General features: G+C 40.6%; 2 protein-coding genes across 8 annotated transcripts in view; one reads left to right on the top strand and one right to left on the bottom strand.

Annotated features, from left to right (window-relative positions):
* Window positions 1-256: 256 nt before the first annotated feature.
* ASXL3 (ASXL transcriptional regulator 3) lies at window positions 257-157,484 on the bottom strand. Of its 6 annotated transcripts, none has more exons than XR_016280618.1 (13): window positions 157,245-157,484; window positions 130,018-130,100; window positions 83,402-83,510; window positions 82,094-82,208; window positions 64,320-64,441; window positions 43,423-43,540; window positions 42,355-42,474; window positions 37,785-37,948; window positions 18,775-18,871; window positions 17,641-17,746; window positions 13,590-15,516; window positions 6,521-10,242; window positions 257-2,663 (listed from the first exon to the last, which is right to left on the bottom strand). XR_016280618.1 is itself a non-coding variant. In XM_089517242.1 (13 exons), exons 3-13 carry the CDS (start codon window positions 130,071-130,073, stop codon window positions 6,574-6,576), a joined length of 6,603 nt encoding a protein of 2,200 aa, XP_089373368.1. In that variant the 5' UTR covers window positions 130,074-130,100; window positions 131,815-131,877; window positions 157,245-157,330; the 3' UTR covers window positions 5,636-6,573. The 6 variants fall into 6 exon arrangements, 5 of the variants coding, with proteins under 5 accessions (XP_089373368.1, XP_089373367.1, XP_089373369.1 ...); XM_089517242.1 differs by lacking the exon at window positions 257-2,663 and adding an exon at window positions 131,815-131,877 and having other exon boundaries at window positions 5,636-10,242; window positions 157,245-157,330; XM_089517241.1 differs by lacking the exon at window positions 257-2,663 and having other exon boundaries at window positions 5,636-10,242.
* Window positions 157,485-188,341: 30,857 nt separating this feature from the next.
* The window catches only part of CCDC178 (coiled-coil domain containing 178), a 202,147-nt gene continuing 146,695 nt past the window's right edge, over window positions 188,342-243,793 (top strand). For both annotated transcript variants that reach the window (XM_089518854.1, XM_089518855.1), the window contains exons 1-14: window positions 188,342-188,411; window positions 193,623-193,738; window positions 206,982-207,053; window positions 211,959-212,098; window positions 214,016-214,050; window positions 214,378-214,463; window positions 217,444-217,638; window positions 221,142-221,362; window positions 224,012-224,154; window positions 228,483-228,636; window positions 230,537-230,632; window positions 230,742-230,878; window positions 232,553-232,736; window positions 238,449-238,511. In XM_089518854.1, the coding sequence (XP_089374980.1) occupies window positions 206,996-207,053; window positions 211,959-212,098; window positions 214,016-214,050; window positions 214,378-214,463; window positions 217,444-217,638; window positions 221,142-221,362; window positions 224,012-224,154; window positions 228,483-228,636; window positions 230,537-230,632; window positions 230,742-230,878; window positions 232,553-232,736; window positions 238,449-238,511 (1,512 nt within the window). In that variant the 5' untranslated portion in view covers window positions 188,342-188,411; window positions 193,623-193,738; window positions 206,982-206,995. The remainder of the gene's footprint in view (window positions 188,412-193,622; window positions 193,739-206,981; window positions 207,054-211,958; window positions 212,099-214,015; window positions 214,051-214,377; window positions 214,464-217,443; window positions 217,639-221,141; window positions 221,363-224,011; window positions 224,155-228,482; window positions 228,637-230,536; window positions 230,633-230,741; window positions 230,879-232,552; window positions 232,737-238,448; window positions 238,512-243,793) is intronic.

Below are 243,793 nucleotides of genomic sequence, written 5' to 3'. Positions count from 1 at the left end.
AGACTTTCTTGGCATCCCCGCTATGTAACTAAGTATACATAAAGTACATAAGGTGGACCATTACAGAGGATTCAGGCCATGGTTAATAGTGCTAAACCATGAATATTATCCCCCACCCTACCCCATAACAATCTTTCAGATAATGAAGAAATTGCTGATCTTCATATAATACGTTCAACAGAGGAGAAAAAACAAACCAATTTTTACTTTTGTTTTTATTTTCTTTAGAATATTTTAATATTGAAGCCCGAATTATTATTTTCAAGGGATTTGGAAGGGTAGAGAGCAAACATGTAGACAGAACAATTATTTTCCTTTAGTTTATATTCTTGTGATCAGTTACTTTTGTATGCAACGTTTTCTTTTCCTTTCCTTTTTTTTTTAAAAAAAGAAAGACGAACAGCACCATTGATGAAAGCATGATCCCTGATTTCTAAACCAAACACTGTCTCTTGAAAGGAACATAAAAGTTAAATGTTTCTTTTCACTCAGTCACATTTAGTCAGGTAATAAAGCAAGCATAACAGTAAACCGTAGCAATGCCATTGAAATCAACTCCTCCTTCTGAGAATGTGAAGAATTTGTCCTATGGGAATATATTTTTATTCTTTGGTAGAGGACTGAGAGGAGGTTTGTTTTTCGCTATATGTGGATGCAAAATATCCATGTATGGGAGGGATACCCTAACCCATACAAATGTATATTCCTCATGCAAGTCAGATATGGGTTGATTTTGCATTGCTCTTATCCTGGGCAGGAGAAATACTACCCTAAAAAGGCATTGAGTGGCTAGTGTCAAAGAGATGTAAACATTCAAAATACTGACAAATTAAAAATAACATATACAAAACCCAGTACCAAAAATGTCAATCGATTTAGGTATTTGTAAAGCAGAAAAAATAATAATTTTACAGCAGTACAAGAGAATTATGGCAACAAAGTAAAGCACTTTTCTTGTAACATTCATGAACAGTACAAATACAACAAAGTATTCTACAAGCTAAATTATCTTTTAACTATCAAATATAGTACAAAGCGAAATATGTGCTATAAAAGCAGCAGCTCCTTTAAATTAGACGAAAAATACTATTTTTGTTGGTTTTACAATGCAAAGTATGATGACTGAAGACAACAGGATTCCTCCCTTTAGACTCAGAAGCATTTAGCTACACAGGTCCGTGATAATCCACTGGAAAATATAATACCGGTAGGTCTTTCCCCCAGTGTTGTACAGAACAACTTCAACCAGACACAAAAAGTCACTCAGTGTCGAATTCATGGCATCACATAGGTGAGCTAAGATGATCCTGTTAGGTGGCATTTCTGAGCTTTTATGATGAGTGTTTATCCTGGGCCTTCACCATACTATGCAAAACCAGAGATTATAACAATTTCTCTGAAATAGTGTGCGTGTTTTTAAGAACTGCAGCATAAGGTCATTTCACTTTAGAAACTGCATTATAAAGCACCAATATGCACCAGTTTACAAGAAACTGAGCAAGAAAAATCCATGGTCCTGAAAATAGAATTCAGTAATTCACCCTGACAACACATACCACTTTAAAAAGGTAATCTATAGTACAGAGGAAATACATTTTTGCTTTATGGCTCAACCTTTCCCCCTGCTCCCTACCCCCAATTAATTAATTTCATGCACTAAACCATACAGGGTAAATGGAATACAAAATTAGGAATGTTCACTTCCTCAAACCTTTACATAATTTCAATAAAAGGACTATAAAGGGACTATAGGATTTGAGTTTAGAAAAGTATTGGCAGGAACACAAAATGCACATAGCAAATGCCCAAACATTATGTACAGACCTTAGAGATGTGTGGGTAAAAATATTAAGGTGGAAGAACACAATGGAGACCTTTAATCTCACTTTCAAAAAGTGCTGGAAACAATGCTGGGAAAACTGGAAAAAATATCAATTTTATTCTTTATAGATGGCTGGGGATATGTAAGCAATATTTCTCAACCAAGTTATTTTTGCATGGTTTGACACTAAAGATAGAAAGGGGGCCTAATACAATTTGCACATTATACCATCTCTTGTTTTAGATTATCCTTGATCAGCACTCCACTTACTGGGCTTTTCAGATTACATGGTAATTGTTTTTGTCAAGCTATGCCAGTAGTTTTACCCACTGCAACTACATTGTAAAGTGTGAATGACAGTGTTACATTTCCATATACCCACGCCTGAGAACCAAACAGACTGGGTTCCCAGATACATCTACACAGATACTGAAAAAAAAGATGGTGCACACCATGCATATTTGTTGCAACAAATACTGGTATACCCATAGCAGATGTGTCTGCCATATAAAATAATCCCATGTTGGAATGGGGAACATTTTTGTGAACATTTTTTCCTTCTGCAATTCATTCTATGCATAGCCAGGGCTAGATCAGCATGAAAGTCCTGCAACTACAAGCAGTGAAACCATCACTCCAGCAGAACTAGGTAGCACTGGTCCAGCTGCCCATTATGCCTATTCAAGCTGAGGACTTTCTTTGCCCTCAGTGACACCATCAAGTTGATAAATCTATCACCAGCATGTTCACTAGAGAAGTCCTCATTAACTGGGACCATGCTAATCTTTTAAGAAAAAAAAATCACTGAAATAGCAGCAAATTGTGGAAATAATAAATAGACCTGAAAAAGAAATATATATAGAAGGTTAGAAGATAGCTTTCACAGAGCTTGAGAAAATCACTTTTGGGAGGACTGGCAGCATGCATAATCTCTCATCTCTTATTCAAAAGAAACAGTTTCCCACAGCTATCCCCATGTTTGAGCAGCTTTCAAATAATGTTCCTTATTTCAACCTTTGTCTCATATCACCTCAGAATTCTACAGAGACAGCTTGAGATCTTCTGTATATATTTTTTAAAAATAGTATGTGAAGAGATGCAAGTGTTCTCTTTTCTTTGAAGAGCCCATAATTTTGATGAGGAGCAGGATGAATGTATTTAATAGTTAAATAGTGGAACAATGTGAAAAGACATGTGACACAAAGTGCTGGTGCAACATTCCCAACCATAACCATTCCTCTGCAAAGTTATCAGCTAAGTTGCATTCTCCTACCACCCATCCCTGCTATCTCTTCCATAGCTATACCATGTGCACTGATCTTGAGAGATCAGTGGCATGGCCCTGAAATTTAGTCAAAAATGTAGATAAAAAGACAAGGGAAACACAAAATTAACCAATCATTTGCTTTCTTCTAGACAAGGAACAATTATTGTAAGCCACTACTGCCACCATCAGGATGTTTCTAAATAGTAAACATAATTACAGATAGATGGAACATCAAAAAGCAGTGGCTGAAAAATTGGACAAAGATGTAAAAATATCTAGCACCATTTTTCAAAAGCCCCTTTTGAAGAACACTTTCTCATATGCTAAATAATTCAACTGCCACCATGCTACCCTCACATGTGCATACACACATCATGGGAGAAGTGACTTCCCTATCATTAGCCATATCTTTAGTGCCATATCCCTACTGTGAAACCACATCTGTGAGTTTAAAATTGGGTTAGCTGCAATCATGCAGAAAGCAGAGGGTGTGCATGGCATTTTTTATTTAAAAAAAAAAAACCAAAACAGATGCACAGGAGAAGGATGCCAAAATGCCCTTTGCCTGCTGCTCATCTCTCTCTCATACTCAAGATATGCACCCAAGCATTGTGGATTGCACAAAAACTTAACAAAATGGCAATGCTGGCTAAAACAGTGAGTTGTAGTTAAGCATGAAAAAATGAATTGTTTGTAAGCTCTAAGCTAGACGTAAAACCTAGTACCAAAGCTGAACAACATGAGTTTAGTAGGAGAGGTTGTGAGAGGGTAAGACAGAAATTTTAAGGCCCTTACCCACGTACCACTTTCGTTGTTAAAACAAGACATCAATGTGTTTAAGGAATAACCATATTTTAAACCATGCCTATCTGATACAACTACTTCCAGCTTGGCTCTTACTCCAACCTTAACGAAAGTACGACAAAACTTCTTTTTAATATTTTCTTAGCCATAACACAGATGTCCTCTGGAGAAAACAAAGCAGGCCCCCAAGACCTGAATCACAATCCTGGACATCTTTATCAAGAAGTAAGTCTCTGAGAATTTGAGGGGCCTTATTCTCAAACTAGAAGGTGTAGGACTGCAGCCATAAGTGCTTCACTTTCACTAGATTATGTCCGGACTTCTATGGTAAGCTTTTGAAACTACCAAGATGATGCTTTTCCATATATCACGCCTTAGTGTAATTAGAAGACCTTATTGTAGCTAAATCCTGTTGCCTGTGTTCATTTTGTTAAATAAAGAAAATACCCTGTGTTTATCAAATATAATCCAGTGTTGGTAGGCTTTAACTGAAATGGGATTTTATCCACTGTGTTCAATCATTATAGCAAATTCTATGTAAAAATCCTCTTAAACTCAATTAAATATGCAAGCACATGCTTATTTAACAACAGCTCTGTTTTGCCATTTTGAACATTAACAAAATATTTTTTCAAACATGTATTTTGAAAAAAGAAATCTCTTCAAGGGCATCTGAAAGTGCTGAAAATTTGTGTGTCATTTTTTCTTCTACAAAAGGAGTGCTTTTGATCTACAATATCCCATTGTATGACCAGTTCTGGTAAGACAATCATAATCATCTAGTCCTCCCATACTTTAGAGTATCAAAGCCATCTGTTTGCCATGAAAACAAAACAAGAATCCCATTAGACCTTTGGCTAAAGGAATGTAAATCCTCTCTATGCTAATCCATTAAAATAAGGGGGGCAGAGAAAGAAAGAGAGAGAGAGAGAGAGAGAGAGAGAGGATGGCAGATTTTAGATTAAATATGGTTTTATATGAACATAAACATAATTAACCAACAGTAGAACCTCTCTAAATGCTTGGACTAAATGTATTATTTAGTAACAAAATATGATAAAGCGCATATGGAACATCACTGTATATTTTAATTTGATGTTCATTTTTATCACCCTCATTACATCAACACTTTGGAATTTAAAAGAAAAGTCAATGCAGCACTGTTTATTCCAAACAATAAATTATTAGTATTGGGAGATTTTAGAACAGCACCTTGCTATTATAAATCTTTCAGGGGAAAGGGAAAGGATTTGCCTATTTTTTTTGCATGGGTTGCCAGGCATTAGGTTAGTCAGATTCTACTGTGTGGGTAGGAATTATGTATTTCTCTAATGTTTACTTCATTGAGGTGGTTAAATTCACATGACAGCATGCAAGTAACTTCTACTCTACATCTGATGTACTCTTTAGCAAAAAGGGGAGGCAGAGTCATTTTTTAGATAATCCAGTATCTTCTCTTCTCAGGCTCCACATTTATATCCCTTTCCAAACATTTTCCTTATTGGCGAAAAGAAGCTGGCAATTTCTAGAGCTCTCCTCTAAAGGCCTGGTAGCTATTATGTCTGGAATATCACTATCAACATAAATCAATATTAAATACAGTATCGAAAGTTAAAAGATGCAGTATCTTTTTTAAAAAAATCTCATTGCTCTAACCGGCCTATGCAATACGTGTAGAGTGAAATCGCTCTAACACACTAACAACACACACACACACACAGAGAGAGAGAGAGAGAGGGGGGTTATAAGCAAAACTGACAAAGTAATTTAAAATATATCAACTTGTAAACATATTTAAAAGGACTGTAAATCACATTTCTTTTTTGCTTTTTTGGATGTACAAAGCCAGATTTTTTTTTAAAAAGAGTTAATTTCAGGGTATTGAAATGGTATCACTGCTCAGAACATGGGTGTTGCTTATATATTATGGTCCATATACATATATATGTTGAATTTCTTCCTTCAGGAGAAATTTGTAGGTGAAGTTTGGGGAAGATAAATGAGTAAATACATTATAACAGCTGTAGTTATTCCCCTTCCAAACTTCTAAAATCATACAGATTCCAATTATCACAGGTAATCCTTGACACCTGTCTTAATTAAATCTCCTCCCATACAACTTGTTATAAAGGGATCAAAATTATCAATATCAGGATGTCAAAAATGTCTCTTTCCTTTTTGCTGCCTATAAGTCAATCATGGATGGCAACTGTGGCTTCAGGAACACAATAACTATTATGGTCTACTATTGCAAAAAGAATACAATTCTTTCCCATTGCCTTTTCTTCACTGGCTAGAGCTTCCCTGCTTTTCTGCCCTCTGTTAGGCACAGAGATTTGGAGATTAAGAATTTTGTATTTAGTTTACAGGAAGATATGTTGTGTTTATAAATGGTAAAAAGAATGTTCTGCACTTTGTGCACATAAACAGGTATGAAAATGCAATTTTGCTGAACGTTTAACACAGTAAGAAAGGTTGACATGTTTTAACTGGGCACATGATTCAAAGGGGTTGTTCTTACTAGGGAGAGCCATGCAAGCAGAAATCTGTAAATTCTAAACAGAGCTTCCCCTATTAATATTTTGTATCTGGATACAAAATAGCCGTATATATTCCAGTTGTCCCACCTTTCCTTTGCTGTCCGTGGCTGATAAGGGATCCTGCATCTCTGGTTGAGATTCTACCGCACAACTAAACAGGCGACACATAATTTTGAAGGGCCTATGCAGTCATCATGGCAGAAGGCGCCACAGCCTTTGCACACTATCATGGCTTTCAGCCTGCAAGAGCACTTCAGTTCCAGCTCATCTGCACTGCTGCTGTCAGCAAATTTCTGAACTGGAATCTGAGTGTTCTGAATAGATAGGCTCGCGGCTGTGTTTGAACTACTTCCTAACATTCCAATGGATTTTTCAATTGCAGATGCTGCCCTTTTGAAGCTTGTGCTACCAAAGTGTATCGTAGGATAATTTCCACAGAGCTGCTGCTGCTGCTGCTGAGACGGCGGCTGCTGTTGTTGCTGAGTCTGTATTTTCTGAGCAGTTAATTGGGCAAAAGGCTTCTGTGGCTCAGAAAGTAAATAGGAAGGGAAGTCGGCATTTTTCAGCGCAAAGGCTTTCAACTGTTCTTTCACTTCGTTCTGATCGTAAGAAGCTTGTTTCATGCCCAGCTCACAGCTGCTGCTTAAACCTTCCTCAAAAGAAACAGGTTCAGATTTTATATTGCTACAGACGCTTGCTGGTTGAGGCCAACCAAGTCTTTTAGTGGTTTCCATAGGAACTGCCGGTTGCTTGTGATCTGATGGAGCTTCTGCATTGGGAAGAGGAGGTGGTGGTGGTGGTGGTGGTGGTGGGGGTAGAGGGGGAGGAGGATGTACTAAGGACTTACTCTGTAGAGTCTGTGAGGCACTCGAGATGTCATCACCTTCCTTAATCTGAATATTAGAGGAAAAAACACTAGCAAGCCTCAGCTGGTGAGGAGCTGGGGACATGCTGACCTCTCCCAATGCCTTCTGTTCTAGATGCCTACTGAAAGCAAAGGTGTTGCAGCCAGATGGGGCCTTTATGTTTGCTTGCATCAGAGCTGCTGTAGTAGGAATGGGACCTCTGGCAGTCACTGGCATTTGGTAGAAATGTTGTCTATGTAAGGTGCTGGCTTCTGCGTGGAAACTGCCATTTTTGTCCACGCTGAATAAGTTCTGTTGGAAACTGCACGCAGGCAATGGCCTCTTCTGCTGCTTGATCTCTGGGCTGTGGGCAATCCTGCTCTGAATGGTATGTTTGCTTGGCCATTCTTGCTTAAACAGCTGACCATGTCCAAGTTGATTCATGCTGGAAGTGATGATACAGGGGCTCACTTTAACATCAGCATCTACTGATGGTTTCCCAGGCTCACATTTAACATCCCCTGCTATTCTGGCCACTCTCTTTTTGGGATGGTTCTCACGTTTTCTGATTTGTAGTGGGGCTATACTGCCTGCAGCAAATCCTCTGCCATCTGGGTTTGGAGAGTTGGAAGGATTTTCAGCTACATTTCTCTCAGCTGCTGCTGACTTACATACTGCGGTAGTCTGCAAAGGCAAGGGAAGCCTGTTAATTTCTAACTTGGCTCCCAACCTGGGCTGTGGCAACACTTTCTCCAATGGCAGGTTGCCTTGCAGTAGCTGTGTCACAAGAGGATTGTTGGCTTCTACCGATGACAAACGACAGCTTGTGCTTCCAATATTTGTAACTTTTTTTAATGTTTCTGTTGTCAGTGACAAAGAGTTTTCCATGGAATTTGGAACAGATGTCTTGGAGCCTTGTGCAGTCTGTGTATTTGTGGTGATGGCTGCAGCCTGGAGAGGTATTTCAGGTCTTGGAAAATCTTCAGTGTCCATCCTAAAGCATTTGTCAGATTCATTAACTTCTGACTTAACAGGCATTGCAATGCTTGTCACAATGTTATTTGAATGCATTTCATTCATATGTACGAAGCTTGAAGGCTCTGTTTTGACATTTTTTAAACAGTTTTGCTCAGTATATTCCTTATGCTTATTTGGGTTATGATGACCGAAAGATGGGTCAGTGTTCATTGCTTCATCCTCATTCCAGCAGATTCTGCTATTAGAGTTATAAGGGTTGGCACAGATATTTTCTACTTCACTTTTGAAAGCCAAAGGACCTCGCAATTGTTCCGAAAAACCTTGGCCAGGAGAAACATCCTCAAGTCGTTTATCCTGAGGCACAAGAGGCACTTCTCGAAGACCGGTGCATGCTGTCTGCAAATGTTTGCCATCTTGCTTTGTTGGAACAGTACTGAAGCCAGAACCATGCTCAAGATTTTCATTAGTAAGCAACTCTGGCCTGCTTATTACAGACACTTGAGGACATGCTATATTTTTTAAGGCAGTTTCTGTCCTAATGGGCTTCGTCTGCATATTTGTGCTGTTTTCAGAGGAAATACCCAGTGACAAGTTTGAATTTATAGTTGTTGTTGTATGGTCAACAATGACTTTACAAGGTATAGATCTATTCATAGTTGTCTGTGCGTAACCTCCTGAGGATTTTCCAGACATATCTAAATGATTTCGTACTCCAGAATTTCTCTCCATGACATCAGAACCCACTTTGGTGGGATTTTCATAAGAACCTACTGTCATCATATTACCTGCAAAAACTGAAATGGAAGTCCTGCCAATAGAATCTGGTACTGGAAGTGCTTCATTGCAATGTAAAGTTGCCCTAATTGGGGTGGTATTTGACAAAGAGCATGGGTCACTGGATCCAGTTATGGCTATCTTATCAGAAGAATATCTATTTGTTGATCCCACTGGAGGAATCAAAACAGAGCTACCAACCAGATGATTTGGCAAATTACTTGAAATAGTTGAAGCTGGCACGGTGGTATATTGGCTGGAGATGGCATTATTGGCATTGCTGCTTGGCATTGGCAATCTTTTCTCATCTAAGGAATTTGTCAAGACTGTACTATCTACTGTGGCTGGAGCAGTGGGGTTCTCAACAGATTTTGGCAGGAGAGCAATGCATGGAGTGTCAGCCCCATGGATGGATTTCATCATGGTTATATTGCATGCCTTTGTATCTGTACTTTCAATAGACATTAAGACAGAGGACTTATCAACAGAAACTGCAAAAGAAAGTTCCTTAATTGCTCCTGACATAGCAGTGCTACACACAGACATGGGGACTGAATTTTTATTATATAGCACTGACACACTGTTACTTTCTGTAGAGGTAGATGAAAGCATTTTCTCACACAACGGAGACACAGGTATATTTTCATCAGAATTGTGAACAGAGATGTCAGTACTAGTTTCTGGTAAAGTAGTGGCATTAAGTGACTGCTGTAATAAAGCAGAAGCTTCACGGAGGTGAGCAGACTTGTTGCTAGGAGACCTGCAGTTAGGATTAACTATAATTACACCAGTAGAACCTTCAATTTTTGTTTCAGAAGAAGCAGGAATCTCCACTGCTTGTGGACCTTCCTTGGTGGCATGTTGAGACTTGGTTTCTTTATTATTCTGGAGCAAGTGGGCTCTGGCTTGGTGTTTTGCAAACAATTTGGCCTTTGTCTGCTCCTTGATATGTGCCAATGTCCTGGTTTTTCCTCCTTCACAGGGGCTCCCTAAACTGCCAGAGACGATGCTTGCAGCTGCAGCAACTGCAGCTGCAGCTGCTGCCTCCCTTTGGGCTCGAGCTTGTTGGGCTCTTGCTTTGATATCTGCCAGCGTTCTTGCCCCAGTGTTCCTCCCACTGCTGACTGAGGTACTCGGAGAAGCTCTAGGTTCTGGTTTGGAAACAGGCTGGCTCTTGATGATAAAAGGTGGGCCAATTTTTGAAAGCTGAATCTGAAAAGAGGGAAAAAATCAAATTAAAGAATCCTTACATGCAATTCTTGTTTTTATAGCTCATAGAAGACTCCACAGCAGGACAATAGAAAATCACAATCTAGTGAAAGGACAAAGTTATTATTATTATATACACTTTACTAATTAACTCCCATCATTAATGAACTCTGTCACTAAAGGAGAAAACTAGTTACCTGTCAAGAAAAGCCCTTCAATGTCCTATTATATATGCATACGCCTAGACAGAATCCACTGCTCTGCTTCCATGTGTAGAAGTGGGTGAGGGTAACCCCCTTCTCTACAATGCCCACCACCATATCCCCTAATAATCTGCTCCTGACAGAACACTTTTTAAAATAGGTTTTCAGTGGCATAGAGGGTTGCAAGGAAAAAGAGAGAAAATTTCAACAATGCTATCAGTCTAGCATTCCACCTAGACCTTTGTGTGTATTAGGGTAGGAAAAAAACCTCACTGAAGATTGTTTCTACAGTCAAACCGCATACTGCAGAAGTGTATTCACTGTGGGATGTTGGCTCTGTGTAGGTAACAAGCAGAACAGTAGGTGGCATAGAAAGTCAATTTCCAAATTGGAAGCCATGTCTGAGTAAAAATGATTTTTCACCCCTAAGGTATTTTCTCTTAATTTGCTGGTGATGTTTCACTGCGTCTCAGTTAAATAAAGCGTAAATAGGGCAGTGCTTATGATTTTGGCAAATCCTAAATCTCAGACCAAATCAGGCTGATTCTGGATTGAAGCAGGAGTCCTCTGAACTGGACTAAATTTGTGTTTGACATTCCAGAAGATCTGTTAGCAGCTTGGATTCAAAAGGACATCGAGCTATAGCCAGTGGATCTTGAAAAACTTATTCATTTCTCTGCACTCTCTCCATAAATGGAAAACACAGGGCGAGGAGATAGGAATGGGAGAAATGGCATACAGTTTTATCACTGGAAGGTTCCACATCAAATTACAGTGAATTATTTTAACAGGGTTTTCAAAGCCCAGTTTAGGGAAGGATGTTGAAAGAACAAATTTCAGGACTAATTTAGGGTCCAATATTCTTTGCTAGTCCTCTATCCTAAGGGCAGGAACATTAAAAGAATGTTTTTGGGGTTTGGGGGAACCTGCTGTGAGGTGCTACTGGGTGTTTCCTTCTCTTTCTGCAACTGGATATTCCACATCTGTCATCCATGCCTATCATGTTATAGTGTGACTCTGGTCAAAACTGAGGGGAAAAAAACCAAAACTAAAACCATTTCTCTTTCTATAGCTGCCCAGTTCTTGCATTGTCCTTTTGTTATTTTACATGCTTCGTTAGGTGCTTCTGCGATATATGCCATGTTCATACAGATCCATCCCAAAATCATAAAGATAAACTGGAGAAAGAAAATCAGTCTCTGCCTCCAAAAAACAAAACAAAAACCTCTTACCCAAACTCTCCAGATATCCTTCTTAACCTTTTTGTGAGGAATGCTCTTTTTTCTTTTTTAATACTTAGAACCACTACTCTTCTAGATATCATTGCCACAACAGTTACCCATGAAAACCTTTTTTTTGAAGTTCTCAAACTATAACTCTACTCTTGCATAAAGTTACTTGCACCTATTCTTCTGACACTTGGCAACGTTGATCCTGTCAAAAGAAGTAACTATCTCAGTAAATTACATCCAATTCTGTCAAGAAAAATAAAGATTATTGGCAATTCCATTTTAGGAGGGGAAAAACAAATTTAAAATATGAAACTCCTATTGATATTTGCTTGAAAACTAAGGGGTTAAACAGACCGGCATGAAGCGCAGGTGTGGGGGCAGCGTCGGGGTGTGGTGTTTCGATGACACATGCTCCCACGCTGCCCCCATGCCAGCGTCACACCACCCACCTGACCGCACGGCAGGCAGCATCATGGCACTCCTTTGGCATGGCATTCAGATGGAACATGCCAAAAAGAGCACCGGAAAGTGCTGCCACAGCAGCAAGGGTGCCCTTTTTGCCGGCTCTAAAAGGAGCAACATTCTGCTGCTTCTTTTAGAGCCGGCAAAGCAGTGGACTAGCTGGGGCCACAGCGTGAGGTTGCTGCGGCCTGATCCAGCACTGAAAGGCCGCTGCTTTGGGACTGTCTGTTTTGCCCCTTAGAGATATAATCTGCTCTTCAGGGGCTATTCTGCCTGATCATTTCATCCAGTTATAGAATTCAAGAGATAAAAACCATTTGAATTAAAGTGATAAAAACCAGTTCTCTGTCAGTTAGACATGGACCAGAACTGAATCAGGTTACCTTCATATTTAATTTTTCCTGTTTTCCAAATCTTGAAACCAGGGTTCTGCAGAATTAAAGCAGTCTGATATCATTTTAACGGCCATAACTGATTCCTACAGAATCCTGGGATTTGTCATTTGGTGAGGTATTCAGGTTCATCTGTCAGAGTTTGACTGCCTTACCAAACTATACATTGTAGGATTCTGTAGGACAGGGTCATGGCAGTTAAAGTGGTGACAAACTGCTTTAATTCTGCAGTGTGGATATACCCTCAGTCTTGTGCTTGGTGCACATCCCTAGCTGTGAGACCATTTGCAATATTTTCAGTATCAATTTCAGCCTGAGCATTTGCAATAGATGATGTGGTTCATGATCCAAATTGTTGTATGATAAGGAAATGATACACAGAATAGGTCAACATAGCAAACAGGTATTGTTCATGCATTTAGTTTTGAACATTTATATCTGACTCTTAGCATACACTCTCTGAGTAGTTGACATGAAGGGGAAAAAAATGCCAAACACACCCTAACTACATGTGGTGGCTTTCTTAACTGCACACATGACTTCTTCCATAATGTCCACTGACTCTGTTAGTTTAAGAATAAAGAAACCTTTTCAAAATCAATGTAGCAGAAACATATGACATGAATCTTATACGCAGTTTAAGTTCCAGTGTGGGTGTAGTGTAAATTACTTGGCCGCCCTGCCCACAAATGAATGACACAACAAAGTCAATATTCAGAAAGCTCTATCAATATTCTTTAGAACTGTTTTCTAATAAAATACAGTATTTCATATTGGTAGTATGCCAATTCAGTTACTAGTGTGTCATTTAATCATATTATATGGAAATCTTACTATTGGCAGCTTCCAATGAAACTGGCACCCCTCTGTGGGTAGCAATAAATAGCTGTTAGATGCCAGTTACTTACTGGCAAATACCAGTTGTAGTTTTAAGTGGAAACTGATGTAAGAAGAGATTAATTCTCCTGAGCTTTTCTCTTAAATGAGCTAAACATTCAATATATTTCAGATATTGGATACCATGGGTTTTGTTTTATTGTTCCCCTCCTGCAACTGTTTACCTTAAGAGGTGGAACTCTGGGCTCTTCTCTAGGTGGTGGTTCTCTTTCAGATGAACTTGCTGATGTATTACGATGAGATTGGTCATCTTCGATCCTTGCTCGCTTCTCTTTGCAGATTCCAAAACCATAGTGTTCAGCAGTCTTCCTCTTTGGAATCTCTAAGTCCCTGTTTTCACCTCTTACTTCTGGTGATTTTGTAGTTTCAGAGGACTTTGAAGAATGGGAACCTTCAAATCGAATCTGTGCAGTTCCTTGAAGTTTGTGAGACTTACTTCGACCCACTTCTGAGAACTTTTCCGATGATGATGAGGTATATAGCTTTTCATGAGATTTAGATGGAAGAGATTCAGTATTTTTGCACCCCCCAGCTTCCGTTAGAACAGATACTTCCAGCTGAGAGACTGTGCCTTTCTTTTCAGTTCTGTGTTGGACACCATGGTTTCTGGTTTTTATTACTTCTGGAGAAGAATGTTCTGCAGCAGAAGAAATGAAAGGTTTTTCTGTTTCAGTATGCAACCTACATGCTTGATTTGTAAAGTTTCTAGATTCTTCCACTGTTGAAGCATCAGGTGTGACAGCTTTCACAGTTTCAGATGCACCATGGGGCTGCTTCTCTTGTGACTCAAGATTCTCTTCTTGAGAAGCATTAGAAATGGCAAAGGTTTCTTCTCTCACTGATGACATAGATTCTTCAGATGAACATGGAGATTTTCTTTGCTGAATAAATCTTTCACTCAATGGGGAATCAGAAAGTGGAGATGCTTCGGAAGCTAACAGTAAACTATTTGAATGAGATGTTTCAGAAGCTAAAAGAACAGAAGATACTGAGGAAGTTTCAGATGTTAAGGGCAAATCAGACATTGGTGATGTTTCTGATGGTAAAGGTAAATTAGAAACAGGTGATGCCTCTGAAGTTAGAGGTAAATTTGACATCAGAGATGCTTCGGAGGTTACAGGTGAGGCAGGCATAGGAGATACTTCAGACATTAAAGATGCATTCAAATGATCATCAATAAGTTTTTGTTCACTATCAGCTTCAGGATTTTCAGTGCAAGATATATCAGATGAACAAGCTGTTTCCAGAGATACTGGAGTACAAGGTTCCTCTGAAGTAGACTGTGTGTCACCTCCTGGAGATGCAATACTGACAGATGGCTCCTCTGGGCTTTCAGAGGAAAAGGAAGTTTCAGAAATGCAAGCATTTTCTGATGACTGTTCATCAGGGTCACTTTGCAGTTCCATATGTACAGCAACACTTCCACCAGTGAACAAAGACCCATTGAGGGCAGGGGAATATTTTTCATGAAGACCTAGCTCTTTTGTGGAGTCTAGATCTTTTTCTTCCATGTTACTTATAGAGTTTGTAGATGAAGCAGACTGTGAAGGAGATAAACTGCTTTCTAGCTGATCATTCATGATTGACATTTCTTCCTGGGAATAATCCACTCTTTCTTCTACCTTAATTTCAACATGAGACAATGTACTCATTACATCATTCATCACAACGCAGAATTCAGAGTTCCCTGTGAGTGGTAGAGTATCTGTTTCTTCCTTTGTATCATCTGGGCTGACTGGCTGTTCAGAACTCACATGTTCTGGTTTATGGTTCTCCTCTTGACATTCACAGATACTTGTTTCAACCTCCTCAGCAATCTCTTCTTGAATAACTGATTCTTCTGGTATCAAAATGTCATCAGCTTCTGCTATTAGATCCTTGGATGGAATATGTTCCATATTGCAAAGTGACTGACAGAAATCTCTCTCAGCCAGAATTGGTTGCTGGCTGCTTTTCTCTTCATGATCATCAAAAGTTGACTCTCTTGAAGGACCAGGCAAATCTGAAGACTCACAGAGTGAACTATCTTCATCTGTGTTGTTGTTCTGGACAGATGTAAGCTTCATAGACTCATCTATTGACATGCCCAGCCTAGTCAGAAATTAGAGAGTTAAATTACCAAATCATTGTACTTAAAATATCTACCTGTATTTTAGAAAGAAAAAGCCCCAATCAACTTCACCATATCATACAAAAGTAAAAACCCCTAGTGAGTATTGTAGAAGCAAGATGAAGCATTTTGGCTATAGCAGAAGATTTCCATGGATATCCAAATTCTGAGTTGGAAGCTCATTCCATTAAACAATTCACCCTAATCTGGATGCACAAAAATACAGTTGGCCCCCTATATCCACAAATTCTGTACCCATGAATTCAACCACCCACAGCTTGAAAATATATTTTTTTAAAATTCCAGAAAACAAACATTAATTTTGCCATTTTATACAAGGGACACCATTTTACTACCCCACCGTATATAATGATACAGCATCCACAGATTTTGGTATCCATGGGGGGAACCAAACCCTAGCAGATATCAAGGGCCAACTGTACTATTTTTTTTTAAAAAAAAGCAAACATTAACAAAATTATTTAATTAATTTTGCAATAATGACTGTAAGACATGTCTATCCAAACACAGAGTTAAAATTTTAATTGATACTGAACAACAATCTAGACACTACATTAATAGTACTGTATTCCAGAATCCCAACCTGAAAATTAAAACAAAACAACACGGCACAGAAATTTCGATCTGGTGAAAAATCAACCAAACATTGTTATAAAATTGCATGCTGACATAAGTAACGTGGTTGAATGACATAAGTAAACTGGTTCATCCTTTTTGAAAAGCTGGCACAAACTCTCTAATTTTACACTGCATCTGTTTTAAACATAACAAGTAATTTAACTTGGATTATGTTAATTTCAACAAGGCAGCTTGTTTCAACTTGTTGAATGAAAGACAATTTCAACTATTTTAAAACGTTGAAAATAAACTAGCATTAACAAAGGGGCTGTACAAACAGTAATGAAGGGGCAGCCTCCAGCTGTCTCTTCTTCAGCTGGATCAGGGCTGCAGCAACCACACGCCATAGCCCCAATCTGGCCTTTCCAGGGAGCAATAGCCATGGCTATACAGCACTCATTTGGTGCTGGGTCATCTGGACACAGTGTCAGAGGAGCGCCGAGACGACAGGTGCTGTGTGTAGCAGTGTGTGGCGTAATGACACCCTGGGGGTGGACTGGAGGTGTGCGTCATGTGGATGTGATGCCCTGATTCTGCCCTCAGGCCAGCCTTATTGGCCAGTCTGAAGAGCCCCTAACTTGAGGCTTTTGGAAAAGTCAAGCATGGTCTTCTTTAAACTTTGCAGCATAAAATACATTTGACATGGTTGTGGGAGGCCCGCAGGCTAAACCCCATATTAATTCCAATTAGAGTAGAATCACTGAAATGAATGGGAGTTATTAGACAATCCCTTTAAATGCTGGTCCGTCCTGGTCACATTTAAAATTACAGGTTGGGAAGAAGAACAGATGTCCTCATTACAACAGGAATGTGAAGAATATGTTAATATTTGCATCTTCAATAGATTTATGGTTTCTTGACACTTCAGGTCTCCCACAAACCCCAGAAACTGGGCTCTGATAGCAGAGGTAACTATTGCTAGCAGGAATACAATGAGAAAATAAGAAAAGCTGTGGGTGGTGAAAGGTTCAGTTCTCCTAACCCTTTTATATTTTCAACTGCACACCAGCCCTGACTTTAAACATGATTGGAACAGAGCAGCATATTAGGGAAGTGCTGGGATGGTGCTATAATTTTATCCAATGTATGCAACAGAATTGCTACTGCTAGCTCCCCCCTCCCCACATTTATTACCAACATTTTACATAGCAATACAGAAATAGAACTGTTCCAGCATATACAACTGCACTTAACATAAGTAAGACAGGGCAAAGGTTTGATAAATGAGTAGTGAGTATGAAAGCAGAGAGAGAAAAGGCTATAGTGATCCAGGAAGGCATTTCTAAATTAATGGGGTTTGAGGTGACTGGACAAAGCCCTCTAAAAAGACTGCTAGACCTGCTGCCTTTATCAGTGAGACAGTTTATATTTAAACCATGCAAATGTTCTATATGAAAGACAAATTTTATATATTAATGTGCATCTTATGCTGATCCTTTTCTTTTAACTTCACTTTTGATACTTACTTTTCTCCATAAAACCTTTCAAAGAACCTCTCTTTCCAGGGTTCAGTTTTCTTTTCCTTTTCAATTTCTTGTCTGATGCGCAATTGCATTTCAGGAGTAAATTCACCTAAAAGACAGAAGCAGTGGAATATTGAATATAGACTCCAAGAGTTTCAGGTAAGGGTGCAGCTGTATTTGGGGTAGGATTCTCTGCAGAAACTCCACTGGAAAAAAGTTTGGACAAACATCACTTGGATGTAGAGAGATCTTGTAGCACCTTTGAGACTAATTGAAAGAAAGAAGTTGGCAGCCTGAGCTTTCCTACGTTGCAGTCTACTTCCTTAGAAGTAGACTGAAGTCTACAAAAGCTCGTGCTGCCAATTTCTTTCTCTCAATTAGTTTCAAAGGTGCTACAAGATCTCTCGACATACTGATTCCACCGACTAATATGGCTATATCTTTGAATGGTTTGGATGATTGTGCTATAAAATTTCACAGATTGGCCAAATTCCAAAAATTCCAGTGTACGTGTCTAAGGACGTGCATCATCTTTTCCAAAACATCATCATTCAACTATATTTCCCTGAGAATTATGGGATGATGTTCCAAATGGTCACCTAACTTGGGGTCATGGAGGCATGAAAGTAGATAAGAAGCTTCAAAAGCTCCCTTTTTGGCTGTTACGTTCTTACTTGTTATATTTATATTCATACATATATTGATAGGCATAATCTATTTTTCTTTACATTACACCTTCAGTCTTCCAAAAAAGTATTTCAATGCAAAGTAAATTTAAGAGAAACCACTGACAAGCCATTAGATTTATATTATTATATTTAGTATTTTGTAAGATATATTGGTGGGATTTAGTCACATGCATTTAGTTTTCTAAAGTTGACACTGATGAAAATGCTTGTTCAGATTTTAAATAAGGCCACCAAATGGCCTTCTGGGGTCAGGTATAAATAAGCAAAAGTGCTCAAATCAATTTCAAGATGAATTAGTGTATATAATTTTTAAAGTCTTGTCACATTACATTTGCTTTTACAAAAGTATTGTCAGTGTGAGTATTCTTGATAATCATATAAAAGTCATCTCTTCAGGAAAGAAAATAAATCACTATTTGGTTAAATCTAATAACAAGTATAAAATTACCTTCTGCCAATCGCTGTTTCCACCCTTGTGCTGCATATGCAAAGAATTCATTATTTAAAGCGGAACTACTGAGGCGCAAAACTCCATCACTTCCCATCTAGAAAATAAGCCAGTGGTAGCAGAAGACACTGTCAGAGATTGCGTCAACTAAGAGTACATAAGAATAGAGCTCCAGTTATGTGGAAGAGGGAAGGATAGAGAGTGGGAATAACAAAAGGGAATAATCTGCTAATATTTAAATAGCATTTTCATTATAGTCATCATATTAAATGCAAGTGGCTCAATCCAGAATTGGTGTACCTACATTAATTATAACAATATATTGCTAATTATCACAGTGAAACCTATTATTATTATTATTATTATTATTATTATTATATTTATTTGTATCCCGCTTTTCCCCCAGAACAGGGACTCTAAGGCCCTTGGAAGCAATATACAAGAGAGATAAAATATATGTATGTATAGATGTATTTGAATATTTCCAAGCCATGGATGGTTGAATCCATGGACGCAGAATCCGTGGATACTAAGAGCTGACTGTACAGAGAGAGAGAAAAGGGGGGGAAATCACAAAATGATATATAAAATTAAATTCAATGGATAATTTTCTTCTATGGCCTTTTACATGACTTAAATTCTACATCATTTCTACTCAGGTTTATAATATCAGGTAGATTGAAGTGTTTCAGATACTTTCAACCAGGAGAGGCAAAGTGCTGTCCTCTAGAGGTAACTTCCAGCATTTTTTACCACTGGCTATGCTGGTTAAGACTGATGAGAGTTGTAGTTTGATCACATACAGAGGGCTACACTTTGCCCACCTTTGGCTTAGTATTTTCATCCAGAATGAAAAAGTTCAAGAAAGGAAAATTTTTAAGTCTTGGTGATGAAGTAAATATTACCATGGGCAGAGAGATGGCATCATTAACCAATAAAGCTAAATGAGAATTTGGAGAAACATGCCAATAAAGCACTTTTAAAATACACTATTAATTTTTATGGGCGTCAAGAAATGCTGTCCAGCAGAGACAACGTTTTAATGAGCCAGAACAACAAATGTTTTTGAAAGCTTTTTATTATTATTATTATTATACAGTAATTCTCTTGGGTTTGGAATTCTGCTTTTATCTGATTAAGCACTATGGAAGTATCAATTTCCAAACACCAGCAATTATTTTATGACGAATCCACACCAGAAACATTTATGTAACTATTTTAAAATTTTATTTAAAGGAGAAAAACATTTACCATAGCCCAGTGGCTATTTTTATAAACCATGAAAATGTCAAATGATAGTGAACAAAATAAGTCAGTTAATTTCCTATTTAATTTAACTCCTTTGTTTCTAAAGCCCACATTATATCAGATGAGTTAAATGTGGAAGTATGATATACACCTCCTCCTCAAATATTCAGAAAGGATCTGACTTTATTTTACAGGTGATCAGACTCTTTAACATGACTAATACATTAAGAGGAACTCAACCATCTAAATCCATTATCGCTCCACCTCCCCTCGGCTCAATCCAATACTTCTGTTGCTCTCATATAAGGCTACTGTTCAAGCTTTCTGCATAATTGATATGCAGAAGATATATTTCTCAAATAAAGATTTTGTTGATATAGGCAGTGATTCTACTATTAACACAGGCATCAATAAATTCTACATGGTTTGATTATAATATTTTGCAGCAGTAAGGCTTTCACATCAAATCACTGAAGGCTTACCTCAATATACACTGAAGGCTTACCTCAATAAATTAACAATACATCATTCAACATGGATTTTCTATCTTTAATAGAAAGTATTAAAAGTTCTGTTGCATGTTTAGGGGAGTATGAAGCAAAGAAGATTCTACATAATATATTGAAGACATTTAAAAGGGGAAGACACCAGTAAAGAAAATTAATGTTGAAAATATTGGGTATTAGCAAGTGTTTTTTCAGTTTATTAGAAATATAGTATCACAGAAAAATTAAAACCATTCGTATTATTAGGATATTAGGGAACAGCCTGTAAATTAATGTACAGCAATTATCATTCTTTGGCTTCACAGTTTGGGCAGATCTCCTGGGAGCCAATTTGTCAGACCTACAAGATGTGAGCTCTCCATGTCATACCAAAGCACGGCCACTACAAAGTTTGACCTTTAATCTAGTATACCTTCATCATGTGCTTATGAGGCAAGAAAAGAACTGGTGTTGTGCTATTACATTTGACTATTATAATAAATTAAGTCATTTATACCACAGCCCTTCTTTTTCTGCCTGTCAGTTCATTCTCTATTCTCTCATTCTTGTTCTAAAGGATAATAATGCTAGTGTCATGGCTGGTCTAGGACACTCCGCATGACATACACACACAACCAGTGATCCACAAAGAAGATTGAAAAATGATGCACAAATTATGATCTATCAATAGCTAGACTAAACATCTTCTAAATCTCTTCACTGGATAAAAGACCAGGAAAGTCATATTAATCATTTGCAAAGATATAGCTGTGTTAGTCTGGGTCGGTATGCAACGGGTTCTTCTAGCACCTTTGAAACTAACTGAAAGAAATAAGTTGGTAGCATCAAATTTTGTAGACTTAAGCCTACTTCCTCAGATGCATCTTGCTCAGTGAAGCCATTCAGGGAGCAAAATGAATAGGGAAAACCCTGTAAGTTAAAAGGTAAGCAAGGGCAAATGAACATAGTGTGTATATATGATACTGCTGCGTACTGAATCAGAACATCTAACTCAGTATTGTCAATGTTGGCTGGAAAGTCTTAGGCAGGGCTGCTCCCTAGTTCTTGCTTCTTGACACCCTTTCAGTCAAGTTATCAACACAGGCCCTTCCACTTACAGAGCATGTTCTGACCCAAATTACGACCACTTTAAAAGCAATTGAATGATGATGTCCTCTGTCTACACAACTCACTGCAATGCATATCCGACTGAATCTTTTAAGTGGATACCAGTCACAAAATGTCCCATACTAGGAAACCATTCTCAGTCCTTCATCCAGTTTGGAAACTGGAGAGAAAATAACTAGGACGTGCCTAAGAAAATGTGCAAATAATCATAATGGCACTGTCCCATGAGGAATGAAAAGGAGATCAGCTCAAAGAGCAATTTCTTAAACATATTGGCCACAATCCAGAAAAGCAGAAACAAGAAATCCATCTGTTCAGTGGAAGAGCAGCTTACTATGTGGAACAGGCTGGGTAGGGAGCTGACGTATCAAAATAGAGTCCCTTTGACACATTCTGGATGGCAGCCAACATTTTAAATACTTTACATTATATTACTCTAACTGAATGATTTATAAAAACATCATACATAAAAATTAACTTTCAGTATTAGCTAAGCATAAAAGCTCTTATAGCACTGCTGCTCCATTTTTTTTTAAAAGTGGAAAGCACACTGCTTCTTGACAATACATTAGGGACAAAAATCTATCTTGTGTACTCATATTGATTTGTAATCACTCAGTAGTCTAAATGCTCTTGGAAACCAAGCAATCAGACTATTACATTAAGTGAGACTATTTACATTAAGTGAACTGATACTATGGAGATTATCACAAGGGAGATGGGATAGGGATAGGATTGCTTCCCCTTCCTTATCCCAGCCATGATCTGAGTGAAAGTGATTGTGCAAATCACTTTCACACTGCAGCCGTCTGAAAAGCACTTTCAGCCATCAGCTGAAAGTTCTTTCAGCCGTTGTGGTATTAACTGGTTAAGCTGTTAATACAAAAGACTGCAAATGATGGCTGAAAGCACTTTTTAGCCCCCTGCAGTGTGAAAGTGATTTGCACAACCTCTCTCACTTGCGCTTACCTGCCAGGTCAAGTGTGGGTCAAGTGTGAAAGTGCTTTCCATGATCAGGCAGGAAGAATGGGACGGGGCAGGGACAGAACATGAGGGACATCATTGTCCAGTCCCTCATGTGATCATCTCCTATGTCATCATACAAAAGAATACATAGAGAGATCTTGTAGCATCTTTGAGACTAACTGAAAGAAATTGCCAGTGTGAGCTTTCATAGACTTCAGTCTACTTTCTCAGATGAATTTGGCTCAAATGCATCTGAGGAGGTAGACTGAAGTCTACGAAAGCTCATGCTGCCAATTTATTTCTTTCAGTTAAGTCTCAAAGGTGCTACAAGATAAACTCTTCATACTGATTCTACAGACTAGCACTATATCTTTATCTCTGAATTCTGCCATAGTAGAAAAGAGTAACTTTAGTTCAAAAGCAGAGAAGATTGGACATTGCATGCAATGTTTTACTCTCCTCACCTTTTCTCTAAAAGAAGCTCATAATGTTTTTCTGCTCTGCTTCAGGCTCCCTGACACACAGGCTCTCCTGCTACTTCCAAAATGTTCTATACTTTAAGGCTGAGGTTCAAGATTTTACCTGATCCATTCCTACCATTCATCACTAGTGAAAAGAATTGAAAGAAACCTCATTTCTTGATGAAGGGCAGAGATAAGCAGCTGACTATTGTTTCAGGGTCTTGGGAGTACACATAAAGAACCCAGAGATCTAAACCTGCCACACACACATACACTCACCAACTGTCATGGCTGCATACTATGATATCTTGGAATTTGCAGTATAGGAGGGACACTTAACACTATGAAAGCAAAATTATGTTTAAAAAACTGCAACAAAGATTCCAATTGGACATGGAGCGAGAAAACCCAAAAGACCAAGCAAGGGTCAGGAAAGGTAGAGGCACAAGGGACCATACTGCAAATATTCACTGGCTAATGGAACACATCAAGTAATTGCAAAAGAAAATCAGCATGTACTTTATAGACTACAGCAAAGCCTTTAACTGCATTGATCAGGAAAAGGCATTGAATGCTCTCTAAGACATGGGAATTCCATAACACTTGATAGTTCTGATGAGAAATCAGAGGGTTAGGCAAAGCTGCACCCTACTTGTTCAACTTGTACATAGAAAACATCATTTGAGGAGCAGGATTACACATAGTGTTGTGGTATCCTTAAAAGCCTGGACTTTCTCTCACTAAGTCCACCAGCTTGACAGAGCAGAGGGACAAAAGGACTCAGAACACTGAGAATCCAAAACAATTTATTTGCCGGCAAAGTCCCCAGTGGAAATAAACTTTTCCAAATACTGAGGCGAAGAACAAGAGAAAATGGCTGACCATATAGTAATTCAAACAAGGAGGTCCCTAACATACATTCTATTGGCTGGCTCAAAGTGCAAATGTACAAAACTTTCATACAATCAGAGCACAGATTTTTTTAATATTAAAATACACTTTAGGCACATTTGGAATATTCCATCACTCTTTATCACCAATGTGTTGTTTCCTCATCCAAGGATGCTGCTCCTAATTGTTTTGGCTTTCAAAGAAACTAGATGCCTCGATCAGCCTCCCAAAGGTCAACTTGTTCTCTAAACATTTCTACTGCAAATCCTGTTCAGCATTTTTTTCTCTCACAAAGCCTTGACTCCAAAAGCTCATTTCTATATGTCCACAGTACAACCATTTCTATAAATCTATTGCGGGGATATTAATCATTAAAATCCATCCATCTCAATAGAAGAAGGAGTGAAGATTGGAGGAAGAAACACGATCTATCTAAAGAGATTATCAGACCCGGGGGGGGGGGGGGGGAGCTAGGAGTAAAAGGCATACTCCCAGCAAAGCTGTGTGACTGCCTTGAATATTTTCAGATGATATCACGCGTATCCAGGACTTTATCCATCTAAATCCAGGAATGCTCCAGCAACAAACCACTCACTGGGAAGTCCCAGGAATGGTTTGTTGCTAGAGCATTCCTGGATTTTCATGGGTAAAGTCCTGGATAAGTGCAACGTCATCTGAAAATCATCAGTAAAACCATGTGACTTTGCTGGGAGTATGTCTCCCCCCCCAATTTTCTCCCATCTGATCAGCTCCAATGCTAGGCAGATGACACAATATTACTAGCAGAAAATATCATGGACTTGGAACAATTGTTGAGGAACATCAACGAAGAAAGTGCAAAGGCAGGCTTCCTGCTGAACACAAAGAAAACAAAAATTTTGAACATGGAGGACCTACATACATTCAAACTAGAAAATTGAATAGTTAAAAGATTTCTCAAACCCTGGATCTTGACACTGCAGTCAAGAAATCAGAGGAAGACTAGGAATGGGAAGGGCAACCGTGAAAGAGAAAGAAAAGATTCTAAAAAGTAAAGACATACAACTAAGTGTTAGAATCATCCAAACCATGGTAATCCCAATCTCTATGTAGCCACCTTGAATCCCAGTTTCGGAGAAAGGCAGGATATAAATCCCCTAAATAAAATAAATACATAAATATGTATGAATGTGAGAGCTGGACAGTGAAAAAACTAGATAAAAGAAAATCAACTAATTTGAAATGTGGTACTGGAGAAGAGTGCTGAGGATACTGTGGATAGCCAAAAAGACAAACAAATAGGTCCTTGAACAAATCAAGCCTGAAATACCCCCAGAAGCCAAGATGATCAAACTGAGGCTGTTGTACTTTGTCCACATCATGAGAAGGCATGACCTAAAAGACAATAATGCTGGGAAAGGTTGATGGTAGAAGAAAGAGTAGAAGACTGCACACCAAATGACTAGACTTAAGAAGAGAGGACACAAGTCTGAAAAAGTTAAGCAGAACAGTTGAAAGACAGGGAGTTTTGGAGATGTCTCATCCACAGGACTGCCATGAGTCAAGGTTGGCTTGGGGGCACTTAGCACTCTCAGCCAGAAAGCTTGGGTGCTTCACCAAACTAAAAACCTCTGGTGCAGAACCTTTTTATGATCTTAATCATCACCCACTATAGAGGCCAATAGGTCGTGCAAATATGAAAAGCACCAGGTTCTCCTGTCAGGGAATAAGGAGATATGGGAAGAAAGGGGTATTATTGAACAGGACATGACCTACGAGAGCCAAGCCATTTAAACAGCAAGGATGTTCCATCTACAGAAATTGTTTTGTCAAACTCATTTAGATGAGTCCTTCACTTCAGATACTTTGCTGCCACTCATGGGGTGAAGACAAGTTCACACTTCCTGATCGGAAGGGAAAATGTCCCCATTTCATCGGCCATTGCCTGACTCATGTCTACTGCAAACTGTTTGCAGAAAAGATGACTGGTTGGTCAGGACTGTAATTATTACAGTTTCTAGGTTTGCGGTTAGTTTGGCAAGGGACACACATGAGGTTAATACTGTCTACCTAGAGGAGTCCTTGTTGGAGAATATGAACTAAGGGATGATACAGATGAGCCAAAATGAAGTGGCTTCTGGCTGCTTTGGAGGTGTGCCAATTAAATAACACACACCTCCAAAGTGGCCAGAAGCTGTGCTGAAGCTGCACCCCAGCCCTTAAGACTGGAGCAAAAAAGAGCCAAGATAACCCGACTCCTGGTGACACCAACTGTCCCCTGAGCAGGCTGTGTGGACAGATTGTGACCCGCTTCCAGCTGGAGTGGACACAGGTTTATCTTTCATGCCACTCTGTTCTGGGCCTTAGAGGATAGGCCATAGCTGGGAGATTCAGAATTGTAGCCTGAGCTGGAGGCCTTATCTGACAACCCTGTGGAGTTTCTCCTGAGATGATTTAGCTGCCACAGAAGAACAGAGAGCAGAGACAAGTCTTGGACACAGTCAGGCCTCCAGGTCCAAGGGAGAGATGGCATCTCACTCAAGAGGCATAATGAAAAGGTGTAGCTGTACTGATGCACTCAACTTCCTCAAAGAATGATCTGACGCTAATTTGGCCACATTAAAGGTGGCTATCTATGGAAGGGGCAGAATAGTGCGCCCGCGTCATACGCGGGAGCATTATATGCTGCTTCTGGCGCTGTGTGCCACCATGAGCACAAGCCCCATTACTAACAATGGGGCTCGAGCATACGTGTTTTTTATTTTACACAGGGGAGGGGCCCAGAACAGATCCCCCACGTAAAACAAGGGCGCACTGTATAAGGGTGGATATAATAATATCCCATTTTTGCATGGAATTATTGTGTTTTAACACATGTATTATGCTATGGCCTCTGTTTCTCTGTGTCTGACTTCCTGGATCACTGACATTGGCATGTTTACGGAACAGTGATTTCACCTACTTCTCTGAAATACGACCCAGTAAGAAAGTGCACTGGGTTTTCAAACTCAACTGACTTTTTGATAAACCATTCCTAGTTGCTGTTCTAACTAATAACATCCCAGGAAAACTCTGAATTGATCCAAGCCAGACTCTGCGTAATTCTTTCTGCACTAACCCCCTGTAACTAATGTTTGTGTCAAGGGTAGTGGTGCCCCCGACATTGGTGTCACCTGGTGTAGTGCTGGGGGGGGGCACCAGCCACCCAACAGCCCACTTTCGACTACAGGAGGAGGAGGCAGATGGATAAGTAAGGCATTGGGAAAGGTGGGAAGAGTGTGCGTGTGCTCGCCCCTCCTTCCTCCCCTGCTGGGCCCAGGGTAGTGGGGAAGGTAAGGGGGGTGTATTCCTCCTTTCTCTGCCACTTTGGCTCCCTTGAAAGCCATGGCAGCAGACAAAGGACAGGGCCTGCACCCTCCTCTTCCACATTGGGAGGAGGGACCAACCAGGTGTCACCCCTGCACTATGGTGTGATCCACTCCTCCTGCCACTGGTCAAGGGTACTCCTTCAGATGCCTAGGGTGCTTTCCAGCCATAATAGAGCCCACTCACATTACACAATTATAGCTCTATGATTCTATACATTCTGTCCTATGAAATCCTGTGGTTTGCAATTTGGTGAGGCACTGGAATGCTGTGGCTGAGAATTCTAGTTGCTCCTCTTAAACTGCCAATTCCAAGATCCCATAGGATTTCATAGCAGTTAAAGTGGAATAATAACAGTATAATTCTGTAGTGTGAATGGGCTCCTGGACTCAAACATTAGATATGTGGTTCCAAATAAGCTATGTAGGCTGGTCTGGTAAGGTAAAGGAAAACAGTCTTGGCCCTTTTTTCATATTTTGGTGTTTGTGTGGAATATGTGGATTTTCTTGTTGTGATTACTTAGGCCCTGTACAGATGGACAGGAAGGGACGGCAATACGCTGCCCATTTCTGCCGTGGATCATTGCCGCAGTAACCACATGTGCACGGCAACAATCCGCTGTAAGAAGGAGCTGCAAAACTCAGCTCTTTTCCATGCTGCTGCCAAGGTGCCACTAGTGCCCTGGAGCGGTGCAGTGACGTCTCTTGTGAGCTGCTCCGTTTGGATGCAGAGCACAAGGCATGTCATCGGCACGCACTGTCTGAACACGTGCATGCCCAAAATGGCGCCGGGAGAGCACAGAGTGTGGGGATGCTCAGCACTCCTGAGCCATAATTTCAGCCCTAGGTCACTACAAAGCAGTGGTCTGTACCAGACCTTATATAACCATCCTTCCTTTTGACTATTGGAATCATATTTATGATGTTTATCTATGGCTGTTCTATCCTCCAGCTCAGAAAATATTTTCTAGCCATCTAAGCAAAGCTTGGAAAAGTTGCTTATTCAACCCCCACCAGCATGCCAAATGGCTGGGAGATTCTGGGAGTAGTAGCTCATAAAAAGTAACTTCCTATTTCTGAACAGAATGTATGTATGTATGAATGACTGATTAATTAAATTAGTCTACTGACCATTTCAAACCATTACAAATAATAAAACAATGCAAATAAAAATACTGCAATGTAATATACATGGCAAAGATTGACTGGTATGTGTATACATGCCTCCTTTTGAAAAGCTGACCCACTTCCATTATTTTCTTGTCTATTTTTTGTAAGGAGAAATGCATATTTTAATTATTCCTGTAGGGCACAGCATCCTTGGAGTATGCAAGGAAGATTGTGTTGTAGTGAATCTGAACTCAGAGGAATATTACACAGCTCAAAAAACGAAGAAGGGAAAAGGCCTAAAAGAAGACAACATGGACTTCAATTTCTAGACACAATGGGGTGTCATTTTAATGATTTCTTGATGTTCCCAATTGAGCCTTTGGTGCAAGGAGATATGTGGCCTATCTATTCCCTTCTGTATTCAGATTTTTTTCCTGGTTTCTGTGACCTAAAAGTTATTTCACTATAGATTTATAGGTTGGATAAACATTCCTGCAGACCATTATAGTGAATTTCAGTGGACCAAAAAGAACCTTCTTAATGATACAGAGCTAAAATAGGTTAGAAGATCAACATTAATGCAACTAACAGTATAAATAGGTGTCCAGATAGCAATAGTAAGCAATAGCAAGTACATTTTTATACCGCTTATCAGTGCACTTAAGCACTCCCTAAGCGCTTTACAATGTGTAAGCTAATTGCCCCCAACAAGCTGAATACTCATTTTAGCGACCTCAGAAGGATGCAAGCCTGAGTCAAGCTTGAGCCCTTGGCTGGTATTGAACTTGCAACTTTGCGGTTTGTGAGCAAGTGGCTGAAGTACAGGCATTTAACCACTGCGCCACCAGGGCTCATCAAACTGTATCTTCTGTTTTCTGGAAGGATAAAACTTCAGTAATGTAGACATCACGCAATTGCTAAACCTGCTTGTGGCAGGGGCAGCAGGAACTGATCGCCTGGTCTATAGCAGCCTGGAGTTTACACAGCTCTCTTCCTCTACTGGTATTACAAGAAGAAGAAAAATGTAAAGTAAAAAAGGAAAGAGAGAGAGAGAGAAGCTGTCATCCCCACCTCCCAACATAACCAAGGGACTCCCCCTACCATTTAGAATCAGCCTTTTGTGTGTGTGTGTGCTTCAAAAACTCTTTGGGAGGAATTCATTTGGCTATATTGAGTCCTGCTTTGTAACCTTAAATTCTACAACTTATACTTTGAGATTACTAAACATATTTGAGGCACAAAGGTTAGGGCATATTCACACGGCAGAATTAAAGCAGTTTGACACTACTTTAACTACTATGACTCTGTCCTACAGAAACCTGGGATTTGTAGTTTGGTGAGGCACTCAAGCTCTCTGACAGACTAAGCTAATTACTTTGCCGAACTACAAATCTCAGGATTCCACAGGATGGAGCCATGACAGTTAAAGTGATGTCAAAATGCTTTATTTCTGCACTGTGGAAGAACTGTTAATAACTGATGGATATCAGCGAGGCAGGAATGGCAACTGGTCAAGAAACATAATTACAATTTATCGAAATTTATCTGGCAAGGAAAAAAAACCTAGAATTAAACTTGCAGTTATGCAAGATAGAAAAGAAAAAGGTGGGATAGGGCTTCCTAATTTCAAATTATATTATAATGCATACACACGTCTGTGGATAAAAGACTGGATCCTGCTGGATAATAAAAAATTGCTAGAATTAGCGCATACTAGTATGAAACAAGGCTGGCATGCATATTTGTGTTATAATACTGTTCAAATTGATAAATAATTTAATTCGCATGCTATTAGAAACGCCTTATTTAAAGTATGGAAACAGTATAAAAACTGTGAAATCGAAGGCTTTCATGGCCGGCATCCATAGTTTTTTGTGAGTTTTTCAGACTATGTGGCCATGTTCTAGAAGAGTTTCTTCCTGATGTTTTGCCAGCATCTGTGGCTGGCATCGTCAGAGAATGCTTGGCTGGAAAGGGCTTGGGCATGTATATTGTGTGACCTGGAGAGGCAGGAGTGATTTGCATGTGTATTGTTATGTTGCTAATGGCAGGCCTCAGGGTGGGAGGGTCTACAAAAGAGATTAGTATCTGCTTGATAGTGCTTATTGTCAGCTGGGAGATTTCTCATTTGCATTTGTTGAGTCTTTATCTTGCTATTTTTCATGACTGATAGCCAAACCTTGTTTACTTTAAGGGTTTCTTCTTTCCTTTGAAATTGTCCAGGTGTTTGTGGATTTTAATGGCTTCCCTGTGCATCCTGACATGGTAGTGGTTGGCATGGTCCAAAATTTCAGTGTTTTCAAACAGTATTTTATGCCCATGGTGGTTTGTGGCATGTTCTGCTACTGCTGATTTTTCTGGATGGCCCAGTCTGCAGTGTCTCTCGTGTTCCTTGATTCTTGTTTGCACACTGTGTTTGGTGGTCCCTATTTAGACTTGTCTGCATGGTATAGGGTAAAATCCTGTGGCTGTGAGAGGGTCTCTCTGGTCTTTGGCTGAGCAAAGCATTTGCTGAATTTTCTTCGTCAGTTTGTTAAGTTGTGCTTCCTCACCACTTTGCCTATTCTGTCTGTGACTCCTTTGATGTATGGTAAAAATACCTTTACTTTGGGTGGCTGCTTGTCTTCACTCTTCTGAGTTTACCTGAGCCAGGCCACACAATATATATATATCCAACTTATTTCCAGGCAAGCATTCTCTGAAAATGCCAGCCACAGATGGTGAAACATCAGGAAGAAATTCTTCTAGAACATGGCCACATAGCCCGAAAAAACCACAAAAAAGTATAACAACTTCTTTTATTCAAAAATCCCTAAATGGACTTTTCCACAAGAAGCCTTTCATATAAATGAATATCCAAGGAACACGTCCTGGATTAAATATCAAGACCTACTGATATTTACAGAAGAAGTAATAAAAATTAAATCCAGAAGATTACACTAATTACATTTTGTGTCAGTTTAGCATGGATAATGTCTACAATATTTAATAATAACAATTCTGGAAGGAGGAGGATGTTTATTTTTAAAACAGCTTGCATTTCCTTGTGTATTTTTACCCGATATATTTTACCCAGCTATAAGAAGAAGGGAAACCAATTGATTTATTTCATTATTTGCAAATAAAAGTAGAATTTAATAAATATATAAAATTAAATGGAATAGAAAATGACTGGAAGGATTTTGATAAAATCTTAATGGGAGGAGTAAAAGGATTTATTTTAAAAACTTATAAAATTCTTCTAGGTATTGAATAAAAGGAAAAGACCATTAAAGAATGCATGATTAAGTGGATGCAAAATATAGGAAGACTGATACTTGGGAACATATTTAGGAAAACAACCAAAAATTCACCAAATGTAATACATTAAAAGAAAACTATCTAAAGATTTTAAATAGATTTTACCTAACCCCATCCAGTTTAGCTAAAACGAATAAACAATGCAATAGTCATTGTTGGAAATGTAAAGGAAAACTCGGTACCATGTACCACGTTTGGTGGCAATGCAACAAAGTTAAAAAATATTGGGTAAAAATACACTAGGAAATGCAAGCTGTTTTAAAAATAAACATCCTCCTCCTTCCAGAATTGTTATTATTAAATATTGTAGACATTATCCATGCTAAACTGACACAAAATGTAATTAGTGTAATCTTATATATGATATAAGCAGCACAAATAGTGTTTGCTAAACATTGGAAATCCATGGTGATCCTAACAATAGAGGAATGGAAAGAACGGATATATGACTACTTTATTATGGACAGACTGACTATGCACGCTACAGGGAAAACAAGCCAAGAATTTGAAAGTAAATGGCAGAAGATTGAAAAAATGTGGGATAAAGACTAGACAAGGACACATGCATATAACTATGAAGAACTTTATTATTTAGAAACCTAGTGGTTATTATATATTTATATAGATTCTATGACAAAACAGAACAACTTACTTAAATTTTCTGGTTTATTATGTTATACACTTAAACAATGTTGGTATATATGAGACAAATCTAATTTTATAAATACATATGCATCCTTTCCCTTCCCTTTTCCCTTCCCTCCTCTCCTCCCTTTCACCTTTACTGTAATTCTCAAACTTCAATACAAATTATTAAGAATTTTTAAAAAAGAAACACAATTACAACTGGACAGAGGAGTTTGTGGTCTTCTGGATCTTATTGGAGTCCAATTCCTACCAATTTCATCAGCCTCAACAATGGTGAGGGATGATGGAAGTAGTAGTTTATCAGCTTGATTAACAAAACTGCCAAGACACTGTTATAGAGAGGATCCAAATGGTGGTTTAAATTGATTACTTAGGTAATTTGGTTTAGGAAATGTGGAAAGATCTTGTTACAGGTATTTAATATTGGTCTTTTCTCAATTGTTATTAGTCTCAATTGTCTATAGCTGATCTCAAAGAAGACTCCCACTTCTGACTTTGATAGCATGGAAAACAGACGACAATTTGGTCATTTTAATGATTGGTAGTAGTTTTGTTGTTTGTTCTATTGATTGTATTTTTAGATAATACTGTATCTTGTATTTTATTGTTGATTTTATTCTCTGTTGTAATCCCACCTCAATCCACCGGGAGAGGCGGGAAATTCAAATAAAATTTATTATTATCATTATTATTATTATTATTATTATTATTCTATGGATAAAGATATCAGTCCATCTATCTGGTGAATCTGGAAATAAAACCACAGCAACTGAACTGCCAAGGAATACAGATAACCAAATAGTGCTGTGGCAAATGAACACTGAGGGAGGTAAATGCAAACTGAATGGTTTAAAAGATTTTCATCTGATTATTCTGGCCAACTGCATGTTTGTTCAATTAAACCTGCTGGAATTCATTATGTCATTGAATCAGGACCTGGATTTGACTTCTAACTTACAATTTTTGTACCCTCCTTCAATTATATTCTGAGAATAGTATATGATTATCTAGTACTGTATAGAGATAGCCTTACATTGTTTACACAAGTTTTATTATTTGCCCAAAATTATTAAATTTGTGTGATATTTGTACAAAATTACTGTGAACTAAAAACACCTCACTAAAAGTCTGCTTTTCTCAAGGGAAGGACAGTTGGCAGTGGAAAAAAATCCTTCCTTGGGTATCAGGAAGCCAGTCTCCCAGGTCATTTCTAGGAAAGGAGTTTTATTGCTGAACCCACTATGAAATTAAGGTATCATAACAAACTATTACACATTCCACCCACAAAAACTGAACTAACTGACAGAAATTAATGAATAAAATAGCAGCAGCAGCAACAACAAGAGGAAGACAATGCAGAGAAACAGGAGCGTCCTGAGGGAACCAACAAAATCATGTTCCCAGAGAAGGTTGGGAGTGTGTGTTTCCCTATTCCAAAGAATGTGGAGGAACCCTTAAAAATGTAGTTGCCCAGCATTACATTACAAATAATAACATAACGAAGAGAGAAAACCATCAAACCCCTCTGTAAGGAAGGCAAACCACACTAAACTTGAGAAAAGTGAGCCCTAACAAATAACTGGACAAAAGATGGAAGGCTTAACTTCTTTTCTTTTAGATTCTAAAATTCAGAAGAAGCAGAAATTAACTGTTAAGAATTTGTCTTTCTCTCGTTGCATGGGAAAGACAGTGCAGGAATGGTAAACAAATAAACCAACAGTGTATCCAAAGATAGGATCCCAAGGCCAATAGTTGAACTGAGTCTTTCTAGGGCTACAAAAGCCTAGTCTTGTGAACTACCCATTCTGTTGAATGTACAGTTTAAAATGTAGGTGTGTATGGATAATATGGTGGCTAATCTTGCATTCAAGAACACTGAAACTCTATGGGAATTATAGACTAAGGCAGTATGCTGTGTCAGTATCAGTAAAAACAGTCATGGAGAACTTAGAGGTGGATTCCTGGGGGACACAGTAATGATGCTGTGCAGATAGTGTGGGCTCATAATGTAGAATTTGATAGCTCTGCATACATGTAAGGCAAGGCTCCTCCAGATGCCATTAAGACTGGAACTCCTCATCTTCCTCACCATTGGCTCTGCTGGCTGAAGATGCAGATACTTCCAGCCAAACATCACCTGTGGGGCTGAATGACTCCCACATCCCTTTAACCAATACCATTCTCTTTTTAAGAACTGTAGTGTGTCCGTTACTGTTATGAAAAGCTGGAGTAATATTATATCTTCTATGTGAGGCAACAGATTTGCTACCACTCTAGTAGTTTTCTCAAAACTGAGGATGGAAAAAATGAATCTACTCTATATAAATAAATAAATAAATAAATAAATAAATAAATAAACAAACTTTATTTGTATACCGCCCTTCGAAACATCAGGGCGGTTCACAGCAGACATTAAAACAACATATTAACACCATCAATACAGTAAAAATAGTCTGTGCCAAATCACAGATGACTCACCAATGGCTAACAGGGGAACTAACAAAGGGACTTAACAGGGACTTAACAGAGGGGGGAAGGGCTCACAAGGCAGAGGCTTAGGGATAAGCCTGCCTAAAGAGAAGCGTCTTTAGCTCCTTCTTGAATTGGGCCAGGGAGGTTGCTGAACGGAGCTCGGTAGGCAGTGCGTCCCAGAGGATGGGGGCCGAGGTCGAAAAGGCCCTTCTGGTGGTGTTGTTCAATCTAGCCTCTGGAACTTTTAGTAGCTGCTGCCTGCTGGATCTGAGCGTGCGGGGCGGATTGTACGGAGAGAGGCGGTCCTTCAAGTACTCTGGGCCCAAGCCATTTAGGGCTTTATAGGTTATAACCAACACCTTGTATTGCGCCCGGAAGCGAATAGGCAGCCAATGTAGGTCCTTTAAGACCAGTGTTATATGACTGGTCCTAGGTGTATTAGTGACCAGGCTCGCTGCCATATTCTGCACTAATTGCAGCTTCCGGGTATGGTACAAGGGTTGCCCCATGTAGAGCGCATTGCAGAAATCCAACCGAGAGGTTACCAGAGCGTGTACTACTGTTTCTAGGTCCCCCCGGCTCAGGTAGGGACGCAGCTGGCGTATCAGCCGAAGCTGATAACAGGTGCTCCTGACCGTCGCATCCACCTGAGATGTAAGGTGGAGCGACAAGTCAAGGAGCACCTCCAGACTGCGTACAGAGTCCTTCACGGGGAGCGTGATCCCGTTCCGGACAGGTGGAACCACCGCCATCCCTGGGCCAGGAGAACCTATCGCGAGTACTTCCGTTTTCTCTGGATTCAAGCTGAGCCTGTTTTCCCTCATCCAGCCCATTACCGACTCCAGACAGGCCACGAGAGGAGAGATGCCATCCCCGGTCACTGCATCAGTCGGAGACATAGAGAAAATTATTTGGGTGTCATCAGCGTACTAATAACCCCACACCCCATGTCTCCGGATGATCTCTCCCAGCGGTTTCATGTAGATGTTGAAAAGCATGGGAGACAGAATGGCCCCTTGAGGGACCCCAGATGTTAGGGGTCTCTTGTCGGAGCACACGTCTCCCAGCTGCACCATCTGGAACCTCCCAGTGAGGTAGGACCGGAACCACTGAAGCACAGTGCCCCCGATCCCCACCTCCTCCAGGCGCTCCAGAAGGATACCATGGTCTATGTTATCGAAAGCCGCTGAGATGTCCAAGAGCACCAACAGGGACACGCTTCCCCTATCGATGCTCAGACGGAGGTCATCGACCAAGGCGACCATGGCAGTCTCAACCCCGTAACCCGCCCGAAAGCCGGTTTGAAATGGGTCTAGATAATCCGTATCATCCAGGATCGATTGGAGCTGGATCGCAACCGCCCTCTCGATCACCTTACCCAAAAATGGCAACAGCGATACAGGCCGATAATTATTGTGCATCAGGGGGTCCAGGGAGGGCTTTTTTAGTAAAGGTCTTACAGTGGCCAATTTTAATGCCCTTCCCTGAAAGATGTATTGATAATCCGGTGTAACATTAAAGTTACCACCGGTCCCCCCTGAGCCGCCAGCCATGAGGGACAGGGATCGAGGGAGCAGGTCGTCTTCTTAACACTCCTAAGGATCCTGTCCACATCCTCGGTACTTACAGGCTCAAAGTGATCCAGTTTAACCAAGTCCACGGAAGCTCTGGATACCTCTACTCTGGTCTCTGCTTTAACACTGGCATCTAGACCTTCACTTATCCGAGAGATTTTATCCGCGAAGAAGTTGTTAAATCTGTCACAGCAGGCCTTGGAAGGTTCAAGGATCTGGTTCGGGGCAGGAGGGAGCTGGGTTAGGTGATCTCTCTCTAGATCAGGGGCAGGGAACTTTCGATGGATAAGGAACTGCATTAGGCCCCCCATGAACTTTGAAGAGCCATACCCCACACTGTATCCCTCTCCCACTGTATCCCTCTCTTGTGCCAAATCCTGGGTACATTTTTCTTCCCCCCTTGACTATTGGGGGAGCACATTTAAAATTCTTTTTTTTTTTCCCGGGTTTTGCTTGAAAAGTGAAGATAGCAATCTGGTGACCTTCATCCCTTTGTTATAGGAATAGACATCCTGTATCCTATAGTGGCCAGTCCAAAGGGAGCATCTCTGTTTGCTCCAATGACTTATGGAACTGTTTGTTGACTGGTGGAAATTTGCTATGAAGCGGTGGTGTTTACATGGACTTCCAAGCTATAATCCTGCTGGGACCTGCTTGATCACAACAAGGACTGGTCATCTAGAGGTGGGAGGCAGAAATGATTTGAAGATTGCCTTTCATGGGAGGTACATTTCCATTTGCATTTCTACTTTAAGAGAGAACCATTCGTTTATAAATGAGATCTTAGTTATGACAACTTTTTAAAATGTTAAGTAACACATAGAAAGTTTGGTTAAATATTGATACTCTAATAGATAATATGATTTAAATTCAAAGAAATATAAAATGGGTTTCTCAAGCCCATGGTAACTTGCTTTTCTGAAATAGTTTCCTGCTCCACAGCTCAATTTTTTTACAGCAAGTGCAAAGGGTCTGTGGGGGGGGGGGGGGGAGTGGGCTTCAAGAGAAAATGCAAAGTGGTTCCACAATTATTAAACAGATATTATAGTAGTGATCGCGGTTTAAAAAAGCAACTCCTGTGTCACTGCTATAACATCTATAAGGCAACAGAGCCAGATGGAGATTTCAGCCTTTATTATGGCTAACAGCTTTTGTTGCACTTTTCCTACTGGAATGTGTGTCTAATCCTTTTAAAAAGCTACCTTTGCTAGCACCCATCACAATTTCTCCTGACAACGAATTCCATAAGTTGGTTATGCATGGTAAAAGATAGGAACTTACTTGTGTCAGTAAGTCAGAACAATATGCATCTGTTTAAGCTGTAGAAAAGCAACAATTACAAAAGAATTACTACAGAAGCAATTATAGTATACTTTTACTCACCTGTCTATCTACTTCTGGAAGCAAAAGCAAGAGGTACTGCTGGAAATGCTGAGGTAAGGAAAGAAATGTGTGTTTGTTTATTAAAGCCCTCAGATTAGTATTCACAAGAATAGATCCTGGTGTTTCTATGTCAATATCCTCAGCTTTGGTCCATTTCAAATGTCCTGAATTAAAAAACAAAACAAAAACAATTTTAATATTACAACAAAAACATGGTGAGGAATGGGGCTTTTTTAAAAAAAACTACTTTGAAGCCTCTTTCAGGTGGTACAGCAAGATTTTCAAGAGTTTTATCGTTGTTGCTGTGTGTCTTTGTTGTTTCCAACTTATGGCGACACTAAGGTGACCCTATAATGGTGATTTCTTGGCAAGATATGTTCAGAGAATTGTTGCCTTGCCCTCCTCTGAGGATGAGAGAGTGTGACTTGCCCAAGATCACCCAGTTGGCTTCCATAGCTGAATGAGGATTCAAACCCTGGTCTCCCGAGTCATAGTCCAATACTCAAACCACTATGCCACATCAGCTCACTTTCTTTGATTAATCTCACAGTTTTTTCCTCTCATATTTATGCAACATCTGTCTTTTTACTCTAATTGAAAAGAAACACTTTGTATCTTATTTCAAAGAAAAAACTGTCAAAATAAAGGGAATGAGTCAATTTCTAGTCTTATTGGTCAATTTCTAGTATCATTGTTTGGTCGAACTATAGTGTCCAAATGCCAGTTGCTAAACAAAACTTGTCAAAAGCAAACAACAAGTAAATTATGCTTTAAAAAATTCTGGTTGCTTGAATGCTTTTCAAGCCAATGGCCTAGTTCAAAAATATGCCTTTCCTCTACATTCTCTCTTCATTCTTTTTACAACCTGTTTCAGACTATAAGCTTCTGAATTAATCTGTAAAATTTTAAATCCTCTCTATTTTTATCGTTTAGCAAAACATAAAGAAAAATATCCTTAAAACTATAAATAAATATTTTTAATGCCTGAAAGACAGTCTAAAATATTAATGACGTGAGTAACTAATATTAGCTTTTTATACTATATCACATTGCAGTACATTGAGTTGCATGTTTATAGCCATAACTTTTTATTGCATTCCTCTCCCCCCATCTTTTCCAGTTCCGTAATATCTTTGAGGTATAGCGACAACACATAGGATAGACAGTATTCCAAATATGAACAAACCACAGATTTGTATAAGATAAATGTGATATAGAAATTTTATTTCGGATTCTTTTTTGAAATGATCCTCAAAAGTGAATCCAGACTTTTCCTATTGCACTTAAGTTGCACTTTAACTTGTCAGTTAAAGGCTGCTCAGATCCCATCAGATTCAATGCAGAGGTTATTTTTAAAAAAAAAACAAAAAAAAAAACAAACACCCTAAAATGTATCAGTTTAAACTGGTTTATGCTGGGCGACATTTAACATTCTAATGCCCATTTCCCAAGTTTGGAAAGATCCTTTGGATACTCTTTGCATTTCACTTTTTGTTTTAATCATCCTAAATGACTTGGTGTTGTCAACAAACATGATGATGCCCCTTTTTGCCCCTAAAATCCTTCATTTTACTGCAGTCCCGTGTTCCTGAAAAGTGGGAATCTATCCTGATAGCATGGACTAGGTATGGCGGCTCTAGGTAAGGGAATCAGCCAAAACTGAGCAGAGGCAGATCAAGTAGTCCTGCCACTTGATTTTGAACCTCTCTCTTCCTGCATTTCTTTGTGACATAATTCAAGCTGTTCAGAAAGGTCTCCAACCCTCCAAAGATATTTTGCAGGAGCAGAGAGGAGAGGGAGGATCAGTTGCATGTGACCTTCCATTCAACAACAGTGTACAGTCTTACAAGAACTGTACTGGCTTCCAATTTGTTTCTAAGCCATACTAGTCTTGATCCCCTCCTACATGAGCCTGCCTGAAATCAAACCATTAGTGGGGGGCCTGCTACATATCAGAACACTATAACCTCCAAATAGATCAAGGGAAGTGTTTTTATATGTGTGGGGGGGGGGATTTGTATGCATGCGTGCAAGAATAAAAAACTTAATAAAACCTCAAATTGACCAATTGTAGGTGTTTCAAAGAAACATGTAGCATACAAGAGAAAATTATAACAAGCAGTACACCAATATATTCATTTATTTTGGAATTTCTTATTCTAATTTTTTATTGTGTGCTGTATGTTTCTTTTGAAACACTTACAATTGGTCACTTTGAGGATTTATAAATAGTTTTTGTTATTGCACACACACACATTTTTTGGTACCTTTATAAATTAAAAGTACTTTCCTTGATCTATTTGGAGGTTATAGGGTTCTTACTGTCGCGGGGGGTGGTGGTTGTATTAAATCTGCTGGGGGTTTCCCCTTATGGTTGAATTAAACCTGCTACATATGTCGCCAATCCCATGAGCCTAGGCTAGTGGGTACACTAGACAGAACTTTCTCTGTAGCAGCATCCTTTCTGTGGAACTCCCTCCCAAGAGAGGCTATGCTGGATCCATCCTTTCTCAGATTTCAGTAGAGTCTTAAAATTAGGGATGCCAGTTCTGACTGCTTTTAAACTATTTGTCTGATTTTACACCTGTTTTTATAGAGGTGGCTAAATTGCCTTTGTTTTTTAAATTATTTATTTACTGTTTTTAAAATGTTTTTATCCACTGTGTATCACCTCAGGGGCCAAGTGGGTCAAGAGGTAATAAATAAAGGCATTGAAAAATAAACGAACAAAATAAACACAACTGCAGAACATAATCCTGGGTTTTCAGAACAGAGAAAGAATTCTAAGGTCAGCTGTTGCAGATGTTCAGATTAATTCATTTCAAAAACATATTTATTTATTTAATTTCTAATATGTCCTAAAGATCTATCACCCCTTCCGTCCTCTCTCTCACACACGCACACACACACACAGTCACCTCACCAGGTTAAACTTCTGAAAGTCCCCAAGAGCCAAAGAGGAACTCACTATGTTACTCTTAAATTGCATTGAAACTGAAGACCTCTCAGCATTTCAACACAGAAAAGAGCTATTTTTTGTATATAAGAGAGCTAAGGAATTGACCCAAGGGCCCATATAGTAATATTTCTAGTTAATAGAACATGTTGTCAATTAAACAAAAAACCCTTCACTTTAATTTTTCCAGTTCTGCATCAGAAAAACACTCATACCTTTTCAGATAACATTATATCTTACTTTTTCATCCAAAACAACAGCTTAATATGACATACAGTTGGAAGACACGGTAATAACTAAAACTAAACATATTTCCACCTAATCTTCATTATGGACTTTGATGGAGATTGAAAATAGGCCAGAAAAAACTCTTGGAAATATTTGATGTAACAAAGCATCACAATCACTAATACAGAAAAGGTTTTCCACCCCCATTCATTTATAGCCCCTTGTTAATATTCTCAGGTCAAAGCAATGCCACTTGAGTTCAGTGAATCAACCACACTCCAAATATTGATTATGGGCTATTAAAAACCTTTGCTGCAGAAACTTAATGACTGAATTTTATCCAAATGAACTAAAAGAACATTTGGTACTTTAATGAATTGTACTTGATGATGTACTTGACAATTAAACCAGGTTTAATTATCAGGCAAAACATACATTCTTTAGGAAACAGAGGTGTTTGTTTGGTGCATAATTCAGAAGCAACTTACAAAAAAGAAGATGTCACAAACAGATTTTTTAAAAAGAATAAATAACCTTGTTGTGAGTTCATTTTTCACTTATCTGATATGACCATTCTGTTAGATTGCTACAAACAAGGCAAAGTATTCAATGGACATCTAAATGTGCCCATTGCTCTAAGCAGGTTAAAAAATAGTTATATGGATATCAGTTTTGAAAAGATCAGATACTAGACAGCTGGAAGGATGCAATGCAGTTGAAAACAATAAAAAGTAAAAGAATACTGCCAACATTTAGTTGGAAGTATTATATTTCTTAAGAGAGCAGAGAACCTCTCCTTCACAAAGCAAGAAATGTTTGTTCTGTCACATGGCTTATTTAGACATGTTGTCACCCAAGATAACTAGTTGCATGTAAATCAGCAACAAGGTAAAAAAAATCCAACATAGTGCTTAGACGTCTAACAACAGGAAAGTAATATAATTGTTCCAGAAAAAAATGTTTTAAAACTCGTAACAAGAAAGGAGAGGCAATATAAGTGTTTCACTAAGAGAAATATGCAACATTATGCTATTCCATTCAGGAATAAGTAGAAATATAATAGGAAGCAAGAATATGTCTCTCTTAGAAGAAGATGAAGCAAGAAACAGTTGGCTGCAAAATGGCCAATTTAAGATAGCATGGGTCTGTCAGATTGAAAAGGTCAACAGCAGAAAAGCATGCTGGGGGAAAGGTCCCAATAAGAGGGCACCCCTGCAGAGTTCAGAGGGACAAAGGAAACAGCCAAGGAAGGCACTTAAGCACTTAAAATATCCAAAAACATCAGAGAGACAATATAAAAACTTTCTATAGCAAGAGTAAAATATGTATATATTCTATAATCTAAAATAATTGACAAAAAAGAGGACATTTTAGAAACCTACTCACCTAAACCAGATTTTTTTAATCTCTTTAAGTGCTGGCTCATTTGTTTTCCAGTTGGAGACTTTTGCCCATGTTTCATTTCTTTATCAGAACTGTCTGCTTCACCATTTTTAGATTCAGACCCTTTAAAAAACAAACATTATACTGAAGTGCTTCCCCACTTGGGAAAAATAAAACAAAAGCAAAAGGTAAGGGGTTTTTTTTAGTTTTGTTTTTAAACTGAGAGTGACATCTTCATCAGCTACTCTATTTAAAGGTAATGCTTTCTGCTTGACAATTTGATTCCCTGTCACTGGCCGCAATGATGCAAAGGCTCATAAATCCATTAAGTGGTGAAAACAAGTTTCTTGAATGTAGCAGTCAATAAAGATGTTTGCTAATCCAATATAAATAATCCTCTTCTGTGATAGCTGAAGGACATCTTTAAAAAACAATCAGGTTTCCATTCCATAGGGATAAAGAAATAAAAGAAAGAAGGGAATGTCCTCCCTTTGTAAAGTTAATTTTCTCCCACATTTGGAGAGGAAAAATCTACAATAAAAAGTGACCCAGATCTCAGTACAATCTATCCACAGTGAAGCATTTAACAGCCACAACTAAAGGTTAGGGTTGCACTGTGGTGATTAGGATGGAACCAGAACACAAAATCGTATTAAAAGGACAACTATTATTGCAAGACACAACCAAGAGAGACATTCATACTCCCAGAGGAGCTGTGATGGTGATTTATTTTGCCCCCTGATGGGATTGCATGTCAGTCTCCAGTTGTCCCATTAGGAATCAGCATTCAAAGTGCTATTTTGCATTCCTTTATAACAGAACTAGTAATGTTAACTTTACAAAAAACAGAACACAACACCTCTTTCCTTTATCCTTCATCTTACAAGAACAGAATTAAATTCCCTTTCCTTTTAATTTATAACACTGTTCAAGGAATAAGAATAAAACTACAGTATACAGAAACAGCAGCATTAATTTCACCCACCCTATTTTTTTTACATTATAGCTTCACCCACAAGGATTGCTTTTTGACTAGAAACTCTAGTTGCAGATTGTCTTTTAGCTATTTACCTGAAGGTGAATCCGACTGCTCATCAGACACCTTTAATGGTGTCAAAACAACACGAGGAACAGTCTTGTTTACCATCATTGAGACTCCATTTCTTCTTTTCTGCTGCTGTCTCAAAGCCTACAAAGAACAAAATAGAAAAATATAACACAAAATGCTGCTTACATGAGACATTCAACAACAATCCAATTGATCCATAAAATAAATATTGTTATCCACCTACAAGTTTTCCAGGCTTCATATTACCTTCTTTTCATGCCGTTTAACTTAAACATTTTCTACACACGTAACTACAACAGCAACAACAACACACACATATATACAGGGATAAGGGAAATGCACCTTTAAAACAATTACCTAAAACAATTTTGACAACAAAGAAGCACTCATTACTGTATGTTCTACCTTAGCAGCAGATACATGGGAACCCATGGAATTTGATACTAATACTTCTAAGTAAAATAAATATTTTTAAACCCAGGCTAAAATGTGTCTCTGTACATCTCTTGCAGGTGCATCTTCTCCCGTATACTGCTCAGTCAATCAAGTTAACACAGTGTCATCAGTATGTACAGCATGTAAGGGCTACAGTATTGATGCACTCACTCAGCCGTGAGTAGTGCTGCACAAAATCACTGCACATGGCAGGAATCATTTATTTCTGTGAAGGGAATCGGTCCTAATCTTGGAAAACCTTGCAGCACTTGGCTTCTGTCTGCTTGACTTTGGGCATTAACCTTCAGAACATGAATATGATGGTATTCTGGAAAATCTGCGGGGAAATGATACAAGAATAAATATCTACAAATGGGAGGGGGGATTGTGTCTGTTTTATAACTGGATCTGCTACGGGGATGATAATGCAATACAAAATACGAACAGAAAACTGAATAGCTGCCAGGATATTTTAGACAGTAAATGAGCCCAGACTGGAAGGTCAGGAAACATATTAATGTGAGAATTTGCTGGTTAAAGAATTTATAAGCAAAAATATGCAAGCTGAACAAGTCACAACACATCAGCTCATTGCTGAATATCAAGTACTCGCCTGTAATCTTCATTTTATTCTCTCATCTTTGATTCGTGTATGTGTGTGCACGCACACATACACACACACACGAACAACTCCATATCACTAAGGGAGATAATTCCTACTATGAAATATTATCCTCTGTCTTCTTGTCATCACAAATGACTAATGATTTGTGAGGTTAATGCTGTAATTGTAATACAGCTGTAGTCTATTTAGAAGACATTGCTTTGCATAACACTTTGAAAGCCAAAAGAATTGAAAGCAATTAATTCCAATTCCTTTACATAACAATGCTTGATGCCACAAATTCAGCCACATTTAAAAACACACGCTCACAACAAAAAGCATAGTCAAATTATTTTATGGCTATTTCATTACAGAGGTACGTATGTACATGGAAAGGAGGGTTTACAAAATGGCTGTCAACCAACTAAATTTTTTAAAACTAATAATTGCTTTTAATCAACTCAATTTACATACATTTGTACTTTGTCAAAACACCAATGGAGATATCTTTTAAAGTTTATTAAAACTTCTCTTGTCTTCTCAGCTTCTCTTAACTGCAAGATAATATAAAAATGAACAAAAATGAACAAACACTACCATTCATTAGCAGATGGAAAGGCTACCTTTAATACTTCTTTTTCATCACCTTGGGAAGCTGAACTACAATACATTCCTGTTACACTGACATAACACAGAGAAGCAGTTTCAAATATGAATGTTCAAATCCCATCAGTATTGTGGCAGATCTTGGTTTAAAAGACATATTGACATTGATTTCAGCTGAGTGCTGTCAGCTTTAGTTGCCTATGGTTCCTATTGCTAGAAGAGAAACCACTCTGGTTTCACCCTGAAATGCAAAATATCTGCAATCCTTAGAAGCAAACTGAAATTTTAAGTTTTTTTTCTCTATATCTGACCAAGGGAAGAAGTGATATGTCTACAGTGCCTACACAAAAATGTGCCCTTCAGTGCCAGGTCCTATATGTGTGTCTTAACCCCTTCCTCTCCTTGTACTGCCTGCAAATTAGTGGTGGAAAGAATATTTGAAACACTTGGAAAATGGACCAAAATATGTTTTTCAAGTATTGAGAAACCCTAATGAGAAAATCCTACACTACCAAGAATTTCTGAAATTTGGAACCTATTTCTACACAAAATTTCCAAATGGTTGCTTTCTGTAGAAAACATGTTCTGTACAAGGAACAGAAATTTTGGTGCAGAAAATAATGTATATAATCTTCTGTGCAGAAAATGCTATTTTCATACAGAAAATGTTTTCTGTACAGAACAGAAACATTTGAAATTTGCACAGAATAAGTCCTGAATTGCAGTCTTCAAAAATCATGCAGTTTTCAAAGACTTTCTTGCAATGCGAAGTAAGTAGACAAAATTACTCATTACCTCCTTCAAGAAGAAAATCAGTGAAGAATTAAATCCATACCTCAAACAGGATGTGATGACACACTACCAGTGCGGTCTGTGCTAGAAACCAGACCTACTGTTCTCAGAATCTCCCATTCTGCATGGCTGTAGTCCCTAAAAATGGCTTTTTCAAGGTCTTCTAAAAAGCATTATTGACAGGGAGCATGTACAGCTAGCTTAAGTCATTCTGATGCCTCTAGCAGAGAAGCAGGCAAAGGGTCTGTTCTCAGGCTGATCATGCTATTTTGGCACTTGTGTCCCTTGACAACAACAACCTAAAAGGACTTATTCTCTTGCTTTCAGTTAAAACAAAACAAAACAACTATTTTTAAAAAAAGAAATACACCAAATTTAATTTTTAAAAACCTCCAAAGTAATGTATAATAAAAGCAAAATAGATTAAATAAACCCAATTGCTAAAAATAATAGAATAGTGATAAAATATTTAAAACAATTTTAAAATCCATTAAAATTATTATTACCAGTGAGAACATAACCAGGAAAAGGAGTTGAATGCTTCTTAAGACAAGGTTTTGCTTACAATGCCACGAATGTGAAAATTTGTATGTGAGGCAGTCTATAAAATTAGATTAAGTTCATTTATATGTGTACATTAGACATATACAACATTCAAATCTAATGTGTATTTTTACACCTAGTGCTATACAGGTAAATCTGCCATCTTCTTGAAAAGCTAGGAGCCTTCATTGCTTGTGAAAAGGAGAAAAGGGATGGAGAGAGAGAAGAAAAAAGGGAAATCTAACAGCACTACAAAGCATGCAGATTTTCTGGGGCACATTTACCTAAGTTAACCAAAACTAGGCTGACAAATGTATTCAGAGGACATTTTCTTTGACTGCTCCAAGATTGCGGAATGACCTGCTGGAGGAGATTCATCAGCTGGATATATTTTCAGAGTTTAAAAAAGCAGTAAAGACAGTCTCTTTTAGCACACCTACCCATATTATTTTAAATGGTGTAATTTAAAGTATGTATTGATGATTTTGCAATACATACAGTATGTGTAAAAATAAATAAATAAATAAATGCAAATATGAAAAAGTAAAAATAAAATAAAAGCGAATAAAGTATGTATTGACTATTTTCTCATTAATGGCACTACTATTCTGTGGTGGTAAGACTGTGTGATCCTGTGAGACAAGATGCTATGCTGATGGCAGGAGTGCTACTGGTACAGTCTCCCATGTTAGACAGGCTTTTGCTGAGGAGTCAGACTAAATGTGCCAAATAGCTACTGGATAGCCGTGGTGGGGTGTGTGTGGGGGTGACATAGGGGGTTGATCTCTCAGAGAAGGCTTCAGCAGTACCATAACTAATGCTTGTTAGTATTGAGCAGAGGGAGGAACAGTAAACCTCCCTTTGAGGATCTTTTACCATGACAATCATATGATGAGACAATCCAAAAAAGTTGCTGGGCTACAACAGAGGACAACTACAAGTAGCACTGTGGCTAATGACACAACTGAACTCAAGCTGAAAGGATGTTCATCTACTGACCTGCTCAGAGGTAAAGGAATAGTCCAAAGCTTCACAACATGTATTATGGGAACATGGAATGTAAGAAGCATGAATCAGTGAAAGCTAGACATGGGTGCAGGACAGACCATCCAAAAAGGATGGTCTCCCGGCACCTAGTTTTGGTTCACGGGGAAGCTGTAGCCTCCAGACTGCGGGACTTCCTCACAGACCAAAAAGAACCCACAAAAAACAGGTTCTCCTTGTGACGCCATTACGTCGCAGTGCACCAATGGCACACTCGCAATGTCTTAATGGTGCCACAACATGCGGATGCTATGCGTCTGGCACGTCATAATGGCGGCGCCATTTTGACGCCCTCGTCATGGGCGAGGGGCGTGGGGCATCTAGAAGCGCCGCCCCTCGTACATGATGAGGGTGTCCTTTCCCATCTGTCTGGACCGGGTCATGGCAAACAAGAAATGGAACATATAAACATTGCAGTACTTGAGGTGAGCGAGCTAAAGTGGACAGGAATGGGACATTTTGACTCAGATAATTTCACAGTGTTTTTATTCAGGAAATGAAACTCCAATAAGAAATGGGCATTTATAGTGAGGAGAGATGTAGCAAAATCAGTCAAAGGATATAATGCCAAGTCTGAGGAAATCATGTCAATAAGACTTCAGGGAAAACCCACCAACATAGTCGTAATCCAAGCTTATGCTCCAACTACGGAGACAGAAGAAAAAGAAATGAAAAATTCTATGATCCAATCTAGGTGGAAATTGACCATACACCAAAACAAGACTTCTTATTAATAATAGGTCATTGGAATGCAAAAATAGGAAACAAAGTAGAATCAAAGGTTGTAGGAAAACTTGACCAAGGATCAGGAAATGAAGCAGGAGTTTGGGGTTGTTTGAATAATGTGTTTGGAATTAACAAACTGTTGGCCTCACAGAATTCAGTCAGTCAGTCACATTATTCAAACAACCCCAAAAGTGACTGTATATATAGTTATCACCTGATGGCCAATATAGCAATCAAATAGACTACATAATTGGAAACAAAGAAGCTCCATTCTCTCTGCCAAAATAAGACCAGGAGCAGATTGTGGCAAAAATCATGAATGATTCATATTAAAAATCAGATTAAAGAAAAACACTAAATGAACCATCATGCTGAAATACAACCTGAACAACATCCCAGTAAAATGTATAAGTAATATAATTGATCATAGAGTCAGATGAAGTCTGAACTGAAGACAGGGACATCATCAGGGAGGAATGCAAAAAGCAGCAGCCTTTCTTCTCCCCAACTCCACCAGGGGCCAAAGGAAGGCAGCAGAGGCGGGGCAGCAGCCAGAGGGCGTGGCCAGGAGTGGTGAGCTACTAAAGCCACTCCCCCAGCCCTCAAGAAGACCAGCCAGCTGGGCAAAGGAGCTGAGCCAGCCAAGCAGCAGCCTGCGCCTGAGGACCTCCAGGGTCCTACAAGAACTTTGGCCACGCGCCCACGCGGCGCTGCTGGGGGGAAGGGAAGCTGGTGGGAGTGGCAACCCTTTAAAAGCCGGCCCGCCGGCCCCTGGGAAGACGCCTGCGCCTGAGGACCTCCAGGGCCCTACAAGAACTTTGGCCCCGCGCTCACGCGGCGCTGCCGGGGGGAAGCGAAGCCGGTGGGAGCGGCAACCCTTTAAAAGCCGGCCCGCCGGCCCCTGGGAAGACGCCTGTGCATGAGGACCTCCAGGGCCCTAGAAGAACTTGGCCCCGCACCCGCGTGGCGCTTGCCGGGGGGAAGGGAAGCCGGTGGGAGCGGCAGCCCTTTAAAACTGTCATCATGCCCGTACCATCTCAGTGCTTAGAGCAGGGGGCTGTGGTTGGGTTAGCTGATACTATCAACAAGGGAATGATGTTTTTCTTTGTCTCCCTTTGTTTTGGGATGTTGCTGTCTTTGACGGGTATGGGGGTGGCTATGGGATGTGGGCTGCTTGATGATGTGGTGGGTGCTTATGTCAACGTAATGGGAGCTCCTATTGAGGTAGTGCGGGGCAAGGGGAAGTATGGCGGTAGGAGAGTGGAGTTACAACGGAAAGGAAGGCAAGATCGATGTGTAATATCTGTCTCTCCTTCCATCCACTCTCCTAACCAAAGAGATCTGAGGGTCAGTCCAGCTGTACCACAAACCCTGTTTCTGCTCCTGTGCAACGTCAGGTCCGTAAAAAACAAGACCCACATAATTTACGATTTATTGCAGGATAAAAACTGTGACCTGGCGTGCATTACTGAGACCTGGCTTGGGCCTGAGAGTGAGGCAGTGTGGGCACAGGCCCTCCCAGCTGGGTACTCAGTCAAGGACCAGATCAGGTTAGGTGGGCGGGGGTGGTGGTGTTGCCTTGATCTATAAGAACACCTTTTCCTTAACCAGGAACCTTGTCTGGAAAAAGGATCACTTTGAGTGTATTTACCTAACCCTGAAGGCCAGAGACAGTCCGGGGATTCTGTTGGTCTACTGGCCACCCCGTGCGCTAACAGACTCCCTGGCCGAGCTGACACAGCTGGTCTCGGAACTGGTGTTGGAGTCCCCAAGACTTCTTGTCCTGGGGGACCTCAACATCCCTTTCGAGGCCAGTCAAAAGCCAACAGGTGCGGCTCGGGAGTTCATGACTACCATGACTGCCATGGGCCTGTCTCAATTGGTTTCAGGGCCCACGCATTGTGCTGGTAATACCCTCGATGTCATCTTTAGTACGGACATGGACACTCCGTGGGCAGAGATCTCCAATATCTCTGCCCTGTCATGACCATTTCCTGGTTGAGGCCCGAATCAAGGCTTCTACCTTAAGCCCCCCTGGGGGTGGAGGACCAATTAGGATGGTCCACCCTCGAAGGTTGATGAAACCCAAAAGGTTCCAAGAAGCCCTAGAGGGGTATATGGCTGGAACTGACAGCGATTCTGTTGCCCTGACAAACATCTGGGACACTGATCTCTCCAGGGCTATACACAGCATCGCTCCCAAGCGTCCTTTCCAGCCTGCTTCCAAAAAACCACCCTGGTATACGGAAGACCTCAGGGAAAGGAAGCGGGCTGTGCAACGACTAGAGCGCAACTGGCAAAGACACCAGCACTTAGCCGACAAGGCACTCCTAGAGTCCCTTTTGAAGGCCTACGGAGTGGCAATAAGTGCAGCTAAACATTCTTTATATGCTGCATGTATTGCGTTCGCGGAGTCGCATCCGTCAGAGCTGTTCAAGGTAGTGAGGGAGCTTACACATCTGCCCCCCTCCCTGAACCCTATTCTAGAGCCATCTAAAACCTGCTGTGACAAATTTAACAACTTCTTTGTGGATAAAATCTCTCGGATAAGGGCTGATCTCGACACCAGTATTTCTTCAGAATCTATTAGAGAGGTGTCCAGAGATTCCGTGGACCCTGTTAAACTGGATCACTTTGAGTTTGTTAGTACCGAGGAAGTGGACAAGATCCTTCAAAGTGTTTGGAAGACGACATGCTCTCTCGATCCCTGTCCCTCATGGCTGGCAGCTCAGGGGAGGGGGATGCGGTGCTAACTATCTTGCACCGCATAATTAACACACCTCTAAGAGAGGGACAATTTCCATCTAAATTGAAATTAGCAGTTGTGAAACCCCTGCTAAAAAAACCCCCTCCTTAGACCCCCTGATTTATAACAACTATCGGCCTGTATCGCTGCTGCCTTTCTTGGGGAAGGTGATCGAGAGAGCGGTCGCTTTCCAGCTTCAATTGATCTTGGATGAAACAGATTTTCTAGACCCATTTCAAATCGGCTTCCGGGCGGGCTATGGAGTTGAGACTGCCATGGTCACCTTAGTCGATGATCTCCGTCTGGGCATGGACAGGGGAAGCGTGTCCCTGTTAGTGCTTTTGAATATCTCAGTGGCTTTCGATACCATTGACCATGGTATCCTTCTGGAACGCCTGAGGGAGTTAGGTATCGGGGGCACTGGGCTCCAGTGGTTCCGTTCCTACCTCTCGGGTAGATTCCAGATGGTGCAGCTGGGGGACGTCTGCTCCGATAAGAGGGAACTGACATCTGGTGTCCCTCAAGGAGCTATTCTGTCCCCCACGCTATTTAACATTTACATGAAACCGCTGGGAGAGATCATCCAGAGATACGGGGCGCAGTGTTTTCAGTACACTGATGACACCCAAATTTGTTTCTCTGTGACTCCGACTGATGCAGTGACTAGGGATGGCATCTTGCCTCTAAATGCCTGTTTGGAGTCGGTAATGGGCTGGATGAGGGAAAACAAACTCAGTTTGAATCCAGAGAAAATGGAAGTACTGGTGATAGGTTTCCCGAGTCCGGGTGGTGAGATTTGCCATCCTGTCCTGAACGGGGTCACGCTCCCTTTGAAGGACTCGGTTCTCAGCTTGGGAGTGCTCCTGGACTCATCACTCCAGCTGTCATCTCAGGTGGATGCGGTGGTCAGGAGAGCTTGTTATCAGCTTCGGCTGATACGCCAGCTGCGCCCCTACCTGGACTGGAGGGACTTTGAAACTGTAGTACATGCTCTGGTAACCTCTCGATTGGATTTCTGCAATGCGCTCTACATGGAGCAACCCTTGTACCAAACCCGGAAGCTACAGTTAGTGCAAAATATGGTAGCGAGACTGGTCGCTGGGTGTTCCAGGTCAGACCACATAACACCTATCTTGAAAGATCTCCATTGGCTGCCAATTTGCTTCCGGGCGCAATACAAGGTGCTGGTAATGACCTATAAAGCCCTAAATGGCTTGGGCCCAGGGTACTTGGACGACCGCCTATCCCCATATAATCCGCCCCGCACACTCAGGTCGGCAGGGAAGAACTTGCTGGAGGTCCCAATGGCACGTTATGCGAGGACCTCGCAACGGGCCTTTTCTATCTTGGCCCCTAGAATATGGAATAATCTCCCAGACGAGCTCCGCTCCACCACATCTTTAGATCTCTTTAAGAAGAATCTTGAGACCTTTTTTTTCTTCTCCCAAGCCTTCCCCCCATGAGATGTCATTTTATGTTTTACTCCCTGTCGATGACCTTGCAATGTTATGGATTCCCCCCACTCAGCTGACCTTATTGTTGTTATTGTGATTGTTTTTAAATGCTGTTTTAATTGTTTTATCTTGATGTATTTTTTATCTAAATCTGTATGCCACTTTGATCAAAGTTGGAAACAGCAGGTTTACAGACATCCTCCAAGGGGACCTCAGTCAAAAAAGGCAGTCACATTTTCGGTTTCGAGTAGCATTGGAAAAGTCTCTCGGAATGGCTCGAACCTGCAGTTCTGTCCAAATAGAAGGCCAAAGCCCTCTGAACATCCAAGGTGTACAAACTGCATTTGGCATAAGTGGTTGGGTTCGAAGCCAGGGTTGGTAGAACAATGTCTTGACACATATGGAAGGCAGACACTACCTTAGGCAAAAAGGTAATGTCGGTATGGAGGATAACCTTATCCTTATGGAATCTAAGGAAAGGCTTATCCCTCCGCAAGGCACAGAGTTCACCCACACGGCGGGCAGAGATGATGGCCACAAGGAAGGTTGTCCTCCAAGTCAAAAGTCTCAAGTCCGAAGCGGCCATGGGTTCAAAGGGCTTGGATTGGAGGGCAGACAACTCGGCGTCCAAACTCCAAGCAGGCGTCAGTACTGAGACCAGGGAATGGAGGTTGTTACAACCTTTCAGGAAACTCTTCACTAGAGGGTCCCTGAAAAAAGAAGGTCTGCCATCAAACTGAAACTGGGAATAAATGGCAGAAAGGTAGCACTTAAAGAGAGGTGAGGCACAGCCCCGTCTCCAAACGTTCCATCAAGAATTCCAAAACAACCGGTGTCGTCACTTGGGATGGAGCAAGGCCTCTCACAGAGAGGAAATCCAGGAACTTCTTGCATTTGGAAGCATAGGACTTTTTAGTGGATGATTTCTGGGCAGCCAAGATCACCATCCGTACCGAAGGAGGTAACGAGTCTAAGGCCAAAGCTTCCATGCCACCATCGGTAGGCTGATAACGTCCGGATGTCAAACTCTCCCATCCTGGAGAGTGAGAAGGTCCAGACAGAACTCGAGGTGGAGAAACTGTCTCCTGGAGAGGTGGAGCAGGGATGGAAACCACGGCTGTCTTGGCCACCAGGGGGTGATCAGGATGGCATCTGAGCGGTCTCTTGTCATCTTGGACACCACTCTTGGTTATCAGTGGGAATGGAGGGAAGGCGTACAGCATCTCTCCTGACCAAACGAAGGCAAACTTGTCTCCGATGGAGTTCTTGTTGTGTGTTCGGGAGCAGAACTGGGGATAGTGGCTGTTGAGAGCAGTTGCGAAGAGGTCGATCTGAGGAGTTCCCCACCAACTGAAGAGGTCGTTGACCATCTCGGGATGGAGCCTCCCCTCGTGGCAGATTGAAGAAGAACTGCTGAGGTGGTCGGCAAAGTCGTTCTGGACATCACTGGCCCTCACTCTCCTGTGTGCGAGTCAAGTCCTGACTGAGGAACAGAGAGTGTGGAAACGGTCTTGAGGGAGATAGGTGGCGCAGTCTTCGGAATCAAGGATGGTACCGATGAACTGCTTGGATGAGGTGAGCTGAGATTTCTCCAAGTTCACCACAAGGCTGAGGGATGCAAGGAGGGACAAGGCAAAGTCAACCTCTCTCTGCAGTTGGTCTGTGGAGGGGGCAGCAAAAAGTCATTCGTCCAGGTATGGAAAGACTCTGCAGTCTCTTTGGTGGAGGTAGATGACTGGAGCCATGCACTTGGTGAAGACTCTCAGAGCTGTGGAGAGACCAAAGGGAAGGACATTGTAATGGTACATGTCGGAACCGACGGCGAAGAATAGGAACCTTCGATGGCTTTCTCGAATCCCAATGTGGAAATAGGCATCCTTCAGGTCGATCGTCGTGAACCACAGGCCCTGGTGTAGTAAGGACATAATAGAGGCAAGAGTTACCATATGGAAATGACGGTAGGCCAGATAAGAGTTAAGGAGTCTCAAGTTCAAAATTGGCCTAATGCCTCCATCAGCCTTGGGAACCGTAAAGTATCTAGAAAAGAAGGATCTAGGGACTTGAGAAGGATCAATGGGTGAGATTGCACCCTTAGTTATAAGACTGCGTACTTCGTTGAGAAGGTTGTCCGAGGGGGGAGGGGACAACAGCTCCAGTTGGTAGGAGCTCTTCGAACTCGAGGGCATAACCCCTACAGACAATGTCTATGACCCAAGAGTCGGTAGTCAACAAGGCCCAGGTATTAGCAAAGGGCATCAAAATGTTGAAAAAGGAGGGGGAGAGAGAAAGGGTGACGGAGCATGCAGCAATCGACCGGGGGGCTGGCAACGGCCAGAAGAAGAAGAGGACTGGGAGGGATAACATTGCCTCTGATGCTCCTGCTGCTGATAGGGATGGTCTTGTTGAAAGGACAGCTGCCCGTGGCCGTACTACTGGCGCTGGCCTCCAAAACGCCTATGGGACAATGACTGAGATGGCGTGGATATACCATGCTTCTTAGCCATGGCCTTCATCCTGTATTTAAAATTTAGGCACTCATCTGTCTCCTTGTTAAACAGGCCAGCCTCATCGAAGAGCATATCTTCGACTGTGGCCTTCACATTCTGATTAAGGTCCAAGGACCGTAGCCAAGCATGCCTCCTGAGTGCGATGGCCGTTGCCATGGATTTCGCTGAGCAATCCGTAGAGTGGCGGGCCGAGGTGATGAGCCAACTGCCTATAGAGTGTGCTTCGTCTCTGATTTCTGTTAGGACACCCTGGATGTCATCTGGGATGTCTGGGATAAGCGGGGAGATCCGTTCCATGAGGCACTGGATATAGGCTCTCATGCAGCCATTATAATTGGCCACCTTAAGGCCCAACACCGAAGAGGCATAGGCCTTCTTGGCAAGGCCATCGATCTTCTTGGCCTCCCTATCAGCAGGTGAGGTGGAGGTCTTTGGGATGAACGCTTGCTGCGAGCCCTCCACTATGGCAGAGTTCTGTCTGGGGTGAGAAAAAAGCCAGGCAGACGGAAATGGAGTGATCCTATATAACGATTCAAATTTCCTCGTTGTAGTAGAGACAGAAGCAGGAGCGTCCCAGGAGCGCCTAGCGATTCGTTCCAGGGATGGCACTAAGGGAATAGTGGCCAGGGTGGGAACTTGCCATGGATTCGTTTCTCTACAGGGTCAGCAGCGTCATCCTCCATCTGGGTTATTTGAAGGCTGAGTGCATTGCCCATCTTGATGATGTGCTCCGTAAAGGAACGCACATCATCCATTGGCGAGGAAGAGCCGGATTGGTAGAATTCCAGGGGAGATTGATGACTGGTCTCATCCCAAGAACCAGGGTCGAGGAGGGAAGCCCGAGGGAAAAGCTGTTTGGAACCGTCCTGGTCAGAATCAGAGGCATCACCGACTTCAGAAGGCAAGGCCTGAGGTGAGGTGGTGACGGCAGGCAGAGATTTCGGTACTGAAGGCTCCTGCGGAATGGGGGTCGGTTTCGAGACCGGCACCGGCTTAGGCCTGGAGGAAGTGGCAGATGTAGTTAGGCGACGTCGAACAGTCGTGACTAATAGCAACATAATATCTGTTAGCCTCGCTATCATAGAAGAGGTCCGAATCTTCGTGGTCTCGACTACGTGTAGGCTGGTGGACCTCAGCCTGATGAACGACCACCTTAGGGATCGGAGTGGGAGACCGATGGCCCTCAGTCGAACCTGTGTGGGGCAACCCAGCTGGAAGAACCGGGATGTCATCATCAGGAGCTGGAAATGCCAATGTTGCAGGTGGAGAGGAGAGCGAGGCTGAGACTGGTGTGCGCCGGGAGTCGGAGATGGCCGGTACTGACGGTGTACGTTTGGGCTCGATGGGGTGGGCATGGCCCTTAGAAGTCAACTGGGAGCCTTCAGGAGACTTTGTGTGGGCCTTTTTGGAAGAGCCGTGAAGGGAGTGCTCCGGAGATTTCACGTGCGCCTTCTTGGAAGAGCCATGGAGGGAGCCCTCCTCCGATTCCAAAGGCCTCTTCCTAGAGGACCTGGAGGATTTGGAGCCCGAATCCTTACAGGAGCTCGAATCCTTAGCCTGGGCCAAAGCCGACTTCTTGGAGCCTAAGCCCTTGTGCTTGGCCTTGTCCTTTTTGGAGGACTTGAATTTGAGCTTGTCGGATGATTTTTCGGGCCCTACGTCCCTAGATGGGACAGTGGCACTAGGCTCGGTCATGAAGCTCTGGGCCACGGCTGCCGATGGTGCAGGTGTTGATTCCGAGGGTGCCGACACAGAGGCGGGACGGGAGGCAGAAGAGGGCCAAAGAGCCTGCTGGGACAGGGCAGCCTTCAGGTGGGAGTCCCGATTTTTCCTCGCCTGAGGAGTGAGGGATTTGCAGAGGGCACAGTACTTTGGCATGTGAGCCTCGCCGAGGCATAGGAGGCAGGAGGAGTGCAGGTCCTGGCCAGGAATCTTGCCCCCACAGACATCACATTTTTTAAATGGTGCCAGAGACATCTTAGCCAAGTCGCAATCCAAACCGTAGTCGAGGAAGGAGCTGAGAGAAGCCAAGAAACACAGGGGTGACAGATTGAGGAAGGTCAAACAGTCTGAGGTCAAGGGGCCAGAGATAGTTCAGAATGGTCAACGGTCCGAGGTCAGGTATACCAGTGAAAAAAGCGAAAGCACAGAGCGAAGTTCCCCAAGTAGCTAACGCAATGGAAAGAAGGAACTGGGGAAAGAGCGGGAACGCAGGGGGCTTATAAGGGATGGGCGGAGCTACCGCCAAAAAGTTGCGAAGTTAACTTTGCCCAGTGATTCTAGAAGTTTTCTGAGCAGAACTGCGCAGGCGCAGTACAACCCATTTGTATGATTCACAGAGACCACAAAGAAGAAGTATTGTTATGAATAATCTCTTTTCTAATACAAAATATTTTAAATTGACATGCTCTTGAGTGGGCAAGAATCATTCGTACAACAAAAGACTTGCTTCTCATGGATTTTTTGACAAATTAACACAGCTTTCTGCATTTGGGGGCTCTACTTGGGGGTATCACTATAGGGGCTGTGATGATGAACCACTACATTTCAACAGGTATCATTACACTACTGTTGGAAACTAATTTTGTTTTTAAAAAAGTAGAGGACAAAGGACAGATAAGACAGATATATTTCACAATGGAGAAAAACAAACACTAGAGTCCACTGTGAATCAATGAAGAACATAGCTAAGAAATAACTTTTTAGAAGAATGAATTTAATGACACACTGAAGCCATCCATAACTCAGCTGTGGTTGGGTCTCATAGCATTATCCTATCACTGCTTTTGTATGTCATTATATTCTGAAAAGTAACCTTCCAACGTCTGGACTACTATTCATAACAGGTCATGCTCAAAACCAATATCAGTCTGGCAATACATTTGACCCTCCATATCCACGGATTCTGCATCCATGGCTCGAAAATATTCTGAAAATATATAAATTCCCAAACGCAAACCTTGATTTTGCCATTTTATATAAGATACAAAATTTTATTACACCATTGTATTTAATGGGACTTGAGCATCCATGGGTTTTGGTATCCACAGGTGGTCCTGGAACCAAACCCCAGAGGATACCAAGGACCCATTGCACTTATGCACTCATCCACTCCAGGTCTAAATTAACAACTGAAATAAGAAAGAAACAAATGACATTTTCTTGGGCAAAAAGTGAGTATGGGAGGTACTTTCCATCACAAGTCCCACATTATGAAATATCAAGTGTTATGTTTGCTAAGAAGTACTACAAACAACATTTATATTTGAAACTCATAGAATCATAAAATCATAGAATCGTAGAGTTGGAAAAGACCACAAGGGGAATCCAGTCCAACCCACTGCCATGCAGGAACTCTCAATAAAAGCATCCCTGACAGATGGCCATCCAGCCTCTGCTTAAAGACCTCCAAAGAAGGAAACCCCACTACACTCCGAAGTAGTGTGTTCCACTGTTGAACAGAATGATCTTCCTGTTTTACATAATATGTACTGTATTAGTCAGTATCATATACATAAATTGAAAATACATACCATTTAGCACACATCCATAGAAACATCCAGATCTACATCTGTTTAACATCTAATTATTTCATGCATATACAGTATAACAGCAGATCAGCTTATATTTGGCACAAAACTCTCAGGACCACACAGTTTATAAATGGCCTGCCTACATGTTGAAAGAGATAGTACAAAAATGGTACAGATCAATCCCACTCTAAAAAACAAAATAAAGACAACCCCTCCCACAAAACATTCATGTATTATCTTCAATGGAAATTTTGCTCCACAAAAGACTGAGTCAATATGATTCTCAAATACCACAAATTAAAGCAAGTGTCTGATTTATCATTATCATCAATAATTCATTCTGCATCCAAGATCTTCACTAATAACATTATGTCTGAATATCATTTATTCCCATTCCTTCCTTAAAATTTTCTACAGAACAGCATGTTTTATGTGGCAAAGAATTATAGTACTAAACATAAAAGCTGGATATGTCTGCAAACCTAAAACCATTTTATTTAACACAGCTTAATAAAACATGCTGACTTACAAAATGACTAAAGCATCTGTATCCTTAAATATTTATTTCATAAAACAAGCTTTAATGCAGTAAACTCACATCCCAAGTAAATACAATCAATTTGTTTATAATAAGCTGAACTAGTTTCAGGAGGTGATATTTTACACTAAAAAACAACAACATAGAAACAAAAACAAAAAACACACCAGAATATTTGGGATTGGGATATACAACTCAAGCTAAGGAGGACAAGATGGGATAGCACTTCAGATGAGATGGGATCTATTTGCAATTTCTGCCTTTGGTCAACTGAACAGTCTTTGACAATTAGTTCATCAACGTGACGTCTATAGTCTTCCTCAAACCAGTACTTTCTTAGCAGATGCCTTATCTTTCAGTTCACATTACTGTTATGGTTCAGAAACTTAGAGATACAGGAGGCTGTCTTACAGCAGGTCAGAACATTCATCCAACTAGTCAGTATTGTTTATAGAGTACCAGGGCTGCAAATAGTGTATACAGCCCGCAGCCACACTTAGCCCACAAACGATGTTACTCCAAAGCCCTCTTCCCATCATTCCCTGAGTCTCCTCGTTATAAAAAGAAAAATAATCAAGCTTCTGTAAGTTTCCAGTGGGCACAATTCTTAGTTAAAATCAAGTTTGGGATGTGCCCTCAAACTACTTTCTCTAAATACTAAATAACCTTGTGGCCACTTGGACTCTTCATAGCCACCCCTTCTACTCAACACCGATGGCAGCAAGTCCCCATCACCTCCAAGTATTACTTGGAGGTGGCAGGGTCTGAATATGTGACCTTCCTCAAACAAGTGACAGACTTCCCATTCTCTTATCTTGAGCATTGCTTTTTTCTACATCTCAAAGGAAATGTCAAAAACTGGAACAAATGGGAAAAATCTGACATTCCTCCTCATGCTAGTCTTTCATTTGTCAGGAATGGAGAAAACACTGGCCTGGGGAATACCCACAATTCACAAGTGAAGTTCAGGGTTATGATTGTACATTTGTAACAGGGGAAAAAAGTGTAGGACAAATAGCTCCCATGCCATAGACTTAATATTCCTAGGATTCTAAGAGCTAACCTATCCATTATGTAACTGCAGAATTAGACTGAGGAATTTTGTGATGGAATAATTATTGTACCATTTCAAATTGTGGTCAGATATATTTTTAAAACATAATATTTTAAAAGTCACAGGAAGAACTGTTTCATTTGTATCTATGTATGTATGCCTGTAACTGATGACTAATGGTTAACCCATGAATTTCATAGGTTTTTTAAGGCAGTGACTCAGATGTGGTTTTGCCAGTTTCTTCCGCTGAAATATAACCTACAGCACCCAATATTCATTGGTGGGCTCCCATCCAAGTACTAAGCAGGGCTAATCCTGCATAGCTTCCAAGATCAGAGAAGATCTCGTGCCTTTATAGTATTTAATATATACTTCCTGTTAATTCATTAGCTTACTGTATATAAGGAACTTACTACTTGGTGGCACACCTCTTCAGCACTGAAAGGTTGAAACAGCAAGTCTACAATTTTGCCATCAAGCCTTCTCTTTCATTCTCTGTAATGCACAGAATAGCTCTAAGTTGTTTAATGGAGTGCATCTCAAACTATCTCATGTCAGGGACTGGTATAGTCTTTTCCCAGTATGCCAGGGACTGGTACCATATTTGTGTCACTTGCTACAACTGTGTCTTTTCTTTCCTGGAAACCCTTCAGAGAATAGAGCCAATGACACATCAGTCTGTACCAGTTCATGGACCATCACTTTGAGTCATATTGGTTTAATACAGTGATTCCTAAACGAAGGTCCTCCAGGTGCTTTGGACTTCAGCTACCAGAAGCCCCAGACAGTTTGGCCAATAGTCAGGAATTCTGGGAGCTGAAGTCCAAAATATCTGGATGACCAAAGTTTTGGAATCACTGGTTTAATGCATGTGTTTTCTTGACATAGAAATACAGTGTCTACCAGGAAATCACCTGAAAGTGTGTGTGAGAGAGAGTGTGTGTATCATCACTCTTAACTACAACTGAATATTCTGTAAACATGTTAGCTCAATTTGGAAGAGTTATATTAAATAAGCTAAAGGCACCAGATCCAGTCTATCATGGAAGTTAAGCAAGATCAGTACTTGGATGGTAGACTATCAACCAATACCACCAGGTAGTATAGGCTATATTTCAAAGGCAGGAACTGACAAAATCACCTTTGAGTATTCTTTGCCTAAGAAACCCTATGAAGATCATGGAGGTGCCAGAAGGTGACAGGTGATTTGAAGGCACATACACTACACATACATACAGATGTCTAAAAGTTTAAGCGATACTTTCTTTCATTGTATGTTCACAGCTACATATTTGTCTTATCTTAATAGAAATCACCTGTTGGTTACTTTCAAACAGCAGGAAAAATAAATGCAGGCGAAAGCTTGGATGTGTTGTTTAAGTAGTCATGCCAACTTTCACATCAACAAGAACAAGAAAGGCAGGGTATATAAACTTATTATTATTATTATTTCTTTTTTGTTTTAAAAAGACAGAAATTCTGTCTTGAAAAATGGTTTTAGTATTAAGCCGTTAATGTGGTCAATTGAAAAATGTCCTGTGGGGAAATATTATCTCTCTTCCACCACAGCACAAAAGCAAACAAGCTAACTAGGAAGCAGATTACACCCTGCTGCTTTTAATGGCACTGCTGTTTGTTATTTCAACAGTAAAACAAGTTTAGAATCAAAACAGCACCCTGCCCCCCCCCCCAAACCAATGCTGTCAAACAAGTGGTGCAGATCATGAGGGAAAGACCCTCTAGTTTCTCCTTAGTTAACATGCAGACTCGGCCAACATTCAGTAAACAGGTCAAGGAGCACATTCTATAGTAAAGTAGAAAGTGTGAACAATATTTACCCTCAACAGCTTGCTAATAGGAGAGACTGCCTATGGCAAAAAAAGAGGTCCTTTGCCTTTTGAGCACATTCTCAGTTCAGATGCAATTATATTTAAGTTATACTATTGTATAGCTCCAAATTGTATTTTGCATTAAGGCGATTCAGAATTGAAACCACAGTTTTAAATTCAAAAGGCTGTTGTTGTTGTTGTGTGCCTTCTAATCATTTCTGATTTATGGTGACCCCAAAGTAAACCTATCACAGTGTTTTCTTGGCAAGATTTGTTCAGAAGGTTTTGCTTTTGACCTTAGAGGGGGTTTGCTTTTGTTTTTGACTTCCTTTGAGGCTGAGAGAGTATGAACTGCCCAAGGCCATCCAGTAGGTTTCCATGGCTGAGTGGGGATTCAAAGCCTGGTCTCCAGAGTCCAACAATTAAATCACTACAACATGCTGCCTCAAAAGCATAGAATTCTTCTCAGGGGTTGAAAGTAGGGTCACATGGGTGAGCCACTGACTGCTGTGCATCCTAGTCACATACCCTACCCTACTTGACCCTGCATGTAGCAGCAACCATGTGTGTATGAATAGTATTCCACCATACAAGAAAGAATTTGACTGGGTACAAGACTTTCTCCTCTTCTCTGTATTGTTCCAATTTTAGTATATGTGCTGCTGAAGCGAGCATGGTACAAGACTTTCTCTTGAATGAAAAAGCTCCATCCACATATGTCTGCGCACATGTAGATCCTTCTTCACATGGACTCTGAATGTACAGCCAACAGATAACATGACGGACACATGACTGGCTGTGTTAACCAGCTTGACCTTCAACAAATTTGGGGGTTCATGTAAATCTTATACTGCTTTCAAGTTTTATCATGGTTTGTTGTTATTGTTATTGTTCTTGCCCCATGTGTCCCTAAAGTAGCTTTTAAATCTATATTTAGGCTTTAAAGGGTATGGGCTTTTCTATTCACAAATGTTATATTAAATGACCAACTATAAGCCTTGGTTTCCAAACTATGGGGCATACATGTTGTAGGGGAGGAGCCACATTTGCTGGGCCCAATGGGGAGGAGACCAGCACTGTGATTCTGAACATGAGGGGGGGGGGGAATCCAGAAGGTATATATAGTTTTGGTAGTTAGATGAGGGGAACGAGCTAAGCACATCTTTGTTCCTTGTCCATGGCAGGTTGTGTTGGGGGGGGTGGGGGTGGAGATAAGTAAAGTTTTGGTAAACACCTCTGACATCCATTTAATAAAGGGAAAGGGTCTGGACCTTGAAGGATGGAGACTACCCTTAGGACTGGCCTGGGTCATGCCTTCACTTTAAATAATGGGACTTAATGGAGGGATCTTTGGATTTGCCTTCCAATGGTAGACTGGGAACCCAGATATTAGATTGTTCTTGGGGTTCAGGTGTTTGCCCAAGTTGACGAGGAAGTCTGGGGGAGGTGCCCTGCCTCAGTTGCTCCCTCTCCTTGCATCTCACAGGGTTTATACAGTTAAATGGGTTACTATGTTAATAAAGTGGTCTTTATTCAATTCAATCCTTTGTGTCTGGTCTTTATTCTCTTGGTGTGTCAGCAAATGACTTCATATTTTTTTTCCTAACAGTCTGATAGTACAGAGGGGAGACAGAATTAGATTGTTCAAAAGTTCAGATTATTAGACGTGACAGCTAGAAGAGTTAGAACTAGTTTCTCATTGAACATCTTTGGTTGGCTGCTGCCTTCACGTATGTGCTCTCTCATGGGTTCCTTTAAGGAGGATGAGTACAGCTAAAATATTTCCATATATAATCTATTATATAAAATTTCATTGCAGGTCTATGCAGGCTAAAGAGGACTTTTGCCATGCAGTGGCACAGCTAGTGTTGTACCGGTTTCAAGACAGAAACTAGGTCGCAACAATGCCAGACAGGAATAAGCAAGCCAAGTGGTTCTTCGGGACATGCCCAGGGTGCCACCTTGCATGCTCCTTGCTGCATCAGAGGCCTATGGGAATACAAGAAGGGGGCCTAGCATGTCCACTCTCCCTGCATCTGGGACGTCCCATTACATTTCAGAATGATTCTATTCTGTACATGCTCCTGCCTGGGCTGGCAATAGTGGGTTTGAAACAGATGCCTACAGATGCTGAATTTGGCATTTTTCATGCAAAAGGTAACAAATCTAACTGGTCAGGTAGCAGAATGAACACTGAAACAGTACATTGGCAACATATTTAGATACACTTTAGAACAGTTCTCAGAAATCATGCCCTCTGGAACGGAGGGAGGACGCAATTGGAACGCTCGACGGCAGCAGCGGCATTCCAGTGTGCAGTAAAATGCGGTCCCTAGCCCCATCCTGTTCTGTATGCGCCCATGCCACATTCATTTTGTAATGCAACGGGCCCGTTTTAGGGCCCGTGCAATAAACTTCACAGTACCTTAAAATCTAGCTATACATAGTAACAACTGTGAGTTATAATTACCATTCAATGTTATCTTACCTGTTTAAGTGCCTTTTTGGTGTGCTGTTGGAAGGAAGACACTAGCTTGCTTTGCATTGGTGCATTTGTAAGGCTTGAGTCCCGAATGGAAGACACTTCTTCAGGTGCTTGCTTGGGGCAAACTAAGAATACAGAAATAAATTTTATTTATTTATTTTATTTTATTTTTATCCCGCCTTTCTCCCAAAGTGGGACCCAAGGCAGCTAAGAACACATATAAAACACATTAAAACAACAATTAAAATTGTAGAATTAAAATATAAAAAATTACAAATATAAAATTTAAAACATGCAATGTTAAAAATAGTAATCTAAAACCAACCCCCTCATCCTCCAATAAAACCAAGCCTGCCAGATCTTAAAAGGTATGTTTAAATAAAAATGTTTTTGCCTGCCAGCGAAAGGCCAGCAGTGAAGGGGTCAGCCTAGTCTCCTATGGAAGGGAGTTCCACAGGTTTTGGAGCAGCCACTAAGAAGGCTCTCTCTCGTGTCCTCACCAAGAGAGCCTGGAATGGTGATAGGACTGAGAGAAAGCCTTCTCCTGAGGATCCTAGGGTTCTACATGATTCATATGGGGAGATGCGGCCTCTCTGGACCCAAGCCATGTAGGGCTTTATAGGTCAGCACTAGCACTTTGAATTGTGCTAGAAAATGAACCGGTAGCCAGTGAACAACAATACTGAGAATATAGGAAAGACTACACATTTTAATTTAATTTCACAACTGGGATCTTAAATTGCCACATAACTGGCCTAATAAGAAATAACCTTTTGGCTGATCCTGCTTGTAAGAAAACAAGTGTATTACAGAGAAGCTAGAATATTGTCAAGATCGTTTGCACAGGAGATACTAAGTGAGAGATAACCACCAGAAGCCATTCAAAGAACTGCAGACATATTTACTTAGGAAAACAACAATTATCTTCCTAAATCAGCCTAATTTTTTATTGCTCCTGGTAGAATACAAAAACATTTCTACATCTACATCTACAAAAACATCTGTATGGCCACCGGGAGTGAAACTAGACAAAGCTCAGTTTTGTTGAGATGTACATTTTCAATTGTATGCTGCCAACACAAGCTAAATTCAATGAATGCCTTGATACATACAAATTAACATCTGTGAAATGTCTTCCACTATCATTTGAAAATGTACTATTACTCTCTGCAATAAAGTTCAGAACTGAATGCAACAAGGATAAAATGACCAATCTAGGGAGCAAAACATAAGGTTGCCCATCAGCTTGAAACATTACAGAAGTTAATGGAATAATAGAATTTAACAGCCTTAACAGATTTCTTGACTAACAGGTTAGTGGTAAAGCTCAACCAGGGAGAAAAATGGACAGCAACACACAAAGCTAATTCTGGCCAGTGTTCTGGTTCTTAAATCAAAGGATAATTACATTGTAAAGTTAAATGTTTCTAATTTGTACGGGAGAGCACCGAAAGAGTCTCAGAAACACATGTCTAGGTATTTAGCAATTTAATGATAAATCATTACTATTTACACAGCACATTGAATTATTACATATATTTCACATACACTATCTTATGAAAGTATGAAGCTGTTTAATATGGGGTCAGTCCATTGATCTATCTACTCTAATACATGCAAAAGCTATCCAGGGTCAGCAGATCATCTGCTACCTGGAATCCATTTTTTTGGAATTGACAGGGATTAGGTCTGCAGCTTTCAGCATTCAAAATATATGCCCTACTATTCATCAATGGTTCCTCATCTAAACGCATCTTGTGAATATGACTGGAGAGTGATATAAAAACATCTCAAAGACCAAAAACCAAAACCCTAAGTAATAATCTAAGGGATAGGACAAGATTTCAACTAGAGATGCTCCTCCTTTCTAATTGGTAAAGCTGGACTTCCACTGGTCTTCATTTTGTAAAGTAAGATATAATTTATAATGAGGTGTGTGGGGAAAACAGTAAATAAAATGCTTCAGATCCTTGCAGTATTAGAATATACAGTATAAGCTTGAATATGGCTAATTTTTCCATGATAAAGGATTTTTACTTCTCCAAGTACATAATGAAATTAACTCACCCATATTTGTATCATCTTCTTATTTTTATTAACACAACTGGTGATTCTATGTTTAAAGCAACTGTCTGAGTCCAGCTTGCAAATACTGTATACAACACAGGTATTTTCTTACTTAACTGCTGGGCTAATTCCTAACTGATGTGGTTGTTGTATCAGATGAAAAGTTGTTACTCTTCTCCAGCTTCTTAAAAACATACAGATTGAATATCATCATATTTGTATTTATTTATAAATAGCAGCTCTATTTATATTTGATTATTTTTGTGAAGGGAAAAGTAACAAATCTGATACAGATATCATGCTCCCAATCTAGGGAGTTTATCGCATGGGAGGCAAAGTGCCCAAATCCCGTGGATAAACAGGGTTTAAATCCCGTGAATATCCAGCAAGAGTGGGATTGTTTTCAAACATGTCAGGGCACTTTGGCATTAACTCGACATTAACCCATGCAAAAAGTGGCAAAATCGCACTGCTTTTTACCTTCGGGATTTTCCTCCATTGTGATAAACTCCTATGGCTTGTGATGTCAAAGCCAACATCAAGATCAAACACCCATTCTTCTCTCCCCAGTAATAATCATGGTTTCACATTTCATGCACAACAACTGATATTACAGTTAAGGCTAACTATGGATCCCTTGTAAAGTAGAGATTAAAAATGTTGTTTGAGGGGGATGCAAATCAGACAGAAACTAGTTTGCATTGACGTGGATGTAATACAGGACAATAACAAACACTTTAAAGGGAAGGAAGAAAATAACTACAGACAAGGGATGGGGAGATGCATGCATGCTTAATTGTGGTATCCCTCAAGGCGCCATCCTGTCCCCAATGCTATTTAACATCTATATGAAGCCGCTGGGAGAAATCATCCGTGGATATGGGGCTGGGTGTTATCAATATGCTGATGACACCCAAATATATTTCTCCATGTCCCGGTCATCAGCGACAATGACAGATGGCATCCCTCCCCTCAACCAGTGTCTTCAGGCAGTAATGGATTGGATGAGGGAAAACAAGCTCAAGTTGAATCTAGACAAAACAGAGGTACTTACGGTAGGGGCCCCCAAACCAGGGATTGGGCTGCAACCTCCAGTCCTAGAGGGGCTCACGCTCCCCTCAAAGGACTGTGTTTGCAGTCTGGGGGTGCTTCTTGACCCGTCGCTTCAGATGAGGAATCAGGGGAATGCGACGGTCAAGAGCGCCTGCTATCAGCTTCGGCTGATACGCCAGCTGCGCCCTTTCCTGGAACAGGGTGACCTCGAAACTGTAGTACATGCACTGGTAACCTCAAGACTTGATTTTTGCAATGCGCTCTACATGGAGCTACCCTTGTGCCTAGTCCAGAAACTCCAGTTGGTACAGAATATGGCAGCCAGGTTGGTCACAGGAACAGCAAGGAGTGACCATATAACACCAATACTGAAATCACTCCACTGGCTGCCTATCAGTTTCTGGGCACAGTACAAGGTGTTGGTTATCACCTTTAAAGCCCTACATGGCTTGGGCCCAACCTATCTAAGGGATCGCCTACTTCCATACAATCTGCCCCGTACCCTCAGGTCCTCTGGGAGAAATTTATTACAGCCCTTAAAGACCAGGTTCACAGCGACCTCTCAGAGGACATACTCTGCAGCCGCTCCCAACTTATGGAATGGCCTGCCGGACGAGATCCATCAAATCACCAATCTAGAGAGCTTTTAAAAAGCCATTAAGACAGATCTCTTCCGGCAGGCCTTCCCGGAATAAAATGCTCAGCCACAAATAAGACTTCTTGTCTAGTGAACTCTGCCCATGATGATTTTATTTAGCTTAGCCGGTTTAATATGTAGTTTTAATCTTACACTGTTTAATCTTGTTTTAAGGGGGGGCATTATGTATATATGGATGTATTTTAACCTGTTGTAAGCCGCTTTGATTGCCTGGCAAAAAGCGGGATAGAAATAAAAAATTTATTATTTTATTTATTTTTTTATTTAAGTCTGGCTTCCAAATTTACAAACCAACATCTTCTGGAAAAGCAGCATTACGGAGCTGCTAAAATTGCAGTTGTATGCACCCTTAATTGCATGTAACTGAATTTAATAACCATTGAACTTAATAGTTCTTATTTCATAATAACTACACACAAACCCAATTAAAATTAAATAAACAACATCATATCCATACTCTTTATAAATAATAATAATAAAATAATAAATAAAAATTTTATTTATATACCGCCCTTCCTCAGATCAGGGCGGTTTACAACATTTTAAAAACATCACACACCATTAAAAACATTACAATAAAAAAACAGAAAAGCCCCGAGTTAGCCGGTCCTCTTGCCAGGAGGAAGGAGGTCCATAGGACAACTTAGTCGGGGAATGCGTTGCCAAAAAGGAAGGTCTTCAGATCCTTTTTGAATTGGGCCAGGGAGGTGGCCGAGCGGAGCTCTATGGGCAGCGTGTTCCAAAGGGCTGTTACTTAACACTTGGGATACTAAAATAATTTTAAAAATCCATAATAGTTCTATTTATTTGCAAAATAAAATATAATAGATGATGGAGAGGAGAGATAATTTGAGTTTGAAAAGAACCAACTCTCCTTATTTTGGGTAATACTTTGGACATTCATGAAATATACTTCAAAACACATCAAACAATGAATTTATGCATCACGGCGATTCATGCAATATCAGCAGCTGTCATTGGAAAATGTGAATATATGAAATTGCTAACAGGGTCAGCTATAATGCATCATTGCTACCTGTGAGACTGGCCATTTGTTGAACAAAAGAAAGGCAGGAAAAATTATAACTAAAAATACACGAGAGCACAGTAATGCAAAATATACTATTATCTTCCTCCATTATAGTCTCAAACAGGCACTTTATCATGTGCTCAAGAAAGCCTACCAATAAAAAGGAAAAAAGTAGGTGGGCAGCAAAACTAGAATAAAACACAGAGGCATCAGATTCAAAGGGATATGCAAATATTGTGTGATATATAGAAGAAAGCTTGAACCACCCTATTTTCCCCTCCTCTAAAACAAACTCAACAGTATACTTGTTTTTAATTTCTAACCAGACTGGTTTGGATTATGATTCTAAAATGCATTTTCTTCTCTTTCTAGTAATTTCAAAATTTTTCAGTGAATGGTCATGTTGCAAAACGTGTATTACTATTTCTTTCCTGTGCTAACACATGTTGCCTATATCAAGCAGAAAACTAACAATATTCTTGAGACCCTGAATTCTACAAAAGACACCCTAGGGAATAGAATGCAAATATAAACCACTGGTTAAACTATCTTATAAACTCAATACTTTTTATTTGGGTGACATAGATCTATACAAGTATTGACATAAATGGTCCTGCACTGTCAACACACATATATCAAATAATCACCTAAACCATTCCAGTCTCTAGAGCTTCACTTACAAAATCAGAACAAATTTTCTCTATCCAGTGAATTTTTGTTTCTTTTAAAAAGAAACAAAAAGCAATGGGAGAATTAAACTGTATTACTGACAGAAACAGATGTATGCACCCGGGACCAACAAGAGCTTTAAAACAAACTATGTAGCTATTTTGTGCACATTACTAAGCATCTTAATTAACAACACTCAAGTGCCCCTGTGGGAAAATTAATATTGATATTATCTTTAGGATGACATGTTTATATTAAAGGAAACCAATGCTGTAGAACAATATTCTGTAACAGTTGTATGGATAGACAGATATGTACAAACACAGAGAGCGGCTTTTAACTACACTTGCCAGGTGACTACCTACTGGTTTTAACTTTGGAACTTTCTACCAGTCTCTAATATATAGGGTAGGGAGCTGTATTTGGGAAAGGGGAGCTGCTGGAAGCAGTGTCATCTTCCTTTCACACACACTAACATGGTATCTATAAGTGGTGGTCTATGGTGGAAGTCTAGGTCACCAATCCCAATAAAAAAATGAATCCTACTTCTGGGATCAAAATACACTGGTACCCCGGGATACGAAAGGACCGGGTTACGAAATATTCGGGATACGAAAAACGCGGCTTGTAAAAAGCTGTCCCGGGTTACGAAAGATTCTTCGGGTTACGCAATCCTTTTCGGCGCGAAATTCAAAAGATGCAAACTGCAGCGATAGGCTTTCCAGGGATTTAAAGGGCTAACGGCTAACCCAGGGGGCTGGGTTAGGGGTTAGCTTTGGCGCGAATTTTGAATTTCGTTAGCAGCAGTGATTGGCTTGCGAAATCAAGCTGATCAACTGTATTGGCTAACGAAATTGGGGGGGGTGGCCTGGCTTGAGGTACAAAAGCCGGCTTCCATTGATCTGCTCCTTTGTCTGGCCCTGTGGACTGTGTGAGGAAGAGTTGATATTTTGAGCTCTGACTCTTGGGTTCACTTGCGGTTCGGACTTTGCCTGGCTTTGGACTTTTGCTGCCTTTGCCAGGTGTATCTTCGGATCAAGACCGGCCATCAGGAATTTCTCTACAGGTAGGTTGATGGATTTTTACCTTCTTCTTGTGGGGTGGGGTGGGCTGAGACAGTGTGACCATGCTTTTGCTCTGGGGTGCTGGGGTGCTGTTTATTTTTTTTAAATTTTTTTAATTTTTTTTTTATTTTTATTTTTTTTATTTTTATTTTTTTGGTGTTTTCAAAGTGTGGATTGTGGGTTTTGCTACACTACTGGCATGTTCAGATTTGTGGATGATGGGCTAGAGCTGCTGGGTTGCATTTTTGGGGTTTTTTTGCTGTTTGGGTAACATGCTCTGATGTGTGGATGATGGGTTAGAGCTGCTGGGTTGCTTTTTTGGGGGTTTTTTGCTGTTTGGGTAACATGCTCTGATGTGTGGATGATGGGTTAGAGCTGCTGGGTTGCATTTTTGGGGTTTTTTTGCTGTTTGGGTAACATGCTCTGATGTGTGGATGATGGGTTAGAGCTGCTGGGTTGCTTTTTTGGGGTTTTTTTGCTGTTTGGGTAACATGCTCTGATGTGTGGATGATGGGCTAGAGCTGCTGGGTTGCATTTTTGGGGGTTTTTTGCTGTTTGGGTAACATGCTCTGATGTGTGGATGATGGGTTAGAGCTGCTGGGTTGCTTTTTTGGGGGTTTTTTGCTGTTTGGGTAACATGCTCTGATGTGTGGATGATGGGTTAGAGCTGCTGGGTTGCATTTTTGGGGGTTTTTTGCTGTTTGGGTAACATGCTCTGATGTGTGGATGATGGGTTAGAGCTGCTGGGTTGCTTTTTTGGGGTTTTTTTGCTGTTTGGGTAACATGCTCTGATGTGTGGATGATGGGTTAGAGCTGCTGGGTTGCATTTTTGGGGGTTTTTTTGCTGTTTGGGTAACATGCTCTGATGTGTGGATAATGGGTTAGAGCTGCTGGGTTGCATTTTTGGGGTTTTTTTGCTGTTTGGGTAACATGCTCTGATGTGTGGATGATGGGTTAGAGCTGCTGGGTTGCTTTTTTGGGGGTTTTTGCTGTTTGGGTAACATGCTCTGATGTGTGGATGATGGGTTAGAGCTGCTGGGTTGCATTTTTGGGGGTTTTTTGCTGTTTGGGTAACATGCTCTGATGTGTGGATGATGGGTTAGAGCTGCTGGGTTGCTTTTTTGGGGGTTTTTTGCTGTTTGGGTAACATGCTCTGATGTGTGGATGATGGGTTGGAGCTGCTGGGTTGCTTTTTTGGGGTTTTTTTGCTGTTTGGGTAACATGCTCTGATGTGTGGATGATGGGTTAGAGCTGCTGGGTTGCTTTTTTGGGGGTTTTTTGCTGTTAGTGTGGCATGCTCTGATGTGTGGATGATGGGTTAGAGCTGCTGGGTTGCTTTTTTGGGGGTTTTTTGCTGTTTGGGTAACATGCTCTCATGTGTGGATGATGGGCTTCATTTGCTGCTTTGATTTCTTCATGGCTGTGCTGTTTTCAAAGTGTGGTGTGAGACTTTTAACACTTTGGCTATGGTCACATGTGGCCAGAGACTCTCACCATAGGGTTGCATTTTCAGATTTTGGGTTTCTGGCCTATGGGCTTGTGTTCTTGTGTGCTTTGGCCATGGCTGTGATGATTTGAGAGTGTGGGGTGGGACTTTTGCAAGTTTGGGCCAGAGAGTGTGACCATGGGGGTGGGGGTGGTTTCCAATTGTGGCTTTTGCTCAGTGCCTGTGCCTTTTGTCCTTTTTAGGCTTGAGCTACTGTACAGTATGGCTCCCAAGCCAAGCGGTGAGAAGAAGAAGAGGGCTCCCTTGTCCTTGGAGGACAAGAAGGACATCATTGCCAAGCACGAGAGGGGCGTGCGCTTGGTGGACATTGCCAAGGAGTATGGACGCAACCCATCGACGATTGGCACTGTCCTCAAGCAGAAGGAGGCCATCAGAGCTGTTGTGGCTCCAGCGAAAGGCGTGACGACCATCGCCAAGCAGAGGACACCGAAGCATGAGGAGATGGAGCGCCTGCTTCTCCTCTGGATCAAGGAAAAGGAGCGAGTCGGGGACACTGTGACCACCTCGGTCATCTGCGAGAAGGCCACCGCCATCTACGAAGACCTGGCCAGCAAGGAGGCAGGCGAAGGAACTTCTTCGCAGGAGGAGCCAGCCACCCCGGACTTCAAAGCATCACGTGGCTGGTTCGACAGGTTCAAGAGGAGGACCGGGATCCACTCTGTCGTCCGTCACGGCGAGGCGTCCAGCGCAGACCACCAGGCCGCTGAAGCATTCGTCGTCGCGTTCAAGGCCATGGTGGAGGAGGAAGGCTACGTCCCGCAGCAAGTCTTCAACTGCGACGAGACGGGCCTCTTCTGGAAGAAGATGCCTCGCCGCACCTACATCACCCAGGAGGAGAGGAGACAGCCAGGCCACAAGCCAATGAAGGACCGCTTCACACTTGCGTTGTGTGCCAATGCCAGCGGGGACTGTAAGGTCAAGCCCCTGTTGGTGTACCACTCCGAGAATCCCAGGGCGTTCAAGGCACACAACATCCAGAAGGACAGGTTGCCAGTGATGTGGCGCTCCAATGGCCGCGCATGGGTGACACGCCTCCTTTTCGTCGAGTGGATCAACAGTGTCTTCGCCCCGACAGTGAAGCGGTACCTGGAGGAAGAAGATTTGCCCCTGAAGTGCCTCCTCCTCTTGGACAATGCTCCTGCGCACCCGCATGGCCTGGAGAAGGACATCCTCGCGGAGTTCTCCTTCATCAAGGTCCAGTTTCTGCCACCCAACACGACCTCCCTCTTGCAACCCATGGACCAGCAGGTGATCGCCAACTTCAAGAAGCTGTACACCAAGCACCTCTTCAAGCGTTGCTTCGATGTGACCGAGAGCACACAGCTGACCCTTCGTGAGTTCTGGAAGCAGCATTTTGACATCGTGGTGTGCTTAAAGATGGTGGACTTGGCCTGGCAGGCGATCACCAGGCGCAACCTGATTGCTGCGTGGAGGAAGCTGTGGCCTGATGCTTCTTCCTTGGAAGGGTCACAGTCCGAGGGTGCTGAGCCAGGTGAAGAGGAAGAGGTGCACGAGATCGTCTCCATCGCGAGGTCCCTGGGACTCGACGTGGACAACGAGGACGTGGAGGAACTCATCGAGGAGCACAACGAGGACCTGACAACAGAGGACCTGAAGGCCTTGGCGGCGATGCAACACTCGGCCGTGGATGAAGACGTGCTCCATTTCGACAGGGGCCAGGAGGAGGAGGCTGCGGGGGCATCTCTGCCAACGGCAGAAATTAAAGACATTTTGCGGCAATTCCACAATGTGGCTTCCTTTGTGGAGAAGCACCACCCTGAGCAGGTGCTCACCAGCCATGCCATTGCCCATTTTGATAATGTCTGCCTTAGCCATTTTAAGAACCTGCTTAAGGGCCGGCAAAAGCAGACATCCTTGGACCAGTTCTTCCCTAGAGCGGGAGAACCGTCTTCCAAGAAGGCAAAAGGTGACCCTTAAAAAAAAGGTGACCCTTAAAAAAAACACCAAATTCTTTTTAAAAAAATGGTTAACTTTGTTAAATTGGTGGCATTGGCTAAATTGGCTGAATTGGTTAAATTGCTTGAATTGGCTAAATTGGCTGAATTGGTTAAATTGCTTGAATTGGCTAAATTGGCTGAAGTGGTGAAATTGCTTGAATTGGCTGAAGTGGTTAAATTGCTTGAATTGGTTTAAATTTGGCTTTTTGGGCTGCCCCTCTCCTCCTCCTCCTCCTCCTGCCTCACTCCGAGATGCCAGGACCAGATGCCAAGACCAGCAAAGATAAGAAAAACACTTTTGTACTGTATGGTCATGGGTGTGATGATTTGAGAGTGTGGGATGTGAGGTTTGCATGTTTGGCCTTGATTTGATGTGGGCCAGAGAGTGTGACCTTGGGGTGGCATGTTCAGATTTGGGGTTTCTGGCCTTTGGGTTTGGGTTCTGGGGTGGTATGGTCATGGGTGTGATGATTTGAGAGTGTGGGATGTGAGGTTTGCATGTTTGGCCTTGATTTGATGTGGGCCAGAGAGTGTGACCATGGGGTGGCATGTTCAGATTTGGGTTTTCTGGCCTTTGAGTTTGGGTTCTGGGGTGGTTTGGTCATGGCTGTGATGTTTTCAAAGTGTGAGATGTGTTTGGCCTTGATTTGATGTGGGCCAGAGAGTGTGACCATGGGGTTCCTTTTTTAGATTTGTGGTTGCTTTGGTCATGGCTGTGATGATTTGAGAGCAGCTCCTCCTCCTCCTTCCCCTGCCTCACTCTGAGATGCCAAGACCAGCAACACTTTTTTTCTTTATCCTTTAGAATGGGCCTTACCATGGGGATGCATGTTCAGATTTGGGTTTTCTGGCCTTTGGGTTTGAGTTCTGGGGTGGTTTGGTCATGGCTGTGATGTTTTCAAAGTGTGGGCATCGATTTTTGCAAGTTTGGCCTTGATTTGATGTGGGCCAGAGAGTGTGACCATGGGGTGGCATGTTCAGATTTGGGGTTTCTGGCCTTTGAGTTTGGGTTCTGGGGTGGCATGGTCATGGGTGTGATGATTTCAAAGTGTGAGATGTGAGGTTTGCATGTTTGGCCCTGATTTGATGTGGGCCAGAGAGTGTGACCATGGGGTGGCATGTTCAGATTTGGGGTTTCTGGCCTTTGAGTTTGGGTTCTGGGGTGGCTTGGTCATGGGTGTGATGTTTTCAAAGTGTGGGCATCGATTTTTGCATGTTTGGCCTTGCTTTGATGTGGGCCAGAGAGTGTGACCATGGGGTGGCATGTTCAGATTTGGGGTTTCTGGCCTTTGAGTTTGGGTTCTGGGGTGGTATGGTCATGGGTGTGATGATTTGAGAGTGTGGGATGTGAGGTTTGCATGTTTGGCCTTGATTTGATGTGGGCCAGAGAGTGTGACCTTGGGGTGGCATGTTCAGATTTGGGGTTTCTGGCCTTTGGGTTTGGGTTCTGGGGTGGTATGGTCATGGGTGTGATGATTTGAGAGTGTGGGATGTGAGGTTTGCATGTTTGGCCTTGATTTGATGTGGGCCAGAGAGTGTGACCTTGGGGTGGCATGTTCAGATTTGGGGTTTCTGGCCTTTGGGTTTGAGTTCTGGGGTGGTTTGGTCATGGCTGTGATGTTTTCAAAGTGTGAGATGTGAGGTTTGCATGTTTGGCCCTGATTTGATGTGGGCCAGAGAGTGTGACCATGGGGTGGCATGTTCAGATTTGGGGTTTCTGGCCTTTGAGTTTGGGTTCTGGGGTGGCATGGTCATGGGTGTGATGATTTCAAAGTGTGAGATGTGAGGTTTGCATGTTTGGCCCTGATTTGATGTGGGCCAGAGAGTGTGACCATGGGGTGGCATGTTCAGATTTGGGGTTTCTGGCCTTTGAGTTTGGGTTCTGGGGTGGCTTGGTCATGGGTGTGATGTTTTCAAAGTGTGGGCATCGATTTTTGCATGTTTGGCCTTGCTTTGATGTGGGCCAGACAGTGTGACTTTGGGGTGGCATTTTCAGATTTTGGGTTTCTGGCCTATGGGCTTGAGTTCTTGTGTGCTTTGGCCATGGCTGTGATGATTTGAGAGTGTGGGGTGGGACTTTTGCAAGTTTGGGCCAGAGAGTGTGACCATGGGGTTGCTTTTTTAGATTTGGGGTGCTTTGGTCATGGGTGTGATGATTTGAGAGCTCATCCTCCTCCTCCTGCCTCACTCTGAGATGCCAGAACCATCAAAGAGAGAAAAAAACTTTTTTTCTTTATCCTTTAGAAAGTTTAGAATGGACCTGTCAGTCATTGTTAAGATCATTAGAAAGTTTAGAATGGACCTGCCAGTCATTGTTAAGATCCTTAGAAAGTTTAGAATGGACCTGCCAGTCATTGTTAAGCTCTTTAGTGCCTCAGGCAACTTTGTATTACATTGTATTGTAGGGTACTTAGCTTAATAGGCCTCTATTGTGACTTTGTTTTGACTTGCAGGTTCAGTCTGAGGTCATGGAACGCATTAGTTATTTTCAATGGGAAAAGCGCTTCGGGTTACGAAATTTTCGGCTTACGAAAGGAATAGCGGAACGAATTAATTTCGTAACCCGGGGTACCAGTGTAGAAATCCAGGGGTTGAGTATATTGGGAGGGAGAATTAAATCATGCACACACACACACACACACACACACACACACACACACACACCACTATCATATCATATCATATCATATCATATCATATCACATCACCAAATTATATTTGACAGTGCCTTCAGTTTCAAAAGAGGCTTGCAGTGTTAACAAACAAGCTTCATTTATATACCGCTTCATACCGCCTAAGCAGTGTCTAAGCGGTTTACAACTGTAAGCTAATTTGCCCCCAACAATCTGAGTTCTCATTTTAGAGACCTTGGAAGGATGCAAGCCTGAGTGAAGCTTGAGCCCTTTTGCTGGTCTTGAACTCGCAACCTTGTGGTTTTGAGTGGCTACAGTACAGGCATTTAACCACTGTGCCACCAATGGGAGCTGCTCAGGGCCAAAGCTCCCTGAAGCATACAGAAATGACCATGCATTTCTTTGGCTCTTCGGCCAAAAACAGATACCTTCAACAGGACTGAAATGTGGAATTCTGTTTCTGTGTAAATGAAATTACCCAAAACTTACACAGGAGTTTATCATACTAGCAAGATTCAATGGGAAAACGGGAGTTAAACTAGATTTAAACCAAAAAAATCCAGAAAGGCCCAAAGTTTATCACATGATGTTGCAATTAATGTGACAACCTGAAAGTAAAAAAGCTTTCGTTTTTCTCTGCTTTGTGTTCGGATCAATTTTGCATTATTTCACTTGGGCAGTTCCTAGTGTGATAAACTAACTGAATTTGCAAGTTTGGTTTAAATTTTAATGTACTTTAAATCGCGTTTAATTCCTGTTTTCCTGCGGGATCTCCCCTAGTGTGATAAAGCTCATAGAAAAGTGACGAAAGGATTCTTTTACAATGCTAACAAGTTGTTTACATTGTTGCATTGTAATTATGCAATGTTATATGTTGCATTCATATTTAGTCCTTCTTCTGAAAAGCTTTGGACAGCAAATATATTCGTTATTTTATATTTCATTCACAATAACCTTGTGAGACAGGATACTCTGACACAAAGTGACTGGCCAATGGACCTCCATGGCTGAACGAAGATGTGAAATCACTACTTCCCAAATACAGTCTGCCCTTCACGTTTGTGAGGGATGGGGTGCAAGATCCGCGTGAAAGTGGGGAAAACATGAATATACATAACCAGTGGCACCCCAGGCCTGGTGTCAACCAGTGGGGGGACAATGGGGGGATTCCCCTGCCTTCCCCCTCACCTGCTTGCTCAGCTGGCTGGCTACCTGCCTAGGGCTGGCGGGTGGTGGCTCAGCAAGTGAGGCAATGAAAAGGGAGGAGGAGAAGGAGGAGGGTACAAGCCCTTCCTGGCAGCTCCGTCATGGACCTTTTGGGGAAAAGAGTGGGATGCAGGAGGAGGAGGAGCATGCAAGAGGAGGAGGAGGAGGAGGAGAATGCATTCCCAGTTGCTCTGTCCTAGGCTTTTTCCCCAGGGGAAAAGCCCAGGACAGAGGCAGTGGAGGAGTATAAGCATGCCCTTCCTAGCTTCCCAGCCGCTCCTTCTCAGCTGTTTCATCCTGGTCTTTTCCCCTGGGGAAAGCCCGGGATGAAGGAGAAGGAGCACCACACATGTGCCCTTCCTGGCTTCTCTGTCCTGGGCTTTTCCCTGGGCCAGAGAAGGAGGAGATGGGCACGCGTGGTGGGGAGCACAGCTGCCTTTCACACACAGGCAAAGTCACGAACATTCAAATTCACAAATGGAGGGCCAATTGTATACATAAATATGGGGTACATTTTACCCAATATACCAGTCATAACAACTTGGCCCTCATGTTCAAAATATGATGAATAACCATTGCAAAAAGTTGCAATTTCAGGCCAATGTGAGTAATTTAACTTTTAATGTCACATGCATGTTCACGCTGATGGGAAAACACAGCTTGCCATGGAGGCTTCCAGATCTACAGGGAGGATGATTTGGCCGCACAACCAGCATTCACAACAGGCCAATACAAGCAAGTGCTATCTGTACACTTCCCCTCCTGTCTTGACAGAGGGCCTGTACAGACAGGCACTTTGTGCCGGCTTGTGGGTGGAGTCAGGGCTCAGCATCTTGACAATGCTTGTCCTAACTCCGCCCCATGGTGCCATGATGGCACGCACTGCTCCATATAGCACATACCATTGTGACACACCTCTGGTGCTGCATCCAAATGACGCAGCACAAAAGGGGCACCATAGAGCCACACCGACCTGGCTATGGCACTCCTTGGAGGGCGCAAAAAGGAGCCATTTTGTGGCTCCTTTTTGCGCTCTTCAGAGGCCAGATCGGGGCCACAGCATGAGGTTTCCATGGCTCCAATCTGGCCAGGAAAAGGGTGGCCTCCCTCTGCCCCTTCGGGGCAATCTGTACAGCCCCTGAGTCCTGTTAAAATGCAATATGTTTCAGAGGAACTTTCCCAAGTTTAAAGTGACAGTGCTGTGGTGAGAGTTGGAATTTCCAGGTTGAAAGACGTCAGCAGCTTGCTCACCTGAGGATTCCTGCTTCTGACCTCTTCCGCATGCTGCCAATGCTCATCCCCCCTCCCCCCCATCTCTGCACTGGAATGCAGAGGATTCTCCAGCATTTCTGACCTGAATAAGAGCAACTGGGGACTCTTTTTACTCTGGAGAATTGTCCTACAATTGGACTTGTGTTTTGTCCATTTTGGTTCCATGCGTCATCTAAACAGTAAGGTGTGGGAACCAGATGTGCCAAATCATCTGGCTTTTTCCCAGCCTGGAGTAATCTAGTTTAGATGATGCAGGTCAAACCCCCATGGTAGGATCGGACCTGATTCTGCCAGTAAGATTCAGATCTGGAGTATCTGGTCTGACTCTGGAATAAAGCGTCTTTATCTTGGTGTAAAATAGCCTTGGTTTCGCATGAAGTTTCTAAGAAACTCTATGGTAAAACCTGGGATGTTCAGACAGCTCCCCCCATGCTCCTTACCTTGCCAGCATGTCAACCATCTGAGAAAATCCCCATTCATCCCATGTGAAGGATCTGAGAATTCCCCCCCCCCCCCCAGTTGCTGTCTATGCAGAAATGGGGCACCTGCAATCAGATACCCCATTTCTGCCTCAGACAGGGTGACTGGTGGGCTTCTCAGATGGTTCACATGGCAGTAAAGTAAGTAAAGTAAGGAGGAGCTATGGCTCACCGGAGTGGGGTGCCCAGCAGCAGAAAAGGGTACCTGTGGGGGGGGGCAGGACCAGCTTGGCCTGGCATGCACCCAGGAGGGGCCAAACAGCATGGGATGGGGTGAGGAGAGGGTCCCCTCCACCCCGGGGGGAATCCCCATGTCTGCTGGTACCAAAGCCAACACCAGATCCGACATGGAAACAGAGCTGCACCCTCCCTCCCTCCCTCCCCCTCTCTTTTCCTTCTTCCTCCTCCTCTCCATCCAGCAGCTCTGTTTTTCAAAGAGCGGAGGGTGGGGGGACAGGCTTGTCCCTAATGATGGCAACAATCATGTGCACACACCGCCATTGGGGACATTGAGACTTGAGCATCTTTGAATTTTGGTATCGGTGGGAGGTATGGAACAGATCCCCCATGAATACCGAGGGCAAACTGTATAGTCAATATGATAATTAGTAACTTCTCATTCTTCACTGACTATGATATTTTTAGCAGTTTTCTGATGAAATTAGTGTCTTTTTTTAAAGTATGTAATTTCTAGGGCGCACTGGTAATATGGAGGATCTGAAAACAGGTTTTGGGAACCACATATAGCCCAAAGGTGAAGTTACCTTTGCCCACTCCTGCACTAAAGAAACACAAAGAGAAAGACAAAGATTTGTTTCACCATTCACCCTTGCAAAAGAAGCCAAGCAAAAATAATTGAACAACATGCATCAGTATGCTCGTTTTGTTACAATAGCTAGAATTATTTAGAATTCTGGCTTAGCATCTGTAGTCTGCCTCTACCCCCATATATCAACTGCTGCTGAAAAATGGAATACAGCAACCTTTTATAACCTGATACAACCCCCACGCTCATATACATTGGACTATACAGTACCTCTTATTTGTACTAAAGTCCATGCTAGACTCAAGCATGGCTAATGACTAACATGTCTGGATGACACAGATGCACTTCACAAAGTCTATTTACACAAAATGACACTCAGAATATTAGATAATTATGTTTTATTTATTGTCTACAAAAACTACCATTTTATGTATGGTCAGTATTGTTTCCTTCCATAGAATTTCTATCTTAAATACAAAAACCAATAAATAATTAGGTAATCAAATATTTAGCAATTTCTGTTATAAAACAGATAATTAATAAATTAATTAATGAAATAAAAGTTAAATATTGACAGGAAAATGAAATTAATATAAATGATTGTTTCAGAGGATTTTAGTTACATACAGTTATGTTTAATGGAAACATAAGAATCACTGACATTTTTAGTTCTTAAATGATATAGCATCAACCTACACTATAGGTAGTTTTAGGTTGGTGGACACTCTTCATATTACGCAAAAGGAAAAGCTTCTATCAAATTCCATTTTTAAGAAGCAAACCATGAATGCAAAGACACTAATGAACCCAGAATGATGTGTAGTATTTTGAATTATTAGATTTTCTCTAGAAGCTGGAAATGGCAGAAGTCAAAATATCTTCGACTCCAATTTCCAGAAATAATATTTAAAAACATTATTTCAGAAATAAAATATTAAAGGACCTGGAGCTCAAAATCACTATTTTATACCTTATGACTTCTAGATCCATTAATAAGATTTGAGGAGAACAAAGGTAGATTTTTTAAAAAAAACTGAGGCCTGTTACAGACTGCCAAAATAAAGCTGCTTCAGGTCTCTTTGGAGGTATGCTATTTAAATGATGCATGCATCCTAAGAATCTGGAAGCTGCACCAAAGCTGCACTCCAGTGCTTAGGAATGGAGTGTGGCTTTGGCGCAACCTCCGGACTCTTAGGACCCATGCATTATTTAAATAGCATACCTCCAAAGAGATCCGAAGCAGCTTTATTTTGGCAGTCTGTAACAGGCCATAGTCACTAAAGAAGCAAAATCATATGCAGTGCTAAAAAATAACATGAGTATAAAATCTGTTGTATAGGTGACTTAGCAAATATGTAACTCTGATAAGACTCTTTTTTATAAAAACCAACAAAACAAAACAACCAAAAGCCTACCTCCATTTTCTTCTCCATTGCTATTGCTTGGCTCAGCCATTTCAGTGCCATCCAATTCTGATTCACAACTTAAATCCAACGTTCCATCTGCTGCTGGGCATGTAGAGTCTTCCTTCTATATATAAACAAATGTGATCATGTGTCTTGGCACTTTAGAAAATGAACTCTTTTCTTTTTCTTTTTAAAAGAAAGCTTTACAAGAGTAAAATGTGATTTCTGACAATCTGCAAGATACAAATAACTATTCTGCCAAGTTCCAATGTGTATCCCTCCTGAAAGTTATATGTAAAAATTCTGCTCATTTCTTTTTTCTGGGCTTAATTCAACTGTCAGTTCCAGCTAAAAGAGACAGAAATCAGCTACTGAATAATAAGTGAAATGTTATATAAATCCCATTGATTCAATGGGTCTACTCTCTTCAGATTAGCAAATGGCTTTAGGCCTCTAGATGGCTGAATTTTTAAACAAGCTAGTTTCTACACAAACAGATGTGAAATATAACAGTATTAATGTAAGACTTTCTAGTTAAATATACATTCCCATTCTATACGAATGCTGCAGGAAAATGCTGCATTCCCATATTTATGTTCTCTTCCTCTCAGTACTCATTTCCTGATTGCCAAAACAATGGAGGATTTACATGGTAGTGAGTGTTTAGATTCTAAATGTTTTTTATTTGTTTTTACAGTCTCAATAGATCAATAGCTAACCAAATAGGAGAAAATTTCCTTGGAATACGATTAGCTGGGAACAAAAAGCCCATAATTTTAACTCTCTGAAAAATTATCTGTTCCATATTGATTATGTCATTTTCATTCCTCATTTCAATTTCAAAATTTATAAATTTGAATTAAACACTGTAAGGCAAATCTGTTCCATTAAACATAAATATACTTTTCTGGAGGGTGAGTCTTAGCCTTCTCACTCACTCTTTCATGCACTAGTCAAAGAAATGCATTTGATTAAATGTCTCAGAAAGGGAATCTATTAATACACCATAAAGCTGTTATTTGAACCATCATCATCTAGACTGTAACATGTGGGTGTTCCCCAAGAATAATGCTCATTTTAAATATCATGTACTGTGTTGTAATAATATTAGCAATCATCTTGAGGTTAACAATTAATTAAAAAGAAGGGAAAAAATCAAATTCTGGAACAATACATTGCTGATGTCAGAGAACAGACAATGTTAAACTTGTACTCCACACTGTCTTATATAATTGCTGGACATGCTCAGAAAGACATGCTCATCTCCCCCAATCCAAATTGTTTACTTGTAACTTTCGGTAGGGTTTTCAGACTTACTTTGAGTGCGTAGAGTCCTGCCTTGCCAGGGATTTTGAAGAATGTCCCATCACCAACACGAGTGTTAGTATGAAGCATTGCATTCAGACAAGCTAGTGGAGAAGTGCCACTGAAACACAAAAATGGGGAAAAATATAGTTGTCTGAAATGGAGGATTTTCTTGTAAAGCTCTCCCCCCCTTATTTTTTTTTAAACTCGTGGTCTCCTTAAAAAAGAAAGAAAGAAGAAAAAACTGCAAGCCTCCCAACCCTGAAAGCATCTACATTACAATAACAGGCCAGTTGAAACTTAATCATATGCATCTGTCCCTTCAGCTTCAGGCAAAAAGTCTGTAAATTATAATTATACAATTTTCACACAGTAAACAGCTCTACATTGAAAAGGAACTGCAGTCCAAATATTTATGTAAAATTACTTTGCAAATAGCACCATGAAGCCTCATTTTTAGAATGTTACAGACAAAGTGGCTGTTGCACATGAATGATCAAAAACCGCACCAAGTTCAAGGGCAGCTGCATCCCATAGGATGGAGAGGCAACAAAAGAATAATAAAAAACCAATTTAAAATTGCCAAGTTAGCTATGAACAAGTAGGAGCAGCATCGCCTTAATACAACCAATACAAACATTCATCGTGTATATCCTTTAGACAAGCGCAGTAATTTCAAGCATTTTATGTGATAGACAACTTTGCTAAGTACACTTTCTGGGAAGAAAGTCTTTTTGATTTGGACTGACTGCTGCTTAAGAGAGAGTTCCATTTAAGAAAATTATTATATAATCACACAGTCTATGGCAGGAAAGGACATTTTGTAAGTGGTTAAAAATTCAACAGATTTCAAGACTTCAAAATTGGACAAGTAGAGAACAGAGCATCTGGGTTGTATGTTCTTCAGAAAAAGGAGTCTTTATCCACTATATGCATACACGTGCGCACACACACGCACGCACACACACACACACGCACACACAGAGGTAAATAATTTGATACAAATATGTTTGTTGAAGGAGAACCATTAATTTACACAACCCTACTTTATTTACTACAATTGCAGTGACTTAAATTAAATTAAACATAAATTTAAAAGTAAACTGCAGCTCATAACTTTTTCCTCATTCATGTCCTAATTAAACAATGTTCACACCAATATATCATTGATGGAATTATGAAGATAATATTTTCATTCAATAAACAGGAATATCAATTACAACTCTTTAGTTGTTATGAAGTATGCTTATAGGCAAATAAAGTGTCATGAATTAGAAGGAAATTAATCAAAACTAAATGTTGGTGTTAAGACAATATTCTTCAGAGGTTTCATACTACTTCTACTTAGTTATAATTGAATAACTAGTGCTTTCATTTAATAACATTAGCTAGTGGGTATAGGGATTTTTAAAGCTAACAATTCGATTGCTAGCTGCTTTGTCAGGAGTTAGCAAAAAGCAAGATATGAATTTATGATATGTAACATGTCTGGTGCTGATGGAAGCTATGATCTATAAACGAATGGAGGTCCTCTAATTGCCTGATTCTAATATAAATTATTAAAATAAATATATGAACAAATACAATGCTGTTTGATCCAAATGTACATGAACTACTTTGCTAAGGCAAGACAAGTATCTTTATTACAACAATGAGGTTGTTGTTAATTTTATTTATATCCTGCCTTTCTCCCAGACTGAGATTCAAGGCAGCTTACAAATTGAAATGATTGCAATCTAGTTAAAAACATACAAATAGTCACTACTAAAACAGAATGAAACTATCAGCAATATTATAAACAATTTAAAAACAAACTCTAAATGATAAAAGCAGTTAAAACAGTGTAATTTTAAAAAACACAGTGCCCTCTTAAAAGCCCTTTCCTCAATTTAGGGCCTCAACAGACTGGCATAAAGACTGCAGGAAAAAAGATTCTGTCTCAACATTAGGAGGAACTTCCTGACAGTAAGGGCTGTTCGACAGTGGAACACATTCCCTCGGAGTGTAGTGTAGTCTTCTTCTTTTGAGGTCTTTAAGCAGAGGCTGGATGGCCATCTGTCGGGTGTGCTTTGATTGAGATTTCCTGCATGGCAGGGGGTTGGACTGGATGGCCCTTGTGGTCTCTTCCAACTCTATGATTCTATGAAAGAGCTGGTGTGGGGGCGGAGTGGTGGCATGGCGACCACATGCCTGCTGCCCTGACTCCACCCCTACGCTGGTGTGATGCTGCCCAAGCAACCACATAGCAGGTGGTGTCACACTGCATCTTTGGTGCAGTGTTTTCTCTGTGCCGAAGAAGCGCTGTGCACTTTTTGCAGCTTCTTTTTGCACTGCGGAAAGCCCATATCAGGACCGCAGCATGCAGTTGCCGTGGCTCCAATCCGGCAAGGAAAGGGGTGGTATTCCGCCCCGTCTGTATAGCCCCTTCGTCTGCCAACTATAGTGAAGACTATAGCCAGGTTAGGGCCTGGCTCTCCCTAGCTCAAGCCCAGCATCTCTTACTTATGTTTTATTATTGACTGATTTATTGCATTCACAGTGGGCAACTCTGTGGAACATTTATTTCTTTTGGGACATATGAGCATTGTCCATTACAGATCCCACAACTCTGCATGTGATATATTATGTGGAACGTCTTAAAAATCCATTTGTCAATGACAAGTTTCTCATTTTAAGAGAGAGAGAAAATACCACCATGAAGAGTATTTGTGATCTGAAATAACACGTCAGTCTGATAATGAATCACATTACCAATGCAGTTAATACAGCACTCATTTTTTTAAAATTGCATTTTAGTTTTCTGTCAATGTGTGTTAATCTATATTATAACAGCAAAACTCAGAATAGGTGTTTAGACCTAATGGTACAAAGGCATCCGAAGAGCGTTACTGCATTCTGCCTACAAAAGGGCTTATATAGCCTCCCTTGCACAGGATGGACCTGACCCAAATCTCAAAATGAGGTGTTTCACTGCTGGGAATGGAGAAGAAAAATTGTATTGCTTTTCCCTTTACTGCTTTTGCACTAAGGCATCAACCAGACAGTCCAAAAGGGCCACCGCTGGGCCTCTCAGCAGATGGGGAACCACGTGACACACATTCCTGGATCACACTGGGGCCAACTAATGTGGCCCAAACCCAACCACAAAAGCAGCAGTTTTTTACCACTCCTTTTCATGGCCCATTTGGGGCAGAGGCTGCCCTTGGGACCATGGTGTCTGGTTGCCATGGTCCCTGCCTCTGGCCACTCCGTCTTCTCTATCTGCTTTGCCCCAGGGTTACTCTGTGGTCATGTGGGTGGGGAGCAAGAGTGGCCCAGCTTTTCTGTCCGCACACACCCTCCTTTAATAAAATTTCATCCGCAAAATGATGCAGAACTGTGTCTCCAACACTGTCTCTTTCCTTCTATTTTATGATTTTATTCACCACCTGATGAAGAAGCTTGTGAGCTTCCAAAATTGGCATGTTCAATTTAGCGTCTTTTAGTTGGGCTGGTCACAATGTGTACTTTGGATTTTGATTAATAGTCAACAAGACTACCTCTGTGTTTTTGAAGTACCAGTAAGTAGTTACAAAAAACTACTTAACTGCCATTAATTCCTTTTCAAACCAATTAAGGAACATCTACATTATATTTCAGTTTCAGCCACAAGGGTAACTTCATGTCTTTTATGCAGTAAATATACGTTTAATCATTTTTATAGTAACAGGCCCGTGGCCTCACTGAATGATAGATGAAGGATAGCACATCATTCTTCAAATGATGGTTTGCAGTGGCCATTGTTGCTGGCCTGAAACAGACAGTCCAAATAAAGCAGCTTCCATATGCTTTGGGGGTGTGGTGTTCATACAATGCATGCCCCCAAAGTGACCACAAACTGTGAGGAGAGTGTGACGAGCCAGGAAAAGCTGGCACAAAAAGGAGCACCAAAAAGCTACTCCTGTCGGTGTCCCACTGGGGACCATGGCAGCAGCCAGCTTTGAGAGCATGTGATCACCATAGTATCCACCTAACCGCAGCCGAAGCAGCCTCTGGCTGCTCCTTTTGGCCAGTCTGCTCCGTTGTTTCATGGTCTAATGGTGAAATGAATGAAAAGGACCACATTTTTTGCCACAGGCCTGGTGTTGATACTGATTTTCATTTAAAAAATAGTGTACAGTGGGCCCTCTCCTTACACGAGGGGATCTGTTCCAGATCCCACTCACCCCCCCCCCCCGTGTAAGGGAAAGTCTGCCTATGCTCGAGTGCCATTGTTCCCCTCCCCAAGCAGCTTCCGCATAAGCTGGAAGCCGTGTAAAATGCTTCCGTGCTAGGCGCGGGCGCACTGTATTACTACCATATATGCTCATATATAAGTTTAGAAATTTTAGTCATAAAATTAACCAGGCATATGTACAAAAAGGCACTCCTTCAAGTTTCAAGTTCCTATGCTACTTACACTTATGCTTTCCTCTCTCTTCCTCATTGATGAATGAAGAAAGACAATAGAAAATTTCAACTTTTGGTTCTGAATAAGCTGCAATTTTCCTTTAAATCCAAATTTGGGAATCCATGGTGTTGTTTTTTTAACTCAGCTTAGCTAACAAACCAAGACATGATATTATATTTCAGACTGGGGGTTTATGTTCGCTAAATCCATGTTTGCTAACCTCAATGACAATAAACTTCCTTCCTGAAATTGAACACAGTGAGAATGGTAGATGATTCAAAATGGAAGGTATAAGCTTTCAGTTTCCTGTTCTGATGCATGAGAAGGAAAAGGGAGAGGAATGCAAAAGTCCAAATTATGCTCATAATGAAAAGCCATGGTTCCTTACAATTTCCGAAGTGGGATGGGTATTATGCTGCTTTTCATGTTTGTAACAGAAAACAGCTACTAATACAGTGTGCCCTTCTTTTACGTGGGGGATCAGTTCCAACCCCCCCCCCCACATAAAAGAAACTGCATGTAATGGGGCTTGTGCTCGTGGTGGTGCATGCGCGCCATAGGTGCACGCGCCATTGTTCCTTCCGGCGTGTGGCACCACTTCTTCTGCTGCTGCTTTCAGCGTATGCTGAAAGCAGCGTATAATGTGCCCGCGTATGACGCGGATGCATTGTACAACCATTCTGTGATATGTGTTTGGGTTGTGTGTCTACATATACTGTACCTAATGGGCCAAACCAACACATTGTGTAGGAGCCTGAAGCTCTGTCACATCATTTCTGGTTCCCATTTGGGATTATTTAGGGCTAGGGAGCCTGCCTCATCTTTTTAGGGGAGGCACTGTAGGTATTTGAGATGAAGGGGATGAGGACTTGCTATTTGGAAAGTTTTTCGTGAGTTTTTACTTGAAAATTGCCAGATTTAAAGAAAAAAATATTCTGGGTGGTCCAGGATACTTGTGGAATCTTGGGAGACTTGGGGACCACATGTGGCACACAAGCTACACTTTCACTACAGCTGGCATCCAATGATCTCTGCACTGAAGGTGGTTCATGAAGTAAGAGTTCTGTTTTCTCCTGACCCCACACCAAACCCTCCACAGAGCTGATGGCCCTTCTGTACAATATGACATGGGACAGAAGCGAGCTGTTGGGGACAAGAAGAGTAATTCCAAAGCAGGATGAAGGCATATTTCATGCACAGTAATGCTTCCTGATTTAATCAGATTACCCCCTCTGATAGAAACCACAATGCATCAGTCATATTCAGGATGACATCTGAAACTCCAAAAATGCTTGTCAGTTCTGTAGACAACAGCAAGAATTGAGAGGATTTATTTCTTTTTCTACACACCTTCTTCTACTCTGGAATTTTAGGATCCAAACTTATGTTTTAACTGTTAGTAATATGTATAGAAAATGCTGAATCTATCAGCCATGGGAGGAAAGGGGTTTGTTTATACAGTTAGAGATTTCTGTATGTGGCATTGTTGTTACCACCAATTCACCAACTTGTCAATGTCATTTCTACACTAACATCATGATAGAATTTCTGCCAGAACTGTTTTTTTTTAAATCTAAAAATATATTATTGGTTGTCATAATTCAGAAAAAGAAACAAAATGTTACAAAAAGCATCCATAAAACCAGAAAATATTTTAATACAAATTTCCCTTCTGTAATTAATAAGTTAACAGAATCGCACTAGAATTTTAAAAAATGGAAAAAACAAAACAAAACCCAGTGACACAATATTTTCAGAATTTCCTCCTAGTTATAAATATGCCATCATCTGGCAACATCCAGTAGTAATAACATTTATTCAGTCGTTGACCAGTATACAAAATAACTTGATAAAATAATAATTGCAAAATACAATTATTAATAATTGTTAAAAACAATTTCAGATATAAATTCATGGTCATGTTATACACATCATCTGGCAACATCCATGTTTTTTCAATCCCCTGTTTCAATTTTGAATTACCTTCATTTTAAGTATTCCGTGTGCTTTATTTCTTTGAACTAATTTGTTATTAATTTCAAGAAAAAAAATGGGTGCAAAAGTCTCCAACATTTTGGGCCTTTGAGCACCCTCTGCTGGGCTCTGCAGCAAGAGTAACAAAAGAGATAAAGATAATGGCAGGAACTATACCTCCAGGATTCCATTACACTACATATTTTTTTAAAAGGGGGAAACCATGAGCACAATTAAAGCTTATTTACACATTGAGTTAGTGTAAAAAATGATAATGAAATGTATGAAGTTCAAAGTTGCTAGTGTATTCCTATTTTGTCTAATGGTTATCTATCAGCCAACCCAACATTTATTTTAAAATTAAAGCCATCTACCTAATTGGACATCAGACTTTAGTTCTTTGTAACTTGCAGTTCTCCTGCACAAAAATAAATGCTACTTCTTGGTTCTGTACATCAAAGTTTATAATACAGTCCTACTCAAATGTAAATCCTATTGTACTGAATGAGGCTTACTCCCAAGAATATGCATGTAGGATTGCAGCCTCAGAGTGCAATCCTAAACATTCTAAGGAGCTATATCCCACTGAACACTGTGAGATCTTAGTAAATATGCCTCGGCTTGTGCTATAAGAGCAACTGGGCATCAATTCACCTTTAGAAATAAGGCTTTCAACATTAAATAAAAAGTCTTATACTCACCCAACAAAAATATTTTAAAGTTTCTAGCCCAGGCAAACACATAGATTGAGTTTTATTATGGGGGAAGAATCCTAAAAATAATTGTTTTGTGTGGGGGAGATAGTACTGTGCACAAATATCAATTGACATTTGTTGTTGTGTGCCTTCAAGTAATTTCTGACTTAACAGCAACTCTTAAGTGAATCTGAAGATAGGATTGTCCATTCCACTGTATTTCCCATTTCTATGTATGATTGTAAAAACTGGATAGTGAATAAAGTGGATAAGAAAAGAATCAACTTGTTTGAAATGTGATGCTGGAGAAGAGGGTTCGGATGATACTGTGGACTGGTAAAAAGACAAAAAATAGGTCCTAGAGCAAATCAAATTTGAACTCTCCCTAGCAGTCAAGATGACACAGAGGCTAGCATACTCTGGCTATATCATGAGAAGACATGACTCACTAGAAAGAACAATAATGCTTGGTAAGGTAGATGGCAGTAAGAAAAGAGGAAGTCTCTCATTTATAGGGCCACCATAAGTTGAAGTCAACTTGAAGGTAGTTAACTACAACAAAAGTGAACCTAGGGGGGTTTCTGTGAGAGATTTTTCACAGGAAGAGTTGCCATTATCTTTCTCTGAGGCTGAAGGAGTGTGAGGTCACCCAGTGTCTTTCTGTGACTGAGTGGGGATTTGAACCCTGATCTCATGGAGTACTAGTCAAACTCAAACTGCTATACTACACTGATTGTTATTTTTTTATTCAGGGAAATCAACATTTGTACATCCATAGGCATAGTAATGTACAACTGTTGATTTCTCTAAATAAAGGGGTAACACTCTACCCTCAGTGTTGAGTTATGACAACTATTCATCTCACCCATGATGCTAGTAATCAGCCCCCATTGGTAAATCCTCTCCCCCCCCCCGCCCACTGCACACACACCTTCCTCCAATTTGAAACACAAAGCTTGAAAATTATTCTTTGTACATTATTTTCCAGAATGGCCAAGCTGGCAGGCAGAGAGTTTTGAGAATGGTCACCCAAAAAAATATTTTTTTCAAGCTCTGGCCTAATGCAGTTAGAAGCCACATCTCCTTTAATGTGCTTGTCCATTTATAGATTATGCCATATACAGTTAAAAGTTTTCAAAAGACTCATAGATGTGGAAGCAACTATTTTGGTGCTACAAAAAGTGGCTGCAGCTACAAGGCTTAAGTACTGGTGTTCCAAGTAGTCTGGAAGCTTCTGTACATACATCTGTATGTGTACTGCCCTATCCCTTGCAGATATTCACACCATATGCATAGACACCAGGGGAAGAGCAACTCCAGAATACACAATATTAGCAGGCAGAGGTACTTGGTGCAGCCCTATTTTCATGTTGCTGTAGACATTTGTTAGAATTTCTGAAATAGGCTGCTTCCACATTGCAGAATCAATGCAGTTTGACACCATTATAATTGCTGTGGCTCCATCCTATGGAATCCTGTTATTTACAATTTGATGGGCCACCAGAGCTCTCTGACAGAGAAGGCTAGATATATCACAAAACTACAAATCCCAGAATTCCATAGCATTGAGCCATAACAGTTAAAACAGCACCAAACTGCATAAATTCTGAAGTGTAGATGCACTCTAAGATTACTGTGGCCACTAAATCCACATAAAAAAGCATTACATCTAGCCTCAGTTGTACAAGGACAAGAAAAAGAACAACAAATGAGTTCATAGACCAGTTTTCAGCAAAGCTTTATTTTACATCAGATGGTATTAACATGATTGTTTTTGTGGTCCAGATTACTAGCATTAACATTTATTTATGATGGCTATGATCCAGCCACAGAAAGTATACTGTACCCATTAACTTCAATAGGACAATTGAGCACTTGCAAAAATATCTCTTAATAAAACTAATGGGGCTGAAAAATATTTAATGTTGGCTTGACTGTGCTTATGAACACACAAATAGTGTATAAATCCTTTTTAAAATTTTATGTGCTAACTCAATTCCCAAACCCTCAAACTGATTCATAATGAATAGTGAAATATATATTTTTTATTTTTATATAGAAAGCCTCATACAAAATCATATGGTTTCTCCCTTCCATAGATACAGTCAGCCCTCTTTATCTGTGGATTCTTTATCCTTGGATTCAACCATCCACAGCTTGAAAACATTAAAAAAATGTAAATTCCAAAAGGCTAACCTTGATTTTGCCATTTTATATAAGGGACACCATTTTACTACATCACTGTACATAATGGGACCTAAGCATCCATGGATTTTGGAATCCATGGGTTGTCCTGAAACCAAACCCCAACAGATACTATGGGACCATTGTACTGATGTGCTTTGCTAACTGTGCTTTGCTTACTTTCCTCAAAAGTTCACAATCCCCCAAACCATGATTTGATTAACAGAAACCATCTTTTTCAATACTTTCTCCTTTCTCTCTTAAAATTTTCTTTATTTTTCTGGTTAGCATTAAACCGCAGTTGGGTATTTAGTCCAAGTGAGTAAACTGTGGCTGGATTGTGCCTGACCTAAATACTGATAGGCCTGTTACAGACAGGCCAAAATAAAGCTGCCTCGAGTCACTTTGGAAGTATGGTATTTCAATGATGCATGAGTCCTAAGAGTCCAAAAGCCACACCAAAGCTGCACTCCAGTCCTTAGGTCTGGAGCGTGGCTTTGGTGCAGCTTTTGGACTCTTAGGATACATGCATCATTGAAATACCATATCTCCAAAGTGACTTGAGGCAGCTTTATTTTGGCCTGTCTGTAACAGGCCTTATAAACAAAACTGCAGTTCTGGTTTAGAAACCAATCATAAACTGCTGATTTCACCAGTACTAAATGCTAAAAGTGAAAGGGGAGTTGCACAATCCTTCCCCCCATTTATGCAGCACTACAGTTGGAAGTCAACTTTTGTTAGAGTTAGAGGCACAGGGTTCTTGCAAAAGTGGAAATACTGCAAATATTTCTAGCCACCCTGTATTAATCCCCCCCCCCCAAAAAAAAAGTGTACAGTGGATGGCTGGATCTGGCTGTGTGTGCATTCCCTCACTTGCTTGCTCACTCAGGTGGCAGGGTGAGATGTGATGGAACAGGAGATGGGAGGAGAGACAAAGCGGACACTTGTCCCATCTCTCTCCTCCCATCTTTCTGTGTGAGTAAGTGAGCAAGTGAGTGCAGGAATGTGCAAGCCCTCACTCCTCATGCTCCTCAATGCCATACCCTTCCTTCTGCCCAACTAAATGAATGTGAGGGAATGCATGCACAGAGTCCCAGCCACTCCATCAGTTTGATTTCCTCCCAGCAACAGTAGGTATTATTGAAGTCCCTGTTAAAAGTGTCATGTGGCATCAGAGGAAGTGGCAGCAAATACAGTAATCCATGAGTAATCAAATCCAAGAATGCTTTGCCCGCAAATATGGAGGGATGACTGTACTTTCAGTTTTCTGTTTATACTATTGTCTTTTACTTTTTGTTGTTGTTGTTTTTGACTTCTCCAAATGATTTGAACAAATTAGAATTCTCACAAAAACAGAAGACTGCTGTTTAATCACTAGAAAAGAATAGTAGTACAGTATCTACAGATTATACTGTAAACTGTCCTGGGAATACTAATTAGCACAAACGATCAGGATATATAATTTAGAAATAAATGAAAGAAACTGTTTTTTCCCCCACATATGTCATAAAAGCAACACCATTATAGAATGGAGACTGGAGACAAAGAAGAATACTTGGAAATGCAGGTGGTGCTTGAACAACACGTGAAAAAAAGCACAATTATCCCAGTTAAAAACACTATGCTTTGATGTAGTATTTTGTACTAAGATACAATTGGTACTGGGACATATTTTGTACTAAAATCATGCACACTCTTCTGGCAACTCTGACTCCAACTACTTTCCCCTCTATTGTTTTGGGCAGTAGGTGTAAGAAACAGTGGGGAGGCCTGTGGCCATTGCTATTCTAGAGGCAGGCAGGAAAAATAGATGCTCATCCTACCATGGCCAGCTAGAACCATTGTCTTGGACCCCTCACTCTAAAACAGGCCTGCAGAACATATGGCCATGGGCCACATGCAGCCCGCCAAAGGATTTCTGGCGGCCTGCAAAGATGTGGAATAATTTCAAGGTTCCTCTACAGCTCAGCCTCCTCTTAAGGAGAGGGCCATCCAGAGGAGGAGGAGGGAGGCAAACACTCACCCTGCAAGGCTCCTCTGCCACCTGGCTTTCTCCTAAGGAGATGGCAGAGAGGAAGAGGAGGACAGGCAAACACTTACCCTGCAAGGCTCCTCTACTGCTCAGCTTTCTCCTGAAGAGAAGGCCGGGTGGAGGAAAAGGCAAATGCTTGCTCTCAAGGCTCCTGTGCTGCCTGACTTTCTCCCGAAGAGAAGGCCAGATAGCAGAAGAGAAGAACAGACAAATGCTTGACCTGCAAGGCTCTTCTACCACCCTGTTTTGTCCTAAGGAGAAGGCCAGGCAGCAATGGAGGAGAACACCCACATTGTAAGGCTTCTACAATGCTTGGCTTTCTCCTGAGAAGAAAGACAGGTGGTGGTGGAGGAGGAGGAGGATGGGCAAATGCTTACCCTGCAAGACTCTTCTTTTGCCTGGCTTTCTCCTAAGGAGGCCTGGCAGCAGAGGAGCAAGAAGGACAAATGTTCACCCTTCAAGGTTCTTCTGTCACTCAGCCTTCTCCTGAGGAGAAGTCCAGGAGATGGAGGAGAAGGACAGGCAAGGGTCCTCTGCTGCTTGGTTTTCTCCTGAGGAGAGGGCCGGGCAGAGGAAGATCAAGATGGAATTAATATTAATTAATTCTAATTAATATTATGAATTCATTAATTTTTAATTAAAACCTATCTGTGGCCTGAATAAGTTTAGCCTATTTTTATTTTGGCCCCTACCTTCTGCCAAGTTGTGCAGGTCTGCTCTAAAATGAGAAACTGCAAAGTTTTCTATAAGCATCCAAATGAAGCAACCCCTGATGGTAGTGGTGGACAGGAGAGAGAATTTTAACTTGTTGGAGATATTGTGTACAAGTTGCTATTGTGGCACAGTAGTTCATTAGGTTCAGATGTGAGAAGACTTTTCATTAGAAATTTTCACTGAGGTTGAAACATTTTTTCCTAAGTGCTTGAGAGGTTCCTGAAGCTGCAGTTACTCCGGAGGCTATTTTCCCCTGGGACCTTTGGTCTACTTCCAACTACCTTATTGCAGACTCAGGCCCAAGGACTGCCTTGCCTCACCCAGCTGTGTCCCTGTGAGTATAAAAGCAAGGCAGAACTGCTGCAACATCCTCTCCCAGGGCTGAAGAAACCATCTGCTGCAAAGGCAAGTTTAGTTCCTGAAGCTGCAGTTACTCCTGAGGCTGTTTTCCCCTGGGACCTTTCCTTTACTGTGGACTCAGGGAACATCAGGCAGCAGGTCAGCTGAAAGCCAGCCAGCCAGGATGCTGAACTTCCCTTCTTTCCCCACACCATTGGGACCTGTGGAAGCACCAGCAGATCAGCAGTGAGAGCAGGCGTAACTAGAGCAACACCTGGGGCGCCAAGCAGAGGCTACTTAGCCACACCTCCTTCCACCATCCTCAGCAGCTTGGACATCTGGCAGAGGTTTCTAATGTCACCCTTCTTTATCTATTAGATGTCTTGTGGTGTTCAGGCAATGTTATCAAGCACTGTTGGCTTTTATTTTTCTGGTCTTGTCATTGTTATATTTTCTCCTGTTGATTATTGGATACTCAAACCTTTCCTTCCCCATGGCTCCATGCATTTCTCCTAATCTGATCCCTATTCAACCTCTTTCTATCTCTCAGCTTCCATTATTTTGTTCACTCTGGAACTGTCGCTCTGTTGGTCTGAAAGTGACAATAATTCACAATCTTTTTCTTTCTAAATCATTTAATCTTCTTGTTCTTATTGAAACCTGGCTCCCAGCCCATGACACTGCTACCTCTGCTGCCCCTTCTTTTGGCCGACTTTCTTTTACCCACACAGGGTCAAGAAGAAGGGGTTGTTATCTTATTGTCTAATTCCTGCAGTTTCAAGTTCTTTCTTTTCTCCCTAGCTATTGTTTTTCTTTCTTCGAGTCACACTCTATTAGACTCTTTTTTCCTTTACAGCTGCGGGTTACAGTCATCTATCTCCCTCCTGGTTCTGCTACCCAGTTCCTTTCGGACTTTGAGTTTTAACTGACATTTTTTTTCTATCGGATGCAGCCCCTTCTTTGATCCTAGGTGACTTTAATATCCACCTTGATGAATCCTTCAACGTCTTGTTTTAGCTCCCTTTTAGCATCTTTCAGTCTTCAACCTCATTCCAGCTCTTCAGCCTATTCTTGGTCACTGCTTTGACCTAGTTCTTGCTGCTAAATGTGTCATTTCTGACTACTTGGCACTTGATTTTCCATTGTCTGATCATCATTTAATTTCTTTTACTCTAACTTATATCCCACCTCCGCGTCAAATTGTTCAATGCTATTTTCATGATCTTCAGTCTGTTAATTGTGGCTATCTCAGTCAATCTTTGGATTCATCTCTCTCTTCTTTATCTCTTGGGGACTTTGCTGATTCAGCTATGTCTTTATTTAACTCCACTTTTTCTTCAACTATTGACAGTATCTGTACACACGTCTTCCTCTATGACTAGGCCTCAACCCTGGCTTATTCCCATTGTCAAGTTCCTTCGGTCCTGCTCTTGAGCTGCCGAACGTCTTTGGAAAAAGTCCAGGGAGTGGGCTGATTTTATTCATTATAAATTCGTCCTTTTATCCTTCTCACACACCCTGTCCATGGCAAGACAAAATTATTACAAATCATTGATCTGTGCCAACAAGAGCTGTCCACAGTGTTTGTTCTCCTGCTTCAACACTTTGCTAAAACCTTCCTCTCCCCCTGTCCCTTCATTATTTTCCCCTACCAACTTCGCCAACTATTTCATCACTAAGTTCACCACTATTTGATCTGAGATAGTTCTTCCTGATTTGTCTTCTACCACTAATTTTCTGGCACCTTCAACTAAAAAACTGTGTTTCCTCCTGTTTCTTTGGCCGAACTCTCTATGCTGATGAACTCTTCCCAACCTGCAACCTGTTCTCTTGATCCAATTCCCTCTCGTCTTCTCATCTTTATAGCCCTTTCTTTTCTGCCCTCACTTCTCTATATCTTTAATCTCTCTCTCTCTCTCTACAGGCTCCTTTCCTTTGGACTCTAAACATGCTCTTGTTTCCCCAATTCTGAAAAAAATCTTCTCTTGACCCCTCTTCTTTGTCTAACTATCATCCGATTTCTCTTCTTCCTTTTCTTTCTAAGGTTTTGGAATGGGTGATTTATTCTTGCTGTCTTGAGTTTTTTGAAGCCAACTCCATTCTAGATCCCTTTCAGTCTGGTTTCCGCCCACGACATTCCACAGAGATGGCCCTCACAAAGATTTCTAACCATCTTTTGCAGGCCAAGGCGAATGGCCTTTACTCTGTTCTTATTCTCCTTGATTTGTCTGCGGCCTCTGACACCATGGATCACTGTCTCCTAATTAATATACTTTCTGACTTTGAGTTCTCAGACTCTGTTCTTGATTGGTTTAGATCTTTTGCAGTGGTCATGGATGGTCAGACTTCGTCCTCGGTTCCATTATCTGTTAGAGTTCCCAAGGGCTCTGTTTTGGGTCCCCTACTGTTCTTTCTTTACACATTGTCCTTAGGAAAACTATCAGCTCTTTTGTTTTTTCCTATCATGTCTTCACTGATGACACTCAGCTATATCTTTCCACCCCTGACCTTACTCCGGGGCTTGAACAACAAGTTTCATCTTGTCTTACAGCTGTCTCTCAGTGGATGTGCCATCGGCGTTTGAAGCTCAACATGTCCAAGATGGAGCTTCTTGTCTTTCCACCTAAGTCCACCCTTCAATGCTCCTTTTCTGTTTCTGTTGACGACATCTCTATTTGATTGGTCCAGGAAGTCCTCAGTCTTGGTTTCATTTTTTATTCTTCTCTGTTGTGAATTCCCCAGATCCAGGCCACAGCCAAGGCCTGTAGATTCTTTCTCTACAATATTGCTAAAATCCGTCCATTTCTTTCAGCCTCTACTGCCAAGACTCTGGTCCATGCTCTGGTCATCTCGCGACTAGATTATTGTAACCTCCTTCTGGCAGGGCTTCCTCTTTCTCACCTTCATCCTTTAATTTCTGTCCAGCACTCAGCTACACGCATTATTACATCCACTCACTGCTTTGACCATGTTTGTCCTCTTTATCATCCCTTCACTGGTTCCCCTTCCCCTTCTGTATTCAGTATAAGCTTCTGTTGTTGACTTTTAAAGCCCTGCATGGGCTGGGCTCTCCTTACTTATCTGAACTTCTTTCTCCTCATATTCCCACTCGGGCCCTCCATTCTGATAGTCAAGTTCTGCTATCCCAGCCTAGGATCTCCACTGCTCCATCCCAGATTCATCCCTTCTCAATTGCTGCTCCTCACTCCTGGAACCTTCTTCCCCCATGAACATGGGTCATCACTTCTTTAACCAGTTTCAAATCTGAATTGAAGACTATATTGTTCAGAGATGTGTTCCCAGGCATTGTGTGACTGTTTATCCAATTGCTATCTGACATTTGTTTTGATATTTGATGCTTTTTATTTGTTGCCTGCTTATTTTTATCTAATTCTACTTTGTATTATTATCTATTGTTTTATATGTATTTTGTAGAATGTATGCCATTGGCAGGTTTCATTTTTATCCATTTTATTGTTTATATGTACAGCGCTGTGTAAATCTACAGCGCTATATTAATAAAGTATAATAATAATTGAGAGGGAAAACAAGCCAGCCTTCCTCCAATCTGGGGAACTCCAGATGAATTGGGACTGCAGCTCTCATTACATGGCTGGGGATGATGTGAATTCCAAACCAGATAATAGGAAATTATCTCATAACAGGTTGGCTTTCTTTAACCACGATTCACTCTCCTAGAACACTCATGTGTTCCAAATGGAATTTAAATTTTATTTCCTGGACTTTAAAATGCTTTGGCACCCAGTACCACCTGGCCAGAAGACAGAGTGGTCTGCCTACATTGATATCTCTCAAACACCAACAAAAAATCTTTGCACAACATAAACTCTTGCCAGTCAAACTGTTTCTGTTTTACACTGGAAGAAAATGAAAAGAAAACACCACACACAATGACCTTCTGAACATTCAATGGGTATATACAGAACTATATTGTTGGAGATTCCACAAAGTCCATGAAGCCCATTTCCTTGCCTTCAGACTAGCTACAATGTACATAATTTTCTTTGTCACTCAGAAATTGTTTCTATTTGCCTAGCCTTGCCTTTTAAAAACTAGTAAAAACACAGTGGTGGCTGTTGGCTCCAATACTAATAAATCCATTTTAGGCTGCAGTTGGAAGTCACCAGGATAGGTTTAGCACCTTGGATTGTTGTTGTTGTGTGTCTTCAAGTCATTTATGATTTATGGTGACCCTAAAGCAAACCTATCATGGGGGGTTCTTGTTCAGAGTGAATTTGCCCTTGCCTTTCTTTGAGGCTGAGAGAGTATAACTTGCATAAGGTCATCCAGAATGTTTCCATCGCTGAATGGGGATTTGAACCCTGGTCTCCCAGCATCCTAGTCAGCATTTAAACCACTACGTGATGCTTGCTTTCCGCCTTGGATTGCACCTTCACATTTCAGACAAAAACCTGGAATAGATTCACTGCCTCAATAACACCAGAGTCATCATCTGGCACCACAAGTAATGGAAATTTTCCCAAGACATGATTAAACATTATTCACTCAACTGACATTTCAAATGATTAAGTTTTAATTATCTAATTTACTTCCAAATATTGCTAAATTGCAATCCCACTGTAGAGTAAGCATTTGTATGAATTCACTTGGTTGGCACTATGAGTATTTTTTTTTAAATGCAAACATTGGTTAGAATAATCATTTGTGGCAAATGGGTAGCAGTTTTTGCTTTCTATAACCCATTTTCCATAATAAGCACCACTATAGTACACTGTAGAAGGGAATACTTCATTGTTTTAACAATGTATACAATTGCAAACACACACATATTCACCCATAATTTATCAAGTCTTCACCTTATGGCTGGGTAGAAAACAGTCCCACCAGTCCACCACAACTGTATTCACACAAGATCTACAATGCCCGCTGCCCCCAAAAAATTATGGACACCATTTGCAAAAGTCTTACTCCATGAAACTTCCCTTCATCTATTTTCCTCCACAATGTCACCTAAAGTGGGGTGGTTTATAGTCCTGCATGGCAAGGCCAGTCCTGTGTGTTTGAGAAATATATCATAGGGGTAGGTATGTACACTGTGAACAGAGTGTTTGGCATACTGAATCTATATTCAATGTAATGTATACTTTAACTGTATGGATGAAAATATCTGGAATTGTCTTAACAATAAGAAGCTATGCCTGGATAATTTTTCTAAATCTTTTATACATTTCAGTGCTAATATTCCAGATATGTCCATGACCTAGCGAAATACAATATTGGTCTAAACGTTGCATTATTTTTTTTCAAATCAAATATTTTCAAAGCCAAAATGAAGAAAATTAAATTAAGCAGATCACAAACACCCTGCTCCTCTTGTTACAATGGAAGCTCAGCTCAGCAGCCCAAGAGAAAACAGCTGTGCATATCTGCTTTAGGTTTACAAATTTCATTATCAGCTTCTTGCTGTTTCATTTTCATTTAAGCAAATACACAACATTTCTTTTGTTTGGCATATTAGTGTGGGAATACTGAGAGACCACTATGACTTAGCCTCCACACTTAAAATGAAAAACAAAAAGTTATATAAAGATCTTACAGCTAAAAAAATCATTTCAAAGGATAGCTTATTCTAAGTCTGTAGCCAAAATCACACAATCCACAGTGTTTTAGTATTTTATTCACAAATCTTGCCAGATGCCATACTGTATTACAGTTATGTCTCTGGATCCTCTTCCATCAAGTCATACTTAAGATTAGTGATGATTAATATGGCCACTTTCATCCTAGGGGGAAAAAAAGCAGAAACAAAACACGCTAATGGAAAGTTTTAAAAAAGCAAAAGAAGAAATACAGACTTGTAGATAAATACCTTGCCACATCTTCCTTTTAAGCCTCATTTTGTCATATGGATATAAAAAGTCATGGTGCTGAGTGAACTATATTTATTTATCTACAGTCTTGTATAATACAGTGTAAACAAGCCCTTCAGCAGATTCTTGTACATATCTGTTCAGCACTAAGCCCCAATGAGTTCAATTGGGTTTACTTCCAAGGCATGGCCATAGGATAGCTGCCTTACCAGACTAGTGTAGTAATGTAGAAATGTTTTATAATAAAATAGAAAAAGATAATAATGTACTTTAGAGGAATAACTATGTTCTTCTGATGTAACATAATAGCCAAGATTTAATTTTTTTTGTTCTTAAAGATGGTTGTCTAGACATGGTTATAACCAGACCAAGGAAAAATATTATTTCCAGATATTGGGTGTGATCTAATAATAATAATGTCACAGGTATTTTCTGGTAGTGAAATGAAAACAGCCCTTGCAGCCAGTCATGTGGCATTTATGCATATCTCTCTGAAAATAAGATATCTAATAAAGTACTAAATTAACAACCATTGCTTGAGATAAGACAGCAGATCTACTACCCAATTCTTTTATATTTAACAACATAGCTTTACAACCTCCTGTCCAGCTCTCCACATTCAAATGAAGCAATTTCTGAATGTGTCTATAGAGTCTATTAGTCTATTCCAGCAAAAACAGAGAATCCTAAAGCACCCTAAGGACTAACAAATTTACTCTTGCATAAGCTTTCATGGCCTAGTGTTCACAAAATCTCATGCTATAATAAATGTGCTAGCCTAGCCTTTAAGTTACCACAGGTCTTTTTGCTGCAGACAACTAAACAGTAAGCATTATAGTTTACAGCACAATCCAATGCATATTAACTCAAAAGTTATCCCTATTGCGTATTAATAGAGAAGATTCCAGACCCCCTTTTACAAAACACAGTTTTTTCAATTTTGTGGATTATTGTTTTTTAAGACACATTCCAGGCAACTATATGAATGAGAACTAGGAAACCAAGTAATCAGCCTGGAAAAGTAATTGTTAAGAATGTATAAAACGTCTTGGGTGAATTTCAGTGATTGGCTCTTGGCTCTTAAGATAACCTTTTCTTTTCCAAAAATATATAATCTTAGTCTGAAAATTGAATACAAATGTTAACAGCTAAATCAAACTAAACAGGATGTATTAACTTCGTTTTAATATGTATGAGCTAGATTTTTACACAGTTCCCATAAAAAAATACAGTCAAACGCAAAAGCTGTGTGCACGCCTGTTTCTGATAAAATCCTGTGTAGAATTAAAGGGGGGAGTATGTTCTCAGCAAGTTATTGCAATGCTTTCATCTTTCAGAATAAGCAGACAGACTAAAGCAATTTGATCTCACAGCAAGAAAAAAAAGCTGCCTGAAAAATCCAGGGAAGTAACATGAATATCCCCTCTAGCAAGCTTTAAATGTAACAAATAAGTTGCATTTAAAGTGTCTCATTTGCAGTGAAAGTTGCAAGTGCATATCATCCATATCAAGATTCTTTTGCTGAAAAGATCTGCATGCATTTTTAAAATGCTAATTCTCCAGAGAAAGAATTAGGGCAGGGCTTTAAAAAAAGTCTAAATTTTAGGATTCATGTTTATATATGGAAAACATCACAGATTATTCACACTATATATTCAGTTTTCATAGCTAGTTGGTCCACGGATAAATCAAAAGCAGTACTACAGTTCCTTCCAACCAATAAAGTTGGTTGTCATAATAAATCTCGTAATTAACAGATCTTCAAGCTGGTTCTAAAGCTTCACCAGTTTGCCATGGACTATAATTGGGACAGGACTTTACTGGGGCCATGTTTAAATGGCACTCTTAGATTTAAACTTATTAAAATTATGTTTTAATAAATCCAAAGTATTTTAGTTATTTTTTTATTATGTAGGGGGTTTTATTTTATTTTATTTTGTCTTTTTAAAGCTGTCTTTTATGTTACCTTGGAAATGTTTATCCTAGAGGTTTTGGACGCAATTTAACTCTTTTAATTAAAAATACACTTTATGATAGCTTCCTATTTGCAAGGATCCATATGCCAATTATATAATCCATTGTAGATGGAACAGTAATAATCAACAGGTATATGGACTTTTGAAGAAGATGATAGACTGATCAGGAGACCAGGTATTTTGCTGTCCCTAACCTCTGTGGATCACAAAACTTTGGATGCTTCACTTCAAAATTTGGATAGCAAAAGCAGATAAAAATCTCTTTCATCCACCAGAAAATGAGATAGGATCATTTATATTAATATTCAAATCTTGGAAATATAAACAGTCATCATAAATTACTTTAAATGGTTCATGGGAAGCTATTGACAACTACTGCGATTTCCTAAGGGTTCATCTCATCTCCTTAAATTTTTTTTTTTTTAAAATAGACCTCCATTCATTCATTACTTACAGCATCCTCTTGCCTCTACAGTGAGCCCATGGTATCTGCTGGTGTTTGGTTTCTGGAGCTATCATGGATACCAAAATTGGTAGATGCTCAAGTCCCATTAAATACAATAGCATAGTGCAGTGATGGCAAATTCTTTGGGGGCTGCGTGCTGGGAGTGAGACTTCTGCCCTCTGGGGATGGGGCTTCCAAGGTGGGACCTCTCCCCCTGCCCTTTCCCTTGCTTCCAACTGTCTCTGAGACAGATAGAAGCTGGGGAAGGTCCAGGAAGGGGGGGGTGGGTGGGCACACACTGGTTGCCAAAGCATAATAGAGCAGTACTGTTACTTATCTGATCTATACATTATACTTCTATTCTAAGCTAAAGAAGAAGAATAAACTATAATGCCAAAATACAACCTGAAGCACATTCCTGTAGAATTTAAAGACAACGTGGTTAATAGATTTGAACTATTAGGCCTATTTGACAGGAAGGAGAAGAACTATGGATGGAAACCAGAGCCATAAAAAAACTTTTTGTAGCCAAAAAGAAAGAGAAACCTCAACTGATGAAACTCTTGAAGCAGTCAAGGACAGAGGACAAGCAAAAGCAAAAGGTGACAGAAATAGAGCCAGAATCCTGAATACAAAAGTTCAATTACTTGTGCACAGGGATAAGGAGTACTATAATAATCAATGCAGAGAAATAGAAGATGAAAACAAAAAAAGGAATACCTTTTCCACAGGATCCCAGAAATCAAAGGGAAATTTAAAACAACTATGTGGATGCTCTGCAACCAGCAGGAGAACACATTACTTGATCAAATAGAAATAAAAAGATGATTGGGGGGGGGGGGGGGGGGGAGCACAAGAACTTTATAAAAGAGATGAAGGGATAACAGATTCAATCAAAAAAGAACCATATGAAGATGAACCTGTAATTTTCGGAAGTGAAATGGAAGCTGCACTCAGAGACCATGGAAGAAATAAATCACTTGGAATAGATGGCATACCAGTAGAGCTGCTTCAGGCTACTGAGACAGACTCTACTCTAGTTCGAGGTACATTCTGTCAATAAATATGGAAAACAAAACCATGGGCCACAGAAATGCTCAATATACATTCTGATTCTCAAAAAGGAGATACCAGGGATTACAGTAACTATAGGATCATAGAATCATAGAGTTGGAAGAGACTGCAAGGGCCATCCAGTCCAACCCCCTGCCATATAGGAAATCTAAATCAAAGCATCCCTGACAGATGGCCACCCAGCCTCTGTTTAAAGACCTCTAAGGAAGGAGACTCCTCTACAGTCCGAGGAAGTTTGTTCCATTGTCGAACAGCCCTTACTGTCAGGAAGTTCCTCCTAATGTTGAGGTGGAATCTCTTTTCCTGTAGCTTGCACCCACTGCTCCAGGTCTTAGTCTCTGGAGTAGCAGAAAACAAGCTAGCTCCCTCCTCAATATAACATCCCTTCAAGTATTTAAACAGGGCTATCATATTACCCCTTTTCTTCTCCAGGCTAAACATCCCCAGCTTCTTAAGTCGTAGGACATGGTTTCCAGACCCTTCATGATTTTGGTCACCCTCCTTTGGACACGCTCCAGTTTTTCAATGCCCTTTTTGAATTGTGGTGCCCAGAACTGGACACAGTATTCCAGGTAGGGCCTAACCTGAGCAGAATAGAGTGGCACTATTACTTCCCTTGATCTAGACACTATACTTTTATTGATGCAACCTAAAATCGCATTGGCCTTGTTAGCTGCCACATTGCACTCTTGACTCATGTTCAATTTGTGGTCTACTTGGACTCCCAGATCCCTTTCACATGTAGTCTCTCGTTCAGCCAGGTGTCACGCATCCTATATCTGTTCATTTCATTTTTCCGCCCTAAGTGCAGTATTTTACATTTCTCTGTGTTGAAATTCATTTTGTTAGCTTTGGCCCAGCTTTCTAATCTATTAAGATCAGGATGCTTGAATTAATTTCCCATGTAAATAAAGCAATGCTCAAAATTCTACAAAAAGACTTTTACCATATATGGTTATGCCAGATGTCCAAACTGAGTTCAAGAAAGGAAGAGGCACCAGGGATCATAGTGCAAACGTATGTTGGATAATTAAGATCAAAAAAGAATTTTTAAAAAAAAATCGACTTGTGCTTTATAGATTATAGCAAAGTCTTTGATTGCAAAGAGGCGTTACAAACCGCCGCTTTGAGGCGGTCTCCCAGCGCTGCTGTTTGCTCCGTGAGGGAGCCGCCTCAACCAAACCACGCGGCTTCCTTACAGAGCAAAAAAGAAGCTCCAAAATGGAGCTTCTTCTGGCGGTGTGCTCATGACGCCGTGAGGCGCCAATGGCGCACTCGCAACGTCATTAGCGCCGCGCGACGTGCGGATGCACAGCATCCGTTACGTCAAGATGGCAGCGGCCGTGTGGAACGGCCGCCGCCATTTGTTACGGATAGAGTCCGTAACAGGAATAGGGGCATCTGGAAGAGACACCCCTTTTTTAAACTGGGACGTCCTGAGGACGTCCCAAGTGGCGGTTTGTAACCCGCCATAGATCATGAAAAGCTATGGATTGCTCTTAAAGAAACAGATGTGTCACAACATTTGACTGTTCTGATGCATAACCTGTACTCAGGACAAGAGGTTCCTTTCAGGACAGAATACAGAGAAAAGAAATGGTTTCCAATTAGCAAGAAGGTCATACAAGGCTGTATTTTATCACCCTATCTGTTTCACTTGTATGCCGAAAAGACCACATTACAAATTGATAGAGTCAATCAAGGAAGTCATGGTCCTTTGCAAGATTTGAGCAGGTCTCATGATGATAGGGAAATCTGAAGATCTCTCATTCATGGGGACACCATAGCTTGAAGTTGACTTGAAGGCTTTTAACAACAACATAGTTTCTGCATAGAAAAACACATTTATTTATTTATTTATTTATTTATTTATTTATTTATTTCACTTCTATGCTGCCTTTCTCCCAGAAGGGACCCAAGGCTGCTCACAGATAAAAACATTAAAAACAAAAAACAGAAACAAAAAAATACAATAAAATTTTAAACAGTCAAAATCATTTAAAAACAGTATAAAATTACATTAAAATATACAAATTTTAAAAGGCACAACTAAAAGATACATACTTCATAAAAACCTAAACAATGAGTTCTTTGCACAACCATCATGGGTTTTTGTTCATTGTTTCTACAAAAAAAAAAATGCTGTTTCCAATTATCTGTGTGAGTTTTTTGATGCAAGACTGCTGCTCTGGTGGTGCAGTGGTTAAATGACTGTACTACAGCCACTCACTCAAAACTACAACGTTGAGAGTTCAAGACCAGCGAAAGGGCTCAAGCTCGATTCAGGCTTGCTTCTTTCCAAGGTCGCTAAAATGAGTGCACAGATTGTTGGGGCAAATTAGCTTACAGTTGTAAACCGCTAAGGGAGTGCTTAGGCGGTATGAAGCGGTATATAAATGAAGCTTGTTTGTTTTGTTTTGTTTGAAAAAGCTGAAATCTTGGTGGGAGCGGAAACCACAAATGGCTGTTTTGTGTGTGTGCAAGATTGATGTTTTTGTGCAAGATTTGTTTGTGCAAAAATGTATTGTGCATGATTGCAGTTTTTTTACAGAACACAATGATATTTTTAAAAAACACACATGTGGTTTGGAAACAGTGTTTCGTTGTGCAACCCCTCCCCCCCCCCCCATTATGATTGTCATGGAAAAAACAAAACAAAATCTCCATGAGTACTTCTGTGGAGAATAATTTCCTAAGATACTTCAAGATGTGCAAATACTGAGTAATAAATGTAAAAAAATAATTGTTTTCTCTACCGAAAACCGAAAATTATTCATCCTCATCTGTGAGGATAAATCTTTTAAGTATCGGAACTAAACAGACATCAACATTCTCTCTCACACATTTGCCACTCTTAATCTTCCCAAGCGTTCTGCTTCAGTATTAGAACTGCAAATGCAAAGGGAGTTATGGAACAACTGGGAGTAAAAACAAAATATCTATCAACTATCTACTACTAATATCCAGAAATCACCTAGCAGAATCATATTCATTTTCTCTCCATCCCTGGTTAAAAGGGCAGACTGCTGTTAACCTCTGGTAACCAAGATCAGTACACCGGGTCCTTCATATCCACGCCCCCCCCCCCCCCCCCATGGATAAGAAAATCCATAGATGCTCAAGTCCCGTTGAATACAATGGATAATAAAGTGGTGTGTCCCTTATATAAAATGGCAAAATCAAGTTTTGCTTTTTGGGATTTATATATTTTAAAAATATTTTCAAACCATGGGTGATTGAATCCACAGATAAAAAAATCCATTGATAAGGAGGGCTGACTGTCTCTTTCCACAAATTTGGCCCCACATTCCTTTATAGCAAAGAAAGGGCTACAGTGTATGTAGGAACTACAAAGTCCTGAGTGTAAGCAACAAGTGAGTAAGTCTAATTGGCAGACAGCTTAATGGAGAAAACAGAATGGCCACAGAAGAGCATGCTGAAAAGAGTGGATGATCCCTGCCTGACTAGCTTTAACTCCCCTTGTTTTACGTATCCTAGTCAATATGGAATTGGCTTTATATTTCACCTGATTGTTTAGCAACTGTTTACTAATCTGCCATTTCCTCCACCCATCAGCACTTCTTTCCACCTCCTCTCGTTTGCAGCCCTACATAAAGATGAAAGATGTTGCTCCTATCACTACCCAAACAGTCTTATAGCCATGAAGCATGACAGGCCACTATCTTGCAATTTCTCTTCACTACTGCCCACTGTCTTTACCTGTGCTGGCCAGAAGGGACATAGGAAAACCAAGCTGGAGCTGACAACAGGAACCTGAAATGAAACACTGAGTCACTGTTGTCACTTTTTTTAACAAAATGTCACCTCATTATGGTCCCTGCACACAAGGCCAAACAACATGCACACTAAGTCTTGTGCACACAAAAGTAACACAATTGCCACAGAAGGAGGATCATCTCTAGTTGAGAGTGCTGATCAGAAGGCTGCACCTCAGCCTTTAAGCCCGTACCTACTCAGCTCTGATAAAAATGACTAAAGACACCTATCAGGGACATTTTCTGCAAAAGAGAACTAGAGATATCTGGCACTGGACAGATTATTACTAGTATTTTACTAGGTTCAACAACCTCATAGTGCTAGTCTGAGACTGTGCAATTAGTCTATATTTAAAGAGTTACACACACTGGAATATGAACTTAAAAGAAGGAATTTAGGATAACATCTGCTTTATTTTATTTTATTTACTTGCAGTTTGGCATGAGCAAATCTGTCAACCTCCAATACAGCCCATAGTCTCATTTTCCCACTATTAAATTGGTTCAGCCCTGTTTCTGCATCAGACAGTTTTCAAAATATACACATTCTAGTAACCTCTTTTGTTTTTTTAAAGTACATACATGAATTTTTGTGCAAACCTTTTCAAATATGCACTTTTAATGTGACTTTTTCAGTGAATAAAGGGTTCTAGATGCTGTTCTCAAATTTTACACAATTTTGTAAAATCTGTTCACTATGCAAACCTTTATACTTTTTTCCTTTATTGTGCACTGCTTTACAAACTTATTTGAAATATGTAGTGCACTTTCTTATTTTGGTTTCAGAACTTATAATTTTGTTAATCTATAAACAGCTTCCTACCATATGTTGCATTGGGTGCAAAATAATTTATGTGCATCCAGGTCAAGTAGATGAGTTATTTTCACACTTGCTGCCAGGAATATCACTTGCACAGATCTCTCCACACAGACCTGATCAACAGGTTCTTTTCCTCTCCTTCCTTCTGCAGTCCTTGGTAGCACTTGAACGTCTTCTCTAGGTTTCCTAGTTCTGGAGATTTTGAGGCTACACTGCATGATGTTATATTTCCTTCCTGGTTTCAGTGATGGAACTGCTTTCATCAGCAGAACAACACAGTTGGATGCTGGCCAATTGCTTTAAATTGCTCAGACTTGTCACACACCATTACTCATTGACACGACACACTTGGACCTCCATCAGCACAGTTGTTTTCATCTGAATAATAGGCTTTAAACCATGATTCATATGTTCGCAAGTGGTGCGTCGACACTCAAACATGAAACTATAGGAGCCTAGCACCATAAGGAAAGTGCTTATATGAAATAGCTTTCAGCACAGAACATAATGGTTCCGTAACTGCCTAGTATCAATGCACATTGTTCCAAGAAGAAATCACTTCATTAACCTCTGAAGCTAACAGAGTTAGCATATGCAGTCCTTGGGCATCACTTATCTGTTATGCCCACACATCTTCCTATTTCAGACTTCCATAGCAACCAATGAGGTATTCAATTTGACTCAACTTTTAATAGTAATGTTTAATATTAATAGAAAACCTTATGTTGGTAAATTAAAAATAATGTTAACATATAATATTAAATTGAAACATTCTGTAATATTTGTTTATTTAAATAGTAACTGTTAAAATACAACAAGTGATTCATTGGTGGGTTACAGACTGCCCTCAAGCGGTCGTTCTCCCGCTGCTGCCATTCGCTGCGGAGGGAAGCCCCAGCGGCCAGACCACGAGGCTTCCCGGCGCAGCGAAAAAGGAGCGCCGAAATGGCGCTCCTTTTCAAAACGCGGAAGTGGTGCCGTGAGGGGCAAAGCACGCCCTCGCGGCGTCACTTCCACCGCGACACGTCTGGACGCTATGCGTCCAAGACGTCAAAATGGCGGCGCCCATGTGGATGGGCACCGCCATTTACGACGCGCTCCGCGCATGTTGGCAACAGGGTTGGTTACAAAGGGGTGACTCTTCCTAATCCTAACACGCCCCTTCCTAACCCTAGCATTCACCGAGCGAGTCATAAGTGGCGGTTTGTAACCCGCCATTGTTCTTCATGTTGCTGCTGTTACTACATCTTCATTACCACTGCCTTCAGGAAACATTTGAAGGCATAGAGTGGCCATTTAGTTAAATAAAAGAAGGCCTGGATCTTGTTTAGTGCCTTGGAACTGTCAATTTTCACATAAGAAGCTTCAAAATACATAAATGCCACTTAAGATGAAATTAAAAAGAAAGACATGGATCTTGTCTACAAAATATGTTCCTTGTGCTTTAGCTAATAGGTCAGCTCCCCCAAGCTAGTGCCCTCCAGGTGTTGTTCACAACCATTATAATCAGCCTCAGATAGTCTAACCAATGTCCATGCATTTGAGGTAGTAGATGTTGTAGATTATTGCACTGTTCTTAAATAATAGAATAGAAGCAAGATTTTGAATGCAAAGGCAAGATGCTATTGTATAACCTTGTGGCTGGACAGTAACCATCATGTAGCCAATCCATGCTTCTGCCACTATTAATGAACAGGAAAATGCTGTGAATAGCTGTTAACTGCACTGTTTAGCCATTATTGCTTTTAACACAGGTTTATAGTTGCATAATAAGCCTACAATGCTGGAATAGAAAATATAAGTGTTCTGTGAATTTCTCTCATTTGTTAAGGACTATGATTATTTTTCAAAGAAATCTTGTATAGCCAGATAAACAGACAGGTATCAATCCATAATGCTTGCTAAGCACACACATAAATTAAGGCACTATTTTTATTTGCACAAGGACATTTAAACAGCTTTCAGCATTTACTCCATTTGGTTATTTGTGCTGCTGAGAGGGTGCCTCCTTTTTTCTTTGTTGGTACTACAGTAATACTATGAAAAGCAGTTGTGTAGCACCTGCAAGACCAGTGGACTTCTTGTTTCTATTAGCCACAGAAATCAGGAAACCCCTGCTCGGGTCTAGTCAAAAGCAAAGGAAAGAACAGCACCTGAGAAAACATGGAGACCTAATCTTCACTACTGCAGGTCTCATAGGTTCATGTAACAGCATGCTTCTATCAGCAGAAGCTATCTCTGCTACTGAACGCATACAGGAAGACAATCTCTCTTCAATCCTTTACGCTTTAGTCTTAAAAACCTTTATAATCTCCTTCACCCTTTAGTCTTTAAATCCGCTCTGGAGTGCTGGGAAAACTATTGAAGGGGGTTTTCCAACTGCTGGAGGAAACAGAAGAAGTGTAGTGCTGATAGAAGCATAGTCCATAGAGAGGATTTGGTCAATAGAGAGCTATTCCCCACTTGGTCATGTAAACCCACTGGGCAACCTTGGGGAAGTCACACTCTCTCAGCCTCAGAGGATGGCAATGGCAAGCCCCCTCAGAAGAAACCTCTCAAGAAAACCTCCCTATGATAGGTTTGCCGTAGGGTCCCAGGAAGTTGGAAATGACTTGAAGGCACACAGTAACAACAATTTCAAGTCATGATTTGTGGCACAACTGTTAAAAGAGGTTGTGTCCGTACTGATGCAAAAACATGGCTTACTATCGGAGCTCCTAGATCCATGGGGAAGATAAACTGTCTGCACAACCAACACTCACAATGGGCTGATATGAGCAGTCCTGACCCCAACCCAGTTAAAATGCAGTATGCACCAGAGGAATGATGCGAAGTTGAAAGTGATTGTGTTGTGCTGGAAGTTGGAATTTCTGGGCAAGAAGAAGTCAGCGGCTCACCCAGCCCAGGTGCCTCCTCCTGAGCTTTTCCACCTGCCTACTGATGGCCCTCCCACCCACATCCCCCCACTGGCACACAGTCCGCATGCTCAGAGGAATCTCCACAGTTTCAAGCCTGATTCAGATGAAACAGGGACTCTTTTTTACTCCAGAGAATCACCCTGGAGTGTAGATTGCACCCACGTTTCCTTTGTTTTGTCCCTATGTATTATTTAAAGAAATCAGTACAGGAACAGGGCAGGAACATTTCTTTTCCTCCACACAAACATTATCAGTCTTAATGCAGTACTGTCAAAAACCCAAACCAAATAGGCACTTCAAGGACTGTTAATCAAGTCAATCACTCTATATGACATGCTACTGTGGTGATTATCCCTAAGCTATCACAGACTCTGATTTTAAAAAAGGGACAACAAACAAAAACAAAGAAAAATTCTAAATTTTTGGAACCATTTAAGTTCCAACATCATGCAAACAGATGCCCAAGCAGCTATTTTCAGGATACATTTTCAAGTGACTCTGATGCTGCAAAATACACTGCATGAATCAGTCTTTATAACTCATTTAGACTGAAGGGATGCTCCATGTAATCCAATGCACATTTACTCAGAAGTAAGTCTCACTATTTTCAATGAGGCTTATCATTTACTAATGAGGCTTAGCATTTAGGAAGAATGACAAGTCAAGACTATCAAAGATGGAAGAGGTGTTCAGCTTTCAGGCCTCTTAAACATTCTTGACAACTGTCATGTATAACATCTTTCTACACACATGGAAAAGCCCTCAGATACAAACATTATTCCATTTATAAGCAAGAATATAAAAATGTGCTAGCCATGGTGACCATGACAACCATCCAACCCACTTCATCACTTGTAAGCATCTTTCCCTCAGATTTTTTACTAGATCTCTTAAAGTTCGACTGAGAGACAGACTTTGGCTTCAGCCTAACCTTGACCTGTGTCAAGAAGTGACTGGGGAAGTCTCACCCCTAAATTTAGCCTTGTGCTTTGGAAGTGTTGTCTGGGGGCATACAGTGAGTAACAGTATGTCCCAACATTTTCTTTATTGAATTGAAGGCAACAGTGAGAGTACACTTACCAAGATTTCAGTACATGGAGAGAGAAAATGTATCTCTTGGAAACACAGTGAGAGTTGGCATTGGCTTCATTCTGCCACCAAGGAAATACATGGCTTTTTTTAAAAAAATTCAGTTTTAATCCCTAGAACTGATTTAACTTGTTTATAATTTAGTATGTTTTAGTCCACTCAAATTATTTTTATTGTTCTCAATTCAGGTTTTTTTACTCTTTAAATTCATGGCATTTCTGCACCACTCTCAGATCTTATGAGAAATCTCACAACATTAAAAAATAAAATAAAATAGAAATCCCTACCCTACCCTGTCATGAACCCTGCCACATACCCTAGAGTTTGAAATATTAGGGGGAGAGAAATGTCCCATTGATGCCAAAGGTCCCCCCCCCCCAATGACTCTTGCCTATCTAGTATAGAACAAGAGTGAGAAGAGGGGATCATGACCTGAAGATAGAAATAATAAGTGTGCTGTGCTGTGATCATGGTGTGAACAGGGCCCTCCAACATCTCTGCTACACGTGCACAGTAGATGCAGGCAGTGTATTAAATATGACAAGTGGCTTTTTTCACCATGACCTCAAAGCAGAAAGTGAAGTCAGCAATAAGACCAGCTTCTTAGGTTTCTGGGCTCAGTAAGTAGGTGAGGTTGATGTTTGACTTCCCCTGCAAAGCACAAGGCATCCTGAGTACACAGTAAAGTCAGAGGTGCATCTTGCTTTCTATGTCAACAATCTGAAGTTTTAATAAGCCTACATAGAAAAAACTAAGCTTTTCTATATCACACTATTATAAATGGGATGCAGTTCAGAGTAAATGCTTTTCAGAATGTGATGACACAGCAGAAGCAATCCCAAGCCAGTGGTGGGGCACCACTATTCTATAACCATGTGACAGTTTCCATTACCTGTACGCACTCAAATAATATTAAGCTGTCAATGTCATTTAAATAAACATGCAAGGAGGGGGAGCTCACTAGTCCTGCCTTCTCTATTTCTGGGTGTTTCACCATCTATGCACAGAGGATGGCAACTGGAAGAAGAAAGCCTCAGCTATTCATGAACACTCTCTACATATTAGAAAACCTAGTAAACCAGTGTTCCAAATCTGTCCTCTTCAGACTGTTGCTTTCTATGCACAGACAGTGAAAGAAATGAGATGGAGGGGCTGGATTTACATCTTTGTACATTTGATAATGCCTGAATAGTGCCATAGCAATAGCAACAGCAATAACAAGTACATTTTATATTTCTTATCAGTGAACTAGTGCTCCCTAAGTGGTTTACAATGTGTAAGCCAATTGCCCCCAACAAGGTAAATACTTACTTTACCAACCTATGAAATGATAGAAAGCTGAGTGGACCTTGGAGCCCTCCTCTAGGATCAAACTTACAACGTTGTGGCTGCAGTACCCACATTTAACCCATTAACAAATGTCACTTTCTTGTCTACCAACCCTCAACCAGGGGTTGGAATCATGAACCCTTTAGATGCTGGTATATATAGAGATCTTGTAACACGTTTGAGGCTAACTGAAAGAAAGAAGTTGGCAGCAACTTCTCAATGCTGCCAACTTCTTTCTTTCAGTTAGACTCAAAGGTACTACAAGATCTCACTACATACTGATTCTACAGACCAACACAGCTATAACTTTGAATTCTACCTTTAGATGTTGGAATGAAACTTCCAGCATCCCTAGACAGCAGAGCCAATTGTGAAGACTAATAGGAATTGCAGTCCAACAATATCTGGAGAGTCACACAATTTCCACTCCTGTCCCAAGTTGAAAATGTATGATATGTCTTGGCACAGAGATATGTTCCCGATACCAATAATTGTGAGTAAGTCTGAATCCACACCAGAAAAATAATCCAAATCCAGTGAGCAATATTTTGCTCAGATTTCACCCTGTTTATGTCACATTGACTTCTAAAAATCCAGACTCAAATTGTATTGATAGTCACACATTTCCCCCAGTTGAATTCAGACAAGTACAAAAGGTTCTTTCCATGCACATTTGCCCCCTTCCTACCATGCATAAACCAATAACCTTTTTTTTTTTTTTTTTGGTTATTCTGTCAATCGTATCACCTGCCTTGTACTCACATTGGATGGCTTTCCCATTCAATCACCTTCCCCCCTTCATACCCCGGTGAGTGATCACAAGAAATAAAGAAATTTTGAATGTCTCCTGTCACACACATGGGGTGGAGAGTGGGTGGTATACAGGTCTCCAGGAAGGGCAGAGGGTGCAGGATGGGGGAAGGAGATGAGGAGAGAGCCAGGGTGGCCAGGCAGATTGAGGTGTTTGGCCATGGGCTGCTTGACTTCAGACTACCTTGCAAGCAGGGCTTAGCTGTAGACAGGGCAATAAGCTCAAGGAGAAGGAAGAAGAAGAAAAAAATTGAATTTTTTATTTCTTCCCCTTCCGGCTGCCGATGCCCCCTCCCCAACTGAGGCCAGCCATGAGATCAACAGTGTGGAGGTAGATTGAGCAAGCTTGGTGGGTACAGACCAAGTCCTCCTGGGCTGGAGGAAGTGAGTTTGGTGTAGACCAAAATGACTGTTTAACCCTTCCTCCCCACCCCATCCTGAAAGTGAATTTGGATTATTACGTCCAGCCATTCCACCAGTCTGATTTTTTTTCAGCAACCAATTTAATAAAATGTAACACATATACCCCAGGAAGCAGAGGAGCAGACATACACTGAAGATTTTTTTTTAAGATGACAACATACTTGCCAGATGGAGGATGCCACCCACCAATCTGTTCCACCCCCAACTACCTCACTCCTCTGATGCCGTATCAACCTGGCTGGACACATGTTGCAAAAATATACATATTGGAGACTGCAGAATAAAAAGATTTTTTTGTTGTTGTTTAAAATCATTTTAAACTCCTCAGGTGTCAAAAAGAAATGCTTTCACTTTGAATCTAGAAGAACGCCATGTGTTCCTACAGGATCAGCACTGAGGTAAGTATGAATTAATGTACTTATTATAAGTCACAATAAAAACAATGTGGCATGTTAAATTGCATACAAACTTTTTCAGTTAGTACATAGCACAGTTCTATCAATGTTTATTAAGTAATGAATCCTACTGAATGCAAATTGTGAAAGTAAGCGCACTCACAAATTTTGCTAATCTAGACTACTTTTAATATTTCTGTCATGCAAACTACTAGTATTTTGTTTCCTAGAACTATACTGCAGACATCTAGGTCTTAAGATACCTATTCTACTGAGAACAGGCACCTTAACCTCCCTCTCTGTTTCCACATCCCAAGCACATTTTTGAAATATTAAAAAGAACATTAATTATTAGGGCCCCAAAACTGTTTACCTTAAAAGTTGTTTTTCCTTCCAGGTACAGAGAAGAGGATTGCCCAGATGAGGATCTTTTTACAACTGATTGTCCCAGCAGGAAATATATTAAAAAACAAAACAAAACAAAACCTGAAATGTGTGTCTCAGACAATAAAGATCTATTACGTGTCTGTACTTTCCAACAGAGGTTATGTTCATGTTAACATATGGATTTTATTTTCAAGGGGTAATTTGACTGATGGTCTTATTTTTTGTTTTTTAATTCTCTCCCTACTGTACTTCAAATTTGGGGAATGAAGAAAAAATCAATCATCTCAGAGACCGAATGCTTCAATAATATGTGACAGAAACAAATTTGTGGAACATAAAATCTGACAGGTTCTTACTGTAAGTGGATTCAGAACAAAAATATGTAACTTCAAACTTCTAAGCACAATTAAATGTAAATTAATAATGCAAAGAAATGGACTTCTTAAAAATGTCTACAGTGAATAAACATGAGCTCAGATAACACATGGCTCGTTGAGATTTCTGATTACTCTATATTCCATATGAGATTACCTTATGTTCACAGAAAGAAGTAAGAGAAATGATTGCTGAGTACTAAGAGAAGAAACTCTTCAAATCCATGGCAGATCTACAGCAAGTTGGTGGATACTTTTGGCGTTCTCATGCACTGACAACAACCTCAGCCAATATGTGTTAATTTGTATTTGTGCATTTCATCTCTGGGGTTGCCATTACAGCAATACAGCAAACTTTTTGGGCAAATAATATTTTAGAAACATAAACTGCTCCCAAATTATGGAATGGCCTGCTGAATAAGATCTGTCATATCACCACCCTAAGCAGTTTTTAAAAAGCTGTTAAGATGGATCTCTTCCGGCAGGCCTTTCCCAAATAGATACCCAGCCACCAAAAGAAAGCCCAGCCTGTTTATCCTGACTCTGCTGCACGTATTATTTGTTTGCTATTATTTAAGTGACGTTTTAAACAATTAACTGTTTAATTGTATTTTAGTGGGGGTGGGTTTCTGGGATATGGAATGTATTTTTACTGGAATGTATATTTTAATGTTGTAATTCGCCTCAGTTGCGTTGCGCATAGGGGTGGGTTAAAAATAAATTTTATTATTTATTATTATTATAAATTGAGATGCTTAGTTCCATAATATAATCATATATATTCATTTATAGTGGGGGGGGGGCAACTGTGGGAGGCTAGAGAGCTGCATTAGCCCCTCAGGAGATCTTGGAGGGCCGCACTTGCTCTCACACCTTGTCCATTCCTGTTTTAGACCAAGTAACATTTTGACGTTATATGCCGAAATACGGTAATTATCTGCATGCTTTATTCCCGAGTTTGGTTCCTCCCCATCTCCACATGCTATAAGTCAAAGAAAGCCTTTCCTATCAGGAAGAGAAATTGGTGTCTCCTTCCTCCATAGTGCAAAGTTGCTCCTCAAAAAGGGAGCTTAAATTTGCCATCCCTCAAGGCGCCATTCTGTCCCCAATGCTTGTGTGTGTGTGTGTGTGTTTGTGTGTGAAGCTGCTGGGAGAGATCATCTGGAGACAAAGTGCAGGGTGTTATCAGTATGCTGGTGACACCCAGATATATCTCTCCATGTCTCGGACCACAGCTTTGACTAAGGATGGCATCTCTCCTCTCAATGAATATCTTAAGATGGTAATGGACTGGATGAGGAAAAACAGAATGAAGCTGAATTAAGATAAGACGGAAGGACTCACAGCAGGGGGTCCTAACCCAGGTATTGTGATATGTCAAGTGGTCCTGGACAGGGTCACACTCCCCTTAAAGGGCTGTGTTCACAGCTTGGGAGTGCTCCTGGACTTGTCGCTCCAGATGTCTAATCAGGTAAATGCGATGGTCAGGAGTGCATGTTATCAGTTTCCTGGAACTGGGGGACCTGGAAACTGTGATACATGTGCTGGTAACCTCACAACTCCTGCAATGCACTCTACATGGGGCTACCCTTGTGCTTAATCCGATAACTTCAGCTAGTTCCAAATATGGCAGCCAGATTAGTCACTGGAAAAACCAGGTGACCACGTAACACCTATCTTAAAAATCTCTTCACTACATACCCAATAGTTTCCAGGCACAGTACAAGGTGTTGCTAATAACTTTTAAAGCCCTTCATGGGCTGGGTCCCACCTATTTGCGGGATCGCCTTCTTCCGTATAATCCACTCTGCACACTTAGGTCCTCTGGGAAAAATCTACTGCAGCCTATAAAGACCAAATGGCGGCGGTTACCCAGAGGACCTTCTCATTGACTGCTCCCAATTATGTAATGGCCTGTTGGAAGAGATCCACCATATCATCAGTCTTGATGGCTTTAAAAGGGCTGTCAAGATGGATCTCTTCCAACAAGCCTTCCCTGAGTAACCAACTTGGTCACCCGTGAAAACGAATTATTATTGAATATCCCTAGAACATGTCTTCCTGTCGCTGATTATTGTAATGATTACTTTAATGTTTTAAAGTTTTTTATTATTGCTATGTAGGGATTTTGTGTGTTTAAGGGAGGGAAGGGATAATTGGGATTACTTTGTATTGTATAATTTGTTTTGCTCTGTAAGCCACCTTGATCCCGATGGAGAGGCAGGATAAAAATAAATTATTATTATTATTATTATTATTATTATTTATTAAAGGTCATTTCTCCTTCCCTTGATTTTATCATACCATGCAAGCTGGTGCTCAGCAATCTGGCACACAATCCAGATACACAACTGAACAGCAGCAGGCCAAAGCAAGACTTCTCAAGTGTCATAATTCCCCCTCTCAAAATGCATCATTACACTGCCTCATGATGATTAGATAAAGAAAACTCATCTTAGTGCGTACAGTCCTAACAACACATTCTGGTAAATAGAGAAAACAAGAAGCTCATCTTCATGTTGTGTGAAACCAAGTACATTATGGAAGCAATTGTTTTCCCTATCTCATGGATAGGAATCAGATGGTCCTCCATATGTTGTTCAAATATAGTTTTCATTAGCCCCAGATACCATAGCAGCTTGTGAGGAATGTTGGGAGATGCAATGAAACAACATCTGGAGGGGCGTATGATTCCTGTCCCTGCTGAGCCTCCATGTTTATACTTTGTTTGCCCAGGAACAATATGAGACAAAACTTTGATTCTTCCTTATCACCTTGTCCTGAATTTCAGCTGTATCTTTTTACAGTGTAATTCGTGTTAGTACTTTGAATTATATGAATTTGTTGGTTGTCATCTTTCTCTTTTTTTATTCCAAAGAATGGAAATAAGTTCATACATAAAGTTCCACAGTTCTTTTGGTAATCAACCTTGGGTATAGCTAGCACTAGGAACCAGTGGCAAATTAGTAGCTAGGGTTTAATCAGAATTCATTCTCAAGACCTAGAACTGTGATGGCGAACGTATGGCACACATGCCAGAGATGGCACACAACACCATTTGCCCCCTGCACACGGCGGGGAGAGGAGGAGGAAGAGAAAAAGGCATGCACCTGTCCCTCCTCCTTCTGAACCCTCCCCAGCCTCCAGCTGCTTCTCCAGAGGTACTGAAGGCCAGGATCAGCATGGGGGGAAGAGGAGGAAGAGGCACGCACCTGTTCCTCTTCTTCCCCCCTCGACCCCAGGCCTTCAGCTGTCTTTAGAAATGCAGCTGAAGGCCTGGGAAAAGAAATCCCATCCCAGAAGTCCCACCTCCAGCACCAGGTAACACTTAGTGACAGAAGACCTTTCAGTTTGGGCACTCGGCCCCTAAAAGATTCACCATCACTGACTAGGAAGGTATCTGGGCTGCTAGATTTATTTTCCATTTGGTACAGAACTCCAGGATTTGAAAGGGTATAACAAAGAAAAGAGTGTTCCTTGAATAAGGCCCTATTTTACTTCTCCATATTGGCATCGCCTAACCTGCATATTAGGCAAGCAACTAATTACGTACATTTCACTCTGTGGGTAGAAAGTTTAATTCTTCAAGGAGTAATGTACACTAGATAATAGAGCACAAAGAGTTCACAAGTTACTTGTTGTTTTATTTGGGTAAGAGAATGGGGGTTGCTATTGATGGAACTAAACCCAAGTCTAGTGCAAAGATGGGCAACTAAGGCAGGGCTTGGGACCAGCTTTCAGGGTTGCCAAGTGCTTGTGGACTGCATCACCATTTGTTGGTTTTGTTTTTGTTCAAATACATAAGAATCAGCTATGTAAATGTAAAACAGACTAAATTTGCTGAAATTAATTTAAAATTTAACCTTTATTAAATTTTATATATTTAAATTGAATTAAATATTGTGTTTTAACTTTTCAATTAATAGGTTTTTAACTGTGTTGTCCTTTAAAAATGTTGTACACCACCTTCAATCCCCTGTTGGAAGAAAGGCAGGATAGATAGATAGATAGATAGATAGATAGATAGATAGATAGATAGATAGACTACAGCCGCCCTTCCAATATGCATTATGGGATCACTGCTTTAACATTTGCCAGCTAATTATATTGCCTCTTGTTTCTGGATAGATTCACTACTGCCTATTCACAGATATTTCAATGACCTGTATTTTTCCACTATTTGTGTATGTATCACCTCTACATCAGGAAAGACCAAAAGATGGATTTAATGTTAATCAGAAACTCCTTTCATGAGATAATAGGTTCACTAACTCTTTTCTATCTATAGATAGCACTGTTTCTTCCAAGAGCTTCTTTCTTTCTTTCTTTCTTTCTTTCTTTCTCTCTTTCTCTCTTTCTCTCTCTCTTTCTTTCTTTCCACATAGATGTGAAAGGCTGGTTCTGCAAGAAACCCTGTAGATCTCACACAAAGCTGAACAACTGGCAGGTTGGCTGCCTCCCCACCCCCTTTTTTATTTTAACAATTGTTTCCCATCATATATCCAGATCTGCCTAGGTGCAGTCTTTAATATTATGACCTGGCTTATAGTTAGCTTTATGAAAGTGCAAGGCATTTTATTTCTAGAGCATTTTTCTTTTAAGAAGCTACTTTCTCTGCATAATGCAAGTACATTCTGTGTGAAAGAATTGCTACCAGAAATCATGAGAAAGACAGTTCTTCTGCACAGTAAGGACTTAAAGTAGGCAGGGATCTTATCCCAGCCTGCTTCTGGTTCTAGTGCTCTACTATAACTGTAGGCATCCTTCTCTTATGTAGAAGCATGATCCTGTTGCATGCCCCCATCCCTAAGCCAGAACAGAACCCCTTATACGGTATACATAAATATATGCAAGGCAACCCTCAACTCTTCTCTGAGCCTCCAAACAAACTCTTGAAACACTACTGAACTCTACATCTACTTCTGCCTCTTTGAATCATAGAAACATAGAGTTGGAAGAGACCACAAGGGCCATCCAGTCCAACCCCCCTGCCATGCCGAAATACACAATCAAAGCACTCCTGACAGATGGCCGTCCAGCCTCTGTTTAAAAATTTCCAAAGAAGACTCCACCACACTCCAAGGGAGCTGTCAGGAAGTTCCTCTTAATGTTGAGGTGAAATCTCTTTTCCTATAGTTTCAGCCCATTGCTCCAGGTCCTATTCTCCAAAGCAGCAGAAAACAAGCTTGCTCTACTCTCATTATGACACTCCTTCAAATATTTAAACAGGGTGATTGTATCACCTCTTAACCTTTTCTTCTCCAGGTTAAACATACCCTATCTCCTCATAGGGCATGGTTTCCAGGCCCTTTACCATTTTGGCTGCCCTCCTCTGGACATGCTCCAGCTTGTCAACATCCTTTTTGTATTGTGGTGCCTAGAACTGGACACAATATTCCAGGTGAGGCCTGATCAAAGCAGAATAGAGTGACACTATTATTTCCCTTGATCTCTAGACACTACACATCTATTGATGCAGCCTAGAATCACATTGGCTTTTTTAGCTGCTGCCTCACACTTTGATTTTATTCTTTTTCATTGAGCTTTCTTCTTGCACTTTCTTCCTCCTGACTTTAAATGTTTGCCTGAGCTAAGGACTCAGCTCATCCATGACAGTGTTTTGCTTTAGACAGACCCTAGCTACCAGGGGCTGGTCCAAATAGGCCCGCTTATAATGGCATGCACTTCCAACTGATGGCAGAGCTTAGAAGCATTCTGTAACTCGTACAATCTCCAATGCTGCCAGGACATTGACTGGAGCATTCTGGCAACCCTACTCCCAAAAGCAACATTTGAAAGCTTGGACTACACTTTGAAATTATGTATAACTCAGTGCATGTCAATGGGAAAATGTTCATGCATTCAGTGCAGTATGTGAATGACTTCATATTACAGTTGAAAAGTGGGTGACTATCTGTGACACCTTAGGAAAATTGCTTTCTCCCGTGAGAAACAAAATTTTAAGTTTATTAGTTCAGACAGAATCATAACTAGATATTCTTATTTCAATTTGTATTGGTTCTGATTCAGGGAAAGTATTTAATTCATAAAACATATCTCATTGTTTCCTATCTCAAACTGCTTTCACACTAGCCTTTTCTTTCAAATTTACATTCATTGGTCACTCAGATTTTTTGGAAAACCCAGAAGGTGTCGTTGTTAAAAAGGTGCACACTCTAGTATTTTTGGATTGTTTAAATGTATTCTTCCAGACCCAACTTATGACAATTTAAAGTAAAAAAATAATAACAATGCAGCAACAGCCTACTGAGTGAGGATAAGAAAAATGCTACTGAGGCTTTCCTAGTCTTCTGCAGTTTTAATTAAATGTTTCCCACTTGCAGGTTTTCCCTATTTTATTGCTTCTTATTGAGGGCTGAAGAGGGATTACCAACAAATTCTGTGATAGTTACCTCATGAAGCAGCTCTTTTAATTGTCCCTTATTTACTGTGCTTTAGTTCCCAGGGAGAAGGAAAGACTTGAATTACTGTTCTTTATCTCATTACCTGTTTCTTTTAATTTTAAATAGCCAAGTAGCCTTGTTTTTTTTTTTTAATAATGATGTACTAACAAATGCCTTGTCCACTGCAGAAAGAGAAATTGAGTATGGGGAGCAATTAAGAGGCTACTTATGAGTAATCCCACTACCACACTCTACATGAAACAATTTAACAAACAAGACCTCTGAGCAAGGGATTTTTTATTCATGTTGGAAGAGACCTTTACTGAATGGGATGCTTCCGATTACACATTATTGAAGAATCTTGATCATGGAGGAGAATGTGCCATGGCTGGATAGTATTATAAGGGATCTCCCTTGGAATTTGTTTTATAACAGATAACAGAAAAGCAATGCCCCAACAATGCTAACAGAATCTAGCATAAAAGGCAGTTCTTTGTTTCTTCAGTTAAAAGAATAAGTCTCTCACTTCTTCCTTGCCTTCAGAAATATATAGTAACTCAATTTATTTTCAGTATTTGTTAAAGGAGGTGCTGAACTTTACAGATACATTTGTATACAGGTTTACAACACAATATATATGACACCATTGTACAATTCATGCAGCAGTAAACAGTTTTTCCTTTCTAAGTTGTCACTGGCAGTTTATGCTTTTCCACCGCATTGATTTTTATCTTTCATTTTTTACAGTGCTGAATGGGCCATTTATGCCAGCTGCAGTGGGCTTTCCCCCCTCGAGTTGTTGGGATTTTAGGGGGGTGGGGTGGAAAGCTGTGTTTGAAAAACATGGTTAAAGACAGTTTAATTTTTCTTCTTCTTTTATTCCAATTACTTGGGTTTTTGCTACTTTCCTTCTACTGATTCTCTTCACAGTACATCCTACAATGCAACAATCTGTGGGGACAAATATAATAAAGGCTGTCTTACAATGAAGAGGTACTCTTTAATAATATGAGTAATAAAATTATTAAGAGAAGCCAGAATTCAGTAGCTACATGTAACATAGCACACAAAAAAATTATATCTTAGATAATGATAAAAAAAACAATCAAAATGATTGCTGCACACAACACTTCATTTTCTTTCCTGCTTGTGTTTGCCTCAGTACCCACATTATCATATTCATCATTTGCTGGACTTTTCTTCCCTCCCTCAGTTCATTTCAATTTGCACCAATGATCTATCAATGATCACTATATTTTTACAACTCCTTGTGCAAAATTTCAATCTATATTTCTACATAACATAATTGCAATTGCTTGTAATGCTTACTTCCCTCCAGGCACTAACTTCTTTAGTTTATTACATACACCTATCTAGTATACAAGTAAATTGCACAGTTATGTACTGTGAATGACTATCACTCTATTATTTTCTTCTTAGAAATGTTACTAGAGAACATGTAAGTGCAATATATACACTCATTCTGTTAGTTTTTTCTGGATAAAAGGGGAGGACTAAGAGTTGAAGAAATCTGCAGCTCCCAGCTTTTCCTTTGAGGAAGATCCTTAAAATGGGTTTCAAATAGTTTGCTTTCTATCAGACAGATTTGCTCTCTGGAGGTGAACAATGGGCCACTGCTTTTCCCCCCCTTTTCTGCAGAGTTCTACTTTCTTTCCTCCAACTCCAAGTAACTAGATATGACAAACCCTACTATCCACTTGTCAAGACAGGGAGCAGGGAGCAGTCACCAGTATTTGAGTAACATAAACCTCTGTCTCTTCTTTTGATCCTACTCAAAATCTGCAACCACCAACTCCACACTGTTGTCTTGTTGCCTGGGTAGGAGTGGGCAAAGTGCAGCCTGTGGCCTCATGTGGGTCCCCTGAGGGTCATTTTGTGGCTCCCAAGATCCTCCAGGAATTAGAAGCTTTTCACAAAGTGCCCCAAAATGATCTTTAGGGGAATGGATGTCATTTCTACCATGTTTGGAACCCCCTCAGATCCTGCAGGGGTCAAACCAATTCTTGAAGGGGGAAATTGGTTTGTTGTTGTTGTTGTTGTTGTTTTGTATTGTATTGTTACAAATGAACAAAAATGCCCTTTAGGGCACAGGAAGTCTCCCAAACACAGTGAGCATGTCTATGTCCTCTAGAGGGAATTTTGAATGCGTATATATTTGTAGGAGCAGGGATGATGGGAATGCAATCCTCCAAGTTCAGCCCTCAGGTAGGATCTTAAAAAGAAGAGAAAAACAGCCACACCTTTTGATCAAAGGGTGTAGCTTTATGAAGAGTACATGCTCTCAATGTAAAAAAAGCCAGAATAAATCCCATAAATGTCTGGGGAGTGCCAAGAAAGATTCCTGAGTAAAACTCTTGAGAATTGTCATCATTCTGAGCTGGATGATCCTCTAATATAACTCCTATAAGGCACCTTTCTTTATTCTGTTTCTGCACTGGGTGATGGATACATGCCAGCTGATACAATTGTTTTCTGCCAAACGTTATCCCAATTACCAACCAATGTATTCATTCCCATCCACTAGATGGAACCATCCACAATGAGTGAAGTTCAGATTCTCCTGCCCAACACAAAAATTCAGTTTCAGGTTCTCCTGGGCAAGACAAAGCCTCCAAGGCTCTTTCAATCAACTGCTGTGGCTGGAGCCTCCTACAAATTACAAACTTATGATCCATTTTCTCATTCTAAAACTTGCAACAATTATTTATAATGTCATGTCATTAACTATATCAATAATGCCTTAAAAAGTCTTATATATGGCTGGCTTTGAAGACTATTCACTACTTCGTATATTTCAAACCCCCCTTTTTTCTGTATTGCAGGACGAAGTATCAGAAATTTATAGTTTTTTGTGGGTTTTTTGGGCTATGTGGCCATGTTCTAGAAGAGTTTCTTCCCGACGTTTCACCAGCATCTGTGGCTGGCTTCTTCAGAGAATGCTTGCCTGGAAATGAGTTGTGTGTGTGTGTGTGTGTGTGTAGTGTGACCTGGGTAGGCAGGAGTGATTTGCATGTATATTGTTCTGTTGTGGCAGGCCTCAGAGTGGGGAGGTCTGCAAAAGAGGAGTAGTGTCTAAGCAGGCATAGCCTGAAAAACCCACAAAAAACTATGGATGCTGGCCATGAAAACCTTTGACTTCATATCAGAAATTTATTTTATAAATTCATTGTTTTTCACTACAAGAAGCAATACCTCTGGTATGATTAAGGGTACTTACATTACAATGCTATGTATATCAACTCAGAAGTAAAAAAAACTTACTTCAGTTAGGTTTATTTCAGTTAGGTTTATTCTCAAGTAAGTGTGCACAGGTTTGCAGCCATACTGTCATTTTTGATCTCACTTAGAATGATAGAATTATAGAATCATAGAGTTGAAAGAGACCACAAGAACCATCCAGTCCAAACCCCTGCCATGCAGGAATTCACAATCAAGGTATACTTGACAGATTGCCATCCAGTTTCTGCTTAAAGACCTCCAAAGAAGGAGACTCCACTACTCTCTGAGGGAGTGTGTTCCACTGTTGAACAGCTCTTACTACCAGAAGTTCCTCCTAATGTTGAGGTGGAATCTCTTTTCCTGTTGCTTGCATCCATTGTTCTGGGTCCTATTCTCTGGAGCAGAAGAAATCAAGCTTGCTCCATCCTCAATATGACACCCCTTCAAATACAGGGCTATCATATCACCTCTTAAGCTTCTCTTCTCCAGGCTAAACATACTCAGCTCCCCCAATCTCTCCTCACAGGGCATGGTTTCCAGTCCCTTCTCCATTTTAGTTGCCCTCCTTTGGACACACTCTAGCTTGTCAACATCCTTTTTGAATTGTTGTGCCCAGAACTGGACACAGTATTCCAGGTGGTGCCTGACCAAAGCAGAATAGCACTATTACTTCCTTTGACCTAGACACTACACTTCTATTGATGTAGCCTAGAATCGCATTGGCCTTTTTAGCTGCTGCATCATACTGTTGACTCATGTGCAACTTGTGGTCTACTAGGACTCCTAGATCCCTTTCACACATAGTTTCATTAAGCCAGGTGTCCCCCACTCTCTATCTATGCATTTCATTATTATTTTTTGGGGACTTAAGTGAAGTACCTTACATTTCTCATAGCATAAACCTCTGTCTCTTCTTTTGTTAGCTTTGGCCCATCTTTCTAATCTATTAAGATAATTTTGAATTTTAATCCTCTCCTCTGGGATATTAGCTACTCCTCCTAATTTGTTGTCATCTGCAAATTTGATAAGCATTCTCACTATTATTTCATCCAAGTCGTTGATAAAGATGTTGAATAGCACTGGGCCCAGGCCAGAACCCTATGGCACCCCACTGGTCACTTCTCTCCAGGATGAAGAGGACCGATTGCTGAGCATCCTTTGGGGTCAGCCAGTCAACCAATTACAAATCTATTTAACAGTTGCCTTGTCTAACCCACATTTGACTAGCTTGTTTGCAAGAATGTCATGGGGAACCTTGTCAAAGGCCTTACTGAAATCAAGATCTGCTATGTCGAGAGCATTCCCTTCAATCTACCAACCTGGTAAGTAAGTAAGTAAGTAAGTAAGTAAGTAATTATATATATATATATATATATATATATATAGAGAGAGAGAGAGAGAGAGAGAGAGAGAGAGAGATCAGATTAGTCTAGTATAACCTGTTTCACTGAAACCCATGTTGATTTTTGTGATTATGGCATTCCCCTCTAAATATTCACATACTCTCTGTTTAATAATCTGCTCTAGAATCTTTCCTGATATTGATGTCTGACTAACTGGACAATAATTGTTGGGATCTTCTTTGTTTCCCCATCTTTCTGAAAATGGAAACACATTTGCCCTCCTCCAGTCTGCTGGGACTTCTCCTGTTCTCCAGGAGTTCTCAAAGATTATTACCAATGGCTCTGAGATTACATTCACCAGTTCTTTTAATATCCTTGGATGTTGTTCATCTGGTCCCAGAGACTTAAATTCATTTAGATTAACCAGATATTCCTGTACTACCTCTTTATTTATTCTGTGCTGCATTTCTCCCATTGTGTCCTCTGCTCCATTTCCCTCAGGTTGAGCATCCTTTTCCTTTTGTGAGAAGACTGAGGCAAAGACCGTGTTGAGTAATTTTGCCATCTTCTCCACACAGCAGCCACAGTCTACCATTTCCTTCTTCTTCCATCTGGTATTGACATAATTTTTTTAAAAAAAACCTTTATTGAATTCCTCTTTGGTGATTTCCCCCCTTTTCCATTCCTTATACATCTCCCATTAAAAAATTAGCTCAGTTGAAAGTTCCTTAGTCAGCCATCCTGGTTTCTTGACACACCTCCCATTTTTACTCCTCATTGGAACAGACTGAAATTGTGTCTTTAGCATCCCCCTTTTGAGAAATTCCCATCTGTCCTGAATAACCTTCTCTTTTAATATTTCTGACCACAGGATAATCCCCAGTATTTCCCTAAGTTTACTAAATCAGCTTTCCTAAAGTCTACAGTGCATGTCTGACAATACCTGGCTTCTCCTTTCCACTGTATAACAAACTCCAGGAGAACATGATAACTCCCACCTAAGGATTCCACCACATGCACTTTCTTTTTCCTATCAAATAAAATTAATATCTATATATGCTAAAATGGTGTTTAAGGAATATTTACATTTTTCCTTTCCTAAATAAGAAAAGGTATTTTGACAAACTGAAATATCCTTTTGAAAAAATTATCAACTGCTACAAGATGTTTTTGCTTGTACAAGAGTAAAAATTCAAGCACCCTTTCCTCAGAAGCGAAAGTATAATAAAAAACACACACAAAAAAACACCATATTTTGCACAATTGCATTGAATTTCAGGAAAGAAGTATTTTACACACGCACACACACAAAAAAATTCATTAAAAATTTTCCCCAGACCTGAAATGCCCAGCAATCACTTTTTTAAAAGTGTAGAAAAACTTGTAATCTTGCTGAGGAAGAAAGTTTCAAAATTTTCCATCCTTAAATATAAATATGAACTAAACAAAGATTTACATGTGTAACATACAGTTCTATATGCAACATCAGTCGGACATTTAGAGTTACAACCAATATTTTAATTACTGCATTATGAAGAGCACATCTGTAGCAATGAAAAATTTTCCCCATTTACAAACTAGTTCAAAATACCCTTTCAATACTGACCTTGTTTCTTTCAGCCCTTCTTTCTGAATTACTTCCAATATTTGCTTTGCAGTCATTGGTGAATTGGGATGTTTTTCCAGTGCCTAAAAAGAAATATATGTGTAAGAAGGTAAAAAATAATTATTGCAGATGTTTTAACAACAGTATCATCATATCCTTTGCCTAATGCTTTGTAAAACGTGGAAAGCTCTATGTCAAGGCTAGGGTTTTCTATCTGCAAAACAAGAATAGCAGCTTACAACAAGCCAAGCAGATAATAATGGACTTCAACTGGTGAAATGTACAAGAAGATTTTTACATGGCAGAGAAGTAGAAATATGGATCCTATCTAAGGTTATAAATGCAAGAAGCAACTTTTTAGAGATGGGGAATAAGGGGAATAACATTTGGTACTGCTTGAACATTTATGTCACTGATAGCTCTTTTTAAAAAGAAAATACACACACATTTGCAGTAGATTGGCTTCCAAAAACAACATGGTTTCTTTCAAAATTTTAAAATATGAATAATTTCATGATTTTTCTTTAAAGAAAAGCACTATAACTTTTACTGAAATATACATTCCAGTTCAGCTCAGTTTTCCACTCCTTTGCCTTTTATGAAAAAGTCCCTGTTGATATACTACAGTTCTGCTTAGTTAGAATGAATGCTTTACACTGTATCTTCCAGATACTTCCTCATGCTTTTCTTTCCTGTTAACACTACTTGATTCTGGGAATACAACCAATCAAAGCAAAGGCAATGGTGACAGTATACATTTCCTCTAAGCATATTATCACACTGTTAAACAATGCACATCTGAATGAGAAATGGGCAATTCATTTAGAACTCATATTCAAACAGTCCTAAATTAATTTTGTGGCACCACAACAGAGTGCCATAATGGCCATTAGAACAGCTGTCTACTAGGAACAAATAGTGATGGACCAAAAATTAGTGAACATAAATAACTAGGTCAGGAATTTCTTCCATTACCATCAGCGATGGCTTCCAACCTATTCAAGGAAGTACCACTGATTCAACACACAATTTGCCAGACATCATGCCTGTTGCCCTCTAATGTACAATGCCCGGTCTCTACAATGATGTTGTGCTATAACACACTATAATAGTTAAGGTAATTCCACATAGCAGCTGGGCTAGAAAACAGAAGATCAAAATAAAATGTGATCCGAACTCTAAAGATAAAGTCTTACTTCCACTGAAATCACAGATAACCAAAACTGCCAATTTAATACTGGTGGTTTTTTAAAAGCAAACAATAATACTGCTTCCACCATATTATTTTCTTTAGCTATGTAAGTCTACTCTTTCATTCTCAAGTTGAAGTCTAAACTCCCTGTTCCCCTTTTTCCAGTTCAAAACAAAATGTATCAGTCCTATTTAGCATTTCAGCAATATTTCTACTTAGTACTTCAACATATCTCATTACAATTGCAATTCATATCATATGAGTGAAACCTACAGATGAAACTGCACCAAAACCTTCAGAAGCCAAGCTGAACAGCCAAAGTAATACAATGTCAGATAAAGCATAATCCCAAATATTTCGTGCATACAGGGCAATACCTATTTAAAGGTGATGTAGGACCTCAGTAAACATTTTTAAAAACGACAAAGCTTTATAAAATCAGGAAGGAGGAAGATGAAGTGAGGGCTAAGGCAAGAAGGCAAGAAACTCAACTGAACTGGAAATATTCCAGAGTTTAAACTGGATAGACTTCAAAAGGGGAGGCTATACTGTATTGGACAAGGCTAAGAGGGATATTGGGTATACTTTAAGGTGGGGTTACTCACTGTGGAGGACTCCCTGTTTCTCTTCCCGTGTACAGGCCCTCAGCACACCTGGGCAGCTCCTCCCTGAAATTGAGAGAATTTGGGTAGCCCTGTCCCCTTCTCTATGACATCACAACCTATTCTACAGAGGAAGTGCTAGCATCAGCTGTTATAGCACAAGTTGGATGGAAAGGGAAAGACAACTTCATGACCACCTCAACCTTAGAAGAAAGAGGAGGAGGGAATGAGCTACTCTCAACTGGGAGAAAACAATGGGGAGACGTAAAGATGAACACAAAAGATCATCGTTACAAAGACACAGCACAAACATAGCTGACAGAGTAATATGCACAACACAAACATTTTAGTCAACCCCAAAAGGCAGCAGTGCAACCAGCACAGTAAGAAACAAATAGGGCAGGACGCACTCACATTCCAGGATGCTGATTGTATTAGGAAGACTGAGCAAAAAGGAGGGAAAAAACCCAGCTCTTTATGTCCGCAACTATGGCGGGTTACAAACCGCCATTAAAGTATGGACTCAGTCCGTTCTAGGGTTAGGAAGGTGCGGTGCTTCCGCACCCCCCTAACCCTAGTACAGACTGAGTCTGTACAAAATGGTGGCTCCCCTTCCACAAGGGGGCCGCCATGACGTCACGACCGCGCCGCCACTACACGGGGCGGCGCGGACGTGACGTTGGTCCGCGCCAGGGCGCCCTTTCTGCGGACCAGGAAGGAGCTCCGTTTCAGAGCTCCTTCCTGGTTTGCAGCGGCTCTTTGCTTCGCTGGGCGCAGCCTTCAGACGGCTGCGCCCAGCAAAGCAATGGAGAAAGGGGCCAAGCGGCCCCTTTCTCCTTCTGCCCACCGCCGCGGGGTGTCCTTGGGGCTTGAAGCCCCAGGGACACCCCTTTTCAGGCTGCAGGGAAGCGGCGTTTTGCTGCTTCCCTGCAGCCTGAAAAGCGGCAAATTGGGGCCTCAGTGGCTGCTGTTCTGGCAGCTGAGGCCCCGATACACCGGGGGAAGGGGTGGGTGCAGCCCGCCCAAAATGGGCGGTCTATAACCCGCCTATGTTTTTCAGATATTCCAGTGTGGGCTGGGCTTGTAACTATCATGCTGAATTCATTGTTTTTATTCATTCAACCCTTTAGACTAACTTATTGTCAGTGGAGTGGGGGGAACACTGCTTCCACACAGCAAGCGACAAGTATTTTGTGGTTCTGGACATTTTTAAATTCAGCAGACAACTGTATTCTTTGAAAATGATAAACACTTGTTTTACATCCTGCATTAAAGGTGGCACAAATAAAATATCTATAGCTTATCCTCTTACTCATGACAGAGAAGTTAAGCAGAAGATAAAAACTACAGCGATGTTTGAAGAAAGGTTGAAATGGTTGTTACAGTCCACACCTCTATCCATAAAGTAAGTAATCTACTCTGTCTCCCTATCCCCCATTTGTGATTACAGTCTCCCCTCCAAGTCCACGGTCTTAAAATCTGCGGACTTGAAAATCCGCAGAGGGGTGACCGCCATTAACCTTAGTGCACTGCCATTAACCTTAATGCCCCGCATGCACCTGCCCCATTCAAGCCTAATATATATGAGATTTGGAACTCATGGGAGGGTGTCCAGAAGGGATCCCCGCGAGTTCCAGGGGGTGACTGTAATACCATCTCTCCTCTACTTTAATGTTTCAAAAATTAGGTATTCTAAAAGCCAATTATAGCCATTCAAGTAGGGGGGAAAAACCAAAGTTCACCTAAGTGACATGGGGAGGATGATTACTGATTCCAGACAGAAAATGCAAACACATCCTATCCACAGAATGTAAGCACAATCCTAATGACCTCCAAGCTATTTTAAACCAAAGAATATTTAAGAACAAATTCCAATAGACAGAGAGACTGGTTTGCCCTATTACACTGTGGAAAGGTCTAGATTTGATGATATCCTGTATTTGAAGGTTTGTCCAATTCAAGTCCAATTTCAACTTAAAGGACTTAGGAAAAGAGGAAGTGGAGACTTTGAAGTTGCCTGTAAACATTTAGTGCCAGGACAATAGACTGAGCAGATAGACAAGTCATCTGGTCACAGTCTTCATTTTATGAAATTATAATTATTTATTAATTTAGTCATTATTTTTAAAGTTGCATGTGTATTTACATATGAAAATTGTGTGCAAATCTATGCTATTTTTTTCCTTTTTGGTGATGCAGAAGTGGAAATCACATCTTCCATGATCTCTAGTTACTCCCCAATATTATCCACCCAACTACTTAAACTTCTCTTGACGCCCCCAACCCTTGTACCAGGCAGCCAACTCACTAGATGGCCAATATATCACAAGCCATCTATCTGCATTTTTGAGATCAACTCTTTCATATGAATTCTTCACTTACAAGAACACTATTTGCAAAAACAATCAGGTTTAACTGCTGCTGCAAGGTAAATGCATGCCACTCAGTGGTCTTAATGTTGTACAAGGAGTCTACAAAACCAGCGTTCAAACCCCATTCCACCATGGACACACATTGACCATGGGAAAGGCACATTCTCTCTGCAAACCTCCTCTGAATAAATCTTGCCCAGAACACCCTGCAAAAGGGTCACAATAAGGTGGAGTTGACATGAAGGCAAATGACATCAACACAAGGAAAACAGATAGATGTCTGAAGGAAAACATCTAATAATGACAAAGGGCCAGCACTGAATCCCAGTTCAGTTTGTACTTTGTATTATTTGCAAAGTTTCAGAGGTAGTATGATGCTGTATAGAGGCAGTATGACTATATTGCTGGGGAGCACGAATGGGAAGGTGCTATTGTACTTGTGTCTATATTGCTGTCTGTCTGTAAGAAACTAGGGGACTCAACAGACTGCCCCAAGGGGCAACCTGCAACTGCCCCTTTTAGCGCTGAATCAGTGCTGTAAAAACTACATGCCGCAACCCCGATCTCGCCTTTCCAGGGCTCCTTTTTGTGTCCCAGAAAGGGCACCATCGCCACCAACACATGGCTTTTTCATGCTCCTTGGGCACTGTATTGTGTAGATGCAGCGCCAGAAGAATTAATGAATTTTATTAAGGGCAATGACCAGTAGAGAGCACCATGATGCCACGCACAGTGTCATGCCAGCCTGGGAGTGGAGTCGGTGTGTGCCATGTGGACACCACAATCCGATTCTGCCCCCAGGCCGGCCTTAATGGCCAGTCTGTACAGCCCGTATTTGACTGCTGTGTGAAGAGAATGCTGGACTAGATAGGCTTTTAGTCTGATCCAACATGGGTGTTCTTAGATTCTTTTGTTAGTTCATTCAGTGTTACTGCATTATACTGGAGTATATTTCACTCTTCAGAATATTATTCCTATTTGTGCACAATAATTTGCAAGCTATAGCCATGCAGCATCTCAGAGTTAAAACACTACAGTTCTAACTTAGAATATGAAGGAAGTGCAGATTCCAAATTTGGAACTGCTTTTAGGCTAGTTTCGGCTTTTATAAACGAAGCACTTCCAACTGGAACATTCTTTTGCATAAGGAGGGGAAAAAGCCATATTGGAAAGGCTCTTTCCCCCTGTACATGTATTATTGCCAGTCCTCATAGATATTTGTTCAAGCCAATGATTTGTTCCAGGAAGCCAAGTTCCAATGCATGAAGAAAGATCCCCCTATCCAAAATAGTTTTGCATCCGTTTTAGTTTAAGAAAGCAAGTGTGGTATACTTCTTTGGGCTTTTTGGAACACAGAAATTAGCCTTCTGTTGAAATCAATTCCCTTACAAGACATTCAGCATACATTTTCACTCCATTCAGAGTATTTAAATGCTACCTTTTCTTTGTTATTATTGTTTTATTGCTAGTTTTAAATATTTTAACTAGTAACTTCCCTCAAAATACAGTAAATTAAAGGGCAGTGTATAAAAATAAAATTTAAAAACCCAGAAAAATCTTGACTTGAGGCAAATCAATACAAAGTATCTACTTGACTGTTATGCTATATAGATCCAAATGCTTGATCACACAGTCATCAAATCTGATCCATGTTGCATGGAACTTGGGATAAAACACCAAATATTAAGGACTGTAGGTATTATCAGTTGAACCTTTCTTTTATTCAACTCATAAGCAAAACCATCTATGGCCCAAAACACATGAGCCAAATAAAGTGGCTTTTAGCCACTTTGGAGGCATGACATTTACACAACGCACACCCCCAAAGTGGCTGGAAGCCACTCCAAGACTGCACTCTGGCCCAAAGGACCAGATTAAAAAGGAGTTGATTAAAATTGACTCCTGGCAGTAAGGTGTGAGACGTATGGCAGCAGCCCTCTTCGAAAGTGGGTTGTGAGGTTGTTGCGGTCCCGGCCAGGAGGCCAGAAGCAGCTCTTTATTGGCTGTCTGCTTCACCCCTATATCAATCCAGGCAATGCTGGGTAAATTTGCTAATGGTTATATTCATAAACTACAGTTTCTGGAAATGCTTTATCAGGACTACATAACTTTCCCAAACTTTCATGCATACAGTTTGATCAGGAAAACAAAACACACTATTGCATAATTTATTTGCTACACTTTTAAATCACACAATAACATGATCCCTTGGGCAGTATACAATGCAATATGGCTGAAATCCAGCTACAGTAGACCCACTGAATTAATGGGCACTTGAAAAATGAACATGAATGTAAGTTTCACTGACTCAATGAGTCTTTTGTAGTTCAGAGTAACAATTGCATTACGATTTACTGTATGTCTCTGTCTATAACAACCAGAACAATCATAATAATTATTATAATGATTATAATTATTATAAATAATAATGAAATGAAGACAAAATCAGCAACGTAGAATAAAGAAACTGTATCACAAGAAACTAAAGTAAAAGTAACAGCAAAGTAGAAGAGATCCGAAAGCACTAGAACAGTTCTTAAGACCATAAGGCAGATACTGGACAACCCTTTCTTCAGAGGGCATTGTACAAACAGGATGCAATCACTGAAAAAGCCTTTTCACCTGAAGCTACCTGCCTCATTTTATTTGGCTCCTGGAAGAGGACCCCAGAGGATGCTATTAAGAGAGGAGAAGCCCTTGCAGAAAATCTGGTCCCAAACTATTTATGGTTTTGAATCTGAACACCAGTACTTTTGAACTGGGCCTAGAAATATACTGGCAGTCAGTACAAAGTGGCAAAGTACTGGCATTGTATAAATGTACCAACGAGTTCAAGTAAGCAATCTGATTGCATATTTTGAAGTTTCTGGACTTCGAAGGCAGCCTCATAAGAGGAAGTTGCCAGCATAATAGCTGCAAGCTATCCAAATGTCCAGATAGGTCGGTAGTTAATAAAGGATACTCAGTCTTAACCACCAATACCACGTACACCTCTAGTAATAACGGATCTAAGAGCACATTAGATCTACAAACCTTTAGAAAATGGTGAGAACGCTCCAGATAATACTGGACTGCAATGTTCAGCATTCCTCACCACTGAGTATGCCACCAAAGCTACTGAGACTTCCTGTCCAATAGTATTTTGAGGATCCTAGTATTCCCTCTTCTGCTTTAGGAGGAATGCACATACTCCAAAACAGATTGGATGCCAAGAGCATAAACTGCTCATAATAAGTACCTTCATCCTGCCTAGATTGAGTCCCAGTTTATTGGCCCTTATCCACTCTCAACCCAAACACTAGTGAAAGCTGTACAGTGTAAAAAAACAATTATTCTCAGTCATTTCTTATTAGCACAAAATGAAAAATATTTGACGGTTTTCCTTTGTAAAAAAAGGAGCAATATCTATAGATCCACAGAGGGTCTACATATATTCAACCTAGACAATGAAAAAATCAAAATACCCCTGTCCCTCCACATTTGTGGCTTTGACTTTTGCGGACTTGATTATTCACATTTTATTAATATGTTCTCTCTAGGAATATTTAGGTCTTCCAGTGCAACTCTATGGTCAACTTTAACCAACAGTCACACTGAAGGACCTAGAGATTCCTAGAGAAAACACTCCACTAGGCATGGTCAATGTCTGGCAGATATTGACCACAGAAGTGCACTAGAGGATCGAGAGATTACTAGAGAGGTGTTCTCTCAGTTAAAAACATAGTATTTTGTTATTTGCAGTTTTTCCACATTCAGTGCCCCTAATCGCAGCAAATGTGGAGGGAAGTGTGTAGTTAGATTTCTCATACTTTTGATCAAACATTGATCAGAACGGTGGTTGAGGTCAAGAAATAAGAAGACTAGGAATGGGAAGGGCACTATGAAAGAACTAGACAAGATCTGAAGATACAAGATTGGAGATTTATTTCTTAATATTAAATTGTTAATACTTAAGGAAACTTTAATGGAGTCTAGACTTTGTCTAACAAAAAGGTATAAAATGTTAGAAACAGGATATTCCATATATTCTATGTCTGTGAGGAACAGCTGGTTGGATATTTCTGTGTATGTATGAGGTATTGTATTCTGCTTTTTTTCTATACCTTATTTGCTATTACATATAAAATGTATGTTGGACTCTAAATATAGGAATGAAGTTCTGTCATCTTGGCCTCAGAGGGAGCGATCAGGCAGACCCAGCAACATCAGGGACTGCCTGAAGGAAGAGGCTCCTCCCTCTTTCAACTGTCATCTTGGCCTCAGAGGGAGCGATCAGGCAGACCCAGCAACATCTTGGACTGCCTGAAGGAAGAGGCTCCTCCCTCTTTCAACTGTCATCTTGGCCTCAGAGGGAGCGATCAGGCAGACCCAGCAACATCAGGGACAGCCTGAAGGACGAGACTTCTCCCTCCTTTAACTGTCACCTTGTATTGTATTGCAATTTTTACTGTACACTGCTATGATCATTGCGGAATAGCGGTCTATAAATAAAACATATTATTATTATTATTAAGTACATTGGTTTTGCCCATGGATATAAAAGAAGTTGGTAGGCTGTTGTTTCTTTGCTAGGCTAATTTGAGAGACACACTCTAGTCTAGTCTTGTTGCTTTGCAAACCAACAATAAAAACATGTTCTTGTTTTAATCCTCTAACTCTTGTTTGGACATTTGGTATTTCCTGACCAAAAGGGAATATTTGCCTTTTTTCTAGTCGGTAACAGATCTGAAAGAGTAAAGATTTGCAACTGAGTACTAAAGTTAATATCATCCAAACCATTATAGTCCCCATCACTATGTACAGATGAAAGAGCTGGATGGTGAAGACAGTGGACGAGAAGAAAATCCACCCATTTGAGCTGTGGTACTGGAGAAGAGTGCTGAGGATACCATGGACAGCCAAAAAGACAAACCAATGGGTCCTAGAACAGATCAAGCCTGAACTCTCCCTGGAAGCCAAGATGATCAAATTGAAGCTGTCGTACTTTGGCTACATCATGAGAAAAAACTTAATAATTAGACGTCAGAAAGAGAGGAAGACCACACACCAGATGGTTAGACTCAGTCAGGGAAGACACAGGCCTGGGCCTACAGGACCTGAGCAGAGAGGCTGTGGATCTTACATCAACAGAGTTGCCATAAGTTGGAGCTGACTCAAGGGCAGTTAACAACAAACAACAACATTCAGTGAAATATAAATTAAAAAACTTAAATACAGTGACCTAGGTGGGGAAAAAAGGGCATACAAACCCGATGCAACTAGTTTCAGGTGATGAAGGAATGTTAGGACCTGGGCATTCCTTGAATACCATCCTGGGAGAAAAGCAACATATAAATTCAATCAATAAAATAAAATAAAGTAGTCACTTGGATGCTAACCATTTACTTGATAAAGCCCCTCTTTCTTCAAGGCAATTTACTCCCATGTATGTATTTTTTAACATAACAGTCTCAATATTTGTGGAGTGGAAAATATGTAAACTTAGAACCCTTTATACCATTTTATTTTATAAAGTTGTTATTAAATAAAAGCTTGCTATTAATTCTTTTGTCAGAATAGTTTTTCTAGTCCGGGTCTATTTTAATTCACAAAACACAGCATGTTATGCATTACAATCAGTACTACTATGTACTGCTAGTGAACTGTGAAGAATGGAATTTGAAACACTCATATCCAAGTCATTGTTTGTTGTCCATATGAGAGCATAATTTAAGTATGATAACAGGAGAAGGTAAACTGAAACAAAGAGAACAAAGATGATTCCTTGCTTCCTGGTACCAATGTAAAAGTGTTTCATTTTTCATTTCCCTTGCATTGGCTAATATCTCTGGGAATCATAAATGGAAAAAAGTAGAAACTGCCTACAGCTGTAGAGTCAGTGCCGATCCATTTGCCAATTCTATTAAACTGGAAGTGACTTCTGATTTTAAACTGGAAGTGAATTCAGATTTCTGATTTCAGTCCATATGGTAGGGATGACTACTAGATGGTTATTTCAAGGTGTAGGCCTAGCAGCTGCTTGGGCTGTGTGTGAAGACTCTGGATCCTCAGTCAGGGTACAAGGAGTAGGGGTACTTATAATCATTATTTCCCCATATCCCTTTTGCCTGATCCAAGCATCCTTCTAGGAAGATAAAACAAGATGGCATTCTCTCTTTGGCCAGCCTTTCTTGATAGCTTCCTCGTGATTACCATTACACTTTACAAAAGCGTTCTCTGCATGAATTTGTCCCCCGTTTTAAAGCTGAAGAAGGATGAAAAGAAAACTGTGTAAAATGAAATGTATCATCTAAGATTAGAAGTGGCCCTGTTTTCTACAAATACATTATAAACACTAAAAGCAATTCACAAAAACTAGACCATGTGAATACAGTAACACCAGAACAGCCACAATATATTATAATAGCACTACAACATACCATTCACAGTTCAATGTTCAGTAAAAGCATTTCAAAAAATGAAAACACCCCAATGCATCAATTAAGTATATCCAGTAGTAGTGGCTCAGCATTATAACCACATTAAGCAATTTACTCAGCAATTCATGTAAGAAACCTAGGCTAAATAAAGTAGCAGGGGAAAAAAGAAGAGACAAAGTAACAAAACTGAATTAGCAGCTGCCCCCAAACAAACTAGACAAAGTACATTATTTTTCTATACACAAACAACACAACCAAAATGTCTAATGTTAGGCAAGCCACCTCCAATTCAGCACTAAAAGAGAGGGCATAACCATCATAAGGCACTTCAGGCAACCCACCTTCCCATGACAGAAACAGATGCTCTTGAAACTACATCTTAAACCAATAATTCATCTACTATATGAAGATCTCAAATGAGGGGCTAAAATCTTCATGTAGAAGCAGAAAATAAGATAGTATTAAAATGAACAAACAAAACCTCCTTGCTACCAAATGGCAAGGATGTGTGTGTTTTTGTTTGTCTGAAGAGGTTTTGCAAAATTGGAAACTGTGATAATGGTTGCCTTGTTGCAAAAACGATTAAAAATTAATACCATGGAATGGGTTATTTGTGTCTTTGCAGTCACTCAGCATGGTCACCATTCTCTTTAAACAGCCTCATTTATATACCGCTTCATACTGAACTAATAGTGTCTAAGCGGTTTACAACTGTAAGCTAATTGCCCCCAACAATCTGGGTACTCATTTTAGCAACCTCGGAAGGATGCCTGAGTCGAGCTTGAGCCCTTTTGCTGGTATTGAACTCGCAACCTTATGGTTTTGAGTGAGTGGCTGCAGTACAAGCATTAAACCACTGCGCCACCAGGCTCATAAAAAAACTGACACAGAAAAAGCTTAAATGTTGTGTACAGTTGGCCCTCCACATTTGCAGCTTTTACTTTTGCTGGTTTATTTGCAGATTTAATAATAATAATAATAATAATAACAATAGGATTTATTTATATGCCACCCAATCACTGGCAATCCGGGTGGCTTACAACAGAGAGGATAATAGACGGTTTGATTAAAAGATTTGATTAATATGTTCTCTCCACGAATCTAGATCCTCCAGCACAACTCTGTCAGAGGCTGACCACAAACTTGTGCTGCAGGACCACGAGATTCCTAGAGAAAACATTTTTCTAGGCATTTGTAGGTCCTCCAGCATGATTCTATAGTCAGCTCCTGGCAGATGTTGACCACAAAGTTGCACTGGAGGACCTAGAGATTCCTAGATAAGTGTTGTCTCAGGGGGAAAATGTTTTTTTTTTATTTGTGGTTTTTCCACTTTCACCGGGTTCTGTGCCCCTAACCCCAGTGAATGTGGAGAGACCACTGTAGATACATTTTGCACAAAATTCAGAATGCACAGTGAAATAACAAACAAACAACAAAAACAGCCCTGTCTGGGGGCCCTGTGCATACTGAAAGCAAGATCTCTTGTCTGACCTGGGGAATTCCTGATAGGAAATTTAAACATATTGGTCTTTTGTTGTTGTTATTGTTGTTACAACTATTCAGGTATAAAGCTGGAACAACAGGGCATGCTAAACCTTTGTCTATGATGTGACCACTTCCTTCTTACATAGATTTTTTTTAAAAATAAAATAAAATTAAGAAGTGGTTAAAGTTCAAACTATTTATGTCCCCTTCCCCAGTCTCCTGAAAACAGCAGTCCTTTCTATTCTCTTAGAAATCTACCACATCATTTCACTGTGTGTATAGACAAGGTCATGGTCCTTGAAGAGGGGGAGTTATGCAAATTGAGCATGCTTTCTGTGGCTTCCTAACGTCCTGTGGACCTCTCTTGTGTGACAAACATGTGGGTTTCATCTGCAGCCAGATGTGTTGAGTTGAGGCTGCTCCATGGTTTCCAGTCACTACAAAAGCCTTACCCTCTAAAAAGCCTCGGCAGCAGAAGCCTACTATTTTCTTCACTCCACAGTGTCCTAGAGGGTCTGATCACTACTTCTTTTGCCCTGAAGACATAACAGTGTTGAATTGTTGGTCATTAAGTCGTAGAACTGTAACACTGCATTGCCAGGCAATTATTTTTGTTTGCTGACACAGACCAAATCTTTTGCTTAAAGTGTTCAGAAACTAAATATGACATGGCAGGGCTCTGAACTAGAGGCATGAGCAGCAGGAACACTACAGACACACACACATGCTTTTGTTAGCTGTCAGTGGTATTTTTGCTACATTTCTTAAATATATAATGGCTAGTGTCACAACAAAGATCAGCCATCATGTTATGACATTTATCTTCATAAATGAGGAGAGGAAGGGCATCTGCAAGTTATTCCATCCCTTGCTATGAGACGATTAATGTCATAGGAGATAAATCAGCATCCGTAGTACGTGAAATAAGATACAGAAGCCAAAGAATGAGGACTCTCTTTAAGTGGCTTTGTGTGGCAAACCAGTGTATTATGCACAAATGTACAGCTCTGAGCTATGCTTAGATGTTCTCAAACAGGAATAGCTTTTACATAGTAAGGTATAGTGGTTTTGCCTCATACATTCAACTCAGTTCTTCGCCACTTCATCATTTATTGTAAACTTCATACTGTATTACCTGTTACAGGAAGGAAGACCATCAAAACAAGCCTGAATGCTGTAAGGGTTTGAATGTTGGTTGAGGATTACAGGAGACAAATGTTTGAATCTTGTCTCAGATAAGGAAGCCTTGGGCAAGTCACACTCTTTTAGCCTTTGAAGAAGGTAAGGGCAAATCTCCTCTGAATAAATTGTGTTAAGAAAACCTTACTTATCTCCATAAATCTCCATAAATTGAAATCAGATCTGTTTTAATTAATTAATCAGTGTATATCCCACCTTTCTCCCAGAAAAGAACTCAAGGTGTCTTGAAGGAAGATAACAATAACAAAGACCATCAAGTATGCAAAGAGATCATGTAGCACCTTTGAGACGTGCAAAAATAATTCTAGAAATACTATCGAGATAAATCAAGATAAATAATCCTAAACAGGATGCAGGAGCCTTAAACACCTCCAAAGAGCCTTAATAACCTCCAAAGATTTATCTGTACCATGACAACCTCTTCATATAGAATGCGGTGTTGCAATAATTGCATGTTTGGGGAAAAGACACACTTGTGGCCAGATCTTAAGTCCTCTTGTGGATGAACATGAATGCTTAAGAAGGTTGAAGAGTAGTTGTGGTGTAAAAGAACTAAAGAACTGCACAGTCTCCGAACGGCCATATTATTCCATACAAGCCTCCCCGGTCTTTGATATCTTCTTGTTAGGCAATTCTCTCAGTACCACCATGCTACATTCACTCTGCAAAAATAATCCAGGTTATGCCACTTCTAACTTCATTGCTATGAAATTCTGGAATCTGTAGTTTTGTGCAATATTTAGCCTTCTCCATCAGAGAGCTCTAGTGCCGCAACAAGCTACAATTCCCAGAATTCCATAGCATGGCAGTTAAAGTGGTGTCAACTTGGATTATTTATGCAGTGTGGACGCAGCCTGAGATATAGATTTGCTGGGGACATGAGCATAGGTTGTTCTTAATTGCCATCTCTATCCTTTCAAATTCACTTCTCCAGGGAAGCTAGGCTACCCCTCCTGGCTGTGCTTCTGTCAAAAAAAAAAATATTGTTTTTATTCATATAGGCTCTGGACAATTGACTAGCTTGTTATCATAGATGAGAAGCTTTTCACAGGGATATGGTTTTCTAGTTTTTTTTTCTATTATTTTAAAAATAAACAATATTTTGCTCTGTGATTTCATTGTACTCTTATTTAATATTAATTTGACCTGCCTGGAGTCCCATATTTGGGAGCAAGATGGGGCACAAGTTCAATAAGCAAATAAACAAAAACTAAGCTAAAATAAAATAAATTATATAGAGAGGAATAATGTCAACTTTCTACTAACAGATGTTCTCACCCCAAGGGACTGTCAATGTTGTTGAACCTCAGCTCCCAGAATTCCTGACCATTGCCCACAGTGGGTGGGGATTTTGGGACTTACTTCAACAATATCTGTGGTTACTGTATTGAGAACCAAAGCAGTAGTGCAATATTGGGCAAAACCCATTTATGTTTGTTTGACCCCATAGAGTGTCCATGGAGTTGTGTTTGTTATCTTTACTTTTCAGGTGTCTATCTCCTGCCTGGAGATGAGAATGAGCCTAGCCATTTAATGAAACATCATTGTTTTGCTCTCATTCTTCTCTTATCAGGGTGCTCTCCAGTAAGCTTAAAATTGTCTGGGTGCTCTCCCTGCAGCAGCTTAAAATGAATCACTAGAGCAATGATCTTAAAAGAGTTGCATTTATAGAAGCACTTCAAAAATTCATAAAATGGAAATAGGAAAGATTGATTATTTTTTGGAAACCATCCATATACCTTCCGACTGAGTGAGAATTTGGCATGCACATGCAATTTATGAAATTTAATGTACATGTTACTTATATGTCACTATTTAGATTAACTATCTAGAAAAGAACCATACACTGCCAAAAATCAATAATTATAAAATAAGGATGGCTATTTCTCTTCAGACACATACTGTAAAAAAAGATAACACTTTCACCACCACACTATTAAAGTACAAAGATAGCCTTAACAAACAAAAGTAAGATAACCTCAAGGCAAAAAAATATAATAAAATAGTACAGTACAATAGAATATAGATCTTCCAAGTTGCCTTGATTGTGGATCAAAGAAAAAAGCCATCAAAAGCCTAACACAGCAACATTTCTACATGTGTAAAAGTAAATTAACTAAGAACAAATATGGAAATAATAGAAGGTCTGTGTTAAGCCAGCAACAAAGAAGTCCTTAATGTAGTTAAACAAAGTCAAATCAAATCCTGATTTTATAACAGCATGAAACTCTTTCACAATAGTTTAAATTCTATTTATAGTAGCAACACTTCAGATAAAAGTCAAAGGGATTAAAGTCAAAGCTGTAGCTATACATAAGCTGTGATTCTGATTTTTGGTGTCATTTGTGGCCTTCGCATAAGAAGCATGAAATATTCCTTAACTGCTGTATGAGATAGTTCAGTTGTACTGTCTCAGCAATGCAGAGAAGAGAAGGAATTGCCTTTGAGTTTGAACAGCAAGATATATTAACTTACACATATGTAGATTAATAACACGCACAAAATACAATTAATATAATTTTAAACTGACAATCAAGCATAAAGGATAGTTTAAAATGACAGGATTCACAGCTAGGCAATAACGTTACTAAATCTGACTGAATATACACAAAATTAAGGATGAGCATTCAAGATCTCTAGATCACGTAAGATGTTACAAACAGAGGGTAGGGCAGGAGAAGAGAAAAAACATCTGCCTTGGGATCACATTCACATTGTGCATAGTCAGAATTTTAAGATGGAGCAAAAGAAGAAGGGTTGCATTAGGTTCTACCAGGTGCCAGGCAAGTTTGAGGTTACAGCAGCATACTATCTACTATAATGTAAAGAATGCCACTTATGGCCTAAGGAAGTACCGTCGGCTCTCCATATCCATGGATTCTGTATCCACAGATTCAACTATCCATGGTTTGAAAATATTTAAAAATATATATAAATCCCAAAAAGCAAACCTAATTTTGCCATTTTTATAAGGGACACCATTTTGCTGTATTTAGTGGGACTTGAACACCCACGGATTTTGGTATCGGGGGGGGGGGGGGGAGCTGGAACCAAACCCCACTAGATACCAAGGGCCATTGTATTACTGCTGGTGTGTACACTCAGATTTGCTTGTAGCAAACTGAGGGCAACATATTATCTTTGGGAGTAACAACGATATAACAATATTATTTTGTTAATAAAATAATGACTGGTGCTTTTGATTGCATTTATTTGTTATTTCTAAAACTTGGCTTTTAGGGGCCATTTGGACATGGTTTGGGAACAATGTTGGCCATTCATGCATTTGAGGGCAATTAAAAACCAAAAAATATGTTAACTGAATTAACTAACATCACTTGTTAACAATGAGTATTAAGAAATGTTAATGAGTAACTCACAACAATAACAACACACAAATAGTGAATATATTTCCAAAAATATTATTTCAATCTGTGTAAAAACTTTAATTTTATTGACTGATTTATGTTGCTCAACACTTGGTAGGAGAGGGAAAAGGGCAATGGGACATGAAGAGGCAAGAGTGTTGGGGCAATTATATGGAATTCTTGATATGAAGTGAAAAGTGCAAAAAGTAAGAAATTTAAATATGGATCAAGAGGTTTCTGGTTGTGTGCCAAGTGGCTCAGTCAAACCCATGATGTTACAGAGAAGGCTAGTAGCACAGATGTCTGTAGCATGGTGAATCTGGTTGCAGATTTAATGTGGACCCATTTTTGGGGATGAGATTCAGCACCTTGGATAGCACTGTTAAAATCTGGATGACAATCCAGAGTGGATTCCCTGCCCCAATGGCACTGGAAACACTAGCATGGCACAGGAAACACTAGTTTCTACTGCTCCAAGAGTTGGCACAAGTCAGTTGTCTGCTCACCTGACACTCATTTATGTCTTCCTGACATTTGGCAAAGACCATTTTTAAAATTTTCTTAGGCATTTCAACTTCCTGTGGAATTATTTTTATGTTTCCATTGTAATCTTTTTTTTAAAAAAAATGGATTGTTTTTATCTGTTTTGATTTATCAACATGCATGTTTTATTTAATTTATTATCATTCTGAATGACAGCCACTCGGGAAGCAGTTGTTTAGAAATGTAGGATAAAAATCCATAAAACAAATGAATAATAAAGGTGTTGAAAACAGCTACTTGTGCTGATCAGACATCAAAGAGATGCTGAATATAATAACTTCATCTATAAATGCCTCGATAGTAGCTGCTGCTGTCATCAGGTTCTCCACAACGCAGCAACCACCACAGGCAATTTCAAATGTACTGGGCTTATTCTTAGTTGAGAAGGTCAAATAGCTAATGATGGTATGATATTTACATGCAGTTTTGTTGTGGTTTACTAGTACCTTTAATATTAATATTAACTCTATAGATTTTGACCTACAAAGCCATAGTTGCCTAAGGGATTCCAGGAGCTCTAAAAGACCAGTTGCCTTTTCCTATATGAAGCTGGGCATCAACTTATATAATCCTTCAAGACCCCACTGTAATGTTTGAAGAAACTACAACTACTGACATTGCAGGGTAAAGACCAAAATTTGCCATCATAATGATTCCAGATGTTCACAACTGCCTGAGTTCAGCTATTGAGCATAATGACCGGGGCTGATATGAGTTATATTTGGCAGAACAGATTGAAGAAGAAAGGTATATTCACATCCTTTCTACCAGTAGCATGCAACTTCAAACCTCATTTCCTAATTGTGCCCCTGTCCTCCTTGCACCTTGGTACCATCTTTATTTTTACCATTCTCTGCTTTCTCTTGGTTTTATAATTCTTTGCTTTGGATTTCTGTAACGCACTCTACATGGGGCAACCCTTGTACCAAACCCGGAAGCTTCAATTAGTGCAGAATATGGCAGCAAGGCTAGTCACTGGATGCCCCAGGACTAGCCACATAACACCTATTCTGCAAGATCTTCATTGGCTGCCCATTCGCTTCCGAGCCCAATACAAGGTGTTGGTTATTACCTATAAAGCCCTAAATGGCTTGGGCCCAGGGTACTTGGGGGACCGCCTCTCCCCATATAATCCGCCCCGCGCTCTCAGATCGGCCGGGAAGCAATTGTTGAGGGTTCTTGATACGAAGTACACTGTGACTGCACAGAGGGCGTTTTTCAACTCTGCCCCGCAGCTTTGGAACTCTCTTCCCGGCGAGCTCCGCTCGGTTACCTCCCTTGACCTGTTAAGGAAGAAGCTGAAGACCTACCTCTTCCAACAGGCTTTCCCCTAGGCGTTGTGATATCTGCTCTCTCCCCGTTACACTAGCACTTTTAAGCTAGTTATTGTTGTGGTTTTTAATGTTTGATGTATTTGTTTTAAATTTTATAATGTAGATACTGTTGCAAATTGTACATTGTTTAGTACCTCTGTTGTAACCCGCTTTGATCTCCTTGGAAAAGTGGGCTATAAATAAACAGTATTATTATTATTATTATTAAACCCTTGATCCATCCTGCTCTGAACTGTTTACACTGAGTGTTGGGAGTCACAAGGAAAATGTACAGTGTGGGTTTTAATAGTAACCAGGCATAAAAGGGTTACTGAGAGCCATAATGATTAGGCATTTATAAGGGACATCAAAAAGATAGTCAACAAGTGCTGTAAAGTACTGTAGGATGCTGCCAGTCTGAAAAGTCACTCAGGAGGGTGGCCAGGTTCTTTGTGACACCAGAGAGAGAGGCAAGGCCTCACGGAGCCTTTGCCAGAGTAGTGACGAGCATTTTATCTCAGAGGGGGTTGCTACTAGTGTGGATGGTGGATGGTGCCGATGTATATATTGTTGTACTCAGTGGAACTTCTTCTAAGAATAAAAGCCTCATCTGAGAGAAGTGTACAGTGTCTCTTTGCTCATTGAGAAAGGGAGAGGTGTTTCTCCAGTTCAGAAGCTGCTGACTACAGTCACGAAGGTGAAAAATCTGGTGCCAAACGTTGACTTGTTGCCTCACTCGCTGCGCAACATCAAAAGCGTTTTAACAGGCACTGGCTATCCACGATTTCAGAGAAGGGTCTTTCCTAGTCTTACCTGAAGAATCTGTGCACTGAGCCAGGGATCTTCTGCATGTAAAGCATGGGCTCTAGCATTGATCTACAGCTTTTCCCCAAAGTTAGTACTTTCTAAAGACAAGATGGTCTTGTCGAACTGACTTGGTTTCTTATGTTAGTACTATAACTCCTGCCTTAGCTCTGGTATATATACATTCAAAAGAAAGCCATAAAGACTAAGCCTGCATCTGCACTGTGAAAATAATGCAGTTTGACACTACTTTGACTCAATGCTCTGGAATCCTGGTTTTGTAGTTTGTTGTGGCACCAGAGCTGTGAATATCTCACAAAACTACAGATCCCACAATTCCACAGCACTGAGCTAGGGCAGTTAAAGTGCTGTCAAACTGCATTATTTCTATAATGCAGATTAGACCTAAGCCTACTTTGCAGGGCACTAGAATCCTATATCAGGGAAGAATACAAGAAAGAGAATAAAAGGAAGAGATCTATTAGTCACTGGGAACTGTGGAGCAAAAAAGACATCAGACTGCACACAGAAAAATTAGATTAATGTTCAGCAGCTGCCCGCTTTTGTCGTAGATCCTGCAGAAAAAAATATTGTATAACATTTAAAGATGTATTAAAATACACATGTCAAAAGCATACTTATACTTGCTCTGACAAGTATAAGTATTATTTTTACTACCTGATCCCTTTAACATTCTAGTAAGTGTGGGCAGCTTTCAATGGAAAAGAAAAGACTTTGAGTTAGAGACAGAAAGAGGGAGGGAGGGAGCAAGGGAGAGAGGATGAAGTAGACAAGAGTATTTTAATTTGGCTGATAGTCTGCACTATCGATGACTTGTACTGTAATTCAGTACTCATATAATCTGGTAGTGCATGCATTGATCACAGGAGTCGTTGCTTAAAAACATATCAGTCTCCAAGCTGTTTTCTTGTCACCAGAATAGAAATTGTTTCAATAGGTCCTGAAATAAATTATTGATGAACCTCTAGAGAGAAAAATAACAAACCACCAGACACATACCACAAGCACTTTATAGAGTGATTTAAACTCAGAATATGGTAGATTGCTCCCCAATACAACTACAAAACTAGACCCAATGGTAGCAGTGTTATATACCACTGCTTCTAAGGTGATCAGATGTGGGAGATCAGGAATTATTTTGTCTCATTGTGCTAGGGATCAGCATCATATTTGTGCCCAGGGGCTACAACTGGGTTTTCTTTCTCTGGGAAACTCACCAGGGACCAACAACTAATGCCAGGGAATGGCACCAGTTCAGGGACCACCACTTTGAGTACCACTGCTATCTGCCATCCCTATCATATTGTCAAAATGATTAAATATAAAGGATCCTATCTTGTGCTGGGGAGGGGAAAACGAGTCTAGTTAAACTTCATGTACACCCTTGATGTCTAGATGTCCACATTGCATTCTCTCTTATTTGGTGTCACTGTGTGTCTTCAAACCATTTCTGACTTAGGGCAACCCAAAGTGAAGTCTATCAGGCTTTTTTCTGGGGCTGCGAGTGTGTGATTCACTGAAGGCCACCCAGTGGGTTTCCATGGCGGAATGGGGAATCAAACCCTGATCTCCAGAGTCATAGTCCAATGTTCAAACCACCACACCACACTGGTTCTCATTCTCTCTTATATTGTATATCAAAAAAGTATATGGGGATATAGGTCTGCTGGATGTTTTATTGCAGGACTGTACAATGCAGACAAATTATGAACTGAATGAAACCAATCTTCCAGACCTGACTGGCAACCAAGTTCCTACTTCTGCATAAGCACATCCCAGTTCTTCTACTCATGAGCCCTTCAATGGAAACTGCAGGGACTGTAAGTGAATTTCACAAATATCAAACATGTGTTCTGCCACTAAATTATAGCATTACCTCTGGCTTCACTAGGCAACCTCTTTTAGCAATGCCAGTCTGTAAGAAAACCACTAGTCCTTTAGCTATAGCACAATATACAATTTGGATGAGGTCTTGCACTTTCAGAGTTTAAAAACTAGAACATTAAAGGGGGAACACATCCCCAGCAAAGGGGAGCTGTGGCACACAAACTATTTTGCATATTATTTTTTTCAGGCAAAGGTCAGAAGCCTTCCCTAAAATCATAGAATCATTGCTGGAGGAGACCACAAGAGACTATCCTCCAGCCCCCTGCCATGCAGGAATACACAATCTCTGTACTTAGGGTTGCCATAAGTCAGGATCTCCAAACCGGGACAAATGTAGGACAAATGTAGGGCAACATTTTCAAATGTAGGACACATTTTTTTAAAATGGAGGACATGCAAAAAATTGAGGGTTTTTTTTTAAATGTTAATATAAATGCATGTTTTTTAGGCATGATCAAAATGGAGGACGTTTTGGCATTATTCCTAGACAGATGGCAGAAATGTACTTGCCCTCGTGTTCAACTTTACTTCTCAGAAGTGTACTTGGGCAAGGGACTGTGGTTTTTCTTCACCGCGCATGAGTTTGTAAAAATCACAGCAAGTTACATTGGCCGTGCTTCAGAGGCTTGTTGATATCAATATCACCATCATCATCATCATCATCATCATCATCACCACTATAATTGTCCAGGAAAGGCAGACTTGTTAGCATTCAAAGCGCCATAAATACGCAAAAAATGCACTTGCATATATTTAATAATAAAAAATAATGAAAAATAAAAATAAAAAACAAGGCAGGGGTGTATATATTTAATAATAAAAATTAATGTAATAAAATAAAAAACAAGCAATAATAAAAATTAATGAAATAAAACAAAACAAGCAATAATAAAAAATTAATGAAATAAAATAAAGACAAGCAATAATAAAAATTAATGAAATAAAATAAAACAAGCAATAAAAATTAATAAAATGAAGACAAGCAACAATAAAAATTAATGAAATAAAATAAAACAAGCAATAATAAAAATTAATAAAATAAAGACAAGCAATAATAAAAATTAATAAAATAAAATAAAACAAGCAATAATTAAAAATTAATAAAATAAAATAAAATAAGTATTTTATATTTTTTTAAAATAATTTAAAAACCCCCAAAAAACAAGGCAGACCTAATGGCCACTGACTCAGCTTTCCTCCTCCTCCTCCTCTGCCCCAATTCTGCCCTTCAAGGCACCCTTCCTCCTCCTCCTCCTCCTCCTCAAGGCTATGGAATCCTGGGAACTGTAGTTCTGTGGACCATTCAGCCTCCTTTTGTCAAGAGAGCTCTGGTGCCACAAGAAACTACAATTCCCAGAATCCCATAGCACTGAGCCATGGATGTTTAAGGGGGGGGTCAAACTATTTCTGCAGCCTTTTGCTACCCCAAAGCCCTTCCTATTTAGAAGCAAGGCAAAATCTCTTCCTTCTCCAAGCCATTGAAAACCAACCCAAGTGGAGGGCTGATTGCTTCTTTCCCATTGGTCAGCTTTGGGAGACATTTGCATATTACAAGTAAAGGTGTTTAGGGCCTCAAAAACGATCCTGTGATAAAGAATTACAAGAATATTGACGCGGTATACATTTAAAAGATGAGGCATTTAGACTCCCAGTGAAACATGAATGATTTACGGCCTTTTTTTTTTCTCACTGTAACCTGGAAAGTAATGCCTTTTGCAAGACATATATACCAAGTGGGCTTGCAATAACTCTGAGTGGCAGGTCTCCTGAAGAACTGCTCTCTAGGCTATCCCAGGCAGGGAGGCGGGGAGGGTGGCACACAGCCATGTGGAGGGGTGGAGCTGCCTCCAGGGCCTCGCTGGGGGGGGGGAGTCCCGGGGTGGGGCCAAACTGGGGCGGGACTGTGTGGCCCTGCCCCAAACCGGGAAAGTCCCGCCCCCAGGTGGGATATGGCAACCCTATCTGTAGTGAGAAGATTTTATGGGGTTTTAAAAATCTGACTGCTGGAGTCCACTTACTACAGGCTGGAGACTGGATGACTATGGGGAAACTGAACAGCAGAGCACAGAAAAGTGTGAAAGCTTTGCAGGCCCAGAGTATATAGCAACTGAGTGGATCCACACCAAATGATATTTTTTGATCGAGTGGAGGCATGGAAGAACTTCTGTGCCTAGAAGATGTAGCTTCACACAGATCAATTCAGAGGAAGCTACAGCCTTGACACACCAGCACTAAACGCTGGCATTGGGGCAGAGTGGGGGTGTGACATCTGCATGATGTGTGCCCTGACTCCGCCCCCATGCCAGCATGATGCCACATGCCCCACTGCATGGCAGGAGGCGTCACAGCGCTCTCTTGGCACAGTGTGTACTATACGTGCTGCACCAAAGGAGTGCCGAAGAGCCACAGCGCCAGTGGCTATGGCGCCCTTTCCGTGGTGCAAAAGGAACTGCTTTTTGAAGCTCTTTTTTGTGCAGCAGAAAGGCCAGTTCAGGGCTATGGCATGTGACTGCCATGGCCCCGATCCAACTAGGAAAGAGCCAGCATCCCACCGCCCCTTAGGGGCTATCTGTACAGCCCCCTAGTTACCTTTAGACCCCACTGAAATCCACAGATATCATTACTAGCTTGTACACTGATTTCAATGGGAGGTAAAAGATGGACTTGCCCAGAATACAAGCCATAAAGCTGGATCCATATAGCACTGCATACAGTACCCCATACTATAATATAAACAGCCTTACTGTCATCCAGAATGAAGTTGATTCTGCCCATAAAGAAATTTTGTGAAGCACAAAGGAGACAAATTGCACCTAATTCTTGACCAGTTCATTAGGACCATATCTTAAAGAGTTAAATGTTAAAGAGTCAAATGTTCTTAATTTACACAAATAACCATCTTCTTGAGCACTTTTTTCTCATTATCAACTAGAGTTGTCAGGGGCACATGAAAAAGCATGTAAGGCAGAAATGGGGTGCATATGACTCTCCGGGTGTTTTTGATTTTAATCTGTACCATTCCAAAGCAAAGATAAACCAGTTATTCAAGTGCATTTCAATTTCTTTTCATACAAACCAATCCCACTAAAACATGAGCAAGATTTTTTTTCCCCTGTAAAAGTTGTTCAACAGTGGACTAGATTGCCTTGGAGGGTTAGACTGTCCTTCCTTGGAGGCATTTAAGCAGATGGATGGGTATCTTTAGTTGTGTGTCTGGGAGTGCTTTAGTTGTGTATTCCTGCATGGTAGGGGTTGGAAGAGATGGCCCTTGTGGTCCCTTCCAACTCCAAGTTTCTATGATTCTAACTCAGATCCCAAAACAATGCAGAAATAATTCAGTGTGACACTATTTTAACTGCTCTGGCCCAGTGCTAGGGAATCCTGGAAATTGTAGTTTATTGTGGCACCAGAGCTCTCTGGCAGAGAAGGCTAAAGGTCTCATAAAACTACAGTTCCCAGAATTCCCTAGCACTGAGCCAGGGCAGTTAAAGTAGTCTCAAATTGGATTATTTCTGCACTGTGTTTTGGGCCTAAAAACCTTAAGTACAACCAATAGTCACTATATTCATCCATGAGTACATTCTGGCAGTATCTAATAATCCATGCCCATGTATTCACTCATTTTCAAAGGAATTACAGAAACACAGTGGCACAATTTACAGCACAGTCCATTTTATGCATCTTTATCAGAAACAAGTCCCACATTCCAATGGGATATTAACCCAGCTAAGTGTAAATAAAACTGCATTGTCATTTTGTTGCATGCTTTCCCATATTGCCTCATAAATTTATATTTCACTGTTACACACCTATGGTGTATTGCAGTTACCTTACCCGCCCATGGCAAATGCAAAAAATTCAAATTTATACTGCACCATGATGCATAGGCTACCCTTGCACTGATGACTGTAGTATAACATTTTCCCATAAATTATATATAGGTGATCTGTGCCTTATTACACCCCTACAGACTGCATTACAAAAAATACATTATCAAAACAATGTGCTCTGTAGCAGTCATGACACAGCAACAACAAAAAATGAACATTATCACAGACAAATTGGGCAAGTATCGAAAGGAATGGGTAAAGCATGCTGTTATGGGGAGTCAAAAGTGAAGAGCTGATCTTTCAAATCCTCCCTGAATGTAGAGTAATACTTTACAAAATACACACAGAGTCCTGTACATAAGGATACTGCGCTACGTATAGCATTCCCACAGGGGAAACCTACACATGTCTACTACTGAGTTCAGCGAGATTTCCTTCCAAAGAAGTCAACAAAGGATTTGCTGCCTTGATTTACAGGATCCTGATGCTAAATATAAGCCATATAATTATGCTGTGAAGGACTAACAGGGCTACTTCTGTGAAAATAATGATAAGAGCGGACCACTTGTGAATGCACCACAACAATACAACAACACAGAGAGAAACAAGGAGGAAAGAACAGACATATTTGTTTTGCTGATGGGTCACTGATGTCCTTTAGGAAACACAATGGGCTTCTGAGGGAAAGGATAGCTGACTGTTTTCTGAGAAGGGTGGACATAAAAACCTAGGGTGGGCAGGAAAATCCCTCCACATGTAACATAAACATGCCCCCCGAAAATGTGGACACAGTTTCAGATTACTTGGTTGCATTTAAACAGGTGGGAAACAGAGGACACCCCCCCCCCCCCGCGATCATTTTGCCCATGAACATACTCTCTTTTTCTCTGCAGAAAAGTATCAGGCTTTTATACATAAAGGACCCTTCTGGGTAGTAAAAAGGAGCAAATGCTACTTAGGAGTTTATCACACTGAGGAGATCGGGAGTTTATCCCACGAATACCCAGGAAAAAATCATGTAATTGCGCGAAACAACTTCGCACACAACCCGCCATTAAAGTGGTCGCAAAGAAGCATCGACAGACATCTTTTTACTTTTGGGATTTCAGCGACAAGGCATTTCCGATATCCACTTTCTTTGCGCAACTGCGTACGGTCGTCATTCGTGCAATTCCTCGCCATTTCCACTTCATTTGTGGGATGCTTTAAATGCGCTCTAATCGCTCTTTAATGCCGAAATTAGCCCCGGTGTGATAAACTCCTAATCCTTAGTATATATCCACAGTATATACGCCTTAGTATAAACCCACAGACATAAAGAGGGAGGGGGGTTTAACCTGAACTTCAGACACTCACGCACACAACTACAAAAAGCATTCCCTATACAGAAAGTACTCTCTCTCTCTCTCTCTCTCTCTCTCTCTCACACACACACACACACACACACACAAGGGAGGAGGAGGAGGGGAGGAAGGAATACCCCTATTCTTGGCCAATACATAGGCATGAAAGGAGTACAGAGAGAGTCCTCCCCATGAAGGGTCTGAGGGGACTGCTGTCACAACAGAGATATACAGAGGCCAGCCTTGGTGGGTGAGGAAGGAGAAGAAGCCCTAGGCAGGGAGGGAGGGATGGGTGGATGGGCTGGCAGTCCAGGCTCAGGGCAGAGGTGGGATGGGACCCAAGGATAAGGAGGGCTTCAATAGAGGAGGGGAGTGGCTCCACACTGAGACCCAGGGATGCGGGACTCCCCTGCTGTGGCTCCATGCTGTGGAATTCTGGGAATGGTCGTTTTTTGTGGCACCATGGCAGGGGAAAGTGCTCTCAAACGAGGTGCCACAACAAACGACCATTCCCAGAATTCCACAGCATGCAGTCATGGCAGGGGAGGAAAATGCTCTCTTAAATCAGTGTGGAGGCTGCCCCCAACCCGCAACTCCCCCCTCAAGGAACCCAAGCCCTTGCCCCTTCTTCTGGGGGGGGGGGGGACAGGGGGTCCCACACCCAGCCAGCCCTCCCACTCTCCAGCAACATTTGCCTCCACAGGAGTCACCCAGGGGCTGGAGGGCTGGGCTCTCCCTCTCCCTTTCTCTCTCTCCCTCTGTGTATAGATCTTTATCTATATCTGGGGGGGGGGGGGGTGTTGGGGGCGTGTGAAATGCCCAGCCCAGCGCCCTGCAGGCACACCTACCAGGCGGGCCGCCTCGGCCCAGGTGCGGTCCTTCTTCTTCCTCTTGTCTTTCATGTTTGCATCTCATTGAGACGGTGTTCTTGGGGGGAGGGGAGGGAGGGAGGGAGGGAGGGGAGGGGAGGGAGCCCGAGGGTCCCGCACAGGAGACAATGATAGGATGACGTGGACTTGCCAGGCGCCCCCTCCCCGAAGGAGGGAGGGAGAGGACGGGAGAGGAGAGCAGGGGGGCTTGGCTGGCCCCAGCAGCTGACAGCTTGAGGGATGCTCCGCTCCGCGAGTCACAACAATGCACTGTGACGTCACGCCCGGGGAATGGCGACCGGCCCCCTCCCCTCTCCTCCCCCAAACATTCCATCCCGGGCAAGACCCGCACCAGAGAGCCCCCAGATCTCGCGAGAACTCCCAATGGAGACCCTCTCTCTCTGCCTCTCTTTCTCTCCTCAGCAGCCCCTCACTTCTCTCCAAGCACACACACACACACACACACACAAGCCTCCCACTCCCAGGATGGCGAGACCTCTCCAAGGCTCCCCCCTCTGCTCAGGTCCTGCCAATTCATACCCATGGACCTCCTTAATATAGAATACAGTGGTCCCCCCTCCAAAGAGATTTTCTTTTGGACTTCAGCTCCCAGAAGCCTCAGCCATGGTGGCCAATTGCCTGGGATTCTGGGAGCTGAAGTCCATAATAATAATTTATACCCCGCCTCTCCAATGAGATCGAGGCGGCTCACGACAATATTAAAAAAAACCCATTAAGATACAATAAAATATAATGCCCCATAAATCCAACCACCTAAGCACTAAATCACAGCAATAAACAATAATAATAAACCTAGATGGAAACCTAGAGATTCCTAGAGAGGTGTCCTGTCAGGTAAAAACATTTTGTTATTTGGGATATTTCCCATGTTCATGGGGGTCTTCTGCCCCTAACCCTAGCGAATATGGAGGGACAAGTGTTCAATACAATAATACAACAATAAATCCAATACGCAAACAAAACACCATACAACTCTGATGAATTCGTACAACATAAATAAATCCCCCCTCCCCTCCCTCCTTACATGTTTATTTATTTATCTATACCCCGCCTCTCCAATGAGATCGAGGCGGCGTATAACAAAAAGCATTAAAATATGATGAAACACAACGCCCCAGAAACCAGCCCACCCACCCACCCACCATAACCGAATATCACAGCAATAATAAACAATAACAATAAAACAATACCGTTAAGATTATCAAAGCGGACAAGACAGAGATGCTAATCCAGGAAGGCCTGTCGGAAGAGATCGGTTTTGACTGCCTTTCTAAAACTGTCAAGATTAGTAATATAGCAGGTCCCCTCCAGCAGGCCATTCCATAACTTGGGAGCGGAAGAGAAGGTCCTCTGGGTAACCGCAGCCAGCTTAGTTTTTGCTGGCTGCAGTAGATTTTTCCCAGAGGACCTAAGTGTGTGGGGTGGATTGTATGGACGAAGGTGATCCCGTAGATAAACTGGGCCCAAGCCATGAAGGGCTTTAAAGGTCATAACCAACACCTTGTACTGTGTCCGGAAACTAATGGGTAGCCAGTGAAGGGACTTTAAAATCGGTGTTATACAGCCACCCCTAGATCTCCCAGTGACCAGTCTGGCTGCCATATTTTGAACTAATTGAAGTTTCCAACTTAGGCACAAAGGTAACCCTATGTAGAGCGCATTGCAGAAATCAAGTCATGAGGTTACCAGCGTGTGTATCCCTTAAAGAGCCCAGTTTGGGGACCACTGATCTAGCATGTGGCCTTTGTCTCTATCTGCTTCCCTCCACCTTTCTTAGCATTGTTGTTTGTTTGTTTTCCCAGTGAGCCATGCCTCCTCATGATGTGGCCAAAGTATGAAAGCCTCTTGGCTTCCAGAGAGATTTCTGGATTGCTGTGCTCTAGGGCCCATTTGTATAACTTCTTGGCTGTTTGTAGTAACATTAGCACCTCTTCTCCAGCACCACATCGCAAATGAATTACAGTCAGCCCTCCTTATCCACGGGTTTTTTTAGCCACGGATTCAAGCATACACCACTCGACTTGAAAATGCTTTAAAATATATATAAATTCCTTGAGTTTGCCATGTATTTTCTATGCCATTATGTTGCATGGGACTTGAGCATCCATGGATTTTGTTATCCATGGGGGTCCTAGAACCAGACCCCAGTGGATAACAAGGGCCCACTCATGGCTATATCTTTTAATTCTCTTCCTATCCACTTTCTTAACTGTCCAGTTCTCACATCCATACATGGTAATATGGAATACAATGCCCCCCCCCCCATACTTCTCCTTTAAGTCTTCCTTTGGCTTAGATGCCCCCCCCCCCCCTTAGAGTGACCAGATGGCCTCCTTTTCAACCTTCTGTCCAGGAATGATTCCACAGGTCCTCCTCCATTTGAAGCAGGACTAAGAAGCATGAATTTATGTTTCTGACAGTGTTTTTAGCTCAGGATGGCCAGACTCGGTCCTCCTTTCCCAGAATCTGTCCTCCATTTTAATCTTCTGCCCAGGAGGAATTCCATAAAGTCCTCCATTAGGAACAGGACGAAGGAGCATGAATTTATGATGATGTTCATGATAGTGGCTTTATGTTTCTGATAGTGTTTTTAGCTCAGAATGACCAGGCTCAATCCCAGGACATATCCTCCATTTCAGCCTTCTCTCTCTCCAGGATTTTCACAAGGTCCTCCGTTTGGAGCAGGACAAAAAAATAAATAAGAGGACACAACCACATATTAAAGATATTTTTAATATTAAAAAACGCTCCTAGAAATATAAAATGTGTGCTCCCAGTGGAGGACATTGTGGAATCCACTCCTGGAGAGAAGGTGGAAGTGGAGGACAGGCCCTGGGAAAAGAGGACCATGACTTGTCCCCCTGGGCTACAAACGCTGTCTTAAACAGATAATATTATTATTATTAATAATAAATTTATTTATATCCCGCTCCTCTGAATGAAGTGGCTTACAATAAAATTCAACATCAATACAATATCATATAAAACATTATAACCTTCCCCCTCCCTAACCCTCCCATCAATAATAAGAAAATACAATTAAATTATCAATTATTAAAACCATTAATAAATTAAATAATTAACAATTATTAACAATATCCAGAGCAGAGACAACTAGGTGATAATCAACAATCAGGCTGCATCCACACTGGAGAAATAACCCGGTTTGGCACCGCTTTAACTCTTTCCTGGCTCGAGTCTATGGATTTCTGGGAGTTGGAGTTTGTTGTGGGCCCACAACAAATTCCAACTCCCAGAATTCCATAGTCTTGAGCCAGACAAGGCGTTAAAGCGCTGCCAAACCAGGTTATTTCTCCAGTGTGGATGCAGTCACAGATTGTTAGAGTCACACTATAACCACCAACTCATGCTTCTTAGTCCTGCTCCTATTGGAGGAGGATGAAGCTTGAGATCCTGGGAAACAAGGAGAAACAATGAAGAGGATGAGAGACTACATCTCCCGAGGTGCAATGCGCCTCCGCGTTTACCTCCCTCGATTGAAAAGGCAGCCTCTGGGCATCCCGGGAGTTGTAGTCTGAAAGGAAGCAGGAGCAAGGAAGGCAGACTCCTTTTCTTTTTTGGAGAAGACCTCGGTCCCATCGCATGGGTCCCATCAATAATAATAATAATAATAATAATAATAATAATAATAATAATAATAATAATAATAATAATAATAATAATAATAAATTTTATTTATATATATATTTTAATGAAGTAATACTTCATGAAATGCACAGACAGTCCTGTACATAAGGATACTGCACTACATGAAATAGTGGGTGGGTGGGTGAGTTTATTATATTTCATTGTATTTTAATGTTTTTAATATTGTTGTAATCCACCTCTATCATTGGAGAGACAGGGTATAAATTTATTATTATTATTATTATTATTATTATTATGTCCAGGAACAGATAGAGTGAACAAATCTCCTCTGAACAAATCTTGCCAAGAAACCCCCCATGAACCTTAGGGTCACTGTAAGTAAGAAGGACTGGAAGGAACACAACAACAACAACAAAGGATAAGTGATATGTGTGATAAATGTATTTGCAGCTTTGTATTTGTTTTCCTCAATGCAAAACTGTATTGTGACTTCTTCCTTTAAAAGGAAAAAAAAACTTTCCACGGAAGCTGAATGTCAAGATTGGAGAAGGTACAACCCACAAATCTTTCAAATGGAAAAATGAACAGACTGGGCTGGGCCACCCAGAGGGACAACACCGGTAATGATCCAACCTGGCTTTCTCAGAATAGTAAACCCTGATCCCTAGGCCACCTAGGAGAAGAGAGGACAGGTGAGCATAGGGTTGCCATAAGTGAGGACCTCCAAACCGGGACAAATGTAGGACAAATGCAGGACAACATTTTCAAATGGAGGACACATTTTATAAAAATGGAGGACACTCAAAAAAAATTGAGGCTTTTTTAGAAATGTTAATATAAATGCATGTTTCTTAGGCATGATCAAAATGGAGGACATTTTGACATTATTCGTAGACAGATCACGGAAATGTACTTCCCTTTCTGGCCACCCCCCTCTCCCCATTCCAAACAGCACATTTGAGCATTGAACATGGCTTTATTTTAACATTGCCTCTTGCATATTTCAGAGGCTTATTCCACAACCAAACCCTTTGGTCAAGGGACTTTGGTTTTCCTTCATTTTGACTTGTTTTGTCTGTATTCCTCCCCACTAAATAAAGGAGACATGAAATGGAGTTAATGGGTACAAGGTGTTAAACAAAAAAGTCTTGTGAGACTCTGTAGGCAAGAGGTGCACCATGTTAAGAACTGCATTAAGCACACTTAGGCTGCTGCCACACTGCTTTCACTCTCATCACTCCATCCTATGGAATCCTGGGATTTGTAGTTTGTTGTGGTGCCAAGGCTGGGCTTTGAAATTTCAGGCATAAGAGAGGCAAAGGCCTGGGCTGCATCTACACTGGAGAAATAATCTGGTTTGAGACCACTTTAACTGCCTCGGCTGAATGCTATGGAATTCTGGGAATGGTGGTTTGTTCCAGCACCACAGCAGAATGGCAGTTAACCCCTGGAAAGCTCTCTGACCAAGGTGACCAATGCCCTCACCCCAAAATGTAGGGCACCCAAGCAAAAATATGTAGGACATGGCCAAAAATAAAAGCTAAAAACACCCATGTAATTATAAATCCATGCTTCTTAGCCATAATCCAAATGGAGGACATTTTGAAATTTGACAGAAGAGGACATGTCCTGGAAAAGGAGGAGGATGCCTGGTCACCTTGTCTCTGGTCCAAAATACACTGCAGAAATAAAACAATGCTGGACTGAAATGCCCAGAGTTCCTCACCAAAGCTGCATCCACACTGAGGAAATAATCCAGTTTGAGAGTGACTTAACTGTCCTGGGTTAGTGCTGGGGAATGCTGGGAATTGTAGTACATTGTGGCCCCAGAGCTATCTCTGACAGGGAGTCCCATAACCCTCCAAACGTAGTTGAACTGCAGTGCCCAGAATTCCTCCCCAGGTGCGTCCACACTGAGGAAATGGTCCAGCTTGAGACTGCTCAGTGCTGGGGAATCCTGGGAATTGTAGTCTATTGTGGCCTCAGAGCCATCACTGACAGAGAAGTCTCAATGTGTCCCAAACACTAGCATTCCCAGGATTCCCTAGCACTGAGTTAAAGCAGTCTCAAAGTGAGTTATTATTCCTGCAGTGTGTGAGAGAGATATAAAAGCTAGGGACTGAATTCATTTGGAGGATCTCTGTGTCCAAAACACACTGCTTGGACTGCCAGGGCTCAGTGCTATGGAATCCTGGGAATTGTAGTTTATTGTGGCATTGAGCTTTGGCAGTAAAAGGGGTCTCAAAGTGCAGAGGGGGGGGGGGGGAGGAGAAAAGCCAGGGAGAGTGAATGAGAAGCTCATCTTGGCTGTGACTACTCTGAGAAGAGGAGGAGGAGGGAGGGAGAGAGCCAAGGGAAGTGGCCAGGACCATCAGCCTCCTCTCTTCCACCGAAGACTGCTGGCAAGAAGGTCTGCCCCCAGGCAACGCCTCCTCTGTGGACCATTCAGCTTCCTTTTGTCAAAAGAGCTCTGGTGCCACAAGAAACTACAATTCCCAGAATCCCATAGCACTGAGCCATGGATGTTTAAGGGGGGGGTCAAACTATTTCTGCAGCCTTTTGCTACCCTAAAGCCCTTCCTATTTAGAAGCAAGGCAAAATCTCTTCCTTCCAAGCCACTGAAAACCAACCCAAGTGGAGGAGGGCTGATTGCTTCTTTCCCATTGGTCAACTTCGGGAGAAATTTGCATATTCCAAGTAAAGGTGTTTAGGGCCTCAAAAACGATCCTGTGATAAAGAATTACAACAATACTGAGTGGTATACATTTAAAAGATGAGACATTGAGACTCCCAGTGAAACAGGAACGATTGATGGCCTTTTTTTCTTTGCTCACTGTAACCTGGAAAGTAATGCCTTTTGCAAGACATATATACCAAGTGGGCTGGCAATAGCTCTGAGTGGCAGGTGTCTTGAAGCCCTGCTCTCTAGGCTAAGCCAGGCAGGGAGGCGGGGAGGGTGGCACACAGCCATGGGGAGGGCTGGAGCTGCCTCCAGGGCCTTGCAGGGGAGGGGCTAAACTGGAGTGGGACCATGTGGCCCCGCCCCAAACTGGGAAAGTCCTGCCCCCAGGCGGGATATGGCAAGCCTAGGTGAGCAGAGGTGGTGACAGAGGAACCAAGTAGCTCTTCTTCCACCATCCACTGTCATTCCCTTATTGCTGTCAATCAATGAACGGAACCACATTGCCCATGAGCCTCCTTAAAATGGTCAAAGGCACACTGGGATCTCCCTCAAGGTCCTAGAGAGATTTTACAGCTTACATTGCCCCCTGCTACTCCCTTTCTCAATCACAAGGAGTTTATCACACGGTAGGAATTTCTCTTAATTTCGAATGAAAAGAAAGTGGGGCCAGAATGCGTTCAACGAATTTACATGAATTCAAATTGCGTTTGAGCTGACTTCCCATTGCCTGAAAATAGCTTGCCATTGCCCGAAATTGCTTGTGATCACATCTCACGCAATAATGTTAAACCTCGTGATTGCGTTCGGACTGACTTCCCATTGCCCGAAATTGCGTGTGGTAGTCTATCACGCAATAACGTCAAACCCCATGATTGCATTCAGATTGCCATTGGATTATACTTCCAATTTCCCTTGTCTGATAACGTCCAACCTGGATCTTCCTGGGATATATCTTTGGGAAAGATAAAATCCAAACAAATTCCCTTACAAGGGTCCACAGCCCAGGATGGAGCTTTTCAAGCTCAGTCACCTTCTTTGGACGCTGGACCAATGTTTCTTGCAAACAAGCTAGTAAAATGTGGGCTAGACAATGCAACTGTTAGATGAGTTTGTAATTGGTTGACTGGCTGAACCCAAAGGGTGGCTCCTCTTCAACTTGGAGAGAAGTGATTAGTGGGGTACCACAGGGTTCTGTCCTGGGCCCCATGTTATTCAACATCCTTATTAATGATTGGATGAAAGAATAGGGAACATGCTTATCAAATTTGTCGATGACTCCAAATTAGGAGGAGTAGCTAATACCCCAGAGGAGAGAATCAAAATTCAAAATAACCTTAATAGATTAAAAAGCTGGGTCAAAACTAACAAAAGGAATTTCAACATGGAGAAATGTAAGGTACTACACTTAGGAAGAAAAAATGCACAGATATAGGATGGGGGACACCTGGCTTAACAAGACTACATGTGAAAGGGATCTACTAGGAGTCCTAGTAGACCTCAAGTTGAACATGAGTCAATATGTGATGCAGCAGCTAAAAACACCAATGCAGTCCTAGGCTGCATCCATAAAAGTATAGTATCTATAGCAACTAGCAAGGGAAGTAGTAGTGCCACTCTTCTGCTTTTGTAAGGCCTCACCTGGAATACTGTGTCTAGTTCTGGGCACCACAATTCAAAAGGGATGTTGACAAGCTGGAGCATGTCCAAAGCAGGGCGACTAAAATGGTGAAGGGACTGGAAACTATGTCCTGTGAGGAAAGACTGGTGGAGCTGGGTATGTTTAGCCTAAACATACCCAGCTCCACCAGTTTAGCCTGGAGAAGAGAAGGTTAAGAGGTGATATGATAGCCCTGTATTTGAAGGGGCATCATATTGAGGACGGAGCAAGCTTGTTTTATGCTGCTCCAGAGAATAGGACCCAGAACAATGGATGAAGCTACAGAAAAGAGGTTCCAGCTCAACATTAGGAAGAATGTCCTGACAGTAAGAGCTATTCAATAGTGGAACACACTCCCTTGGAGAGTGGTAGCATCTCCTTTGGAGGTACTTAAATAGAGGCTGGATTGCCATCTGTTGGGGTGCTTTGATTGTGAGTTTCTGCATGGCAGGGGGTTGGCCCTTGTGGTCTCTTCCAACTCTATGATTCTTTGATTCTCCTTTGTTTTCAGTCTTGTTGCTTCTGTTTGACTCTAATAACCCTCCTTGCCTACTTAGGGTCAACTTGAAAAAGCTCAGTGTTTGCTGGTTAGTACAGTTCCAAAGGATATTCTAGAATGAAGCGAAGACATCAAAGACATTCCAGCTGTGCCAGCTATACCATTAAGCAGAGAGTGACCACCTTAGTGACTTGTTGAAGGCAGCAAATAACAGCAAGGTGTTATTGGTTGCGTTGTGTCCTCTGTGGCATGGCCAGCTCCCCTTACGCTTATGGAGTATACTGCTTGCTGTTGCTTGTGCTGACAACTGGAAGACATTGTGCAACTGTTCCAAATCATTCTCTTTGGTAAATTGTAGGTAGGAAAGAGAAGACAGAGGAAACTCTAGAAAAAACAAGAGTAAGTAAGTGCAGATCATTCTCTGAAGGGATGAGTTGACTGAATAAGGCATGTTGAAAGCCGCATTTCACTCCTTTCCATAAGATTCATCTGCTAGTCGAGTTCTGTGGCCTAAATACCCTAAAGACACCAGATCCCATCTGGTCTTGGAAGCTACGGATCATCTCTGAATAGTATTTGAATGAGAGGATGCCAGTTAATACTGTAGGCAATATTTCAGAGGAAGGAACTGGCAAAACCACCTCTATGCCTAAGAAAACCCTATGAAATTCATGGAATCACCATAAGCTGATAGGTAACTTGGAGACACATCCACATGTACCTGTGGAATGGGAGATGGAATAGGTCAAAGCACCATCTCATCTGGCACCAAAATACTTTGGGACTGCCCTGCATTCCTAACAACTTTTGGCCATTTGTAATTTTCATCGCCTCTCCTTAGATACCAGGTGTACTCTAATGGTGCTGGAAAAAATCTCATTACATCTAAGACACAGTGTGAGGAGAGAAATTAAAGCAATTTCAAATCTAAATTGTTACACTGGAAAGAAAATTTGGATAGGGTGATAGATTTTTTTTTTTTTACAGTGGCAACTTGTAACTAGGCATTTTCAGTACAAAATAACCTTGCAGTTTTTGGTTCTGCTTATTTTTCAAAAGGCTTTCTAGGTGATAATTAAATGTGTTGTGTTAATTGGTGGCATTAGATGGATTTTAAGGCCATCTGCATTAGAAAAGTTGATAGCGGAAGTGCACTGTAATTATGAATGAGGGCTGTTATGATCACAGATAAATGCTATGGGGATGCAATAATTTCAGTGCTGAAAATTGTGAGGACTGAACTGTTCATTTTTGAACAAGCAAATTGTCCCATGTCTGAGAGCAATGATCAATGATAGCAATGCTATAATTTGAATTTAAAAATGAATTTTAATAAGACCTGGCAATTTAGGCATCATAAACATCCGGCCTCAGAGAGAAAGATAGGCAGGTCCAGCCTAAAGTAAGAAGAAGATTCCTCCCTCCATGCCATCTTCCACGGTCCAGGCCTCGGAGGGAGAGGAGAACCGCTGGATTTATTCCCCTTCCCACTGCCATTCCCTTCTTATTTTGTGTCATGACCTTTTTAGATTGTAAACTTGAGGGCAGGGAAATGTCTAATTAACCATCTGTAAGCCGCTCTGAGAACCTTTCTGGCTGAAGAGCAGGGTATAAATATGGTTAATTAATTAATTAATTCACTTTGCTAATACATGCCCAGGCTGTTCAGTTCTTTGTCAATGTTTTTTTAAAATTTTAGAAAGAACAATGTATAAAGGAAATATCAGATGTATGTACCACACAGAACAGTTGTCATTTCTTTCAAAAGCAAAGAGCATTATGTTGTGTTAGAAAGTTTCCTTCCAAAATTGTCTGCCTGAATTGGAATTTTCATTTTTTCATTTGCACAACAAGAAAGAAAAAGGTATATCACATTTGAGAATGATCACAAACTCTGGAATTAATCTATCTCTTCTTACTCTTGTAGTTTAATTTGTCCTTCATCAAGCTAATGGAAGAAATTCTAATGCTTCTTCTGACGTCTTTGCACAAAAGTCAGAAAGAGCTGTTGCATCTACTGATGTCAAGACATGTATTAGCATATGGAGACAATTCTGAAGATTTAAACAGGAACCTCGAGTTCTGTGAATTTCTGGAAGGCACTAAAATGAGAATATGTAGCAGTGTTTAGTTAATCCTCCAAAGATCAGTTAAAACAGCTTGGTTAACGAACTAAAACCCCTTATTAGGTCAGTTGTGTAAATATATTATTTTACTGTGGGGCAGACTATGTTGTATATACCCATAGGGATTACTCTATGCATCAAAAGGCAGACAATTTTAGAAAACAGAACTGCATCCATATTGCTGTAAAGAGAAAATGACAATGAGCATTTTGCAAGTTATCTTTACTGTATCTACCGCCTACTTGAAATTTACCCACACTTTTCCAGTTATTAAATTCTATCCACTTTTTCATTTCTTTCAATGCTGAAATTGTTACCGTTGCCCAAAATAATTCATGTTTCTTTTCCTTTCAGTCTGAATGCATACTTATTAATGTGTAAGAAAATTCCCGCCGAGATCTATGTGGCCAATGACTGCATGATTCAGAAAACAGGAACTACAAGCTCCTCTTTTGTTCATTTCTATCTCACCTTTTCCCTAATACCAGACTGAAGGGAGTTTACAAAAATGAAATCAACCACAGTTAAAAGCTTTTACAAAGACATAAGTAAAAACATATTCAAAAGTTATTGTTAAAAACAATTAAACTATTGAACTATTTATAAAATTAAATCCTTTAAAAGATAAATGAAATCTTTTAAAAGATTAAAAAATAAAAATCTGCAAAAGAATATTCTAGTAAAAGTCCTTCCACCCAGTTTCTAAAAGCCTTTTGGAACAAAATTTTGTTTTCCCACTTGGCAACAGAATGACAGCAAGAAGACAGCCTAATCCTAGCCTCCTTAAGGAGAAGGCCCCAAAATTTGGGAGCAGCCACTAAGAAGGCCCTTTCCTGTGTTTCCACAAAATGTGTCTGGAAAGTTAGTAGATCAAGAGAAGGCTCTCTCCCAGAGTTCTCAGACATATATAGGAAGATATGGTCCTTCAGATAACCTGGACCCAAGCCATAAAGTGCTTTATAGGTCATAAGCAGCACTTTGAATTGTGCCTGGAATCAGACTGGCAACCAGGACACCTGTTGCAACAAGGAACTTTTATGCTTCATGTAGCCAGACCCAGATAGTAATCTAGCTGCAGCTTTTTGGGCCAACTGAAGCTTCTGAGCACTTTTCAAAGGCAGCCCCAAAGAGAGTGTGTTGCAATAATCCAAATATGGAGGGGGTAACTAGGGTATGTATTACAATGACCAGATCTGTCATTTCTGGGAATGGGTGCAGCTGGAGCACTAGCTTTAATTATGCAAACACACTTCTGGCTGATGCTGAAAGCAGAGCTTCTAGGTTCAGTGTTGGATCCAGGAGTAAACCCAACCTGTGAATCTTCATCATCAGAGGGAGTGCAGGGACATAGCTAGGATTTTGGGAAGGGGGGGGGGGGGTCCAGACTAAGTGCCACCATTATAATGGGGCTTGAGTGCTGCGGCGCAGCAGCACACACCATTCATTTTCCTAATGGAAGGGGGGTCCGGACCCCAAGAACCCCCCCCCCCCTTGGCTATGTCCCTGGGGAGTGTAACTCCATCCAGCATAAAATGAATAAAATGAATCTCTATTCCCCGATCTTCCTTTCCTCTGAACAGAAGCACCTCTGACCTGTCTGGATTAAGCTTCAGTTTGTTCACTTCCATCCCTCTCATTACCAATAGTGGTGTAGCCTAAGCCAGGAGGGGTTCCTCTCTTGTCCTGTCTCACATTCTATGCCGACTTCACTGTGAGGATCATGGTTTGTATAAAACAGAGTTCTGTTTTTCAAGGAACTCTGGCTTAATGTTGATTAACCAATTAGAAAAACAAGCCAAGTTCATGTCCTAGTTTATTTTCCAGAGCTTGTGTTCAGCTATGTCATTGTGCTAGCCCAAATGCTATTTCACTAGTAGTTGTATATTTGTAGAGTTAGTACATCTATCCAGTACCACTTCTGATGCACAACAATTTTTGAAAAGATGTAAGTCAGCATTCTCCTGGGTTAACTGACATATTAAAAAAATATCTCTGGTTTGGATATAATGGGAATTTATGACAATTCAAGAAAGGATCTTTGTCCTAGAGCCGATATGTAATAGGAATATAGACAAAGGAGTGTTTCATCCTGATGCTCATTCCTAGGTTCACAGATTAAAACATTGAGAGTTATCATCTGAATGAGATGACTATAGGAGACTACAGACAGGAAAATAAGGGGGAAAACAATTTAGTCAATAATAACATCCCTCTAGAACTTGAGATTTGTTTGAGAAGGAGGAATCATACTAATGTTATGATTAACACAGTCTATGAATGGAGACCAGATACTGCAGAACACAGGTTCTGTCTGTTTGTGTCTTTTCTGGTTAACTTTATATGAAAGCTTTCCATAGAACCAAATGTCCATTTCCCCCAGTTATCTATGGAAAGATTTCCTGAGCATTTCTAATTATATTCAGTTTCCTTCCATGCCACTGGACAAAGAAAAGCAATCAACTTCTTATGTTTTAGCTGCCTATCATTGTTAGAAGAAAAAGTAAGCCTATAGTCAGAGAGGCAGTTATACTTTGATTTGTAATTTTATTTGTAGAGCTAGCATGGTCTAGTGGGCATGCCACTCTCTTGCAGCCTCTGAAGAGGAAAGCATAACCCTTCTCTGAACAAATTTTGCCAGCCTTATGAAAGGTTTGCCATCAGGTCACCATAAATCAGAAATGACTTGAAGACACACAACAACAACAACAACAACAACAACAATTTTTACTTATTTCATGAAAAATATTTCCAAATTCTGACATATGAACAGGCCTGCCATGTATGGAGGTAAATATCCAGACAATCATAATTCCTCCAACACCTCCAATCCAATTGCTTATTAGCACATGTCAAATGCTAATGGTAAAATAGTTTGAGGGAATGCTCCCTTAAGTGTCCAGGAATTCTTTTTGTTCTTATAAAACCTGCACAGTCATGAGTTTGCATCCAACCTCTTTCCTGGAATAGTAAAGGTTTCCTCCCTGACTTGTTTCCTTCCCTTTCCTTCACTCCACTGAGGATGTGTCATATCCAGTCTCATACAACATTTCAGAAACTGATTTTCACATTTCCACTGAGACCTTTACAATTATTATTTAGAAGTTAAGAGACAAAATGCTGAAGTGCTTTAGTAATATTATACTAGTTAAGCATTAGGATCATTTTCTTTCAGTGCTAACATCCCTCTTTTCTTCATGTGGTCTCTGTTGAATCTGTGTCCTGAGAACAATAGCTGTGTTTGCTAGTGCCTGACATCTTTAGTGTTTCCAAAATCCAAATTAGTGCAAACACACAGGCAAGTACAGACACATTTCATTTCTGAAAGCAGTGGGTTAATTTAAAGAGTCATGGTAGTGGAAATGAAGTCTTTGATAATGCTATGAGCAATAAGGAAATAGTTTGGAATGAGGAAAATGCCACACGGATTGCCAAAGTAAAATTAGCTTGTAAAAGAACGAAATCAGAGACCTCCAGAGACTCTTTTTTCTCATCTGTAGGTGCTTTATATCATTTTTCAGTATTGTGTTCCTGGTGAAATATTTTCCAGCCAATCACACTGTAAGAGTACACTTCAAATAATAAATGTTTGGTGTATTACTGGCATCACAAAGAAAAAATAAAAATCAGCATGACTGTATATCTGTCTATCTTGGATTTTCATACTTTCCAAAAATTATCTTAATACCAACATTTGTTTTGTATCATCTATACATTTTGGCTAGTTTACTTCTCTACACTGCCAAAATAACTGATTATTAATAGGTAACATAAAAGTCCTGTTAATAATAAATCCAGAATAAAGGCAAATGTCAATTTGTGTTGCCCCTGTTTCCAATATGACCAATTTACCTTTCCCCAGAAATAAATAAAAAAAATCCATAGTTCTTCCAATCTGCCTGTACAGTTGAGTGTAGCAGGAGAACAAGGAAGGAAAGGCAAGAGAATGAGGAAAGTGAGGTGAAAGTGCAAGGCAGTAAGAAAAGATGACTGGACTGGGTTTCTTTTACCTGCCTGGGTTGGGGGAATACGGAGGGGGTAAAACAACTGCAGTCTTGGCATTGCTGGAAGGAAGGGGTTTCCTTTTCCTGATTAGAAGGGAGAATGTGGAGGTGAGTAAGAGACTTGAATATTGGTGAATGAGAGGAAGAGTGTTTCTTTGCCTGCTTGGAAAGGGAACATGAGTGGGAGGAAGAAACTGGAATTTTGGAGTTTTGGTGCAACTGGAAGGGGTTGCTCCACGTGCTTAGGCATGTGTGAGGGGGGGGGGGGTCAAAGCCTATTGGAGAGCACATAGCAGGACAGAGGTGTGCTGCCCCCTGCCTCTACTGATCTGCTTTTTCCTCTTGGGAAGCCTGCTGGGGAATACACAGTAGAAGAACACAGTTCTTACCAGCTGATCTCTGTCTGTGTGTTCCTCTGAAAAAGAAATGTCATCTGATGGCAAGCTAGCTCATCCCAGCCAGCCTTGGGATCAGCAGTTGCTGCCTCTTCTAGTCCCTCTGGAGAGCATGCACATTTCTCTACCCTGGAAAAGGTAAGCCCTGGTGTTTATGCTTTAAACTATTTTAAAACTGGTAGTGGATTAAATAAAAATTATTTATTCCTCTTTGCTCGTAAACATCCCTTTGACACCATTTTAATTGTCTCTCCCCCCCCCCCCCCCCAGTTTCATTGGAATCAGTTTTTGCATTAGGAGTCCAATTCTGACATTAATTAAGACCCACCTGTAAACAAAAATTCAGTGACTACATGATAGTATTTTTTCTCCTAAGAGCCTGATGTTATAGCAAGGACAGAAAGGAGTACATGGAGTATATTCTAAGAGAGTATATCACAGGTAATAAAGGTTTCTGGGTTGTAGGCTTTATAGGTCAATCATTCAAACAATTGGCCATTAGCTTATACTCACCAATTAGAATGAAACCCTGTTATGCTGTTCTGGAAATGAACACATTTTAATGCATATTAAAAAGACAATATTGTTTTTATAGCCTTCTGCCTGTGTCTACTCATTTGGCATTTCAGAATTGTAAACATTATTTTATTTTCAGCAATGATGGCATCATTATTTATGTGAAACAAACATCTATCAAGGCTTCTTTTTAAAGACAAATCTGCTTCATGGTTCATGTCCACGCTGAATTCATTAAAAATCAAAGATGAGAGCACACAAACTCAGTATTTTGCAGGGGAAATTGCTCTTTCAGATGTTTATTATCTTAACAGAGAACATTATCAATTATCATCTGTGCTATACTGCAGGTGTAATGAACTCAAGTACCTTTTATGTACTACCATTTCTGAAAACCTCATTTCCCAAAAGATAGAAGCAAAGCATGGCACATCTAAACTATTATGAATGAGGAACAAGATGCATACAACATTGACACATGCAGACATGGCTTTACTATACAGCCAACTCAGCCTGCATTTACCCAGTCCATGTAAAAACTACTCAAGTCAATATAGCACATGAGCTGAATTTAGGGATATCACCATGTTTTAAGGAGCTTCAATGTATTTTTCCTTATCTGAGGTGTGAAACAGATGGGGCAAATGAAGCGCTTCCAGCCACTTTAGAGGTATGCTGATTAAATGACACAGGTCTCCAACGCGCACAGAAGGACTGGAGCAAAAAGTGTCCAGGATAGTCCAACTCCTGGTGATGCCATGTTCTCATAGAATAATAATAGAAACTACTTGTTCTCATAGAAACCATTTGTTATCATAGAATAATAACAATAACAACAATAATAACAATTTCTTACCTGCCTCTCCCCATGGATCAAGGTGGGGAACAACAACAAATAAACAATTAACAACATCAATTAAGACACATTAATTTAGGCATGCAACAATTTAAGAGGACAAATAAGACATACACATTTTAAAACAGTCCACATTTAAAATTCAGCAACTTAGTTCACAATTTAAAATTATCTGGATAAGCCTGCCAGAAGAGACTGGTCTTCAATGCTGTTTTAAATTCAGATGGTGTATTCAGCTGTCAAATTTCTTCCCGCAGCTAGGGGCAGCTGAAGAAAACATCCTCTGGTTGACAGTTGCAAATGTTTGCCAGTGGATCTGAGCATTTGGGGCAGATTATATAGAAGGAGGTGATCCTGTAGGTAAACCTGGACCTAAACCATAGGGCTTTAAAGATAATAACCAACACTTTGTACCTTACTCAGAAACTAACTGGCAGCTAGTGGAGTGATTTTGAGATTGGTGCAATATCTTCATTCCTGGACGTCCTAGTAATTAATCTGACTGCCTTGTTTTGAACTGACATTTCCAAACTTGGTACACAGATAGCCCAATGTACAGCACATCATGAAAGTCCAGCCTTGAAGCTACCAGTGCATGTACTACCATCTTTAGGTCCTCCAGCTCCAGGTAGGGGCTCAGTGGCCTAACAGCCAAAGTATTCCTGCTGAAGGTATCCCTGTCTGTTGCTGCAGAAGGAAAAAAAGACAAATGCAGAAGGAAAAAAAGAGAACAAAAATGGAATCCAACAGTCCTTTTAAGACTAACTGGTTTCAATTTTAGCATGAACATTTGTGGGTATCAACCCGCTTCTTCAAATGCAATGACTGAAGCTGTAGATTTTCTCTCCTCCGCCCCCCTCTCTCTTTCCTTAAATAATAAAATAAATAAAACTTTTATTTATATACCACCCTTCCACTGATCAGGGCGGTGAACAGCATAATAAAAACAATACATACAATAAGACAAATTAAAACAATCATAAACAATGATAAAACCCCCGGTCAGCCCTCCAACTTGCCGTCAGCAGAGAGAGAGAGGCCATCTAGGACTTCACTCGGGGAATGCAGTTCGAAATAGGAGGGTCTTTAAATCCCTCCTAAACTGAGCCAGGGAGGTGGCCGAGCGGAGCTCTGTGGGCAGCGTGTTCCAAAGGGTCGGGGCAACGATGGAATACGTCCTCCTCATTGTAGAGGAGAGTTTGGCCCCAGGAACCCTAAGTAATTGCTGCCCAGAAGTTCTGAGGGTGCGGGGCGGAATGTATGGGGAGAGGCGGTCCTTCAGGTATCCTGGGCCCAGGCCATGTAGGGCTTTATAGGTAATCACCAACACCTTGTACTGTGCCTGGAAGCGAATAGGCAGCCAGTGCAGGTCTTTAAGCACCGGTGTAATATGACTGGTCCTGGAGGTACCAGTGACCAGCCTGGCCGCCATATTCTGTACCAACTGTAGCTTCCGAGTATGATACAAGGGTTGCCCCATGTAGAGCGCGTTGCAGAAATCCAATCTAGAGGTTACCAGAGCATGTACCACCGTTTCTAGGTCCCTCTGGGCCAGGTATGGGCGCAGCTGGCGAATAAGCCGAAGCTGATAGCAGGTGTTCCTGACCGTCGCATTCACCTGAGATGTGAGGTGAAGCGACGAATCAAGAAGCACCCCCAGACTGCGCACGGAGTCCTTCACAGGAAGCGTGATCCCGTTCAGGACAGGTGGAACCACCGCCATTCCTGGACCAGGGGAACCTATCACGAGTACCTCCGTTTTCTCTGGATTCAGGCTGAGTCGGTTTTTCCTCATCCAGCCCATTACTGACTCCAGACATGCCACGAGAGGAGAGACGCCATCCTCGGTCACTGCATCAGTCGGAGACATAGAGAAGACTATTTGGGTGTCATCAGCGTACTGATAACCCCGCGCCCCATGTCTCCGGATGATCTCTCCCAGCGGCTTCATGTAAATGTTAAATAGCATGGGAGACAGAATGGCTCCTTGAGGGACCCCAGTTGTGAGGGCCCTCTTATCGGAGTTCACGTCTCCCAGCTGCACCATCTGGAACCTCCCAGAGAGGTAGGACCGGAACCACTGGAGCGCAGTGCCCCCGATTCCCACCTCAGCCAGGCGTTCCGGAAGGATACCATGGTCTATGGTATCGAAAGCCGCTGCATTCATCCTCAAATGTGAGTTATAATTTTCCTCCTTCAATGCTTTTTCTTCACTGCAGCATAGTGAGTCCTGTGGAGGGTTTCCACAGTTTGGTGGAGGTATTGAAGGCTCCTATTATAAGGTTCCCATATGACCAGACTGGCCAGCTTAAATCTAGAGTCTAGGCATTATATTTAGTACCTGTTCAGAAAAGCAGATAGCTGGCCCAGATTCTAAGGGGTGAAACAGATGGCTTGAAGCTACTTTTTCCAAAACCACATTAAAACTCCACCAACTGCACTGGTGGCTTGAAAAGCAGTCTGGATGAGAATGGACCAAGCACATGGTGTGGCATCAAGCTGCACCACTGGTAATTTTTTGTTGTCATGTCCTCCCCATTCCTGCATACCATCACATGAAAACACAGCTACCAGTGGTTTCCTCCTCCTTAGAAGCCATCCCAATAGATGGCTGACCCCTTTTGATTGGCCACATAGTCTCACGCGTGACCACCACCACAGGACATCAGAGCATCCAGTCATGCCCCCGCTTCATGCCCCCTTCACCCTCTTTCACCCCATACCCCCACTTGTCTGGTTTGTGTATGTTGTACTTCTCTCCCTGAGAGGTGTCACATTTTCACTTGTGGGCATTGCCATTCCACTGCTCGTGTAAGCAGCTCTGTCCTTTCTTAATGTGCACCTACAATGGGGCGTATATATGCACAATCAGGGAATAGAGTGTTCCTTTAGAACCATTCTGACACTGGTGTATTTAGATGTCTGTGAGAAGGTGTGCACTTTTAGTCCCAGGGCATGACTTGGGTGTGATTTCCAGCTGGTTTTGAGGCATATGCCATCTAAACACCCCGCCTCAAAACCTGCCGGGAACTGGCTTAGTTTGCCCCTGTATTTATTTTAATAAAAGCAAGTCTCTAGCCTTTGAGGATGGGGATGTTGTACTGCTTTAACTGTTTTATTTTTAAGTGTTTTTATCTTTTTAAGCTTCACTTTATTCTTTTAAGGAATGGTGTATTTTGATACTGTAACAGTTTAATTCCATTTTTATGCTTACTTTAAAAAATGTATTCTTTCAAATTGTAAGCTGTGTTGAGTCCCAATTTTGGGAGAAAAGTGGAAATAATAATATCAGGAAGCAGAAGCAGACTGCATAAAAGGAGAACCCTTCTAGTCTTGAGGGGAAAGAGCTTGCTTTTCCTGGTAACAGCAGAACTGTTATTGTTTGTTTTTTTACAATGCTATAAGCATAGCAGCACACAGGGCAAAGACATCACAATCATTAGAGGGTTTCCAGAAAAATGTAACCTCTATTATATTTTCCCCAGGCTTCTTGGGAGCTGAATCAGATGCTCCAAGATGGAAAGGAGATGAGAGAAGGCCTGCTAGAGGATCAAGAGATCCATAGTTAGATAGATAGAAAGATGGTAATTGAGGAAGGGTTTACTGTGGGTTTTAAATTTCTTGTAAGTAATAATAAATAATAATAAATGAAGTTCTTTGGGAATAAAAAATTAAGTTCTTTTTCTCATTTTTAGTATATTTATGATATTTTTGTGAGTGAAAAGACAATGATGCTAGGAAAGTTGGAAGACGGATGGACGGACGGACGGACGGACGGACGGATGGACGGAAGGAAGGAAGGAAGGAAGCCAGCCCACATGCCAGGTGGATAAACTCAGTCAGGAAGGTTTTTTGTGGGTTTTTCAGGCTGTGTGGCCTGAAAAACCCACAAAAAACTATGGATGCTGGCCATGAAAGCCTTCGACTTCATATCAGTCAGGAAGGCCTTGAACAGAGATGTTGAGGACAGGGGGTCTTGGGGATGTCTCATCCATCATCAGATCATGAGTTGAGGATGACTCGAGGGCAGCTAACAACAGTAACAACGTCTTTTGAACCTTTTACTCAGACACATGAATCCCTATTTTTAAAGGGTCTTTAAAGATATAATGAATTATATATTTGTATTTATCAGGTGATATTAATAGGGGAACAGGTACACAATGCTTGATTGCTTTTAACTTATGTGTGTATTCTTTCACAAAGGAAAACAGACTTTTCAGGATCTTAGTCATGTCAGCCTTTTGGAGAGAAAAAAAATTACAAAAGAGTCATGTGGTAGCCAGCTTAAAGCTTAACACATTTTATCTGACATTGTTTTGCACTGATGCACTGCAATTGTGGAAACTCTTACTCTGAATACAGGGCATATATTGTTCTTATGTGCAAGGCTAGAAAGTTCATGTGAATTGCTGCTTTCTTGGGTCATCCCACTGCAGCAAGAAGCTCCCTGATTTGTCAAGAATTAGTAATTTTACAAAATTTCTTCACTACTCTAGTCAAACTTTAAGTTTCGTGTATGTGAATGCAGTGTAGCAATTGGCTACACTTTCATTTCTTTTCTTATTTTGTAAGCTTTTTTTTAAAAGAAAAGAAAAGAAAAAGTAATAGAATAATACAGAAATCAAAATATTGGCATGTAGATAAAAATGTACTGGAATCCTTGTTTAAAATTCAGGAGATTACCGCACTAGGGTAAAAGCGTTCCCCAATGCGTTCTCACGGGTGCGAGCCTAGAGCGTGATGAGAACCAGAACGCTAGTTTACCGCACAGCGGAATGCCGCCGTCGCCGCCGGGCGTTCCAAATGTGTTCCAGGGACGCCATTTCCGGGAACGGTTCAAAACTGTTGCCAGAAATGGCGTTCCTGGAACACATTGGGAACACATTTGGAACGCCCGGCGGCGACGGCGGCGTTCCGCCGTGCAGTAAACTAGTGTTCTGGTTCTCATCACGCTCCAGGCTCACACCCGTGAGAATGCATTGGGGAACGCTTTTACCCTAGTGTGGTAATCTCCCAAGTCTTGGTTTACCTTCAATATTACTAGTGATATCTACTTTGTTACCTCTGAGATTCCCTATTTCTCAATTAGTACTTCATGGAGAAAATGAACTTTGACCTTTTTTCTTTTCTTTTTTCTTCTTCTTTATAACCAAAGGTTAGTTTAATAATTTTCCAGACTCTTATCCCTCACAGTGTATTTCCTCCATCTTTAATGGCTTCAATATGTTTCAGAAGATGTTGACTGAAACTGTGAAAAACTCTGTTCCAGAGAAGGATGCATTTCATGCATATACAGTATTTACATTTCAAAGCCAAACAATTTCATGATGTGGGGGTGCAACTGACAAGCTATTCTTCTGAAGAAATTGCTTATATAGTGTAGTAGGTTCATGCATCAGAGAAATAAAAGGTGACACTGTCACAGAATAATTTATATATTAATTATAACTGAAGTATCTCTTCTTTAACATTTCAACTTTTGATCTTTTATCTTCCTAACAGAATCATAAGTTCCATGAGCTGATTTGTGTTTCTAAAGAAACATGACATAATGTACAAAATTAAAAACAGAAAACTGACAAATATCTTTATTCTCAAAAAGAAAAGAAAAAAGCACCAAACTCCATATCCCTTTCTATCTCACTTTCTGTTTATTATAAAATCGCATTTTATGTGGTTTTGCCTCGGGGACTTTTGTAACCTTTTGCTCTTCAGATATTTGCCCCAGTTAATAGCTTTTGAAATCCCCTGCCCCCATTTGCCAAACACGAGAAGCTCCATCCATCAGCACTATATGCTGGTTTCACATTTCCAGAAGTCTTTAATTGACCAAGTGCGTGTGGAAGGACACCATAAGCCAGCCTTTACATATGATCTTCCAGATGATGTTGAACTTCCAGATGATGTTGAACTTCTGTTCATCTGCCAGCAGCTATAAAATACAAAAGGCTGTCGTCAGAAAGACAGATGGAATCCCATTTTATTGTCTAATGACAGTTCCTTTCCATTCAGCTTGGACACCCTTATGGTTTCCAACTTTGAGTATGTATGGTCTCTGTAACCACAGTCAACTGTGTGCACCTTAACCCCCCCCCCCCAAAAAAAAAAAAAAAAACCCTTGGAAATGGCCTTATGATGTCCTGCATTTTATAATGTTACATTCAGGCTGTTTTCCTGTTTAAATTTGTGGGATGATGTAGTGATTTGAGTGTTCAACTAGGACACCAGGAGACCTGGGCTTGAACCCCAGCTTGACCATCGAAACCCACTGGGTGACTTTGGGGCAGTCACATGCTTTCAACCTCAGAGGATGGCAATGGCAAACCCCTACTGAACAAATCTTATTTTACATTTATTTATTTATTTATATCCTGCTCTTTTCCCAGGACTGGGACTCTTGCCAAGGAAGCCTTGTGACTGGTTCACCTTAGGGTCGCTGTAAGTCAGAAAGGACTTGAAGGCATACTACAACAGTACCACCAACATTGCAGAGAGATATAAGCTCGATTAATGCTGCAGTTCTATAGTGGTTTAGATGCCTCTGTTTTTGTTAACTGCCCTCAAGCTGACCCTGACACATGGCAACCCTGTGAATGAGACATCTGCAAGACCTCCTATTGTCCACTGCTCTGCTTGTCCAAATCTGTCTTGTAGATTCATTCCCGCGACCACTCTAGTTAAGTCTAGCCATCTGGCGTATGGTCTTCCTCTCTGTCTACTACTCTCAAACCTTCCCAAAATTATTGTCTTTTTGATGAGTCATACCTTCTCATGATGTGGCCAAAGTATGATAGCCTCAATTTGATTATCTTGGCTTCTAGAGGTACGTATTTCAGGAACCATTTGTTTGTCTTTTTGGCTGTCCTCAGCACACTTCTCCAATACCACACTTCAAATTAATTTTCTTTTCATCCATTAGTTGTCCCTGTCCAGCTCTCACACCAATATAGAGTGATGGAATATACTATGGCTTGGACAATTCAAACTTTAGTGTTCAGTTGCATACCTTTACACTTTAGGATCTTTTCTAGCTCTTTCAGGGCTGCCCTTTCAATTCCTAGTCTTATCCTTGCCTCTTGGCTGCAGTCTCTATTCTGTTCAGTGTTTGATTCAACATATGAGAAAACTTTATTTCTATTTTCTCATTGTCAAGGTTGAATTTATGTAGGCCCTCTGTGATCATTATTTTTGTTTTCTTTGTGTTCAGTAGCAAGCCTGTCTTTGCACTTTCTTCTTTCACATTCCTCATTTATTGTTCCAAGTCCATGATATTTTCTTCTAGTAATATGGTGTCATCAATATATCTTAGATTATTGATGTTCCTTCCTCCTATCTTCACTCCTCCTTTTTCTAAATCTAATTCTGCTCTTTGTATGATGTTTTGGTCTTACAAGTTGAACAAGTAGGGCCAGATATTCTCACCCACCAAGGATCAAGATGGGGATCCACTGCTATGTGAGAGATGAGACCTCCTTATTTCCCTCTCAGTCACTGTGGAAACATCAACGGTGGGTGTTTTTCTGATTACAGAATTCCCAATGTTGGGGATGGGGGAGGAAAGTATGTTGGGTGTATATCAGGATAGGCAATCATTCTGCAGGATCCACAACAATCCCAGTCCCCATCCTCTAATCTAGACTGGCCTTGGATCTGGTGTAGATTTATTCCCTCCAACTGAAAATAAAAGAGCTGAATTTGTGGGATGGGTGGGTGTTTAATTTTAAATGACTGGAAGAAAGAAAGAGAGAAAGAGAAAGGAAGGAAGGTCTTCTTTCCTCCTACTGTTCAAGCCTGAGCTACATGGGGCTTTGGATGAGACAGTTAAGTTGTCTTGTGTTCTCCTTGCTGGCAATGGCAGAATTGCTTTTATCTGGTCAATTGGGGGTACAGTTCTGTACTTACATCTATTGCCAATTGGCGACGCTCATGTAAGCGGGGTGATGAATTCATTCTGGGGTTTTGTCTCAGTTTTCAATAAGCTACATAACAGTACTTTTAAAGTTAAGACTAACCCATGGAGTGGATTTATCTGCTCACTGGTATCAAACCCACCAATCACCACTACTTACCTAAGTCTCACTGAATTCATTGTATGGAAAAGTATGCATGAATAAGAATGCACTGCTACTTATGACAGTGAAATCTATGATTCAGATCAGTACTAATTCATGTCAATACTGCTACCAAATATCTTTACGTTATGAGATCTGAGGATACTGGAGGGATTACGTGTTTTCCTAACTGGCTATTGTAAAAAGATGTATAATGATTATTTATTTATTTATTTATTTATTTATTTATTTATTTATATTTTCCTGCCTCTCCCAATTGGATCGAGGTGGGATCACAACCTAGTTTAAAATACAATCCAGAATAAAACATAGCAATTCAATAACTACATAGCTATTAGCAATTACAACCTAAATATCACAAAGCGATATTGGAAAGAGGAGTAAGGATGTACTCATCCTATTCAGGAGGTGGATCCGTGTTTCTCATAAAATTTGGTGGGTATGACTAAAGATGCTTTATTACCATAACTATCTGCCGTTCTACTGCATTTTTTATTATCATAGCAATCTATCTTCAAATAATAATAATAATAATAACAACTTTATTACAGCCATTTGGCCAGCACTATCTTCAAATTAAATGTGTTAGGTAGCTGGAAAGTATCCCCCCCCCCACCTTTCCAACAAGGGAATTAACATGAGTTCTCATTTTAGCTTTAAAGAGTAAAACACCATCAGAATATTCTTAAATAGCAGTCCAAAAGGGGGGGAAATTGTAACTATCTCATCCATTTCATTTCAACTACAAGAGAGCTTTCTCAATTATTTTTCACTACAGTATTTCTGTAATTTGAGAGAGAGAGAGAGAGAGAGAGAGAGAGAGAGAGAGAGAGAGAGAGTTCTATGGTCTCCCTCCACTTTTTGCCTCAAGCATTTAAGCATGGCATCTTCTACTGGGAAGACACAGTTCTGAATGGAGAACCATTCTCATTGTGACTGACCACCATGTGGGAGCAGGGACATTACCTTGGGCTAGAATTACAGTTGTATCTGAAAGTTCCCATACCTACATTTGGAACTCTTTAATATGTTTTGTACAAAAGTTGTATATTGTCATGAGACAAGTATTCAAACTGTTTATTTTACCATGATTACAAGCAGTTTGAAGCTGCAGGGTACAGTGGCTTTGATTTGTACATCATTGTACAAATAACATAGATGTATAACATTCACAGATGGTGGTGTCATATTGGTGGTATTGGGGTGGGAATTATGTGGTCTTCCAGATGTTGTCAGATACGATGTCCCAGCATTCCTGACAATTGTCTATGCTAGCTAGGGTTGCTAAAACTTGCTGTGTATGGAAGGTTACATGATTCTCAGCCTTATTGTATATGGATTTGTGAAAAGAGTATATGAAGTGCAGAAACAGCCAGCAGATATTAATTCGTCTACTTGACAATTATGTCTTGCAGATACAGTTAGCATAGATCATATTGTTTGTACCTAGGTTGTTTTTTGTTTGTTTTTTGGCTAGCAGTAGCCTGAGAGGGGCATTTGCAAGGGGGAACTGATGGGTGCTGAATGGTTGAGCATCTTCGTTCTGTGTCCGTTTTCTCCTGCAAATGCCTTCTCAATCCAATGTTTGTTTCCTAATGGGTAATTCTGACCATAATTCATTATTAGTCTTCTGTGTTTGTTAGTTATGTGGTTTCAAGTTGACTTTGACTTATGATGACTCTATCCTAGGATTCTCTTGGGAAGATTTATTCAGAGGGGGTTTGCGATTGCCTTCTTCTTAGGGTGAGAGAGTATGACTTGTCCAAGGTCACCCACTGGTTTTCCAGGGCTAAGTGGGGCCGGACCCCTGGTCTCTTGGAATCCTAATCCTACACTCAGACCATTATATTACACTGGCTGCTGTTTACCAACTTAATATTCACAAGAATATAAGTCATACCATTCTGCATTGGTTGGTCCAACCAGACACCCTTGCCACAAAATAACCACACTATTATTTGTCTCCTGTACGTACTGAGCAAAGTATTTCAGGGCTCTTCACATACTTAGTACACATGCTGCCTGGATGTTGGCATTCTCCTCTATGATGTCATAAACAGAGTGATGGTAAGAGGATCCAGTGACCAATATGTCAGCCATCACTGGCTCTCAGCTGAAACTGCTGATCTCTATTGTAATTTTCCTGAACAAAATTTTCCATCTCTATTGAAAATCATGGGATTTCTTGTTGATGAAGCAGATGTAGGATTGCATTGTAAGTCACTTGGTTTGCTTGGTGTTTATGGTTACGGTTTCACAAGTATGTTGTGGCAATGCTCTTAATAAACTTCTTTTCTTACATATGCTCATTTCTAAATGGCATTATCAGCCAAATGAATTATACATGCAGACTTGTGTAACTAAACTTTTAAGTGTTACCAAAAAAAGAAAAGAAAAGAAAAGCAGCTTTGGGATTGGGCATTTTAGAGCAGAGAAGCAGTGCAGTATGAATATATGATTAACCTTTCCTGAACATACTGCTTACTCATTCCAAATCCCCCCAACACAGACATAGGCTTCCAAATACTACAGAAGCTTTTGTTTGTTAATCTTTGCAGTATTTCTGTAGAACTGGAGAGAGTTATATAGTACAGAATGCACTATGATTCAAGATATATTTCTGCAGGACAGCCTTAAAATAGATATTGATTGTATATTTCCCTGTCTGGGAAATTGGAAGATTTGCTTGCATTAGTAAGTATTAGCAAGAACAGAAGGCTAGTAATTTTCTGCAATTTAGCACACAATTTGTTTGTAAAGATCTTTATTCTTTCCTGACACATTATAATTCCTTTAAACCAGACCATCTGAACCTGGTGCCACTAGATATTTTGGAATGGAACTCCCATCAATCCTTGTTTTGTGCCATCAAGTCATTTTTGCCTTAGGGTGGCCCTAAGGCAAACCTATCATGGGATTTTCTTAGCAAGACTTGCTTGAGAGGGGATTGCCTCTGCCTCCTGTTGAGGCTGAAGAAATGTGATGTTCAAGATCACCTAGTGGGTTTCCAAGTCTCCAGTGCCATAGTCTAAAGCTCAAACCACTACATAATGCTGGTCCTCTCCTTCAATACTAGCTCATGGCAAATGATATGGAATCATGGATGTTAAAGACAAAAACATCTGGAGGATACGAGATTGGGCAAGATTGTTCTTTATCAATGATAATTAATAGATATGAAGTATTAATAGACATGAAGCAGTCTTGGCTTCATTTTTTACTCTTCTCTGTCATTTATTCCTCAGATCCAGGCCACCGCCAAGGCCTGTAGATTCTTTCTCCACAACATTGCCAAGATCCGTCCATTCCTCTCAGCCTCTACTGCCAAGACTCTGGTCCATGCCCTAGTGGTTTCGCGACTAGATTATTGTAACCTCCTTCTGACAGGGCTTCCTCTTTCACACCTCCATCCTTTAATCTCTGTCCAGTATTCAGCTGCCCGTATTGTCACATCCACTCACCGCTTTGACCATGTTTCTCCTCTTTTCTCCTCCCTTCATTGGCTCCCCTTCCCCTTCCACATCCGATACAAGCTTTTGTTATTGACTTTCAAAGCCCTCCATGGGTTGGCCCCTCCTTACTTATCTGACCTTCTTTCTCCTTACATTCCTACTCGCACCCTCCGCTCTGGTAGTCAAGGTCTCCTGTCACAGTGTAGGACTTCCACTGCCCCCTCCCAAATTCGTCCCTTCTCGCTTGCTGCCCCTTACTCCTGGAACCTTCTTCCCCTACATGCACACCTCATCACTTCTCTACCCAGTTTCAAAACTGAGTTAAAGACTATATTGTTTAGAGAAGCATTCCCAGAGGTGAGCCCCTCTCTGACCCAGGAAGCCTCCTTTTAACCATCCATTAAGAAGCCAAGCCCTTCCTCCAGTCCATCTGCCTTGGTCCAGGCCTCAGAGGTGGAGAAGAACTGCTGGACCTGATCCCATTACCCACCACCACTCCCTTCTCCTTTTGTGTCGTGTCTTCTTAGATTGTAAGCCTGAGGGCAGGGAACCGTCTAACTAAAAGATTGTATGTACAGCACTGTGTAAATTTACAGCACTTTATAAATAAAAGTTAATAATAATAATAATAATAAATCAGAAACTGAGAAACATGACTAAATAGCTGTTATTAGAAAACCCTACTGAAGTAATAATAGGTTATATAGGCTTCATAGCTAGACCTGTGTGAAAGATCCCTTCTCCTAGGTTGCCTCCATAATCCCAACCCCTAGAGAATCCTGCCACTCATCCTACTCTTGACTGGGCTTCCTTCATCCCACCTTAATCCTCTGACTTCCATTCAACATTCTGCTGAAGATTAACTTGTTGACCCATCATTTTGACCACACTTCATTGTTTACCCATTCCTTCTAGGATTCAGTACAAGCTTCTTGTTTTAGCATTTAAAGCCTTACACAACCTAGCTTCCCCCTACCTTTCAGCCCTTATTTCTGTCTACTCAAGATTTGCATTCTAGGAAATCTAGGCTTCTTACCCAACCAAGGGTTTTCTCTTCCTAGGCTTGGCTCTATCCTTTCTCACTTGCTGCTCCATATTCTTAGAATCACCTCCCTGTACATTTGTGGACTGCTCCCTCCCTCATTCTTTTCAAATCTGAATTTAAAACTTTGCTTGTTTTCTAAATCATTTAATGGGTTTTTTTATATAATCTTGTACATTTAATTGTACAGTATGTATTGGTTAGTTTGTTTTATGTTGTATTGTATACTTTGTATTTTAACCAGATAATTTTTTTATAACTGTATTGTATAGTTTTATGTTATTGTTCTTTTGGTCCTTCTGTGTGCATCTGTATGCAGACACTTTAGATTGTATGCCTCTAACAGGACCCATTGTTTTTGGTTGTTACCTGCAAAACACCATGGAAACTAATGGTGCTATATAAATAAATGATAATAATAATCCCCCTTTTCCCTGTAACAGTTGACAACCTGTCTTATTTAGGATTTGTACATTACAAACTAGGTCATCATCATTTCTTCTTTGAGGAGAAAGAAGACCATATAGGAACTATCAACCCTTGAAGACCAGTTATATGGTAGAAAATGCTTATCACTGCTTTTTAATGTGGCAGGGAGCTATATCAGACCCAGTTTTATGGAATATTCACTTGTAACATGAATGTAATAGATAAACCTAATGTTTGTCAGACACAAGGTATGGCTTTATGTGTATAGGTTAGAAGCAAAGATTATGGGTAGTCCCAACTAGATTAGACCCAGCTTTTCAGTTGCTGAATAGTGAGTCAACATCTATGTAAATCCCATTGATTTCAATCATTCTGTTCCTGCTGAATGTTTAATTAATGGGATAATGTATAAAATGGCCCTAGTGACAGACAGCTACAGCTGCTTTATCACTGGAATTAATTACTGTACGGGGACACGTGCAATCTTTTTAGAAACCATAAGGTATGCAGCAGGTATTTTGTTTTATTCCACTTATTAAATGATGACATTTCTTTTCAGACTCCACAAATTTGCAATCACAAAAATGTGAAATTATCCTGCTGATTGTTGAATTTTATTGCTTATGTCTCAAGGCAGAAACTCCTACTCTCTGCCATCTGTTATGAAAAAGAATAGTGATAAATATAGGATTTCATGTAGGAATAATCACATCATTTTAAAGGGTATTACAGTAATCATTTACATGAATACAGTCCTATTGGCTTTAATGGATGAAGTTGGTTATTAGATTACAGGGTTTTTCCTGCGTTCTACCCTTTCCAGTTGTTGTTGTTGTCACTGGAAATACAGCTTGAAGCATTCTGCTATTAGAACTGAAGAACAGGATTGTGTGGAGGACATTATAGAAGAGATTTCATCCATAGTAAGGTGGAGATCCTGCACTACGGCTGCATCCTCATGGCAGAAATAATCTGGTTTGACCCCACTTTAACTGCCATGGCTCAATGCTATAGAAGCCTGGGAAATGTAGTTTATTGTGGCACCAAAGTAAACTGCCATTCCTAGAATTACACAGTACTGAGCCATGGTAGTTAAAGTGGTGTCAAACCGGATTCTTTCTTCATTGCAAATGCAGCCTAACTGAAAGAAAGAAGCTGGTAGCATGACCTTTTGGAGACATGAGCTTATTTTCTCAGCTTGCCTTCACACTGCAGAAATAATCCAGTCTGTCACTACTTTAACTGTCTTGGCGCAATGCGATGGGATTCTGGGAATTAAAACAGTATACCCTTCATTCAGGTCATAAATGAGCTGTCTCCTGCACCAGGATAAACACAAGCAAACATGCAAGGGATGGACTCTCAGTTTTCTAAGCACCTTTCCACTCCACTTCAGAAACAAAGAAAAGAGTTTGCCAGCCAGCTCTGGGAATACAATACACTACAATTCCCAGAATTCCATATAGCATTGAACCAGGGCAGTTAAAGCAGACTATTTGTGCAATGCAGATGCAGCCTGAGCTGCCTTTGGTGGAGTGGAAAGTCCAGGGCAGACCTATTCAGGTGTAATTTCTCTTTGTGCCTGTAGATGGCGGAGAGTCCTGAAGTTTCACGCAGGCACAATGGCAAAGAAACGATAAGAAAACAAGCCAGCGTCCCTGGCAACAGTTGCTAGGCTGCCTCTGCTAAAGGAGGCCTGCATCCTGACTCCTCTGATGAGAGTCACTCTTGTTTCTTAGGTCCAGGCCCTGTGCTTAGAGGCTGCTGCCATTGGCAGTGAATGAGGTAGCTTTCAGGGATGGGAAGACTAGAAAGGGTAGCCAAGAATGCATCCGCACTGCAGAAATAATCGAGTTTGAGACTGCTTTAACTGCCCTGACTCAATGCTAGGGAATCCTGGGAATTGTAGTTTATTGTGGCACCAGAGCTCTCTGATAAAGGAAGTTTAAATGTTTCACAAAAATACAGTTCATAGGATTTCCTAGCATTGAGCCAAGGCAGTTAAAGCGGTCCCAAACTGGATTGTTTCTGCAATGTATTTTGGACCTTTAACTGCTCACCAGACTACAAATTCCAGGATTCCACAGAATGGAACCACAACGGTTAAAGCGGAATCATAGTGCCATAGCCGAGTAATGTGGATGGGCAACCGCTCTGTGATACTGTCCTACTTCTCTGAAATGGTTTTAATAATAATAATAATAATAATAGGATTTATTTATATGCCGCCCAATCACTGGGAATCCGAGCGGCTTACAACAGAGGGGATAATAGATAATAGACGGTTTTGAAGCAATATTGTAGCTTCTCAGATTTTAAAATGCAAGTAGCATTTGGTTTGGTATGTGTTGGGGCTTGTGAAATACACTGAAGCCCTCTGTATCCACAAAGACTTTATCCACCGATTCAAGCATCCAGGGCTTGAAAATATTTTAAAGATAAGTAAATTCCACATAGCAAACCTTGATTTTGCCATTTTATATAAAGGAACCATTTTACTACTCATTGTACGGTTGGCACTCCACATTTGCAGTTTTGATTTTTGCGGCTTTGATTATTTGTGGATTTGATTCATATCTTTTCTCTAGAAATCTCTAGGAGTCTTATCACATGTGAAACAGGAGCCCCAATTCGAAGCACTTCTGTAGCGAGGGTGAAGCAGGGTCACTTCGAATCCAAGGCAATTCACATGATGAACTATCACACGTAAAGAACTGAATTGTGGTGATTCCTGAGTCAAAGCGGAGTGAGAGCACTTTGAATTACCACACCAGTACATACCATGCAGATTCAACTATTCGAATTGGCACCCTTGCACATGCTCAGTGGGGGTATCGAAACCTTTTATGCTTCGAGGGGGGGGGAGAAGGGGGCCACTTCCTGGTTCCACTTTCACATGAATGCAACCCTCACGTGAATTGTTCCTGTCATCTCTACCCCCAGCCTCCGATGGCCCCTTCTTTGCTCCCATCTCTCCCTCCAGCCTCTTGTTTCATTCCCCCAACCCTGTCCCCAACATCTAAATCTACCCTCTGCTTCACCCCCCAACCCTGTCATCTACATCTAAATTTACCTTCTGTTTCATTCCCCCAACCCTGTCATCAAGATCTAAATCTACGCTTCGTTTCATTCCCTCCATCCCTTTCCAGTTTCACGTTAATGCTAGCTTCACGTGAATAATAGGGAATGTCACCTATCCCTACATTCCCTCTACTTCATCTGAATGTATCACTGGCAAAATTATTGTTATTGTTGTTGTTTTCAGTGAAATAATTTTAATAATAATAATAATAATAATTTCTTTCACTGCAAAATAATCAGTGTAGAAGCTGCAGGTCTACATGGAAGTACAGTTGGCCCTTCTTATACACGGATTTTTTATACACGGATTCAAGCATACACGGTTTGAAAATGTTCAAAAAAGTATAAACTTCAAATATCAGACCTTCATTTTCCATCTTTTATAAGGGACACCATTTTGCTATGTCATTATATTTAATGGGACTTGAGCATACATGGATTTTGTTATCCACAGGGGATCTTGGAACCAAACCCCAGCGTATAACAAGGGTCTATTGTAAATCCTTTGGATCTGAAGGAGGTTGCATCTGCACTGGGAAATAATCCAGTTTGACTCCACTTTAACTGTCCTGGCTCACTGCTATGGAATTCTGGGAACTATAGTGTCATGAGACATTGAGCCTTCTCTGCCAGAGAGCTCTGGTGCCTCAGCAAACTAATAACTTATTATTATTATTATTATTATTATTATTATTATTAAATAATAATTATTATTAATATCATCAGTATTATTTTAAAATAATAAATTATTATTATTATTATAAAATAAATTATTATTATTATTATTATGGGAGTTGGAGATTGTTGTGGGGTCCTTGGCTCAAGGCAATGGAATTCTGGGAGCTAGAGTTTGTTGTGGGGTCTTTGGCTCGAGGATATGGAATTCTGGTGGTTGGAGCCTCCACCCCAGCCTCTGGTGGCTCCTCCTTTGCTCCCATCTCTCCCTCCAGCCTCATGTTTCATCCCCTTCATCCCTGTCATCTAAATGTACCCTTCTGAGCAATGGAAGCAGTTGGGGCAAAACTGCAGCGCAGCATCATGGGAAATGTGGGACCTTGGAGGTTTTTTTTTGGGGGGGGGGGGTGTATCAGGGTGGAAGCAAAGATGCATTCCACACCAGACCAATTTGGAGTGAAATCGAAGTGAGTTTGGAAGCAAAATGAGGAGCCACTTTGGATTCACTGCCATGGAACAACCCCCCATAAAAAGCAATCACGTTGATAATACATCACGTTATCGCATGAATTCACATTGTTGGACCTGCAGTCGTGTCAGATCAGAGCTGCAAACCCCCCCCCCCCCATGTGATAAAGCCCAAGGTCCTTCAGCACAACTGCTGGAAGCTGACCATAGAATTGCTTCTGGCAGATGTTGTCCATGGAGTTGTGCTGGAGGACCCAGAGATTCCTAGAGAGGTGTTCTATTAGGTTTTAAAAACTAGTGGGTTTTATTTGTGGTTTTTCCACATTCACTGGTGTCTGTGCCCTGAACCCCAGTGAATGTGGACAGACCACTGTATTTAATGAGAATATACTGTGTGCCGGCGTTATACGCGGCTTTGAGGATATGCTCAAAGCCGCACGGAGTGACACGTCCCATTCACATGAATGGGACGTGCTCTCGTGGCATGTGCCCCGCGCACCGCTGCCGTGCCGCTGCGGACATGAGCCCAATTTGTTTGAATGGGGCTTGAACATCCACGTATTTTCTCTTATGCAGGGTGGTGGTGGTCCGGAACAGATCTCCTGCATAAGAGAAGGGCGGACTGTACTTGAATATCCATGGATTTTGGTATCTACTGGGGATCCTGGAACAAAACCCCAGTGGATCCGAAGGAGCCACTGTATAAACTAATATTATTGCCACTGCTCTCCCTGCTGTGTTAAGGGTTTCCTCAACAACAACAGGTTTTGTAATGTGTATTCAAGGAAGAGCCTTGCTGAGCAACTTCTGGCTTTTAGTTTACAATAAGACACCCTGCCCTGAAACTGCTTTGGTTTATGCAGAACTAAAACTGGACAATGTTACAGGTTTTTAATTTGGCGAGAATCACCCTTGGCTAGGGCTGCCTGAACATCTGGCAGGTCGGATGATTCCCAGCTCTGCTGTAAATCAGACATCACAATTCCAGTTCCCACCCCCAAAACTCTCCAACACAGTACTAGGAGACAGAAGTAAGAACATCTCCTCCAAAGTATACCACACGGGTCCAAAACACACTGCAGAAATAATCCAATTTGAGACTCCTTAATTGCCCTGGGTCAGTGCTAGGAAATTCTGGGAACTGTTGTTTTTATTTAACCTTCTCTGTCAGAGAGTTCTGATGCCACAATAAACTACAATTCCCAGGATTCCCTAGCACTGAGCCAAGGTAGTTAAAGTGGTCTCCAACTGGATTATTTCTGCAGTGTGTTTGGAACCACAGGTGGTGAACTATATGAGCAGCTCCCTGCTCATCTAGCTCCAATCTATACACAAGAAAGAACAGGAAACTTCAGTTATTTCTGTGGGCCTCTAAACACGTGTCTATGTGTAATAGTCCAAATGACTTCTGTAATGGAACTACTATGTTAAGAAGGTTCTAGTTCCTTCTTAGTAACAGAGGCTGAATCTGCACTGCAGAACTAGTGAAGTCTGGCACCACTTTAACTGACATGGCTCCATTCTATTGAATCGTGGAATTTGGCGTTTTTGTTGCATCAGAGCTCTCTGACAAAAAAGGCTAAATATCTCATTTTCATACAACATTAAATAATGCTACAAGAGAAGATATAAGAAGGACAAGTCATATATCTGAAAAAATGTCTTCTTCAGTAGTTCTCATCTGCTGGTCCTTCAGATGTTTTGGACTTCAGCTCCCAGAAGCCACAGCCAACATGAGTAATCCAGGCATTCTGGGAGGTGAAGTCCAAAACATTTAGAGGACCAAAGGTTGAAAAGCACTGATATAGTCCACAGAAGCTTATGCCAAATAATAGCCATGGAAGTATTTAAAGTACCATAAAATTATTTCCTGCTCTCAATTTCATGAAAGTAATTTAGGCTGTCATCAATACACCTCACTGATCTCAATGAGATTTACAGTACAGATGTTTTTTTTTTGGGGGGGGAATCCCACACATGTGTTACAATATGGAACTGAAATTGGCATTGTTACTAGTTGATGTACACAAGTTACTCCACACTGTGAAGGTGCAAAATATATTTTTTTTTGTTGTGGCAGAAGAATGAAGTAAACACAAAAAAAATTGAGTTATTTTGGCATGTCATAGCAAACAAAAGCTATTTTGTTTTTTTTTTTGCTTACTTAACTCGTGAGCTCCACTAAAAGTATTTTATACTTTCAAGGTGTTGAGTTTTTTGTATCCATCAAATGGTAGCAATGCCAATGAAATTCAGTCCAATTCCAGCCAGTAAGACAACCAAATGTGAAAGTCAGAGGAGGGTGAATACTTCTGGATGGCACTGTACTTCTGAGTAAACATTTATTTGTTTAATTTATAACTCACCTTTCTGCCAACAATAGCATGCATGATAGACTGCAGTAACAAAATACAGTTTAAAAACAAAATCCCAATTGAAACATAACATGAATTAAAACAAACTGTTTAATTTAATTTAATAAATTAATGCAATAAAAATAAGCAGCACCCACTGATTAAGAACCCTTTCGAAAACAAACCAGTTTATATGTGCAATACCTGCCTGGATAAAATGTATTTGCATGTTAGTAGAAAGGCAGCAGAAATGGAGCTAGCCTAGCATCTCTTGGTGGTGAATTATAGAACTTGGGATCAGCCACCAAGATGATTCTTAGGTACTGAATAACCAGTGATGTAGAGGCAAAGCCCACTGGAATTGGCTTCTTAGAAGAACTGATTATATATATGCTTTTCTTCTCTTACTCTGCTGCAGCCTGAAAGAATGTCTGCTGGATGACACTTGGGAGAAAAACAAAAACCTGTGGAGCTGTCTTCTTAGCATAACTGATGGTGACCCTGTTTCCCTTTTCTTCCTCCACTACAGCCTGGGTATGTATGGGAAACATGTACAGTGGTTTCAGGACCCCCCATGGATACCAAAATCCTATTAAATATGATGGCATAGTAAAATGGTGTCCCTTATATAAAATGGCAAAAGCAAGCTTTGCTTTTTAGAATTCATATATTTTTAAAATATTTTCAACCCATGGATAAAGAATCTGTGAATATGGAGGATCAACTGTATAGGATTGTGTTGGTAGAATATCACAGGGTCTCACAAAATGCAAAGGTCACCTGCATTTTGGGGCAAATGTGTATCAGCTCTGTCTGAGTAATATCTTTTATTGGAGTCAGAATTCACAAAGTGCAGTGAAAATCTTTTGTGTCCTCAAAACCTCTTTGGGAATTTGCATCTGGTTTCCATACCCTCAACATTCTGTGATTTCAACAGTTGCCACTACCTGCAACCTACAAATGTGTTTGTGTGCATTTGCCTATAGTAGTTTTAAATATAAAAGGCTTATGTGCCAGCCCATAGTATCTTTAGTCTTCAAAGGCATTGTTTCTGTCAATGTATATTTATGTCTAGTTGCAGGCAACCCTGTTTGTGCTCAAAAACAGTAGAGCAAAACAAAATACATTCACCTTTCTAGAAGGCTATAGGTAGGATATAACATTTTGAGAGTTAAATAATACTATCAGCCTTTATATTATGAATAGAATAAATACAGTGTGAATCAATAATACCTGTATACTGTCTGATAACAGTGACATGATGTCTACTGTACTTTCTTCCTTAGGGTTTTTTGTTAGGAAATGACATGTATGTGATTTCAAGATAGAGCTGTAGCGGAACCTATTACAGTTCCAGTGGCAGTTGACAGTTGACACTTGCATTATGGAATGTTGATGCTGTCAGTCCTTCTGAGAGAGAGTGTCAGTTATGACAGTTGGTGTTAGAGTAACTGCCTCTCTGTTTTGTTGTTATGGTTGTTTGGTTGGCAAAGTAATTTATTTATTAAAGTAACTTATTTATTAAAGCCCCCGTGTAGAGTGAAGGCTTGAAGTGCTCTTGTCGTTATTTCTCAAGCTGGGAGCCAAAGGCTGTTTGCAGTGGTGAAGGAATATTTTCCTTCTTGGCCTGAATACCTTTGCAGACATCTCTTCAGATTCCTTCTCCCTCGCGCCCTGCCGATGTGGTTCAACTCTGTAGGTGGTTGTGGTGGACACAGCGCGTCTTTCCATGTCATAACATTTTTAACATTAAATTTTCAAAAATAAAATCAGTAAAAATATTCATTTTATATATTTGGAAAGAGAAGTATTTGGAATCATTTACAGTAGTCAAGCAGAGGAAATGGCAAGATGAAGGAGAAAGACCAAAAGATTGTGTGTAATGGAACACACAAATCTCCTTGGGACTTCTTTGGCAAAAGTGTTGGTCATCATTCCCCTTTCAATGGTGGGTTATAGACCACCGCTTTGAGGCGGTCTGCCATCGCCGCCGTTTGCTCCGTGCAGGAGCCGCAGCAGCCACACCGCGCGGCTCCCGCGCGGAGCAAAAAAGGAGCTCCAAAATGGAGCTCCTTCTTGCGGCGCCTCTGTGACGTCGCGAGGCGCCGCTGGGGCATTCGCGACGTCATAGGCGCCACGACACGTCTGGACGCTATGCGTCCGATACGTAAACATGGTGGCCCCCATGTGGAAGGGGCGCCGCCATGTTGTACGTATGGAATACGTATTAGGGTTAGGGGGGTGCGGAAGCACCGCCCCTTCCTAACCCTAATACGTATTCCATACGTATTTTTTGGCGGTCTGTAACCCGCCTTAGTGAACAAAATTCTCACCCAGACATCTGGTCCATAATATAATACCAGCTAGAACTTTCTGTCCAGACATCAAATTGCCTAACAACATTTTTTTTTCCACAACAAAATATTGTTTTCTATAAAGCAATAAAATTTTGACCAAAAATTTAAAACACAATAAGATATTCATCCTGCTTTTTTTGCTTTTGCTCCCACATGCCATCACATTCCATGATGTAATATCAATTCCATTCCTATTGGCTTATTATTTTAGTTATTTTAATCTAAATTTTAAATTTAAAAATCCAATCTAGTAAAATGTTTTACCAGTTTTTGGAGCTGTCGTTGCTAGTGGTGGTGTCATACTGTTAAATTTCCCAACATTATCATATACTCCTGGGGATAAAAACCAAATTGCTGCATAACTGGAAACTGTTTGTAGATCCACAAACCAAAACCAAATATGTGCTTCATTACACAATCACTCTTTAACACTCTGCATCACTGTCCTATTTCAGACTGTTTGAAAGACTATGGACTCATCTATACTTGCCAGAATGCTCTGGGCCACTCCCGGAGTATTCTAGCCTTGAAGCCTGGAATCTCCCGGTTACCTCCACACTCCATAGCACTGCTGGATGGCTACAAACATTTCTGCTGTGCTTCCTGGTGCCATAGTGGTGCAGGTTGATCTCTCTAAGGTCAGAAATGAGATGACCAGAGTTGATCAGTCTGGGCACATTGTTGTGACCTCAGAGGGAATGATGGGCTCCAGCTGTGCAAGGGATGCGTACATAGATAGCCACCTGGTGTTGTTACTGAGTGGTCCAGATTTTTCTGCAACATCCAGAGCAATAGGAGCCCTGGTGGCGCAGTGATTAAATGCCGGCACTGCAGCCACAACATTGTGAGCATAGACCTCCTAGAGAAGCACACTTGAGACTGTAGTTATAACACAGACATTAGTAGAAGATTAACAAGTAGTTTGAACTATTCACAGTGTCTTGCCCAGACTGTGGCTACAGCTATGAAAAAAATGTGTCATGCTTTTAGTATAGATAGCGACAGGCCTACTCAGTACAAAAATGGATACCATCTGTGTGAATCTCATACTCTTTGTCTCATTTTTGAGATAGCAATGTTTATATTCTGTCCTGAGAACTGGACGTCTCCTCCTCCTTTTTACTGAATTTATCTTTTTTTGGCTTCTGTTCTTCTGGATGGCAATTGCTTAAGATTTTAACAATGTGGAGAGTGAATAGTATCATAGTAGGGCAGCTCATGTTCTGCTCTCTCTGAGACAGGAAAAGTGCACTGCCTACTAGGATGTTGGCCCATGAGTCAACACCACAGGCCAACATTTGTGGAAACTAGTGCAATCACCATTTAGGGGCGTACTGCTTTCTAATGATGTGAAAGTGCTATGTGCACTATCATATGTCCCCAGAGTGATAGAATATATTTCCCTGAGCTTTCTTTCTTTCTTTCTTTCTCTCTTTCTCTCTCTCTCTCTCTTTCACACACACACACACACACACACACACACACACAATTATTCAACAGGCTAGGGACCAGAGAACTGTCAAAAAACAGAAAAAGGTGACATGCAGAACCCATATTACTGTATATTATATTACTGTATCATCACAAATATAAGTATGAATATTTGTACACTGCCCCATTATAAACACATGACAATGCCATGAATGACATCCACAGTATACAGTACACAAACTGAAGAAAAATATGGTGCCAAGTTGAAAACAAAGCAGTGCATGGCCCCCAAGGTGTTGTGCAAAGTGCCATTTTTTCATTCAGTCTTTGTACTGCATACTATAGATGTTGTTTGTGGTGTCATGTGCTTATAAAATACAGCATTAGACAGGTATTCATGCTTATATTTGTCAAAAGAGCAGACCATGTGTCGAATAAATGGGTTCTGATAATTTAATACCATCGAAAAAGTGGATCATCAAAAAGTACAGAATGGCTATGTAAAATTGCTAAAACCCTTTGAAATATGTCATTCCTTGTCTTTAAAATGGCTGCTTCTCTAACATTTACTCCTTTTTAGGATGTTTTTATGAGGGTTTTTTTGCTTGTTGAGGTTTCCATACTTGCTAGAAAATCTTTATTGAAGTTGTTCATTGAGAATTTTACAAAGGCAGCTTCAGAGGAATCATATGATTTAGAGATAGTCACACTTGATGTATAGAACTAGCATGGTGTAGTGGTTTGAACATTGGACTACCACTCTGGAGATCAAGATTCAATTTCCTACCCAGCCATGGAAACCCACTGGGTAACTTTGGGCAAGTCACACATTCTCAGTCCCAGGAAATCCTAAAGGTCACCATAAATCAGAAATGACTTGAAGGCACACAATAAGATCAGCAACAACCCTGGTATCTTGATGTTCATTAGCTGAATGATAGGACAAATATTCCTCATTCTCCTCATCTTTTCTTGTGAAGAAGTAGCCATTCCTTCCTATTCTATTGGTGACTGTAAAGAAGGTGCCACTTCACTCTTGGGTTAACATGTTACCATTTTAAAAAAATGTACCATTATTTCTCTCTCTCGCTTTAGGAGATCTGTGTCTGAAAATATTTTCTAGGGTTATATCAGATATAATATGTATAGACTTTAAACTTCATTGGAAATGCTTTTGTTTATGTTTCTAAAGTTTCTAGCCCTGGACTGCAAAATCTTGCCTGTAGAGACTTGCTTGTTGCTGTTGACCTTCTGCTATCAGGTATAAAATACTATGGAGCCTTTTTAAATTTGTATTTTGATCCTCTAACAATTGCTTTAATTCAGCAATTCAGCTTACGTTGCAAAAGGATTTTGGATTTCAGGCTAAAGTGAGAAACATAGAAGATATTTCTGTTATTTTAGTCTTTTTTTCCTTAGTCTTTTTTTTTTTTTTTTGGCTATGTATTGTTTGTATTATAGATTATGCTTCTCATGTTTGCCCATGACTCCAAGAGTTTTTGACTACCTTTCTAAAGTTCTGTTTGTATTTCTCTTATCTTTATCCTCTTACTTTCTGAATGCCCCTTGCATAAGAAAACCGTGTGCAATTCATGAAGTTGCCATAAGTCAACAGGCAACCTGAAGGCACATACACACATACAAAGAATCTTGAGGCTTTTCAAAAATCATACAAGGGCTCGCTGCAACTATTTTGCTTTTCAATTTAGAAGTGCATTCTTCATACAAAAATAACATTTTCATTTTCCATTCTTTATGTTTATTTTTTAATAAAACAAATACCCACTTACCACTCAATTAACTAGTTACTTTCACTTCTAATGTCCTTTGAAAGAGGAGAGCCTACATTTCCCTATCAGTTCCACATTTCCCACTATAGTTTCTTTCTGCAAAACTGCTAGAAATAGTCATCTTCTTCTCCATTATTCCAGAGGAAACTTGGGGGCAAATCTTTTTTTAACTGTTGTGGGTGTTGGATTTTATCACATTTTTGAGTCTTGTAATGCTTGAAGTACCCCACATTCTGAGGATAATTGAAATGGTCAAAGTCTATGCTTTCTTTTGGTGTCTTATTTGCCAGAGTCAAGGCTGGAGATGGTTCCTGTACCATTGATGGTTGTGTAAAATTGGGAATTTCAACATATATTGCTTGGTTACAGAACCGTTACAGGTATAAGGCCATCCCTAATTTTCAATCTTGCAACCATAGTCCCCAGAATTATTCTAAATTTGTAATTTTGTGAGAGTCATGACTCAACATCTTTCCCAATACAAGCCTTTACTATTTAGGCCTGGTTTCCAGTCCTTTCCATAGGATATGGCTAAAACTGATCTTCTTTTTTAGTCTTCCTGTAAACCACCATTCTTTTGTAAAAAATGTCACTATGAAATAGTATGCCCATCTTATTTTTATTACCCTAAAATCTAGAGGGAAATCATCTGTTATTATTGTTATGTTTTAAAATATTTATTTCTTTATTTATGAATTTGGATAGGTGATATGGCCCCAACCAGTCTCTCAAGGCCCACAGTGAATGAATGAGGAAATAGTGAGGTGTAGTATATATTTCTCTGAGGCAGCCATTGTTGCCCAGGAAACGTAAATTATAATTCCAACCAAAAGAATGCATGGCAGTTGGTGGTGGTTGTGGAAAGTCAAGGCTGAGTCTAGAGAAATGAAAATGGATTAAAACTGGTGCATTTCAGCATCTCATGAGGGGAAAGATAATGGTAAAAGAAGGCAAAGGGATGGCATAATGGAATGAAGAAGAATACAGTTTCCTGCACTTAAGAGAAGGGTGTGGGAAGTAGGAGAGTATGTGCTAGGAAGTTAAATGGCTGGAGAAATAACGCTAGTACCTGTTTAGTTCACCACCAGCTACTGGGATAGAAAAGCAAAGAATGAATGTACAGTATATGGACATAGGAGAGCTGAGGCCAGTGACATAATGCTTTGCCCTTTCTCTTCCTTCTTGTGGTAGCACAATCGGGAGATCACTGGACCTGCCAGATGCTTGGCTTTTAAAAGTTTCCTTCAGGGAAGCTGAGTTCTGAGTAAAATGTGGCATGTATTCACAAAGTCATGTTTGCAGTACCTCCAAAATATGTTTAGGGTGGATTTTTTTTGCCTCCAAATTGTTGCTGTTGTTTCAAAATCTTGGGATGGGAGTTATGCATACATTCACACACATGCACACCCACCCACATATGTCCTGTCCATCATTTCTCTACATGTTAAGGCAGATTATCAAGGTCCTCTAAGAGGACAATCTGCCCCTCAATCTGGGCAATTGCCCACTCCTGTCCTAGAGTATTAAGATAAAATTGACTGTTGTAATTCATAAATGTTTTGAGAACTCTCTGTACCACTCCTTCTTTCCTTTTACCAGCCTTTTGACAACTTAAATGGCAAACCACAAAGAAACAGAACTTTGTCAGATGGTTTCTCTTTAAGAGATCTCCCCAAATATGGATAGTGATTACTCAAAAACATTTTTTCCATTTTGTAAACCTTTTCTTGTACAGCTGAGAGATGACTATGAAGGCATTTGGACTGTAGTTTCCCAGTGTCGTAGTCCACCTGGCATCACAATGTGGGTGACAGGTGGTCATGATAATCTGCCAGGGAAAAACCCTTTCTTGGAATAGCCATCCTTTTGGTTGAGTTGGCAAGTGATCCTTCAGGATCTCAAAGTCCAGATAGGAATATATTAGAAGAGTCAGTTCCTCAGGCTGCTTGGCTTTAAAGAGTCAGGTGCAGTACAGACTGCCCGAAAATGGTGGTGTGCAGGTGCTCATTTTAACTCCAGAGGGATGCTGCAGTTGCTGGACCATGCGACATCCCTCCAGAGTAAAAAGAACCCGTTTTTTCCGGGTTTTTTTTACCAGCACCCAGGTTATGTTGCGAGTGCGCCAATGGTGCACTTGTGATGTAACGGACGCACCACAATGTGCGGACAATATGCGTCAGTTACGTAAAAATGGCGGCGGCCATGCGGACGGGACACTGCCATCAGGCTGCCGCCATTACATACTAGGGTGCCAGACCATGTGGTTGCTGTGTGGTCCGGAACCCTGGTGTCGCCGCTGCCATGGCCCTTTCAGCCTGTCTGCCTCAGGCCTCATAGTCCTTTGAATGTGGTCTATAAATGAGCTGAACATCTATGGAACTAACAAACCATTGCATAAAATTTCAAAACAGTTTAACAATTGAGGAATTTGGGTGTTTCTACACTTTGAAGATTCCAAATGCAAATTATTGTCTGAAGCCCTGGAAATCCTGAATATTTCCCCCTCTCTCCTTACCATTTAGTCAGTCCAAATTCAATGTTTCTTTAAGTCTGTGGCTTAGAAACTACATGTGGGTTGTTTAAAACATGATGCTACACATGGAGAGGGGCTGATTTTAAATGAGGGTTCCCTTGTCATCTGTGATCTCAATAACAATTATCCCCTTCATATCAATTAGCACAAGGAAGGGCAGTTTCTGGTGGTCAGAGGGCATTATACTGGAACCCCACACACAACACAAAGTGAGTGAAACACACTCCCTCGGAGAGTGGTGGAGTCTCCCTCCTTGGAGGTGTTTAAGCAGAGGCTGGATGGCCATCTGTCGGGGATGCTTTGATTGAGATTTCTTGCATGGCAGGGGGTTGGACTGGATGGTCCTTGTGGTCTCTTCCAACTCTATGATTCTAACAGCTTGGGGGGTTGCACCCACCCTGTTGCAGCACTGCCACCTCTTTCATTTTACCTGTGACAGAAAAGGCCTCCTCTTTCATTTTCCTCTGGAAACAAGATGCACAAAAACTGTGTGTCTTATTTGTAGGGTGGGTAGTGCTTCCAGAAGCCTCCAGAAAGTGTGGATTATCTTCTAAACAAACAAACAAATAGGAGATTGGCTTTTTCTGCTGCTCCTATTTGCTGTTTGAGGGTATTAGCCACCTTGGGTCCCGACTTAGGAGAAAGTTGGGATAAAAATAAAATCAATCAATCAGTCAATATCATATAGCAATAGCAATGGCAAGTACATTTTTATTCTGCTTATCAGTGCACTTAAGCACTCCCTAAGTAGTTTACAAAGTGTAAGCTAATTGCCCCCAACAATCTGGGTACTCATTTTAGCAACCTTGGAAGGATGCAAACCTGAGTCGAGCTTGAGCTCTTCACTGGTATTTAACTCGGAACCTTATGGTTTGTGAGTGAGTGGCTGCAGTACAGACATTTAACCACTGTGCCATAATAATAATAATAATAATAATAATAATAATAATAAATTATTTATGTTCCACTTTTTCGTAGAGGAATCAAAGTGGATTACAACAGTTTAAGTTTATAGAAATCAATAACCCCACTGGGACTCTCCCTGCCATATGGGATGGTTTTTCTGGTTGTGGCTGTGGTTAAACCTTCCTTTCCCCCACACTGTGGATGAGCTGAAAATGTATTCCTGAAACACATATACTTCAGTTAGTGAAACAAATGTGTTTCTGGGCATTACTTCATTAACTGAAAATTTGTTTCAGAGGCAGAAATAAGGTGGAATAAATGGGGATAGATTCCTGTGACACAAAAAAGAAGAGCAGTTCAACATGTTTCAGTAAATGTTTTATTCAAAACTAACAACACAGAGATGTGAAATGAAACAACTAGGTCAGGGAAGCCTTGCATAAGTTGACAAAAATGTATTGAACTTTCTAGAAACCACCTGAAAGCTTCTTCCTAAAAGCATCTACAGATGCCTTTTTCTTTCACTCACCTTCACTTTTCTTATGGTTGCCATTTTAGTGGCCAAACTGTGATTGTTTTACTCTGCTAAAATGTGACCTTTTCAGTCGTATCAGTGAGCTACAATTGACATTGTGGCAGTGGATGATTGTTTGTTTAACATGCTTCCCCTCACCTCTGTTTTACACAAGCCCTTGTGTACCCTTGTTGTTTGAGCTGCAGTTGCTCTAAACTCTATTATAGGAACGCTGAGGGCCTTCTGGAGAAGAAAGATCCTCAATCTTCCTATAAGAGAGTTTAGGGCAACTGCACAAAAAACAACAAGCTTTTCATTTACTTATCCAAATATGTGGCATGGCACGAACATCAACAAGATTAGAAATGAAATCACTGCATTTTACTCCAGATAATATTTATATTGTACAATAATATGCAATAGAAATTAGTCCAGAATATAATTAGTAGAGGTTAGAAAGGCACTTCCCCTCCCTGAAAGACTCCAAATGTTTTCCTTCCTTAAGGGTCCATGTGGGGAAGACACCTTCCCTTCAGGTCTAAAAGGCCTAACATTTGGAAAGAGTTGTGGCTGCTTGAGGGCCTTGCTCTCCAAGCAAATCCCTTCCCAGCTCCATTACATTTCAAGGTTTACATAACCATTATGTTTAATTCTTTGGGATTTCCCCCCCTGCTGCTTTGACCTGGGCACCAGAAAGCTCTCTCTTCCATGCTACAAATCTACCATGCATGACAACAGGAGCCATGTGATGCATTTCTACAGTCTAGCATTACCTTCCTGTTTTACTGACTCTGACAGAGGGAGAGGCACCAATGCTGACCAGTTCTAATGGTGTAATCCATTAAAACATATTTTAAACTTCAACGTCAACTTGGGAATCTACTGGGTTAGTCAAAATAGCTCAAACCCCCCCCCCCCATTGAATTAATAATGTAACAAGTTAAATAGTTGTTTCCACACTTTGGGTGAGCATATGTTGTTGACACAAGTGAAACAGAGTGTGTGTATGGGCTGGCTTCAAGTTGTCTGCTGATGTATGGCAACCCTATGGATTTTATAGGGTTATCTTAGGCAAGGAATACTCAGAGGTGTTCTGTTCCTGCCAGTTCCTTCCACTGAAATATAGCCTACAACACTTGGTATTCATTGGTGGTCTTCTGTGCAAGTACTGAGCAGGGATGACTCTGGTTAGCTGCCAAGGTCAGATTGGTTCTGGTGCCTTTAGGGTATCTAAACTATATGTCAAACCTGATGGATTTTCCTTAGCATCCCAACTCCCCCCCCCCCCCCCACGCTTTAGATCAAGCTCACAGTCACCTTTGAATAAATTCTTTGGTTGACATGTTTCAATTACTGCATACCTCTTAATGTCCATGTGAAGCATTTCAAACCTAATACCAATTCCAAATGATCACTTCCAGATAGGACAAATCTTTCTTTTCTTAATGTTAACATTTTCATGAGGAAATCATTATTAACACTTCTTTTCCTAAACAAAAGACATATTGATACAAAGAAAATGACTTGCCTTTGTTTCGCTTTTTCTGGATGTACTGGTTGCCTTAGTAACTGAAAATTGAAACTTAGTTTAAGTATAATTGCTCCATATGTTTGCTCAAATCACATATGACTGTGATCCTTTAAAATAGTGAACAATTATTGGCAATTTTTTTAAAAAAATGATAAAATGCTGAAATGTGCACCACATATATCAATAATTCAGACAACAAAAAGGACTGTTCATGGATTTTTTTAAAAAAATTGTGCCACCCAATTAAAATTATGTATGTATATATAAAAAAGAACTGTTCAGATATGCAAGCACAGCCTGACCTGCTGTAATTTATTCAAAGTGAAAGCCAAAACATTTGGTAAAGTGGAAGACATTTCAATACTAGGTGGAAAAATAGAAGCCAGCATAATAAATCTTTCTGTTTTATTTTGCATGCTTGGGTACTTTCTATGTAGTCCTTGCAGTGCAAACTGCTGTGCAAAATTATAAACATATTTATAGTTTTCTGGCAATGGCTTAAACATACTCTTGATTTTCTCTATTTCTGAAATATGAAATATTTTTGCATGGTAGAAGATTTGCATGACCAGAACAGCTGCAATATGCATACAATTTGTGTACAGTGTAAAGAGGAGAGACAGAGATAAGCTTTTACAGTTTATAGATAGCTTTTACAGATAGTTACAGTGTGTAGAGGCGACATACTGCGGTCTGTCAAATTATGGGGGTTTCATTTTCATATCCTTTACCCAAGATGTAAACTGTAGAGCAGAGTGATAATAAGAGGTTATATTTTATAGTCAGTGGGATTAACTAAAGTGCCAATTATTCACTGTATTATTTAGATGCAATTTCTAATTTTTCACACTGAAAATTTTAAAGGTTTTCTTAATTTGCAGTTTTGTAAAATTACACCTTGCAATTAATGCCAAAAAGTTGCCCCGAATTCTTACTTTCCAATTTAAATTTTATTTTGTATATTTATTGTTTTAATGTCTTTATTTTAGAAAGATTTGAAGTACAGTATTATATAATTTAAAATGGTATATGTATGTATTGCTTTGTAGTTTTATTTAATGAAGTGTGAAATAAAACACAACTACTTACATGTACTACACCTGATGGGATAATATAAGTAATGTTCTATATTACCTTTCCTCATTATTTCTTCTCCATTGTGTGTCGTTTACTGGATGCACAATACATCTTGTTGTTTAAGTTGTATTATCAGCATGCTGCATCTTTAGACTAGATGAAAGAAAGAAACCAGTAGCATGGGCTTTCATAGACATGAGTCCATATGCATCTGAGGAAGTAGGTTCAATTCTATGAAAGCTCATGCTTCCAGCTTCTTGCAGTTAGTCTCAAAGGTGCTACTAAATACTTTTGCATACTGATTTTCCAGACTAACACAGCTATGTCTTTGAATTCTAAGATGTATTATGTGACTTTATTCACTTCAGTCCTAAACATTTTTGTTTCAAAAATTAATTAAGTCATTTATTAAATTATTCCTCCAATGCAGAGGGCAGGCAACTGCTAGGGATTGTGGACTCACATCATTAGCATGTTTTCCCCCAATTTGTAGGGCTGGTTTTTCTATTATTATTATATTTATACCCCGCCCTTCAGCCCTAAAGCCTATCAGAGAAGCTTACAATTATTATTTTTAATTAGACAGTTCCCTGCCCTCAGGCTTACAATCCAAAAGACACGACACAAAAGGAGAAGGGAATGGTGGTGGGGAAGGGGATGAAGTCCAGTGGTTCGTCTCTCCCTCTGATGCCTGGACCAAGGCAGATGGACTAGAGGGAGGGCTCTTCTTCTTCTTCAGGCTAGCCCTGGTGGAGCTGTGCCAGCCTATTCTCTCCCTCCCAGGCCAAAGGATGACATGGAGGGAGGAGCTTCTATCTTCAGGCTAGCCCTGGTGGAGCTATAGCTATACATTTTACCCTATAATGTCCAGGAGATGTCCAATTGCTGTTGGCAATTTGGCTACATTTTGGGACATTTGCATATCTTTCATATTTTTTTCAGCCTCTAGTGACCTTTTATTAAAATAGGAATTTCATCTGGCCATTTGCTGTTTTGAAAAAGACCTGTGAGGAAGGTGAAAGAGATTCAGACATCTCAAAACATTAGGGAACTTACCATGGCATCTCTTTTGTGATGATACTTGTATATCCAGCTTTTTGCAACTTTAGACTTTGCTTCTGTGTGCCAGACAAATCACTTGATAAAAACAATTGATTTGGACCCTGTTTGGCTGTCTTTGGATCAATCACTTTTGCTAACACACGAGAGAGAACAGCATTCAAGCTTTACTTTCATTTTTTTCCCTGCAGCTGTTACCATCTTTGGAATCAAGATGCTTTGCATTGAGAATCCCAATAAGGAAAAGTGAAAGTAAAGCTCTCCTAGTCTATTCATTTGCCTCTCATGCATATGTGTCTGTACTTTGGAGCCTAACCTTACTATTATTAATTTGTAAATAATACCAAATCCTTGACAATACCATAGGTTTTAAAAACTGCAAATATTAACTGTGTCCCAAAGTGCTATGTATTATCATATTTCAGTACACTGGGCTGGATCCATTCTTAAGTTAATTGTACTTCAGTCAGACTGCAGTCAGTGGAAGAAGGTTATATTAAGTTGAATGCATTCTGATGTGTTGGCTAACTTCGTTGTGCTTCTGTCTTTTTTTCTTTCCCAACAAACTGGGCTGCAAAGAACTGTGAACAAGTATGACAGACTTGCACCTGCTCTCCACTTCTTTCAAGAATAACAGTCAACAACTTGAAGGTATTTTCTTGCTGGAACTCATAGAGTTTATATTGTCAAAAAACCAAAACAAAACAAAACAAAAACCCACAACCTTTTATCACTTTTAAATTACAACTTTTGTTAAATAGTGTGTAGAGGTGTTGTATCCTCCCCCAACTGCCCCAGTGTCTTTCCTTTTTCGGTGCTGTCCTATATATATCTTTCCATTTGCTATCATTGTTTCTAGGTTTTTATGGCTTCATCTTGGAGTTTTTATTTTATGACTGTTGCAGTGCTATCTGTCTACCATAAAAACATGTACTGCTTAATAATTGCCATTATTAAGCTGCCTGCAACCCTCCCAGCAGAATAGATCTGGGAAGTACAAGGGTTCATGAGGTGTTACTATTTTCAGGGGTTCTCTCAGCAAGTATCAGCTCTGCCCCCAATGTCAGAGAGTACACCATGCTGAGATCCGAAGGTACAGTATAGGGCAGGATATAGATATTCAATAACTAAATAACTTAATAAATATTCTGGAGGATGATGAATTTGACAAAAGTTCTGAATTTACTGATTGACATTCCTGCATACACCATTCAGCTGAAATTCTTTATATAAATATATAAATATAGATAATATATAAATAAAAATCAAATATAAAGATGTTCCTGATTTTCTAGTTTTAGTTACTAGATAATAGCCAAGTTAGACATGTCTGCTGTGGAGCAAAGAGAATGAATAAGATCAGTCTTGATGTTGCAGATGTTGGATGGGTGAGTGGCAACAGAGATGGGCTTATCCACTGCCAGGATAGCTGTCCTGGCCAACAGTAGCCAGTCTTCCTCTTGCCTACTACTTTTAATCCAGGCCACTGTTTCTTCACACACTTGGCTGGAGTAAGCCACTTTTACTGTGGGCTTTCTACTTAATCCTTCCTCTTTAGTTTGACTAAAATTATTAAAATTGCACCGCAAATGGCCTTGACCAACAGCTGAGGGATCTATTACCCTTTTCCATTTGGGAGGGGGAATGGCATGGGCTTCTCAACTACACATGGTAAATGAAATAAAGAGGAAAACATGTTAGGGAAAAGGGAAAAAAAGTCTTCATGATGCAAGAACTTGAAAATTAATTTTATAATGTTAAATGTTAAAAATATTAGAAGTTAATTCATTACCATAAACACTAATAATAATAATAATAATAATAATAATAATAATTTAATTAATTAAGTTATCATTAATTACTGAAAACATTAGTGTGGGGCATATCATGATGTTTACAAAGAATGGCAAGAAGGTTGTTACTGGTGACCTTTGGGGGCACATTTTGCAATTGGCTCCTTGAAAAGTCCTCTTTTTGTCCTTTTAAGTTGTTTCCTCCAACTAGGTTCCCACCAACCCCCATCACTTACAAAACCTATAGTAGCATTGTTGCTTGAGAATAGTAGGAATCCAACGTATCTGGAAACAGTCAGGTTGGGAAAGGCTTTCCAACTGATTTCTTCAGTTCAGTTCAACCCCTCTCTTTACTTTTCACCTGTGTCAACATATATAATAATAATGATAATAATAATAATAATAATAATAATAATAATTTGTATACCGCCCTATGGGAAACCAATCCGGGCGGTTGACAACAGTAAAATATAAAATATAACAATTAAAAACACTTTATCCCTCCCCCCCCCTTAAGACAATATTAAACAGTATAACATATTAAAAACACAATATCAAGCATAAAAACAGCAATTAAAACTAAAAACCCTGATATCCCTCTGTTGAACCTCAACCATCACTAAGATGGGGCCACGGGAGGAATGAGGGAATCAGGGAACCTGGGCCGGGATGGTTAATCTGGAAAGGCCTGCCGGAAGAGATCCGTCTTGACCGCTTTTTTAAAGCTGTCTAATGATGTTATCTGACGGATCTCATCCGGCAGGTCGTTCCAGAGTTTGGGGGCGACAGCAGAGAACGCCCTCTGGGAGGTCGCCGCAAGCCTAGATTTTAGAGGCTGCAGTAAGTTCTTCCCAGAGGACCGGAGAGCGCGGGGAGGATTGTACGGGAGGAGGCGGTCCCTGAGATAGCTTGGACCCAAGCCATTTAGGGCTTTAAATATACTTCACATGCCTTGTTTGTTAAAAGTTAAGGAGTGATATACAGTTGTCCCTCCATATTCGCTAGGGTTAGGGGAAGAAGACTCCCATGGATATGGAAAAACCGCAAATAACAAAAACTCTGTTTTTACCTGAGAGGACACCTCTCTAGGAATCTCTAGGTCCTCCAGTGCAACTCTGTGGTCAATGTCCAACATACACTGACCATAGAATGGCACTGGAGTAGCTACAAATGGTCTTTCAGTGCATCTTTTAGTTAAAATTGACCACAGAGTTGGACTGGAGGACCTAGACAGTCCTAGAGAGAACATATTAATGAAATCCGTGAATATTCAAATCCACAAATATCAAAGCCGCAAATATGGTGGGATGACTGTACTTCATTTAGCGATCACTGTTGCACCATAAAGTGCAGCAGTGAATAGATAGCTACAAAGATCTATCAGTGAATCAAAAGTGGAGAATATTCAATCAGAATTTTTTAAAGACTGAGTATACACAGGACATCATCAAACACAATTGAATCACTGCATCCTTTTTACATCTCTGCTCACAGTCAAGAAATGTGATCTGCAAAATCATTGTTAGAGCACACATTTTGCATGGTGGAGGCAGGGATCCCAAATACACAGTTAATGGCATCTACAGTTTTAATGATCAGGTACTTATCTAACAAACATTCTCATCCCAGCACCCATCTTATTTTAACTATCACTGTATTTCATTACTATAATGAAAACAGAGAAGGAGGGAGGGAGGAGGAGAGGTAAAAAGCAGAATGGGATGTCAGAGAAGAGAAAGAGAAGGAGCCAAAAAAAGAAGGAAATGTGCGGTGATGATGAAAATGTTTCATTTTAATTACCCAAGTTACAACTCACCCCCAAATAATGCTGTACAAGATTGTGTATTATACCATAATGTACAGGGGAAATCAGTCAATAAAATAATCACTAGAGGCACACACACCTCTAAAGTCTCCAAACACTTTAGTTTGATACAGACCCATGGTGGAGGAGACATCTGCCTTTCAAGGCCCCAGAGCCTGACATTCTGGAAGTGCTTTGGCTGCTTGAGATCTTTTGTTTCTTGCTGAGCAAATAAATAATTCCCCTCCACCCTCATTCCAAGGCAAGGCATGTTTTTTCTTCTTTCCCATCCCATTTCTTCTTCTCCACAAATCCAGTTATTTTACCTGAGCTCCTGAAAGCTCACCATCAACTCTGCCTCATACCCTTCAGTCTTTCCAAAAATTTCACATGGATTAGACTGCCTCACAATCAAACCATGAGATACAGGTCCTCGAATTCTAATGCCCCCAGCCCCTCTTAGGCAGCAGGCCTTTCTGTTTTACTGAATGTGGCTGAGGGAGAGGGATCCATGCTAATGAATTCTTATCACCTAATTAACTAAAGTACATCTTAAGCTTTAGAATTAATTGGGATATTTAGTGAGTTAGGGAAAATTGCTGAAAAATATCCATCAAACCAATAACAAGTTAATTAGTCAGTTACTTCCAAGCCCTGCATGAAGTTGAGTGTATCCAGTAACTGGATCAGAAAATGTATGCTGCCTAAATGGATCTCCAGCATGCTTCAGCATGGTTGATTACATGGATTTTTCAGGTAATCATAGCCTTGTCTGGTGATTGCTCCAGTCCTTTGCAGAAAAGAATCTTTCTTGACTATCATAGCTATGCATTAGTGTTATTTAGCATTTGAGGTGTGGGTGCTCTATGTTCAGAACTGTCCTTCATTTTCATTCTTTTAGGAGAGAAACAGATGGGACGGAAGGGGCAGCTTGAAGCCACCACTTCCAAAGATGGATTGGGGCTGCAGCAAACACATGCCACAGCCCCAACCCATCTTGAACCTGTCTGAAAAGAGAGAAGATAAGATCCGGTCCTTTTTTGGCCAGAGAAAAGCCAGCTTTGCTGGCTCCACCATGGCGGCTTCATGATGATCCCGCAGTGTGTGGTGTGTAAACACCACACTGCTTGAGTGTCATAATGCTGCCCATGTCTGCACAACCAAGTGGCTTCAAGTTGGCTTCCCAGCGTCTTTGGGATGTGCAGCATCTAAACGTTGTGTGCCGATGACACCCAGAAGCAGGCTTTTTTGGATCATCTGTTCTAACCAGTATTAGAATCAAAACACCAAGACAGTCTGAGACTGAACACCCATATATAATGGGTTCAATCTATAGCATATTTGCGAACAATGACTGGCCACGGGTAGGAAATACATATTCTAAATCCCTTAAGGCATGATCATTTACTTTCTTAGGCCAAAAACACAGTGCAGAAATAATCCAGTTTGAAACCACTTTAACTGCCTTGGCTTAGTGCTAGGGAATTCTGGGAACTGTAGTTTTGTGAGACATTTAGCCTTCTCTATCAGAGTGCTCTGGTACCACAATAAACTGCAATTCCCATGAATCCTTAGCACTGAGCCCAGGCAGTTAAAGCGGTCTCAAACTGGATTATTTCTGCAGTGTGCTTTGAACTACATATGGAGTATGTTCCACTCAATGTGGTGGGCCTATCTCTTTTTAGACATATAGAGAATTGTATAGTACTAGCAACTTGAGGCAGGGAATAATTTGTCAGGGTATTTGCTTTCTGGCAAAGAATGATTCTTCTTCATGCTGTGATCCTGATAAAAACCAGGGCTCCCATGTCTAGTATGAAATTACAATTTCTAAATGTTAAGAGCTCACGAATTCATGAAAATGTTTTAAACTGTTGAAATTGTTTCAAAAATATTTATTTCTTGCATGGCAAAAGACAGCAACAAAACAAAACAAAACATTATCCTGAATTATTTTAGGCATAAATGAAAAGATTTCATTGGACCTTCCATCCAGGCAGCGTAGCTGTGCTGCTGTCAGTACTCCAGCTGCATGTGTTAACAAAGCTATTCATCACATTCAAGATCTAGAAGTGAAAGTGGAAGAAGCCTTTCAATGGGTACTGTATTTAATGTATTTATTGTTGTAGTTATTATATTACTCCCCCCACCATCAAAGTGATTTTCTCAGGGCAGCTTTACAATAAAATAAAAACACAACAGTACTATTAAAACCAATCATGCACCATCAGTAATGGCATGTAAGACAACAGATGTAATTTTTAAAATATTAAAATGCCAGAATAAATGACAAGTTATTTATTAGGAATCAGGTTGTAATATAGTAACCTCCAAAGTTCTGTGAGAAGAATTTTCTACAACTGGTGTGTCATGTGTGAGAAGACCCTTTCCATACTTCCTCTGTGTGCATGTGTGCACCTACAAGTTACCGGTCAACCTATGGTGACCCCATGAATTTCGTAGGGTTTTCTTAGGAAAGAATTACTCTAAGGTGGTTTTGCCATTTACCTTCCTCTGAAATATTGCCTATAGCACCTGCTATTGATTGGGCGTCTCCCATCCAAGTACTAATCAGGAATAAAACAGACAACATCTAGTGCCTTCAGAGTATTTAGACATTCTTCCTATTTGCCCTATTTATGAAGAGAGACATAAATCTGACCTTGGCACATGAGTAGAGTTATACAGAGGTAGGCAAAACTTCAGAAGTCCTCATCCCAGTCTCAGACCCATGTACTGAACCAGTGGAGTTTATCCCTCCCTACTATTTCAAGTTAAAGTGCCTTACTGTCCCATTTGTCCATGAGCCACTATTATTTAAAAGTACGTACTAGCAATGGCATCACTAGAGTTGGCATCACTTGGTGAGGTAATTCATGGTGTCAAGCCCCCATTGATCCCATACTCTACCATACCAAATCCTTAGTAATATTTTTCGTGCTAATGTTACTCATAAATTGTAATTTCCATATATCACTGAAAGTAATGACAATAGTTGTGACATAAACAACTAGCAAAATTAAAATTGTACCTTTAAATTACAATATCATTCACATAGCCTAAATGTATTTACTTTCATATGGTTCTATGTGGTTTTCTTGGCAAGCTTTGTTCAGAAGGGGTTTGCCACTGCCATCCTCTGAGGCTGGAAGAGTGTGACTTGTCCTTGGTCATCCAATGCGTCTTATGGACAAGCAGGGATTTGAACCCTGTTCTCCAGAGTCGTGGTCTAATGCTCAATCCACTATACCACATTGGCTCTATGTCCCCCCCCCCCCCCCCCGCTACCATGGTACAGATCAGTAAAAAACAAGACAGTCCCTGCCCTCATGTTTCAAATCTAAAAAACAAAACAAAAAAAGAGAAAATAAAAGGAGGGGGAGATAAACAACCCCAGGCATTAGTTATTGAAGCTACTAACAAAGCAGTCCTACTTATTTATGTCTGACCAAAGTAAACCCCACTGAGCTGAATGAGACTTATTCCTACATAAATGTGTATAGCACTAAATTCTTTGTAGACCATAGTGGGGTGGAAACTTACTGTGCCAAGGAGAAATCTAATGGAACTCATCTCTCATAAGGAACAATGGCATGACCCTGCTTCCATTTTCTCCTTCTTCTGCATCCTGAAGTGCATGCAGAGGTGAAATGTTTACTGGATAGTAATTATCATTGTAATAGAAGGGAGATGGGGGGTATGTGAAATGCATGCAAGTCAAGATAAAGAAAGACAGTATTCTAAATACTTTTATACTTTTATAGAAGAATACACAATTACAATCTTTGTGGATTTCTTTGTAAAAAAGTAAGTAAGATTTGTTTCACCCTAAACAGGTATAGGATCATTATGCTAACTATTTATTTGGCTCATTAAACAGGTTTCTTTTAAAAAAAGAATCCAGCTTATTGTAATATATTTATATGTTATATGTACATTAATTTTATGATATTTACAATCAATGCAAATCCTAAAATATGTAGTATGTTAATGAATAATCTCATTTATATTTGCAGTATGATCAATTATATCGATTGGAGAAAGTCCCACGGTAAGGCTCTTAAAAGTATAAAGTCAGTAGTTAGCTTAGGCATCCTACTAGCTAAAATAAAAACTCAAAAACACTATAAATGCAACCCCACATATTTCTTATTAGATGTAAATGCCTCATGGAAGGCATGGAAGGGACTCTTGGAGCAGTTGAAGTCCAGGGGGATGCAGCATACAGCCTACATTTTGTTCAACTCTAAGTTATAAGTTATAGAGATAAAGATACAGTTAAGTTATAAACTTAAAGATACAGATACAGAAAGTTGATTTTGAGTTCTTTAAAGATATCAGAAGGAATTTGGTGACAGATATTCACTTGTATTTTCAGGGATACAGATATTAAGAGTGTGGAAGAAGCTAGGTGGTTATCAACCTCTTCTGAACAGAAGGCTGAACCTTCATTCTTTTTGGAAGGTAATTATTTACCCTATCAAATTATTTAGCTGGAATTATTCCAAGTGATCTGTTTATGCTAGCAAGATGCCCATGACATCACAGAACTGTTTGAAATCTACATGATGGTTTATTTTGACTGTCTGTTTTACCCCACGGTTGCTTTAGTATTGCTGGAGAAGAGAACTTTGCTTTCCTATTTAAAGAAATATCAAGGAGAGATATGTTCCACTACTATGGCAACCCTTTGCACCTTGCTATCTGGAAAATTTACTAAAAATGTATGTATCTCTTGTAAAGAGGAAACCATGTTCTCCTCAGCTTCTGGGAATGATCCACTAGCTGATCATAATAACAATACATTCTGCTAAATGGCCTCACAAGAGAGAGTTAACTCTGGCTTCTGTGGATGTGAAACTTTATTTTTGTGTACCTAAGTAACAAAATATGTGTTTTCAGTACAAGTTTAAATGCCAAGTCTGTAAATAGGGATGGGAAACACTTTTTTTGAATCCTAAAGCAGAGATGGGAAAAGTGCAGTCTGCAGGTACCAGGGCTCTTTTTATGGCCCCCATTCCCTCCTCTCCAAATGCTACATTTTGGACTCCCAGGCCATTTTATGTCCACTTTCCACCATAAAGTAGCTTTGAAGTTGACTTCATGGTTACTTCCTGTTGGAAAAGAAGACCTCTTCTGGATCTAAAATGCCCCAGAGAGCCAATACTTTCTGCTTTGCCCAGTTTTGATTCCAAAGGACTGACAGTGATACAGAACATACTGAAAAAGCCTGTGGAAAGCCTCATCAAAAAGAGGGAGATTAGACACAGCAAAATTTACATGGTATACATGGAATAAACCTTGTTTTTTCAAATGTCAGTTAAATTAAAAAGTAGGTCCAGTTCTTTCCACACCATCTTATACACTTCCATTTGCTTTCAGGAGTGATGCAACAATCTGTCAAGACACTATTGGGGTGTATTCTGTGACCTCCTTTTCTTTTTAGCCAGTGGCACCACTCACAGTACCTTGTTGATTGTATGAGTGTTCCATTTTCACTCCATGTAAAAGCAAGGAATCATTCTTTCATTCAGCCCTTGGGGATTCAAATTGGACAAAGTTTGGAAATATACAGCTTTGGTCTTCACGTATAAATATAAATTATTTATTTGAGTAAAGATAGTAGCATATATCTGGATTCAATTTTTTGGACAGTCAAAATTGCTATGTTCACATCCAAAAGAAGGAAGAGATAATTTGGGGATGTAGCATATCTGGAATTCTTGGGCACCACCTGCAGTTTCCTGTATTGAACTACAACCATCACCATTTACTCAACTGGGCTTGTCCAAGGCATGGACACATTTTCCCTGCACTGGGTAAATGAAAATGGTTGGAAGGGAGTTTCAAATATATGAAGTGAACAAGGAAGCCATTGCATTACAAGAAATACAGGCTGAGAGGGTCAATAGGAAAAGGAAAGTTTTGGCCAAAAATGAATAGCAAATATAGGAGAGTTGAGCAGAAGATGAAATCTGAGACAAAGGAGATAATTCATGCTTGTTACAGAAGAGTTACTGCACTTAGGGCGGAAAAGTGAAATGCACAGATATAGGATGGGTGACACCTGGCTGAATAAAACTACATGTGAAAGGGATCTGGGCGTCCAAGTAGACCACAAATTGAACATGAGTCAACAGTGCGATGTGGCAGCTGACAAGGCCAATGCGATTTTAGGCTGCATCAATAGTGTCTAGATCAAGGGAAGTAATAGTGCCACTCTATTCTGTTCTGGAATCGTAGGGCTATAAAAGCCCTACGAAGAAGAGGTTGAGTTATTTCTGATAAATATTTTTCCTCTCCATAACATACTTTTAGAAAAGGGAAACTTGAAAAGAACTTTGAAGCTCTAATGACATTAATATCCTGCAGAGCATAATGCTCTTGCATCCTTTCTTTGATGAGTTCCCTACTATGCTGTATATCACCAGATTTTAGAATTATAGGGTCCAGGCCAAATTTCTTCAAATTTGCCTCACATTCTGATAGCCATGCATTTTTATAGATAGAACCTCTTTGTTCATCTACAGTGAGAGTTATTGTATAACATGGGTCTTGAGCATTCACAGATTTTGGTATCTATGAAGAGTCCTGGAACCAAACCCTGGTGGATAGCAAGGGTACACTGTACACTGTACTTCAGTGTTAAAAGGCAAAAGGGATAGAAAATCCCCACAGTTACCTCATATTGGTTACAGTGGGGATTCTCCCATGCTCCAACTGAGAAGGAAAAGTGGTGTGAAGAACTCTCAGCAGGTGTTTGTGGGAGGAACCTGTCTCAGAATGCAGACTGAGAGCACTATGCCCACTCTCTTTCTTGGGTGTAGAAGGGAGAGGAGGGAAACCAGATTCCTGCCTGCATGGGGAACAGAGAGAAGGAATAAAGCTCACTTTTCATGCTGAAGGTTTGTAGGCACTAGCTAAATTTGGAGATTAGTATGCAAGGTTCAATCGTCTTTGTCCTGCATCTTTCATATTTTATCCAAATACAGGTGTTTTGGGGGTTTTTTTAACCAAAGGTTGGAGGCTGTAACAAACTGGATTTGGTATTTTAAAAGCTATAACTTTTGACTTCAGGTCATTTTATGGTAGTAGTGGACAGTAGTGCAAAAATCAATTTTTGTACTGGCTACATTTTTTCCTAACCAGGTAAGGGGGGGGGGTTTCCTATATTTCATTAGGATTACATTGTGAATCTCGATCTTGAAATTGAAGATGCTATGGACTTTTGCAAGCTATTTGATTGTATACAGTTGCAGCAGAAGTTGTGGACTTCTAAGGCATTATACCTATTGACATGGGATTTTCGTTTGTTGATTACATTCTGTAGTTTTATATACCAGGTATAAGGACTAAGCGTGTGACATTCTAACAGTTTGAACTTGTAGTGTGAAATATTGCTACACATATTTCTTCCCCTTCCCTCCCTTTAAACATTTTTAAGCCATCCAGCCTTTAAAGCAGAAAACAGCTGCTGTTCTGGCAGAGGCCACAGAGCTAGTTACAAGATTAGAAAATGAACGTAAAGAGGCTGAAGAAGCTTTGGAGTTGGAGAGACGCCGCAAGAAAAAACTATACCAGCATGCTGATTACCTGTCACTTTGGAGGCTACAACAGCTTCCTATAGCTGTTCAAAAAGGTGTGAAAATGAACTATATAAAGAGAAAGAGAGTTAATTGAAATTTTCATAAGCTAGATTAGATCTTCCAAAAACTATTAATTTATCTTTTAGAAGTACTTTTCCTTTGGAAGCCTGTTGTTACTTTCAAGAGGTAGCAAGAACATTTTTTTGATTGTTAACAATGATATGATTTCTCTACCTGGCCATTTCAGATCTGTTATGATCTGATAGCCTCAGGGGAGGGGGGAATTATGCAGGATTTTACCTTTAACAAATAATAAACAGAGAAAGAATGAACTCTAACCCAATATTCCATTCCAAGAAACCAAGATTCAGGCATTGCATCCATATTTTTAAATGCTGTATTCATTTAATTATGAATGAAAGTGTGTCCATGCATTTATTTCCTTATAAATTTAAGGAACAATGGAAATTAAATAGCTCATCTCTATAGCTACCAGCCTTTGACATGGGTCCAAAACAGACTTCAGCTATAATCCGGTTTGAAACCACTTTAACTGCCCTAGTCCAGTGCTAGGGAATCCTGGCAATTATAGTTTATTGTGCCACCAGACCCTCTGACAGAGAAGGCTAAATGTCTCACAAAACTACAGTTCCCAGAAATCCCTAGCAATGAGCCTGGGCAGTTAAACCAGTCTCAAACTGGATTATTTCTGCAGTATGTTTTGGACTATGGTCACCATGCCTCACAGATAATGTGTACATATTCTCTTCATGAGAAAGGAATTGAGTACATTTCCCAATGAATTTACAGGCCTTGGAGGGTGTGTCTTTCTTGCACTTTAAACATCTTATATGTTTTTCAGGCATTTTGCATAAACCTAGGCTGTGAGGACTGAGCATGGTTTGGTTGTTGTTGTTTTGAGACTATATATATGGTACCAAGGATAAGAGGCCACTGTCAGAACTAAATTTGGAGAAACAGAATGGTTCCCAATAGGTAAAGGGTCAAGCACTGCTATATCCTGTCACCCTCTTTTTTCAACTTATATGCTGAAAACATCATAAGAAAAGCAGAGTTAGATTCAGAAGAAATAGGAGTGAAGTTAGAAGGAAGGAAAATCAACAACATAAGGTATGTGGATGATATCATAATATAGGCAGAAGACTTCACAAAATTGGAACGGTTACTAAGGAAGATCAAAGATGAAAGGGTAAAGGCAGGATTAATGTTGATCATAAAGAAAACTAAAATAATGACCGTAGAAGAAATACAAAAATTAAATCTATATAGTACAATGGGGACATAAATAATTAGAGAATTTTCATACACTTGCTATTTGATGTTCTTTTTGTTGCCTGTTTTATTGAACCATTTCCTGTATTGCTCTGTATTTTATATGTATTATCCTATTATTTCTTAGATTGTACACCATAGGCAGGTTTATTCTTTTATATTTATTGTTTTTATGTACAGTGCTGTGCAAATCTACAGCGCTATATTAATAATAATAATAATAATAATACCTAGGATCAAACATTGATCTGAGTGGTGACTGCAGTCAAAAAATAAGAAGAAGACTAGGAATGGGTAAGACGGCTGTGAAGGAATTAGAAAAGATCCTAAACAGTAAAGATATATAAATGAATACTAAAGCTAGAATAGTCCAGTCCATTGTATTTTCCATTGTCATATATGGATGTGAGAGCTGGACAGCAAAGGAATCAGACAGAAAGAAGACCAACACATTTGAGATGTGGTGCTGGAGAAGAGTGTTTAGGATACCGCGGACAGCCAAAAAGACAAACAGATACGTCCTTGAACACATCAATATAGAAGTCTCCTTGGAAGCCAAAATGATCAAATTGAGGCTGTCGTAGGCATGGATCACTAGATAAAACAATAATGCTAGGAAAGGTAGAAGGCAGAAGAAAGAGGGGAAGACCACATATAAGATGGATGGACTCAATGGGGGGGGGGGGGGGGGAGGGGGACAGGCATGGGTTTGCAGGGCCTGAACAGAACAGAGGAAGACAGGGAGTCTTGGACGTGTCTCATTCAGAGGGTTGTCATGAGTCAGAGTCCAACTGAGGGCAGCTAACAACAACAACAACAACAACAATATATTGTCTGTACTGTAATGCATAATCTGGCCAACAGCACAAAGAACCTGCATGTGTTTTGAAGATTGTGCATAATTCCTGGAAACTATAATAACCCTATGCTAAAACAAGCATATTCCCCAAGGCCTGTTGGAAACTATGCATCTGTGCATGTTTTTCAGAGAGTGTATTAGGCAGGCTTGCAATATATACATTCCATAATGCTGCTGGAAGTTATGCATATTGCCTGGAAAACGGACAAAACCCTGTTAGGATTTTGCATGTTCTTCAAGACCTGTTGGAGAAGAAGGCTTGACACAATTTTAGCCCCAACCAGAGTGGATACATTACATTAATGGGATTTACTTATTTGTTGATTTACCATTCAACAGTTAATTCTGGTTGAGGCTAATTGAAAGTATTCAGTCTTGAGTGTATTTACTGTGAAATGATTTTGGTGGCACCTTTATCCCTCACTTTTGCTTACATGTGATTGTTATTTGTTAATGTGTCTTGCAATACTTTTGATTGTTTGGGTCTTTTTCTGGGAGGAGTTAGAGGGCCAGTGTAGTGTGCTGGTTTGAACATTGAACTATAACTCTGGAGACCAGGGTTCAATTCCCTGTTTGGTCATGGAAACCCACTGAGTAGCCTTGGGCAAGTCACACACTCTCATGTTGTAGAAAATCCTATGCTAGATTCACTTTAGGGTCACCATTTGTCAGGAATGACTTGAAGGCACACATCAACTGAGATGAGTTAAAGCTTCGCTCTCCAGCCTTTGAACAATCTGAGAAACCCTTCTGTAAGGGTGTCCACAGTGGATGTAGCAAGGGTGGCATTGTACATCCCTGATGATACTTTGTGTCAGTGAAAAGAATTTGTCACATGGCATAAGAAACATTGGCGTATGGTTCATTGGTTAAATTTTAAAAAATAACACTGGGTGATAATTTTATTGGACCATTAAAATATCATTAAAACACAAACATTTGAGTCCTTCAGTGCTCCAAATAACCAGACTAAGCATTACAAATCTTAGAAAAGGCATGAAAGAGAAAAGTTCAAAAATCATCCTGGCTAAATATTATAGCTGTGGGAATCCTATGTAAACCCAAAATGGAGACCATAGTCTTCAAGAATCTGTTTGAGGTGTGGTTTTGTTGCCTTAAACTAATTTCACAGAACATTTAGTCTTGTAATTTGGAGGAGGTTGCTGCCAAATAGAATATGATAAGCTACTGTGCAACATGGATACCCCATCTCTTCAGAGGTGGATATGTACATGGGCTGGTATATCAATATTTAAAATTATTTAAAAGTGCATTTTCATAGGAAACTGTATATGCCTCTGACAGTGTATTAGCTTACATTTTAAGATCAGTCTTTAAATGCAATAATCATAGTTTTGTTATATAGCATAAGATACATGCATGCATACATACATATTGATACAGAATGGGAGAAGTATTCTCAAGATGTTACAGAATTACAGTGGCATATTGAAGAAAAAAATCTGCAACTACAGGATGCAGTAAACCAACTGACAAAAATTGATAGCGCTAATGCAAAGATTCTGGAGCATATAGACTTCATGAAGAAATACAGCCCTCTGCTGGGAGAAAAGCTGAGTTTTGAATCTGATTCTATAGTAGAAGTTAAAAAGAAATACACAGAGGTAACCAGATTAAATATTTTCAATATTTTCCTCATTGTTTTGGTAGATGCCTGTTTTAAATGTCAATGTACAACAACTGTACCATACTTCTCAATATAAATAAATGTGACAGTACAGCACACTGTACATAATATTTATTTCTGAGGAAGAAATGAAAAGTGCTATTACCTATTAAATCCAAATGCAGATTTATTATTAAAATAGTATATGGGTTTGCTATAACATAGTATAAGTATATTCTTAGATAAGTACATAGATGTGCAAAATAAATGTTCAATCAATAAAGTGGATGTAAATTTAATGAATTATTACTTTCATTCAAATTAGAGATAACTTTATACTATAAAATTTATTAATAACAATAAATTAAATTCAAGATAGGGAAATGTTTGTATTAAAGCACTTGCAAAGCAAAAAGCACAGAAAAGAAATTTGCTGTTTTTTCTATCAAGCATCCTGCAACTGGCCTGCAAGTTAAGGTTTTACCATCATCCACAGTATTAGGCTATATTAGAATTAGTTTGTAGAAAATGAGGTGCTTGTTTGAAATTTTAGAAACCAAATTCATGTATTTTGGAAGATTCATGGTAGTAAACATTCTGTAGTTTATAGTTATAGTAGCCCTAATCTTAGGCAAAACCCAACTATGTTCACTTGTTGCTGTTATAAGAATAGGTTAGCTCAATGCAAAATATGATCAGGCTGCAGTTCTGTACACAGATACCAGGAGTAGGTGCCATGGAAACAGATGGGATTTACTTACAAGTAAATCTGGATGGGATCAGGCCACAGAATACATGCTTATTGACCTGCCAACTGAACGGAGAACAAGAAGGCTATGCCACTGCTTTTCATAGGTAAAAAATCTTGACCAAAAAAGAGAGAAAACTTTATGTCAAAAAATACCTCCCCCCCTCCCCCCAAACAAACCTCTGTTGACACAATTTTTTCATTATGATTGCTCATTGAAATTATTATTGCCTATTGGCAGGACTTGGCGGACCAGACAGCCCTGTATGCCTCTTATCTTCCTGCACCATTGCTGCTACTGAGAAGACCCTGTTGCCATGTCTGACATAGAAATATGGTGCCTGGCGACACTGTTGCATCTAGGCATCCCCTTTCCAAGTCAGATGCTGCAATGGAGGTTTCCCAGTAGCATCGACGGTGGAAGAAAGTAAGGTGTGCACAGTAGTAGCAGGTCCATGGAGTGGCACTGGGCAAGCATGTAAACACCCTCACATCCCCAAACCAGCTCAGGGACCAACCCGGGGTTAGAACCCAAGAGGGAATAGCACATTCTTGACATATACTATCCTGGCCTGTCTGCTCAGCCCTATTGACACTATGGTCCCAGAATTAGGTCTAGAAGGTTCTTTTTAAAACTAGGAGTAAAATGACTGAGCATGAGTGCATTTTGAGCTGCCTCCCAATCATTTTAAAGAAAAATGGATTGCTGGTGGCATTGAGAGCCTTAAAAGCAGCTGGGGGGCATGCTTTGCTCAACCCCAGCCTAAATCCAAGAGTTTCAGCTTGAGCAGACCTATTTTGCTTGTATTGCTTGTATTGTTATAACCAAGCTCTGATTGGTTCAGTGGGTCTAATCTAAACAACTGAACTGAAGTCAAAGTAATCAAAAACTTTCTTTTGAACAACAGTGCTTGCAGGATATAAATATTTTAAAGCAGGTTTAACAGCATGCCCACACATCAGTCTTTAGTACAATTAACACAAGTTTTCATTAATCCTGTGTGCTTAAGCAAGGTTTGATACAATAGAGATCAATAGGTATAAAAGCTAATTTTTTATATAATATTCAAACCTTGTTTATTAGTCTTGCTCAAACAAATGCTTTGACTATGGAGGGGTTGTTATACTTGAATACGCAAAAAAGGGGGGATTTTAAATAAGACTCATTTGTGGCTTTGATTAAATGGCATAAACCAAGAGTTCCCAACCTGTGCTCTGAGAAACCTTAGGACTCTGCCTGCACTTCCCAGGTGCTCTGCTGCTGCTCCAGGAAAATGAAAGAAATAAAAATTGAGTGAAATTCAAGAATAAGAATATATTCTTATATATACTCCTAAACATCATTAACTTGTAAGACATAGGGTAGGCCTCTTAAAGGCTTGACCATAGAAATAAGGGCTCCGTGAGTCAAAAAGGTTGGGAACCCTTGGCATATACAGTAATAAGTTTGTTAGTAATCAAGAAACAACATAATTCTGTTATTTTGATTGCAATGGAGCAGCACAGCTACCTACATGAAATTCTTTCATTTAGGATATGGTTATAGTCTTTACCTATAACCAAAGGGGCAAGTCTAGCTGCTTACTAGGAAAAGCAAAAAACATGGCTGCTACATAAATGATCAGCATGATTGGATAAACTTTCTACATAATCTCTGCAGTCCTGTACATATTTATCTTTAAGTCTCATAAAATCAATCGAGTTTACTTTTGATTAAACAAATGCAGTTTTGGAATGTGTTACTCACACCCTTTTTAAAATGTGACAGAAAAATGCAAAAGAGTTAATATATAAAAGGCATACCACTTTATCTTTAGAAGGCCAGTACTGATATGTGACAGGAATCATTCGGATATTCTGAATTCTACATTCTTGAAGCAATTTCTTTTCTTTTTAAAGACAAAAACTGTATATGATATTGTTCACGAAAAACTTGTGAGTGTGAAAGCTATGAATGAGGAACTTACAGTAGAATGTGAACAGAAAAGAAAATCTATGTCTGAACAAATACTGTCAGCTGAGGACATGGTGGATCATCTTATGTGAGTACCTTTTACACTTGTATAGTATTGTTCTTCAAATGGTCTTTGTCAATATATACATATAAAAAGTGAAAATTTATGGAAACAGATCTTTGATCTCTTTGAAAACAATGGCCCGTTACAAATGGGCCGTAAAGTACGCAATGTGCGTGTACTGGGGTTAGAAAGGGGCATCCTTTCCGGATGTCCCTAACCCTAGTACGTGCTCTGCGTGTAGAAAATGGCGGTGGCCATTCCACACGGCCGCCGTCATCACTACGTCACGACCGTGCCACCTCCAAATGAGGTGGCGCAGTTGTGACATATTGGGGCCACGCCAGGGCGCCTAGGGCGCCCTTTCTGCGACCCTGGAAGGAGCTCCGTTTCGGAGCTCCTTCCTGGCTTTGCGTCACTGGGCGCAGCCTTCAGACAGCTGTGCCCAGTGACGCAGAGGAGAAAGGGGCCAAGCGGCCCCTTTCTCCTCCTCCCTGCCATCACGGGGTGTCGTTGGGGCTTGGAGCCCCAAGGACACCCCTTTCCAGGCGGCAGGGAAGCGGCATTTTGCTGCTTCCCCGTGGCCTGGAAAGCGGCGGATTGGGGCCTCAGCGGCTGCCGCTCTGGCTGCTGAGGCCCCGATCCGGTGGGGAAACGGGCGGGTGCAGGCCGCCAATATTATTTTATTATATCTATGTACTTAGGTAAATGTAACTTGATAAATAACTGTCCTATACCTCATTGGATTTAGGATCCTGATCAAAATCTTGACCAGGAACAAGAATGTAAAAGGGTACGATTTAAAGGTAAAGGAGAGACATTTTGAATTCTTAGAGCTGGTATAGATCAGAAGGTGGAAAAGTTTAATGATAGAGGAAGCGAAACAGAGGAAAAAAATACCATGGGCAATCAGCTAAATCATGCATTTTCCGCTTGAGACATTCAGCTTAATGTGAAGTCGAAGGCTTTCATGGCCGGTATCCATAGTTTTTTTGTGGGTTTTTTGGGCTATATAGAACATGGCCACATAGCCTGAAAGACCCACAAAAAACTATTCAGTTTAATATTTGTTTAAGGTACTCCTAACTTGTCCCAACCCCTGCTTCTTTTACACATGCTTGGAGTTATTTGGTTGTATTGTTGAATGTTGTAGCACCAAACAGAATAGTGGCTTCTAATATTGTATAACAAAACTGGTAAATGCTTTAAAAACACTTTTGAGATTTACTTTTTATTTTCAGCAAAGATAAAGCAGAATAGAAATTGCAAGAGGAAGTAATCTGAAAAAGAGTTATATCCTATTGCAAAGGTTTAACTGTTCCACCTGTATATCTCAAGCTGCTCTACCTGGACTGGTAGTGATTGATACCGGATTCTATACTATAACATATAGATTGTGGCAATTGCCTGTGGTTCAGAAGCTGTTTCAAGTGCCTTGTTATCGACTTATTAAAGTACAATACTGACAGTTTTACAATCTGTTAATTCAGGTTAGGAGTCTTTATTGGTAACAAAACCTTGGTTACATTATGTACCATGAGATTGAACTAATTGAAATAATAACATTTATTTGTGAAAGCTACAGTTTTTCAGAACATAATGAGTGGAAGCTCTGTTTGTTACTCAATAGTTGAGATTCTACAGCCCTGATGCTGGAGAGTGAGGTCCAAAACACAATGCAGAAATAATCCAGTTTGAGACTGCTTTTATTGTCCTGACTCGGTGCTAGAGGATCCTGGAAATTGTAGTTTATTGTGGCACCAGAGCTCTCTGACAGAGAACGTTATACGTCTCACAAAGCGACAGTTCCCAGAACTCCCTAGCACTTAGCCTGGGAAGTGAAAGTGGTCTGTAACTGGATTATTTATGCAAGTGTGTTTTGGACCTCAGATGATAAAACTATTGCCAAACTGTACAAGACTTTTTCTAGGCACAGAACAAACCATTGATGAGATATTTGGCTGAAAGTGCAACACTTTTGGGTGTCAGTCACCAATAAGAGGGTGATGTGAGAAACTGAACAATCTGTTTCTGCATCTCTTGGGACGGTCCATGTTGAACCAGAAATTACAAACATTGCCTGATCAACATGCATTACTCTCAAAATTATACTGGATAGTTCTGATTAGGTTTTGTGCATTGGATTTGGCAACATAGTATTAAATCAATCTGCTAGGGAGACATCTCAGTGGGTGCAAACCTCTTTTGAAATCCAAATCCTCCTCAGGCCTAATTAGCTACTTTCCAAGAAGGAGAAACAATAGCAAAAATGTTTGGAAGCAAAATTAGAAGAAAACCACAAAGGTTGATTTAACCAAGTCTACCTGAAGCTGTTCTATTGAAATATGGACAGCTTCATTCTTTTCAGAAAGGATGGCTGTTGTTTATAAATTATCTGCCATTCCTTTTAATTAAAAAAAAAAGAAAATATAAGGATGCCTAGCACGCCCATCTACCCCATCCCATATATTTATCTTACATTTGATAGGCTTCATCGACTGACATAGAATAACTGTGTCTGCTACCTCCATCCAATTCTGTTGAAAGGGGAAGGGCTTAAGCTATTGGTTGATTTCCATTCTCTGTCAGTGGAAGGCTTGAAGCTTCAGATTTTTGCACTGAGGTTTAGATTCACTGTGTACAATGTGGTCAATGTACACAAGTAGTTCTATTTTAGAGAAAGTGAATTCCACTGAAATTTTATTTATCAATGACTCTTGTCTTGAGTATATTGTTACACTGATTTTCAATAGACCTTAATCACACATTATCTGGAGCCAGTACGTTTGTGCTATACAAACAGTTCCTGTTGTTGTTAACTGCTCTCAAGTAGACTTCAATTTATGGAGACCTTATGAATGTGAGCCCTCTAATTCACCCTGTCATCAACATTTCAAATGAGTTGATTTTCTTCCTATCAGCTTTCTTCACTTTTCAGTTTTCACACCCCTACGTGGAATTTGAAAATACAATAGCACAGACATTTCTAACCTTGATATTCAATTATATATCTTTATACTTGAAAATGTTGTGTAGTTCCTTCATAGCTGCCCCTCCAAGTCCTAGTTCTTCGTCTGATTTCTTGACTGCTGTCCCCATTTTGATTAATGTCTTCAAGGTTATATAAACCATCTATGGTCATTATTTTTGTTTTCTTAATGTTCAACTGTACTGCACAACTGTAAATCATGTAACATGGTTATGGAAAGAAGAAATTATCACTCAAATGTTTTCTATCTAGCTGGAATTATATATTAACATTTGAATCGTAATTTCCATGAATAAATTTCTGTCTATGGAATGGAGCTTTCTTGCTGTAGCCCTCCATGCCTCTGACAGCCTCCTCTTGTGGGTTTAGGGGCCCTTCAAAACAGTAAGTAATGTGAAAAAAAGTTCTAGCAGGATAAGAGGATCAGCCAGTATCAAGAATTTTCCTTTAAACAAGCACAAAGAGAAGTTCCTTTACTTAGTCAGACTGCTAGCAAATATGCCCTGGAAACATTTCCATATGTTGCTTTTTGGATAATTTTTTGGAATATAAGATGCTAACAGTATAGGTTGATAGTGAGCAAAACTATTATTGTTGATAGGAGACCATTGTTATTCTCTTTCACTGGTTCATTAGCTTCCACCATATTATGATGGATTTGCCAAGAATGCATAGGTTGCTGGTAAAAGTGTTTTTCATGAAGCTGGTTGCTATTTAACATAAGGGTACTATTAACCCGAAGGAGACTGATAGGTGACTAATAATAATCTTAATTCAAAGATGTGTAGACTGCATGTGATGAGGTTGAAACAGAAGTCTTGTCTGTTTGCAGATGTGCCTGCTGACATGTAATCTACCAGTAGAACTGCTCTGCTCTCTAAGATCTTCTGGCAGAAGAGCCAAAAGAAGGGTGGAGGTAGAATGATGGAGGGGACATTTTGAATCCACACTTCCTCCAGGACAGAGGCGCAAATGCAACACTACCACAAATTTAAGCCAGGATAGTCCTAAGCAATTTCCAATGTCCCTATGTTAAGAGGGGTTTGAATCCATCACAGCTGCAGCTGGTTTATGTTTGCTCAGCTGGCTATCTATTATCTTCACCAATTAGGATTGTGCTCTAAAATGACAAACCTAAATAATGTTCAATACAGCTTACATTTGAGTAAAGATACTCAGCACCATGCTTATTAAATGTTGTAATTTATTACCCACTTTCAGTGCCACTAACAATGGAATGAGGAACATATGTACCTAAGTAGAATCAGATGATTCTGCCGGGCCTGATAGTATTGTGTTAATTAATTTTTGGTTAATTTGAAATAGTTTTGGACAGGTGGATAATAGGACTCTTGCTTCTTCTTAGGAGGCAGATAAAAGATGCTGAAAAGTTTTATGCTGATTTGTGTGCCAAGATAAATGAAAAGAAGGAGGAGATATTGCAACATAAAAAACGCCTCGAAGAACTAATCAAGCAAGAAGCAGACGCAAAAGCTGACTTACTTTCTTGGCAAGATAAAGTGAGTTTTGAGGCAAATAAATCCTCTAAAACTGAATATTACAGGGAATTATTAACATATTGTATTTTGCATGTGAGGTATCCTTTAGTCATGCTATAAATGTAGGTAGTATATGCTCAAAAGGCCTCGGTGCAGCTTCTGGACTCCTAGGACTCATGCTTCATTTAAACAGCATATCTCCAAAGTGACCCGAAGTAGCTTTCTTTTGGTCTGTCTGTACAGGCTCATTGTGACTTTGGGAAATATACTACAAACTCAATGTTTTCTGTATGCCTAGTGTAGCAGTGTACACTAGCAGCCTCTAACTAAGGCTTTGAGAGGAGATTTTCAAAATGATAACAAATGTAGATGTATTACATTGGAAAAATAATGTGATGCAGATTGTTGCCTACTTATAATTAAGGACATAGTTATTTCTTTAATGAGCTATGAACTAGTTTAATTCAATTCATTGGGATTTACTTTTGAATAAACATAGACAGATATGACTGACTGACTGATTATTATGATAGGAATGAGTGGACATTTATCCTTTCAGCTTCAAAATTTAACAGATATAACAAATGCAATACAAATACAATGGCCATATACTGATTTAGATACACAGGTCAGGATTCAATAGTTTTCTTGTGCTGATGGAAAAGACACATTGGGAAATCATGGAGGAGACAGATTTCCCCATCTTAGGCAGCAACTGCACTTCCTCAGAATTTTTATTTATTTATTATTTATTATGATATTTATACCCCCTCTTCAGCCCTAAGGGGTATCAGAATGTGCACTGGACAGCTAAGAGTTCCAGAGCAGAGCTCTGAGCAGCACAGAAACCTGGGGAAGCTTATTTTCTCTCATGGATCTCTGAAGAAGTGTGAAAATGACACATTTAAGCTTATTGCATGGCTCTCCATGGCATGGGAACAGAAGGGAAGGGTACGGAATGGAGGGAGAACGTGTCTTACCACATGGGAGAACGCTGCCGATGCCACTGGAAGTCTCCAATCCGTTCCCCATCCATCCCACAGCAGCCGATTTTCAAAAACATTTCAAAATCGTGCTCCCCCTGTTCTGTACCTTTCATTCCGTTCCAGAGCCACAGAGAGCTGTGTGGTAAGTTTATAGGAGTTGCAGAGTGAAAGAACTAGACAAAACTCTCTTCCCCCTTCCCCAGCAGTGAACGTCTACCATACAAGAGTCTGTTTTTTAAATGGAAAGAAGAGGAATTCAGGATATAAGCTAAACATTTTACTTGTTGTTATATCCTGCTGATCACATCCTGGACACTCTTCTTCAGGTATCATCAGTAAAACAGCATTCATTTGCAAGGGAGAAGCCTTGTCTTTTGTGATATACTTATTTAGAAATACCATGTCAAACAAATATACAATCTGGCACCAGTCTTGGATTCTGTTAGGTTCCAAATCCAAATGTTGTGGGGGTTTTTTGCCCAGGCATTTTCAGTTCAGATCTGGAAGATACTGTTTTTCTAATTCAATTGACAGTTGTTTGTTGTTTGTTGAAGTTGATTTACTTGTTGAAAAAAGGGACTGTGTCTTAATTGCATTATGTTCTTTGTATTGCATTTGTTATATTTAAAATGTTGTTTATCTTGACTGTGGAGCTATCTGTATATGAAGTGTGGTTTATAGATAAATAAATCCTTATTATTTATCAGAATCTATCATTCTCACCACAACACATCATGATTCTTTAATAATTCTTCTTTTCATCATTATCTATTAGATACTATATTTTACTCATGAAACTGAAAATTGATTTTTGAAATCTTTTTTTTTAAGACTGGTAACTTCATCTGTTTCTTTTGTATTGGTAAATTTACAAATTCCATGTTTGTTGTGGTATGTCTTTTAATTTGAATGAATTTTGTATTTTAATTATCTAGGTCAGGCGGTTGAATTTGAAAATTGATGAGCAGGAAAATGAGAACAAAATTTTATTGGATGGATATTTGGAGGAGATGCAAAATATGCAGAGCTCAGTAAGTTTTAAAATAATTGAAGATGATAAAAAGCAAAAAAAAAGTAAATAAAACTATATTTGTATTTCATATGTAACAGTATTTTTCTTAATATTTTTATATGCCATAGAAAACCACTCAAGACTCTGATATAAAAAACTTAAAAGATAAGCTCATGAGATATTTACAGGAAATAACACGTTTGCAAGATGAAAGCAAACGTCTTCATGATGAAAATGGTACCTTTCTTCAAAAATTCAGAGACAGGTAAATATAACTATGTTAATAATTGATAAGCATATATTCTGTTTAAATCAATTAAGATGGACTACTTTGTGTGTGTGTTGTGGGGTGCACTTTTTATTTTCACTGAAGCCATGAGGATGGACTTCTCAGTACTTTGTTTCTTTGGAAATGTCCTACTTGCCTCAGTGAGGTTTAATTCTAATCTTGAATGAGCTTTAACCTAAATGTTAGAGGTAAACTGATTAGGAAATTAGTCTAGTAAAGTATATTAGGGGACATCTGTCTTAGCTTAGAACAATTTTTTTTTACACCAGCTCCTGCAAGGCTGTGAATACTAAAAGGAGATAACTTTGCTATCCATGAGGGATCCGATCCAGATCTCCCTACAGATAGTAAAAAATGTGGGACCTTAAGTCCCATTCTTCTCAATGGGTGCATGGTCTTGCTTGCGCTGCTGCATGCATGCAACCATTGAGAAAGCCATGACAGTCCTGCACTTGGCACAGGTGCACTGTATAATTATTGAAGTTCATAACAGCAACACTGTATATGAGAAAGGATACAGGCAAACTGTGGGGCACGACCTCCAAGGGGCTGCAAGAGTTGTTCAAGGGGGGGGGGGTGAGATTTGGAGGCCCTGATCCTACTGCCTCCCAACCCTTTTCTGTCTTGGAGGGGAAGAGAAAGAAAAGGAGAGCACTAGGAGCCTCTGCCTGAGGCAGGGGGAGAGGGAGGAGGATAGTGATTTCCTCATAAAATGTTGCAATATGAATATACATGAATGTGTGAACAAGAATGTACACACTAAACAAACAAAATATTTTTATTCATATACTATGTCAGGGGGCAGCATGCACATGTAGATGTAAAGGGGGTTACAAAGGCAAAAAGTTTGAGAACCACTACTCTAAGGATTTTTTGAATGTTAGCAGTGCTGCAATAAAGTCAGCTTACTGTGTATATTTGTGTATAAGTGAAAGAATTGACACCAAAAATTGGCACAAAAACATAGGTCAACTTATAGATGAGTGAATACAGTAAAATACAGTAATTGGCAAAAGCTCTAGAATCTAATAGGCTTTGGCAAGTAGAATGCTTGCTTCAGATTTTGTACCTAAATTATCCAGCAGTCCAGATTACAGTATATTGATACTCCCATATGCTTGTAACATCCCTAGAATGATAGACATCCCCATTCACTTACTATATTGAGGATATAAATGTATTGTTTAAGATTTTATTCCTCTTTTTTATGCTTTCTGCTGTAATTCCTCATTCAAAATACAACAATTTCACATGATCATATGATCATACTCTTAAATCTTGACATAACAGTTGGTGGGAAAATGCAAATGCTTATGTATACCAAGGGATGTAATTATAAAATGTGGCTGCTCTGACTTCTATCATTCATTTTGATTTTTTTCTGAAAAAATGTGAAAAATATGAAGCTGAAATACAATTTACTTCATATGTGCTTTATTTGTTTAAACACACACACAGGCCTCTGAAGCTAATAGGAAGTTGTATTTGTGTGCTCTCTTATCTTTATTGTTGTATTGAAACAAGCTATCTCTAACTGAAATGGCGATTACATCAGCAAAAACGTAGAATTGTGGAGTCTGCAAGAGCAGTCTTTTAATTTTATTATGTTTCACACTTGATCTTAGCCAAAAGGTTATTATGTTTTAACAGTTCAAAGCGGAAAGTAGGATATCAAACAGAAATTCAAGTTCTACGGAAAAATATTCGGAGACTGGAAGACCATTTAAAACGAGTAAATACCGATCTTTATACAACTGATTTGAATTATGACGACGCCAAAGACAAACTGGAGGAGTTGTCACAAAACATTGCTAAAGAAAAAATGCGTTTCAAGGTAGTTTAAAATCATTCCATTATTATGATATGTAATTATTTTAAAGCTATTAATATGTTGCTGTATACATCTGTAAATTTGTCTTCCATAATGCTGCCCTGTTGTATTAGATCAGGGGTCGGCAACCTCCGGCCCGCGGGCCGGATGCGGCCCGCGAAGGCCTGGCCGTCGGCCCCCAGCTGCCCCTGCCGCCGCCGCCGCCGCCGCTGCGGCCGCCCGTCGCGGCTTTTCGCCGCTCTGGGCGCCGCCATTTTGGGCGGCAAAATGGCGGCGAAGTCTCGCGTGACCTTCCCTGAGGTCGCGCGAGACTTCGCCGCCATTTTGGGTGAAAAAATGCCGGCGCCCATAGCGGCCTCTGGGGCTATGGGCGCCGCCATTTTGCCGCCCAAAATGGCGGCGCCCAGAGTGGCCGCCGCGGCAGCAGCGGCAATGGCGGCGGGCCTCTAGGAGGCCCGCTACCATCTCTGGGACCCTCCAGGAGGGCTCCCAGGGCGGCAGGGGGCCTCTGGGAGGCCCGCTGCCGTCTCTGGGACCCTCCAGGCGAGCTCCCAGGGCGGCAGGGGGCCTCTGCAGGGCCCGCTGCCATCCCTGGGGCCCTGCTTTAGGGCTCCCAGGGTGGCAGGGGGCCTCTGCAGGGCCCTCTGCCATCCCTGGGGCCCTGCAGGAGGGCTCCCAGGGTGGCAGGGGGCCTCTGCGGGGCCCGCTGCCATCCCTGGGGCCCTGCAGGAGGGCTCCCAGGGTGGCAGGGGGCCTCTGCGGGGCCCGCTGCCATCCCTGGGGCCCTGCAGGAGGGCTCCCAGGGTGGCAGGGGGCCTCTGCAGGGCCCTCTGCCATCCCTGGGGCCCTGCAGGAGGGCTCCCAGGGTGGCAGGGGGCCTCTGCGGGGCCCGCTGCCATCCCTGGGGCCCTGTTTTAGGGCTCCCAGGGTGGCAGGGGGCCTCTGCAGGGCCCGCTGCCATCCCTGGGGCCCTGCTTTAGGGCTCCCAGGGTGGCAGGGGACCTCTTCAGGGCCCTCTGCCATCCCTGGGGCCCTGCAGGAGGGCTCCCAGGGTGGCAGGGGGCCTCTGCGGGGCCCGCTGCCATCCCTGGGGCCCTGCTTTAGGGCTCCCAGGGTGGCAGGGGGCCTCTACAGGGCCCTCTACCATCCCTGGGGCCCTGCAGGAGGGCTCCCAGGGCGGCAAGGGGCCTCTGCGGGGCCCGCTCCCATCCCTGGGGCCCTGCTTTAGGGCTCCCAGGGTGGCAGGGGGCCACTGCAGGGCCCTCTGCCATCCCTGGGGCCCTGCAGGAGGGCTCCCAGGGCGGCGGGGGGCCTCTGCGGGGCCCGCTGCCATCCCTGGGGCCCTGCTTTAGGGCTCCCAGGGCGGCAGGGGGCCTCTGCAGGGCCCTCTGCCATCCCTGGGGCCCTGCTTTAGGGCTCCCAGGGTGGCAGGGGGCCTCTGCAGGGCCCTCTGCCATCCCTGGGGCCCTGCAGGAGGGCTCCCAGGGCGGCAGGGGGCCTCTGCAGGGCCCTCTGCCATCCCTGGGGCTCTGCTTTAGGGCTCCCAGGGTGGCAGGGGGCCTCTGCAGGGCCCTCTGCCATCCCTGGGGCCCTGCTTTAGGGCTCCCAGGGTGGCAGGGGGCCTCTGCAGGGCCCTCTGCCATCCCTGGGGCCCTGCAGGAGGGCTCCCAGGGCGGCTGGGGGCCTCTGCAGGGCCCTCTGCCATCCCTGGGGCCCTGCAGGAGGGCTCCCAGGGCGGCAGGGGGCCTCTGCAGGGCCCTCTGCCATCCCTGGGGTCCTGCAGGAGGGCTCCCAGGGTGGCAGGGGGCCTCTGCAGGGCCCTCTGCCATCCCTGGGGCCCTGCTTTAGGGCTCCCAGGGTGGCAGGGGGCCTCTGCAGGGCCCTCTGCCATCCCTGGGGCCGTGCAGAGGCCCCCTGCCACCCTGGGAGCCCTCCTGCAGGGCCCCCTGCCGCCCTGGGAGCCCCCAGCTTTTTTGCTGGTCTCTGACGGGGCCTAGGGCCCCGTCAGGGGCCAGCAAAAATGGGGAGGCCTGGCCCCCGGAGTGTGGAAGCTCCGCCCCCGGCATGCAGCCCCGCCCCTGGAGGGTGGAAGCTCCACCCCCCAGCACACAGCCCCGCCCCGGAGGGTGGAAGCTCCACCCCCGGCATGTGGCCCCGCCCCAGAGGGTGGAAGCTCCACCCCTGGCACGTGGCCCCGCCCCGGAGGGTCGAAGCTCCACCCCCCAGCTTCGGCCCCCCAGTCGCCTGAGGGACAGCAACCCGGCCCCCGGCTCAAAAAGGTTGCCTACCCCTGTATTAGATATTAAAAGCCTGACAAAGTTTACAGTTTCCTATACCTGAAATTGGCTACACGCACACTTTGGAAAGAAACAATGAACCAGGGCTGCCAACTTCTCTGCTGGTTACTGTAGCTATGACTTGGCTTTATGTGTGCAGTCTATGGTAGATAATAATACAGGTATTTGTCTCCATACTCTAGTCTAGAAAGATCCAACTTATGATTTGTACAGCTGCTGTTAAAAGCACTAGAGTGGCCAAATCCTTTTTTTCTGGTCAACGGTCAACCTTACACTGGATTGTTGCCCTACAACAAAATGTAAACTTGTCAAGGATGAATATGTGTCCTAATTCAGCAAAAGGCACATGTAACTCTATTTTCACCTCCAGTTCCAGTGTAACTGCATTTTTTAAAGTCTTCATCTATGACTTTGAGAATAGAGTGTATGTGAACTTTGATGAAAAAGGATATATGAACCCCAAAATAATACAGTAGTTTATTGTGAGGCATTTCCAGAAACTACAGTCAAGTTAGGACAATGAGAGCCTTTATTCAGTGACCAATTCCTCCAGCCAAATGTGCTTTCTTATAGAAAGGGAAAATATGTGAATCTTTTCCATTGGGAAAGAGAAAGACAAATGTACGTTTTATATGGAAAAATGATAAGTAAGTAGAAGCACACAAGAAATATATAAAATTGAGGAGAAAGTAATTGAGCAAGTATCCTCTCATATTGATAGAGCCTACAGTCATGCACTGAATCTGATTGGTGGCGATTTAGAACAGATAAAAGGAAATACTAATTCAAACTGTGTTTACATAAACTGTGGAATTTGATAGAATAAGAAGTTGTGATGGCCACCAACTTGGATGCTTTCCCATTCATATTCTGCATGTGGTTTTCACATACCCATCTGACTGACCACTGTGTGAGCAGAAGGCTGGACTATGTAAGCCTTTGTTCTGATGCAGCATGTCACATTTTACTGTGTTCTTGTGGAAGAAGTTATAGGAACTTAAACCCTTAAACCTCTCTGTGACCACTGGGTTATACATGGTTCTTATCCTCTTAATTTATAATATAGCCTGAGGCTTTTCTTTCCTCAGAACTATCTTTTTAACCCTTTTACTGGCCCCCATTCCTTTCCTAGTCCACTCCCTTAACAAGTGACTTGGAGATGGGCTCCCAGTATTTTTAATTCAAATGTTTTAATATTTTTGGTAGTGAGCTTTTGATGTTGTTACTTATAAATTACTTCAAGTCAGTCCTTTGTAAACAATGGCCTGGTACAGACTGCCGGAAAGTGGTGGTCTGGGGCCAATTTTAGGGCTCAGGAATGCAGAGCATCTGCACATTCCCAAGCCCTATTTCACACCGCTGGCGCCATCATGGCATGGCCCCATCCACATGGGGGCCGCCATCATGATGCAGGTGTGGCACAGCGTGAAAACGAGTGTGCCAATGACACAACAATGGTGCCCAGTATGCAGATTAAAAAGAACCTGCTTTCAGCGGGTTCTTTTTAGTCCTGATGGAGGATGCACTGTTTGGTTGGTGTGGCCTCCTTGCAGCATAAAAACGAGTGGCTATAGGCTGCCCTTTCGAGGCGGTCCGTCGAGCCCCAATAAGAAACATAAGCTTTATTTACAGACAGGACTTAAATTAGTATCTTTCCACAGTTGGTTCTCAAATCTTGTTGTTACAATATGTACCTCACATCACTTGTTACAAACTGTTTTTGTTCCAGTTCCCGCACTGACTTGGTTTCCACCTGAAACTGTGTTTTATTTCTCTAAACACAAGTTCTATAAGGACTATAAATCTTGTGAAAATCTGTCTCAATTCACAAATACCATTCCTGTAGAACAAGGCAGTTATGAGCCCCACTGAACTAGCTTTTTAATTCTCACAGAACACATCACACTCAACTAATTTCACTGGGCATCTTTTGTCCTTTTAAATCTTCCTTCCTTACACAGGAGTCTGAATCCTATCAAGGCGTTGTACTGAAATCTTCTCTGTTTTACAGTGCATGACACACTCACTAATTTCACTGGACTTCTTTTGTCCTTTTACATCTTCCTTCCTTACATGGGAGTCTGAATCCCTTTAAGGCTTTGTACTGGAACTTCTTCTCTGTTTAACAGTACATGACACAGTCTCTAACTCTTTTCAACAGCTCCTCCTCTTTTATAGTCACTCCTCAAGCAGCCCTCACCTTTGCAGTCAGCCTAACTCTGATTGGCTGTGGGGGAAATTCCACTCTGCCTGTGACTCTCCACACTGTCTTATTCGGACAACTGTATAAACAAGAGCCAGTATCTAATTGGCATTCTTCCACTGGCATAAGGTATCTGTCATCAGAAGAGGAAAGGAGAATTTTGAAGGTGATTCTTCTCCTCTACCAACTTCTTCTGTCAACTCTAAACAGTTTTGCAGGAGATTTTCAAGAGACATTGCTGAAAATAGACCTCTTGCTCATTGTGCTGATGCCTTCTTCTAATAGACACTATTAAATAAACTCCAACTAGAGGACACTCTTCTCAAATGGCTATTGCCACTCTGTGAATCTCTTGTGTTTTATGATGGAAGTCTCTCTTTTTCTGTGTGTTTACAGGGTTCCTGTGAGATTGTGTCTCACAGGAATATGGGTGGGGTGTGTGTGTTGCTGTGCTCTTGACACTGGTCAGCATACCTTTTTTTTAACTGTTAAAAGTATACTCCACGGTCTGGCTGAAAATAGTGACAGTTTCATGAACCTAAGAGAAGGGAGAAATCATCTGGTTCTTCTTTGAAAACTTTTGTTGGCACTAGGACTAAATCCATCTTGATCTACTGAAGCCTTGAGATGGATTGTGACATCCTCCCTAGGGCTGTTTAAGAAGGGGTCACAGCCTAAGGACACTCCAGGCTGTGCTCTGCCCTATCTCTCTCCTATTTGTCCCCTGTAAAAAACCACTAAGGCATGAATAAATAATTCTTGAAATAGTACATAGGCCTTATGCTTCTTCAATGTATTAGGCAGATTGATATCAACGCATTTACTGCCTAAGCAACACATGATTATTTTGTGGTATTGTGCAGTGTATGTGGCCTACTCTACTGAACAGATTTTTGGATCTGTATCATGAATAAATGTGTACAATTCTGTTAAGTCCACTATATACTGTATATATAGACACTAGGGTATACCAGAACACTATGAAACACTATGAAACTCTTGTATATATTAATATTTAAGTTACACAAATAAAACTCAAATTTCTTCTGCATTTTTATTGCATACCTGTATTATTCCATTGTTATGTTTTTCAAATGTTTATTTTTAGCTTTGCAGCTTTGTACTGTTTGATTTGCAGAGTACCTCTAACCACTGCCATCTGTTTTTAATTTGTGTATATAGATTATGTCATTTTTGTTTTTATTTAATTTATAGAACTTGGAAGATAATATTAAACAAAAAATTAAAGATGAAGTAAGTGCATGGAAGCTGACCCAGGTAATATAGAATAATAGAGTCCATTTAACTTTAAAAAATATTTTGCACATTCAAAATCTTTCTTGTCACATGACTTTGGAATTGCATTGAAAGATCTCTACCTGCCCTTTAGTGCCACACCTTGAACAACCAGCAGTGTACAGACAGCATTAAAATAATAAGGGTACAATACTTTCTTGCAGTTGTAACAGACTGTGTGCAGAGAAAAAGTGTTTGGTGTGGTAGATGTGTGTGTGGTGATGGTGTGGGAGTTATACATAGGCCTCCTTTTGCCTGTCATATGTTTCAGCAATGTGTTTCGGCTTTTGTGCATGCACCAAAGTGGGGGAAGGGAAGAAATAGGGCATTATTAAGCCCTATGGGGAGCCCTCTATGTATTGGCATAGTGCCCTCATGCCCTAATAGTTCCTAAGATATAGGGAATTTCTGACATTCATTTTTCAGGTCATTAACCCAGCTCGGGGTTTTACAGGTCATTAACTGAGCTTCCAGCTAAGTTCATGAATGTTACTAGCCTCTGGAAAAAAAAGAAAAGAAAGTAGCTTGCCTTCTGGTGCATGTATGAGCTCAAAAACAACCTTTTAAAACATCCTTTATTTAGAAATCTTCTAGGATGCTGATTAAAAAGACAACTGTTCTCACATTGCAGAATTCATATTTTAGAAGAAAAAACAAACATTTTTTGGGGGGGATATTTTTTACATTAATAAACATGAAGATAGTCAAAAGAAATCATAGAAAGATTATAGTCATGGTTAGTTAAGATCTTCCAATTGTTGATTCCTTTTCACAGTTTTTAGATTATTATTATTAATCTTTATTTATAAAGCACTGTAAATTTACACAGCGCTGTACATACAATCTTTTTAATTGGACGGTTCCCTGCCCTCAGGCTTACAATCTAAAAAGACACAACACAAAAGGAGAAGGGAGTGGTGGAGGGGAAGGGCCTTTCTAGTAGGATAATACATATAAAATACATAGCAATACAGGAAGTGATTAAATAAAACAGACAACAAAAGAACATCAAATAGCAAGTGACAATTATGCAATGCCTGAGAACGCTTCTCTGAACAGGATGGTCTTCAGCTCCATTTTGAAGCTGGTTAAAGAGGTGATGGCTCTTGCTCGCGGGGGAAGAAGGTTCCAGGAGTGAGGGGCAGCGAGTGAAAAGGGGCAAATCCTAGATGGGGCAGAGGAAACCCTGGGCTGGGACAGCAGACCTTGACTACCAGAACAGAGGGCCCTAGTGGGAAGGTGAGGAATGATGAATATAGACACAATTCTCTCTCTAAAACTGAATCAGGATTTTATTCTCTACCTGCATTTAATTTAAGCTACACCTTGCTACAGCATGGGCCCAAAGTTATTTCACCCTTTGGGCTCAGTCCATGAACATTTGAAACAGTGTGTGTGTGTGTGTGTGTGTGTGTGCGCGCGCGCGCGACTTCAAGTCACCTGTTGACTTATGGCAACCCCATGAATTTCATAGGTTTTTCTTAAGCAAGGCCACTTCCTTCCTCTGAAATATAGCCTATGGAACCTGGTATGGTCTCTATTAACAGTTTGCCATGTCATTATCTGAGTAATCATTAACACTCTTGCACAGCCCTCCAGTAAAACACTATGCAAGTGCAGCTGTCCAGCTCTTTTTTCTTAAGGCTATTGCAATTTTTGAAGCAGATGCTAACAACAACTAAAGGTTCACCTCACACTTTCTTTTAAACTCTAAGAAGAAGAAAAGAACTTCCTCCAAATACACCCACACTAAGTAGGAATTCTCTGACAGAATTGTGTTAATTTACTATCTCTTGCCCTGAACTGAAAGAATACAAGCAAACAAAATTCCTTGCAGAAATAAAGCAGGAGATTGCTGCCCTAAAATTACTGGCTTGAGAATTGTCTGAACTGGATGCATCCAGTTTAGTGTTACTGTGTAACTGGGGTGGGATGGGGATTGCCAATGGTAGCTAAGCAAGAAGCCTGCATTATCCTTGTTTTAATAAGTGCTTGTAAAATCAATATATATGCCTTTTGTTGTCCTTTATAAACTAATGGCAAATGTTTCCATGAAATTTTCCATGGTTTCTACAAACGTCTATTTAATTTAATATTGAACTACACAAATGCCGTTGTAATATTTAATAATTCTTTGTTTTAATTTGCATTATTCCCCTGTTTTAATTTGCATTCCTTTTCCCTGTTTGCCAATTTCACTTGGAGTGTGTATTTGTCCTAACTTCTTTTAACAGCTTTGCCCATTCCAATTTCTGAAAGAATGTTGTTAAGAACTTCATAACTACTTGTTGACCCTTCCTTCTGTAGGAACTACAAAGTATCTAGAACTACAAATCCCACAGATTTTTCCATTCATTTTTGAAATGTAGTTAACAATGTAGAATAATCTGAAGAAGTAGGTGTGAGCAGCTTTTCATAAAAATCTAGGGTAATATCAATTTACATACCTTGATTGGATCCTGTTATAATTCCTATAGTTCTTGAAGCAATTGCTTATTTTCCCCCATAAGGCAAGATAGCATTAACTTTTAAGAAATCCTTTTCCCTCCTACCACCACCATGAATTTTGTGTACTAAAAATAACAAGAGATGAACACCCATGTCAAATTAGATGTGCTGAAATTTGGAGCTTCGAAGTTTTCAGAGCCTACACAGTTCTCCTCCCAGTAGCTTTTGGTTATCCTTTTGGTTCTGTCATGGGCCCAGTTCTATTCAACATCTTTATCAATGGCTTGGATGAAAGAATTGGGGGCAGACTTATCAGATTTGCAGATGACACCAAACTGGGGGGAGTAGCTAATACCCAAGGACAGGATCAAAATTCAAAATGACCTTAATAGATTAGAAAGCTGGGCCAAAGCTAACAAAATGAACTTCAACAGGGAGAAATGTAAGGTACTACACTTAGGGAGGAAAAATGAAATGCACAGATATAGGATGTGGGACACCTGGCTGAATGAGACTACATGTGAAAGAGATCTAGGAGTCCAAGTAGACCACAAATTAAACATGAGTCAACAGTGCAATGCGCAGCTAACAAGGCCAATGCAATTTTAGGCTGCATCAATAGAAGTATAGTGTCTAGGTCAAGGGAAATAATAGTGCCACTCTATTCTGCTCTGGTTAGGCCCCACCTGGAATACTGTGTCCATTTCTGGGCACCACATTTTTAAAAGGATGTTGAAAAACAGGAGCGTGTCCAAAGGAGGGTGACTAAAATGGTGAAAGGTGTGAAAACCATGCCCTATGAGGAACGACTTAGGGCACTGGAGATGTTTAGCTTGAAGAAGAGAAGGTTAAGAGGTGATATGATAGCCCTGTTTAAATACTTGAAGTGATGTCACATTAAGGAGGCAGCAAGCTTGTTTTCTGCTGCTCCAGAGATCAGGAGCAATGGATACAAGCTACAGGAAAAGAGATTCCACTTCAACATTAGGAGGAACTTCCTGACAGTAAGGGCTGTTCGACAGTGGAACACACTCCCTCGGAGTGTGGTGGTCTCCTTCTTTGGAGGTCTTTAAACAGAGGCTAGATGGCCATCTGTCAGGGATGCTTTGATTTAGATTTCCTGCATGGCAGGGGGTTGGACTGGATGGCCCTTCCAGTCTTCCCCAACTCTATGATTCTATGATTCTATCAGGCACCATTTCTTAAACCCACAAGGTATCTTAGAGCAATACGAAACTGGCACCAGCTTCAGAATGGAAAAGAAAAGTTGTGGCTGCCAACATTGACTTCCATAAAAGATGTTAACATTGGACTTTTCATCTGAAAAATCTACCAAAATCTTATTCCATTACCCATTAGCAGGGCAGTGAAACTGGAGCAGAAGGGATCTCAGCGCAACTACAAAAAACTCAGAACATGGACAATGCCTATATAACTGCATCTGCACAGAAGAAATAATCCAGATTGACATCACTTTAACTGCCATGGCTCAATGCTATGGAATTCTGGGAATTGTAGTTTGTTGTAGAGCCCGAGCACTCTACCAGAGAAGGCTAAATGTCTCTCAAAACTACAAATCCCAGAAGTCCATAGCAATTAGCCATGGTAGTTAAAGCAGAATCAAACTGCATTTATTTCTTCAGTGTGAATGGAGCCAATGAGAGATTATCTAAGACCTAGGTAGATGCCTGTTCTAACCTACTGTGAGCATTCTAAAGGGCAAATGGACTGTGAGGACTTCAGGACTTATCAACCAGGATTGAATTTTCATTCTGAGGAAAAGGGGTGGGTCATGTAGCTGTTGCTCAGCTACAGACATTATTAGATGAAGTAAATTTTATCAATTTAGTTTAGTCAGATTTCAGTCAGTGTGCTGGAGTTGATACTTCCATTAGTTTGTTTGTTAGACTGTGTCTATTCATACAATGTGGAAGGAGCATGGCTTATCTGATATTTTTGGCTTTCTCCATGGCTTTTGGTTCTTTTGAATAAGCTTAGGATGATTGTAAGTATGAACAACCAAGCAGTCTTGTGCTTGCCATGAAAATTAATTGAACCCTTAGATGTTTTCATTGAGATGCTCAATACCCCCTAAGGGAGGATTCAGTTCCCTCTCTTGCCTTCTACACCAATCCAGTCCCAAAGTGGAATGTGGTGGAAGAAATCATCCTTGAAGACAGGAAGGGAGAGCCAATAGTGGAGGCAGTTCCTTCAAAGGCTGGAAAAAGGCTGAGTCTCTCCTCCTTCTTTTAACACTTTGCAACAGAAAGTATCTTTTCTGCCAGAAATTATGGTGGGCTCAACTGTAACACCCATTATCTCTGTTAAAAAAAAACCACCCTGGTGATTTCTGCTATGGATCATGGGAATTTTCCTTTAAAATTTCTTTGCTCTGCTTTGCCCTTCACTAAGGGCTCATTCACACTACAAAATAACCCAGTTTGGAAACCAGGTTATTTCTCTGTCATTCTGACTTGCACCGATGGTATTTGGTGCAGATTGCAGGGCAGGCGGGCACAGAAAAGCCCATTTAAACCAGTGCTTTTGGCACTGTATCTCTTAGCGGTTCTTTTTTAAAGAACTGCAATGATCCACATCTCCAATAGAGCGAATGTGCTATCAGATCAATTCAGATCGCCTGGCCACCATTCAGGAAATGATGTGCCTCCTTTTTTATCTGGAACAGTGGCGAATTGGAACTTCAAACAGGATTTAAATGCCACAGAGAGGTTTGCTGCCTTAAAACGTAGTGGGAATGGTGAATTAATTTTGAATCAATTCACAGATATGAATCTCTCCATGCAAAAAACATAAGT

The sequence above is a fragment of the Sceloporus occidentalis genome, unplaced genomic scaffold, assembly GCF_023333645.1.
Source record: "Sceloporus occidentalis isolate IW3139 unplaced genomic scaffold, rSceOcc1.0.p SCAF_3, whole genome shotgun sequence".
NCBI lineage: Eukaryota > Metazoa > Chordata > Lepidosauria > Squamata > Phrynosomatidae > Sceloporus > Sceloporus occidentalis.
The sequence above is the reverse complement of the archived record's forward strand: the minus strand, read 5'-3'. Positions and strand labels throughout refer to the sequence as shown.

What these genes read in the sequence shown, in the direction of transcription:
- ASXL3 (XM_089517241.1), bottom strand. Translation starts at nt 157,298, where the DNA reads ATGAAAGACAAGAGGAAGAAGAAGGACCGCACCTGGGCCGAGGCGGCC. An exon ending in CAATGGAGAAGAAAATGGAG is followed by an intron (nt 64,442 to 82,093) that starts GTAGGCTTTTGG and finishes CTGTATTCTTAG; the next exon opens with TTTGCCCCAAGCAAGCACCT. An exon ending in TTCCAGAAGTAGATAGACAG is followed by an intron (nt 18,872 to 37,784) that starts GTGAGTAAAAGT and finishes CTTATTTTCTAG; the next exon opens with ATGGGAAGTGATGGAGTTTT.